The following is a 288358-nucleotide window of genomic DNA, read 5'->3' as shown; positions in this document are numbered from 1 at the left end:
GAGCTTCCTCCTACATGCGGCGGTGACGGCTGCGATCCAGAAGCACTGGAAGGCAGGATTGACGGAGTCGGATACGACCATGGCCTGTCAATATGCAGTAATGGCGGCGGGCACGATTAAGGCGGTTACCTGCCTCCATTCTAGAATGTTACGTGACGGTCTGGAGCCGCTCACGTCTTTGAAAGCCACCTGGGAAGAGAGTATAGGGAAACCTATACCGGATACTGTCTGGGGTCACGTCTTGCAAAGGACATGGAAGGGGTGCAGGAATGCCCGTTTCCAGCAAGTGCATTTCTTTGTGATACATAGGGCCTATCTGACACCAGGGAAAATAAGACGGTATTTCAGGGTGTTAGATGCAGCATGCCCACGGTGCTTGGAGCCCGAGGTGGAACTGGATCATTTGCTGTGGAGCTGCCCGAGGCTCGGGACGTATTGGTTGGAAGTGGGGGAGCTTCTTAATACAGTTACTGACCGACAAGTGGAATATGATATGGCAACTTGTTTGTTGCTTTGGTTCCCTCACACGACCAAGACGAAAATTACGAGCAAATTTATTGACTTAGGGCTTATATTGGCCCAGAGAGAGATCACTTGGCACTGGAAGTCGAAGGAGGGCCCCTCATTCAAGAGATGGAGGAACGCATTGCTGAAATGGGCTAGGTGTGAAGGGGTGGAACGACTGCAGCAGGCTACTCGCACGGCGAATAAAAAGGGCTTAGAAATGGCAAGGGCATGGGAGACAATAGTACAAGCTCTACAGGATTGTCTGACCGCAGAGGAGGATTAGGTGATGACTGGTGAGAGAGGTTCCTAGAGACATGAAGCTCCGTAGGGATAGATCCTTCAGGCAGCACGGATTTCGTACAGTTTACAGGAATGAGGCCCACTTCAGCAGCGGTTAGGGGGGGTGGGATAATAGGGCATTTTTAGGGACCCCGGGACAACAGTACGATAAAGGCGGGTAGTAACATGTTATATGGGTCCTGACATACTTTACCACCTTTCGAACTTTGTATTTGGAGGCTTGTGCTGGGACTGGGGCCAGGGGTTATAAAAAAGCAGTTACTCCAATGTATGGTTAACCGGCTGCCTCTGGGTGGAGTTTTCTTTGTTACATTTAACGGATCAGGCGCGAATGCCGCCCAGCCTCCGGGATGTGGGCTGAATGGCTGTGTATATTTCTTTTCTTGGAAAGTGCCTTATATTGATCAAAGGTTGGAAGGTTGCATTATTTTGATGTCGATTTATGAATCTGCAATAAAAACACATTTAAAAAAAAATGATTTAGAGTCGCTTAATTGTCGAAGACACTCGTCTCTGTAGGTCTCTTTATTCAGAAGTACCACCGCGCCCCCTTTGTCGGCGGGTTTGATTACTATTTCTGGATTGTTTGCCAAGTTTTGTAAGGAGGTCTTCTCCAATCTAGTGAGATTCTGGAACTGGCTAGAGTTGCTAGTAGAAATTCTCTCAAAATCGTGCAGCACTGCTTCCTCAAAGGCTATGATACGTGCTGGAACCAGGTGCGTTGGTGGATTGAAAGTAGATTTGGGACGTAACCCCGTGTTCCGAGTATGTTGTTCTCCCGTGTCTTTATCTTTAAAAAACACATTTAAGCGGATCTTTCTGAAGAAGGCTGCCAATTCTTGGCGTGTTTGGAAAGCATCGCCTTTGTATGTGGGTACATACCCAAGCTCTTTTTCCAGGACCTGGAGCTCCAATTCCGTAGGGGCATAGGAACTAAGATTAACAATCATTTGCTTGTGCCGCTCGTTGTTGCTGTTCTCGGAGTTTGTGTTGTCATTGTCGTTGCCACCGGTGAGTTCCAACTCACCCTTGTTTTTGATGCTCTTCTTCTTCCTCTTTGGTTGGTCGGGCCAAACCCTAAAAAAGGCTGTTGTTGCATCATGTGGTTGTAAGGAGGGTACGGAAAAAATTGTGGCTGTTGTGGGTGTCCAGGTGTGAACCCAAACGGTATAGGTGGCCACCAGGGATTTGATCCTTGTCCATAAGGGTTCCCTCTTCTCGGGCCTCTGCCTCTTCCTCGTCGGTTCATTGGTCTGCCCATTTGGCCTCCAAAATTCTGGTTATCATCACCGCTGGAGTCATCTTCACTCGATTATGTGTAATAGTTGGATCCATATCTGCCACCTTTGCGGTTGACTTGTGGCGGAATATATTCATCGCTTGAGTATGGATATACCTTGTCCATAGCAAACTTTTCCAAGTCTTTTTTGAATTTCGAAATTTTAGTAGCTAAGATTGAATCCTTGAATTCGGTATTATTTTTGTTGGTGTCATCAACTTGTTTTTTAGGTTTAAAGCATTTTATTTGTTTACCACAACACACATGGGAAACATACAAGGGAACGATGCAGCTTATCAAGGCAGACAAGGCCGCGCACGAGCGTGTCGGCAACTGTGTAGAGCGTCCATAGGCCAGTCCGTTGCGGCAATAAATGGCAATCATCATAGCTACATTTCGTAACAGTCCCATTGCAAACTCCCCCCAACACCCCAACAAACCCCCCCTCCAGGACCCCATCCCCCCTCCCCCCTCCCTTTGTCCAGTGCACCAGCCCGCCTCAAAACCTTTCACATAATTCGTTTCTCGCCTGTGGCATATGTCCTAGGCTAGTTGGAGCCAGAGGTCGATGGTGCTGGGCACGTGAGCCGCAGGAGACGAAGGTACTTGGGACATGTGATTTCTCTGAATTCTGTAAGCAACAGGGAATGGAACGGCTGCCAGATGTCAGTAAATTGCTCTATGTCCCCCGCTACTGTGAGCGACAGCTTTTCCATCCTAAGCACGTGCCATAATCTGTGGAGCCAACTTGTGAGTGAGGGTACCGTGGCCGTGCGCCAGTGCATCAGAATAGTCTGAACCGCTGATCCCAGAGCGATGGCTATTTGTCTGCCCCTGCATGACCTGAGAGGGTACATCAGTCTATTCGGTAGCCCTAGCAGGGTGTATGCGGGAAAACGCGGTAATTCTATGCCAAAGTGGGCGTCAATTTCATCTAGTACCTCCTTCCAGAATGGTCCTAACAGTGGGCAGTCCCAGAGAATGTGTGTCAGTGTGCCCTTGTGTCCACACCCCCTCCAACAGGTGTCTTCTTTGCGATGATCCATTTCGTGAACCCTTTCCGGTGTGTAGTACCAGTAGGTAGAAACCTTTGTCAGTGTCTCAGTGAGGCCCATGTGGTATGCGGAGTGCCTTGCCCTGTAGGAGATCTGGTCCCATTCCCTATGGCTCAGTGACCTACCTAGCTCCCGTTCCCAGCGTTCCCTCCCTGGGTTGTAGAAGTGTGAGGAGGGCGACTGTAGCATCTTGTAGAGGTCCGTGATCAGTTTCGAGTCTGACTTCCGGGTCATGAGCCAGTGTTCAAACGGAAGAAACCGTCTATCCGCCGTCTCCCGTACCTGTGGATGAAGCGCCCAATGACGAGCTTGCAGATAGCGATGTCTCTCAGCCTCCGGGAGGGAAAACTCCCGCCGGAATCGCTGGAGGGGGATAATTCCTACTGGACTGTATAAATGACAGAGGGTGCGGCACCACGCTGGTCTCCAATGCGCGAAAGCCCCCCTCCCCATCTCCGGGGTAAAATACGGGTTGTCCACTAATGGCGTGAGCGGAGACGGGAACGAGGTGAGACCATATTTAAGGCAGGTGGCGTCCCAGACCCGCAGAGGCACCCTCGTGACAAAGGACGCATACAGATTCCTGGGTCGGTGGGGTCGTCGTAGGAATGGGATCTCCTGGAGGGGCCGGCCCGCCACCGCCTGGTCCTGGAAGAGCCAGTGCTTATCAGACTCCCATCTGCTCCATTCCACGAAATAGCGTAACTGAGCAGCTTGAAGGTCCGGTATACCCAATCCTCCGGCCTCTGGGGCTAGCATAGAGAGAGCCCTGCGCATTCTGTTTTTTTTGCTGTGCCAGATAAAGCGCGAGAGGTCTGCCTGTAATTGCGGGATCCACCCCACCGGAGGCTGGAGTGGCAAGGCCCGGAACAAGTAAAGCACCTGGGGTAGGACCGTCATCTTGATAGCGGCTATCCTGCCAAGCTGTCATGCCTGCAGTGCGAGTAACACATTGGGTTAAAGTTCGTTCCGCTGTTCAGGCAGTTTATTATTGATTTGCATGGTTGGCAAAACGCAACAGAGACGCATTTGCGCATGCATTAGCACCACGCATGCGCTACTGACTAGTGTTCCAGTGATAAGCCCGCCCCGGACTTCAGGAAGTGCTTCGCGTTCAGCTAGGTAGTGTTATTCCCGTTCCGGGTTCACTTCGGCGTCCGAGGAGCTAGGAGAGTTTGGCGTGCAGGTACTCGAAGGTGCATTTGTTCTTCCTTGAAGCGGCTTGCTTCTGGAAGCGTTCCTTTGTTTTCCTTTTCCCTGTGTGATTTCTGTATACCGCGGTGTGTGGTGAAATTCTAAGTTGGTTCCGGTTTTTTGCCTCGTGGTTTCGGAGGTTTCCCTGTATGTTTTACGTTCGGATTATCTTGTGTTTACACACAACTTATTGGAGATTACACCGGATATCGTTAAGGAGCATCTCTTAGATGCTCAGGATATTTCGTACACAGTCCTTTCCAGCTCCATACAGAGTTCCTGTCATTCCTCTTGTATTCCTTTTGGTTCTTGGTTCATTGTACTTCCCCCAAGGTACATTATAAACTCAGTACATATCATTTAAGGGAAGACACGGGGAGGGGTTTGTTTTCACTATTGTTTCTTATGTATTTCTGCAGTGTCATAGCGGAAGATACCATATTCCCCAGCGTGGAAGAAGACTGTGGAGTGTCTGTCTTTTCCTCCCCCTCCTACCCTTGTTTTGTTCCCCTGTGTTCCCCTTGGTTACGTTTCGGGTGTTAGTGTTCTGTCCTGACGCCCGGGAGGTGACGGGGGGAATCAGGGTGTATAGCATCGTGGATCCAGGGCACTTCCGAGAAATAGCAGGTGCGTGCATGACAGAACGCGAAGCCTTTATGTACAGTGTCTCCTAGGTGTCATGGATCTTACGCTGCAGGACGTAGCGAGCATGGTGGGTAATCTCCAGAGAGAAACCCAAAACATTGCCGACAGGTTGGCGGCCTTGAGTGCACACGACGGGGACAGAGCAGGGACCAGCAACGCAACCCCAGTAGTGCAGGTTGTCACCCCCCATTCTATTCCTTTGGCTCCGCCTGAAAGGTTTTATGGAGAACCCTCTAAATGTGCTGCTTTTCTGACACAGTGTCAGTTACATTTTTTATGCAAAGCCGCCTGTTTTCCTAATGATCAAGCCAAGGTGGCCTTTGTACTGTCATATCTCGGAGGGTCAGCAGCTAATTGGACCATCCCGTTAATAGAAAAGGATGATCCCATGTTATTGGATTATGAAGCGTTCAGAAGAGAACTGCGTAAAATGTTTGACAAACATACCTTTACTCACGCTGCAGATACGGAGCTACTACATCTGAAACAAGGGTCCAAAGATTTAGTCACCTACATTACTACCTTCAACAGATTAGTGGTAGAGGCTGATTGGCCTGCGAATAAGAGAAGTGCTCTTTTCTATAAAGGTTTACGAGACGAGCTCAAAGATGAGTTGGCTCATGTAGTAGACCCTCCAGCAACCTGTCCTGAGTTAATCGACCTAGTGGTTAAATTAGATCACAGATTGGGTGAAAGGAGAAAAGATAGAGGAAGATACGGATACGCTAGATACAGTCATAAAGAAAAGAAAACAGAGGCTGATACCAAGGCAGAAGAACCTGAACCCATGCAGATAGGGAGCATGAAAGGTCCCTTAAGTGAGGCAGAAAAACAAAGACGTAGGGTGAACCGACTGTGTTTATATTGTGGTAAAGCAGGACACTTCCTACGAGAATGTCCTGTCAAACCCAAATCATTCCGCAAATCGGAAAACTAGCAGACCCTAAGGTAACAGAGACCGCACCGCCGGGTCCATTGGTTCAAATGGTCTCCTCATTGGTGAACGATAAAGGACATTTTTTTGTCACGTCCACCCTAGCATGGTGGACACAGTCGGTAACACAGGCAATAATGATAGATTCTGGGGCCTCAGGCAATTTCATGGACTATCGGTGGGCCATTGCCAATAATATTCCTACTGAACCTAAAAAAGTCCCCGAAGAAGTGTATACCATAGATGGGAGTCCTTTAAAATCTGGGCCCATCACACATTCCAGCATCCCCTTGGATATGTGTATTGATTCCACACATAACGAACAGTTAACGTTTGACTTGATTGAATCCCCCCAGTTCCCTGTGGTTTTGGGTCTTCCTTGGTTGCGTCTTCACAACCCTCGCATAAATTGGAAGACCACTAGCATTACGTTCCCGAAACAAGACGAACAACCAACACCTTTTGATAATGTTCCTAATCATATCTCTTCGGGCAACATATTTGCCACTCCCGTACAAAACACTATGCCTGCGGTGTCAGAGTCCCTTATGGCTGCAGCGCAGGGAGAACAACCCGATGTCACACTGCCTCCTGTGTACCAAAGTTATCAAACCGTTTTTGATCAGAAACAAGCTACCTGTTTACCGCCTCACAGTGCATATGATTGCCGAATAGACCTACAACCTGGCGCACGCATACCTACCAGTAGGGTATACTCCCTTACGGAGAAAGAGAATCTGTACTTAAGGGAGTATCTCGACACCATGTTGGAACTAGGGTTTATTAGGCCATCTAGATCCCCTGCCTCTTCGGCTTTGTTTTTTATCCCTAAACGGGAAGGGGGTTTGCGACGTTGTATAGACTATCGCTCATTGAATGACATCACCATAAAAAACAAATATCCCTTGCCGCTCATCTCCTCTCTGCTCGACCAGGTGAAGGATGCTCAATGGTTTACGAAATTAGATCTACGTGGGGCCTATCACCTGGTTCGAGTCAGAGAGGGCGATGAGTGGAAGACAGCCTTCTGTACTAAATACGGGCTGTATGAATATTTAGTGATGCCCTTTGGACTGTGCAATGCTCCTTCGGCATTTCAATACTTCATCAATGAGGTGCTGAAGGAGTATCTTGACAAGCACGTCATAGCATATATTGACGATTTACTGATCTATTCAAAATCTTTGGAGGACCATGTGGGTCATGTGAAGTCGGTTCTCCAGCTATTACAGGAAAACAATCTTTTTTGTAAACTGGACAAGTGTTTCTTTCATCGCCATCAAGTGGCCTTTTTAGGATTCATAGTGTCCTCTACGGGTCTGCGTATGGACCCGAGTAAGGTCAGTGCTGTTCTAGATTGGCCCCCTCCCAAAAACGTGAAGGAAATCCAACAATTCATTGGGTTTGCTAATTTTTATAGACGTTTTATACACCAGTTTTCAGATCTAGTGGCTCCTATCACAAAATTGTTGAGGAAAGGGGTGCCGTTTCAATGGTCAGAGACTGCGGATAAAGCCTTTAACATGCTCAAGACTTCCTTTACACAAGCTCCTGTTCTGAAACACCCCGATCCTTCCAGTCCCTACATAGTAGAGGTTGATGCATCACAAGTAGCTGTGGGAGGGATACTTTCTCAAGCTGACGCTTCCACTGGTGAATTGCATCCTGTGGCCTATTATTCCCACAAATTGACCCCAGCGGAAGTGAACTATGCTGTTGGTGAGAGAGAGCTCTTGGCCATTAAAAAGGTATTGGAAGAATGGAGACAATATCTCCTTGGAACAAACCACACCGTCACTGTCCTAACTGACCATCGTAATCTCCAGTATCTAAAATCCGCCAGGGCTCTGTCCATGCGACAGCTAAGATGGACTCAGTTTTTTAATGAGTATGATTTCAAGATCCATTTCAGAGCGGGGAGACAGAATGGGAAGGCTGATGCCCTGTCTCGTCTGGGGTTCGATCCAGTCCCGTCAGTTGAGACGCCTCCTTGTATTATTGATCCCCACAGATTAATTGGAGTGTTGCACACTGAAGACGAATTCCTCGTTCAGGTGAAACACGCACAGAGCGAATCCACTGCTAGAGCTGTCGCACAGCAACACCAGGCCATCGTCACAGACGACCTTCTGTACATACAGGGAGGATTGTTTATCCCCACAGCACCGCTACAAAAGCAGGTTATGGAATGGTGTCATTCTCATGGGGTGGCGGGACATCCAGGCTATAAAAGAACCTTAGAGCTGATTAGGAGATACTGTTGGTGGTCCCACATGGCTAAAGACGTACAACATTTCGTACAAACCTGTCACGTCTGTGCACAGAGCAAGTCCTCCCATGAAGGGTCGGTGGGTTTGTTATTGCCCCTTCCTACGCCCGCAGCACCCTGGCAGTCAGTCTCTATGGACTTCATCGTGGAATTGCCTAGAACACACAGGGGCAATACTGCGCTGTTAGTAGTAGTGGACATGTTCACCAAGGCGGCTCATTTCATCCCGCTACCAGGTCTACCTACCTCTGCAGGGTTGGCGGGTGTGTTTTTGCAACAAATTGCACGACTCCATGGTCTTCCATCTGTCTTGGTTACTGACAGAGGCTCCCAGTTTATTTCCAAATTCTGGAAACAGCTATGTAAATCATTGCAAATCGAGGTGCGTCTATCGTCTAGTCACCATCCACAGACAGACGGACAAACCGAACGTGTAAATCAAATCTTGAGCAATTTTTGAGGTGTCAACTGTTGCAAGACCAAAAGGAGTGGGATGAACTGATCTGGTTGGCAGAACTGTCATATAATAACAGCCACCACTTTTCCACCTTATATACACCCTTTTATGCTTCATACGGGTTTCATCCTAAGGTACTTCCTTTCCCTCCATTGAGGCCTTGTGCCATTCCGGCTGCTCAAGAGTTAGTAGCACATTTACAGGGTGGTCCATGCTACCATACATACCAACCTTGACAAGGCCAAGACAGAGTATAAGAAGTCTGCTGATGCACATAGACATGCAGGACCCATGTACCATCAAAACGACAAGGTTTGGTTGTCCACCAGACACCTAGCATTGAGGGTCGCATGCAAATTTAAGCCCAAGTTTATTGGCCCCTTTTCTGTACTTAAGATCGTTAACCCTGTGGCCATCAAATTGAGTCTGCCCCCTTCGATGAAAATTCATCCTGTTTTTCACATCTCATTATTGAAACCAGTGTTGCCTGGTACCCGTCTTCCTGTTGCTCCTCTCTCAGTTCCGGTAGATTCCGATGTGGAATATGAAGTGGGTGCTATTTTGGACTCTAGGAGAGTGAGGAGTCGTCTTCAGTATTTGATACACTGGAAAGGGTTCGGTATGGAGGAAAGATCTTGGGAACCCGCCTCTCACGTACATGCGCCCCGCTTGCTGCGAGCCTTTCATAGGCGGTACCCCCACAAGCCCAAACCGGTGGGGGGCGTTGTGGGAGGGGTGTTCTGTCATGCCTGCAGTGCGAGTAACACATTGGGTTAAAGTTCGTTCCGCTGTTCAGGCAGTTTATTATTGATTGGCATGGTTGGCAAAACGCAACAGAGACGCATTTGCGCATGCATTAGCACCACGCATGCGCTACTGACTAGTGTTCGAGTGATAAGCCCGCCCCGGACTTCAGGAAGTGCTTCGCGTTCAGCTAGGTAGTGTTATTCCCGTTCCGGGTTCACTTCGGCGTCCGAGGAGCTAGGAGAGTTTGGCGTGCAGGTACTCGAAGGTGCATTTGTTCTTCCTTGAAGCGGCTTGCTTCTGGATGCGTTCCTTTGTTTTCCTTTTCCCTGTGTGATTTCTGTATACCGCGGTGTGTGGTGAAATTCTAAGTTGGTTCCGGTTTTTTGCCTCGTGGTTTCGGAGGTTTCCCTGTATGTTTTACGTTCGGATTATCTTGTGTTTACACACAACTTATTGGAGATTACACCGGATATCGTTAAGGAGCATCTCTTAGATGCTCAGGATATTTCGTACACAGTCCTTTCCAGCTCCATACAGAGTTCCTGTCATTCCTCTTGTATTCCTTTTGGTTCTTGGTTCATTGTACTTCCACAACAACAACAAGTGAGGAGGGTCTAAGGGCAAATTTATCGACCAACCAGATATACGCCCCTAACACAATCTATCACAACAATTGATATCTGGGGGTCAAGAAGAGAAAGGAAAGTTTTGACAGTAGGATCCACTATATCAGACAGTAACAGTGAGAAATAATAAAAGAGTGGTCGAGTCAAGACTCAAGGGTACCAGGAGGGAAATATTGTTCCCATCAGAAGCCACACTGTACCGCCCTTATTATCATCATATGGGATCTCCTTACCCAGGAGGCAAGACGGCCGGTAAATATTACCGTGACCGAGATGTAATATGAGGTATGAGAGCAGAACAGAGAAGGGTGGTGGTGGCTGCTGAAAAAAGCAGTGTATAGTGATGAAAAAAGTGAAAGGTACTAAAATTAGGTGAATGGGTGGTAAAATTTTTTTAATAATAACCCCCACACCCTAAGGTTAAAAGGCAGGTGTAGGTGCAGGCTTTAAATAATAACCGCACTTAGTGGTCGACATGTTTCAGCATATTGTAAGATGTTCTTAATGCATTCCTCAGGACCTGTATATAATACACTACTGCTTTCAAAAAATAAATAAATTAAAAGTGTCACCTGAAAGTCCAGGCGTGCTCAACCGTAAACTGTCAATGAAATGGTTAGGGATCCAACATGTAAAACAAAACGACAAACAAACAAACAAATAATACAATACACGTTATTATTTGTATTCATAGTGACATTACAATATGTTCAATCATGCCTGATCGTTATTTCAGGTATGCACTCACCCTTATGTGTAGGCTGAGGAGCTTCACCCCACCTGGCTGCAGCGCAGGTAAAAGGAGCACCGCTCTGTGAGAAATCACATAACGTTTAATCGAGCGGTCAGTGATAAAGCACTAACCTATTTGAGTAGCATAATAAACTTTGAGATGGCAGGTTAACTGGGCTGTTTATAACCAGGCTGCGCGTGGGCGCCGTGTACTGTCATGACTCAGGGGCAGTGACCACACGAAGGGGATAGGTAATACGAAAGGGCCGTGCAGCGTCAGTTAGGAGGTACTGACGGAGACCGCTTAATATTAAAGTTGCGGAAAAACATCTAACAGCGTGTCAGTTTCAGAACGCACACAGGGGAAAACCGCCACGCATTGTAAAGCGGCGTTCAGGGTGGAGAGAAACGCTGCATATGCTCGATGTCAGGCTGGCCTCTAACGGCAAACACAAGCCGAGCGAGGCATCAGAAAACTACGCATAACGCGTTGGATCATGCGTTGGCTCACCTGGCCGTCGGCGTCTCCAGGCAGTCTTCAGTACTGCTCGGGGGGGCGCCGACCGCCGAGTGAGCCAGTGTTTTGTTTGATTCACGGAACCAGCGCGTTGACGAGCAGTCACATGATAGTGAGACTGCTGGGAGTTGTAGTTCGCTCTAGGAACCAACTCTATAGGACCAAGTATGCTGGTACTACCAATGTCAAGTGTGGGTCCTAAGTGATGTACTGAAATGCGCGAAAGTATATAAAAGTGATTTTCACGAGTGCATTACAAAAACAAGGCCTTAGCGGCATGACTCTGGGGCAGTGTGTACTGTTGCGCAATGGATAGATGTTAAGTTACAGACGTCTACTAACAATGATGATAATATGAAAGCGTTCTTTAATGGGGTTATTATGCGCTATTGGAGCTGATGCACATATGCGCAGTGGATGTAGAAGATGACCGTTACTGCTGATGTTAATATTAATGCGCTTCAAAGGAATTGTGATGCGCTATTAGTACTCGCATATTTTGAAGGGAGGCAATAGAGACTGATTTCCAATGGGTATTATGTGCAGTGCTAAGGAATCAATGAGGAATATAATGATTACGCCCAATCAGAGGGACATCCAGGGTATGGGTTCATTGAGTCCCTCCTTGTCACTGTTGACGCGGTATACCCATTTCTGTTCTATCTTGAACAAGAACCTGCTTGTATCTGCACATGAGTCTGGAATGTGCGGTTGTTCAAGAACTGTCCAGTAAAAATCTTCTGGACCATGGCCTTTCTCCAGGAAATGTGCGGTAAGTCTGGTTGCTTGTTTGCGGCAACGCACCGTGCTTTTGTGTTCCTGGATGCGTGTGCGTACCTTTCTAGTAGTCATACCGACATACCGTAATCCACAAGGACATTTGATCAAGTATATCAGGTTACTGCTATTACAATTAGTAAACCTGTTCTGTGTCCATGGGCGATTAGTGCCGATGTCAACTTCTGTGGATTTATTAGTCTGAGGGCAGACAGAACAATTACCACATGGATGGTGGCCAACCACAGCTGGTAAATCCCAAAGGGTACCCACTTGTCTCTCTTCTTTACTGCGTGGGCGTGTATGAACCAGTTGGTCCTTCAAGTTGGGTCCTCTTTTATATGCAAACATGGGCTGGGGAATGTTGTCACCTCCCGTTTTTAGGATGGACCAGTGTTTCTTTATGATTTTCTGCAACTGGTTGGATCGGCTGTTGAAGGTATTTACAAAGGCAATCCGGTCTGATTTTTCTTTCGGTGGATTGATTGCAAGAAGGGCATCCCTCTGGTTATTAGAGGCCCTCTTTTTAGATCTCCGAATGATTTTCTTAGGGTATCGTTTCTCCTTAAGTTGTTCCTCCAGGTTTTTGGAGTGCGTTTCAAAAGACTCCTTCTTGGAACAGTTTCTTTGTACCCTCAAGAACTGGCCAAAAGGTAAATTGTCCCTCAGGGCTCTTGGGTGGCAACTGTCATACCGTAACAAAGCATTCCTGGCCATGGGTTTACGATATAACTCGGACTCAATGCCCGCTGGGGTTGCGTGTAGTCTCAGATCAAGGAATGCCAGTGAGGTTCTACTGTGCTCCATGGTGAACTTCAGATATTGGTTTACACTGTTTAACCAATCATGAAATGATAGTAGTTGTTCTTCAGTGCCCCGCCATACTACAAGAATATCATCAATATAGCGTTTCCACACGTGTATTGATGATAGGTATGGGTTGGTGTTAGTAAAGACACTTTGTTGCTCAAAGTGGTGCACATAAAGATTCGCCAGGCTCGGCGCGAAAACACTGCCCATACTGGTCCCGGACGTTTGTAGATATAGCGTGTCTTCGAAACAGAAATAGTTCTCTTTCATCGCCATTTCTGCAAGTTGCATTATAAATGGTATTGGTGTCATCGATTGATGGTTATTCTGCTCCAGAAGTGCTCCCACTACTTCTAGAGTCTCAGTTTGAGGGATCGAGGTATATAGGGATTCGACATCGAACGATACTAAGATGTCAGTCTCCTCATTGTATTGTATCGTCGGAAGAAGTCTTAAGACATCTTTGGTGTCTTGTAGAAAGGTGGGCATAGCTTTGACCATCGGGTTGAGAAAGTGGTCCACAAAAGTAGAAAGGGGTTCCAATACTGACCCAATGCCAGAAATAATGGGCCTCCCAGGTGGTGGCCTCATTGGCTTGTGGACTTTGGGCAAGCAATAAAAGTAAGGAATTGTAGGGTGTTGTGTGACCAAATATTGTCCTTCCTGTGAGGTTATCCATCCCTCACTCGTGGCTTCTTCTACCAAGGCACTTATTCTGTTTTGTAGACCTTCAGTAGGATCCGATCTCAGTGGTAAGTAGGATTTACGATCACTGAGTTGTCGCAGACACTCATTTCTATACACTGTAGTGTCTAAAATTACAGTCGCTCCCCCTTTATCAGCCGGTTTTATGGTGATATTATCGTTGGCGGTAAGTGAGCGCAAAGCTTGCTGCTCATCTCTGGAGAGATTCATAAATGGCTTGACATCCTTTTTATATAGGTCCGTGACATCCTTTTCAACAGCCATTTCGAAGGTAAGGACTTTCGGCGGTAGTGTGGCACTGGGTGGATTAAATGAAGAAGGTCTCTTCAGACCAGTGTTAACGTCCATACAGGTGGTCTCCAAAGTGGTTGTTTTCGCAAAAAAGTAATGCAACCTGATCTTCCTGAAGAGCTTGGAAAGTTCAATTTGAGCCAAAAAGGGATCACCTTTTTGGGTAGCCACGAATCCCAAACCTTTATTCAGGAGAAGTTCCTCATTGGTAGACAGGGTGTGTGAACTCAGGTTTATCACGAGGCCGGCTGGTTGCTTGTTCCCGCAGCGTCTTGGGGGACTTTCTTCCCGCTGCGTAGACCCATTCCCGATTGTTGCGGGATATTCGTGTCCGTGTTCCAATGGACTTGCTGTTGCACTGCCCCTTGTCTCCTCCTTTACTTTTTTGCGAAAACAACCACTTTGGAGACCACCTGTATGGACGTTAACACTGGTCTGAAGAGACCTTCTTCATTTAATCCACCCAGTGCCACACTACCGCCGAAAGTCCTTACCTTCGAAATGGCTGTTGAAAAGGATGTCACGGACCTATATAAAAAGGATGTCAAGCCATTTATGAATCTCTCCAGAGATGAGCAGCAAGCTTTGCGCTCACTTACCGCCAACGATAATATCACCATAAAACCGGCTGATAAAGGGGGAGCGACTGTAATTTTAGACACTACAGTGTATAGAAATGAGTGTCTGCGACAACTCAGTGATCGTAAATCCTACTTACCACTGAGATCGGATCCTACTGAAGGTCTACAAAACAGAATAAGTGCCTTGGTAGAAGAAGCCACGAGTGAGGGATGGATAACCTCACAGGAAGGACAATATTTGGTCACACAACACCCTACAATTCCTTACTTTTATTGCTTGCCCAAAGTCCACAAGCCAATGAGGCCACCACCTGGGAGGCCCATTATTTCTGGCATTGGGTCAGTATTGGAACCCCTTTCTACTTTTGTGGACCACTTTCTCAACCCGATGGTCAAAGCTATGCCCACCTTTCTACAAGACACCAAAGATGTCTTAAGACTTCTTCCGACGATACAATACAATGAGGAGACTGACATCTTAGTATCGTTCGATGTCGAATCCCTATATACCTCGATCCCTCAAACTGAGACTCTAGAAGTAGTGGGAGCACTTCTGGAGCAGAATAACCATCAATCGATGACACCAATACCATTTATAATGCAACTTGCAGAAATGGCGATGAAAGAGAACTATTTCTGTTTCGAAGACACGCTATATCTACAAACGTCCGGGACCAGTATGGGCAGTGTTTTCGCGCCGAGCCTGGCGAATCTTTATGTGCACCACTTTGAGCAACAAAGTGTCTTTACTAACACCAACCCATACCTATCATCAATACACGTGTGGAAACGCTATATTGATGATATTCTTGTAGTATGGCGGGGCACTGAAGAACAACTACTATCATTTCATGATTGGTTAAACAGTGTAAACCAATATCTGAAGTTCACCATGGAGCACAGTAGAACCTCACTGGCATTCCTTGATCTGAGACTACACGCAACCCCAGCGGGCATTGAGTCCGAGTTATATCGTAAACCCATGGCCAGGAATGCTTTGTTACGGTATGACAGTTGCCACCCAAGAGCCCTGAGGGACAATTTACCTTTTGGCCAGTTCTTGAGGGTACAAAGAAACTGTTCCAAGAAGGAGTCTTTTGAAACGCACTCCAAAAACCTGGAGGAACAACTTAAGGAGAAACGATACCCTAAGAAAATCATTCGGAGATCTAAAAAGAGGGCCTCTAATAACCAGAGGGATGCCCTTCTTGCAATCAATCCACCGAAAGAAAAATCAGACCGGATTGCCTTTGTAAATACCTTCAACAGCCGATCCAACCAGTTGCAGAAAATCATAAAGAAACACTGGTCCATCCTAAAAACGGGAGGTGACAACATTCCCCAGCCCATGTTTGCATATAAAAGAGGACCCAACTTGAAGGACCAACTGGTTCATACACGCCCACGCAGTAAAGAAGAGAGACAAGTGGGTACCCTTTGGGATTTACCAGCTGTGGTTGGCCACCATCCATGTGGTAATTGTTCTGTCTGCCCTCAGACTAATAAATCCACAGAAGTTGACATCGGCACTAATCGCCCATGGACACAGAACAGGTTTACTAATTGTAATAGCAGTAACCTGATATACTTGATCAAATGTCCTTGTGGATTACGGTATGTCGGTATGACTACTAGAAAGGTACGCACACGCATCCAGGAACACAAAAGCACGGTGCGTTGCCGCAAACAAGCAACCAGACTTACCGCACATTTCCTGGAGAAAGGCCATGGTCCAGAAGATTTTTACTGGACAGTTCTTGAACAACCGCACATTCCAGACTCATGTGCAGATACAAGCAGGTTCTTGTTCAAGATAGAACAGAAATGGGTATACCGCGTCAACAGTGACAAGGAGGGACTCAATGAACCCATACCCTGGATGTCCCTCTGATTGGGCGTAATCATTATATTCCTCATTGATTCCTTAGCACTGCACATAATACCCATTGGAAATCAGTCTCTATTGCCTCCCTTCAAAATATGCGAGTACTAATAGCGCATCACAATTCCTTTGAAGCGCATTAATATTAACATCAGCAGTAACGGTCATCTTCTACATCCACTGCGCATATGTGCATCAGCTCCAATAGCGCATAATAACCCCATTAAAGAACGCTTTCATATTATCATCATTGTTAGTAGACGTCTGTAACTTAACATCTATCCATTGCGCAACAGTACACACTGCCCCAGAGTCATGCCGCTAAGGCCTTGTTTTTGTAATGCACTCGTGAAAATCACTTTTATATACTTTCGCGCATTTCAGTACATCACTTAGGACCCACACTTGACATTGGTAGTACCAGCATACTTGGTCCTATAGAGTTGGTTCCTAGAGCGAACTACAACTCCCAGCAGTCTCACTATCATGTGACTGCTCGTCAACGCGCTGGTTCCGTGAATCAAACAAAACACTGGCTCACTCGGCGGTCGGCGCCCCCCCGAGCAGTACTGAAGACTGCCTGGAGACGCCGACGGCCAGGTGAGCCAACGCATGATCCAACGCGTTATGCGTAGTTTTCTGATGCCTCGCTCGGCTTGTGTTTGCCGTTAGAGGCCAGCCTGACATCGAGCATATGCAGCGTTTCTCTCCACCCTGAACGCCGCTTTACAATGCGTGGCGGTTTTCCCCTGTGTGCGTTCTGAAACTGACACGCTGTTAGATGTTTTTCCGCAACTTTAATATTAAGCGGTCTCCGTCAGTACCTCCTAACTGACGCTGCACGGCCCTTTCGTATTACCTATCCCCTTCGTGTGGTCACTGCCCCTGAGTCATGACAGTACACGGCGCCCACGCGCAGCCTGGTTATAAACAGCCCAGTTAACCTGCCATCTCAAAGTTTATTATGCTACTCAAATAGGTTAGTGCTTTATCACTGACCGCTCGATTAAACGTTATGTGATTTCTCACAGAGCGGTGCTCCTTTTACCTGCGCTGCAGCCAGGTGGGGTGAAGCTCCTCAGCCTACACATAAGGGTGAGTGCATACCTGAAATAACGATCAGGCATGATTGAACATATTGTAATGTCACTATGAATACAAATAATAACGTGTATTGTATTATTTGTTTGTTTGTTTGTCGTTTTGTTTTACATGTTGGATCCCTAACCATTTCATTGACAGTTTACGGTTGAGCACGCCTGGACTTTCAGGTGACACTTTTAATTTATTTATTTTTTGAAAGCAGTAGTGTATTATATACAGGTCCTGAGGAATGCATTAAGAACATCTTACAATATGCTGAAACATGTCGACCACTAAGTGCGGTTATTATTTAAAGCCTGCACCTACACCTGCCTTTTAACCTTAGGGTGTGGGGGTTATTATTAAATTTTTTTTACCACCCATTCACCTAATTTTAGTACCTTTCACTTTTTTCATCACTATACACTGCTTTTTTCAGCAGCCACCACCACCCTTCTCTGTTCTGCTCTCATACCTCATATTACATCTCGGTCACGGTAATATTTACCGGCCGTCTTGCCTCCTGGGTAAGGAGATCCCATATGATGATAATAAGGGCGGTACAGTGTGGCTTCTGATGGGAACAATATTTCCCTCCTGGTACCCTTGAGTCTTGACTCGACCACTCTTTTATTATTTCTCACTGTTACTGTCTGATATAGTGGATCCTACTGTCAAAACTTTCCTCATTGTACTTCCCCCAAGGTACATTATTAACTCAGTACATATCATTTAAGGGAAGACACGGGGAGGGGTTTGTTTTCACTATTGTTTCTTATGTATTTCTGCAGTGTCATAGCGGAAGATACCATATTCCCCAGCGTGGAAGAAGACTGTGGAGTGTCTGTCTTTTCCTCCCCCTCCTACCCTTGTTTTGTTCCCCTGTGTTCCCCTTGGTTACGTTTCGGGTGTTAGTGTTCTGTCCTGACGCCCGGGAGGTGACGGGGGGAATCAGGGTGTATAGCATCGTGGATCCAGGGCACTTCCGAGACATAGCAGGTGCGTGCATGACACAAGCCAGGATAGAGTGCCGCGATTCCAGCGCCCCAATTCCTCCTTTATCTTGGCGCCGAGCGCCGCATAGTTCGCCGACACCATGGCCGGTATAGTGGGGGCCAGTTGGATTCCTAGGTAGGGGACCGCTTCTGACGACCAAAGCATAGGGAATCGATCCTGCAAGTGAGCTCTAGTGGTCGGCGTCAGAGAGACGTCCAGAGCCACCGATTTCCCCATATTCATTTTGAAACCGGCGACCTCACCAAAGAAAGTCAGCTCCTCAATGCATGCCGGTAAGGCCGTCCGTGGTGCGGCAAGCGACAGTATGACATCTTCCGCGTAGAGACTTATAGTGTGTGTAAACCCTCCATACCACACTCCCGTCACCAGTGGGTTGTCCCGGACCCGTTGAGCAAAGGGTTCCATGTATAGGGCAAAGAGCAGGGGCGATAGAGGGCATCCCTGCCTGGTGCCCCTCTCAATATTGAAGGCCCTGGAGTTATACCCGTTCACGCTGACAACTTGTTTTTTAAAGGTTTCATCAGCTTGTTTTTTATCAGACTGTTTTTTGTAAACCGAACTCACTATTACTGATTTTATACTTGCTTCCAGTGTTTGGATTTCTACTAATAGTAAGTCCGCCGACTTTTTAGCTGTTGTAATTATCAAGATCAGCCAATCTCTGGTGCATTTCCATGCTATAAGAGACCAATCTTGTAAGAACGTCTTGTCATCTAGAAAAAGGCGCGGGCATTCGTTACTATTAGTCCTGATGGAGCACAATTTGCCCTGAAGTATTCGGTCATTACTAACTCATGTACTTGAATTGAATTTGAATTTTGAATTTAAAATTATTTATAAGAGCGCACATACACCAGCGGCTTCTTGGCGCTACCACTAACAGACTACTGAGAACAGAAAGAAACAGGGGGCCGGGAGGGGTTATTCAAAGGATTTCTTAAATAGATGGGCCTTGAGTTGTTTCCGAAAGTGTGAGTAAACAGTGAGGGATCGAACTCCCAAAGGGAGAGAGTTCCACAGGGACGGAGCCAGAGTGGCAAATTTAGAGCCTCCCCACTTCTTCCTCCGGAACCGAGGGACCGTAAGAAGGGCCTGGGAGGACGAGCGGAGCTCTCTACCCGGAACATACTGGGTAATCTCTGAAGAGATAAAGGCTGGAGCTGAGCCCAGACGAGCCAGAAAGGTAATGGAGGCGATCTTAAATTGGACTCGAGCCTGTACAGGCAGCCAATGTAAAGACTTCAGGAGAGGGGTAGAATGATGAAATTTTGGGAGATTAAAGGCCAGGCGGGCCGCCTGGTTCTGGATGAGTTGGAGACGCCGTAAACTATATGCAGGAATACCCGCATACAGGTGTTCTAGAGTGTGACCTCTTAAGTGTTACAAGTTTGGACCAATCATCATTAGTTTTTGTCGTGGTGCTAGCGGAAATATCAAGAATACTAGGGGTACTCAGAATCTCACGTGTCATTTCTTCATCAAAAGTAAGTACCAATCTCTCTGCCATGATTATAGCGAGTGTCTTGATCTCGACGTTGGCCTCAATATCTGAATAACCCCAACGTGCAAGTAGCCCCCCCCCGACAGGTAGCCAAGAAAAAAGGAAAAGATATCTAAGTATAAGGATAACTCAGCTATAGACAGACCCACGACCAAAAGGCCGTTCTAATAACTAATAACACTACCGTAGATTGGGGGTCAGAAGGGAAAAAAGTTTATAGACTAGTGGGTGTGTATTCCCTATTGAACAATCTATATACCAAAAAGACACACCTCTAGTCTCAAAGGGTTTTGATCAACAGGCTGAAACATGTTGACCATTAAGTGACAGTGGTTATACATTCATACCACTGTGCTGTTTCATTTTTAATCCTGTCAGGTAGAACACTATAATAAAGTAGTTGACAGGGAATTCTATCTAGACAGTTTTAACCCACTCTATCTTTTCACACAGCTCTGCCAACCTCACTACACCCATCATTCCACATATGGGATTACTATCCTTTTCCTTACCAAAAAACATCTGAGCTCCTTCCTTAAAACTGAAGTAGTAGCTCCCAGTGCTGACTAGGTTTTCGACACTGGTAAGGAGGACCCATATGATGAAGCATGTCACCTTCGGATGAGTGAGGGTTCTTATCCTTAAGGAATGTCTCCCCCTTGATGTTATACATTATTTAAGTTAGTTTTGAGAGAAGAAGGGCTAAACTGCATAATTTGTTTTGATACACATGAATGAGACTAGAGGTGTGTCTTTTTGGTATATAGATTGTTCAATAGGGAATACACACCCACTAGTCTATAAACTTTTTTTCCCTTCTAACCCCCAATCTACGGTAGTGTTATTAGTTATTAGAACGGCCTTTTGGTCGTGGGTCTGTCTATAGCTGAGTTATCCTTATACTTAGCTATCTTTTCCTTTTTTCTTGGCTACCTGTCGGGGGGGCTACTTGCATGTTGGGGTTATTCAGATATTGAGGCCAATGTTGAGATCAAGACACTCGCTATAATCATGGCAGAGAGATTGGGACTTACTTTTGATGAAGAAATGACACGTGAGATTCTGAGTACCCCTAGTATTCTTGATATTTCCGCTAGCACCACGACAAAACCTAATGATGATTGGTCCAAACTTGTAACACTTAAGAGGTCACACTCTAAAACACAAGTACATGGGTTAGTAATGACCGAATACTTCAGGGCAAATTGTGCTCCATCAGGACTAATAGTAACGAATGCCCGCGCCTTTTTCTAGATGACAAGACGTTCTTACGAGATTGGTCTCTTATAGCATGGAAATGCACCAGAGATTGGCTGATCTTGATAATTACAACAGCTAAAAAGGCGGCGGACTTACTATTAGTAGAAATCCAAACACTGGAAGCAAGTATAAAATCAGTAATAGTGAGTTCGGTTTACAAAAAACAGTCTGATAAAAAACAAGCTGATGAAACCTTTAAAAAACAAGTTGATGACACCAACAAAAATAATACCGAATTCAAGGATTCAATCTTAGCTACTAAAATTTCGAAATTTAAAAAAGACTTGGAAAAGTTCGCTATGGGCAAGGTATATCCATACACAAGCGATGAATATGTTCCGCCACAAGTCAACCGCAAAGGTGGCAGATATGGCTCCAACTATTCCACATCATCGAGTGAAGATGACTCCAGTGGTGATGATAACCAGAATTTGGAGGCCAAATGGGCAGACCAATGAACCGACGAGGAAGAGGCAGAGGCCCGAGAAGAGGGAACCCTTATGGACAAGGATCAAATCCCTGGTGGCCACCTATACCGTTTGGGTTCACACCTGGACACCCACAACAGCCACAATTTTTTCCGTACCCTCCTTACAACCACATGATGCAACAATAGCCTTTTTTAGGGTTTGGCCCGACCAACCAAAGAGGAAGAAGAAGAGCATCAAAAACAAGGGTGGGTTGGAACTCACCGGTGGCAACGACAATGACAACACAAATTCCGGGAACAGCAACAATGAGCGGCACAAGCAAATGATTGTTAATCTTAGTTCCTATGCCCCTACGGAATTGGAGCTCCAGGTCCTGGAAAAAGGGCTTGGGTATGTACCCACATACAAAGGCGATGCTTTCCAAACACGCCTAGAATTGGCAGCCTTCTTCAGAAAGATCCGCTTAAATGCTTTTTTTAAAGATAAAGACACGGGAGAAAAACATACTCGGAACACGGGGTTACGTCCCAAATCTACTTTCAATCCACCAATGCACCTGGTTCCAGCACGTATCATAGCCTTTGAGGAAGCAGTGCTGCACGATTTTGAGAGAATTTCTACTAGCAACTCTAGCCAGTTCCAGAATCTCACTAGATTGGAGAAGACCTCCTTACAAAACTTGGCAAACAATCCAGAAATAGTAATCAAACCCGCCGACAAAGGGGGCGCGGTGGTACTTCTGAATGCAGAAACCTACAGAGATGAGTGTCTTCGACAATTAAGCGACTCTAAATCATATCTTAGGTTACAACTAGATCCATCCACGCGCCTGAAAAATGAGATCTCCAAGAAAGTGGAAGAGGCTAAAGAAATGAAGTGGATTACTGAAAATGAAGCTTTATACTTGGTAGCGGCAACACCAATAACACCCTACTTCTATGTATTACCCAAAATACATAAAGCCACTAGACCGCCACCAGGGAGACCGATCGTTTCAGGAATAGGTTCTCTGCTTGAACCTCTGTCAAGCTTTGTAGATGTTTTCCTGCGCCCTTTGGTATCACAGATGCCGACCTTTATCCAGGACACAAAACATCTACTTACGGATATCCAAGATGTATCTTTTGACACTGAACTGGACTGGTTAGTGTCCTTCGATGTAGAATCTCTCTACACATGCATTCCACAAGAAGAGACATTGACCACAATAAAGGGCATGTTGGAAGCATCGACCTGGGAAAGTATTACACCCATTGAATTTGTTATGTTTTGTGCAAGGAAATTGCTGAAAGAAAACTTCTTCAAATTTGAAGATCAACTGTACCTGCAGATATCAGGAACGTGTATGAGAAGTGTTTGTGCTCCCAGTTTGGCCAATTTATACATCCACAAAGTTGAACAGGAGACGATATTGGCAGTGGGCAACCCTTTCTTGAATCATCTACGTACCTGGAAAAGGTACATAGATGATATTTTCGTCATCTGGAGAGGTGACGAAGAGACTCTGAAAATGTTCCACGAATGGCTAAACAACCAAAATGATTTTCTGAGGTTCACTTTAGAATTCTCAAAAACTAGTCTCCCGTTTCTGGATCTGCTGATAAAACCAAGAAATGGAGGATTGATAACGGAACTTTACAGAAAACCATCGGCTTGCAATTCCCTGTTGTTGTTTCAGAGCTACCATCCACGAGATCTGCGTGAAAACTTACCTTTTGGACAATTTTTACGCATAAGACGTAATTTTACAGAGTTGGAGCAATATGAAGAACATGCGAAAACATTGTCAAGAGACCTAAGGGAGAAGAAATACCCGAGACACGTAATTTGCAACTCTAAAAAAAGAGCGGCAAATAACAATAGAGAAGCGCTACTCGAAAAGACAATAACAAAAGAAGCAAATCCTAGACTAACCTTTGTGAATACCTTCTCTAGTTTTTCTAACTCGGTTATGAAAAGCATCAATAAACATTGGCAGGTTTTGAATTTAGCAGATAATGTAGTCCCACGCCCTCTGTTTGCATACAAACGGAGTACCAATCTAAAGGATAAACTAGTCCATACCCGACCACACATGACAAAAGACGTCAGGGCTCAAACAACACTCTGGAATCTTCCCCCAGTGGTGAGACATTTTCCGTGTGGCACTTGAACGGTTTGCCCACAAACAGAAAAAACTCTGGAGATCAACATAGGGACTTCACGCCCATAGATAATTAACAAACACACCAACTGCAACAGCGAACGATTGATCTATTTAATATGGTGTCCCTGTCAGCTTCGCTATGTGGGAATGACCACTAGAAAGATTAAAATCCGTATTCAAGAACATAAAAGTACGATAAGGTGTGGCAAACGCTCCACGAAGTTGACTAATCATTTTTTGGATAAAGGTCATCTTGATACTGATTTGCAGTGGGTGGTCTTGGAAAAACCCTGGATCCCACCACATTTGACAGATCCATCGAAGTTCTTATTTTGCAAAGAACAAAAGTGGGTCTATAGACTCAAAACAGACACAATAGGACTAAACGACGAAATACCTTGGGTTTCGATTTAAGCCTCTACTCCTTCTGAGTGACTGATTTTACCTAAAAAAAACGCCACCTTTCATGCCCCCTCTGTTTTTTGTATCCGTCTTTTGTATCTGTTGAGGTGAGATAGTATACATACCTTGAAATTTGGGACAATTGTAGATCCTTCAGATTTGGAACGTATGGCATCTGTTAGAAACTAGATACAATCAGATGGGGAAAGTGAGACTAGTATCTCAGCATATGGACTATGGTTTTCTGAGTAAATAATGTGTACAGGTTCAAAAACTCCTATTGCATGTATCTCAGTGATCAAAACACAAACCCTAGAGTCTAACGTGGTTATGAAAAGGTATAAAACACTCTGTCTCCGGACATAACACTCGACAAGTACAGTAAGTTGAGAAGATGACACAGATCTCATGCGCATTCGCGGAGAGTAGTGTCCATCATTACACACAAATTTTCCACCGTGATATATAGTTTCTTCAAGAAAAAAGATAGTTAATACATGAGCGTGAGATCGCCGAAAGGCACAGTGAGAATCCCCCCACTGTTGACGACTTTAAGAAATATCGCCTTATAAGAAAGTGTCAACATATAACACAATCAGGGAGCGCAGGCGCAGTGTATAGCGTCACCAAGTAATACGCATGCGCGAAGGAATATACAGGCAGTGGGGTGGACAACCTTAACGCAAGGACCCCTGGTTGAACACAGCGGCAGGTAATTATGCCGCGTGTGTATAAATGTGCGCTCGCCTTTCCGTCTGGTACCTCCCGGGTTGAGCTCTACTTTGAGCAGAGGTACCGACGGAAAGGTGAGTGTTCTAGCAGAAACCATATAGTTTCTCTGACCTGGAATTCTTTGATTGGCGATTTAGAGTTATGCTTCCTAGTTGAAGTTTAATATGATTTCCTCTTTAGAATCCCAGGCTACTTTTAAAAGAATCTCTTGTCTGTCTATTACAATACAAAGTAATGGGGATGATTTTGACGTGGGGTCACTGAGTCTGTTTCCCCTAGATGTGTTTTTGACCTCCTGACTGCCAAAGAAATGAGTGGAATAAAGTGGAGTGGGTTAAGAAATTTCTGACACCTTCTGCACTTTTCCTTTTATCTCCCGCAGCGCGGGCCCTCCCTCCAGAGCAGCCTGTCAGGTAGAGGTGAGGCAGGGCTATCCTACAGTTGAGGGTAAGTCCCTTTATTTGTGACTAATAAACAGCATAAATAAACCTTGTGACATAGTGACTACGCACAATGCACAATTTGCCATGTGATTTAAAAATATTTGTGTTTTTTTGCCTTTCTCTCGTATCTTTCTTATTCCCTTTTCCTGTATTTCCTTTAGATACCTTGGGAATGACCTGAAAATAGAAAGAATAACAGGAATACCGGTGTTGTTTAAACTTTATTATATATATATTTATATTTTCACATTTGTGCAGCAGCAATTACACGATTATACCTGGTCCTGAAGAAAGCCGCTGATACAAAGGGTTTTGATCAACAGGCTGAAACATGTTGACCATTAAGTGACAGAGGTTATACGTTCATACCACTGTGCTGTTTCATTTTAATCCTGTCAGGTAGAACACTATAATAAAGTAGTTGACAGTGAATTCTATCTAGACAGTTTTAACCCACTCTATATCTTTTCACACAGCGCTGCCAACCTCACTACACCCATCATTCCACATATGGGATTACTATCCTTTTCCTTACCATAAAACATCTCTGAGCTCCTTCCTTAAAACTGAAGTAGTAGCTCCCAGTGCTGACTAGGTTTTCGACACTGGTAAGGAGGACCCATATGATGAAGCATGTCACCTTCGGGTGAGTAAGGTTCTTATCCTTAAGGGATGTCTCCCCCTTGATGTTATACATTATTTAAGTTAGTTTTGAGAGAAGTAGGGCTAAACTGCATAATTTGTTTTGATACACATGAATGAGACTAGAGGTGTGTCTTTTTGGTATATAGATTGTTCAATAGGGAATACACACCCACTAGTCTATAAACTTTTTTTCCCTTCTGACCCCCATTCTACGGTAGTGTTATTAACCCTCATATACCATACAGTTCACTGGGACTCACAGGGTAGATTAGGCTTATACATCTGCCAATCTGCTGTGGGTATACAATCTTACCTTCACCGTGTGAAGGATCCCAGATGATGAAGGGCGTTCTTTAGTGATGGTGATGGCCTGAGGTGTAGAGGAGGGAGTTTCAGGTCTTCAGAGTGAGGTAGGAGAAGGATCTTACTCCGGCGGAGGTCTTGCAGATCCTTTTGCATCGTCTTCGAGGATCCCATCAACGGGTCTTGCAATGTGAAGTCCGGGCATCGATGATGTTGTGCACACATGGCGATGCATAGTTTCTGAGTTGCTGCATTGCAGAAGCCGGAGTCGTTGTTGAGCTGCCCTTGACAAGCGATGCATGGATCTGGGTTGAAGATGCACCATGCTGTTGGTGATGCATGAGTTCTGAAGACTATGAGGGTTATGCAGATCTTCTGTGCTGTGCCCAATCCATGCAGCAGTGGTGATGCATCAGTTCTGATCGAGGATGCACCTTTCCGCTGAGGATATGCTTTGGTTCTGCTCATAAATGGACCACTCAGCAGAGAAGTTGCATCAGTTCTGCAGGTAGGTACCTTAGGCCCGTTTCCAGGGGTCTAGGACTGGGGGTGGCACCACTTGGCAGGGTAGACTCTCAGCTGGCAGAGTCCAGGTGCAGATGCAAGGTTGTTTGAAGCCTGTTCTGTCCATGAGGCTTGAAATAAGGAGGCCAGCTAACTAGCCCTTGGAGTCCCTTTGAGTTCAAGTGACGCAATTCCAGTTATTCTCACCCATACAAGGAGGGCAGCAAGCAGCAGGTCAGCACAGCAGGGCTTAAGTGAAGTGGGGGAGACTTCAAATACACACCTTTGAGGTACACAGATGTCCTCTCTTTCTGCCCTGGCCAAGACTCCCTAAGGGGCGTATGCAGCCCTTTGTGTGTGGACAGGTATTCAAGTGTAAGTGAGGAATTTCACATTTTTGTTTCATTGTAAAGGAAGGAACCCACCACTAAGGAATCTCCTAAGTAGTTGAACAAAAGCAGATAGGTATAGAGAAAGGGAAAAGCTATAAATGACGAGGTAAACTATGTTTTTTTTTTTACAACAATGTTGTTGTCTTGGAGGATAGAAGGATATCTAAATTCTGGAACTGAAATAGACAAGAATAAGTGGGTGACCTGACATTTTAGATGTTAAGGTACTCTTTGTTGACTTACTAGATCCCATGTGATTTTTTCTGTAAATAAACTATGGAAAAGGAGTGTTACAGTGCTTTAGTTTTATTATGAAAGGAAGATATGTGGAAGTGTCAGTAGTTGTTTGTATGGTCTTATCACCAGAATCCAGGACAACTATTAGAACATCTAAAGGCAGATTTCTTAAAATTTTAGGGGCCGATTCCGATCTAGGTCGGAAAGCTCTCCGACCGAGCCTGATCCGGAGTGTATTCTGACCGAGCCGGACTCCTGCAGTCCGACCAAGCGAGTACGATGCGGCTGCATGCTGCCGGACTCGGTTCGGTCGGACTCCCATAGAAGTCAATGGGAGCCGGTCGTACAATGAATACATGGGCTCCCATTGACTGAATGGGTACGTCTCGCACAAGGGCCCCTCCTACAGTGGGTATACGTCGGTGCCATCCACACCATACATGCCTGTTTTGGTCTGTGTCCAAGTCGTACGGCTGTGGGTGATAGGGGGGTCAGATGCGGACCCCCAGAGGCAGCTTCCCGGACGTTTGGCGAGCCGGAAACTTAGGCTCATTCCGGCTGTTCGACACGTGGATCGTACTGGTTCATCAGAATTCACCTCCGACACGGTTTGCTTACAGACGAGGCGTACGGAGCGGTTCAGACCCGGAAATGATTCAGTTGGCAATTTTGTGTTTCTTGCATCGTACTTGCTTGCTCCTGCAGCTGTACGAGTTGGGCGAAGAACACGCTTATGGCTTGTACTTTTTTGCGGCTGGATCGCGTTTCGGGACCTTCCGAGCGAGATCGAAATCGGCCCCTTAGTGTTTGCAGTGATATGCCCATTTCACATTCATGTAACATCCTCCTTTTTGTAATTTGGTACAAAGCAGCACAAAACAACATTTTTGCATATAAAAAGGTACATTTCCAGTGCAAAATGCCTTTATGCTAGAAAGTAAATACCCTTTCAAGACTTTGTGCAATTTACATCACTTTGTGTTTCTTTGCACTAGTGCACAGTCTTAGTAAATCTGCCCCCTACAGAGGAGTCCAATGATGGCAGTTCAACCCCAAGAAAAGTGAAACTGGAGATGAGAGCTGAAGGTCACAGCAATTAAACATTTGAGTTCCTTCAACTAATATCTACGTGTTGGATCAGTTGGCCACTACCATGTATTGATCAATCCTTTGGCTCATTCTTCATTCTTGCTTTCAATTACTCACCAATAAAGAATAACCTACACACCCACACACTCACACACACACCCACACACACATGTATTTGGGAATCTCTGAAGATGCACTTTTAATTATTACCAAGATTTAAACATAAATAACAGGGGGGGATAAGTAAAGGTCAGGCGTAAAGGTCAGGCGTACTACTAATTTTTACAGTTGCAAACAAATTTACACAAGTGTTTGCTACCTTAGAAATTGGTTTCAAAATGTTAAAATACCATTTTATGAGTCTGTAAAGTTTGCAAATGGATACTGTGTTCTAAGCTTCCCTTCCAAACACCAAATCATTGAAAAATTACAGACCCCCAAGTTGAAAAGGTACCATCTTCCTCTTTGTGAATGTTTTAAATAAAAGCATTGGTGGAAAGTGGGGGTGGTTTTATGGACCACAGCCAACCTTTAAACAATTACTTTGACATTCTTTTTTAAACTCAGCCATTGAATTTTTTTAAAAGCGAAAGTTTACTTTTTTGAAAGACAATCACAGACTTGGTGGTCTTCTGACACTCATAGATCACGATCCCTTTGATGGACACCAAACTGAGTGAGGCACAATTTGTAATTGTATGTATGTCGTGAGTAGTACCCCTGCTGAGGCATTGAATGGAATTATGCCAGCAGCACGCTGTTCCGGTACCAAAGGTTAGTCGCTAACCAACTTTTATTGGTTATGGTTGGAGAATTAGGGTCATATGTATCAAAATCCTCTTTTGCGATTCTCAAATAGCGATTTTTTACGAATCGCTATTTGAGAATCGCAAAATGCTATGTATGTAGGATTTGCAATACATTTTGCGAATCCTACATATTCCCTAATTGTGAATCTCAAATTGCGATTCGCAATCAAGGAATACTTCCCCATTCATTCCTATGGGCCTAGAGGCCCATAGGAATGAATGGGAAGACATTCACAATTTGCGATTAGCAATTAGAGAATCGCAAACTGAGAATGCACTTTCAAGGGTGCAAGGGTGTCAAAAAGACACCCTGTTGCACTCCTGAAATAAGCATGGGTGCACATGTGGCGCACATACATGCCCTAAGGGCATGTATGTGCTTCACATTGCAGTTTGAAAAATGCAAAAAAGTAAATTTTTCAAAGAAATTGCAAATTACCACCAACTTGAAGTTGGTGGTAATTTGTGATTTCTTAAGGCCAAATTGCACTTTTTTGGTGCTCCTTACATTGCATTTAAGGAATCGCAACATTTGCGATTCTTAAAATGCAATTGCAAAATAAGGAATTGCAAATTTTGCGATTCCTTATTTTGCACGCAGATTTGCCTTCATACATACTAGTTACCAAAATTGCGAACGCAAACGCCGAAATTCAGCTAATTTCTGCATTTGCGATCGCAATTTTGCTTGATACATATGGCCTTTTGTCTTTTGTGCCCAAGAAAACAATTCCATGCATTCACTCTGGTTTCTTTGTGGTAGATACATGAATTTAATATTTGCCAGTGCCTAATTTGAGACAGTGCTTTCCGTTGCTCAGCACCAGCACCTAATCCTTAGTATTGGCACTTATAGCACCAATTAAGAACACACTCATTTGGAAGGTATGTGATTTTCTACCAGTATAGATGTACTACTACACCTTGTAGACCTCTGTCTTATGTAACATTTCCTATACACTGATTTACACACGCATGATTGTCTCTGTGCCAATGTGTGTGTGATTTAAAGTTCTCTGACACCCTACACTGGTTTGAGTGGATCTATAAAACTAAATCAGTCTACGAGAGAGTGGTTATAGAGACTTGAGGAGCTCTGTTAAATGGTGATAGAGAGGGAATCCGTGGTAGATGTGGTCATTGGGGTGCTCCAACAAACATTGTCGCACAGGGCGCCACCAGTGCTAAAGCCGGCTCTGAAACTGACCTTTTAATACATATTCGGGTTCATTAGATTCAATACTGGTCACAAAACACAATAGTCACAAATTGCAAACAGTATTTAGTACATCTGTCCCTAAAATCTATTTGGAGCACGTGAGCATTAGCACATTACTTGTACACTTCTGTTATATGAGCAAGTCGAATATGGCACTTTTAAAACTAATTGTACGTTGATGCTGTAAATATCGTAGTATTTTTCTCAAGCCATATACGTGGACGATATACAATGTGTTTGTATTGAAATAAACTAATTCTTGTACGCAAGATGCAGCAGATTTGCACACTGCTTGTGTTACATCTGATGCCCAGCCGTAGAACTGACATGCACAGAACCTGAACTCTTCGTATACATCAATCTAAGGGCACTACAATTGTTTCTACGGAAGCCTGGCTGCATTTTGACATTTCCACCCCACTGGATTCCACCTGACTTAATGAGCTTGTCTGCTTTTCTGTTGCTCATCCATTCAGACATGATGTTTGATGTCTGCCCCAGCTTTGTCTGCCAATTCTTTCATCTCCGATGCCAGGAATTTATGTTTATTTCTAGATAGACATCGGGTGCAGCATGAAACAGCACTGTTAGAGTATCCCAGAGCATGCAAGAATTTGTTGACACTAACAGCAAACTGCGGAAACCCATCAAACTTTACATTTAAAAAGAATTCGTGTTCTTTTCTGTCAACACTTCAAAGCTTTATTCGAGGTATGCTAGACATTTGTGCCATGCTATTATATTCTGACCTGGCAGCATTACAATAATATACACTGGTTGCACCTGATTGGGGAATTTTGATTGAACATTCTGAGATGAGCATACATTTTATGATATGCAGCTAAATGTGGATACTGACAATTACCTACAGATTTTGAGATGTACAATTGTAATTCTTATGTGAATATGGCTTTATGATTAGGAATACTCACACTACATTTTACTTTTACAAGGTGCTTCCCAGTGATACGTATGTAAATACACATATTGTATTGTTTTGGTCTGTAAAGAGTCTCTTGTGCTGTCAGTATATGCAGCTGTGCCCTTGCAATCAACAAATGCGTATCGGAAACTAGGTACTGAATCTGCTTTAAGACTCAAGCAGGAACTTACAACGAAATACTATAAGGAATCCCTCTTTAATTTTTTGTTGTCTAGCTACAGGTAGATGCCGCTGGGCTTCTTGTCAGTGATTGCTCATGATTAGATAGCTTTTTTGTTAATCTCCCTTCTCTTAATAGGACAGCATTTCTCCTATTCCTGTATTTGACTCGCTTCCAAATCAAAGTTTGGTTACAGTTCCTTTTGAGTAGATAAGGTGTATCCTTCCAATGGTAATGTCATGGACCACATTTTTTAGTGTCATTGGCCTTGCTGATGGCCTTGATTACTTTCTCCCACCTTATTTTCCTCTTTTACCTGCTCCTATCCTCCATCCTGGTGCTCCTTTCTGACACCAACTGAACGATTCAAATATTCACAGTCACAAAGATATGGGCTTAATCCATCGTTCTTTTGCTCACCACGCCACCCCAGTCTTGGCCCAGCCATATGCAAATCAATCTTTCCTCTGCTCCTTATGGGAACCATGGATTTAACCAAGATCTTTTAAATGGCGGTGAATGTATGATTTATTCAGCATTCCGTCCATCATTTGTTTGCGAAGCACTTTTTGTACTAAGTGGGATGTGCATGTCCAGACGTGGGTCCCTTGCTCACTGTGCCACTGGATTCAAGCTAGCCTGGCTGATAAGGGGGTAATACCCTGAAACCATTCTGAGGATGCTTATTTATGTTCCAGGGAGGACCTGGCTTGGCAGTTTGGGCTGTACCGTTCCCATGAGGAACAGGTTCAAGACTGTTTTGCATATGGCTTGGTCCAAACTGGGGTGGCGTAGTGAGCAAAAGAAGATGGATTTAACCGAGATCTCTTGACTGGGGGCGAATCTATGATTTATTCAGCATTCTGTCCATCATTTGTTTGTGTAGCACTTTTCACCCTAAGTGGGATGAGTATTCCCAGATGTGGGTCCCTTACTCACTGTGCCACTGGATTCAAGTAGCCTGGTTGATGAGAGGTAACACCCCAAAACGGGTCCCAGGATACTAGTTTCTGGTCCAGGGAGGACCTGGCATGGCACTTCGGGCTGGAGACTCTTCCCATGAGGAGCAAGGTCAAGACTGATTTGCATATAGCTGGGTCCAATTTGGGGTACTGTGTGGCCAAAAGAACGATGGATTTAACCCAGATAACTGAACTGGGGGTGAATGTATGATTTATTCAGCATTTGATCCATCATTTGTTTGCGTAGCACCTTTGTGGCATCAGGCACCAGATAGCATCTTTGGTGCTACACTTGATTTCTGTTTGAATTTTCCCTTGTCCCTCTCCATGATGGTAGACGCTATTGGCTTTGCCAGTGCCAGGTGTTTTTAAACTGCGAAGACATAGGCAAAGCGCATTGTAATGGTTGTCTCGGCTTAATGCGTAGCCGCGTGATGCGTCATATGACGCACAGCGTAAGCGCACCCGAAAGCACCCGAGCGCATACGATCGCGCAACGTATGTGCCGCCGGGCACGCACCGGGGTGCGTAGCGTAAGCGAGTCGAGTCATGTGATCTGAAAATAACACTTTTCATTGGTTCAAATCTGTTTTGTTTCCAAATGATGAAAGCCCGGATCATGTGACTTGAAAATAACACTTTTCATTGTTTCAGAACAGTTTTGTTTTCCAAATGATGAAAGCCCCCACCTTTTTTCCTCATTCTCACTTTGTTCTTTGAGTGAGGAAGACCTGCTTTTTGATTACAGATATGGCTACAGTAGTATCAGCAGCTGGAGCATCTGCCCCACCACCACCACCACCACCACCACCACAAGGACCACCAGAAGATCACATTGGTGGTCAAGAAGAAGAGGAGGAGGAGGAGGAAGAGGAGGAAGAGAGAAGGCAGTTCCTGCCTGAAGACAATCCCCCATACAAACCAAAAGAGCACTTCATATGGGAGTTTAACAAAATCCCAAGGGGTTCAAAAAAAGTCAACGCTGCGAAGGTGACTTGTCTCATCTGTGGTGCTGTGCTAACCAGGGGGAACCCTGCAAAAAAATATTTCTTTGGAAATCATACTATGAATATGATTCGGCATATGCAGCGTTTACACCCTAACAACTATTCTGCAGCAGAGGTGAGGGAACTCTGCAGAAACTTACCCCAATCATCATCCAGAACCTCAACATCAAAAGAACCCACTCCATCGGGTCCAGAGGCAAGTGAGGTGATTCCTTTTTTTTTTAAACAGTTCTTTATTGAGATTTTAACATTTTATCCCACCACCGCCCCCCCCACCCCCCCCCACCCTCCACTACAGGCAAATAATTTTATAAATATATACACAGTCCGATATATGCATAGTTTGAACATGTAACATATATATCTATATATATATATTTTTTTCCCCTTTTTTTTTCTTCCCCTTCCCTTCTTAAACTGAACATAGCGAGTAATTATTTGGGGCCAGATATACAAGACAATTAATAATCACAGTAATACATTAGATAAACAACTTAAACCGTCTATCATAGACCATCCATCCAATGAGTTAATGGGTACCAAATTTTTAAACCCCTCTTTTTTTTTTTAAACCTTTCCTGCCATAAATTGCTTTCTCCAGACTATAAGTCGAGAGTAGTCGAGCCCGCCACTGTTGAAAGGATGGTGGGACCTTATCTAACCACCCAGATGCTAGGCAAATTCGAAACACGGCCATAGAAACAAACAAAAAACCCTTTATGTTATCCGGGTGGTTCTCGTTATCTACCCCCAGAATTATTTCTGCAGTTGTAATTTCTATTTTGGTCTCCATTACTTCAGAGAGAAAGATAGATATCTCTCTTCTAATAGCGCATAATGCCCCACAAGTGGCAAACATATGGATTAAGTCTACGTCTGGCATCAAACATCTGGGGCAGAAGGTCCCTTTACCGGTGCTCCATTTAGCTAGTTGATAAGGAGTATGATATAATGAAAAAAAGGTTTTATAAAATTGGGCATATAACTTTGAGGACATTAATAGCGATTGGGACATTTGAAATGAGTTCTGTATAGCTAAACTTGATAGCGCAAGTTTACCCTGCCATTTTAGTATATTTTCATCCATATCATCCGGAACACCAGTCATTAGATTATTATATAGTACCCCAATTTTAACATTACTACATTGTACAACTATTTCTATTAAATCATTTTCAAGCATAGCCATACCTCCTCCCCTCTTTTTCATGATAAAATCCCTCACCTGTAGATATTTTAAAAAATCCCTGTGTTCCAGGCCATATTTATTTTTTAGAGATTCAAATGACATAAAGCCAGCTGGCTCATAAAGACAGCCGACTTGTACTATACCAAGTCTAATCCACCGTGTCATACAGGAATCCGAGAAAATCTCTCGGAGATTTTGATTAGTTATAAAAGTTGTGTAATACGAAAATCGGCCTAGCCCTAAATGTTTACGAATCTGGCTCCAGGCAGCGTAAATTCCCGATAGAGTTTTAAACCACACTTTCTTAAAGTGGCAGTCATACGTCAGCCGCCACAAATGTGCGCCTGCCAAACTGCCCAGAATAAGTTCCTGAGGCGATGGGACTGATCTCTCTGTAGTATCCTCACGGTTAATTTTAAGCAATAAAACACTGTATTTAAGAATTGTTGCCCACCAGTACATTTTTAAGTTGGGGAGTGCCAGGCCACCTCGATCTATCGGTAGGGTAATACATTTGTTAGCTCTACGAGTTTTCCCATAGTTCCAAATGAAGTGGGAGAAAATTCTATCAATTTCCTTAAATAATAATGGTTCAAAATTCAAACAAATAGTGCGGAAAAAATATACAAATTTGGGAAGATATAACATTTTTATTACATTACACCTTCCTATGATTGTTAGATGCAAATTATGTAATTTTTTTAAGCCTTTTTCGGTTTGTTTAATTAGGGGATCCATATTAAGTTTAACCAAGTTATTTAGATTAGCAGTGAGATTGACACCCAAATATATTGCTTTGTCCGTTACTCTATCATCCACAAAATTACATTTATTATTGATTATAATTTGGGTTTTAGATTGGTTTAGTTTATACCCCGAGATTTCCCCAAATTTATTTGCCTCTTTTTCCATTTCCTCCACAGATTTATTCGGATCGGCTGTCATGAGTGAGGTGATTCCTAATATACAAACAAAGTTTGGGGGATAGAAAATTGTTGTATTTATTGTAATAAAACAATTAGTTATGGTCAGCAAAGCATAACACTAATCAATGTTGCTATGGATAACCACAAATGCCCGAGGGCACCATAATTTTTCCTGATTTTTTTTGTGCTCCAGTTGAGCCATTTTCAATTCCCTGTTTTTTGTTTCTCCCCATAAAAAATACAAAAAAAATATAAAACTGTTCAGAAAAGCCAAAAAAAGTAAAAAAATGTTTAAAAAAACAATAGGAAAATATAAAACAACAAAAAGAATAAAAAAACAGTTCTTTTTAGAACTACCTCTAATTTATAAAAAACAAAAACATTTTAAAAAAACTCTGTCATTCTTTTTTCTCCACGGTACGCATAATGGTACGCTCCCCGGTACGCGTACCGGGGAGCGTACCAAAAAAAAAAGAATGAAAGGGTGAGCATGAGGGAAAGGGACAGAGAGAGTGATGTTAAGAGAAAGAGAGCTAGAGGGAGCATTACAAAGGGACTGTGTATTAGATAGTAAAACAGTGAGGGAGGATTAGAAAAGAGCAGTGACTCTAAGTAAAGAGGGGTGAAAGAGGGTGGATAAAAGTGTATAAGGGTAAGACATGGGGAGTGACAGAGAGAAAGGAGAGAGAGAGTAAAGGAAGGAGTGACTGAAAGGGAGTGAGTGAAGCAGCAAACAAAGGTAAGTGAGGGAGTGTGGGTGAGTTGTAGGGAGTGAGCATGACGAAAGAGTATTGACAGAATGAGGGGAGAGAGACAGCGATGATAAGAGCGACAGACTGAGGGAACGGAAGTGAGGAACTGTGAGGACAGACGGACTGAGAGAAGGAGTGACAGGAGTGAAGTAAATGATTAAGGGAAAGGGAATGAGTGAGGGAGCAAAGGAAGGGAACAGAGGGTAAGGGAAGTAAAGCAGGGGGACTGAAAGAAGTTGAATGTGGGAGGGGAGTTAGGGAAAGGGGAGTAAACATGGAGGATAAGAATAAGTGAGGGAAGCAGAGTAAGGAAACAGGAGTGAGGTAGGGTGAGAGAATAATAGTGAGGTTAAAGCAAAGGGTGATGACAAACTACATTTTTTCGTCACACTTACCATATAATTAATGTCACTTTAATTACATTTTTTTACTACACTTTGTATCTGTGAAAGAGAGAAGAAAAAATAAGTTATAATTAGTAAAATATGTATTTTAAAATAAAAGATACAAATGAAGAGGTTAAAAATCATAACAGTGTATTTAGAAATAAAGTAAGAGTGAAGGACACAGAAAGGGAAATAAAGTAATGTAGAAGGACAAAAAGAGGGAAAAAGAAATAGAAGGAGAGCAAATTACTAAGAGTAAGGCATATAGATTCACTGACAGAGAGGAAGAGAAGAAGAGAGAAATGAACTGAAGGTAAGAAAGATACTAAAAGAATGTGAGTTAGCAAAACTAAATCAGGAAACAGGAGTAAGTAAAAAGATAATGACTGAGAGGGAAAGGAGTCTAATTAAGGATGCATTTAGAAGAATGCGGAATGGAAGATAACTGAGAGTAAGTGAAGGAGAGTCATGGAGTGAAGGGATGAAGGAGAGAGGATAATATAGAAGTATTGAGGGAAAAGGAATGAGGAAGTTAGTACACAGAGATACTAAGAGAAGGACTGAGTGAAGTGGAGTACAATGAGTGAGGAAAGGAAAATTAGTAAGGGAGCAAAAAAAGGAAAGAGAGGAGAAGATGACTAAAACAGTGGTACTGAGAGAAAGTGATTCGGTGATGAAAGTAAAGAGAAGAACATTGAAAGATAGGAAATGAGGGGTAGTAATGGAACCGGACTAAAAGAAATGGGGTGAAGAACGATGAGAGAGGAGCAGTGAAGTTGTTGTAAGAGAAATGATAGCAGGTAGATAAACACAAGTGAACATAACACAAGGAGAGTGAGGGACTCAGGACATAGAGGTAGTGAACGGAAAATAGAGAGAAGAGGTAAAAAAAAGGAGCAAACAAAGATAAGCGAGGGAGAGTGGGTGAGTTATAGTGATAAAGTGATAAAGTGCAACAATACTGGTGAGTGAGTAAAGAGGAATTACTAAAAGAGCAAAGGAGGAAAAGACGGAAAAGGGAAGTAAAACAGAGAGACTGAAAACTGAAAAGTGCTGCAAGGGAGAGAGGGGATGCAGACAGTTGAAATGAAAATGAGGGGTTGTGAAAGAAGTGCAGTAAACGAATGGGTGTGAAACAGAGTGAGAGAAAGGCAGTGTGAGTGAGTAAAGAGAGCTGAAAGAGAGAGGAAAAAGGAAAGTGAGTGTGAGACAATGGGAATACAATATAAATTACACAATACAAACTGTAGAATAATTTATACAACATGTTAGATAGTTTATTTTTGCTGTTCTCAGAACATATTGAATTTCACTAAAAACAGTGAGTTCAAACTATTCATCATATGACAGCGGGAAAAAAAACACAATCAAAAAGATTGTGTTTAAAAAAAACATATAAACTTACAAATCACATATGTACACTAATCTTTGATTCACTTACTTTTCCTTTAGGCCAAATAGTACATCATGAAGGTCCTTTACATTGGAAGGTACTCTGCTGTTCTCTAAAAAATCCATTTCATCAACTCTCTAGAAAAAAAAGCTCCAAGAACATCTGAAATATGTTTCAATGTTTTCATATACTCCTTCTGTTCAGTCATGACTCTTTGCTCATTCCTGCACCTTTCCTTAAGGCCAAATAGTGTCAGATGGATCAGTATATTTTCAAATTACTTAAAACAAACTCTAAAATTACCGTTTTCCCGACGTTCTGAAAGAAAGGCTCAAACAACATTTTCACAATATTTAAATATTCATAATTCCATCTCTGGCTCTCTCATGTTGAACATTTCCTATAATACTGATATCACTTACTATGCGATCCACTTACCATACCTTTATGAGAACTATAATTTTTATATTATCTTCATCACTTTTACTCACAATATAATTTTAAACAGCAAACTAACTTTTATTAACTGCTCCCGTCTTCATAGGGCAATTACCTTTACTTAAATTTTGGTTCTAAAAACACTAGGTATGAATTTTTTAAGTCAAAAGGCAAACGTTGTTTGAAAGTCAAATGAGTGTCATTACAGTTAGTCCAACCTTTTCGACATTTTAAATAGCATGTGTAATGCCCTGATGTTGTTGAAGGACCGTCATGATAAATAATAGCTACAGTTGCAAAAGTTCTTCCTGATATTGATAACTGAGAAGTCACGAAATTTTTAATAGAAGCTGACAATTTACTTCCATCAGGTCTACATCGTTGTAACATTAAAATGACATATTTACCATAAGTTTGTAAAAATAATGTGGACAGCATTGCAGACTTACATTGGGTACACACCATATTGTGATCAGCTGGTTTAACTAGATTATTAAAAGACACTGATTTGCAGTCTGGTAAAGTCAAATATATAAATCTTTCAGTGTCTATTCTAGTACTACTTGATAAACTACAGTTGTCGCAGTCATGCTGCCATTGATAAGAAAGGCTAAACAGATTTTTTATATCTACACCTTCATCTTCCAATACATCAAACATATACATTACAAATTCCTGACAATCCTGCTGATTATTCTGTGAAAATTGATTTTGTCCAGAACATATGTCTAGAAGATTTCGAATTTCTGAAACACTTTCTATTTTTGCTCTATCACTGCTACATTTCTCAAACACAGAATTCAATAAACAGCAGAATGTTTGATCCCGATTTTCAACAATCTGTTCTTGTAAATTTTGAAGAAAAAAAACAACATTAAGCACTACATTAGCATAGCAGTTGACACCAGAACTGTTTTCAAATTGAAATCCAACAACATCTTCAACAGAATCCTTTTTCTTTCTGCTTACAATTACAGTTTCATCTACTTTTTGTCTTTTTTCTACTACCTCACTGCAATTATTCTCATTTCTTCTTTTTCGGCCTACCACATGTTTTTCAAACAGAGGATATTGAGGCAAATGTGGAGCATGCTCTCTTCTTAACCTATTGTATTCTTTAACACAATCTAGATCAGCACAAATCTTTGTTTCATCACACTCAATCAAGTACAATCCTGATAAAGTTCTGACTCGTGATAATGCCAAATATGCCATACCCTCTTTAAACACAGAACTTCCAATGTTCACCAAAGCACTATCTACACTTAAACCTTGAGATTTATGAATTGTCACCGCATATGCCAAACAAACAGGAAACTGTTTTCGGCTGAACAACGACAAATTTTATCTATTTCGTCAATGCCATCAAATTTAATTTTTAAAATTTCAATTCAATCTCTATTTTTGTAATTCACAAAATCAACAACATGACCCATTGATCCATTTACCAAACCTCTTTCAACATTTAAATTCCTTCTCCAAATGATACGACAATTTAAACACACATTCAGAGTCTTTTCAAAACCAGCAGTTTTAGATATACTCTTCTCTAATGAATCCAATTTTGATTTCAAATTTTCAGACAAGATAATTGTTGCTCCCCATGCTCTATTTTATCTATAGCTTCCAGTTTCATAATCTCTTCATTTTCTAACTTTAACATTTTGTGGTTGAAGAAGGAACATTCTTGCAGAGTTGGCATCAAACATATCCCAGATTTGTTCTCAGTAATTTTCTTAAAAATATTCTCTGGAAGAATGTTTTCATTTGGATGCAAATTTGAAATTAATCGTGCATGTAATGCTTCTTTCCCATGCTCACTTACTTTTCCGATTATTACATCTTGTAGAATATTTTTATAATCTTCATCCTTTGTCTGTCGCATGTTTTGAAGCAGTTCTGCATATTTGAAATTTAACCAAATATTAACGTTTCCAATGCTTCCTAGGCACTTCCTGGTATCTTCATGCGTGAGCATTTTAAACACTGGTTGTCCTTTCACTGGAGTCAACTGCAGTAGATCTCCAAAAATAATAATGAGTTTTCCTCCGAATAAGACATCATAGTCTGTTCTAAGAATTTCTTGCATTCTCAAATGCACAAAAGCAAGCATTAGATTTGAGACCATGCTTACCTCATCAATGATAAGAAGTTTCATTTTCTTCAGGACTCTGGAAACATCAGAACAAGCATCTCCAGATAGCTTGTGGTATTGTAAATTTTTATCATGCTCAACTGGTAGCATCAGTAAACGATGTAAAGTAATCCCATTAATGTTATGTGCTGCCAGCCCACTTGGAGCGTTAACAACACAAGACAGCGGTGATTCAGTCCTTTTCTGCAGATAAGTTGCAATTGCTTTAATCAGAATACTTTTTCCAGTTCCCCCTTCTCCACTCACATACAGTCGGACAGGCTTAAATGATGTACATGAGCACTCTTTTTTCTCATGACTGAATCCACGTTCAACCTGTTCTGTGACTTCGTCATATATCTGTTTCTGCTGAAGGTTTAGTTGTTTCACCAAATCTTCTAAGTTAACTAGATCATCTTGAGCTTGTTCCATAGCTCTTTCCACCTCATCCATGACAGTGGCAGCTTCATTTTGGATAATTGGTCCTCCTAGTGGATCCTGACTCATTGAAGCAGAACTCTGACTGTCTTGAGAACTGTCTCTAGCAATCTCTGCTGCAATTGTGGCTTCTAGCTCTATTTCTTTGTTCAACATTTGCAGATGATTTGGAAAATCAGAACATTCTATGGTATCCTTGGTTGCATTAAAAGAATCTTCGTAACAGAGAAAATCTCCAAGTAGTTCCTCTTCTGTACGCCATGGCTTAAAGAGTTGCAAAAGAGCTAAATAGTAAAATTCCCTTTTCTCTGGATTTTCGCAACTCAATTTTCGATGATTAATCAAATGGCCTTTTCTCTGCTTCACTAGACATCCTTCACACCCAATGATAGCATATATTCCATTGTTGAAATCTTCTCTGATGGTCCTCTTATAAATATAGTTTTGCAGAACTTCATACAAACAACTGTTCTCAAGATGACTACTTCTATTTGGATAGTATGTATGCAACATGTTTGTCTTCAAAATATCTGTACTGTTTGGTTCTTTCTCCGCCAAATTCTCAATTTCTTGTACAGATTTCAAAACTCGGTTTCGTGTTGCAGCAAGACCTAGACTCACCCAAATAATTGTTCTAGACTTGGCGTAGAGACTTGCTGATGATAACCGATCAGAACATTCATATGCTCCAATTTCTCGATGCGACAACATCTGCAAACTGAAACTGTATAATTTCTTGCTTATACTCTTTTCATGTGATATGTCCTCCCACATTTCCTTCAGTTCTGTCTTTTCTTTTTTTGTGATGTAAGACGTCACATATCGAGCCACAGCAATAGAGTTGTCAGCAACGAATTGAAAATCCATGTTAGCATTCCACATGGACAAAATCACTGGGTTGTAGTCGTTGATGTACTTGGACTCTTCGTTTCTTTTGAAATTGTATGTATTTTTGGGTGATTTTCTCGTCACAGTATGTCGTGGAGAAGACATCAAATTATTTACTCTTCCTTTAGAAATCACTGGTCGTGGAAGCCCAAAACGACATTTTGTGTAGAACTTTTCCTTGTTTCTGAATTTTCAACGACAGTACTTTCCACAACGATGTGATTGAAAGCGTAAAACTTGTTGCCTTAAACTGTTTTCTTCGGTAGTTTTCGGAACAACACATGTTTAATACTCTTCAATGAAACTCATCACTGTTTCATCCGAATCTGTTCCAAATTTGGGTGCATCTTTAATCCATAACAACATATGTATGTGAGGAGCACCTCTAGCTTGATACTCCTTTCTCCAAAAGAAATCCAAAACCTCTCCAAGGGGAGGATTTTTTTTGTTGGTAATGAAAGACATCATAGCTTCAAATCTATGATTGAAATATCTGAATACATTCACTGGATCCAAAGAACACAGTTCTCCAGGTGTTTTGAATTCTATATTTTGAATGTTTGCATTTGCCTCTCGTAGAAATTGAAGTAAGTCGTCCCATGCATACTCGGCACAGCTAAGAGTGAGGAACCATGTAGGAGTTCCTAAGTTTCTTAGCATACATTTCAATTCTCCATGACGACGGTACCAATACTCGTTTGTACCACGCTGACATGCCATGAGATTGATTAGATGAGATTCCAAAATATTGTCTTGCAGATTGACTTTCTCCATAAAGTCCCTCGCCGAAACATTTTGCAGATGTGCTCCACTTTTCAGTATATGGTTTACTGCATAAGAAAGCCCAGACAAGTCACTTTCATACAGTAGATGAAACAAATATGGGATGCATTGACGAAACCTTGGATCTCCAGCATATAATCTTACAGTCCGGAATTCAGGTGCAGGAATTTGAAGTGGTCGATCGTCATATCGTCCACCTCGACCTGTTGGAAATAGCTGTGGAAAACAATGAGCTTCCAAACTTTCTTCCCATACACTAATGGGACTTCCTTTTGCTGATTTCATTTGAAACAAGTCAATTGCATTCCCCATTACTTCTTTGGAATGCAAAGGATGAACAGTATAATGTTCATATATTTCTTCACTTCTAGACACATCAACTTTTTCAATTTGGCCGGCTGAACAATCACTGTCTTCTTCTGCAGCTGTTTCCTCTGCTCCAACACATACATCTTTGTAGTACTCATTGTTTTTGACCAAATACTACGTTGCCTTTTTGACTTTCCTAACATCCACTAAATCTTGCCAGATTTTCTTACTCTTTGTCGGAACCCCATTAACTAGAATAACCAGAGGTTCCTCTTCCACTTTCTCTACACCAATTGTATCAATATCTTTCATTGAAATCTAGAGGCAAATAAACAATTCTTCCTTTTAATCCTCTCTGTAAATCTGAAGGAGGCAATTTCCCTATCTTAGGCTCCATGCGAACAATAGCCTGAAAAGGATGGACACATTGAATCAAAATAGATTCATATGTATTTAAATCCATCAATTCAGGAGGAATGTCTACCAACTCAAGATTATTATGAACAGCTCTAGCAGGCATTCTGTTTTCATTTAATTTATTATAACAATATTTACAAATACGCTGATCAGAAGTCAAATCAAAAGAATTCTCCACCAACAAAAAAGTTGCAAAATTCTTCCATTCACTATTATTTTCCATTTCACTTTCTGCATATAAATCAACTAACCTAGTCTGAATCTTATAATGAGTCTGTCGACAACACACACAAGTAAAATTAGGCCTTTCACTTGATTTCACCTTAAACTTGGTAATTTCCTGGTCAAACTTTTCTGTACTTGAAATCTGTACATTGTCTTCCACATTACCTTCTATTACTGTGTCAATTTCTACACTGCCCTCTTTTTCACCAAAATAACAAATCTCAATTTCTTCACAAATCTTCTTCACATCTAATTCAGTTCCATGCAAAAGAGCACTGTTTAATTGTTTAAACTTAAGTGCTGGACTTTTTGCATAATACAACCTTCTCACTGATTTCCTCATTTTGTTATGATGCACTGCTAACATCCTAAAATGATGAAAAACACTCTGACATACTTTTCTAGAAAGACAAGCCAGTGAATGCCCTTGCAAACCTGTGTTTTCTCTCACTCTGCAAGGATCTAAGTCTTGCAACATCTTCATTTTCTGTTTTAGACTTTTCTTACCATATGTACGTAAGAAATTATGAAGCAAATCGATTGATTCCTGTCGCACACTACAAATACTACTACACTTCCAAGTGTACACTGGACCCTTAGTACGTCTCCCTAAAACTTCATCAGTTAACACCTCTTCTGCATTTCTAGACACAAGTTTCTCTTTTTCAATCGGACAACCGTCTTTCACCTCATATGCTCGACCACTGGTGTCAACTGCATGCACCAAATCATTCTCCTGGAAGTAACTCTCCTCATTAAAAAATGGCTCACAACTTGAACTATGCATCCATTCTCCAGAAAAAACTTTACAAAAATTAGTCCGATTAATTACTCTTTTGCATCTACTCTTTGATTTGAAAACATCAATTGTCTTGTTAAGTGTCCTAATTCTATTGATTACTAAAATAAATAATTTTTTCTTAAGTTCAAAAGCCTGATCAACAATCTTCTCTACACTTTTCTTTTTCTTATAAAAAGCAGCTCTCTGTTTACCTTTTTTAATATTTTTTAACAAATTTAAAACCACCCTTTGCGAAACATTCGTTTACGAATGTCCCTAAATTGGTTTTGCCTTCTATTCCTATACATATTATTCTCTCCTGCTCCAGTAGTAACATTTTTGGGGGGCCTCTCCTTCCTTTTCAAATTTGCTCTCTCCTTCTGTATATTCCCATCATCATCATCATTTTTTTTTATCTACATATGTTCCGAAAGAAAGACTTAGTTGTCTTACCAGGAGCTTTTTTCCTGTTTTTTGAAGTATTTGTTGTAGACGAGTGCTTTAATTCCGTTGCTGTTTTTGATTTTTTCCGCTTGGCATCTTTTCTTGTCCTCTGCCTTGACGGCATATTTCCTTACTATTGAAATCTTGTTTTCAATCTGTGGTAAACAAAAAAAATAAAACACATTATACACCACTATTACCAAACAACAAAGCAATGACAATAAGCAAATGATATAAACACTAGTTTACAACATATCTAAGTTTATACCACAGCAACTATGTAACTAAGAGTAAGACAGAGAAAAAGAGCTAGAGAGAGTAACACAAAGAGACAGAGAGAGTCAGACAAAGAAACAAGTAGAGGAAGTAAAACATAGAGAACGGAGTAAGACAGAGAGAGTGTATAATATGTTGTAAGACAGAGAAAGGATGTAATAGAGAGAGGGAGTAAGTCAAAGAAAGGGAGAAAGGGAGTAAGTCAGAAAAAGGATGTAACAGGGTGGAAGATAGGGAAAGGGTGTAAGAGGATGTAAGACAGAGAGAGGGTATTAGAACGGGAGAAGATGTAAAAGAGACTAAAACACAGAGAGGCTGTAAAAGGGAGAGAGAGATAGTAACTTTGAGAGAGGGTGTAAGAGGAAGTAAATCAGAGAGAGGATGTAACAAGGAGTAAGTCAGACAGAGGGTGTAACACGAAGAGAGGAAGAGAATAAAAAAGTCATAAAGGGTGAGAGAGGGTGTAAAACAGACAAAGGGTGTAATAGGGAGTAAGTCTGGGAGAGAATGTTACAAAGAGAAAGGTTGTAAGACAAAGTAAATCAGGAAGAGGATGTAAGAGAAAGTATGACTTACAAATTGCTGTAAAAAGAGAGAGAGGGAATAAATTAGAGACAGGGTGTAAGAGAAAGTAAGTCAAAGAGAGAGTGTAAGAGAGTGTAACACAGAGTCAGGATGTAAAAAGGAATAAGTCAGAGAGAGGGTGTTAGAAGGGGACAGTTGGAAAAATAGAGTAAGTCAGGAAGAGAATATAATAGAGACTAATACATTGTTGATAATGCTTGGTAAAGAAATGTTGGTGCATAAAGGAATTGTATTTTGTAAATGAGTGAGGTTTCAGTAGTGTAATGAAATGCTTATACATATGACCTGTGCTCTAATTTGTAAATGTTATTTAAAAAAAGATTTCGGGCACATGAATTGGTTTTACATTATTGACCAGGATTAGATAGTATCTGCATGATTAAAAAAATATATTAACACATTTCACAATCATGTCACCTGTGTTTCCTCAGATTAGTAAGCAGATTGTGCAGATGAGGTGAGGCCTGTCCAAGGGTACAGAGGAGATAATTCCTGAAGTACTGTGTCCAACAGTGCTGTGGACAGGACTTACCTCCTCTGCACCCCTGGACAAGCCTCACCTCATCTTCACAATATGCTTACAAATCGAATGCTTGTACATAGGACAAGCGCTCTGTTTCTTGAATGTTATTGGAAAAACGATATTGGGGCAAATGAATAGCTTTTAAATTTTTGAGCAAGAATAAATAGTGTCCGCAAGATTAAATAGATATATTTGAACCTTTCACAATCATGTCACCTGTGTTTTCTCAGATTAGTAAGTACATTGTGCACATGAGGTGAGGCCTGTCCAGGTGTGCAGAGGAGGTAAGGCCTGTGTCGAAGAGTGCATTGGACAGGACTCACCTCCTCTGACCCTTGAACAATCCTCACCTCCTGCGTGCACCCTTGACAGGCCTCAATGTATTGGGTATAATTGACGGTAACAGGATGCAGATAAGGTGAAGCCTAAGCAGGAGTGCAGATGAGGTGAGGCCTGTCCAGGGGAGCAGAGGTGTTGAGGCATGTGTCTAAGAGGGCAGTGGAATGGACTTCATGAAGCCTCTCCTCCACTACACTCTTAGACACAGGCCTCACCTCCTTTGCACCCCTGGACAGGCTTCTCTCCCACTACACTTTTGAACACAGGCCTCACCTCCTCTGCACCCCTGGACAATCCTCACCTCATCTGCAACCCTGAACAAACCTCACCTCATCTACACCCCTAGACAGGCCTCAGCTCATCTACACCCCTGGACATGCCTCACCTCATCTGTTACCATCAATTATACCCAATACATTGAGGCCTGTCCAGGGGGCACAGAGGAGATGAGTCTTGTCCAAGAGTCAGAGGACGTGAGTCCTCTACACTGCACTCATGGACACAGGCCTCATCTCCTTTGCACCCCTGCACATGCCTCACCTCATCTGCACAATCTACTTCCTAATCTGAGAAAAAACAGGTGACATGATTGTGAAAGGTTCAAATATATTTATTTAATCATGCAGACACGATTTATTCCTTCTCAAAAATGTAAAAGCCATTCATTTGCCCCAAAATCGTTTTTTAAATAACATTTAATAAACAATGCGCAGGTCCTATGTACAAGCATTTAATTTCACTACTGAAACCTCACTATTTCACAAAATACAATTTCTCTATCTTGCAAATGTTGATACCAAGCATTATCAAAAAACATGACACAAACCATCAGCAAAGAAGCTCAATGTGCTTCCTAATCTGAGGTAACACAGGTGACATAATTGTGAAAGGTTCAAATATATTTATTTAATCATGCAGACACTAATTATTCCTTCTCAAAAATGTAAAAGTCATTAATTTCCCCCCAAATCGTTTTTTTTAATAAGATTTAAAAAACAGAGCACAGGTCCTATGTACAAGCATTCCAGGTCACTACTGAAACCTCACTATTTCACAAAATACATTTCCTCTCTCTTGCAAACATTCCTACCAAGCATTATCAAAAAACATGACACAAAACAACAGCAAAGAAGCTTAATGTGCTTCCTAATCTGAGGTAACACAGGTGACATGATTGTGAAAGGTTCAAATATATTTATTTAATCACGCAGACACTATTTATTCCTTCTCAAAAATGTGAAAGCCATTCATTTGCCCCAAAATCGATTTTTGAATAACATTTTAGAAAAAGAGCACAGGTCCTATGTACAAGCATTCAATTTCACTACTGAAACCTCACTATTTCACAAAATACAAATCCTCTATCTTGCAAATGTTGATACCAAGCATTATCAAAAAACATGACACAAACCATCAGCAAAGAAGCTCAATGTGCCTCCTAATCTGAGGTACCACAGGTGACATGATTGTGAAAGGTTCAAATATATTTATTTAATCAAGCAGGCACTAATTATTCCTTCTCGTAAATGTAAAAGTCATTCATTTGCCCCAAAATCGTTTTTTTTAATAAGATTTAAAAACAGAGCGCAGTTCCTATGTACAAGCATTCCAGGTGACTACTGAAACCTCACTATTTTACAAAATACATTTCGTCTCTCTTGCAAACATTCCTACCAAGCATTATCAAAAAACATGACACAAAACAACAGCAAAGAATCTCAATGTGCTTCCTAATCTGAGGTAACACAGGCGACATGATTGTGAAAGGTTCAAATATATTTATTTAATCATGCAGACACTATTTATTCCTTCTCAAAAATGTGAAAGCCATTCATTTGCCCCAAAATCGTTTTTTGAATAACATTTTAGAAAAAGAGCGCAGGTCCTATGTACAAGCATTCAATTTCACTACTGAAACCTCACTATTTCACAAAATACATTTCCTCTCTCTTGCAAATGTTGATACCAAGCATTATCAAAAAACATGACACAAACCAACAGCAAAGAAGCTCAATGTGCTACCTAATCTGAGGTAACACAGGTGACATGATTGTGAATGGTTCAAATATATTTATTTAATCATGCAGACACTATTTATTCCTTCTCAAAAATGTAAAAGCCATTCATTTGCTCCAAAATCGTTTTTTAAATAACATTTCAGAAACAACGCTCAGGTCATATGTACAAGCATTCCAGGTCACTACTGAAACTTCACATTTTTACAAAATACAATTCCTCTTTCCAGCAACAACTTTTTATCAAGCATGTTCAAAAAACATTAAGAAAGTCACATTAAAAAACCACATTTTGCTTCCAAATCTTCTCCATAGAGTATACAAGTCTCTATCTATATTAAATGAATCATTACTCACCTTTGCAAATGCTTTGGGAGATTGAGAACAGTGTCAGACACACACACCAATATTTCTTTAGCAGAGCAAAAGGTATGTACTCCAGGCACTGCAACCATGAATGGCACAGAAAACCTCTAATTCTACACACATATTCCTCATGTTAATCAATTAAAACTCTTCCCTCTCTATTTTCAAACCAACACCCTTCCCCCCCTCAGCCCTTTCTACCAGTTACCATAGCAACTCCCTCCTCACTGAACTCTCAGGTTTAAAAGTTTATTCTACAATGTTGCAAATGAACTCAGCAAGGATGTTTGGCCTCTCAACACACCAGCTTATCCGGTGCTATGTTTCTTTAAATGACTTTTTCTTAACCATTCAAATTACTTCTTTCACAGAACAGAAGCATGCACCCTAACTTTCAGTTTTCAACTATCTGAATCCACCAATCATTGCTTGTGATTCAAGAGCACTGAAACTCCACAGTTTTTTTTTTGCAAACTCCTACTGTTCCAACTGTCATTTCATTCCTACACTTCATCTGACTGCACCAGAACCTCCTCTCACCATGTATTCGGTCTGGATTATTGGACATAGCTACATCCACTGGGCTCAAAGGTATGCAACTATCAGAAATTTTCACAACCTTGATTTACCAAATGGACATCAAGTGGATTGGCCAAAGAGGATTGAGATGTCATCAATTGATACCATTGGTGAACACCTTTTACCATCTGCCACACCCTGACCTCATAATTTTGCACTGTGGTGGAAATGACCTAGGCACTTTGACTGGGGTAGGTCTGGAAATGGTTTTAAAGGACACCTTGGGCAATTGCTGTCATCGCACCCCACCTGCGGGACATCGTCAACACCTCCTTCGACACCGCTACCTTCCCGGAGAGCTGGAAGCATGCCGAACTCAGCGCTCTACTTAAGAAACCATCAGCCGACCCCACCGACCTCAAGAACTACCGCCCCATCTCGCTGCTCCCGTTTCCGGCAAAAGTCATCGAGAAGACCGTCAACAAGCAGCTGGCCGCCTTCCTTGAGACGAATGGTTCCCTCGACCTCTCGCAGTCCGGCTTCCGGGCCAACCACAGCACCGAGACCGCCCTGATCGCAGCTACCGATGACATCCGAGCCCTGCTCGACAACGGAGAAACACCGGCCCTCATCCTCCTGGACCTCTCCGTGGCCTTCGACACTGTCTGCCACCGTACCCTAGTACAGCGCCTCAGCAACGTCGGCATCCAGGAGAAGGCACGGGACTGGATCATCTCCTTCCTCGCCGGAAGGACACAGAGAGTCCGCCTTCCCCCGTTCAGATCGGAGGCCACCGAAGTCATCTGCGGCGTTCCCCAAGGCTCCTCGCTCAGCCCAACACTCTTCAACGTCTACATGAGCCCCCTCGCAGCCATCGCACGCCAGCACAACCTCAACATCATCTCCTACGCCGATGACACCCAGCTGATCCTCTCCCTCACCAACGACCCCGCCACCGCCAGAGCCAACCTGCGCGAAGGGATGACAGACGTAGCCAAATGGATGTCGAACAGCCGCCTGAAACTGAACTCGGACAAGACGGAAGTCCTCATCCTGGGATCCTCACCCTCCGCCTGGGACGACTCCTGGTGGCCCCCCGCCCTGGGCAGCGCACCCAAACCAACAGACCACGCACGCAACCTGGGCTTCATCCTGGACTCCTCCCTCTCCATGACCAGACAAGTCAACGCCGTCTCCTCGTCGTGCTTCAACATCCTGCGCATGCTACGTAAGATCTTCCGGTGGATCCCCACCGAGACCAGGAAGACAGTCACCCAGGCCCTCGTCACCAGTCGACTGGACTACGGCAACTCCCTCTACGCCGGAACCACCGCCAAACTCCAGAAGAGACTCCAGCGGATCCAGAACACCTCAGCACGACTCATCCCGGACATCCCCCGCCGCAGCCACATATCCGGACACCTGAGAGATCTGCACTGGCTCCCGGTCAACAAAAGAATCACCTTCCGGCTCCTCACCCACGCACACAAAGCCCTACACAACCAAGGCCCAGGATACCTAAACAGCCGCCTCAACTTCTACGCTCCCAAACGCCAGCTTCGATCGACCAGCCACGCCCTCGCCGCCGTCCCCCGCATCCGAAGAGCCACCACAGGAGGAAGGTCCTTCTACTACCTGGCCGCCAAGACTTGGAATTCCCCCCCGGCCCACCTCCGCCTGACCCAAGACCACCTCGCCTTCAGGAAGCAGCTCAAGACCTGGCTGTTCGAGCGGTAGCGGACCCCCCACCCCCCAGCGCCTTGAGACCCTCCGGGTGAGTAGTGCGCTATATAAATGCTTTGATTGATTGATTGATTGATTGCTCGTAGTTACTTCCTTTCTCCCACTATATTTTCTCCAATGTGTTTTTCACATCTCTTTTTCATCTCCTGCCTCCATTCTCTCACTGTCTGTCTCTAATGCACCATATCACCGCCAATCTTGTGTAGATTCAGAAGAGAGTAAAATGTAATACTTGAAAACATCATAAGGGAGCAGGGTAGACTACCCATGATCCCCTAGGCCTTCTCAGGGAGTCCTTAAAGGATCTGTTTCTGCTTTCCTGACAGACTATGGTATGGATTCCATATACCACAATAACTTCTGTAACAACATGCAAGATATCTACAGAGGAGACGGTGTACATTGAATTTAAGACTCTGCATTGGTAACTACATGTTGGTACTTACATCACCCACACAACACAACAAGTCTATTCAGAGCTACCCTACCTCTAAGCACTTTAAATTATTATTTTACTGTTTCACTTGGTTGTCCCCATGGTATGCTCCCCGATACGCTCCCCGGTGCGCATACTGGGCGCTCCCCCCGCGAAAATCGACATTTTTTTTTTGCCCCGCGGGACCCTTTTATGGCCCCCACATCAAACCTAGGGGGTCAGGGGGGTCTACCCTGCCCCCTTTTGGTCATTTCCCCCTTTGTTTTTGCCACCTCTTCTGTCTCGATCCTACCGAGATACAAGATGGCGGCCGCTCCGGACTGTTTGGAATGTTGACAGACACCCGAGAGCCAATCAGCTTTCCGCTCGCGAACTCGCGTTACGCGCTGGTACGTGCCCCGGTGTGTGTACCGGGGCGCGCTTATAGATATATATATTTTTTTTAACCTAAAATACTCAAAATCCACTGGAGCACATATCTTGAGACATAGCAAAGGCACATCGGGCTACCAGTCCCTACAATTTTGCCAAGTTTGGTGAAAATCCATTCAGCCGTTCGGGCTAAAAGTGAGTCCAACCGCCCTATGGAAATTAACATGGGGAAAACATGTTTTGGGACCCCCCTTTTATCTCGGCCCCCGCTTGACGAATCCCCCCCAACCTTTCAGGGAAGGAGCAGAGCAGAGCGGGCCATCTTCTTTGAGAAATTCGTGAAGATTCGTCCACCGGCGCCAAAGTTATTCCCAATAGAATGTTGCGGATTTCCAATGGAAAACAATCCTAACTATAACTACCTACTGGCGACCGCCAGTAGGTAATATATATATATATATATATATATATATATATATATATATATATATATATATATATATATATATATATATATATATATATATATATATATATATATATATATACATATTACCTACTGGCGGTTGCCAGTAGGTAGTTATAGTTAGGACCTAGTTTCCATAGGAAATCCACAACATTCTATTTGGAATAACTTTGGCGCCAGTGACAAATCTTCGTGAATTTCTCCATGAAAATGGCCTGCTCGGTTCTGCTCTTTCCCTGAACGTTTGGGGGTGATTCATCAAGTGGGGACCGAGAAAAAAGGGGGGTCCCAAAACGTGTTTTCCCCATGCAATTTTCCATAGGGACCTTTAGCCAGGGTTACAGCCCGAACGGCTGAACAGAATTACACCAAATTTGGGAGAGAGGTAGAGTTCGGTTCGCAGATTGTGCTTTTTGTTAAATGGTGTAAATCCGTTCAGTAGTTTCTGAGAAAATTGCAAGTAAAATCATAGCGATATCTAGTGTCGGAGTTCAGTACGCGTAAAAACCTACAATTACGAGCAGAAGCTGCATGCTGATTGGCTGTCAATACTCCAAACCAGGAAGTGTTGGCAGCCATGTTGTTTGTCGGGAGAGCAGAGTCACAAGAAAACAGTAAAACAAAGTTGAGAAATAAGGAAAGGGGGCAGGGTAGAAACATTCTGAGCCTATAGTCTTGGTCAGGGGGTGGTACATGGATCTTTAGGCTCAATTTTTATTTTTTTTTTACATAAAAAATGGCTGGGTACTCGTGCAGTACTTGTACACGGTGGAAAAGGTGAAAAAAAAAGTAGAAGTCCATTTTATTCATTAGGTCCCGGGGGGGCAAATTATGGGGGCAATTTTTCTGCATAATGGGGGCTTGTAAGGTGCTCCGAGCACTGGGGAACAGCACTCCTCTGGTTTTATTTTGAAGTATGCGGGGGTTATGGTCCGACTCCCCGCAGTCTCGGGGAGCGGGACACCTCGGGTCTTTTTAAAAAATATATGTGTTTTGAGCTCCCCCTCCCTCTCTCCCCATACACGTCGTGGGGAACGCCACATTTCTGGGGCAGTAATATGTAAAATGACCTTTCAGCTCCGGGTACCTGCATTGTCTGGAGTTTTTTATTAATGTTGGTGGGTGGGCTTGATAATACGTCCTTGTTAATTCCCATAGAAGCCTATGTTCTGGTGTTAACATGGGCTTCTATGGGAATGAACAAGGGCGTATTATCAATCCCAGACGCAGCCCCTGGAGGGAGTTGCAGCGAGACAGGCGGAGCGGGGGAGGGGCAGGGTGAGGGGAGATATACAACGAATCTGGATGATTATAGGTAAGTAAACAAGGCCGCATTATGAAGCTCATTATCGCCGTTTTATCGGCAATTTCCTGCCAAGAAAATGGCGATAATTTTAACACCGGTCCTTGATAATATGCACCTAAGTTTACTGGTCAAAAAAAGGAACAATGGTCCATATTATCAACAAAAGGCAATACATTATCATCGCTTTTATCAACAGGAAACTGCCGATAAAGTGGCGATAATGGGCTTGATAATATATCCTTGTGAATTGCAATAGAAGCCCAGGTTAACACTAAAACCTGGGCTGCTATGGGAATTTACAAGGGCCAATTATCAAGCCCATTATCGCCGCTTTATCGGCAGTTTCCTGCCTATAAAAGCGGCAATAATGTATCGCCCTTTACTGATAATACTGACGGGCATATTATCAAGGACCGGTGTTAAAATTAGCTACGTTTTATGGGTAGGAAACTGACAATAAAACAGCGAAAATGATCTTGATAATACACCCTTGTTAATTCCCATAGAAGCCCATGTTCTGGTGTTAACATGGGCTTCTATGGGAATTAACAAGGGCGTATTATCAATCCCAGACGTGGCCCCTGGAGGGAGTTGCGGAGAGACAGGCCGAGCAGGGGAGGGGCAGGGTGGGGGGAGATAAACAATGGAATCTGGATGATTGTAGGTAAGTAAACAATTAAATTAATAAAATGAATTTCGGGCCATATTATCAACAACATAAGGCGATACATTATCGCCGCTTTTAATCGGCAAGAAACTGCCGATAAAGTGGCGATAATGGTCTTGATAATATGCCCTTGTGAATTTCCATAGCAGCCCAGGTTAACACCAGAACCTGGGCTGCTATGGGAATTTACAAGGGCCTATTATCAAGCCCATAATTGCCGCTTTATCTGCAGTTTTCTGTCGATAAAAGCGGCGATAATGTATTGCCTTATGTTGTTGATAATATGCTGCTTTGTTCCGTGCCCTGCATGGCATTTTGCGATGCAGGGCACGTTACGAAATTCGGGGCATATTATCAAGGACCGGTGTTAAAATTATCGCCGTTTTATCGTATTCGTAGCGTATGCTGAAAATGATTAGCAGTAGAAACTATGGTGCATTCACTCTCTCACCGTCAAATGAGAGCACAGGGCGAGCTATGAGAATAGTTAGAAGTGGTCACTTATTGGAGATCCTATTCAGCTGTGTGTCTTATTGTGTGATGTTGGGCAATGCTTACATGCTTACGGTAACTGAGCGTGTGGTTTGATTAAAAAAAAGTTGTGTTAACTCCTCTGCATGGGAAGCTGAATGTTTCCATCTGGCTGTCGATTTCGACCTTGAAAGCAGAGTCAACCAAATGAGTCGTATAAGAGCGTTATTGTCTCAAAAAGAGGTCGCTCTTACATCTGCTAGAGAAACATTTGTCCTTCATGTAGCAAACACCCGAACAGAAGTGTATGCTTTGTTAAATACAGACGTGCCATGGAATTTTAGGAATTTTAGGGAGTTAATTTAGACTATCTTTAATGCGTCCTCGAGTAGGGGGTTAGCTTACTTTTTTAAAGTTATAAGAATTGGTCTTGTGACTTCTGTAGAAAGTATATTTGGTGTCTTGTCGGTGTTTTTTCATTGCATTTTTTGCAGCATCTTTGGTGAATTGTGCTTAATGGTCACATTAATTGCCAGTGTGCTTGTATTCATTTGTTTACTTAAAAATGGATGCACATCTTGCAGCAGATGACAATATTTCTCGGTTGTTGCTGGTACCCAACCGAATGCTTAGTTATTATGGTGCGCTGCCTCTTGCAACGTTGAGTGCAGTTTATGGATTATTGTTTCGATTCTCCTTTTTCACATGCGTTCAGCCTGTCTTCCATTGCCTGAGCTGTGATTTCGACTGGGCCCTGGATTTGTGTCTCTGCAGTACAGTGTCCCCCAACGCGGATTACGACCAGTTGATGAGTCCTTTAGTGGTTCATGACGTGCTCTGTTCTGGCGGCGGGATTATGGCCTTAGCAGTGACACATGCAATAATGGGACGTTGGAATGTTTTTGCAGCGGTGCATGAGTTATTGGCACGCAGTTACATTGAAGATGACCCAAGTTTTCCTCTGATGGTGATAGAGCTCCGGTCGTTGAGTAACATGTATGTTCATTCTCACTATTGAATTGGATGGCTGAAATGTTTTCAGATAAGAACAATGACTTCCTGTTGGAGGCTGTTGCTACATACTGTGCTTACACGCTGCTGGATTAAGACTCTTTGATTTTTCTGCATATTCTTTATTTTTTACCTACAGCTTTCTATCAAAGAGTGAATAACTTTTTTTTGGAAATGTGAACTTGACTCTGGTTTTTAGTCTTGGAGTGTGCGTTTCTAAGTGGCCCACGTTTATATCACGTGCTTTGATGAAGAAAGGGTTCCGTGGGTCTGAGGCTTGCACTCACACCCTGTTAAGTTAGCATGGGTTTATTAGAAGCTTACATGCTATTTTTGCTTTCCTGCCTTGCTTTGCACGTGACACATACTTGTGATATTGTTTAGAGAAGGCTGAGTATTTTGTTTTATACGAGAATAATTTAGTGTGCTAGATTTGTAAAGTGCCTCGCTAGTTTTGTGTGTATAGTGAGAGCATGGAACATCAAAGTTATCTTGAATACTGTGTCTGTTATCCAGAATGATCCTTGGAAGTTCAAGCTATAATACATATGCAGTTGTGTCCACCTTTGATACTTGCGCTTTTCATAATGCATTGTGGACGCAAAGTTACACACAGTTTGAGAACATTCATACCTTGACAGTTTGTGGAGCACTGAATGTGATCTATTACTGCTGAGTACCAGAGGTATGGGTCTGACCATGTAAACCTATGAGACTTTCTGTAGTTATAAACTAATCTGCTAGGTAGGGAGGGTGAAATGTTGGTATATTTTAAATTTGTTTACCTTTAGTATTTTAGGATGCTTTTTCTGTTTGTATCTTATAGAATAGTAACAATGCTGACAACCTTGTTTGTGATAATATGTTTGGTTGTATTATCTAAGGTACTGTGCATGAGATTTTGGCGTTAGACATAAACATTTCAAAGTTGCATGTTTCTTTATTTACATCTTGTATTAGACTGGTGTAAGACTATATTGAAAGAGTGCTATTGTTATCCATGTTACTTCATGTAATCTAAGTGGCATGTTCTGGGCTGACTAGTCATTGGTGTTTTTGTTGTAGGTCAGTGGTTCCCAAACCTTTGACTCCTGAGGACCCCCCATAGAATCACCACTGGAAGCTGGGGACCCCCAAGCAATTTGTAGGATTTAAATTTCAAACATTAAAACCGTAATTCGAAAAAAAATAACACATGTGCACACAAAACAAATACTCAAATTACTAATGATTTTAGTGGCATATTTACAAGCCCCTATCACCATGGGAACATCACTTTCTGAGAGTTTTCTGTGGCGATAGGGGATTTGCCTTATTTACAAGGCAACGTTAAGCCACTTAACGTGGCTTAACGGTCCCTTGTAAATAAGAATCCCTTTGACACAATGCTTAGCGTGAAAGCGCTGGGCAGTCCGTGTTGTGGTGGGCGTTTCCTCTGCGACACCCATTGATTTTGACGCTGCCACCTATTTACAAGAGCAGCGTAAATTGGAAGCAGCGCCAAAATTAAGGCCAGGGAAAACCTGGTCTTAACTTTTCGAAACAATGAGAAATGCTTCATTTATCCTCATTTTTGTAAAACGCCTTGGATTGTTTATGTTCAGGAAGGCGACCCTTCCTGCACATAAACAATCTTTAAAAAAAAAAAAGACATTTTGTAACTTCCATGTGTGATGCATTAAGCAGTACACATAGAAGTGCCAAAATGACATTTCAATATTGTTTATGTGCAGGAAGGGGGACCTTCCTGCACATAAACAATCTTCCCCTATTAAATGTAGCGCCAGTGCAGGGGAAACGCAGGGCTGCACCATATTCTTGTAAATATGGTGCAGCCTTGCGTTTCTGAAGTAGTAGAGTGTGTTGTTAAGCCAAGGAGGCTGGGCTGGAGAAGCACAAACTTAAAGAGTGCTGGTCTGGAGAAGCACAAACTCGGGATTCAGAACATAACACAGTGATTAGCATTGACTTTAACAATACAAATGTATTTCCACCCAAAGAAATCTTTTTAGAAGCATCAGGATACTGAAAGACTGAAAAAAGCATGTCACTAACTTGTACCTTGCAGTTTGCAAGCAGTTGTTTGATGACAGTTTTTTGGTCACTGTGCTAGATAACGATTGTCACTTATGAACTGCAATGTAACAAAAGAATCTGTGTGACAAAAGCAGTAACCCACTGACCGATGCATATCAAATACAATTTTTTAAAATGTATGGTACACTTCTTTGCAGCAGGCATATTAACCCTCTGTGTTACATTAGTTCAGTCACAGCTGTCACTGGACAAAACTCTCTTGTCTCTCCAGCAGGGAAATCAATCACTGTTGTTATCTTGACATTTTTATTGTTCTTTGAAAACTGCTAATTAAACAAGATACTTTGCAGTGCTTTTAAAACTGCTGCCTGTGGACCCACTGGGAATGTGTGAGGGACTCATGGGGGTCCCCGGACCACAGTTTGGGAAACACTGCTCTAAGGCGAAGAACCAATGAGTCACTGATTGCTAGTCTGGTAGGTTGTTTGTGAAGTAAGGTGGGTTTTGGAACACCGTAATTCACTGAGGTCCCTAAGACTTTTTGCACAGTTCTATGTATGAGCAGAATTCCTGGAACAGTAGTTACAACAAAAAGGCTCGATAAAGGGCTTGCACTTTGAATATGAATATAAAATAGAAAAATAGTTGATAATCACAGTTAAGGAATGCAGCAACTAGATGTGTGTATGTGTGGATGATGTGTAGATTGAGTGGAAGATGAAAAACTTGAAAAATTAGAGAGGTTGTAGAGATGCAAACTTTCCATTTCTTTGCAAAGGAAGTGGGTATTTAGTTTTCCAGTGCATATATATATTCACTGAAAAAACCGTAGGTTTCAGGCACGTTATAGTTAGGAATTAGCATTTTTAAAACCTTAGAAATTCCCTGAAAAAACCATAGGTTTCACCCATGTTATAGTTAGCTGGACATTTCTCTCATACAAAACCATTGAAATTCCCCCGTTATAGTTAGTTCAGCTAACTATAACTCGCGCATCCGCAATGCACTGCTGATGACATCACATATTACATCACTCATGACATGGTCAGTGACATCACTCATGACATCACTGATGACATGATCCTTGTGAAAGAGTGGCAGACCTCCTCTCACCTAATATTACCTTTGATACACACATTGAAAAATAGGAACTAACATTTTCAAAAAAATTGAGATACCAATACCAGTTAGAACAACTTATTTAGTAATTCCAGCATCTACATAGACATTCACTCATTCAGCAGTAGTTGTATATAGTCACTCATACTTGTACTCACTCATCATATGTACTCATTCACGTTTACATCCTGTTACACACCTACACTTATACATAGAGTTATTCACACACATACTCACACATGGAAATAAACTATCAAACATCCATTTACTTGCATATACAGGTCTACACACACCACTACACTTATTTCTACAGAAACGTACGCATACTTACTCTCTTAAACAATCAGGTATAGAAACACATACTTATTTATACAGGAACTCTTCCAATCTGTCACTGTCATATATAATCACTTATATACATCAATACTGACAGATACTAGATTAAAACATATGTAGTTACTGATAAAGACACTAGTGAGACAGTCATTCACTCACTAACACACCCATACACACACTCATCCACCCATACAGTCCTGCACACATGCGGTCTTCAAAACACATACAAACAGTGAGTCAGTCATTCATGCCTCTATGCGCTAAGTAATATCCCCCACCGAACCATACAGACACTCATACTGATACTCAAAAAACAAACTAATAACCCATATACACACTCATGTAACTACTCACCAACCCATGCAGCCACCTATAGACAAAGTGAGACACTGATACAGATATTTACATATTTAAACATTACTAGCTAATACATGTATTCACTAAGATACACTTAATAAGGGAGTTATGCAATCATTTTTACAAAAGAACATCCATTCAGACACTTATTTACCCATTTATTCTTCAATCGACCTTTAGATATAGATATATAAAACATATTTATTTTTCAGAAAGACATACATTCCCTGGATGATGTCATCAGTGATGTCATGAGTGGTGTCACTGACCATGTCATGAGTGATGTAATATGTGATGTCATCAGCAGTGCATTGCGGGTACGCGAGTTATAAGTTAGCTGAACTAACTATAACGGGGGAATTTCAATGGTATTGTATGAGAGAAATGTCCAGCTAACTATAACATGAGTGAAACCTATGGTTTTTTCAGTGAATATATATATATATATATACATATATGTAGAGATACATATACATATACAGACACACAAAGGATGCCGCACTCCAGAGATTGGTTTCAGAGTTGCTTTATTTTCAGCACCACTGGTGGTAGTGGTGGTGAAAATAAAGCAACACTGAAACCTATCTCTGGAGTGCAGCATCCTTTGTGTTTCTGAATTTAAATATCGGTTAAGGATTCCACCCATTGCTGCCTGCACCAGATATTGAGCGTTTTGACATTGGGAATCAATTGGTTGCAATATATATTCATATATATTTACAGAGAGATTTCTCAGTGCTGAAAATATGAGACTGTGAAAGAACTATTCTGAGTCTCTTTCAAGTTACATGAAATGCAGTAAAGTGTGGTACTGCTGCAGAGTACAACATTATTTTCCTGCTAAATAGAGATATCTGACTTTTGTCTAGTGGCAGTTGTGATACCATAAAGTAATGCAGAGGGCATGATGGAAAAACAGATCTGTATTATGTGGATAGCTAAGTGGATTAGTCAAGCCACACATTAGAAACACTTTGAAACAGATTAATTGTATGTTAGAGAGGGGCTATGGAGAGATGAGGGGCACGTTTGCTGGAAGGTAGTGAAGGAATCAAAGGAGGTCATAGTGTGGAATTATAAAGCACACGTTAACCAGTAGGCATCTTGGTGCTAAATAACAGATATTTATTGAAAGTCATGGGAGGGCGCCGAAATGATTGTCGCGCTGGCTTCCACCAGCGCTAAAGGCTGCGATGATGGGTATGTGGCAAGGCAAACTAATACTGTGTCTTTTTCCTCTCTCTCTTAGTGTTTGTCATTACTGACTGTTAGACACTTCACTCATGTACACACCCACCTGCACTTTGAAACCAACAACCTATCTGCCTTCTACATAGGATCGTGATTTAAAAGGAAAGTTATAGGTACTAGCAGCGATGGCGGATCTTTGGATGAATGCTGCCCATGCCCTAAGTCTGGTTCTGGAGTCCAGCTCTGATGCAGGATCAGAGACGGAGACAGCAGATACTGAGACAGCATTTGAGAGGACAATGGAACAGAATCTGGGAGTGATTTTTCTGTCGGCGCAGTTCCATCTGACGACTCATTTTCCAGCGATTCTGAAGGAGACAATATCAGTCGTGCTAAAATATCAAAAAGGTGGGCTCGCACACCGCTCACTCATCAGCGGGATCGCCCCACAGGATCATGGTAATTGTAGTCACTTTTGTTCAGAACGTCGTATCTTCTTTTAAATTTAAATATCATATTCTTCGCCATCCCTGGACACGTGTTTCATGGTATTTGCCACTCGTCAGCAGGGAGCAGGTCAGCTTCTGGGGTTACCGATGGCTGCCGCATATCACCAGGTATAGTACCAATACAGAGGCGCGCAGGTGCAGAGTTCCCATGCTCGTCAGCCAAGAACCAAAATATCAAAAAGGTGGGCTCGCACACCGCTCACTCATCAGCGGGATCGCCCCACAGGATCATGGTAATTGTAGTCACTTTTGTTCAGAACGTCGTATCTTCTTTTAAATTTAAATATCATATTCTTCGCCATCCCTGGACACGTGTTTAGTGGTATTTGCCACTCGTCAGCAGGGAGCAGGTCAGCTTCTGGGGTTACTGATGGCTGCCGCATATCACCAGGTATAGTACCAATACAGAGGCGCGTAGGTGCAGAGTTCCCATGCTCGTCAGCCAAGAACCAAAATATCAAAAAGGTGGGCTCGCACACCACTCACTCATCAGCGGGATCGCCCCACAGGGTCATGGTAATTGTAGTCACTTTTGTTCAGAACGTCGTATCTTCTTTTAAATTTAAATATCATATTCTTCGCCATCCCTGGACACGTGTTTCGTGGTATTTGCCACTCGTCAGCAGGGAGCAGGTCAGCTTCTGGGGTTACCGATGGCTGCCGCATATCACCAGGTATAGTACCAATACAGAGGCGCGCAGGTGCAGAGTTCCCATGCTCGTCAGCCAAGAACCAAAATATCAAAAAGATGGGCTCGCACACCGCTCACTCATCAGCGGGATCGCCCCACAGGATCATAGTAATTGTAGTCACTTTTGTTCAGAACGTCGTATCTTCTTTTAAATTTAAATATCATATTCTTCGCCATCCCTGGACACGTGTTTCGTGGTATTTGCCACTCGTCAGCAGGGAGCAGGTCAGCTTCTGGGGTTACCGATGGCTGCCGCATATCACCAGGTATAGTACCAATACAAGGCGCGCAGGTGCAGAGTTCCCATGCTCGTCAGCCAAGAACCAAAAAATCAAAAAGGTGGGCTCGCACACCGCTCACTCATCAGCGGGATCGCCCCACAGGATCATGGTAATTGTAGTCACTTTTGTTCAGAACGTCGTAACTTCTTTTAAATTTAAATATCATATTCTTCGCCATCCCTGGACACATGTTTCGTGGTATTTGCCACTCGTCAGCAGGGAGCAGGTCAGCTTCTGGGGTTACCGATGGCTGCCGCATATCACCAGGTATAGTACCAATACAGAGGCGCGCAGGTGCAGAGTTCCCATGCTCGTCAGCCAAGAACCAAAATATCAAAAAGGTGGGCTCGCACACCGCTCACTCATCAGCGGGATCGCCCCACAGGATCATGGTAATTGTAGTCACTTTTGTTCAGAACGTCGTATCTTCTTTTAAATTTAAATATCATATTCTTCTCCATCCCTGGACACGTGTTTCGTGGTATTTGCCACTCGTCAGCAGGGAGCAGGTCAGCTTCTGGGGTTACCGATGGCTGCCGCATATCACCAGGTATAGTACCAATACAGAGGCGCGCAGGTGCAGAGTTCCCATGCTCGTCAACCAAGAACCAAAATATCAAAAAGGTGGGCTCGCACACCGCTCACTCATCAGCGGGATCGCCCCACAGGATCATGGTAATTGTAGTCACTTTTGTTCAGAACGTCGTATCTTCTTTTAAATTTAAATATCATATTCTTCGCCATCCCTGGACACGTGTTTCGTGGTATTTGCCACTCATCAGCAGGGAGCAGGTCAGGTTCTGGGGTTACCGATGGCTGCTGCATATCACCAGGTATAGTACCAATACAGAGGCGCGCAGGTGCAGAGTTCCCATGCTCGTCTGCCAAGAACCAAAATATCAAAAAGGTGGGCTCGCACACCGCTCACTCATCAGCGGGATCGCCCCACAGGATCATGGTAATTGTAGTCACTTTTGTTCAGAACGTCGTATCTTCTTTTAAATTTAAATATCATATTCTTCGCCATCCCTGGACACGTGTTTCGTGGTATTTGCCACTCGTCAGCAGGGAGCAGGTCAGCTTCTGGGGTTACCGATGGCTGCCGCATATCACCAGGTGTAGTACCAATACAGAGGCGCGCAGGTGCAGAGTTCCCATGCTCGTCAGCCAAGAACCAAAATATCAAAAAGGTGGGCTCGCACACCGCTCACTCATCAGCGGGATCGCCCCACAGGATCATGGTAATTGTAGTCACTTTTGTTCAGAACGTCGTATCTTCTTTTAAATGTAAATATCATATTCCTCGCCATCCCTGGACACGTGTTTCGTGGTATTTGCCACTCGTCAGCAGGGAGCAGGTCAGCTTCTGGGGTTACCGATGGCTGCCGCATATCACCAGGTATAGTACCAATACAGAGGCGCGCAGGTGCAGAGTTCCCATGCTCGTCAGCCAAGAACCAAAATATCAAAAAGTTGGGCTCGCACACCGCTCACTCATCAGCGGGATCGCCCCACAGGATCATGGTAATTGTAGTCACTTTTGTTCAGAACGTCGTATCTTCTTTTTAATTTAAATATCATATTCTTTGCCATCCCTGGACACGTGTTTCGTGGTATTTGCCACTCGTCAGCAGGGAGCAAGTCAGCTTCTGGGGTTACCGATGGCTGCCGCATATTACCAGGTATAGTACCAATACAGAGGCGCGCAGGTGCAGAGTTCCCATGCTCGTCAGCCAAGAACCAAAATATCAAAAAGGAGGGCTCGCACACCGCTCACTCATCAGCGTGATCGCCCCACAGGATCATGGTAATTGTAGTCACTTTTGTTCAGAACGTCGTATCTTCTTTTAAATTTAAATATCATATTCTTCGCCATCCCTGGACACGTGTTTCGTGGTATTTGCCACTCGTCAGCAGGGAGCAGGTCAGCTTCTGGGGTTACCGATGGCTGCCGCATATCACCAGGTATAGTACCAATACAGAGGCGCGCAGGTGCAGAGTTCCCATGCTCGTCAGCCAAGAACCAAAATATCAAAAAGGTGGGCTCGCACACTGCTCACTCATCAGCGGGATCGCCCCACAGGATCATGGTAATTGTAGTCACTTTTGTTCAGAACGTCGTATCTTCTTTTAAATTTAAATATCATATTCTTCGCCATCCCTGGACAAGTGTTTCGTGGTATTTGCCACTCGTCAGCAGGGAGCAGGTCAGCTTCTGGGGTTACCGATGGCTGCCGCATATCACCAGGTATAGTACCAATACAGAGGCGCGCAGGTGCAGAGTTCCCATGCTCGTCAGCCAAGAACCAAAATATCAAAAAGGTGGGCTCGCACACCGCTCACTCATCAGCGGGATCGCCCCACAGGATCATGGTAATTGTAGTCACTTTTGTTCAGAACGTCGTATCTTCTTTTAAATTTAAATATCATATTCTTCGCCATCCCTGGACACGTGTTTCGTGGTATTTGCCACTCGTCAGCAGGGATCAGGTCAGCTTCTGGGGTTACCGATGGCTGCCGCATATCACCAGGTATAGTACCAATACAGAGGCGCGCAGGTGCAGAGTTCCCATGCTCGTCAGCCAAGAACCAAAATATCAAAAAGGTGGGCTCGCACACCGCTCACTCATCAGCGGGATCGCCCCACAGGATCATGGTAATTGTAGTCACTTTTGTTCAGAACGTCGTATCTTCTTTTAAATTTAAATATCATATTCTTCGCCATCCCTGGACACGTGTTTCGTGGTATTTGCCACTCGTCAGCAGGGAGCAGGTCAGCTTCTGGGGTTACCGATGGCTGCCGCATATCACCAGGTATAGTACCAATACAGAGGCGCGCAGGTGCAGAGTTCCCATGCTCGTCAGCCAAGAACCAAAATATAAAAAAGGTGGGCTCGCACACCGCTCACTCATCAGCGGGATCGCCCCACAGGATCATGGTAATTGTAGTCACTTTTGTTCAGAACGTCGTATCTTCTTTTAAATTTAAATATCATATTCTTCGCCATCCCTGGACACGTGTTTCGTGGTATTTGCCACTCGTCAGCAGGGAGCAGGTCAGCTTCTGGGGTTACCGATGGCTGCCGCATATCACCAGGTATAGTACCAATACAGAGGCGTGCAGGTGCAGAGTTCCCATGCTCGTCAGCCAAGAACCAAAATATCAAAAAGGTGGGCTCGCACACCGCTCACTCATCAGCGGGATCGCCCCACAGGATCATGGTAATTGTAGTCACTTTTGTTCAAAACGTCGTATCTTCTTTTAAATTTAAATATCATATTCTTCGCCATCCCTTGACACGTGTTTCGTGGTATTTGCCACTCATCAGCAGGGAGCAGGTCAGCTTCTGGGGTTACCGATGGCTGCCGCATATCACCAGGTATAGTACCAATACAGAGGCGCGCAGGTGCAGAGTTCCCATGCTCGTCAGCCAAGAACCAAAATATCAAAAAGGTGGGCTCACACACCGCTCACTCATCAGCGGGATCGCCCCACAGGATCATGGTAATTGTAGTCACTTTTGTTCAGAACGTCGTTCTTCTTTTAAATTTAAATATCATATTCTTCGCCATCCCTGGACACGTGTTTCGTGGTATTTGCCACTCGTCAGCAGGGAGCAGGTCAGCTTCTGGGGTTACCGATGGCTGCCGCATATCACCAGGTATAGTACCAATACAGAGGCGCGCAGGTGCAGAGTTCCCATGCTCGTCAGCCAAGAACCAAAATATCAAAAAGGTGGGCTCGCACAACGCTCACTCATCAGCGGGATCGCCCCACAGGATCATGGTAATTGTAGTCACTTTTGTTCAGAACATCGTATCTTCTTTTAAATTTAAATATCATATTCTTCGCCATCCCTGGACACGTGTTTCGTGGTATTTGCCACTCGTCAGCAGGGAGCAGGTCAGCTTCTGGGGTTACCGATGGCTGCCGCATATCACCAGGTATAGTACCAATACAGAGGCGCGCAGGTGCAGAGTTCCCATGCTCGTCAGCCAAGAACCAAAATATCAAAAAGGTGGGCTCGCACACCGCTCACTCATCAGCGGGATCGCCCCACAGGATCATGGTAATTGTAGTCACTTTTGTTCAGAACGTCGTATCTTCTTTTAAATTTAAATATCATATTCTTCGCCATCCCTGGACACGTGTTTCGTGGTATTTGCCACTCGTCAGCAGGGAGCAGGTCAGCTTGTGGGGTTACCGATGGCTGCCACATATCACCAGGTATAGTACCAATACAGAGGCGTGCAGGTGCAGAGTTCCCATGCTCGTCAGCCAAGAACCAAAATATCAAAAAGGTGGGCTCGCACACCGCTCACTCATCAGCGGGATCGCCGCACAGGATCATGGTAATTGTAGTCACTTTTGTTCAGAACGTCGTATCTTCTTTTGAATTTAAATATCATATTCTTCGCCATCCCTGGACACGTGTTTCGTGGTATTTGCCACTCGTCAGCAGGGAGCAGGTCAGCTTCTGGGGTTACCGATGGCTGCCGCATATCACCAGGTATAGTACCAATACAGAGGCGCGCAGGTGCAGAGTTCCCATGCTCGTCAGCCAAGAACCAAAATATCAAAAAGGTGGGCTCGCACACCGCTCACTCATCAGCGGGATCGCCCCACAGGATCATGGTAATTGTAGTCACTTTTGTTCAGAACATCGTATCTTCTTTTAAATTTAAATATCATATTCTTCGCCATCCCTGGACATGTGTTTTGTGGTATTTGCCACTTGTCAGCAGGGAGCAGGTCAGCTTCTGGGGTTACCGATGGCTGCCGCATATCACCAGGTATAGTACCAATACAAAGGCGCGCAGGTGCAGAGTTCCCATGCTCGTCAGCCAAGAACCAAAATATCAAAAAGGTGGGCTCGCACACCGCTCACTCATCAGCGGGATCGCCCCACAGGATCATGGTAATTGTAGTCACTTTTGTTCAGAACGTCGTATCTTCTTTTAAATTTAAATATCATATTCTTTGCCATCCCTGGACACGTGTTTCGTGGTATTTGCCACTCATCAGCAGGGAGCAGGTCAGCTTCTGGGGTTACCGATGGCTGCCGCATATTACCAGGCATAGTACCAATACAGAGGCGCGCAGGTGCAGAGTTCCCATGCTCGTCAGCCAAGAACCAAAATATCAAAAAGGTGGGCTCGCACACCGCTCACTCATCAGCGGGATCGCCCCACAGGATCATGGTAATTGTAGTCACTTTTGTTCAGAACGTCGTATCTTCTTTTAAATTTAAATATCATATACTTTGCCATCCCTGGACACGTGTTTTGTGGTATTTGCCACTCGTCAGCAGGGAGCAGGTCAGCTTCTGGGGTTACCGATGGCTGCCGCATATCACCAGGTATAGTACCAATACAGAGGCGCGCAGGTGCAGAGTTCCCATGCTCGTCCGCCAAGAACCAAAATATCAAAAAGGTGGGCTCGCACACCGCTCACTCATCAGCGGGATCGCCCCACAGGATCATGGTAATTGTAGTCACTTTTGTTCAGAACGTCGTATCTTCTTTTAAATTTAAATATCATATTCTTCGCCATCCCTGGACACGTGTTTCGTGGTATTTGCCACTCGTCAGCAGGGAGCAGGTCAGCTTCTGGGGTTACCGATGGCTGCCGCATATCACCAGGTATAGTACCAATACAGAGGCGTGCAGGTGCAGAGTTCCCATGCTCGTCAGCCAAGAACCAAAATATCAAAAAGGTGGGCTCGCACACCGCTCACTCATCAGCGGGATCGCCCCACAGGATCATGGTAATTGTAGTCACTTTTGTTCAGAACGTCGTATCTTCTTTTAAATTTAAATATCATATTCTTCGCCATCCCTGGACACGTGTTTCGTGGTATTTGCCACTCGTCAGCAGGGAGCAGGTCAGCTTCTGGGGTTACCGATGGCTGCCGCATATCACCAGGTATAGTACCAATACAGAGGCGCGCAGGTGCAGAGTTCCCATGCTCGTCAGCCAAGAACCAAAATATCAAAAAGGTGGGCTCGCACACCGCTCACTCACCAGCGGGATCGCCCCACAGGATCATGGTAATTGTAGTCACTTTTGTTCAGAACGTCGTATCTTCTTTTAAATTTAAATATCATATTCTTCGCCATCCCTGGACACGTGTTTCGTGGTATTTGCCACTCGTCAGCAGGGAGCAGGTCAGCTTCTGGGGTTACCGATGGCTGCCGCATATCACCAGGTATAGTACCAATACAGAGGCATGCAGGTGCAGAGTTCCCATGCTCGTCAGCCAAGAACCAAAATATCAAAAAGGTGGGCTCGCACACCGCTCACTCATCAGCGGGATCGCCCCACAGGATCATGGTAATTGTAGTCACTTTTGTTCAGAACGTCGTATCTTCTTTTAAATTTAAATATCATATTCTTCGCCATCCCTGGACACGTGTTTCGTGGTATTTGACACTCGTCAGCAGGGAGCAGGTCAGCTTCTGGGGTTACCGATGGCTGCCGCATATCACCAGGTATAGTACCAATACAGAGGCGCGCAGGTGCAGAGTTCCCATGCTCGTCAGCCAAGAACCAAAATATCAAAAAGGTGGGCTCGCACACCGCTCACTCATCAGCGGGATCGCCCCACAGGATCATGGTAATTGTAGTCACTTTTGTTCAGAACGTCGTATCTTCTTTTAAATTTAAATATCATATTCTTCGCCATCCCTGGACACGTGTTTCGTGGTATTTGCCACTCGTCAGCAGGGAGCAGGTCAGCTTCTGGGGTTACCGATGGCTGCCGCATATCACCAGGTATAGTACCAATACAGAGGCGCGCAGGTGCAGAGTTCCCATGCTCGTCAGCCAAGAACCAGAATATCAAAAAGGTGGGCTCGCACACCGCTCACTCATCAGCGGGATCGCCCCACAGGATCATGGTAATTGTAGTCACTTTTGTTCAGAACGTCGTATCTTCTTTTAAATTTAAATATCATATTCTTCGCCATCCCTAGACACGTGTTTCGTGGTATTTGCCACTCGTCAGCAGGGAGCAGGTCAGCTTCTGGGGTTACCGATGGCTGCCGCATATCACCAGGTATAGTACCAATACAGAGGCGCGCAGGTGCAGAGTTCCCATGCTCGTCAGCCAAGAACCAAAATATCAAAAAGGTGGGCTCGCACACCGCTCACTCATCAGCGGGATCGCCCCACAGGATCATGGTAATTGTAGTCACTTTTGTTCAGAACGTCGTATCTTCTTTTAAATTTAAATATCATATTCTTCGCCATCCCTGGACACGTGTTTCGTGGTATTTGCCACTCGTCAGCAGGGAGCAGGTCAGCTTCTGGGGTTACCGATGGCTGCCGCATATCACCAGGTATAGTACCAATACAGAGGCGCGCAGGTGCAGAGTTCCCATGCTCGTCAGCCAAGAACCAAAATATTAAAAAGGTGGGCTCGCACACCGCTCACTCATCAGCGGGATCGCCCCACAGGATCATGGTAATTGTAGTCACTTTTGTTCAGAACGTCGTATCTTCTTTTAAATTTAAATATCATATTCTTCGCCATCCCTGGACACGTGTTTCGTGGTATTTGCCATTCGTCAGCAGGGAGCAGGTCAGCTTGTGGGGTTACCGATGGCTGCCGCATATCACCAGGTATAGTACCAATACAGAGGCGTGCAGGTTACAGAGTTCCCATGCTCGTCAGCCAAGAACCAAAATATCAAAAAGGTGGGCTCGCACACCGCTCACTCATCAGCGGGATCGCCCCACAGGATCATGGTAATTGTAGTCACTTTTGTTCAGAACGTCGTATCTTCTTTTGAATTTAAATATCATATTCTTCGCCATCCCTGGACACGTGTTTCGTGGTATTTGCCACTCGTCAGCAGGGATCAGGTCAGCTTCTGGGGTTACCGATGGCTGCCGCATATCACCAGGTATAGTACCAATACAGAGGCGCGCAGGTGCAGAGTTCCCATGCTCGTCAGCCAAGAACCAAAATATCAAAAAGGTGGGCTCACACACCGCTCACTTATCAGCGGGATCGCCCCACAGGATCATGGTAATTGTAGTCACTTTTGTTCAGAACGTCGTATCTTCTTTTAAATGTAAATATCATATTCTTCGCCATCCCTGGACACGTGTTTCGTGGTATTTGCCACTCGTCAGCAGGGAGCAGGTCAGCTTCTGGGGTTACCGATGGCTGCCGCATATCACCAGGTATAGTACCAATACAGAGGCGCGCAGGTGCAGTGTTCCCATGCTCGTCAGCCAAGAACCAAAATATCAAAAAGGTGGGCTCGCACACCGCTCACTCATCAACGGGATCGCCCCACAGGATCATGGTAATTGTAGTCACTTTTGTTCAGAACATCGTATCTTCTTTTAAATTTAAATATCATATTCTTTGCCATCCCTGGACACGTGTTTCGTGGTATTTGCCACTCGTCAGCAGGGAGCAAGTCAGCTTCTGGGGTTACCGATGGCTGCCGCATATTACCAGGTATAGTACCAATACAGAGGCGTGCAGGTGCAGAGTTCCCATGCTCGTCAGCCAAGAACCAAAATATCAAAAAGGTGGGCTCGCACACCGCTCACTCATCAGCGGGATCGCCCCACAGGATCATGGTAATTGTAGTCACTTTTGTTCAGAACGTCATATCTTCTTTTGAATTTAAATATCATATTCTTCGCCATCCCTGGACACGTGTTTCGTGGTATTTGCCACTCGTCAGCAGGGAGCAGGTCAGCTTCTGGGGTTACCGATGGCTGCCGCATATCACCAGGTATAGTACCAATACAGAGGCGCGCAGGTGCAGAGTTCCCATGCTCGTCAGCCAAGAACCAAAATATCAAAAAGGTGGGCTCGCACACCGCTCACTCATCAGCGGGATCGCCCCACAGGATCATGGTAATTGTAGTCACTTTTGTTCAGAACGTCGTATCTTCTTTTAAATGTAAATATCATATTCCTCGCCATCCCTGGACACGTGTTTCGTGGTATTTGCCACTCGTCAGCAGGGAGCAGGTCAGCTTCTGGGGTTACCGATGGCTGCCGCATATCACCAGGTATAGTACCAATACAGAGGCGCGCAGGTGCAGAGTTCCCATGCTCGTCAGCCAAGAACCAAAATATCAAAAAGGTGGGCTCGCACACCGCTCACTCATCAGCGGGATCGCCCCACAGGATCATGGTAATTGTAGTCACTTTTGTTCAGAACGTCGTATCTTCTTTTAAATTTAAATATCATATTCTTTGCCATCCCTGGACACGTGTTTCGTGGTATTTGCCACTCGTCAGCAGGGAGCAAGTCAGCTTCTGGGGTTACCGATGGCTGCCGCATATTACCAGGTATAGTACCAATACAGAGGCGCGCAGGTGTAGAGTTCCCATGCTCGTCAGCCAAGAACCAAAATATCAAAAAGGTAGGCTCGCACACCGCTCACTCATCAGCGGGATCGCCCCACAGGATCATGGTAATTGTATTCACTTTTGTTCAGAACGTCGTATCTTCTTTTAAATTTAAATATCATATTCTTCGCCATCCCTGGACACGTGTTTCGTGGTATTTGACACTCGTCAGCAGGGAGCAGGTCAGCTTCTGGGGTTACCGATGGCTGCCGCATATCACCAGGTATAGTACCAATACAGAGGCTTGCAGGTGCAGAGTTCCCATGCTCCTCAGCCAAGAACCAAAATATCAAAAAGGTGGGCTCGCACACCGCTCACTCATCAGCGGGATCGCCCCACAGGATCATGGTAATTGTAGTCACTTTTGTTCAGAACGTCGTATCTTCTTTTAAATTTAAATATCATATTCTTCGCCATCCCTGGACACGTGTTTCGTGGTATTTGCCACTCGTCAGCAGGGAGCAGGTCAGCTTCTGGGGTTACCGATGGCTGCCGCATATCACCAGGTATAGTACCAATACAGAGGCGCGCAGGTGCAGAGTTCCCATGCTCGTCAGCCAAGAACCAAAATATCAAAAAGGTGGGCTCGCACACCGCTCACTCATCAGCGGGATCGCCCCACAGGATCATGGTAATTGTAGTCACTTTTGTTCAGAACGTCGTATCTTCTTTTAAATTTAAATATCATATTCTTCGCCATCCCTGGACACGTGTTTCGTGGTATTTGCCACTCGTCAGCAGGGAGCAGGTCAGCTTGTGGGGTTACCGATGGCTGCCGCATATCACCAGGTATAGTACCAATACAGAGGCGTGCAGGTGCAGAGTTCCCATGCTCGTCAGCCAAGAACCAAAATATCAAAAAGGTGGGCTCGCACACAGCTCACTCATCAGCGGGATCGCCGCACAGGATCATGGTAATTGTAGTCACTTTTGTTCAGAACGTCGTATCTTCTTTTGAATTTAAATATCATATTCTTCGCCATCCCTGGACACGTGTTTCGTGGTATTTGCCACTCGTCAGCAGGGAGCAGGTCAGCTTCTGGGGTTACCGATGGCTGCCGCATATCACCAGGTATAGTACCAATACAGAGGCGCGCAGGTGCAGAGTTCCCATGCTCGTCAGCCAAGAACCAAAATATCAAAAAGGTGGGCTCGCACACCGCTCACTCATCAGCGGGATCGCCCCACAGGATCATGATAATTGTAGTCACTTTTGTTCAGAACATCGTATCTTCTTTTAAATTTAAATATCATATTCTTCGCCATCCCTGGACATGTGTTTTGTGGTATTTGCCACTTGTCAGCAGGGAGCAGGTCAGCTTCTGGGGTTACCGATGGCTGCCGCATATCACCAGGTATAGTACCAATACAGAGGCGCGCAGGTGCAGAGTTCCCATGCTCGTCAGCCAAGAACCAAAATATCAAAAAGGTGGGCTCGCACACCGCTCACTCATCAGCGGGATCGCCCCACAGGATCATGGTAATTGTAGTCACTTTTGTTCAGAACGTCGTATCTTCTTTTAAATTTAAATATCATATTCTTTGCCATCCCTGGACACGTGTTTCGTGGTATTTGCCACTCATCAGCAGGGAGCAGGTCAGCTTCTGGGGTTACCGATGGCTGCCGCATATTACCAGGCATAGTACCAATACAGAGGCGCGCAGGTGCAGAGTTCCCATGCTCGTCAGCCAAGAACCAAAATATCAAAAAGGTGGGCTCGCACACCGCTCACTCATCAACGGGATCGCCCCACAGGATCATGGTAATTGTAGTCACTTTTGTTCAGAACGTCGTATCTTCTTTTAAATTTAAATATCATATTCTTTGCCATCCCTGGACACGTGTTTCGTGGTATTTGCCACTCGTCAGCAGGGAGCAAGTCAGCTTCTGGGGTTACCGATGGCTGCCGCATATTACCAGGTATAGTACCAATACAGAGGCGTGCAGGTGCAGAGTTCCCATGCTCGTCAGCCAAGAACCAAAATATCAAAAAGGTGGGCTCGCACACCGCTCACTCATCAGCGGGATCGCCCCACAGGATCATGGTAATTGTAGTCACTTTTGTTCAGAACGTCGTATCTTCTTTTAAATTTAAATATCATATTCTTCGCCATCCCTGGACACGTGTTTCGTGGTATTTGCCACTCGTCAGCAGGGAGCAGGTCAGCTTCTGGGGTTACCGATGGCTGCCGCATATCACCAGGTATAGTACCAATACAGAGGCGCGCAGGTGCAGAGTTCCCATGCTCGTCAGCCAAGAACCAAAATATCAAAAAGGTGGGCTCGCACACCGCTCACTCATCAGCGGGATCGCCCCACAGGATCATGGTAATTGTAGTCACTTTTGTTCAGAACGTCGTATCTTCTTTTAAATTTAAATATCATATTCTTCGCCATCCCTAGACACGTGTTTCGTGGTATTTGCCACTCGTCAGCAGGGAGCAGGTCAGCTTCTGGGGTTACCGATGGCTGCCGCATATCACCAGGTATAGTACCAATACAGAGGCGCGCAGGTGCAGAGTTCCCATGCTCGTCAGCCAAGAACCAAAATATCAAAAAGGTGGGCTCGCACACCGCTCACTCATCAGCGGGATCGCCCCACAGGATCATGGTAATTGTAGTCACTTTTGTTCAGAACGTCGTATCTTCTTTTAAATTTAAATATCATATTCTTCGCCATCCCTGGACACGTGTTTCGTGGTATTTGCCACTCGTCAGCAGGGAGCAGGTCAGCTTCTGGGGTTACCGATGGCTGCCGCATATCACCAGGTATAGTACCAATACAGAGGCGCGCAGGTGCAGAGTTCCCATGCTCCTCAGCCAAGAACCAAAATATTAAAAAGGTGGGCTCGCACACCGCTCACTCATCAGCGGGATCGCCCCACAGGATCATGGTAATTGTAGTCACTTTTGTTCAGAACGTCGTATCTTCTTTTAAATTTAAATATCATATTCTTCGCCATCCCTGGACACGTGTTTCGTGGTATTTGCCATTCGACAGCAGGGAGCAGGTCAGCTTGTGGGGTTACCGATGGCTGCCGCATATCACCAGGTATAGTACCAATACAGAGGCGTGCAGGTGCAGAGTTCCCATGCTCGTCAGCCAAGAACCAAAATATCAAAAAGGTGGGCTCGCACACCGCTCACTCATCAGCGGGATCGCCCCACAGGATCATGGTAATTGTAGTCACTTTTGTTCAGAACGTCGTATCTTCTTTTGAATTTAAATATCATATTCTTCGCCATCCCTGGACACGTGTTTCGTGGTATTTGCCACTCGTCAGCAGGGATCAGGTCAGCTTCTGGGGTTACCGATGGCTGCCGCATATCACCAGGTATAGTACCAATACAGAGGCGCGCAGGTGCAGAGTTCCCATGCTCGTCAGCCAAGAACCAAAATATCAAAAAGGTGGGCTCACACACCGCTCACTTATTAGCGGGATCGCCCCACAGGATCATGGTAATTGTAGTCACTTTTGTTCAGAACGTCGTATCTTCTTTTAAATGTAAATATCATATTCTTCGCCATCCCTGGACACGTGTTTCGTGGTATTTGCCACTCGTCAGCAGGGAGCAGGTCAGCTTCTGGGGTTACCGATGGCTGCCGCATATCACCAGGTATAGTACCAATACAGAGGCGCGCAGGTGCAGTGTTCCCATGCTCGTCAGCCAAGAACCAAAATATCAAAAAGGTGGGCTCGCACACCGCTCACTCATCAACGGGATCGCCCCACAGGATCATGGTAATTGTAGTCACTTTTGTTCAGAACGTCGTATCTTCTTTTAAATTTAAATATCATATTCTTTGCCATCCCTGGACACGTGTTTCGTGGTATTTGCCACTCGTCAGCAGGGAGCAAGTCAGCTTCTGGGGTTACCGATGGCTGCCGCATATTACCAGGTATAGTACCAATACAGAGGCGTGCAGGTGCAGAGTTCCCATGCTCGTCAGCCAAGAACCAAAATATCAAAAAGGTGGGCTCGCACACCGCTCACTCATCAGCGGGATCGCCCCACAGGATCATGGTAATTGTAGTCACTTTTGTTCAGAACGTCGTATCTTCTTTTGAATTTAAATATCATATTCTTCGCCATCCCTGGACACGTGTTTCGTGGTATTTGCCACTCGTCAGCAGGGAGCAGGTCAGCTTCTGGGGTTACCGATGGCTGCCGCATATCACCAGGTATAGTACCAATACAGAGGCGCGCAGGTGCAGAGTTCCCATGCTCGTCAGCCAAGAACCAAAATATCAAAAAGGTGGGCTCGCACACCGCTCACTCATCAGCGGGATCGCCCCACAGGATCATGGTAATTGTAGTCACTTTTGTTCAGAACGTCGTATCTTCTTTTAAATGTAAATATCATATTCCTCGCCATCCCTGGACACGTGTTTCGTGGTATTTGCCACTCGTCAGCAGGGAGCAGGTCAGCTTCTGGGGTTACCGATGGCTGCCGCATATCACCAGGTATAGTACCAATACAGAGGCGCGCAGGTGCAGAGTTCCCATGCTCGTCAGCCAAGAACCAAAATATCAAAAAGGTGGGCTCGCACACCGCTCACTCATCAGCGGGATCGCCCCACAGGATCATGGTAATTGTAGTCACTTTTGTTCAGAACGTCGTATCTTCTTTTAAATTTAAATATCATATTCTTTGCCATCCCTGGACACGTGTTTCGTGGTATTTGCCACTCGTCAGCAGGGAGCAAGTCAGCTTCTGGGGTTACCGATGGCTGCCGCATATTACCAGGTATAGTACCAATACAGAGGCGCGCAGGTGTAGAGTTCCCATGCTCGTCAGCCAAGAACCAAAATATCAAAAAGGTGGGCTCGCACACCGCTCACTCATCAGCGGGATCGCCCCACAGGATCATGGTAATTGTAGTCACTTTTGTTCAGAACGTCGTATCTTCTTTTAAATTTAAATATCATATACTTTGCCATCCCTGGACACGTGTTTTGTGGTATTTGCCACTCGTCAGCAGGAAGCAGGTCAGCTTCTGGGGTTACCGATGGCTGCCGCATATCACCAGGTATAGTACCAATACAGAGGCGCGCAGGTGCAGAGTTCCCATGCTCATCAGCCAAGAACCAAAATATCAAAAAGGTGGGCTCGCACACCGCTCACTCATCAGCGGGATCGCCCCACAGGATCATGGTAATTGTAGTCACTTTTGTTCAGAACGTCGTATCTTCTTTTAAATTTAAATATCATATTCTTCGCCATCCCTGGACACGTGTTTCGTGGTATTTGCCACTCGTCAGCAGGGAGCAGGTCAGCTTCTGGGGTTACAGTGAAGTAGTGTGGCTCACTGGTTAGAGGCGGCAGACCCGAGAGCAGAGGACGGCCCGGGACCAGGGTTCGATTCCCGGCGCGGCAGGTTTCTGGACCAGGGTCAGCGGACTCGATAATTCTCTCGCCTCGGTGCCCACTCTGATCAGCGTTCACACTCGGCAACTCTGGGCATTAGCTTGCCTCATCTTCACTAACGGCCCCACCAGACCGCCGGGGATGCCTGGTCTCACCCTGGAGATACCCATTAAGGGACCATCTCTCAGGGAAGCCAGGAAGGGTTTCGCTGCGGTCGAAGCGCCTTGGGACCCTACGGGTAAGTAGTGCGCTATATAAATGCCTATACATACATACATACATACCAATGGCTGCCGCATATTACCAGGTATAGTGCCAATACAGAGGCGCGCAGGTGCAGAGTTCCCATGCTCGTCAGCCAAGAACCAAAATATCAAAAAGGTGGGCTCGCACACCGCTCACTCATCAGCGGGATCGCCCCACAGGATCATAGTAATTGTAGTCACTTTTGTTCAGAACGTCGTATCTTCTTTTGAATTTAAATATCATATTCTTCGCCATCCCTGGACACGTGTTTCGTGGTATTTGCCACTCGTCAGCAGGGAGCAGGTCAGCTTCTGGGGTTACCGATGGCTGCCGCATATCACCAGGTATAGTACCAATACAGAGGCGCGCAGGTGCAGAGTTCCCATGCTTGTCAGCCAAGAACCAAAATATCAAAAAGGTGGGCTCGCACACCGCTCACTCATCAGCGGGATCGCCCCACAGGATCATGGTAATTGTAGTCACTTTTGTTCAGAACGTCGTATCTTCTTTTAAATGTAAATATCATATTCCTCGCCATCCCTGGACACGTGTTTCGTGGTAGTTGCCACTCGTCAGCAGGGAGCAGGTCAGCTTCTGGGGTTACCGATGGCTGCCGCATATCACCAGGTATAGTACCAATACAGAGGCGCGCAGGTGCAGAGTTCCCATGCTCGTCAGCCAAGAACCAAAATATCAAAAAGGTGGGCTCGCACACCGCTCACTCATCAGCGGGATCGCCCCACAGGATCATGGTAATTGTAGTCACTTTTGTTCAGAACGTCGTATCTTCTTTTAAATTTAAATATCATATTCTTTGCCATCCCTGGACACGTGTTTCGTGGTATTTGCCACTCGTCAGCAGGGAGCAAGTCAGCTTCTGGGGTTACCGATGGCTGCCGCATATTACCAGGTATAGTACCAATACAGAGGCGCGCAGGTGTAGAGTTCCCATGCTCGTCAGCCAAGAACCAAAATATCAAAAAGGTGGGCTCGCACACCGCTCACTCATCAGCGGGATCGCCCCACAGGATCATGGTAATTGTAGTCACTTTTGTTCAGAACGTCGTATCTTCTTTTAAATTTAAATATCATATACTTTGCCATCCCTGGACACGTGTTTTGTGGTATTTGCCACTCGTCAGCAGGAAGCAGGTCAGCTTCTGGGGTTACCGATGGCTGCCGCATATCACCAGGTATAGTACCAATACAGAGGCGCGCAGGTGCAGAGTTCCCATGCTCATCAGCCAAGAACCAAAATATCAAAAAGGTGGGCTCGCACACCGCTCACTCATCAGCGGGATCGCCCCACAGGATCATGGTAATTGTAGTCACTTTTGTTCAGAACGTCGTATCTTCTTTTAAATTTAAATATCATATTCTTCGCCATCCCTGGACACGTGTTTCGTGGTATTTGCCACTCGTCAGCAGGGAGCAGGTCAGCTTCTGGGGTTACAGTGAAGTAGTGTGGCTCACTGGTTAGAGGCGGCAGACCCGAGAGCAGAGGACGGCCCGGGACCAGGGTTCGATTCCCGGCGCGGCAGGTTTCTGGACCAGGGTCAGCGGACTCGATAATTCTCTCGCCTCGGTGCCCACTCTGATCAGCGTTCACACTCGGCAACTCTGGGCATTAGCTTGCCTCATCTTCACTAACGGCCCCACCAGACCGCCGGGGATGCCTGGTCTCACCCTGGAGATACCCATTAAGGGACCATCTCTCAGGGAAGCCAGAAAGGGTTTCGCTGCGGTCGAAGCGCCTTGGGACCCTACGGGTAAGTAGTGCGCTATATAAATGCCTATACATACATACATACATACCGATGGCTGCCGCATATTACCAGGTATAGTACCAATACAGAGGCGCGCAGGTGCAGAGTTCCCATGCTCGTCAGCCAAGAACCAAAATATCAAAAAGGTGGGCTCGCACACCGCTCACTCATCAGCGGGATCGCCCCACAGGATCATGGTAATTGTAGTCACTTTTGTTCAGAACGTCGTATCTTCTTTTAAATTTAAATATCATATTCTTCGCCATCCCTGGACACGTGTTTCGTGGTATTTGCCACTCGTCAGCAGGGAGCAGGTCAGATTCTGGGGTTACCGATGGCTGCCGCATATCACCAGGTATAGTACAAATACAGAGGCGTGCAGGTGCAGAGTTCCCATGCTCGTCAGCCAAGAACCAAAATATCAAAAAGGTGGGCTCGCACACCGCTCACTCATCAGCGGGATCGCCCCACAGGATCATGGTAATTGTAGTCACTTTGGTTCAGAACGTCGTATCTTCTTTTAAATTTAAATATCATATTCTTAGCCATCCCTGGACACGTGTTTCATGGTATTTGCCACTCGTCAGCAGGGAGCAGGTCAGCTTCTGGGGTTACCGATGGCTGCCGCATATCACCAGGTATAGAACCAATACAGAGGCGCGCAGGTGCAGAGTTCCCATGCTCGTCAGCCAAGAACCAAAATATCAAAAAGGTGGGCTCGCACACCGCTCACTCATCAGCGGGATCGCCCCACAGGATCATGGTAATTGTAGTCACTTTTGTTCAGAACGTCGTATCTTCTTTTAAATTTAAATATCATATTCTTCGCCATCCCTGGACACGTGTTTCGTGGTATTTGCCACTCGTCAGCAGGGAGCAGGTCAGCTTCTGGGGTTACCGATGGCTGCCGCATATCACCAGGTATAGTACCAATACAGAGGCGCGCAGGTGCAGAGTTCCCATGCTCGTCAGCCAAGAACCAAAATATCAAAAAGGTGGGCTCGCACACCGCTCACTCATCAGCGGGATCGCCCCACAGGATCATGGTAATTGTAGTCACTTTTGTTCAGAACGTCGTATCTTCTTTTAAATTTAAATATCATATTCTTCGCCATCCCTAGACACGTGTTTTGTGGTACTTGCCACTCGTCAGCAGGGAGCAGGTCAGCTTCTGGGGTTACCGATGGCTGCCGCATATCACCAGGTATAGTACCAATACAGAGGCGCGCAGGTGCAGAGTTCCCATGCTCGTCAGCCAAGAACCAAAATATCAAAAAGGTGGGCTCGCACACCGCTCACTCATCAGCGGGATCGCCCCACAGGATCATGGTAATTGTAGTCACTTTTGTTCAGAACGTCGTATCTTCTTTTAAATTTAAATATCATATTCTTCGCCATCCCTGGACACGTGTTTCGTGGTATTTGCCACTCGTCAGCAGGGAGCAGGTCAGCTTCTGGGGTTACCGATGGCTGCCGCATATCACCAGGTATAGTACCAATACAGAGGCGCGCAGGTGCAGAGTTCCCATGCTCGTCAGCCAAGAACCAAAATATCAAAAAGGTGGGCTCGCACACCGCTCACTCATCAGCGGGATCGCCCCACAGGATCATGGTAATTGTAGTCACTTTTGTTCAGAACGTCGTATCTTCTTTTAAATTTAAATATCATATTCTTCGCCATCCCTGGACACGTGTTTCGTGGTATTTGCCACTCGTCAGCAGGGAGCAGGTCAGCTTGTGGGGTTACCGATGGCTGCCGCATATCACCAGGTATAGTACCAATACAGAGGCGTGCAGGTGCAGAGTTCCCATGCTCGTCAGCCAAGAACCAAAATATCAAAAAGGTGGGCTCGCACACCGCTCACTCATCAGCGGGATCGCCCCACAGGATCATGGTAATTGTAGTCACTTTTGTTCAGAACGTCGTATCTTCTTTTGAATTTAAATATCATATTCTTCGCCATCCCTGGACACGTGTTTCGTGGTATTTGCCACTCGTCAGCAGGGAGCAGGTCAGCTTCTGGGGTTACCGATGGCTGCCGCATATCACCAGGTATAGTACCAATACAGAGGCGCGCAGGTGCAGAGTTCCCATGCTCGTCAGCCAAGAACCAAAATATCAAAAAGGTGGGCTCGCACACCGCTCACTCATCAGCGGGATCGCCCCACAGGATCATGGTAATTGTAGTCACTTTTGTTCAGAACGTCGTATCTTCTTTTAAATTTAAATATCATATTCTTCGCCATCCCTGGACACGTGTTTCGTGGTATTTGCCACTCGTCAGCAGGGAGCAGGTCAGCTTTTGGGGTTACCGATGGCTGCCGCATATCACCAGGTATAGTACCAATACAGAGGCGCGCAGGTGCAGAGTTCCCATGCTCGTCAGCCAAGAACCAAAATATCAAAAAGGTGGGCTCGCACACCGCTCATGCTGAGCTGATGAGTGAGCGGTGCCTCTGTATTGGTACTACACCCGGTGATATGCGGCAGCCATCGGCAACCCCAGAAGCAATGACCTGCTCCCTGCTGACGAGTGGCAAATACCACGAAACACGTGTCCAGGGATGGCGAAAAATATAATATTTAAATTTAAAAGAAGATACGACGCTCTGAAATAACTACAATTACCATGATCCTGTGGGCTGATCCCGCTGATGAGTGAGCGGTGTGCGAGCCCAACTTTTGATATTTTGGTTCTTGGCTGACGAGCATGGGAACTCTGCACCTGCGTGCCTCTGTATTGGTACTACACCCGGTGATATGCGGCAGCCATCCGTAACCCCAGAAGCAATGACCTGCTCCCTGCTGACGAGTGGCAAATACCACGAAACACGTGTCCAGGGATGGCGAAAAATATAATATTTAAATTTAAAAGAAGATACGACGCTCTGAAATAACTACAATTACCATGATCCTGTGGACTGATCCCGCTGATGAGTGAGCGGTGTGCGAGCCCAACTTTTGATATTTTGGTTCTTGGCTGACGAGCATGGGAACTCTGCACCTGCGTGCCTCTGTATTGGTACTACACCCGGTGATATGCGGCAGCCATCGGCAACCCCAGAAGCAATGACCTGCTCCCTGCTGACGAGTGGCAAATACCACAAAACACGTGTCCAGGGATGGCGAAAAATATCATATTTAAATTTAAAAGAAGATACGACGCTCTGAAATAACTACAATTACCATGATCCTGTGGGGTGATCCCGCTGATGAGTGAGCGGTGTGCGAGCCCAACTTTTGATATTTTGGTTCTTGGCTGACGAGCATGGGAACTCTGCACCTGCGTGCCTCTGTATTGGTACTACACCCGGTGATATGCGGCAGTCATCGGCAACCTCAGAAGCAATGACCTGCTCCCTGCTGACGAGTGGCAAATACCACGAAACACGTGTCCAGGGATGGCGAAAAATATAATATTTAAATTTAAAAGAAGATACGACGCTCTGAAATAACTACAATTACCATGATCCTGTGGGCTGATCCCGCTGATGAGTGAGCGGTGTGCGAGCCCAACTTTTGAAATTTTGGTTCTTGGCTGACGAGCATGGGAACTCTGCACCTGCGTGCCTCTGTATTGGTACTACACCCAGTGATAGGCGGCAGCCATCGGCAACCCCAGAAGCAATGACCTGGTCCCTGCTGACGAGTGGCAAATACCACGAAACACGTGTCCAGGGATGGCGAAAAATATAATATTTAAATTTAAAAGAAGATACGACGCTCTGAAATAACTACAATCACCATGATCCTGTGGGGTGATCCCGCTGATGAGTGAGCGGTGTGCGAGCCCAACTTTTGATATTTTGGTTCTTGGCTGACGAGCATGGGAACTCTGCACCTGCGTGCCTCTGTATTGGTACTACACCCGGTGATATGCGGCAGCCATCGGCAACCCCAGAAGCAATGACCTGCTCCCTGCTGACGAGTGGCAAATACCACGAAACACGTGTCCAGGGATGGCGAAAAATATAATATTTAAATTTAAAAGAAGATACGACGCTCTGAAATAACTACAATTACTATGATCCTGTGGGGTGATCCCGCTGATGAGTGAGCGGTGTGCGAGCCCAACTTTTGATATTTTGGTTCTTGGCTGACGAGCATGGGAACTCTGCACCTGCGTGCCTCTGTATTGGTACTACACCCGGTGATATGCGGCAGCCATCGGCAACCCCAGAAGCAATGACCTGCTCCCTGCTGACGAGTGGCAAATACCACGAAACACGTGTCCAGGGATGGCAAAAAATATAATATTTAAATTTAAAAGAAGATACGACGCTCTGAAATAACTACAAATACTATGATCCTGTGGGGTGATCCCGCTGATGAGTGAGCGGTGTGCGAGCCCAACTTTTGATATTTTGGTTCTTGGCTGACGAGCATGGGAACTCTGCACCTGCGTGCCTCTGTATTGGTACTACACCCGGTGATATGCGGCAGCCATCGGCAACCCCAGAAGCAATGACCTGCTCCCTGCTGACGAGTGGCAAATACCACGAAACACGTGTCCAGGGATGGCGTAAAATATAATATTTAAATTTAAAAGAAGATACGACGCTCTGAAATAACTACAATTACCATGATCCTGTGGGGTGATCCCGCTGATGAGTGAGCGGTGTGCAAGCCCAACTTTTGATATTTTGGTTCTTGGCTGACGAGCATGGGAACTCTGCACCTGCGTGCCTCTGTATTGGTACTACACCCGGTGATATGTGGCAGCCATCGGCAACCCCAGAAGCAATGACCTGCTCCCTGCTGACGAGTGGCAAATACCACGAAACACGTGTCCAGGGATGGCGAAAAATATAATATTTAAATTTAAAAGAAGATACGACGCTCTGAAATAACTACAATTATCATGATCCTGTGGGGTGATCCCGCTGATGAGTGAGCGGTGTGCGAGCCCAACTTTTGATATTTTGGTTCTTGGCTGACGAGCATGGGAACTCTGCACCTGCGTGCCTCTGTATTGGTACTACACCCGGTGATATGCGGCAGCCATCGGCAACCCCAGAAGCAATGACCTGCTCCCTGCTGACGAGTGGCAAATACCACGAAACACGTGTCCAGGGATGGCGAAAAAAATAATATTTAAATTTAAAAGAAGATACGACGCTCTGAAATAACTACAATTACCATGATCCTGTGGGGTGATCCCGCTGATGAGTGAGCGGTGTGCGAGCCCAACTTTTGATATTTTGGTTTTTGGCTGACGAGCATGGGAACTCTGCACCTGCGTGCCTCTGTATTGGTACTACACCCGGTGATATGCGGCAGCCATCGGCAACCCCAGAAGCAATGACCTGCTCCCTGCTGACGAGTGGCAAATACCACGAAACACGTGTCCAGGGATGGCGAAAAATATAATATTTAAATTTAAAAGAAGATACGACGCTCTGAAATAACTACAATTACCATGATCCTGTGGGGTGATCCCGCTGATGAGTGAGCGGTGTGCGAGCCCAACTTTTGATATTTTGGTTCTTGGCTGACGAGCATGGGAACTCTGCACCTGCGTGCCTCTGTATTGGTACTACACCCAGTGATAGGCGGCAGCCATCGGCAACCCCAGAAGCAATGACCTGCTCCCTGCTGACGAGTGGCAAATACCACGAAACACGTGTCCAGGGATGGCGAAAAATATAATATTTAAATTTAAAAGAAGATACGACGCTCTGAAATAACTACAATCACCATGATCCTGTGGGGTGATCCCGCTGATGAGTGAGCGGTGTGCGAGCCCAACTTTTGATATTTTGGTTCTTGGCTGACGAGCATGGGAACTCTGCACCTGCGTGCCTCTGTATTGGTACTACACCCGGTGATATGCGGCAGCCATCGGCAACCCCAGAAGCAATGACCTGCTCCCTGCTGACGAGTGGCAAATACCACGAAACACGTGTCCAGGGATGGCGAAAAATATAATATTTAAATTTAAAAGAAGATACGACGCTCTGAAATAACTACAATTACTATGATCCTGTGGGGTGATCCCGCTGATGAGTGAGCGGTGTGCGAGCCCAACTTTTGATATTTTGGTTCTTGGCTGACGAGCATGGGAACTCTGCACCTGCGTGCCTCTGTATTGGTACTACACCCGGTGATATGCGGCAGCCATCGGCAACCCCAGAAGCAATGACCTGCTCCCTGCTGACGAGTGGCAAATACCACGAAACACGTGTCCAGGGATGGCGTAAAATATAATATTTAAATTTAAAAGAAGATACGACGCTCTGAAATAACTACAATTACCATGATCCTGTGGGGTGATCCCGCTGATGAGTGAGCGGTGTGCGAGCCCAACTTTTGATATTTTGGTTCTTGGCTGACGAGCATGGGAACTCTGCACCTGCGTGCCTCTGTATTGGTACTACACCCGGTGATATGCGGCAGCCATCGGCAACCCCAGAAGCAATGACCTGCTCCCTGCTGACGAGTGGCAAATACCACAAAACACGTGTCCAGGGATGGCAAAAAATATAATATTTAAATTTAAAAGAAGATACGACGCTCTGAAATAACTACAATTACCATGATCCTGTGGGGTGATCCCGCTGATGAGTGAGCGGTGTGCGAGCCCAACTTTTGATATTTTGGTTCTTGGCTGACGAGCATGGGAACTCTGCACCTGCGTGCCTCTGTATTGGTACTACACCCGGTGATATGCGGCAGTCATCGGCAACCTCAGAAGCAATGACCTGCTCCCTGCTGACGAGTGGCAAATACCACGAAACACGTGTCCAGGGATGGCGAAAAATATAATATTTAAATTTAAAAGAAGATACGACGCTCTGAAATAACTACAATTACCATGATCCTGTGGGCTGATCCCGCTGATGAGTGAGCGGTGTGCGAGCCCAACTTTTGATATTTTGGTTCTTGGCTGACGAGCATGGGAACTCTGCACCTGCGTGCCTCTGTATTGGTACTACACCCAGTGATAGGCGGCAGCCATCGGCAACCCCAGAAGCAATGACCTGCTCCCTGCTGACGAGTGGCAAATACCACGAAACACGTGTCCAGGGATGGCGAAAAATATAATATTTAAATTTTAAAGAAGATACGACGCTCTGAAATAACTACAATCACCATGATCCTGTGGGGTGATCCCGCTGATGAGTGAGCGGTGTGCGAGCCCAACTTTTGATATTTTGGTTCTTGGCTGACGAGCATGGGAACTCTGCACCTGCGTGCCTCTGTATTGGTACTACACCCGGTGATATGCGGCAGCCATCGGCAACCCCAGAAGCAATGACCTGCTCCCTGCTGACGAGTGGCAAATACCACGAAACACGTGTCCAGGGATGGCGAAAAATATAATATTTAAATTTAAAAGAAGATACGACGCTCTGAAATAACTACAATTACTATGATCCTGTGGGGTGATCCCGCTGATGAGTGAGCGGTGTGCGGGCCCAACTTTTGATATTTTGGTTCTTGGCTGACGAGCATGGGAACTCTGCACCTGCATGCCTCTGTATTGGTACTACACCCGGTGATATGCGGCAGCCATCGGCAACCCCAGAAGCAATGACCTGCTCCCTGCTGACGAGTGGCAAATACCACGAAACACGTGTCCAGGGATGGCGTAAAATATAATATTTAAATTTAAAAGAAGATACGACGCTCTGAAATAACTACAATCACCATGATCCTGTGGGGTGATCCCGCTGATGAGTGAGCGGTGTGCGAGCCCAACTTTTGATATTTTGGTTCTTGGCTGACGAGCATGGGAACTCTGCACCTGCGTGCCTCTGTATTGGTACTACACCCGGTGATATGCGGCAGCCATCGGCAACCCCAGAAGCAATGACCTGCTCCCTGCTGACGAGTGGCAAATACCACGAAACACGTGTCCAGGGATGGCGAAAAATATATTTAAATTTAAAAGAAGATACGACGCTCTGAAATAACTACAATTACTATGATCCTGTGGGGTGATCCCGCTGATGAGTGAGCGGTGTGCGGGCCCAACTTTTGATATTTTGGTTCTTGGCTGACGAGCATGGGAACTCTGCACCTGCATGCCTCTGTATTGGTACTACACCCGATGATATGCGGCAGCCATCGGCAACCCCAGAAGCAATGACCTGCTCCCTGCTGACGAGTGGCAAATACCACGAAACACGTGTCCAGGGATGGCGTAAAATATAATATTTAAATTTAAAAGAAGATACGACGCTCTGAAATAACTACAATCACCATGATCCTGTGGGGTGATCCCGCTGATGAGTGAGCGGTGTGCGAGCCCAACTTTTGATATTTTGGTTCTTGGCTGACGAGCATGGGAACTCTGCACCTGCGTGCCTCTGTATTGGTACTACACCCGGTGATATGTGGCAGCCATCGGCAACCCCAGAAGCAATGACCTGCTCCCTGCTGACGAGTGGCAAATACCACGAAACACGTGTCCAGGGATGGCGAAAAATATAATATTTAAATTTAAAAGAAGATACGACGCTCTGAAATAACTACAATTACCATGATCCTGTGGGGTGATCCCGCTGATGAGTGAGCGGTGTGCGAGCCCAACTTTTGATATTTTGGTTCTTGGCTGACGAGCATGGGAACTCTGCACCTGCGTGCCTCTGTATTGGTACTACACCCGGTGATATGCGGCAGCCATCGGCAACCCCAGAAGCAATGACCTGCTCCCTGCTGGAGAGTGGCAAATACCACGAAACACGTGTCCAGGGATGGCGAAAAATATAATATTTAAATTTAAAAGAAGATACGACGCTCTGAAATAACTCTAATTACCATGATCCTGTGGGGTGATCCCGCTGATGAGTGAGCGGTGTGCGAGCCCAACTTTTGATATTTTGGTTCTTGGCTGACGAGCATGGGAACTCTGCACCTGCGTGCCTCTGTATTGGTACTACACCCGGTGATATGCGGCAGCCATCGGCAACCCCAGAAGCAATGACCTGCTCCCTGCTGACGAGTGGCAAATACCACGAAACACGTGTCCAGGGATGGCGAAAAATATAATATTTAAATTTAAAAGAAGATACGACGCTCTGAAATAACTACAATTACCATGATCCTGTGGGGTGATCCCGCTGATGAGTGAGCGGTGTGCGAGCCCAACTTTTGATATTTTGGTTCTTGGCTGACGAGCATGGGAACTCTGCACCTGCGTGCCTCTGTATTGGTACTACACCCGGTGATATGCGGCAGCCATCGGCAACCCCAGAAGCAATGACCTGCTCCCTGCTGACGAGTGGCAAATACCACGAAACACGTGTCCAGGGATGGCGAAAAATATAATATTTAAATTTAAAAGAAGATACGACGCTCTGAAATAACTACAATTACCATGATCCTGTGGGGTGATCCCGCTGATGAGTGAGCGGTGTGCGAGCCCAACTTTTGATATTTTGGTTCTTGGCTGACGAGCATGGGAACTCTGCACCTGCGTGCCTCTGTATTGGTACTACACCCGGTGATATGCGGCAGCCATCGGCAACCCCAGAAGCAATGACCTGCTCCCTGCTGGCGAGTGGCAAATACCACGAAACACGTGTCCAGGGATGGCGAAAAATATAATATTTAAATTTAAAAGAAGATACGACGCTCTGAAATAACTCTAATTACCATGATCCTGTGGTGTGATCCCGTTGAAGAGTGAACGGTGTGCGAGCCCAACTTTTGATATTTTGGTTCTTGGCTGACGAGCATGGGAACTCTGCACCTGCGTGCCTCTGTATTGGTACTACACCCGGTGATATGCGGCAGCCATCGGCAACCCCAGAAGCAATGACCTGCTCCCTGCTGACTAGTGGCAAATACCACGAAACACGTGTCCAGGGATGGCGAAAAATATAATATGTAAATTTAAAAGAAGATACGATGCTCTGAAATAACTACAATTACCATGATCCTGTGGGGTGATCCCGCTTATGAGTGAGCGGTGTGCGAGCCCAACTTTTGATATTTTGGTTCTTGGCTGACGAGCATGGGAACTCTGCATCTGCGTGCCTCTGTATTGGTACTACACCCGGTGATATGCGGCAGCCATCGGCAACCCCAGAAGCAATGACCTGCTCCCTGCTGACGAGTGGCAAATACCACGAAACACGTGTCCAGGGATGGCGAAAAATATAATATTTAAATTTAAAAGAAGATACGACGCTCTGAAATAACTACAATTACCATGATCCTGTGGGGTGAACCCTGCTGATGAGTGAGCGGTGTGCGAGCCCAACTTTTAATATCAGTCGTGCTGTCCCTTTACCAGCACAGTCTGTGCAGCAGGACACTAGTAGCAGGTTAGTGAAACCCAGAGAGCAGGCACGTGTGGCCGCAAGCACAGACGGAGCTCTGTCTTGGCAGCCTCCCAATTTAGTTCAGCCCCAAAGACCACCTTTCACTGTATGTAAAGTCAATACAGCAAATATTTTTGCCAATTGTCAATGTCCATCTCTTTTTGGATGTTGACTTCCTTGACGAAATTGTACCGCAAACAAATTTGCATGCCAAACAATTTTTGAGGGAGCATGGATGGCACTCGTGGGCCTCATTCTAGGGCACACAAGTGGACTCCCACTTCTTTAGTGGAGCCAAAGATATTTTTGGGCCTCACGCTTAAAATGGGGGTAGTGCATAAACCAACCTTGCTATCATACTGGTCTACTCGCACAGTTTGGTTACCATACATGACCAGAGATTGTTTTTTGCTATTGCAACGCATGCTGCATTTCAAGTACAATTCTGCTGCATTATCACAGGATCATCCAGACATTGACTGTTTGTTCAAAATTCGGCCTGCCATGGAACGTTTGTCTGCTGTATAAAGGGCGGCTGCTGTTTAAGCAGTACATTCTGAGCAAACGCGCACGCTATGGCATCCAGCTGTACATGCTGCGTGAGAGCTCGACTGGCTATGTGTACAGATTGAAAGTGTATACAGGGAAGGACCATTCTTAACCCTATAGCTTACCCTCCCATGTTAGCGGTCACAGGAAAGATCATATGGGAGCTTGTCCAGCCACTTTTTCACAAAGGTTATAACTTTTTTGTGGACAATTTCTATACAGGAGTAGAGCTGTTCCGTGAGCTCTACAAACCAGGCACTGTGGCTTGCGGTACAATTCATTGTCACCGCAAAGGATTCCTACAGGAGCTTGTTTGCAAGAAGCTCCAGAAATTCCAGAGCACTGCATTGCGTTCCAACAAACTGCTTGCAGTCTAGTTCTCAGATAGGCGTGAGGTGTATGTGCTCACTACAATTCATGCTGAGAGCACTTCCCCTGTCACGATTTGGGGTCAGATGGCTGGAGTCCATCCACAAGCCCACCTGTATAATTGATTACAACAAGCACATGGACGGAGTGGACAAGAACGACTAGGTTCTTCAGCCATACAATGCGAGTCTCAAAACTCGCACTTGGTATAAGAAACTGTTTACTCACCTGATCCAGATGGCAACATACAATGCGTATTTTGTTTATCATCAGACCACCACAGGAAGGCTCATGTCTTTCCTTTACTTGCAGTTGTCTGCGATTGAAAGTCTCACTGCTACAGACGCAGCAGTCTCCACTTCAAGTGTTCTGGAGGACGTGGCAAGGCTGCAGGAGTGACGCTTTGCTGATAAAATTCCTGCAACACCCAAAAAGGAGCAAAAATGTCATTGTTGTAAAGTGTGCTCGATGCAGAGAAAGAGGCAAGAGATTCACGTTTCCTGTCCCCAGTGCCCCAATAAGCCTGCAATCTGTTTTTCTACTCTCTTTATGTTGTATCATACTAAAACAAAATACTGGTAAATTGACTGAGGTAGAGCTGCCAATAGGTAAATCTTTCAATTGGTGTGAATGGATACCTACTGTCTGTGGGCCACTTCTTCACTATGCAAGCAGCTTGAGAATACTTGTTCCTCTACTTCAGGAAATCATGGACTTTTCAACACCTTTATCTGCTTTCAGAACGTGATAGTTGTTCGGTTTGCCAATTGACAAGTGCATTATAATCCCCACTCTGCAAATACGGGTGTACAGAACATACACCTATTGTCTCTTGACAATTAGACAGGATTAGTTAGGACTCTGATGACGACAGACACATGAATGGGTTAGAACAGCTAATGGTAGGTGCACTTTCCGAGGAAAATTGCAAAGGTGAAGGCAGATAGTAAAGGTAGTATAGATACACGTCATGACTTCATCTTCACCCATGGATTCAAATCCATTGCTGCCACTCTTGCACTGAATTTACTATAGTACTTATGGGTCAATGCTGGTTGTCATGTTCATCCTTCGTTAGAACTTAGTAGATGGTTAGTTTGCTATATGATAAGTGCATTACAGTCTCTGCATATAACAGTGGATTGGACATATGCTATGTTGTCACAGAATACCTGTGTTTCACATTCAATCATTCTTCATAGTTTATGATTTTATCTTTAGAAAGCTTTTGAAAATTTCTAGCATGTTTGCCTTAGTTTCAAAGGTAGATATGATTGCTCAGCCCAAGGAATGGCTTTGCGGCATACTCGAGCACCCTTCAACTTGCGTCCACAAACTGGAAGGAGTTGGATTTAGCACAGTGAGTGCGCTAAAGGTGCATGAAAGACAAGTCTTCTTGAGCCTCATGTGGCTGTCATGGGAGCCATTAGTCAAGATTCACTCAGCATGCGTTCTGTAACGTTCAGGAAGAAGGAGGGGGAGACTTGACAGTCTTAAAATGTAGTCAAACTTATTCTGTCTTGTGGCATATGAATGTGATGGGCCCTTGCATGGCAGCGGTACGTTTTTGTTAGTGCAAGTGATCTGGTTGATTGGGCCCATGGCTGGCAGTATGGAAGTCTTGTGTGTGGTGCATGAATGGCGTGTGAATGGACCAAAAAGTGGTTGGTACCGCGTAGTGGCTTTATAGCTCAACTTTAGAAGGCTTGGCTTCAATTTTGATAAGTATTTGTGCTTTGAAGCCAGCATTTCTGAAGGTGCTAAAACCAACCAGTGTAAGTGGTGGATTAACTTTATCAAATTAGTGTTAGATTTATATTTGTGGCAGTTTAATGTCCGTTTGTAAGACTTTTTTGTCAATATGGGTAGCAGGGGACTTAGGGCCAGATGTAGGTCGGTCGGTAACGGCCGAAAATCGGTATTTTCGGCCATTACCGACCGGTATTTCAGAAATGGTATGTAGGGCCCTTAATTTTACAGAATCGGTAAATTTACCGATCGGTAAATTTACCGATTCTGTAAAATACCGAATCAGTATTTTTACCGATTCGGTAAATTTGAGATGTAGGTGGGACTCTTCTGAGTCCCACAAGCCTTACCAAATCGGTATTTTACCATCACATCCAATTTGATGGTAAAATACCGATTCCGGTGTGCATGCACATGTGTGCATGCACACCTCTGCCATATGACAGGCAGACCTGCCCTTGGGGCATGTATGCCTGCCACATGGCACCCGAGCCTATTTTTGGGGTGCCAGAGGGTGTCAAAGTGACACCCCCTGCACCCTTGCTAAAATCGGTAATTACCGATTCTGTAATTACAGAATCGGTATTGCCCATTGATTCATCTGGGCTTCATAGCCCATAGGAATCAATAAGAAATACCGATTCGGTATTTCCAGATTCGGTAAATACCGAATCTTAAAGATTCGGTATTACACATCTGGAAATACCTACATCTCCCCCCTTCATATTTACCACTTCTTAAATACCGAATCGGTAAAATTCGGTATTTAAGAAGTGGTAAATAAGAATTACTTACATCGGGCCCCAAGTGCCCTAGCTCAGTCGTCATCTAGGCAAACCTTCACATTTTTGAGTAGTAGACAAGGAGGGAAGATCAGGGGTGAATGACTTGTGTGTCTCTCACTGTTTTTTGTTACCCAACATCCCCTGCAAACCTCAAATTTAGCTAAACAAAACACTTTTTTGTAAAATTTCTGTGTGGTAATGTTTGGGATCACTGGGCTGACACAAATTTCCTACCACCCAGCATTCCCCCAGGTCTCCCAATAAAAATGGTGCCTCAGTCGTGTAGGTGGCCCAAGTACCTGTGACAGGCAAGGGCCCAAAACATATTGAGGAGACGTCAAAATTGCCTATTACAAAATGACCTGGTTTTGCAAGGGGGATCACCTGGGTTTTTGGCCCCGTGCTCGGCAGCCATCTAGAGGAACCTATCAAACCCACACATTTCAGAAAACTAGACACCAAAGGGATTCAAGGGAGGTATGGCTTGCATGGATTCCCCAATGTTTTCTTACCCTGAATCCCCGGCAAACCTCAAATTTACCTGACAAAATCACTTTTTCCACTCATTTTTGTGTGGGAAAGCTGTGGGATCACCGGGTTGACACACATTTCCTACCGCCCAGCGTTCCCCCAGATCTCCCAATAAAAATGGTACTCCACTTGTCTGGGTAGGCAAAGTGGCTGCTCTGGGTTTCTCGGATTCTTGGTGAACCTACAAGTCCTATATATACCCACAACCAGAAGGGTCCAGCGGATGAAACGGTATATTGCTTTCAAACATCTGTCATACGTAGTAGAAGTTACAGGTGAAAACATTGGCACAAATGGCTGTTTTTTGTACTCATTTTCAATTTTTTTCTATTTTCAACTGTTAGTTACTAAAAACCTTGAAGGATCTACACAACTGACCCCTTGCTGAATTCAAAATGTTGTCTACTTTTAAGAAATGTATAGCATTCCAGGGTCCATCATTGCTTTCATAGCCATTTTTACCATTAACTAGAAGGAGGTTGAAAACACAAAAAATAGCAAAACTAGGCTATGACCCAGAAAAATGCCAAAACTGTGTAAAAAAAGTTTGGTTTTCTGACAAAAGTCTGCTTGTCCCTGAAAGCTGGTAAGATGGTCATTTCAGCACCACAACCCCTTTGTTGGTCCCATTTGCAGGGAAATAATCAGAAGGTTTCACCTGAAGCCCTTTTTCCCATTTTTCCAAAACAAAACAAAAGTTAGGTGTATTTTGGCTCGTTTCTGGGTCCCCACCAGAGGAATCAACAAACCTTGGGTACCTTTAAAATCCACATGATGTTGGAAGAAAAGGATGCAAATTTGGCATGGATTCCTTATGTGGTCAAAACGTTACAGGGACCTAAGCGCAATCTACCCTAAATAGCTAAAAGAGGGCGCAGCACTGGGGGGGGGGGGTGGAGGGGGAGGCCCAGCAGTTAAGGGGTTAAGTTGCACTTTGTTATGATTGTGTTGCTATGTTGTGCCCAATTATCTTTTTGTTGTGGTGTTATTTTCCTTTGTGTTATGTCATAGTGGCGTGTTTACTTAATAGAGGTCAACAAATGCTGTTGCATTTCTAGCTGTCTCCCAAATCTACCTATATTTTAGAAGCCATTCATAGGCACATTCACAAAAACAATTCTGCTATATATCACAAGAAGGATGAAAAGTGTATGTCCTAAGATTTTCTTAATCTAATCAACACAGGTGCAACCACGATGGCCAGTGCATGCATAGTCACTGTTTTCCACCTATATCTTATGTTCTTCTTACCTGATTTACGATACCAAGGGCCAAAGACTGTGTTTCAATTTACTCCCACAATCATTACACCAGAGAACAGCTACTGCCATAAAAAGCTGAATCATTCAACACCTCACACACAAACCAGTCAGCTTTTTCCACTTCATCTGAGCTCAACGTCTATCATCACACAACTCTCTTTAAGTCACAAGTCTAGATTTCGAGGCCTGCGCCATCCTTTTACTTACCAAGCTCACCCAGTTCATTCATGTTAGAGAACTACATCAAATCTTCTTTCAAAAATCATGGGGACCTGCTATTTTCTGGGAAGAGATCCTACCTGCTCCTAATATTTTTACATATTTTCAGTAAAGTAACTCTGAAATGGGTTTTACCACCACCTTTCATGGTCCAAACAAGCCAATACTGCAATCAGAAAAGAGCAACTTCAGTAATACCCTTGAATCTGTAAATAGATTCTGCTTCCATTCCAACTGAAGAAACGCATTTCCTTCCTACCTTCTTTACCTCTTTATACACATGATGTAGCTGAGTATTCAAATGCACAAATAACAATTGATTGGTAGAATGTTGAACAATGTCAAGCATTCACCCCAGTACAGAGATCTGGGCCTAAATCCATTGGTTTCTTTTTGCTCCACTTGCCATTATAGTTCAAACCAGCCATATGCAAATCAGTCCCCATAGAAACAGTCCAGCCCGAACTGCCAGGGCAGGTCCTCCCGGTTCCGGGAACAACATCCTGAGTCTGTTTTGGGGTATTACTCCTCTTCAGCCAAGCTAGTTTGACCACAGTGGCATGGAGAGAATGGAACCTACGTCTGGACACGCCCATCCCGCTCAGAATGACCAATGCAAAAAGTACAATTGATGCACAGAATATTGAACACTATCAGACATTTGCCCCAGTGCAAAGTTCTGGGCCTAAATCCATTGTTGTTTGCTCCCCATACCATTGCAGTTTAAACCCAGCCATATGCAAATCAGTCTTGACCCTGCTCCCCATGGGAACAGACTAGCTCGAACTGCCAGGCCAGGTCCTCCCTGGACTGGAAACAGACGGATCCCAGGATGCTTGTTTCAGTTCCAGGAAGGACCTGGTTAGACAGTTCGGGATGGACTCTTCCCATGAGGACCAGGTTCAAGACCGACTTGCATATGGCTGGATTCAATCTGGGGTGGCGTAGTGAGCAAAAGAAGATGTATTTAACCGAGATCTCTTGACTGGAGGTGAATGTTTGATTTGTTCCAGCACTCTGTCCATCATTTGTGTGTGTTCAGCTTCATAGGAGAGGGCTTAGACCAGTGAACTGCCAATTTATATTTGATCATCTGCTTCGCCAAACTCTAAATATCAATTAGAATATCAGTGTATCCCCTCGTAGTAAACAGTGTATTATAAAAACAGAGCCCACGGTTGATTGTGATCCTTCATATTAAAATGAATCTTTAAAAAATGTAAGCAGCGTCAACACAAGCCGGCTAATTAATTTTCAAAGACATATACAAAGTCCAAAATGTGATTAAGCAAAGGAACTACACAGTTCGGCAACAAACCGTGGCATGAGCATAAATGTAATGCACACGATCTCTTCGTCTGTCCCTTTGCCCGTCAGAGGCTGTCTTAAAGTTGTCACAGGGTGAAACACAGCTGCATCTTTTCGTTCTGCCAGCATGGACTGATTGCGCTCAGCCCCTCTGACATCAGAAGCTGCTTGGGTCTGGCCACCTTGAGTGATTGGATAGGAGACCAGCTGTCAGTAAAACGTGTCAATGACATGCAATGGCGTCCCACAGCTTTGGGAGATTGGAGCAGCCAAGGTGTATTACATGCCTATTGTGGTTTAGCGAGAATGTGGTTGATATTAATTGAATTTGATAGGTAAGAAGGGTCAAGTTAGGTGAGCTTTTTGATGGGAAAACATTTGGGAATACGTGGCTTGTTCCTTATTTACTTTCTTTTCATATCAGACTGCAAAGTGCAATAATGTATGAAGGGCAATTGTTGGAGAATTTCTCGTCTTTGGTAAATAGTCTGCCTATTCCGAGCCACTTAATCTCTCAAGGGGGAGAATGATTCAGCCTGTTAGATGGGAAATCAGCTGCATATAGAAAGTGCTTACGTCTTTTCAGTAACTCTTGCAATTACAGACACTGAAACAGGAGTACCGTTTTGTGATAAAGGTTGGTATTGACTGATTCTTTTACTATAGCAGCTTCCTTGCAAAGCAGAGCAAACTCTTTTCATTCGTAATTATTTCGGGCTATAGAGCAGTAAAATTGTTCCAAAGCTGTAGCATTTCCCTACATAAATTGCGACATTTATAGCCGCTGTTTGAAACAACAAAAGTACACAAAAAAAATTATACCTGCTCTCTGGTAATATTTAAAACAAAAGATTATCCGTAAAAATCAGCAGTATATTCTCATGTGGTAATTCCACGTGGTTTATCCCATGCAGTTTACTGCATCATACCATTAGTTGTTTATGACGTAAAAAGTCGATATTTATTTACTCCCATGTCTAGAAAAAGTGTCCAGGGGGACCTTCCTGGTCAGAGGCAAAGAACCAGGTACGATTATGAAATGCATACCTTTACAATACTAACATTAATATGCGCAGTGGAATCACCACCGGCTGCATTCCTCCTTGCTTGGGTGCCCAGGCATCCATCAGATGCTCAGCATTGCCTACTATCCACAGTGGTACTAACATTCTGCCAGTAGACAGTGCAAATTTAAATCTTCTCACCATGAGCTGGCATGCCTAGTAGGACTAGTATAGGTAATAGTGAAGAAGGAGGAAAGATTGCCTGGCCACCTCTTGGAACAAATTGGGGCATATTACCAAGCAATAGCGATAAATATCGCTATTGCTTGGTTAGAGACAAAATTTTACCGCTGAGCTGCGGCGATTTTTATCGCAGATAAACCTTGGTATTACCAAGGTTTATCGCAAATGCGATGAAAAACGGCCGCAATGCATGAATATCGCTGAAAAGTCAGCGATATACATGCATTACCGAGCTAATGCTCTTAGCCATGTTATCCACCTCCCATTGGATAACATGGCTAAGAACTGCTCAGGGCAGGTGTTAGCTTTTGGAGATATTCGCGCTTAGCGCGAATATATCCAAAAGTTGGTAATAGGAGATAGCGATGTTAGCGACTGTTTCCAGTCGCTAACATCTTGACACGCCCACTTTGCATGTCATTAGTGATAAATATCACTGACATGCAAAGTGGGGCCCATGATGGTCGCTATCTCCTACTAGCTGTCGCTAACTGGTGTTAGCGACATCTAGGTAATAGGGAGATAAATTTATCTCCGCTTTCTTGGCTTTTAAAGCCAAAAAAGCGGAGATAAACCCCCTTGATAATATGCCCCAAAAAACTGAAGGTAGGATCCAAAGCATGATTAAGCATTACATACAAGGTCAATGCCATGCCTACCTACCCCCAGGAAATCAAGAAGAGGTGGAACGACTTGATGAGGTATATGTGAAAAATAGACTCATCACAGGGGTAACAGAAAGCTAACAATTGGTAGGTGTCTATTCTACCTGTCCCCTCAACTTTGGGAGTAGAAGTTGATGATAATATATGACCTCTGATGTTTCCTGGCCGTCACAGTATAAAATGACATGATGATACTGGAATCAGTTGCCAGCAGCAGACAGGTTCTTTTTATAAAGACAGCTTGGCCATCATATAGATTTTTAGGAGTTTACCTAGAGGTTGGCAGATGTGGAGGATCTGCAAAAATACAGATGTTTAACCATCCTCTGCATAAAATGCCATTCAACATACTTTAGCAACTTACCCGTTGACCCACACCCATCCATGTGCTGCCTCTACCACAAACCTATACCTCCATTGATTTTTTTAAATATATAAATTGATGGACTGAGCATCAAAAACCATTACAATGTCTGCTCGATTTAGAGCCCATTGCCAAATGGGCAAGGGGAATGGAGCATAAATCTAAGAAGTCCAAGTCTGCACAAAAACAAGGGGCATAAAAGGAAGTTCAGCAAGCAAGTTTGAGTCAAGGAAAGTGAAACGGGGGTCATCTGAGCGTAGGCATAAGCTCTTCTCCTCCTCCTCCTCCTGAACAATGAAGTTTTATAGTGCAAATTTTTCATTATGACATCAATGATCAGTCCACAATGGTCTGATCATCATGTGATCATCCTTCTGGCTATCCAGGTACAATTTGTTACTCCAGCATATTCTCCTATGCACATCATGAGAAACGACTATCCATTCCGTTCTCACAGGTTAGTTGACAAGAACATATTTACTTTGCTGCTTTCTAAGGATATAGTGAAGTGGTCATTTTCCACCATTCACATACAAAGGGGTAACATAAAGATCTCAGTTGTCCAAAGGAGTGTTGCATGAACCAAGAACAAATAGAGCAACATTTGAGAAAACGTATCAAAGTCCATTGCACAAGGTTGTTTAATAATGCAGCCTATTGAGGAAATACATCACAATATGTTTTAAATTCATAATTTCTTATTTAGTAAAATAAACTCCTAATAACTTGGTGGGGGTAAAATGAAGTAAATCACACATATCATATATAAGCATTTTAAAAGGCTGTCAGTAATGATTCCACAGAAAGTTCAACTTCAAGTATGGCCTACAACCACAATTTCAAAAAGTAGCAACATGTAAATTAATAAAAAAGAAATCATGAAAATAAAATCGTTCTTGTACACCAATGTTCTTTATCATGTGAAGCATGTATACTGAAAGTTTCAGACATCTAACATATTTAGTTACAGTTTTAACGGCAGATAGGTTGATTTTTAGGGTTCAGGATTGGGGTTCAGTGTAGTTTATTTAATGGGGACAGGGTTTTAGGCCTCAGGGCAGTAGAAGGAGTAGGGATAGTTTTAAGAACAGTGCAGGGTACGTTTTAGGGCTCAGGGCGGGAGTCTGGGGTCTGGGTCAATGTTGGAAGGGGGCTGGGATTTAGGGCTCAGGGCGGGTGGGAGGGAATGGGGTAGTTTTAAGGGCATTGCTGGTAGTTTTCAGGCCTTAGGGTGGGGGGTAAGGTAGGGGGATAGGAATTTGGGACTTAGGACGTAGAGGGGGGATGAATAGTGGTAATCTTTATCAAGCATATCCCTTTACCAATCATGCCTTTACCATGAAATTGCATGGAAAAGGCATGCATGGCAAAGACATGTGTGGTAAAAGAGGGCATGATGTAGACGCATTTGTGGTTAACATTGCGTTGTAGAGGCAAGCGTGGTTCAGCCATACATGCCTCTGTCATACAACCTCAGTTACTTTATTTATTGTGAGTTGGGACAGGGTATTAACGAGAATTTAACATCATGAAGAGATTCTAATCTCAGATGAATTTGAAACTGGACTGAAGCTAATATTTATGTTGAAGAACTTTCTCTATTCGTTTGTGTCTTCATCTTCTATTTTGTAACTAACCTTCAATGTGCATTCCTATTTTGGATTAATGCATCTATATTGACATATATCAGGGTGTGTTATTTTGAAATGTCATAACATATAAAATGCATGCACGGAAATGTAACCATGATGGCCACACACAATAAACGTCGTTAATAGTAATATGTTTTGGTCTTAAGTGCAACTGTCATATTTTTCAAAAAATGAGATTCACAGCACTGTTATTGAAAGGCTAAGTAAAAATAGATGTTGTCAAATATAATTGCACCATAAAGTATTCTGAACCAAATCCTAGTACTTTATAAAAAAATGTCTATGAACTCCTTCTGAATACCATATTTTTCATGGAGAGCAGGAGTTTACAAACCACATATTACACAGCAACTTAAATCAAACTCCAACTCACTCGGAAAAACTACAGTAGTCATTGATTTTAGGTTGGTGTACAGTACACTATGGCAAAAACATGGTGTATGCTCCATCTACTGTATTGCAAGTCTATTGTAACCTATGTCATTTGTAATATGACAGACGGGATAGTCACTTTGTTTTAGTGGCAAACCAAATCCACCAAATCAAACAAAATTCTTTATGTTATTATGTATAGAACAATCTACACAAAAGTACGATTTGAAATTTTCATGACATCTTTGTTAGGAATTGCTTCAGTTATCCAAAATAGAAGATACCAACTTCATGATACCAGGATGATGAAACCTAATGTTGAATAATTGCCAAAGTAAGTAAAAAGATAGGAATTGTAAGAATCAAAGATTGAAAGAGCAAAAGACAATGAGGGGAGGGAGGAGTAAATCGTTTTCAGTGAATCCAGATTTAAAGAGCAAACAGAAATAGAGGAAATGAAGAACGCTACAAAAGAGGAAAAGGGAAGGAATAAGGAAAAAGGTGAGTAAACAAAAAGGGGGGTGTGACAGTACTAAGGGCACATGCGTTAAAAAAGAAGGGGAGAAGAGCATCAACACAACACATACATTGTGGGGTGAGAGAGGGGGAGAGCTATTTAAAGTAAATTATTGTAAGGAAGGAAGTAAGGGAGAATTTAAGGTAGGCCACTATTGGGGTTGTAAAGTCCTCTGCATGGTTAGAGATCCTTAAACCTGCCCTAAGTGCCCAACTGTACTGTTATCTGGATCTTTAATCTGATTTTTTATTATAGGCAAACACAAATCATGCATGTGCGCTATGACATAGGCCTGTCTCACAGATTGCGGTCTTGTTGGACCAGGAAGAGTGCCCAAATCACTATCCACATAGTGGTGGAAGGGTACTACCTTCACCAGGAGTTAAGCCACTTGAGCGCAGTGATGGCAGCATGCTGTGTAGTGATTAGTAGTAGTCAACAGTCCGTCACTGTGGCCTACATGTTTGCTCACTTTTTAAAAGTAATGCCACTGTTTGCTTAACTCACTCACCTCTTGACCTACATCAGGTAGATGTGGAGTGCAACATAGTGCAGGAGTGGTGGCTGCGTTGGATGTATGTGTGCCTGGGAAGGGTACAGTACAGGTATAGAGCAGTACTGTGCAATGCATGTCTTGTTAGTGCATGTGCTGCGTGTATGTATGCCTTTATGCCAAAGGAATATCCCTTACATGAAAGATGTAGTGCTATGCAGTGCAAGCCCAATGAAAGCATATGGTGGGTGTATGTGTGGTTGTCTGAAGTACAATAAATGAAGGGTGAAGTGTTGTGCAGCGCACATGGTAAGTTTTTGTGCAGGCAAACTGTGTTTTTGTAAATAGCACACCCTGGTTAGATATAGAAAAAGTCCAGTGCTGAACACTGTGTGTGCAGAATGCATGTATACATGTAAGAGTACCATGCATTGAGGTAACGGTATTGCAGAGTAAGTGTGCTTTGAATGTATACTAAATAAGTGTTAAATTTATCAAGAGGGAATGGACACTGGTATCTACTTAACCATCGGTTAAGTATTGACAACCCTCATAGAACACCTGGTCTGGATCGTTGCGGTATATCTTTTTTCCGCCCCGCCAGGGATCTTGGCATAGTCATAGGGTTGTCAAATAACGTGCGGTATGCCTGCCTCACCCGAGGCTACCTCTGGTTCAGGTAGAAGTGTCCAGAAATCATAAGGAAAAGGGGGAGAAATTTTTTTTACACTAAAAACAGTGTGTCACCGGAAGGGTTTTTAATGAAAATGGGTTGACACTGTGTTAAAAGTTAACGATATATAAGGTATAATCGAGTTACTGGATTACCATATATCTATCAATATATGGAGGTGTCGACATGTTTCAGCTCTATTGGCCCAGCCGGGTCTAGAGAGCTTTCGTCAGGACAATAGACAAACAAACAACATATAAAAGGTACTCACACAACTAGTGTTGGGTCCTATTTAGCTTTTTTAAGCTGAATTTTCACCTATAAAGGAGGGACACAAAATACCACATTTGAGAGTATACAGTGTAGGTGGTAAGGCATAATACTTTTAGGTAAAACGCACAAACTAGAATTACTAGTGTCAAAACAATAATAATATGTATCTGGTTCAGAGTACATAAACTTGCGCAGGGTAGGAAGGGAATGGAGAGAGTTTAGGTTTAAGCACGAGGCAATTAGAGTGTCGCATTCAGGTAATGTAGTTGTCAGACACTTGTAAATAAGGCGTTGTCTCATCGCTTATTTTTAATACAGAAGCCAAAAAACTCCAGTGGGTTGCCGGGGCAATTAGGGTGTCACATTCAGGTTATGTAGTTGCTAGCCACTTATAAATAAAGCGTTGTCTCATCACTCTATTTTCAATACATAGAAGCCAAAACACTCCAGCGGGTTGCCGGGCGTGTACGAGGAGCAAATGAAAGGGGGCGCAGGTAGTGTATCAAGACATTCATTTTCAGTGTGTCAGCATTAATGATAAACCCAGTGCATTGATCTTAATGTGCGAGCTGCAACAGATACGCAAAACACACAAGCCAGCAGTTAATCGTGAACAGTACCTTAATCGGTTTGGTTTGTCAGCTTCAACAGGAGTGCAGAGTCGCTGTGCGCGGTCTTTGCTACAAGATATACATAAAGTTATGCAGAGGTCACTCTGACTTCTTACCGGTAAGACGGCTTGTTTCCAATAGCGTTCTTACCCGCGTGGACCCGCTTTCTGTCCTTGTGCTGACTCCGCTCCTGGTTACGGGCGGGGTTCAGTAACCGTGCTTAAGACTACAGACTCAAACACTGAAGAGGGACTAAAAGGTTGACAAAACACATACTGCAAGATGGCTGCCCTCAAATTTTACCGCACAGTTAATTCACAGGTTAGGTCATAGTGTCAGCATGATAATAGGCTGGACAGATGGATAGGAATGTCATGATTCATTATCCCCAAATATAGGTAAAACTCGATTATAGATAACTTTCACTGCTCAACTGATTTTTCAGAGGATGTCTATTGGTTGAACTGGTTCCACGGAATATTGTCATTCATTCCCCGTACATGGGTGCCCAGCCGGTCCACCCACCTTTGCTCCTTTTCAAAAAGAACTTGCTCGGCGTTGTTGTTCTTGTTCTTTAGCATTTCAATTACTGTCCAGCGTAAGTCCTCACACGTATGCCCTGCTTCCACAAAGTGTGTACAAAGTTTGGTGTTATTTTTCTTTGTCCTGACATTACTCCTGTGTTCACCAATTCTCAACCTGATTTTTCTACAGGTCATGCCTATATATTGGCGTTCGCAGGGGCAAGTGACCATGTAAATTACATGTGTTGAGTTGCAATTGGTGTGTTGCCTTTGGGTCCATTTCAAGGTAGATGTCAGTTGTAGAGTTTTTGTTGGTTTTGTGAATTTGCATACTCCACAGGTGCCACATGGGTAGTGTCCTACTACGGGTTCCATTCTCATATCCCTGATCACAGGGACAATCTGTTTTTTCTGTGGTCTTGTGTGGACCAGGACGTCTCTGATGTTTTTTGTTCTTTTATTGGCGAATCTGGGTTTGGGCCAGTTCAGTTGTCCAGATGTTATTATCTGCCAATTTTTTCGGATGAGCTTTTGCACATCGTTAGTCGCCGGACAGTAAGTGGTTACGCAGGTTACAAGGTCTTTTATGGGTTCCTTCTCATTGATTTGCAAGAGGCAATCTCTTGGTTGATTTTTGGCCCTTTTCATACATTTTTTAATCACAGAGGTGGAGTAGTCTCTCTTTTGTAATTTTAGACTCAATTCCTGTGCCTGTTTAGCGTAATCGCTGTTCTTACTACAATTCCTTTTGTGGCGGAGAAATTGACTGAATGGAAGGTTGTCCCGCAAAGGTCGAGGGTGGTAACTGCAATAGGAGAGCAAGCTATTCTTTGCCGTAGGCTTTGTGAAAGTTCTAGTCTCCAGTTTTCCTTTTTCATGGAAAATGGTCAAATCCAGGAAGTCTATACTTTTATTACTGGCAGAAAAGGTGAACTTAAGCCAGCGATCTCTTGTGTTCAGCCATTCCATGAATTCTGGAAGATCCTCTTTTGTGTCCCAAATCAACAGCACATCATCTATATAACGTTTCCAGTATAAAATACTGGAAACGTACGGATTGGTCGTGTGCAGCACAGAATCTTGTTCCAATTGGCTCACATAGAGCCCAGCCACCGATGGAGCACAGGCACTCCCCATGGAGGTTCCATGAGTTTGGAGGAATAGTTGTCCATTGTACTCAAAATAGTTTTCTTTTAACACCAAACGACAACATTCCAAAATGAAGTGGCGGGGAGTTTAATGAAGCCATTCTTGATGAAAGAGTAAATCTTCTAACATTTGCAGAGTATCTTCTTGGGGTAGGCTTGTATACAAGGCTTCAACATCAAGCCCTACCAGCAGCATTGTGTTAGGATTAAATTCAAAATTTGCAATTTGGATCAGGAGGTCTCTGGTGTCTTTTAAGTAAGTTGGAGTTTTCTGTACCAACTTTTTTAGATACTCATCTGTGAATTTAGATAGGGGCTCCAACAGTGACGGCAAAAGACCTTGTAACCTGCGTAACCACTTACTGTCCGGCGACTAACGAGGTGCAAAAGCTCATCCGAAAAAATTGGCAGATAATAACATCTGGACAACTGAACTGGCCCAAACCCAGATTCGCCAATAAAAGAACAAAAAACATCAGAGACGTCCTGGTCCACACAAGACCACAGAAAAAACAGATTGTCCCTGTGATCAGGGATATGAGAATGGAACCCGTAGTAGGACACTACCCATGTGGCACCTGTGGAGTATGCAAATTCACAAAACCAACAAAAACTCTACAACTGACATCTACCTTGAAATGGACCCAAAGGCAACACACCAATTGCAACTCAACACATGTAATTTACATGGTCACTTGCCCCTGCGAACGCCAATATATAGGCGTGACCTGTAGAAAAATCAGGTTGAGAATTGGTGAACACAGGAGTAATGTCAGGACAAAGAAAAATAACACCAAACTTTGTACACACTTTGTGGAAGCAGGGCATACGTGTGAGGACGTACGCTGGACAGTAATTGAAATGCTAAAGAACAAGAACAACAACGCCGAGCAAGTTCTTTTTGAAAAGGAGCAAAGGTGGGTGGACCGGCTGGGCACCCATGTACGGGGAATGAATGACAATATTCCGTGGAACCAGTTCAACCAATAGACATCCTCTGAAAAATCAGTTGAGCAGTGAAAGTTATCTATAATCGAGTTTTACCTATATTTGGGGATAATGAATCATGACATTCCTATCCATCTGTCCAGCCTATTATCATGCTGACACTATGACCTAACCTGTGAATTAACTGTGCGGTAAAATTTGAGGGCAGCCATCTTGCAGTATGTGTTTTGTCAACCTTTTAGTCCCTCTTCAGTGTTTGAGTCTGTAGTCTTAAGCACGGTTACTGAACCCCGCCCGTAACCAGGAGCGGAGTCAGCACAAGGACAGAAAGCGGGTCCACGCGGGTAAGAACGCTATTGGAAACAAGCCGTCTTACCGGTAAGAAGTCAGAGTGACCTCTGCATAACTTTATGTATATCTTGTAGCAAAGACCACGCACAGCGACTCTGCACTCCTGTTGAAGCTGACAAACCAAACCGATTAAGGTACTGTTCACGATTAACTGCTGGCTTGTGTGTTTTGCGTATCTGTTGCAGCGCGCACATTAAGATCAATGCACTGGGTTTATCATTAACGCTGACACACTGAAAATGAATGTCTTGATACACTACCTGCGCCCCCTTTCATTTGCTCCTCGTACACGCCCGGCAACCCGCTGGAGTGTTTTGGCTTCTATGTATTGAAAATAGAGTGATGAGACAACGCTTTATTTATAAGTGGCTAGCAACTACATAACCTGAATGTGACACCCTAATTGCCCCGGCAACCCGCTGGAGTTTTTTGGCTTCTGTATTAAAAATAAGCGATGAGACAACGCCTTATTTACAAGTGTCTAACAACTACATTACCTGAATGCGACACTCTAATTGCCTCGTGCTTAAACCTAAACTCTCTCCATTCCCTTCCTACCCTGCGCAAGTTTATGTACTCTGAACCAGATACATATTATTATTGTTTTGACACTAGTAATTCTAGTTTGTGCGTTTTACCTAAAAGTATTATGCCTTACCACCTACACTGTATACTCTCAAATGTGGTATTTTGTGTCCCTCCTTTATAGGTGAAAATTCAGCTTAAAAAAGCTAAATAGGACCCAACACTAGTTGTGTGAGTACCTTTTATATGTTGTTTGTTTGTCTACTGTCCTGACGAAAGCTCTCTAGACCCGGCTGGGCCAATAGAGCTGAAACATGTCGACACCTCCATATATTGATAGATATATGGTAATCCAGTAACTTGATTATACCTTATATATCGTTAACTTTTAACACAGTGTCAACCCATTTTCATTAAAAACCCTTCCGGTGACACACTGTTTTTAGTGTAAAAAAAAATTCTCCCCCTTTTCCTTATGATTTCTGGACACTTCTACCTGAACCAGAGGTAGCCTCGGGTGAGGCAGGCATACCGCACGTTATTTGACAACCCTATGACTATGCCAAGATCCCTGGCGGGGTGGAAAAAAGATATACCGCAACGATCCAGACCAGGTGTTCTATGAGGGTTGTCAATACTTAACCGATGGTTAAGTAGATACCAGTGTCCATTCCCTCTTGATAAATTTAGGATTGAACCAGGGGAACCGAATGGACCGTGAATCCTCCTCCCTCCTTTCTGATATAAGTACTAAATAAGTGTGCCTGCAATGGTACATTACATGGATGGAGGACCCTGGGCTCCATTTTGGGAAGCACAGGCCCGTCTGGTGAAGACATGAGAAGGAGAGGAATCTCCCCAGACAGATTTGTGTATTGGTGCAATTCTGTGAGCTGGATGGGACACACTCTGGAGGGAAATAGGAAGGGAATCCTTTTACATTTCAAAGGACTGCTCTTTGATTCAGTGGTAGATCACAAGGAAGGGATGAGGACACATTTTAGGAAAGGAGATGGGGCTAACAAGGGAATCATAAAATATAGGGCTGGGGGTCTGGGATTAAACCTTTGATGAACATGTTATGGTGGCTGATATCCAGGTGTGAACTCTGGTCATGTCTATGAATTGTTTGTGGTACTATCAGCTTTGGAGTCTTACCTGCTGTGACAGGCAGCCTCTCATGTGGAAAGAACAAAAAGACAAATGTCCACCTTAAAAGAAGCTGAACCCCAAAATAAAACTTTTAAAACACATACCGTAAATAACATTTTTGGTGTCTGGAAATTGACTTTAAGAAGTGGTGGTTGAAAGCCCAAACTTTGTCATCTGCCAAGCAGCCAGATGAACTGTATGTGAAGGGGGAGCTCTGCAGCACTTAAGCCTGTGACCAGGACTGGGGGAAAGGGTCTGCTGGTCCCCTCTGTTGTTTGAGGGCACATCACCCAGGACACCTACGCCTGTCTGTCTGCCAAGACCAGTGTTTCCTGTGACAAAGAAAGGAGCATTGGAGGGAGGATTCCCTGAGTGAGGTGTGAGGTTGTGCACCAGTTGGGCCATTGCCCATGTGCAGTGCTGTCTTGGCAACTCCTGCATAGCAGGAGCGGGCCGCCAAAGACTGAGGTGTGAGTTAGGCGCTGTGCCGGACTGAACAAACCTGTACTGCCACGCTGCAGTGACCTCATATGCTAAAGGGGGTCAAGAAGTAAAGTTATTACTTCCATAAAAACAGTCGATCACTCATAACTGTCTTAGCATGGGCGTCTGCACCAAGATTGTCTGCACCCATGCTGTCAAGTACTGCAGCAACCCTGTATGTCAGGAGAGCCTACTGGTCCGAACATTGCCAAAGGATTCGGGTAGCTGACTGGAGGAGAGACTGAGGCTTCACTTGGAAGGTTAGTCCCACACTGTGAGGGAACTGCTCTGACTGACAACTGAGGATTGCCAAGGACACCATGGACAACATCACACCCTTATTGGGCTCCAGTTAGGAGCTGAAGGAAGGATCCCCCCGAGTAAACACAATTTACTGTGTGCTCAACAACTGAGAGCTGCTCTGACAACTGAGAAGAACCCTGGCAGCGTTGTTCAGGAGAGAGAGCCTGTGCCACTGGGAGCAGCAACTTGGGCTGCGAGCAGCCTGACTTCTCTAAGCAGATTCAGACTCATGGGTGCTCGGGCTGAGGGCACTTGCTGTACCACTGAATACTTCTGGACTAAGCGAGAGGGTAAGATCTGAACTGGCAAAGTTGGACCCAACCAACTTACAGCTTATGCACAGACACTTTTGACTAAGGCCTGAACAGTCAAAGAGGGACTCTTGAGTATGGCCCAATAGTGAAACTGTCACCAGTAAATAGAAAATAACCCTGAACACGTTACATGAAGGAGGGTGGGGAAAGGATTTGCCTAATAACTACCAAAGACCTCAAGGGGAATTGTTGATTCTGATCTTGCACCCTTTTTCATATGTAGAGTAAGAAATAAAGTGCTTTTTTGGATACAAGCAAGTATTTGACTCAATATTGATCTATTGTTTCTACTGTTTGCACTTTGCGTTCTGAGTCGTGTTCATTGACCTGTATTTACATCTCCCCCAAGGGAGCTTTGACTGCTCAACCACATCTACCACTGAGAGTCGAATGCAGAGGGGTACTTGGCTCAGTTCCTCAGGATCCATTGTAGGTTAGGCCCAGAAGCCCCTGTCTGCCCCAAGGCGGCCTGATGGTTGTTCTGAAAGCCACCCACTAATATTAAAAAACAAGAATAAAAAAGCAAAGCTGGGATAATTTAAAAAAAATGAGGAAGCACAAGGGGGAGCATTCAAATGCAGGGAATGCAGGGGTAAACCCTGCAAAAAGAGGAAGGATAGATTAGAGAGGAAGGCTTTGAAAATGAAAGGGGAAACTGAATTTAAGAATTTCAGTAAGAAGAAAATTCACCAGGGTGTTTTAGTTAACATGAAGAACGCCTTTCATAGTGAAACATTTGTAGGAATCTGTTGGATGAAAATGGTTCATAGTAACCAGTTTCAGACATTTTACCTTTGTTCTTAAACACATGGAAACCTATGTTCTAGATTTGTCACTAAGTACATCACTTTCAGAAGTCGAATGAAAAATAATAACATGGATATTAATTTACACCAAAAGACAAATGCAAGGTACATGTCAAACATCATTTAAAATCAGAACAACCCTGACCTGTCACATATCTTATAATTATTAAGACAAAGAGGTTATTACTATTGGTGTCAATGGGTTAGGCAAAACTAATCCCCCTGGATTTATTTACATTTGACTACCTGGTTTTGGACTTTTACCCTGAGAGAGACTCACTACCTGAGTGTCAATTAACTATAAACGGACTGAGAGTGCTAATCAACAGGATCTGTCTTTTAAGATAATGCCTCCGCAGTGCTGCTAGAGTAAAAGATGCTTGGGTAGTTACACATGAACACATGAGCTCACTCATGGTAGCATGTGTGCAGGTTGCCATGTGTGGCTACTGTCTTGTGCCTGGTATCTGCACATAGGTGGCCTGTCTGAGAAGGGACTCATCAAGTATTGCTACTGACCTGGGGTAGGCCTTATAATGTGAGTTGTCATTCATAGTGTAGGTCTGCCTGTAGATAACAGTTCCAGGCATCATACCTACAATACATAAAGCACTTTAAGAATTGTAATTTTTGTCTTCAATTTGTAATCAGACTCCAGGGCTTTCTCCCCTGTACTGGGCCAAGTAAATTACTCTGCTCTCCAACAAGTGGAACAAAGGACTCCCCGCACAATAGAGTGGCTAATAGTACTTTATGGAGTTCCGGGGAAAAAATAGGGTGGGGAGGAAATCTGCATCTGTTAAGTAGCCGCACCTGGGCTTGAGCAACCGAAGCCCCATTGAAAAAAAGGAGGAGGGCCCAACCTCTGGAACTAACACCAGAGGAGCTCGTCATTAATGTTTTGGTGAAAAGGGATTAGGCAGCTGTGTTAGCTAGGAGAGGAGCTGATGTTATTTTTCCTATAGGTAACCTAATATAGGCCCGGGTAACATCATACCACTTCACCTACATTACCTCCCTTACACTAACCAGTAATGAGCCATTTTAGGATTGAACCTTTTACCTAGTTCTAGTCCTGGGTGCAGAAGGAGGGTTTCTCCTAAACAATAGAGTCCTATAACTCCATCAATAGACTCACACAGTATGAATGAATATTCATAAGAGTTCCTAGAAACCAGGCTGGGGCTACACCACCTTCCTCCCCATATCTACGTACACTGTTCATCCCATACCTCATCCTCAAATCCAACAATGGCTAATTCAAGCAACAAGGGACAAAGGAGCCCTAGATACTTTGTGCATAAATATATCAACTCTTGCTAGTGTTAATCAGAGGGAACCAAGACTTCCAGGCCGACACACTGACCAGAAACGCTGAGGTTCCTGCATACAGATGCTCCAAATGACAGTGGTCTGAACATCCCTTGCGGGGTGTCCAACTCGAGACCAAGAATGGCTCCTACATTCTCACACTTCAGGTAATGGGGTTCGACTAAATCCTAGAGGGATTCTTGGCTTTACACCTACTCACATGCTAGGTACACGTAGGTACATCTAGAAAGGCCTCGTAGGAGTATGCACACTTTTATCATCCATTTTATATTCATGTATTTATTCATGCTTAACGCAAGATGGTAGAACTGTACTATAATTTTATATTCACTGTACTGCTAATCATATATCTCGGCTACTGTCTAATGGTTGTTGCAGCTCATACATTTTAAACGAGAATAACAACTGTTCAATAAACCCTTATTGAAACACCCAAACTGTTTATTCTGTGTATCCCTGAGATAAACCAAAAGAGCACAAGTGACTGAGCGAAAAGTAGTACATTGTTTCCACGATACTGAGGGGTCAAGGTTGTCATGTTCTAAAGGTTGCCAGAAACTATTCTCTCCCCGATAAGAGGAGACACTAGTGGCACTGTGAACTAGCTAAATGCAAATAGGTTAATATTTCTCTCTGGGGTGTATGGAACCAGTCTGCCACCAATCTCACAGTTTATGTTATCCAAACGCGCAGGTCCTGCATGAGTACTATAGGAACTACACAACACTGAGACTCTCCAAGTAGCTTGTTCCACAGACAACTTGAAGTCGCCATGTTGTATTGCCCCAGAATGCTATGAAGAAGAGTTGGGAAGGGGTTGAGTGATGATGTGGCACTTTGGAATTTTCCGGGGGTGCCTGTCTTCTAGTAACTTTCACCCCTACTTACAAACCTGTGTACAAAGGAAAGACAGATGAGAAGACACTGGAGTTGGAAGCGACAATGGTGAAAGACGCCCTGCTGAAAAGAAAAGGCATCTGATGCCCCTGCAAGATGGACTTTGGAACTTTGACTCCAGTTTACCCCAGGACTAGAATTGGCCTCTCCAGGGCAGAGGCTCTTTCCTCCTTATACCCCCTAAGGAACAGTTGAGCCAATGGACCTGATGGGGGACTTTGGATGGTTCCCCTGAGATGTCGGTGGTGTGGCCCCAACTTACCTGCTACAAAGGTTCCCACAAGTTGCCAGGAGACTGTGGGACCTGGGGAGTGCAAAAGAGAGGGTCTTTTGCTTGTTGGCGGTAGAATGGCTGTGCAATATGTCCCAACCAGAAGCCAGGCAGATGACAGGTCTGGTGCATGGAGCACTGAAATCAAACTCCTCACACAAAGCACCCTTTTATAGGGAAGGTGGACTGAAGGAAAGGCTGATAGTTGCTAGGGATGGGCACCAGGAGCGAAACAACATCATGAGATATAGCCTGGTCATCTGGGGGAACTGAGCAGAGAATAAAACATGTGGTTTTTTGTTGACTTTTCCTAAAAGTTGCCAAGGGAAGGTAAAGCCCCTAGAGCTCACCACAACCTTCATATTGTGGTGGCCCTTTCCCCAGACCTCATTCCCATGCTCTCTGAGCATGTATCATTGTTATATAACCCAAGCCCTCGGGGACCAAAGGCAGATGCAGAGAGGCACCTGGGGCAGAAAGGAGCACCAAACATGTGACTGTATCCTTCCCCGCCCTCTGTGCCTATGTCTGGATGAGGGTGGGTGCACTAGTCAACAGTTGGAGTCTACATGGAGCAGAGGCGGGAAATGAAGCATCCTAGCACAGAGTGTATTGGCTGGCAGAGGAACTAGCCAGATGGTGGCAGGGGCTTTAAAACTGAAAGGTGAGCAAAGCCACGGTAAAGAGAAAAACGGAAAACGCCTACTTCCCCACAGCACACGGTCACTCATGTAATATTCAGTGCCTCAGGGCTTTGTAGCACCCATAAGCCCTTAGGAGGGTCCAGACTCCATGGACTGAATCCGTTAAGCTCCATGGACTGAATTCATTTGGGGAAAAACAGCAAATATGCTCAGAATCAGCAACACTGTCAAATGGACTTAGATTCATGCCAAAAATCAAGCCACAATATGCAGCCATAGAACCAACCACAAGAGGTCCATACTCTCTAGCTAAACAACATACAGCTCCAGCTAGGAGGGTTTAACAAAAATATGATAAGCTCTCTCTAGGGGTCATCAATTTAATGACTCAGGAAGCTTACTGTTTTTGTAAACACTGCTGGTAGGCTGCAGCCCTCCCTACAGCCCTCCACAACATAAAAAATCCTTTGTGATTCACCTTTCCTTCTAGGGGCACTACAAGGATCTCAAAAATCATTTTTAAAACAAGCCCTTAATGAGAGGCTCCCCAGCTGGAGCGGTGAATGTGAAATGAGTGGTTACTCCACTCATTTTACACTGACTGTTTTTAAAGGGGGGCATGAGTCCCCCCTTTCCAGGTCAGGCTGGGGTCCTGTGGACCAACAACTCCAGGCTGATACTTTTTGATGGGGCCATTCTTTGGCCTGGGAGATCCCATCCCCAGGGTCTAATGGCAGCAGTTTCCCGGGGACCTCATCTCCTGGGACACTGTAGTCCCCAGCTGACAGAAGCATGGGTAGAGGGAACTTAAACTCTATGTCCAAGCTCTTGCAGGCAGTGAACCAGGTATCCACCGTCCTGTCGGAACCAGAAAAAAACTGATCAAGGGCGTGTGCAACGTGGGGTGGATGCCTGTGAGGGGGCTGGTCACAGGCAGCTATGCACTACTAATTATCCCATATATTACATTACTCATGACATCATCTATGAATTCACTGATAATATCACTGCAACAATTGCAATGAAATTATTGATGAGAAAACTGTGCATGGCGGTGGCGTGAGTTACAGTTACCTTAGGGGATGGTTTTAATTGCTAGAGATAACTATAACTATAACTGGTGAATTTCTTTACTTTTTTGTGTTTAAAACATACATTGTTTTTGAAAGTTTCACCTAACTTTAATGTCACTTTAACCTTTGTTTTTTCAGTTAATTACAAATATGTATTACAGAGCAGCGGTAGCCACTCTATAGTTTTAGTGAGGATTCCCAACAAATAGTAATTCTTTGGATTTTAGCTTGCTAATAACTTTACCAACATTTGATGAATCTCCACGAAAGTTTGCAAACCTATTCTATTTTCTACATTGACAGATGATGCACCGTTTCATGGTGATTAGGAATGCAGAGACTGTCTTGTACACATGTCTTTAAATCTTTTAAAACTTTTTACCATTTACAAAACACCACTTTCACTTTTGTCTCTGACAGAAGTTGGGAAACACAAAATGTGAGTTCTGAAATATAAACTTTAAGGTGGAAAATGTCTCCTTCATTTCAATTTCCATTCTCACTCCAGTTAAGCGACCTACCTCATTGCCACCACAGTGGGTGACCATAAAGTGGGAAAGGTCACATAAAACTAACAGAGTAAAGTAGAGGGAGTATGTGATTCCATCTCAAACCTCTTTCACCAATCCATGTTAATTCTACACACAAAATTTTCTTTATTTGCATGCTCTCTGGCCCAAAAAAAACTGTGCCCAACAAGCTGCACACAAACAATTTTGCACATGTGCTGCAATACTGGAATGAGGAACACACAGTCAGACAAAGAAAAATATACAGAGTTTGATGAATGGCTGAAAGGAAAGTACATTATAATAACAACTTAATTTTGAAAGGCAGACAATGATTGGCTGAAATACAATTTGAACTACTAATGCTGCACAATACTACAAAAAAATAAGTAAGAAGGTAAACTAGCCTTCAGCAATGAAGTTTAGCTACCACTACAAAGGGATTTCAAACACCCATTTCTGGGCACATCAGGATGAAAACCAATAGAAAGATAGATGAGAAAAACACTAAAGAATTAAAACAGTATGTGATTGGCTATTAAGAGAAAGTGGGCTATAACCACAGCCTAATGCTACTAAAGATACATATCCAGTCACGTGATTATGACATTAAATAGAAAAATAGATAACAAAAGCAACGAAAAAGTACAACATTATATAATTTGGCAATAAGACAAAGTGAGCTTCCAACTCAGCCTGATACTACTAAATAACAGCTGTTGGAAAGCAATACAGCTTAGCTTAATTTATTCTACAAAGATAAACAGACATTTTGAAAATTATACATGATCATCTCCATCTATCTATTCCTACATGTAACAGAAATATTGCTTTATAAAATACTTATTAACAAAATTATCAAAATTACATTTACTATCAGGACAATAACTGCAATAATTAATTCTTCGTTATATATTCTTTAAAACATATTTCCCCAAATTAAAAACAATGACTATAAAACAATACATACTTGGAGAAGCAGAAATGTAAAATATACTACAGAGAGTGGAACACTAAATGAATTCTTCAGAACAAAGGCCAACATCTAGAAAAAAATTAAACTGGTAAGACAAATGAAAAGGTTTCTACTGTTATTACATATCCTAATCTAAGTGGTAAAAAGATTAATAGGAAGCAACTGCCAAAAACAGTACAATTAACAGTCTGCCATTCCAACAAACAAAATTTCACATATTGTGCAAAAATATACACTTTGACAAGAAGAGACGAGATTGGGAATATAATTACAAAGCATTATAAAACTTGTCCTCAAAAAACTGCTCCAAACACTTCCTTTCATAAGGAAAAAGATTGAACAAATCACACAGATACAATGTGTTCACCATATTGTTAAAAAAGCATTTCAGGTGAAAAGAAAACTCTTAATTTTCATCATGCTTCGTGTCAAAATCCTAGATCGCTCCATTTCTACCTAAAAATACATAATCTATGGAAGAAACAACTAACATGACAAAATGTCTGCAACATTCTCCAGGGAATGTGGAGATATACGTAAAGTACTGAACCATAATTTCTTCAATTATGTACTTTCAATCACTCATGAAGGTCACTGTTATGAAGTCTTACATGGCAATGTAGGAGGGAAAGAAAAGAAAAATGTATGAAATAAAATGAAATATCTACGGGTGATTTGTAGGAACTATAAAAAACAAAACCTGTACATGAATGGAGTTAGACCTAAATTTGTAATATCAGAGATATATCTATTCAGAAGCTCAGGAGGACATGTTTTATGACATAAAGGATGTTCTCCTACCGACGGATGTATGACATTACAACGCATGCTTTTACATCGCATGCTTTTACAACGCGAGTTTTACAACGCATACCATTACAACGCATAGTGCTTTGGGGCGCTGGATAGTGAATAGTTTAATTTACTATTCCAACTCCAGTCCCCGTGGATAGTAGGGAAGGTGTTGGATAGTAAATTAAATCTATTCCCTATCCTAGAGCGCCCCCCAGCGCAATGCGTTGTAATGGTTTGCGTTGTAAATACCGCGTTGTAAAGGCACTACGTTGTAAAAGTTGTGTTGTAAGTGTTGTTCACCCCTACGGACTCAGCCCCTCCGCCCCATCTATTGCTAGTAGCAGATATAATTAGACCAGTAATTTTGAACACTCTAAATGCCTCCATAATCACAGGAATAGTGCCACTGGCATGGAAATGTGCCCAAGTCAGAGCACTACTAAAAAAAAAAACCTCGACCCTGCAATCATGGCCAATTACCGCCCGATCTCCCTCCTGCCATGGTTGGGCAAGCTGCTAGAGAAGCATATCAATTCTACTCTGGTCAACCATTTGGAGTCTAATAACCTACTCCATGACTCTCAAGCAGGGGGGCGTGGCTTGCACGCTGAGGGTGATGGCGGCGTGAGCCCGGAGCTCCGCGCCTATTCCCCAAACCTATCCTGCCTGCTGCTGCGGAGAGCCCGGCGCTGTGCCTGGAACTCATCGGGCCGAGCGTGGGCGTCACTGGTGCAACAGCGGAGCGCTCGAGGGGCCGCCGCGACGTCCGACCTCCGCCGCACTGCAGAGCCGCCGGGGCCAAGCCGAAAGAACGCCCAAAATGGCGTCCGCAGTAACGGACCCGAGAAGCCCGGCTGCCTAAACTGTGGGCCGACACCTGGGGACACGGCCGGGACCCGCCGAGGACCGAAACCGGGGAGGAGGCGCCCCTTTTCCCCCCCCCGCCCGGGGGCCCTGAGGAGCTCCCTCCTGGGGGAGCCGAGGAGCAGCGGAGCGGCCGCGACCGAGCGGCCCGGGAGGCTGCGGGAAGAGCGCTGCGCGCTGAGGACATCCTGAGGCCTGACGGCCGCGGCGGGGGCCCGGCGCACCGGAGGAAACCTGCATGCTCCCCCCCCCCCCCCTGGACTGTGAGGTGAGCCGCAAATCGGAGCGACACGGAGGGGGGGTTGAGAGAGAGGGAGCCCAAAGTCCAGGGGCGCCCTGTTTGACCGCGAGGGAGGCAAGCACGCCAGGGAGTGCTTAGGACTGCCTGCTGGAGGGCCACGAGAGCTGGTGAACCTTGGGCCCCGAACAGTAGCGGACGACGGCTGGGGGGGGACCTACCCGTGGCGGCGCTGCGCAATTGGAGCCGCACCACTCACGGCCTGGAGCCCCACGCTTGTGCCCCCTGGGGGCTGTCCCCTGCCCGGCGACACTGGCTGCCAACGCTGGAGGCCTAATCAAGGAGGGTGGCCCGGCTTTGTGAGTGCTCGCGCCACGCTAGCGGAGCAGTGAGACGAGTGGGTGCTGCACCGAGCCCCGAGACCACGCGTGGGCCATTATGGGGAAGCCTAGAGGCAAGCAAGAGGAGGCGACGGCTTCGGGAGCGGCGGAAGGAGACGGGGGGGAGCCCACGGACCTGAAGAGGCTGCAGGATCGGATCCTGGAGGCCATCACAGCAACGAGAGAGGCGCTGCATGACGACATTGCGCAGGTGGCGTCGGGGCTCGGCCTGCTCCGAGCCGACCACGACAAATTGAAAGACAGAGTGACGGAGACTGAGGGGGCCCTGAAGATACTAGCACCGGCCCACAAGACACTTGAGGGGAAACTCACGGAGGCTCTGGACCGGATTCAGGTATTAGAGCGTCGTGCAGAGGATGCGGAGAACAGAAGCCGTCGCAGTAACGTGCGAATCGTAGGTGTGCCGGAGAGCGAAGGGGGGACGGACCTACTGGCCTACTGCGACAACTGGCTAAGGACTGTGGTGGCGCCTGAGGGCTTGTCGCCCTTCTTTACCCTGGAAAGGGCTCATCGGGTCCCGTCCGGGCCACCTAAACCAGGCCTCCCACCGAGACCTATCGTGGCTAAACTGCTACACTACAGGGACAGGGACCTGCTGCTACAGAGGGCCCGAGACGATGGCCCGTTCCAAATCGCGAACAGTAGGGTTACGCTGTTCCCTGACTTCACGTTCGAAACGCAGAAGCAGCGGGCCTCCTTCCTGTCGATCAAGAAAGAGCTGCGCACAGAAGGTATCCAATACTCGTTGCTGTTCCCTGCCAGACTCCGAATTGTGGTGGACGACAAAACAATGTTCTTCAACCTGGCCGCAGACGCTTGGGACTGGTGGGAGTCCTACAAAGCGGGTACGGATGGCGCCAAGGTCCGGGAGGAGAAGGTAAAGGAACGGGAAAGAGCACCGGCGGGGCCGCGCCAATCGCAGAGACTGCGCAAGCGACGCCGCGGAGCCGGGAAACCGACCGCTTCACAAACGGAAGCCGAGCGCAAAGCTGCGCTGCAAGCAGTGATTACCATTGGAAATGGGGGTGACTCTCAATCCACACGAGGCACGGACACGGAGACGATCATATCGGCCTCGGGCTCGGAGTCGGACCTGTCGGGGCTCCATGATGCCAAGGATCCGGTGGTGACGCCGCAAACGGCAGAAGAAATCCTGAACATTTGATTTGGACCTGTTGGGTAAGGGGACTGGGCCTTGTGGGAGGTCCGCCTGCTTAGCGGGGGGGTTAGTTCCAGGCGCGGGCGCTGGGTGACCGATTACGCGCTGTTCTCCGTAGTGGGGGGATGGCGGCGGGCCTGGGTCACGCAGCCCCCTCTTGGGCGAGGCCTCGCTCCGCACGCCCTTAAGGCGATTGCAGCTTCGGCTGTGAACTAAATACCTGGGGGTTCTGAGTTCAGGGTGTTTGGATGGGGTCTGGTATCTTGATATTGGGGCCTGTTCTGGGGGGAGGGGGAGCACCACAGTTGGGGTTTGGTGATGGGGGGATTCTGCAGACGCTGATTTTGATTTTCTTGAGGGCTGACCAGTTGGGAGGCTCTGTTTTGGGACGGGGAGGGACCATCATCCGCGGGAGTGTGAACAGGGAGGGGGAGGAGAACCGTGACTCATGGGACAATGGCTAACTCGAATGTTTTGAAATGCATGACCTGGAACGTGAGGGGACTACACACAATGCAGCGCAGGCATACAGTGCACGCCTACCTACAGAGGAGAGGGATACACATAGCGCTCCTACAGGAGACACACATCACGAAGCAGGAAGGGGTGGCACTACAGAGGAGATGGCGAGGGCAGGTTTTCCACACCTCTTACTCGGCCTACGCAAGGGGCGCTCTGATCTGGGTGAGGGCGGGGACGCCTTTTCAAATGACTAGACAGCTGATAGATCCGGAGGGGAGGTTTGTGGTCGTGGAGGGCAAGTTGCGGGGTAAAGCTATAGTCCTATGCAGCGTATATGCCCCGAACATAGACCAATTAGCCTTTTATGCGAGCTTGTCGGGGACACTGGCGCACTTCCTGGTGGGTCCGATACTCATGGGAGGGGACTTTAACTCCGTGGCGGATGTACGACTGGATAGGTCCCACCCTCCCCTGAGAGATTCCCCGGTGTACCGTATAGCTAAGGGTAGGCATGAATGGCAAGAGAGCTGGGGGTTGACCGATGCATGGAGGGCGCAGCACTCAGCAGACCGAGATTACTCGTTTTACTCCGGGGTACACGAACTCCACGTTAGGCTGGATGCGATATTGTGCACACGAGACGTGCTGACGCAGGTTACCTGGTCGGAATACCTGACGAGAACGGTCTCGGACCACAATCCGCTCCTGATCCATTTAGACTGGATGACGGAAAAACCTAGGGTACCAATCTGGAGGCTCCGGCCGGAAACTTTGGAGGACCCGATATTCGGAGCGGCCCTGGAGGAGGGGTTGACACAATACTTCGCCAATAACGAGGGCTCCACGGGCTCTAGAGCAGTGGAATGGGATGCCTTCAAAGTGGTGATGAGAGGGCAGTGCATCACACAGTTCGTAGGCACGAGGCGGGTGCTGCTGACCGACCTAGAGAGGGCAGACGCCAAGCTGAGGGCAGCGGAGAGGGACCGACCAGGCAGGCCGGAGCTGCAGGACACGGTGAGCTCGGCCAGGGAGGCGGTAGCGGCTGAAGTGGAGAGACTACGGGCTTACGATTACCGAGCATACATGCTGAGATCTCATGTAGAAGGCGACCGATCGGGCACTCTGCTGGCATGGCTCTCCAACCCCACGAAACGCTGCTCCCCTATCTTGCAACTTGCCGGGGAGGGGGGTAATATGTCCTACACCCAGTCGGCCATAGTGGACGGCTTTCAGCGATACTATGAGACGCTCTATAGTAGCACCCCGGGCGACCGGGTAATGGAGGCGGAGGCTTTCCTGGATGACCTTACCCTACCGCGCCTGGAAGACGAGCAAGCGACGGACTTGGGAAGGGACATCGAATTAGGGGAAATCCGAACAGCTATTAAGTCCATGGCCCGTAATAAGACGCCGGGTATAGATGGCCTGCCCATCGAGTTTTATGGCAAATATGTTGACGCCTTAGCGCCGCGGCTTCTGGCTGTGTACAAAGAGGCAAGGACCGCGGGTCGCCTCCCCCCATCGATGCGGGAAGCGATAGTCATCCCGCTACTGAAACCTGGCAGGGAAGGTAGTAGTCCGGCCTCCTATAGGCCGCTCTCGATGCTCACGGCCGACTATAAAATCTTGAGCTCTATACTGGCATCGAGACTCCTACCGTACATGACCGCCCTGGTCCACGAGGACCAGAACGGCTTTATCCCTACCCGGAACACGACGCTGAACATTAGACGGCTTATCCGACTCATGGAAGACCTGCGGGAGGGGAATGGAACTCCACTTGCCCTCTCGGTCGATATCGAAAAAGCGTTCGATAGCCTGGAGTGGGATTATCTATATGCAGTTATGGCGCGATTCGGGCTGGGCGCAGGATATATCCGGTGGACGCAAGTGCTTTACACGGCGGCCGTAGCGAGAGTGCGGGTTGGATCCCTGGTGTCCCACCAATACCCAGTGGAGAGGGGCACCCGGCAGGGTTGCTCTCTGTCCCCGTTACTGTTCGCTTTAGCGATCGAACCGCTGGCTATGGAAGCCCGCAGGGGGCGATACTTCGCAGGTGTGCAAACTGATGACGGGCGACAGTTTATCTCGCTGTACGCCGATGATCTCCTGCTGTTCCTGGACAACGACGCGACTGAGCTTGTGGGGGCGGAGGAGCTGCTAGGGCGTTTTGGAGACCTCTCGGGCCTCAGAGTTAACTGGGCGAAGACGAGCCTCTTCCCACTGAGGGAGGACGTGGTCCGCCCAGAACACAGGCCGCTGCTTCGTTGGGAGCCGACTTGTCTCCACTATCTTGGAGTATACGTCTACCACACAGCGACGGCTTTATTCGAGGGCAATGTGGAGAGATGCGTCAGGGGGCTGAAGGGTAGCATGGCGTTCTGGGCCACACTTCCGCTATCCATTGCTGGTAGGATAGCGCTGCTGAAAATGGTGGCCCTCCCGAGGCTGCTATATTTCTTCCGAACGCTTCCGATCTGGATCCCCAGCTCCTTTTTCCGCCGACTTCGCTCCCAGCTCACTTCATTCCTGTGGGGGACGGGCAGATGTAGAGTGGCGCTGGCGACGCTCACCCGCCCGAAAGATGAGGGCGGCTTGGCGCTCCCAGACTATGAGCTCTATTATCTCGCTGCCCAATTGCAGATCTTCACGCAGGAGGTGGCTCGGGTTTACCGAGGCCCGGAGGATACACGACAGCGGGGCACGCCACGACACATACTAGCCTATATTGCGCTAGGACAGAAACTCGCCACCCGGGATCTGTCCCTTGAACAGGATACATTTCGGCGTTGCTGGAACAGGGCGCGGAGGCGGGCAGGGATTCAGCACCCCTATGCCCCGGAGATGCCACTGGGCATGCTGACAGCATTGCCCCATGGAGGCGATTGGTCCCGCCTACAGCAGTGGGAGGAGGTAGGCATACAGGTGATAGGGGACCTCTTCGAAAACGGGGAGCTCCTCCCGTACTCGGCCCTCCAGGAACGCTTTGACCTCCCACGCGGGGGCTATCTCCTTCATGCTGCTGTGACGAGAGCAATGCAGAAGCACTGGGGACTGGGACTGGCGGAGCCGGAGACGGCCATGGCGTGCCAATACACCATGATGGCGGCGGGAACGGTGAAAGCGGTATCTTGCTTATACAACAGAATGCTCCACGAGCGCCTGCCGCCTCTCGATGCACTGAAACTCAAATGGGAAACTGACCTAGGTAAACCCATCCCAGACACGGCGTGGACGCAGCTGGTGCGGAGGGCACGCAATAGCACGAGGAATGCTCGTTTCCAAGTTATCCATTATTACATACTGCACAGGGCGTACATGACCCCTGGGAGAATCCTGAGATACTTTGGTGCGACTGAAGCGAGGTGCCCCCGCTGCGCGGCTGATGGAGCCGAGCTGGTGCATATGCTCTGGTCATGCCCGGCCCTATCGGATTATTGGCGAGCCGTGGGGGAATCCATGAACGAGGTGACGGCCCGGACTGTTGACTTTGATGCAGCGGCGTGCATCCTGCATTGGTTTCCACACACCCCCAAAAACAAGCTCTCGAGCAAGTTCATAGATATGGGTTTGATGGTAGCCAAGCGCGAGATAACCAGACACTGGAAGGCTAGGGCGAGCCCGACGTATAGGAGGTGGTACAATGAATTCCTGAAGTGGGCGGCCTGCGATAGCACGCATAGGTATCAGATGGCGCGCAGAACAGCCAATGAGAGAGCGCTAGAACAAGCAACGGCCTGGGAGGTAATGGTACAAGGCCTCAGGGATAGTGGGATAGAGGATGACGGGGAGGGCCTAGACGCGGCAGGGGTCAGCACAGTACAATAATCTGGTGTTAATAGGACCGATGAAGGGGAAAGCCTGGTACCTGAGATTGGAGTTACGCAACGGGAGGTTCCTGAGCGGATGATGGGGGGGAGGAGGGGAGGGGGGGGGAGGGGTAAGGGGTTTGGGGACTGAGGGGCAAGTTGGGGGGGGAGTTCGGGGTTTCATTAAGGCGAGGACAGAAAAGTAGGCACACACACTAATCCGAGTCCATACTCCTGAGGAAGACCAACCAGGCATGGGGGTGCGAATTTACTGCCGCCGCCCGGCCCCCGGGATGTGGGCCTGCAGGCTGTGTACACGAGAAGTGGATGAACCTGACTATAGCACTGTGAATGATGCTGAATATGTGCGACTATTGGCCTGTGTAAAGTGTGTCTACAATAAAAATTACTTTAAAAAAAAAAATGACTCTCAAGCAGGCTTCCGCCCAAAGCTCGGGATGGAAGTTGCCCTTCTAGCAGTGACAGAATCAGCTCGGAGGTACATGGACCAAGGCGGCACTACAGCAATTATTTTGCTGGATCTTAGTGCCGCCTTCTACACAGTGGATCACAACATCTTGCTGTCACGCATAAGACACCTCGTAGTCACAGGGCTAGCTCTCACCTGGCTGCAATCATTCTTGGAAGACCGGGTGTTCCAGGTTTCGGAGGGTGCCACTCAATCCAAACCATGGCCCCTCAACTGCGGGGTCCCTCAGGGTTCTACCCTAAGTCCCACCCTTTTTAATATTTATATGGAGCCTTTAGCAGAGATAGTGCGCCCTTTCGGCATAGAAATTGTCACCTATGCAGACGACACCCAACTGGTGGTTGCTTTCAACCATCCCAAGGGCTCGTCGAGCACTCTGGGCAGCTGCCTGGAAGCAGTAGCCCATTGGATGGCACTTTCCCATCTAAAATTAAATGGGGACAAGACCGAACTGATGTTCCTGGGTAAGACCCCATCTCCCAGAGCAGCCATTGACTGGCCGACCTGTATGGGCATTTTACCAGAACCCAGAGACTAGATCAAATATCTGGGAGTATGCTTAGACAGCACCTTAGGTTTCAACCACCAAGCCACCAAGCTCTCTGCAACGTGCTTCGGCCTGATGAGGATGCAGAGGAAAATTCTGCCTCTCCTCCCCTTTCATGGTGCAGGCTATTATCCTGTCCCGCCTCGACTACAGGAACGCCCTGTACTTAGGCGCACCGGCGAGCTCCATCAAAAAACTTCAGGTCACTCAGAACTCTGCAGCTCGCCTACTGCTCAGACTGCCGCATAGACATTCAGGGTCAGCTGCCTTGAAGAAACTCCATTGGCTGCCCATACAAGCCAGGATCCAATTCAGGCGATGTGCATAGCCCATAAAGCTATGTGGCACGCTGGCCCTGCACTAATCTGCTCCCTAGTCACCCCCTAGCACCCCCCAGGAATTCTACGCTCCAGTACCACCTTCTTGGCAGCAACTCGGAAAATTAAACGAGCTAGATGGGAGGGGGTCGTTCGTTCTCTTGGAAAGCCGCCTCCTGTTGGAACTCCATGCCTCTTACCCTACGCAGCGAACCAGGTTTACTCAAGTTCCGCAAACGTCTGAAAACCTTTCTCTTCCAGTAACTTGCACAGTCTGCTGGCTTTCTCCACTCATCCGTCCTAAGCGCTACAAGGCCTCAGGGTAGAAGTGCGCTTTATAAAACCCCATTTCATTTCATTTCATCACTACTAAAGTCATACTACTACAAAACTACAAAACTCAGACTTCTGCCCATTTCTGACCATTACTAATCTCCAAGGACACTACATAGGTTGCCTCAGAAATCACATGTGACACCACATTCCATCTTATCAAAATGCTCTCCACACATTATTCAATGCTAAGGAAACTTGTGTGGACATTATAGTTTGTGAAAACCCCATTGTTGTAAGTGGAACAACAAAATTATGTTGAACTTCACTACAGTTCACTACAGTTTAGTACAAACCAACAATATTATGGAGTATATCTAATGTAAATAGTTTGATCCACTCTCTGAGAACAATAATTGCCCAAAGGCTGTGTTCACTCAGAATGAATGAGAAAATCCTTTAAGGGACTTGAGCAATTACAAAATCGATCTTCTTCAATTTCTAGAAACAATTCCTAAACTACCTAATAAGGTTTTCATTTGATGCTGAAGAACACATTATAAGAAGCAAGTTACAATTATCGAACTCCTCGAAAAACTGAAAATGAAGATAAGATGGCATGGAGATATCTTACTCACTTTCCATTATGAAAGATACAATGTTTGCAAATATCATGTAATCTGCAATTATTGCCTTGGAAAACTAGACTATAACTTCACGGGTTCACATGAAATGCAATTTAGAAATGTATACATTACCATCAGAGCTAAAACAACTACAATTATATGAAGACAATTGAATCCAAACATTGCATCCTTTTCAAACCATTTTTAGAATGCAACTGCAATCTACACGATATGTTATGTTAAGGGGTTTTATGAAGAGCTTGATTGCCCAACAGACGTTTTGGCGCTGGCTGAAAGGACCACAATGAGAGATGACCCTTAATTAGCAGCGCCTGAAAAGCAAGGTTTTTAATGCTTTCCTGAAAGCAAACAGATTTGGCACTGATTAAATAGAAAGAGGGAGTTTGTTTCACGCTTTGGAGGTGTTCACAAGAAAGCCTGTTCCACCCCGGGAGGCTCACCTGTATCTGGGAATGGAAACCAGCTTTGCCGAGGCGGATTTTAAAGATCTGAAAGGTAAGTACCATCTGAAGCTGTTTTTTATGAATTCAGGACCTTGATTGCACAATCACTTTCTGCCACACTGGAAGCCGATGTAGCTTCTTGACGGAATCTGCTACAGAATGAAATCTTGAATTTTCAATAGAGTCCGAGCCACCACATTCTGTAGTGTCTGCAATTTATTAACACCTGCTGGTGTTCGTTTAGGTACAAGACATTCAAAAAGTAAATTCTAGACATAACCAAAGAATTGACCACTGTTTTCTGTGGATGAATGGGTATAAAAAGAAGGATCTTTTTAATTAATCTCAAAGTGTCAAGGGAGGCTGACGTGACTGATTTGGCCTGATCTAAGTCGGAAAGAGAATCGTTAATGATTACTCCCAAATGTGTGGTTTTTTTAACCAGCAGAGGGAGAGGGCCTAACTCTACTGGCCACCCTTCCGGACTCCTGAAGGATGGCGAAGGACCGAAGATGAGCACCTTTGCTCTTCCGGGGTTTTGTATCAGACAATTCTTGACCATCCACAAATGCACGGCTTGCATACAACTATGAAATCTTGAGCCATCTACTATAGCTCCACTATCTAATAAGTCGACAATCTGAGTGTCGTCAGCAAAGGAGATAAGGGTGAAACCGTAAGATCTGATGAGGTCTGCTAAAGGGGTGACATAGATGTTAAAAAGTGTGGGGCTAATTGCCAATCCCTGGGGTACACCACAGGGCAGAGAGAATTCCTTAGACCAGTGTTTCCCAAACTGTGGTCCGCGGGCCCCGGACCCATTTGGGGGTCCACAGGCAGCAGTTTTAAAAGCACTGCAAAGTATCTTATTTAATTAGCAGTTTTCAAAGAACAATAAAAGTGTCAAGATAACACCAGTGATTAATATCCCTGCTGGAGAGACATGAGAGTTTTGTTCAGTGACAGCTTTGACTTATCTAATGTAGCACATAGGGTTAATATGCCTACTGCAAAGAACTATGTAAGATGCATTTTATAAAACAGTATTTTATATGCATAGGTCAGTGGGTTACTGCTTTTGTCAAAGAGATTCTTGTGTTACAGTGCAGTTCATAAGTGACAATCGTAATCTAGCACAGTGACCTATAAACTGTCATCAAACAGCTGCTTGCAAACTACAAGGTACAAGTTGGTGACTTATGTTTTTCCTAGTCTTTCATTATCCTGATGCTGCTAAAAAGGTGTATTTGGGTGGAAATACATTGGTATTATTAAAGTCAATGCTAACCACTGTGTAATGTTCTGTATCCCGAGTTTGTGCTTCTCCAGACCAAGCACTGTTTAAAAATACCTACCAGTATGAATGACATGTGAATGCTACACCTTATAGTCCCCTTTGCCTTATGTAACATTTTCTATACACTGATTCACTGTCTCTATATGTGTGTGATGTAAAATGCTCTGACATCCTACAATGGTATGAGAGATGCTATAAAAAATGAAATACACGTGACAGAGGGGCTATGGAGAGATGAGAAACACTGTTGGAGGGTGATAGTGGGGGAATCATTGAAGAAACCCCAGAAAGATTGTCATATTCTTGTGCATAGTTAGGTATTCATTTATTATTCTTTAAAAGCTAATACAATTCAAGATATAATGATACATGTGTTGTAGACTGCACCATTGTTTCTTAATTTTCTTGGGGGGGGAGAGCCTCCCAAGCCTCCTTTGTAGTGGTCAGGCTCACTCACTGCACATGGTGTGCACCGTATGGGGACTGGTCTGAAATCATTAGCCAGGGCTGCTTTGGGTTTCCAGTCTGGCCCTGGCAGGAGCAGGAGCCTCGTACTGCGAAATAAAACCAACCATTGAAAAGTTAGTCACGGGGATGCAGCACCAACCATTCCATCAACTTTCTTGCAAATTGTTTCAATATAAAATACAACAGAAGTGGCGGAGAGTGTTTTTAGCCTCTTTGGCTTAACAACACACTCTGCCACTTCAGAAATGCAGGGCTGCACCATATTTACAAGAATATGGTGCAGCCCTGTGTTTCCCATGCGCTGGCGCCACACTTAACAGGGGAAGATTGTTTATGTACAGGAAGGTCCCCTTTCCTGCACATAAACAATCTTGAAATTTAGTTTTGTCACTATGTGTGCTGCTTAATGCAGCACAGATGGAAGTTACAAAATGTCATTTTTGTTTTAAGATTGTTGATGAACAATCTAAGGCGTTTTGCAAAAACGAGGAGAAATGAAGCATTTCTCCTTGTTTCGCCAAGTTAAGACCAGGTTTTCCCTGGTCTTAATTTTGGCGCTGCCTCCCATTTATGCTGCCCTTGTAAATAGGGGGCAGCGTCAAAATCAATGGGTGTTGCAGGAGAAACGCCCACCGCAACACCCACTGCCCACCCCTTTCATGCTAAGCATTGGGTGAAAGGGGGTCTTATTTACAAGGCACCGTTAAGTGGCTTAATGTTGCTTGTAAATATGCTCCTAAAATCTTTAGTAATTTGAGTATTTATTTTGTGTGCACACGTGTGCTAATTTATTCCGAATTACTGTTTTAATGTTTGAAATTTAAATCCTACAAATTAATTGGGAGTCTTCCGCTTCCAGCGGTGACTCAATGGGGGTCCTCAGGAGTCAAAAGTTTGGGAACCACTGCCTTAGACAAAAAGTCACCCAGACGAACTGACTAAACGCGTCCATTAAGGAAGGAGTCAAACAGCTTTCATGCTCCCTTTGTCACCCCTATCCTGCTAACCTCTCCAACATCAGCCCATGATTTACCATATCAAAGGCTCCTGTTAGGTCAAGCAGGATCAGAGCAGCTCTGCCCCCGTTATCAAGTGAACTTCTGATTGCCTCCGTAGCTTTTAAGTGGGCTGATTCTGTGCTGTGCCCAGCCCTGAAACTGAATTTGGTTGAGTCCAGTAAGTTGTTATCATGGATTTAGCTAATCAATTGCTCATTAATGATCCTTTCGAACAGCTTGGCAGGAAGTGGTAGGCAGGAAGTTGGGCAATAGTTGTTCGGATCAGAAGGATCTAGAGAGGGTTTTTGATAAGCGACAAAACAAGTGCCTTTTTCCATTGTGATGGAAATTGGCTCCAGCAACACATGCAATGGAAAATCACGGAGAGCTTGGGCACTATGGTAACAGCCACTAAGGCTGCAATTTTATGTAGAAAAGGGTCACAGGGAGACCCAGATTTAGCTGTCCTGAGCATATCAGCCACTCTCTCAGTAGAGGGCGAAACTAATAGACTACAGGTATTGTTCACCTGAGAGCTAGGAAGAGCCTAATGAGTTAGTATGCCCACTGAAAGGAAAAGTTGTGTTCTTACTACCAGATTTCACCAAAAACATTGGGACGAGAGAAAAGGCAGGTTTTAAATGGAGAAATACTATATAAAGGCTCCCTCCACCAATGACCACAGTCTTAAAAGTCAGGAGAAAAAAGCGGAACACCTGATCAATGGTGCGCGTTTTCAGTCTAAAACCAGCTTGGAATGGGATCAAAATGTTATGTACGCTAGTCCAGTCCTGTATCTTTAGAAGGAGTGCACAAGCAAACACCTTTTGCACACAGTCAATAAGACTGATAGGTCTGTAATTGGAAGGAGAAGATCTATTGCCTTTCTTGTACACAGAGATCACCTCTGCTCCCTTCCAGGAACAGGGTATTTGAGCCCCCGCTGTAATCCCATTTGCTAGGGCCAAAATGTAGCTTGTCCAGTTCTCACTGGGGTGACCTAACCCGGTATGCCGTCAGATCAGATGTTATCCACATTCACTCTCCTCTGGAAAAGGTGGGCATTATGATTAAGGCTTCTGGTTTTCCATTGTTATGGATTTTTACAGATAAATACAGACAGAAAACAGTGTATTTTCTGTCTGCATTTATTTTTAAAGGTGGATAAATACAGAAAATTGGACTTCTTTTAAGTCAGTTTGTGCTGCCTTTCATGAACTATATGCCAACAGATGAGCAGATGGACAGCACGGGAAATTTAAAAAAAGATGCAATTTCATTAAATAATGCCATGTGTCAACATACATTTGTGGTATAATGCTATAATTTACCAGTGGATGTTTTGTTATATAATATGCGGCAGCTGAAATAGCTAAAACAGACAGATGTCAAAGTATGTGTGCGCATCTATCAGTTAAATAAATAGAGAAATGTACAATTTTACCACTTAATTTATCCACAAAACACAAAATAAATATGGATAAATACAGATAAAGTGGGCAAAAAATAAATATGGATAAATACAGACGGAAATGCTAAAAAAATAAATACCATAAAACCGGGAGCGCTGATTATGATCCAGTTCACATTTCTGCATCTGAGTACCGAGCTACAAGATTATATTCAGAGGATCCATGCTTTCGACAAGATAGTCCATCAGTCACTTTTTATGTTGTTGTAGATGTTAGTCAAACCAAAACTGGCTTTAGTAATATAACAGCAGAGGAGTTTCTTTAAAAGGTGCACAAAAAAGATGAAATCTAGAATATAACTTAATCAACATTTGGCAAGTCAATGTGGGACAAATTAATATTGGTTTGAATACACAGAAAGTGAAATGTATGCTCAGAAATTTAGGACCAACAACTTTATTATTAATTTATGCTGTCCTGAGTACAGATGGGCCGCTTTGTATCAATTTCTTCTTGAAACAAATGCTAAAAAAGGCAGACATTAACTTCAAAACACCAGCTGAAATATGTTCTTTAGATCCTGCCTATGTTTCAACCAAAAAATTCAAACTATGCTTCACTACTTAACCAAAAAAAAAAACATTGGAGAAGTACTTGATTGCTTTGGCGAAAAGAGTATTTATGTGTCTCATGAATCAGTTCTTCATTTTATTGAGCATTTTCTTACCTGTGACACCTACAAAAAAAGCAGAAGAAGAAACTTTGTAAACAACTGTTACACTTTCAATCATAAAAGTGTGGTAAATACTGTTTATGGAAATATTTGAACAAATCTAAATATTGCTCAAAATATCACTTTGGATTTCCAAGACTAATTCTACGGAAAGGAAGAGTCAACAATTTAGTGTCATCTGTAAGACATGCGGTTACTGGCAAATCACCTGAACACCAACAATCTTAGAAGAACACAAGTTACGCAACAGATCAATGACTGCAACCCGTTAAATCTACATATGACGGAAACTAACATAGACATAGAATTTGCTGCAGATAACTCTACAGCAGATGCGCATTATGTTATTTTCTACATTACAAAGGCACGCAAACCAGATATGAAGGAGGTGTGGGAAGAAATATCTGCTGACCAATACTTAAGTAAAATATTCTACAATTTAACCACCAAGCGCTATCGCACAGTGAGGTCAGTAGCTATGAAGTGTAGCAGGGATTCCGTTCTCCTACAGAACTGTGCATAGAGATTTGGAACCTCAGTGAATTAGGGTGGCCCAAAACTCACCTCAGTACCCAAAATCCCCATACCGAGCTAGCTACAGTGTCTCATTGGTCATACCAAACTCCCAATGTTTAGACAAACCAGACCATGAACTTAGAATACCTCAGGTCACGTGGCACACATGAGCACTCTTTCGTTATACAATCATTTCAAACCAGAACGTGGAGTCAAAGAGGACTCTTAAACATTTGAAATATTTATTTACTAATGCAGTGTTCTCAAATGCAGTATCTTAGATAATACAAGCAAACATATTATAAGAAGCAAAGTTATCAGCATAGTTACTAGTCCAAAAAAGGCAAAAGGTGACAACATGCTAAAATGTTGAAATGAATAAGGGTTAACAACACCTAATTCTCACCCTCCCTAACTAGCATATCATATTATTATCTAAGAAGGTCTCTTTGGGTTTTAGCAGGGCGGCCCCATACCTCAAGATCACAGTGTCAGAGGATCACATCATCTTCCACCAGCTCTCTGCATGCGAACCGCATCAAGTGTGTATCGTGTGCTCTAAGCAAAGCAATACAAAACGCGCCTAAAGCCAGATTTTGGCAGCAGCTGCATTTATGTTATGTCTAGGAAGGTGCGAAGATCAGACCTCACAACAATACTGTGTCGAGTTATCCTTGAGGCTTCAGCACTCACTGTACAGACATAGTTTACCAAGCAAAGCTGATATCAGAGCAATAACATATTATTCTCATGTAAATCACAACGCTCTTCTAGGCTGAAAGCTAAAACAACAATTATGTGTCGTGTGCAGAAGCAGCAAAAGGCAAAATGGTGTTTCAACATTTAATAAGCTCATGCTAACTTAACACGGTATATAGGTAAGCAGTAACTATATGACAGAAGCATGTGACCACTAGGATCACTCAAACTTGCATGGTAAATCACGGGCAATCATGTGAATAGTTTAGACTTGTCATTGTCATGACAGAGAGTTCTGAAAAGCTGAACTCAAACTAAATGCCTTACACATTTTGATCCCACCCACCAATACATTTATTTTGAAAACAAATAAGTTGGACACACATTACCCAAAGAGAAGTCCATTGTTATAAAAACTATCATGTTATGAAGTTACTCAGTACTACACATATAGGAATAATAATTGTAGAAATTACCAATGCTGGAAAGGTTTGAGTTGAAGATGCCAATATTTGTTTAATACATCATTCTAAACCTACTCTTTCTTATTTTTGGAAACTGAGTTGTGACACATGGGAAAAGAAAGAATTCTACTATTTAGCACTTCTTCAACTACTTGAACCTTGGCATAAAGAAGAAGAAATTAAGGTCCCTTTTAATCCTATGAGGAGGCATTTAATGTTTATAAAAATGACATTGCATTGACTGAATTTCAGACATTCTAAAAAATGTTGGAACAACAAATATGGGAAGAGAATAATACTAATGCAGATATTAAACACAATACTGCATCAATTAATGATTTAAGGACTGGTAACACACTTGGATAACCAGTTATTGATATTGAAACTGTTGCTATTGACAAGTTTCAACATACAATGGATGATGTGAAAAAGGACATAGATAATTTGGATTACTCAGGGGCCGATTAGGATGTGGGTGGACTTTACTTCGCCTGCCACCCTAGCGGTGCTGGGACCGGCCGCCAGTGGTGCGGCGGTCCTGCACCTGCAATTAGGATGCCACCACCACTGTGGCGATGGCATCCTCTATTCCCAGTATTGTGGTAGGCAGTGCTGTGCTGGGAATGCACTGTGTGCATTGTCATGCACAAGGTGACATGTGCACCCCTCAATACCCTGGGGGCCCGCAACGGGCCCCCGAAAGCAGACTCTGCATGGCTTTCCATGGCAGGGTCTCCGCCATGGAAAGCCATGCTCCGCTGCCCATGCTAATATGGATGACGGTGTCTAGCACACATCACCACCATAAATAGCCCCTTTTCCGCCCGGTCAGTCGACCGGTGGAAAAATGGCAGACAGTCTTTCCACCCACCGGGGTCCCCCCACCATACTAATTTACCGGGGGAAATGGGGGGCGAGCGGGGATGGATGTAGGGCAGATCGCCACCACCATGCGGGTGGTGGCGATCCACCCTACATCCTAATCAACCCCTTAGTATCTCAATTAGATAATGAACAACTACAAAAATACCAAGACATAACAGTCTGTAGATCATGGAATTCGACATGAAAATATGTATTATGAATGTAGTGCTTATGAACCTATATAACAATATGTAAGCGGACTAGTAAGAACTGAAAAAAGTTTTCGTATTAAAGTAATTACTGCTTATGTGCATAAAGGTACTACCTCAGATTTTTCTTGTGTAGTTACTGCTACTACTGGCTTAGCAGCACATAACATCAAGGGAATTATCTTACATTGTCTACTTTTATTACTTTAGAACTTGATACTGAATAGGAATGCTGAAAACTTAATACGTATATATGGCAAGAACTTGGGAGAGCTCTGTAAAAAGATATATTTTCTTCAACGATGAAGTGAGTATGGTTTCAAACTTGATGTTCACATTTTTTCATTTACTTATGCAAGAGGTACTCTGTGAAGGAAGACATGCCATTGTTTTTAATACTTATTACAACTAACACCTGTAAAAGGTGAACCAATTTTTAACAAACCTTGGCAGGAAAATACTTGGAATTGTTGGGAAAGTATAAGCAATGTCAACATTTGGTTGCATTTTACATACAGAGAATGAACACAGAATATGAGGCAAGCTAGGGGTGAAGAACAAACCCAGATATTGAAAGAAATTCACCTTGGCATTGTGACAAATAAAGCAAAGATTATACTAAAGGAATGAAATACAAATAAATTATTTCAGAACCTTCATTCTCCTTCTGAAATTATTCATTATCTTCTTTCACAATCACAAACTGTGGTTTGTTTAAGGCCATCTGTTGAAAAAGTTGCTCAATTTAATTATAAAATGCAACATCTGAAAAAGGAAGACATTGTGCATCTTCCTTGTAAAGATAAAGTAGAGAATCACAGACTAAACATACCTATAAGCAAAATGTTAGCTAGAAAATTACAAAAGATGGAAAGATCTACTTCACGTATGGTGGGATTAGAGACAGATATACAACTAGGTAAAAATTGTCACGTAATTTTATGTGGAAATAGACAGGGCCTTGGCTAGAAGAAGGACTAGTAAATTGAGCCAAGGGATTTGTATTAGACCATGTGACAACTGTAAGGAATGAAGAGATTGAATTTATTGTGGTCAAATTTAACCAAATTGAATAGTAAAAACAGATCACTTGGTAGCAGGATTCTAATTTTTGAAATATTTCTATATTTGTAGAGAACAGTTTCCACTCTATTTGGCGTAAGCTGTAGCAATAGACAAATCACAAGGACTGAGATTAGATTATGCACTAATTAGCATTGGTCTACAGCATTCAAAGATTGAATGATATACATTGTCCTGTTTCCTGTTAATAAATTAACAGAACGGATTAGTACCGATTTTGATGAGGCAAGAATTAATCCAGACAGTGACTCTGTCAGCTAATACAGTTGTTGGAAAAAAACAGAAGTTCCTCATCCTGCTCAATATCCCATTTTGATAAAAACTAAAATGTCTTTGAAAAGAAAAATACATTCAAACTACAATTACAAAAAAGACTTATAGTCAAAAGAAAAAGCAGAAAACGAAACACGCAGAAATTACAGGACAACAGTTTCAAAATCAGAATGGCATTAATTGCTATAGCAATGTCATTGCTAATCTTCTTTTCTACCTACTGCCTGTGAAAGAAATAAGAAACCAGCATCAAGATCACCATTTCTGCAACTTATTGATAAATCTTCATCAATAGATTTCGTCAGAGAACCACATATGTGACTACAAGTGGCATAAAAGATATGGTAGATATGTGTAGAGGTGCTAGTCAGGTTCCTATTAATGATCACGCTCCATGCCTCCTAGCACTTGAGATCCCTGGGGCCCCTACAAGAGCTTTCACCTGGCGACTTCCGCCGCAGGCGCTACAAGATGCAGCCTTCACTGAAGAGATAAGACAAGCCATAAAAGATTACTTTGTTAACAATGAGGGCTCCGTCACCTCAGAAGCTACTCTGTGGGATGCCTTTAAAGTGGTCATAAGGGGTCAATGCATAGCGCGTAGAGCGGGGGTCCTGAAGGCCATCAGAAGCACCATAGCTAGATTGGAGGGCGAGCTAAAGGCTCTGGAGCAATCTTTCTGCACCGACCCAACACCGGACACGGCCGCACAAATCAAAGCCACATTATTAGACTTCACTGAGGAGGCTCAATGTGAACTGAAATTCTTAAGCAAGCAAGCTGAGGCGCGCAGATATGGCGAGGGTGATAGACCCAGTCGAACCCTAGCTAGAATGATCCACTGCTCTGCGCCACCCACACACGTGCACACCATATTTGACACTGATGAGGTCTTAATAACGTGACAGAGTGAGATACTACAGGCATTCACCACATACTATTCCAACTTGTATAGGTCCACTCACACTGCGCCAAATGACACCCTCGCGTCCTACCTCGAGTCCATAGCGCTAGTGTGGTTCAACAATGCGCACAGGCAGTATATGGACCTCCCTGTGATGGTCCAAGACATTGCCAAAACCATAAAAGCCCTCCCGCTAAACAAGGCTCCAGGGTCGGATGGCCTAACGGCAGCCTTCAACAAAACATATGTTGATGAGCTTGCCCCGAGGTTACATGAGGTGTTTGCTGAGGCGCTAGAGATAGGGACGCTGCCTGAATCTATGAGAGAATCTCTAGTCATAACATTGTTAAAACCGGACAAGGATGACAAATGCCTTGATTCATATAAACCCTTGTCGCTGATCAACGTGGACGTAAAAATGTATGCGAAAATAAAAGCAGACCGTCTTCAGCCTTTGCTCCCGATGGTGGCCCTCCCAGACCAATCAGGTTTTATACCTGGACGTGCTACTACACACAACCTGAGAACTGTGTTCTCGATACTACACTATTTGCATCCAGATGTACAAGCGGCAGCGATATTTTTAGATGCGACAAAGGCGTTCGACTCCCTCTAATGGCTATATCTATTAACCATTCTGGAGCGCATGGGATTCAGCCCGTTGTTTATAAACCAGATTCGGTTACTCTACATTGCTCCCAGAGCAAGGGTGAGAGTAAATGGCATGATATCAGATCCGTTTATGATTTCTAGGGGAACGAGACAGGGATGCCCCCTATCCCCTTTGCTCTTTGCCATCGCCATGGAGCCATTGGCGGCCAGAATTAGACAACACCATACAGCTAGAGGTATAGGACTTAGCTCCAGGAGCTTGCTGATCTCACTCTACGCTGACGATGTTACTCTATATGTGAATAATCCAGCCGTAAATCTAAATCCACTCTTGAGGGAATTTGTTAAATTCGGAGGACTCTCAGGTGTCAATATAAACTGGTCCAAGTCGGTAATGTTTCCATTAACTGATAATACCTCTGAAATACACTCCGACTATCCTTTACGATGGGAGTCAGATGAAGTTAAATATCTAGGCATCTGGATTAGCCGTAACCTCCAAGACCTCTGGACCCTAAATTTTGGTAAGGCGGTGTCCTGGCTGGAAAGTAAGGTGGCAATATGGTTGAAACTCCCTTTGTCTCTGGCTGGCAGGGTAGCGCTTGCGAAAATGGTTATACTGCCCAAGTTCCTTTACCTCTTCGCAAACATCCCTATCCCGCTGACACAATGGTTCTTCACCTGCTTACGGTCTCACCTGCTATCCTTGGTGTGGGCTGGGAGCCAAGCTAGACTCTCGTGGGCTTTATAGACGCTGCTGCTGCGACAAGGGGGTTTGGGTGCTCCAGACATGCAACTACACGTGTTATGCGCACAGGCCCAATACTTGCATTTTTGGGCGTTTCCCACGCCATACCAACCACATGTGGCGGTTGAGCTGGATGCGGTGGCTCCACTGCCATTGAGCGTTCCCCTATACCACAAAACTCCTAGACCTGCAAGGGACATTGACTCAGTCAATATGCTTCGCTGGGCGTGGCGCGAGCTGCAAAGGCGCGCGACCCTACCCTTGTTATACGCGCCTGCGATCCCCCTCAAACAGAATCCCATGCTTCCCTGCCTTGAGGTGAGCGGGGGTGATGTCTCCATCGCTGGAACTAAGATGTACACATTTGCAGATCTATACCCTGAGGGTGTGTTTTTGGACCTCCCGGTCGGAGAGGAGGGCCAACCCTTGTCCTTTGGGGAAGCGTTCACATATCATAAACTCAAATCTGCATGCAAGGCGATGTGGGACCATTTCATGGAGGAACCGCCACACCTTAACGCACTTCAAAACATATTAGCGAGGGCGTCCAGAAAGAAACTGGTATCACGTTTATACTACTCCATGCAGGAGCAGTCCCCCGTTGTGGTGCCTAAATCTTTACAATTGTGGAATGAAGATCTTGAGTCGCCCTTAACTGACGACCAGTGGTCCTTTTGCTGTAAACAACTGTTGGAATTGTCCCCAAATTACAAACTTCGATTAATTCACTTTAAGTTCTTACACAGGTTCTATCGTACACCACTAGCACTGCACCGTATGTGTATTAGAGGAGACAATAAATGTTGGAGATGTGGGGCAGACGGTGCTACCTTTCTACACGTAGCTTGGAACTGTTCAGCTCTATCTGGGTATTGGTCAGAGGTTTTTGTAGCCATAAATCAGATATTACATAGAACTGATTGTCCTTCCCCACTTCTTGGTATCCTGGGATGGGTGGCGAATAAGGAACCCAAGAATAGGAAATTACACGCTTTGCTGTTACTATACGCTAAACGTCAGGTGGCTGTAAAATGGGGACGCAGAATGCAACCTAAATTTGCGGACTGGCTGTCGGATGTGACATATGGCCACACGCAGCTGGGTGTGTATTGGGACCTGATGCCGACGGCCTCTCGGCCGCGGGACATCTGGGAACCATTGCTGCAATGGTCACAAAACAGAACGGAAACCCCTCTAACTGAGACTGTTAACCTGGTGGCGTAGTCATGAGGTAAATAATCAGGCTTATCCTGTATACTTGTTAGCGCCACTGCACCACCGATAAATGGTAGGCCCTGTTTCGGCCCAATTTGGGCAGTATTTGGGCTAAACACTTGCCTATGACTATATATGTAGGTATATGATTTGTCCTCTACTCCATGTATTGACTCTATACGGAATGTACATTTGATATGCCATTTCTCGCTCTGTCCGCAATGATGCGATTGAAACACTTACTTGATCTATGTACTGACAATAGCCTGTTTACTGGTTTGTTCTGATAAAAAGAAAAAGTTCTCATCCGTCTTTAAGGTACAACAGCAAAGTTCGATCTGCTTGTATTATTTGTATCCACAAATGCTGATGTAACATGTACCTGCTGTGATTCACTGTGTAATCTTCAATAAATACATTTTAAAAAAAAGTTCAGACCTTTTTGGTCAACGCTACTCTTGGGAATATGACAGATTCCTTTGCCTACATTCAGGTTCCACTGGTATACAATTTGAAAGATTTTTATATCTACCAATAACTGATTGCAAAACAATTCCATTTCTAAAAATAATATGTTAAGCTGTGAAAAACAGCTTATGTCTAAACTGTAAATCAGAACTTGCCTTACACTACACCATCTATGTAATGAACAACACAGGTTGGATAGAATGTGATAATAATACTCTTACTTTTAAGCATGGACTGCCCCAAAAATTAGAAGACAGTTATCTCTTTATTTTACATCAAACATTCTAAGTTACTATGTTGCCACTGTAATGAAGCTACAAAGGTACCGCTGAGTTGTGCTCACATAATTCAGTAGAAATCTCATTTTGTGACATTTTCTGAAATGTACTGTAAGTATTGGTGTTTTCTTTGGTTTTGCATAGATCGCCTTACTTTGATATATTTCTCAACAGTGAGACATCCACAGAATCTATGGCTTTGTTTCATAATCTAATTGATTTGGTATTCTTCAGTATTTCATGATGACTGCTGCCAAATGATCATCATCAACTGTTAACATTCTATAGCAGGGTTCTCCAAAGTCAGTCCTGGAGGGACAGATCCATGGCGGATGTTTAGGGTAACTACATTTATCTAAATGGGTATATGCAAGAAATCTGGAATGGATCCATCCCTCCAGGACCAACTTTGGAGAACCCTGTTCTAAATGATGAAGAGAAATGTTAGTTAAGTCAGAGAAACATTTAAAAAGAAAAAAATAATGGATTGACTTGAAGTTATGTTTATTACCTACACTCAGACATCACTCTGGTAGTGTAGTTTAAATTTGAAAGCTTTACCTATTGCAGGTGTGGCATCGTTGTAAAGTGGCTTCCGAAAATAAAAAGAAATTTACTTTTCAAATTCCCCTTTCTTATACTTGGAAAATTACATAGTTTCATTGCATGTGAAAAAGGAATATACATTTCTAGTTTCGTACAATTGGAAGAGTTGTAAAGTAATGAAATTTTGTTTTACAGAGCCACAAGTACAATAAACTTCTGTTTTGCAAAGGTAGATATGCCCGAATTCCTCTTTGTGAGACCATAGTATACGCCAATCCACTCCACTGTATGACACAACACTCAACGGTATGACATGTCACTCCACTCTACCACATGCCACTGTACTGTACAACATTCCACTCTACTCAATGGCACTTTACTCCAAGCCTGTTAGTCCTGTCAACCTTAGGCTGGTCTTTCCCCAACTTTTTGCCCCTACCCTCCATTTTTTGCTGAAATTCGTTTTTGTTTGCTTTAGGACTTTGTGAACTTTACCACTGCTAACCAGAGTTAAAGTGCTCTCTCACTTAAACATGATCAAATTGGCAAACACCTGCTTTGTATATTTGATTTACTATAAGTCTTTTGCAGTGTGTTATAACATATACTCTGAGCCTGCAAATTAAATGGTAATAGTGGGCCTGCAGCACTTATTGTGCCATCCCTTAGGTAGCCCCTTAAAACATGGCCTAGGTTTCCCACTGCAGCCTGACTGTAGTTTTAAATTGCCAATTCACATTGGTAATAAAACCCCCTTGCCTAGCCTTAAACTACCCTTTCATTGCATATAATTCCCTTTAAGGTAGGCTCAAGGTAGCCTAGAGGGCAGGGCGAATTGTACTTAGAACGCTGGACATGTAGTTTTACATTTTACAAGTCCTGGTAGTGAAAAACTCTTAACATCGTTTTCCCTACTGTGAAGCCTACCTCTCCCTTTGGTTAGCATTGGTTTTCCTTATTTGATTTAACAAGTGCTACGTTTTGATTGGGAACAGAGGAGCATTTTGAGTTTAGTGTCTAAGACACTTTAATTAAAAACCCTCTTTAATAGTAAAGCCCAATTTAATGTTACAATTTTGAAAATGTCAATTTTAGAAAGTTTTGTACAAACAGTGTTCCCTCACTAAGAAGATTGGAGGACAAGATGAATATAGAAATACAATGAGATCTATATTAGTTTTTCCATCCTGACAAGAATGTTTTAATATATTTATGCTTAAGAAAAGCAAAAAACAATCAAGTGGAACCCAAACACTGTGCGAGTTATAAGGGAAAGATAGACTCAGGCATTCTTAGACACTTGGGGAAGAGTAAATAGATTGCCAAGCAAATATACAAACACGATAGCCCAATTAATTAGATAATTCATATGCCAGTGTCAAGTTGTGTACAGTTGATGACATTTCGATCCCTTAGAAACAGAGTACCGGGATCATCATCAGGACATAGGTATGTATGCCTGAGACTAATGCCTGTTGATCGTTCACAGCAGTGAACAAAATCTCGCAAGGGACTCAGAGGAACTGAAGAAGCAAGCACAGCAGCATGTGCCAAATAGAGATCCACTTTGGCTGTCCGGTGACTTATGGCTGAATGAGGTGCGGGTGGTATAACCCCAGGGGAAAGCAAAAAAAGATGTGCAAAGATTGGCGATCCGATCCGCGTTGGGGGTCCAATTCCTAGTGATGAGGGAAGTGAGAGCCGGACCTATGTTAGCCATTTTTCTTGCCGGTGTTTTGCTTTTCTTAAACATAAATATATTAAAAAATGATTGTCCGGACAGACAAACTAATATAGATCTCATTGCATTTCTATATTCATCCTTTCCTCCAATCTTCTTTGTGAGGGACCACTGTTTGTATAAAATATAGGTACCCAAGGTCCCTGACTAATCTAAAATTGGGTTCCCTTGTCTACATATAACACACACTTTTAGAAAGTTGCCATTTTCCTGCCCTAACTATTTAGAGCCTGCTGCCAAGACTGGGTGTAGTTGGAAGTAGTACTTTGTGTACTCCTCCAGACAGCCATAAAATAGAGGGATTAGTTGTGCCTGGTTGGTCTACCAACTGGCAGGATGACGGGAGGAGCTGGGCCCAGCCCCCCTTTCAACTGAGTAGGCTGTCCTCTGCTTGCACACAAAGGACTTCTCACCCGCATTGTATATCCAGTCAGCTTGGAGCCAGGTCAGGGGAGGCAAGAAACCTCAAGCGCTTCTAAGGGAATTCACTATGGACATCTCCTACTTCTAAGAAGGCAACAGGTATAAAAATAAGACCCTCTGACCCACTCTTCAGTTCACTTTCTGGCCCTGAGGAAGAACTCTCTGAGGATTGCCTACTGTTGTGACCAGGTGTGTACTCCACAATACTGATTTGCTGTACCTAGAAGGCCTGCTTTGCTGCCGGGATCCTGCCTTCAACCCTCAGATGCCTGTCTTGCTGCTTGAGCCCTGCTTTATCACTTGAACACAGGACTACCAGAGTGACTCCAAGGGCTAGTTGGCTGATCCAAGCGTCAGGGATAGAAAATACTCCAATCATCTTGAACCCGCACCTGGACCGAGCCTGGGTCCTAACCCCCTAAGTGGTACTACTCCAGGTCAGGACCCTTAGTGGTGGTGCTAAAGGAGCCCAGATAGCCATAATCCAAAACTTGGGACTAAAAACAGTTTTGGCTGAAAACTGCTCATAGAATGGAGAAAAGACCAAGACCAACCTGCTTGTCTTTTCACCCAAGTTGCATCGCGGTTTGGCCAGACTTCGCTGCAGCTCTTACTATATTCTTCTCTGCAGCAGCGAATCCTGTTCATTGGTCCTTCACCTAAAGGGACATCCAGCCTTGTGGACCTATCCTTCCCTATAGCCTCCATGCTCATCCCTCTGGATATTTTTGACTTCCAAAAAAGAGAATGAGTCCAAATGTGTAAATCTTAACTCAGATTTCATCCAGCAGCTCACCAGCGATGATTCTCTCTCACCTGGCACTGTCTGCAGCCTTGCTCCACTGAACTGTACCTTGTCAGAACACTTTTCTTTGAACTTTTGAGTTCAAAGGTAAGAGGAAAGTGGACCAAATCACCTTTCTGTATCCGACTCAATATCCATCGTGGTGGGCCATATTTCTTTACTTTGACCCAGTCTTGCCCGACTAGATGCCCCCAGGTACATCTTAGATTTTTTAGGGACTATTTTTTACCTTTAAATAACATTCCTAACTACGGTTCTATCGATTGGAGTTTTGTCATTTTGTTCCAATAATTTATTAATAATATACTCTAATTTTTAAATTGGTGTGGGATTTTTCTTATGTAATGTTTCACTTCATTGCGGTTTGTGTGCTGCATAAATACTTTGCACACTGCCTCTAAGTTAAGCTTGACTGTTTTTGTGGCAAGCTACCAGAGGGTTACGCACAGGTTAATATATTGACTTTTGTGGTTCACTCTGGCAGGGATTGTGGCTGTTTCTTGTTGATTGAGCATTGTTACCAACCCACTCAACCAATATCTCAATATCTCACAACACCTCTCCACTGCAACACACTGTGCTACACCCCACTCTCTGATGACATGCCACTTCACTGTACTCCTTTCCACTCTCTAACACTGTACTCACTGTATTACACTTAATAATGTTGTACTCAAACTCACGCCACTCAATGACACTTTAGTCAATGACACATGACTGGTTGAGACTCCAATCAACTATACAACACTCCACTGTAGTGTATGTTCCACCACTTAACTCAACCCTACTCCTATAAGGAGCCAATTTCTACCCGCTAAAACACCTTGTTTAATGTACAAACCCAACTCGCAAAAAAGGGTTTGTGAATCGGTATTAAGAAGCGGCATGCCAACGGTGTCCATTCTTAATAGAAAGTCCCAAGGGCATGTACAATTGTTTTGTGACCAGAATGCGGTTGGAAAACAATTGCAATTTACCCGTTACTTTAAATAGGTGATAAGCCAGTCGCAAACAGGAAGGGTCCCCTGGGGACCCCCTCTCCTTTGTGACTGGCAGCGAAAACATGTTTTAGGAGCATGAATTTGTCCCAGAGACCACTGCCTACTCTTCAAAGATGAAACCGAAACATTTTGTTTTTCTTTTCGAAATGCACACAGTTTTCCTTTAAGGAAAATGGGCTGCCTTTAAAAATATTTCTTTATTAAAAAGCAAATGCTGACATGGTGGTTTGCTGTCCCAAGCAGGCCACCATCCCCGTGTTATTGCCTCTTACAAATGGGTCGCAAATTGCAACCTACCTCATGAAAATTGATGCAGAAGGTCTATTGCACCACGATTGTGAATTGGTAAAGTGTCAGAGACACATTAGCACATTTCATTTTGCAAATCTCATATTGGGAGTTTCTAAAAATCGCAGTTTGCGAGTCACAAAATGAAATAGTCATACATTTGCCCCTAAGAGACTTTACAAGACTACACTCCACCCTAGCCCACTGCACAACACTGTAGTCCACTCTATTGCACTGTTAAACACTCTACTACATTGTACGTCACTCTATAATACTCAACTCCACTCTCCAACAATCTGTGCTCATTCATTTTACAACAATGTACTCCACTACAAGCAATGTACACTATTGTACTAGACTACAGGTCCTCATGCCAGATCCCCCTGCGACAGTTCTCCTGCCCAATTTGCCCGTAGTCTGCTACAGTGTGCTTCCTGTATACCTCTGTGATTCCTTTGCTCGTTTCTTGCTCTGTTTTGCCTTTTCTGCTCGTTTTTCTGCCCTCTGTTTTGCCTTTTTCTACTCATTATTCTGCCCTCCATTTAGCATTTTCTACTCATTTTTCTGCCTTCTGTTTTGCCATCTCCTGCTCTGTTTTGACGTGTCTGCTTGTTTTCTATTTTCCCTTTTCCGCTAATTTTTCTGCCCTCTGTTTTGCCCTCTTCTGATTTTGTTTCTCCCTTCTTCTTTAGTTTCCTCAGCATCCCTGAACCCAGATACTCCCATGGGCGACTGTGCTCTACTTAACACCCTTTACCCCCATAAACACCAAAACACACACCTAAAATTAACTACACAAATACCATAATTAATTACCAATACATGTTTTAAAATTGATTAGCAACCAATTAATAATTCATCAATTAAATTAAATTACTTCCCACCCTTTACACCCATAAACACCACAACACACACCTAAAATTAACTACACAAATACCATAATTAATTACCAATACATTTTTTAAAATTGATTAGCAACCAATTAAAAATTCATCAATTAAAATAAATTACTTCCCACCCTTTACACCCATGAACACCACAACACACACCTAAAATTAATTACACAATTACCATAATGAATTACCAATTCATTCATTGAAATTAATGAACTACCAATTATTTATTATTTAATAATAAATTACTTTACACATTTAAAACCATAAAATCTTGAATAAACAAATATTAATCAATAAAAAACAATCAATTAATGTAATATAATGAAATGACTCCCTACCCTATTCCCCTATAAACCCACAACCCGCAGAGGAACTAAAAAAACAAAATTCAAATAAAAAAATGAATAACTACTAAACATTTACCACATATATTAAAAATACAAAAAAACATACACCCCATACATATAAAATATATACTAAAATGCATAACATTACTAAAAAACTATATTTTGAACAACTATATTTTTGAAAACGATATTGAGCACTTTGATACTTTTAAAATTGTTATTACTTATCTTAATTCGATATTCTTGACCACGATATTCTTGTTGTCAATATTTCTGAGTCATGATATTTGTTACTCAATATTTGTGTAACTCGACATTTTTTACTCGATATTCTGTCTGCACACCGTCATAAAGCTCTTTTGAAATGAGTCAAGACACAGGATGGTGGAAAATGAATATGGGGTGGGTGGACAAATATTACTGGCCTGGACACAAGGAGACACTTGAAAACAACAATGAAGCAAGGTCAGAAAGTGGACATATGAATGACAGTCTTGTTTTACTAAAGGGGGAAAACACAGCGGTTTGAGTCAGATCAAGTAGAGAGGTGACTCGCCCCCTAGTTTCTTAGAAGAATACTTAGTCAAGCAATACAGTGACACTTATTACATTGTTAACTTCCCCTTATCTTTGGAAGTGTAATGTGGTTCTCATATCTAATTTTAACCCTGTGAAGCCATTAATAAAAATCCTTTCTTAAATTATTTTTATATTTTGCTATTTTTTTTTTAAATACTTTATTCACTTTTATGTGTTTGAATGATTTCTGGGATTGGAATCTGAGGAAAATATCTTTTGGGAAAAAAGGGAGATGTGTATCTGTCCATCAACCATTGTAGAATAGACTAGAACACTGGAAACTTGCAATCACAAACTTTTAGAATGTAGAGTCAGGAGCCTGTGCTCCCCGTAATTGGCAGCTGGAATGGTGTGGCTGAAGTGTATGGAATAAACTTGATGCTTCTCTTCAGTCTCTGGTCTTCTTCTTGAGTAACCCTCGTATCTTGCATTGGAAATGATTATATACTTTGTAGCTACAATAATCAGTATAATAATTTCACAGTTATTTTTCTGTTACCGTACAAAATATGGTTAATATTAACACAAACCCTTTACTATAGGAAATATTTGGGAATTTCTTACAATAACTTTCTTTCTTTTATTTCTTTTACTTTTCATGATGTTTTGAGCTTTTTCCTACTGGTCAACGTGACCAACAAATAAAAACAAGATGATAAGGATGGAGAAGGATAAGAAAGGGGGATAAAAAATAGTGAGGCTGGGAAGCAAACTGGTGAGTGGTCACAAGCTCCTGGTGAATATTCTGGTATACTTGTCCACAAAATGCCCATCCTGCCTCAAGAAGTGAACTGGACTGGTGGTGCCAGGAGCAGGTACTGATGCGACAACAGATGAAGTAGGTTCAGTGGACACTGCAGAAGTGGAAGAAGTTGCAGTGTCGGGACCTGTGACCACTATGGATATTGCTGGGGCACCCTCTTCCATTCTTCCTCCCACCTCCTTTCCGCCCGCGCCAAACTTGTAGAGTGAATGGTCAACCTTCAGGCAGAGGTTGCATGTCAGCAGCTTCACGCTGACTTTCTTCCCTCCAGGTGTCAGGGAAAAAAATTGCCACTCAACAGACTCCTTCATATTCTTTTGCCACTCCACCTCTTGTTCCTCATCCCCATCAACTGCTCCTCCTGGTCTTCCTCTTCCTCCTGATGCAGGGCAGGATCTTGATGCCCAGCTATTGTGCACAGGGAACAGGTTTCGAATGTGGCTTCAATGAAAAAAAAATCCAAAAGGAAAAACAGCACCACCTTACCCTTACAGGCTCACATTGTAATTTAATGAAAAAGGCTGTCAACTTCCTATTTCTTGTAATTTACACTGTTTTAAGCCAATCAAAAGATGTTGTACAATCGAGTAGCACCGCAGTACTATCACAATAGTATCTAGGCAGTACTGTGATACCTACAAACTACAAACATAATTACTGCCGCTCACAACATTTACATACTCATAATATAGGCATTCTTTTACAACAGCCTCTGTGTTTTTTTCAAACTATATGTATTATACAACTCCCAAAAAAAGTAAACCATTAATTCATATGGGCTATAAACATAGCCAATAATAATAAAAGGCAGCCAAAATCCATAGAGACTATGGTTAATGTTAAATCATAACTACAAATGGGTAATAAACACAGCCCCAAACATAATATAGAAATAACAATTTATACCACATCAAATACTTGTATATATGCTCATACATAAAACTGTTGAATTCCTTTATGTATCTGTATGACTCAGCAAATGCGACTTTAATTTTTGCTCTGTAAAAATGAACACATTATTAAAAAATTAAAATACAAAATCAGTGAAAAAATAAAGGTTAAAGCTTAGTTATACTCAGGAAAATATTGTTTATTGTTGTAATAGAAAACCAACTTCAACTATACAAACATTTGAAGATTCGAAGTTATAGTTCTAACTTAGACGTGTCTAATGAGATAATTTATGAGAAAACTGTGCATGTACAGTGCCAAGTCATGGTTAAAAATGTTTGGCTATTGATTTCACAACACTGTGTCCAGTGGTGTGTATCTTATAGTAGTTTTGGGAAGGGACAACAAGTAATCCCTTTCCTAACCCACCCAGGTGAAATCTTCCTTATGCATCCATAATCCTGAAGAATTTTGGCTTTTTGTGTTATGGATGTGACACAGTACACCCAAAATGATGCTATCATGCTGCATTAAATAAACAAGATTTTGTTCACGTAACAATCCTATGGCAAATGCACGGAAACAATGTAAACAAACCAAAACGAGATGCTGTTAGTTTTATGCTGGGTACTGATTAATCAACTCATGTAATTTGAGTTGAACGTTTACACAAAAAAAATCATTCAGGTAAATTTTTTTGGGGTGAAATTCATTTATATGTATTACTTTTATTTTTATAGAGGAAGTGCCATAGAGTGTGAGGCCACTGTACATACAGTATCAATATTTTCTTTCTGTCCTGAAGACTCTCCCCTGTTCTTTGTTCAAGTTTTGGTCATTTTGGATGTAGACTCCAGAGAGAGAGCATCACACATCCTTTGTAATCTCTTATGCATCATCCATCCCTGGAAGTGTTGCAGTTATTTTGGATGATGGAGGCCTTAAGTTATATTTTTCCTCCTTTTCCTTGTATTTCCATCCATGTTTTTGAATATACTGTTGTGTTTTACTGAGTGGGGCCGAGTCTGCTACCTGCCTATGATGGTTTTTTTAACACATTTTCGCAATCTCACTGCTGCTATGCTAGAATATTTTAGGGACTTGTAGATGGCCTTGAGTACATTCCAAATTAAGGCTGTTTTTGCCTGCCTGTGCAAGTTATTGGCCCGGCTGTGTTGACAGAATTACTGGCCCATATAGCCAGAGATTCTCCTTTGTTCTCAGTCACCTTCTTTACCATGAGCTTGACCACCAGGGTGCCTGTGTGGTAGTGTCTGTGTGTTTGTGTATGGACAATTATGCCAGTGTGTGTAAGTGATGTGTTTTTTTTGTATCAGGCCACCATGTCATATTGAGGTTGGCAGGGCCGGACTGGGAACTGAAAGCAGCCCTGGCAAATTTTTCCAGACCAGCCCCTGTCCGGCCCGTAGCGAGCGAGTGCAGCGTGCAAGTCCGACCGCTACTAGCGGGGTTTGGGGGGGTTCTCCCCCCCAAGAAAATTTGGGAAAAACACAGACCAAAATGGTGAATTTAACAGCACATTTCTCATTACATATTCAATTGTATCAACTTTCAAAGCACAGTAAATAGTAGATGATGACCTTAAAGAGCACCAGGTTACCCACCAAGTCATATGTACCCATAGATTTTCTTTCAGAGAGCACCAAAAATAGACACAGGTATTGAATCAGAGAGAACAAAGTAAAAGTGAGACCAGCCCCCCCCCCCCATGGTGTGTAGCGAGCAAGCACAGTGAGCAACCACTACTAGGGCGAGTTTAGGGGGTTCTGCCATAAGGGTGCACTCACTGAATAGTTCTTGAAAAGGTAAGTGTCTGAATTTCTCAGTTCATTGTGGAAAAAAGGTCCATAATAATAATAATTTTTAAAATAGTAACAGAAGACCCGTTAGGTTTCCCCTGAGTGAGGCAATGTACGTTTTGCCAAATAGTTTTGCTATGTATGTATTCTCTAATGAGTTTTGGAAAAGACCCGAGTGATGCTTTAGCCGAAATATAGCGAAGGCTCTCTGCCTCCCCCTGCCCCCTACTCACCACATGCCCTCGAGGTCCTCCTGGATTCCAGGTTTATGCATGTAGCATGTTTCGACCTCTGAGGGGTGGTGATGGCTCATGGCTGGCTAAGTTACATGGAGGATCGGGGTCCGGGATAGCCGCTCCCGAGTCATCAATCTGAGCCTTCCTGGCCTAGAGCGTGAGGCCTGCCACCACCTCGCTCTGCCCCTGCTCACAAAAAAAACACTACGCTGCGGAACCGGGCCTGGGCCTAGCCCTGCTGCCCCTTGCTCCTTTAGGACCCTTTTGCTTTTAATTCATTTCTCTGGCCCGGTCGCAACTTCCCCATACAGTGCCGCCCAGCACCCACCACCCAGTGGTCAAAGTGGGGGAAAAAAGTAGGGGAGCTGTGGACGGACAATCAGAGGGCGGGAATAACCCGTGGATTGGGTCAGTGGGCGGAGTCAGAGGTGTGGCAGAAAGAGAAAAATATCCCAATATTTAGTATTTGTTTCCCATTTCCCTAACCGCTTACAGCTTATTACGTTTTTAATTTAACCAATGGATACACATGATTATTTAAGGTTTAATATTAGTTATTGACATTAAAATACATTCACAAAGTGTGATACGTTTCCAATCATAGAATGTCCCAAATATCCTTAAAAGTGGAATTGCAAGCCTTTTGTCTCCCAGCCATGGAGTTTCTGTCATCAGAACTTCTCCTTTTTTTTCCACAAGAGCGGTTCAAACATGAATGGCAAAATATCCTAGTTTGCAAATGTTTTCCACATAATTATGGCTCTGTCATATTTGCCACATAATACATCATCAGCTGCATAATCAGACGGTTTTAACTAATAAATTGTTTATACCTCAAACGTATCAAAAGTTACTAAGAAATGTGACTTGCGCTGCTGTGAAGTGGAGGGCCCCATGAAAAGATTAACTGGTCACCTTTCTCACTGCTGCAGTTGTATGTTCCATTGGTACTAATAAGTAAAAATCTTTGCAGAGGCTGTTAGCATGTGTAAAAATGTCAAACTAATAAAGTATCAGAATATTTACAGCACCACTTATACCCATGTAGGGTGTCAGAGCGCTTTACATCACACATATTGCACAGAGACAATCAATCATACGTGCATAAATCACTGTATAGGAAATGTTACATAAGAAAAAGGACTACAAGGTGTAGGAGTCACATGACAACCATACTTGTAAACAGCATAGCTTGATAGTGATTGGTCTGGAGAAACGCAAACTCAGAATTTAAAACGTAATACCATGGTTGGAGGTTCTCCTGAATAATCAGAATTGATTTCTACCCAAATTAACCTTTTTTTGTAACATTAGTATAATCAAAGACTGGGGAAAACAACATAATCTAATTTATACCTTGCAGTTTGCATGCAGCTCTTACATGACAGTTAATAGCTTGCTGTTCTATGTTAGGATTTTAACTTATTAACTGCAAGTAACAATAGGGCCTCTCTGGCAAAAGAGGGAGCCCACTGACCCATTTACATTATGAAAAAACAACAATTGATGAACAGAATGCAGAACAATGTCATGCATTCACCCCTGTACAGAGATCTGGGCCTAAATCCATTTTTTTTGCTCACAATGCCATTCCAGTTTGAACCCAACCATATGCAAATCAGTCTTGACCCTGTGCCCTGTGTCCAGCCCGAACTGCCAGGCCAGGTCCTCCCTGAACTGGAAACAAGCATCCTAGGACCAGTTTCATTTGTTGCAGTTACACTATTTACATTATGTGCACTTTGTGATCTGTATGGTACATGTTCTTAGCAGCAGGCACATTAACCCTCTTTCCATGAGTCAAAACATCCACTAGACTAAACACCTTCTGTCTCCACTAAGAACATGAATCACTGGAGTTATCATGACATTTTTATTGTTGCCGAAAATTGTTGGAGGCCAGGAAGGAGGCAGCAAGTGCTTTTAAAACCATGTTATACTTGCAAACACAACGCCCCACTTGAAGTCAGTGCCAGCCGCGGTCCGTGCATGTAAGAGCAGTGGGTGGTGGGGCCGGGTAAAGAGGGATTTTGAGGGACAATGCAGAGGGAAAATTAATTATTTATTTCATTTTCCCTCTGCATCATCCCTCGAAATCCCCCCTTACTTGGCCCCTCTGCCCCACTGCTGTTACCTGCACTGACCGCGGCTGGTCAGCGCCTGGTGCGGCCGCACTGCCCTAGAGCCACCCTGCTCAAGGGTCCTGTGACTTCAGTGACAAAGTCACTTTCACTCTATGGTGTGCTGCTTCATAGGCCTGCCTGCAAGACTGAAGGTGAACTTCAGAATGAAGTGTGGCGGACAGGCCTTCTAGGTTAACCCACGCTTGCCACTGCTAGGGTGCTAAGGCACCAGGGCTTCTAAGTTCTTGTGCAGCCTTCTAAGGTCTAGCATGGGAATGTGCTCTCTCAGGAGAGTGGTCTGGTGGACTGGTCATGAAGGCTGAACCTGGTTCTCCAGTTCCAAATTCAGCAGCTCTGACCGTAGTGCCCCCTCCTCTCCCCCACTGAATACCATACTGCCCCACTGAGAGAAACTTGCACTGCACTGACCCGCTATAGACACCTGGATGTGACTCAATTCAAATCACGCACTAGACAAGAGCAATATTCTGCACATTCTAGAAAAAGCAAACACTCATAGGGAATAAAAGATTAAGTAAAGCATGTGAAATGTAAGCAGGAAACAACATGGTTACCTTTTTCTTTTTACAATCATTATTCAGAAAATAGTGAGTGCTTTTGCCCGAAAAGTTAAGGCCCTGACTACAGGGCATAGAAGGGACCCATTTCAATGCCCATTGCTTATATCCTACAAAACATAAGATGTATGGTTTAAAAAGACCACGTTTGTGAACACAAAGCCGCTGTACATATTTTGATTTCCAATTCACCCATCAAGCAGGTATTTTAGTACCTCCAGGAATAGTGCACTTTCTCACTCAGGGTAAGCAATGGCGAGAGATAAGACAACAAAGTAGCCTGAGTGTTGCAGTGTCCCTGAAATCACATCCTGCTAATAAATGAGCTGGCCTTGTATACAGCAATAGCAGTGAAACTGTAAAGACATTTAACGAGACGATGGGATACAGACGATCCCGACTCACCTGTCTGGAGATAGACCACCTCCAGAAGTCTTCAGGAGCATCAGCAACTTTAAGATGCGAACCCTCCTCAAAATGGCCTCTTCCAGTCTAGGAGCAGTAGCAGCAATCTGGGGCTTTGAAGAGTGGTATGCTTTCTGCTAATCTCAACGAAGTTGATTGCTGTTACTATTATTAACCTGTTTATTTTATATAATGCAAAGCAGTAGGCAGTGTGCCTGTCTTTAAAATGTTGCCAGGATTCTGCTAATTTTACCATCTGCATTACTGGCCCTAAAGTTATGTTTGTGCCCTGCTGCCCGTCTGGCTATGTTTGTTGTGTGTAGATGCCTTTGAACGTGCAAGTAATCCAAACTGAGGTCATAAAACAGCAAGAAATCTTACTGCACTGATGCAACAAACATTCACTACTAAAAGATCCCATAAGACTGAACAGCATTCATAAACCCTTCGGAGTCCAGTTGTGCTGCTTAGCTGGCTGTCACTGTGCTCATAACTGCACTACTGAAAAACGTATGCCACCCGCTGCAGTCTACCTGAATACATTGAACAGAACACGTGCTTAATAATAGCCCTTACCACTGTGCAACAACAAGCACAAATGTCCAGCAAAAGACATTAAACAAAACATCGTGCATAAAATTCACATAGCAAAAATATGCCAAGTAGTAGGCTACCACTGTGCTCGTAACAACACTTCCCACCATGATATAACTTATGCAAATGCGCAACAGTCACGCTTGTAAAGGCCCAGATAAGCAATGAGACCCACTGTAAACGTTACTAATGAATGCCACACAGAAAGCAAGAATGCACAGATCTGTCAACGCAGAAGATGCATATGCAATTGGTGAAGCACTTCAGCCTTAAACATACACCAACAGCGTAATACATACCCACCTAACCAACAGAAGGGCCTGGACACGGTACCCTAACACACAATCACACCCCGGTCCAGCCCATGGCCTAGGACCAACCCTGTGGGAAGGCGTCCGGATGCCAAAAGCTCTAAGACGCACAACCATGCTAGAATGTGCCCTATACAAAAATCACTTTCACAACATGACATTTGCACAAGATAGCGGCCCGCGTGGCACAGTGTACTGCCACTGGGCGGCTTGGCGCCAACGGCATCGGCACTTATGCACTCCTGCAGGGGTTTGAAGTCCCACCGGCGGTTCTAACTCCAGCCAACCTCCTCTAGGCGCTTTGCTTTCTCTTCGCTCTACTCCCCACACTACTATTTGCAAGGATTTTAGGGCACGCTGGAACACATGCACTGAATCGTCTGGTTGAGATTCTGGCACAAAGGTTGGTGATGAAACACAGCGTGCATAAGCCCTGTTGTGGAGTACGTTCTTATCTGTGCAAATGACTAGTATTCATTCACTATCAAGATCAAACCCCCTTTAGAAATGTATTTCAGCTTCAACCTACTGTTGCTTTTGGAAAAACATGCTTTAAAGGGCCACATTTGCTAATATTTTCCACAATGGGTTTGGCTGAAACAATCACAGCAATACAACAGAATGCAACTGCACTTTGTGTCCTTTAAAACGTCCTTAAAATTCCATAGGAAAGTATCACTGTTAATCCTCAACCTCACTCCCCACCAGTTGTAAAATCCTATCCAGTTCTGGTCAAAGTTACATACAGTGCGGTTTCATTTGGATAATTTGTCTCAAAGTACCCCTGTTATGTGATCCCCATTGTGTCTTAAATAGTTGTGAATTTCGATGCACGAATATGCAGCACTGTGATCTGTTTTTGTCCCAGTCCAAGCCTGGTTGTTGAAATTTACAATTAACTAGTAACATGTTTAAAGATAAGCCCAAAACGTTTGCCTCTTTCAAAAGCTATGGGAAACGTTTTACTGATCAGGCCTAAAAGTGCAATTTAATAAAAATGAATTGTGTTCGATTTGAATAACGGATGCTGGGTAAACGCAACTTTGAGATTACAAATAATGAATCTAAATCATCAGGCTGCCATATTTCCTGATTTTAAATTGACATCTTTCTTCTTTTTAATTGTGCAGGAACTTTGCTTATTCGTGGGCTACACTTCCTCCGTATATTTCTCAGCATCAGTACTAAGTGTGTCAGCCATTGCACTAGATAGCTACTGGACTATAGTGGGGTGCTTTCAATATGGGACTCCTCAAAGCAGGACGTTGGCTGTTATCATCTGGATTTGGCTTCAATCACTGCTCAGGATGGGGGCATGTAACAGACTGGAGCCGCAGCACTAGCTATGCAGTGCTCTTAGCTGGCTTCTCGGTTTTACTGCCAATGTGTATAATGCTTTTTGCTATTTTAAAAGTCGTCAGTATTGCCACTGAGCATGTTAAAAAGATTCATGAGTTGGAGAATCAGCTACGTAGAAATTCTCTTACACCAAATAATGCTGAGATGGCGAAACCAACATGTTCTAAACTAATTTATTTCATGAATTGCAAACTTCTAGCAGAAGCAAACTAGTGCGACACACAGTATCTCTAGTTACTCTGGGGGTATGCAAACCCAAGCCAAGACCTTTCGGTAAACGATTGTAACGGGCGGGATAATCATGGACGGATGTTTCTTCTGCTTATTGTAGTTGTGTTCTCCTGTTCCTGGGTGCCTTATGTGATCGTCAGTCTTTTTCAGGCCATAGAACATGCATATCCTAAGACGTCCAGTAGCGGAAGTGTGGTTAGATGAGGGCCTAGGGCTCCTGCGTGTAGAAGGATGAAGGGGGTCGTGGGTGTCACACAAGTGGCTAAGGAAGCGGGGCCTCCAGTAGGCGCTATTAAGAAAATGTAAACTTTGAAGAAAACTGATACCTCACTGAGGCGCAACTTACTTTTGAGTCGACTCACAAATTATGTGGCTCGAAGCAGCTGCACAGGAGGGGCTGGTGTGCTTCTAAGGCTGCTGAAGAGCAACTCCAGGGGCCGCCGCTGGTCAGGACCCTCAAGTGTTTGACGGAGATAATAAAATACCCACGGCACAAAACTCACTTGGTACACCGGCCCCATGATTAATCATGCTGGTTGCACGTCGGGGTAAATCTGTTACAGCACCTTGGCTGTGTTGGGGACTGGGAGCTCAGAAAGACATGCGCGAATGGTTTAATTGTTGCAACTTGGAAGTGAGCATGCGTGGTGCAATACGCATAAGCCCGATGCGTGATACTTGGCAGTACTGTGTTTTTCTTTTTTGGATCCATTTCACAGAGAACCAAAAACTTCGAAAGGAGGAAAGAGAAGGTAATGCCTGACTGTTTGTAATAACTGTCTCTCTCTGAGTCACGCAGGGGTCGGTTCCAAACGGCCAAATCGGCCCCAGCAATAGAACCGGCCCCCTGTCACAAAACCGGCCCCCACCCCCTCCAGCCGACCGGGGGATTGCCCGGTGCCCGGACTTACCAGTCCGGGCCTGGAGGTTGGCAACATTTTAGTTTACTTATTCAGCGCACTCTTCTTCTGGTCAGTGTCAGCCATAGTCTGTTTAATGGTGTGCTGACAAAATATCGAGTTGGAAATTTAAAACTACAGGAATATCGAGTCCTAAATATCGTCAGTGAGAAATATCGACAGCAAGAATATTGTTTATTTTATTTATTAAATGTGTTAAATTTTTAGAAGTTATCAGTTTTAATGTTTAATTACATTTTGCATTTTTTAGTTCCGTGGCAGGCTTTGGGTTGTATATGGGTAATGGTTGGGAAGTAATTTAATTATAATAAATTAATGATATATTTTTATTTATTAATATTTAGGGGCCGATTCCGGTTGGAAATCTTACCGACCGACATGAACCGGGAATGGAGTTCGACTGACACGTACAGGCATCGTACGACCCGTGCAGTACGATGCAACACCGGTGACCAACAACCGACCCGTACGGAATACAAGTTGTACGACCGAGCCATACAGAAATCAGTAATTCGGCCGGAAACGTGACACGAGTCGCAGGGACTGACACGAACCAGGAATAAACTCGACCGACACGTACTCGTGACGTCCGACACGCACAGTAGGATGTAATTCATGTGAGACCACACCGACTCGCACGGAGACCAAGCCGCATGACCAACACGCACAAAAATCAGGTACCTGAAGCGAGAGAGACCTCCGCGACCGACTCGTATGCAACACAGAAGAAAGTCAGCGTGAAAGACTTAGAAAAGCCCTCACGAGCCAACATGAGCATCCAACTCGGTCAGAAGAATGTCTCCAACATGCCCACAAAACACAAAGGAAAAAACACAAAAAAGGACCAAACAAGCAATGGCAAAGTCAATAAATACCCCCCAAAAAATTGTAACAAACACACACCCACAACTCCACCTATATAAAGGCCAAATATCACTACCATGATTGCAAATACAACAGACCAGCCAGCATAGAACAGATTCAGACAGCAACCACAGACAAACTCACAACTCACCCATCACACAACCTTCATACCATACGCACCTCTCCAAAAGCACTCCCACATACACCTAGCAAAACGGACACCCACCCACCCTCACTTGCACCCACACACACACATCACTCCCCACCACCACCCATCACCATGCCCCCTAAGAAGAATCCAAAGTTCACAGATAGTGAGTTAGAAGTATTGGTAGATGAAATCCTCAGAGTGGAGCCACATTTGTTTGGTACATTGGCACAAAGGACCCCCATGTCACAGAAAACAAAGATGTGGGCGAGGATTATGGACAAGGTGAACGCACAAGCACCAATGTTGTGCACAAAGGACCACATCCAGAACAGGTGGTATGATGTGCGCAGGAGGGTCAAGAAGCTCCTAGAGAAGGAACACGCCTTGAGTCAGTGGACTGGCGGTGGCCCTCCTGCCAAACCAGTATACTTCAGGTCCTGGGAGGAGAAGGTGCGGGACTTCCTACCATCAGAGAGCGACCATGGCCTAGCAGACATACCAGAGCCTGGTGAGTATACAACCAATATACTCAATATTGTGTGGCAATACACACACATCACCATCAAGGGGACAGTGAAACCATGCACCGATAGCAAAGGCACAGTAAACAAAAGCTAATTAGCCCAAGAAGTGTATGCTAGTCAGCCAAACACAATAACTGCCATCTCATAGTGATTTGTAACTGTGTCATGACATGTACAAACCTGTTGTAAATTATTTTGTCCACCCTAAGCGTGGAAGGGTATACTCAGATGTGAGTCCCTTGCTCATTGCACCATCAGGATTCAAGCAAGCCGGGCCGAAGACGCCTGAAATGGCAGAAACCGGTCCCCGGAAGCTTGTTTCCTTCCCAGTGTAAGAATTGGCTTTTGTAGTCTGGTCTGCCCTGTTCCCATGATGCACTGGGCCAGGGACAGACTAATTTGCATACAGCCAAGTTCTGAAACTGGGATGGTGCAAGGAGCTAAAAAATGGTGTTGGATCTAGCCCTGATCTCTTGACTGGGTGAGAGTACTCTGCTTAATTCAGAGACTCTGTCCATCACCACCCCTTGTTGTAAATTATTTTGTCCACCCTAAGCGTGGAAGGGTATACTCAGATGTGAGTCCCTTGCTCATTGCACCATCAGGATTCAAGCAAGCCGGGCCGAAGACGCCTGAAATGGCAGAAACCGGTCCCCGGAAGCTTGTTTCCTTCCCAGTGTAAGAATTGGCTTTTGTAGTCTGGTCTGCCCTGTTCCCATGATGCACTGGGCCAGGGACAGACTCATTTGCATACAGCCAGGTTCTGAAACTGGGATGGTGCAATGAGCTAAAAAATGGTGTTGGATCTAGCCCTGATCTCTTGACTGGGTGAGAGTACTCTGCTTAATTCAGAGACTCTGTCCATCACCACCCCTTGTTGTAAATTATTTTGTCCACCCTAAGCGTGGAAGGGTATACTCAGATGTGAGTCCCTTGCTCATTGCACCATCAGGATTCAAGCAAGCCGGGCCGAAGACGCCTGAAATGGCAGAAACCGGTCCCCTGAAGCTTGTTTCCTTCCCAGTGTAAGAATTGGCTTTTGTAGTCTGGTCTGCCCTGTTCCCATGATGCACTGGGCCAGGGACAGACTAATTTGCATACAGCCAGGTTCTGAAACTGGGATGGTGCAATGAGCTAAAAAATGGTGTTGGATCTAGCCCTGATCTCTTGACTGGGTGAGAGTACTCTGCTTAATTCAGAGACTCTGTCCATCACCACCCCTTGTTGTAAATTATTTTGTCCACCCTAAGCGTGGAAGGGTATACTCAGATGTTAGTCCCTTGCTCATTGCACCATCAGGATTCAAGTAAGCCGGGCCGAAGACGCCTGAAATGGCAGAAACCGGTCCCCGGAAGCTTGTTTCCTTCCCAGTGTAAGAATTGGCTTTTGTAGTCTGGTCTGCCCTGTTCCCATGATGCACTGGGCCAGGGACAGACTAATTTGCATACAGCCAGGTTCTGAAACTGGGATGGTGCAATGAGCTAAAAAATGGTGTTGGATCTAGCCCTGATCTCTTGACTGGGTGAGAGTACTCTGCTTAATTCAGAGACTCTGTCCATCACCACCCCTTGTTGTAAATTATTTTGTCCACCCTAAGCGTGGAAGGGTATACTCAGATGTGAGTTCCTTGCTCATTGCACCATCAGGATTCAAGCAAGCCGGGCCGAAGACGCCTGAAATGGCAGAAACCGGTCCCCGGAAGCTTGTTTCCTTCCAAGTGTAAGAATTGGCTTTTGTAGTCTGGTCTGCCCTGTTCCCATGATGCACTGGGCCAGGGACAGACTAATTTGCATACAACCAGGTTCTGAAACTGGGATGGTGCAATGAGCTAAAAAATGGTGTTGGATCTAGCCCTGATCTCTTGACTGGGTGAGAGTACTCTGCTTAATTCAGAGACTCTGTCCATCACCACCCCTTGTTGTAAATTATTTTGTCCACCCTAAGCGTGGAAGGGTATACTCAGATGTGAGTCCCTTGCTCATTGCACCATCAGGATTCAAGCAAGCCGGGCCGAAGACGCCTGAAATGGCAGAAACCGGTCCCCGGAAGCTTGTTTCCTTCCCAGTGTAAGAATTGGCTTTTGTAGTCTGGTCTGCCCTGTTCCCATGATGCACTGGGCCAGGGACAGACTAATTTGCATACAGCCAGGTTCTGAAACTGGGATGGTGCAATGAGCTAAAAAATGGTGTTGTATCTAGCCCTGATCTCTTGACTGGGTGAGAGTACTCTGCTTAATTCAGAGACTCTGTCCATCACCACCCCTTGTTGCAAATTAACAAATAGAGCAAGGCAGTGGCACTAATCTAAATAAACACTATCAGACATTTTTGCCACCTCAAACACTACCTCACAGTGAAGCTGACTGACAGGAAGGAATAGTGGGTATGCTGGTGAAGTGAGTGTATACAAAAGAATGATGGGGTTGTTGTCCCAGATAATGCTCCCCCTCCCAATAGGACTATCAAGACCTCTCTGAACCATGCTCACCTCACAGGGAGTGGAAATGGACTGACAAGATCTTTGTGAATGGGCTCTGTTGTGGGGAGGACAGGGCCCTGCTGGGGACTAGGCACCAACAACCAACAGGACTGCACTGTCAGCCATCTTGTCAGCACAGGCACACCCCCTAATAGGGAAGCAGAGTCAAAAGGAGGACAGTGAGGGCATGCTGGGAAGGGGTTGTAGCCAAGAACATGGTGGGAGTTGCAGTCACTGACAATCTGTACCCACCTACATGGCCCAGCAAGCTCACACTGAACCATGCTCACCTCACAGGGAGTTGAAATGGACTGACAAGTTCTCTGATACTGGGCTCTGTTGTAGGGAGCACAAGGCCCTGCTGGGAACTGGGTACCAACAAACAACAGGACTGCACTGTCTGCCATCTCCTCAGCACAAGCACACCCCCTCACAGGGAAGCAGAGTCAAATGTGAACAGGGATGACACTTCTGTGTCAGCCACGTAATGGCCATTGAGTACCAATGGCCATGTACAGTGAAATCCATACATGAGCTGGTCATGCACACACTTCACCATGCACATTGAAAGGCTTCATGTTGGCTGGACAATGTGCAACAACAATATCAAACTCTGTCTGTGACGACTTGAGACAATACAGTGTACAGGCATGCATCCTAATGTACCATTGCAAATGTCATGTATATGAACCATTGATACAAAAATCAAGGAGGGGGAATGGCTCACTTGTCCTGTGCAACCATGGTCTTTATGTATTGTGTTGCCTTCATTGAAAAACTTATATACGTACACATGCATGGGGCGGTATATTTTGGTTCTCCGCATCAGTGTACTGTAGCAGCATTATCATTGGGTCTTCATTGTTATAAATATCCTGTGCCTCCACCTGGAGGTAGACCCGCTGGTCACCCACAAACATGTACACTATCTCCACACATGTATGTAAATAAACTCACTATTACACTATACTTGCCTATGTTGTGATTCAAACTTGGTATGTGTCATGGAGATGATGATCTGCTCAAGAACACAGTGCATGCTAACTACTACAGCAATGTGAATACCGTTATGTGACTCATGTTGATGTGACACGTATGAGGGAGACACACCACTAGGGCACCGTAACACATACCATGGCCATGTGACATATTACCTACAAAATGTTGCCCAGAAATACAGTGGAATGCACAGACACTACACCTATCCACAGTCAGTGGTAACAAGCCCACAGGTGGGGTCAGCAAATGTCAGTCAGATGTGTGAAGATAGACAACACACTTAACTAAGTGAAGCACGTGTTCATTACACATCAGCAACATGTTTATTGCAAGGTAATTCCATGTGACAGTCGGCACACGATCACCAAGTGTCGGAGAATTGAGGTTCAGGGGTGTGTGGTACATCACTTGATGGGATCCAACAAATTCCACCCTGGGATTAGATTCCGGGTGTTGGGTGTCTGAGTTGACCAAGCAACAGGGAAAGTACCCTTAGAAGGACAGACATAAGGCACAGTCAGAAGCACACCAGAATAGGATAGAAATGCAATACACATGCATAAAACATGTCACAAGAAACCTACACAGAAACAAGTTAGCATGTTGGCACTATTGTGGACTACAGACCATCTGACAGGACACATCACTGCTCACTCCAGTCAAGTAGCACACCGACAAACTCAAACAGCAGCTGAGCAGCACCAACACATCTCAGGCTAACTCAATACATTGACATAACAACCCTGTAAACTCACATTCAGCTGAAGAAGTTGTTGATGAGCTATGTGCAGACGACACCCTCATCATCATCATCACTGACATCAGGCCAGGATCCTCCACAGGTGGCAGATTTAGGTCATCGTCATCCTGTATGAGAGGCCGCTTCATCCGCACTGCCATGTTGTGTAGCATGCAGCATACTATGATAATCTTATACACCTTTGCAGGCTCATATGGGAGGGACCCTCCGGTCTTGTCCAGGCAGAGGAAGTGAAGAAAATAGAAACCTTCTCAGGGGTCTCACTGATACTTGGTCCTTTTAAACAAATAAGAAATTGCCACAGAAGCTGTAATATAAAAGTAACATCCTTAATGATCTCAAATGAGGGAGACTTTAGACTCCATTCTAAACATTTCATTAAGCGGGTATATATGAGGTATAGTAGTACAAAAACAGTATGCAGTTCCTTACAGAGGATGCAGGATTTAGGAGTGTCAGGTGCGGACGCTCAAGGAGATCCGCGAGTTACAAGATGGGATGGAGAGGGCACCTCTCCTTTGGAAAAAGACCCTCACACACCCAGCCAGCTAGGTGTCCTGCTTCATCATCGGGTCTGCTCCTTATTGGGTCGGCGGTGCAATACCCGATCAGGCACCCGTGATGGGGCCTACTTGGCAGAGATCTTTTTTCCTTTATGCCGGTGGGTGAGGTACGTGTGAGGGCCCTAGGAGAGTGTAGGTGTGGGTGAAGTGTAAATAGGGTGTGGTAAAATAGGGCAGGAGGTCCACTCAGAACAATTTTAATGACTGTGGCCCCTGTCCTAGTTAAAAAAAGACAGACAAGACGCGTATCTTCACTCTAAGGATGTGGAGTATACGTGCTTGTGAAATAAGGTCAACATGTTCCTCGCCACACAACCTATTAAATGGCGATTCGTCAGGACCAGAAGGATCTACCTACACTTTCTGGTAAACGTCACAAGGGAGAAATTACAGTGACTAAGTGACCACCAATACAGCACCCTACAAAATTGGTACCTAGTAGATGAAATGAACACAACCCAATTGGGGTCAAAACAATGCTTTAGCAGTACCGGCTTGTGTAGACACTCAATAGTAGTGTCGTGCTCAGTGCAAACCAGGGCGAGGATCCTACCCCCACACAGCCGGTCCGGGTAGGTATATGAGGTATAAGCAGGAATACAAAGGGAACGGAGCATTGGGTCATCATTAACATACAGATTGCAGAAGAGAGTAATGACCACTATCACAAACAGAATTATCATTTTTCCTAGTCCTAAGCAAATCCTAAAACCGTCTAGTAAAAACATTGTCAGGGCTACTATGTATTTCAGTGACCATCCATATTAATTTCAGAATTGCCAACAGCACATATCTAATAAAACATTTTTAAAAAACGTTTCCATTGTTCCCTTTATGAAGGCTAGAACATCAATTATATTTGGGACCAGGAGGACCACACAGGGCCATAAGAATTAGAACGAAGAGCTGCAAAAGACTGCTCCTCCTCAAAAACGGGACATCCAAAGCAGCACATTATTGACAAAAAGAAGAAGTCCTTGGGGACATTGAAGCCACTGTACAACCAACCAGAGGGGAGTCTTCTCCTTGTGTCGATTTGAGGCTCACAGGCAGGCTCTTGTTGTTTCTACGGTGGAGCTGCACAACTCGCAACTCAAGAATCACAGCCCAGTTTCAAGGAAAAATTCTCTTCTTTCAGGATAGGGCAGTCACCCACCAGGGTAAATGCTCTCAACGATCCTGTCTAGTGTCTCAGGCAGTGCCCCAGTTTTTTTCACTTCAATATAACAGGCACCAGAGACACAGCACCTGTACCCTAAACTCAAGTCCTTCCCTAACTCCTATATTGCTCTGCTGGCGCACTGCTGATTCGTTTGGGCCACACATTGCATCTAGTGTGCTCAGGTGCTTTTTGACCAGCAAACAAAGGAGCAAACTTGCATTCACTTTGGGACCAGGATTCAGAGGTCTGATGCTAGGATCTCTGAAGCAACCCTTGTTTCTAAAGGGGTCACCTCAAGCAAAGCTTCCTCACCATTCTGGTTGGTCTGTGACTCTCAGCTGGGCATCAAAAACTTGATCCACGATTCTCCTTTCTTATTTGTGACCCCATCTTTCGCCCAAGACAGTGGCAGGGGTACACACTACATCACAGGGCTTCCGCCTTTACTGAGGTCCTAGTTGCCAGCACTGCCTGTGCTGGTTACCTTCACCTTGGCTTCAAGCTGGACTGGTGCTGACGCTGACTCCCCAGGCTGAATCTGATGTCCGGGCCCCTCTGGTAATGGTTGTAAGGCAGCAAATATCTATTGGTGGACAGAACAAAAGGTCTTTAGACAAGGCACAGAAACAGTCTATCTACAGAGGGGATAGTCTCAGAATACTTCCTAGTCTTGGGATGCCTCATATATTAGCAAGGCACCCAAGAACCACTTCCATCTAGCTATGTGAGAGTAAAAAAAAACAACAGCCTGCACCTTTTGGCAAGTATAAAAGGAACTCTTTGGTGAACTGAAAAGAGTAATACATCACCCAATCCCAAGCAGCCTAGGAAGTCTGTATTCATTTACTAAACTCAGAGGAAAAGAGAAAAATAACACAGACATACCCTAAATCCTTACATTGGTGTATTCCTGTGTACTAATCTGTAAACCCTCAAGATAAAAAGGAAATATTCTACACTTTTACTTATAGATGTTAAACTACTTGTACAGGACTGCAGACACTTCTAAAATGATTCTTCTTAATAAAAGCACCTACATTGTATGCTTAGGACCATGCTCTCATGTTATAGGAGCAGCAAAAAAAATCTAAAACTGCTAATTTAACAGGAGTTCTTACCTATAAAACAATATTTCCTTAAAAAATGTCTGCTAAAGATCACATGGGCATCTTCCCTGCATTCTACTTTTCATGATCCAAACTATGCAACATCAGCTCTAATAAGGACTGTCAGTTTATTTACAAGGACTAGCTAATAAAACACTAGTAATGCCCTTGCAAAACTATGTAGCATGAGAATAACATACAATAATGGTGTTATCACCTAAGACTTTTAGAACAAAAACTACCCACATCTAATTCCCCTTAAAGATCAAAATAAGGGAACAGCAATCTAGACTACTCATCCTGTCATAATTTCATCAAACAGGATGGGCAGTAACATAACATATACATTTATTAATTTTACTAATGCGAACAATTTTTAAAACAGTATTACTGAACAGCCAGTTAAATGTCTCATTGCTATTTCACAGACAGCTTAGAAAGGCAAAAGCAAATTGAGAAAAAGAGAGAGCAACATACATTTAACCTAGCCTTAATTTGTAGAGGAGACAGCCTCCTTCCCCCATTTTGACAGTAGGAAACCTGAAACAGGTTTCACTTCTGTCAACACTATCAACCCCTATTTGTATCAACTGGGCATAAACAAAGTTATAGGAGGTACATAGCACTTTTGAGAGAACTAAAAAAAATGAATACCCAAACCCCAATACTTTTAGCAAATGTACAAGTGTAACATGAGGGCACATGAAGTCAAACAAAATTTCATTGCCTCAGCTTTTGTACAGTAATCCACAGACTAAAATCATTAGTGTTGTATAAAAATGGCAAACACTTTCTGTTAATCAACGTGCACATATACCATTGTATTGCCGTTTTATTCATATAAGTGCAACCTTGTCCTTTTTCAAAAAGTTTCAGAGGTCAAAATGGCAACACAAACCGTGCTCTGGGAGCCCTGCCAGGCTTCTAAATATAGAACTGACTTTTAACTCTTCCCAGCTGTCCTATTCTGTATGCAAGGGGTTCCATGCGGCTGTCCCAATTCAAAGTCATCCTATATACAGAAAGCTGGAAAGCACTTATCCCCCTGTTTGTCAGTTTAGAGTTAAGAGAATAACTTCTGCTGGTTTTTTATATTTATTTTCAATTATAAGCAGTGTGCAGTATACTTTTCTAACAATATAGAAGTCGGCTGTTTGTACTATACCTAAATGTATGCATTTACTGAAGCACAAGGCAGTTTAAAAGCTGCTCAGAATGGCAGAATTTGCTTTTAAATTAGTGAATTTTATCCAATTTCGACTTTGATATTTGGGGCACTTAAAAATGAATATCCTATAATTGTTTTGCAAAATAGAAATCCCCAGAGTGTTCTCTAGATAGCCCAGGGGTGAGAAATTAGAAATATATCATATATACCCTTACAAAAATGAGTTTTTACGCCTGCGCAGAGTGATATTTCACATGCAAATTTCCTCATTAAGCGGTACAACACAACTTAAATTTAATTTTAATGCTAGGAGGTCACAGTATGAGTATTAAGCTTTATAAATATTAAAAAACGAATTTAGAAGCACTTATTTTTTAATATTTTTTTTCAGTAATAATAATTTTTCTTTTTAAATAAAACCAATCATTTTGATAATGCAACATAGGAAAAAGTAAGCTTAATTCCTTTCCTATCATATTTAGACGCATTCATTCATAAGCCTAAACACAGAAGAATAACTTGAAACATCAAATATTTTGCGCCACTTTTTAAAAGAACAATCATTATTGAACATCAGAACCAAGAATGTGCTTATGTAAAAAGGCATTAAGAAAGGAAATCCCTACTTTAAATGTTTTCCTGTTATCCAAAATAATAAACCTGATTTTTGTAACTTTTTAAAACAGCAGTCTGAAATGCAGGGTCTTACACCATGTTTGCACTGAAAATATCCTAGTTGAGTCAACATCCCTGTCTCTCCGTGGCCTACAATCAAAACGACAGCTGCTGCACGGCGGCAGTAAAAACACAGCTGTTGGAAAGCCTTTTTTAGTGTTGAAATGTAAGCACGGTGACAGTCTATTTAAAACTGAGGCATTTCAATGCATGTTCTATAATATGTGTTTAGTTCAGCAACCTCCACACACAACACACAATTTAGTTTTTTTAGACCTATTTTATTCCTATTCAATGTGAATTCTAATTTTATCTTTTAAGCATTAGCAGTTTGTACATGTGCATAGTTGCTTACTCTTATCAATTTAATAGTAACATGTAGTTATTTAGCATATCATATGGTTCATTTCTGGATTTTTATTATTTTTATTTATTATTAATTAAATGACATTTTGCATAACAGACTGATGACAGCAAGAAAACACAAACAAGAACACATAATACTGCGCGCTTAAGGCTAGCCAATATTTCACAAAGAGCGCAATCACTATTTACTCACAGAAGTACCACTAATGTGAAACCACAAATCACATAGACATTTTAACACACATTTAACCCACAGATCAACACTTAAGACAGAAACAAAGGACAGCCCACATACTGTACTTAAACCAAACCATTTGTAAATACTAGTTGTAAGTCATATTTACAAGAAGAGCTTCTCATTAGTATCCCAAAAGACTGCAAAACACAGCCCAACAGACTGTTTTATTTCCAAGAAACCAAAATACACTCAATTCACTAAATTTGGCTGGCTGAACACCAAAAAATCGCTCTGCATATCTCCATTTATAAAAGTGCACAGAAAAGGATCCTTGTTTGTATTATTGTCATATTTTAATTCCATTGGGGTACAGAGTCACAAGGAAGAAATATGTTTTTTATACCTAAACCTATTTAGGTATTCCCTCAGGGGAGCTGGCTAATTTATTTCACTTCTCACTATGGTACCTCCAAAAAGCAACACATTCTTCGATGTGTGCTTGAAACAGGCATGCCAAGAATAGTGCAGAATATGCAGTATTATAACCAAAGTAGCACTTAAGGTACTCTTGTACTGTGTGCCATTCAAATCAATTCAAAACAGAGAAAAGTCTCCTCATTACCTGCCTACATAAATTGCAATTTATATATTACAAATTCCAAATATAAATATTGACCAATCATACAAATCCAAAGCCACAGTAAGCGTTACTAAACTACCTTACCAATCCCAGGCATCAAAACCAACAGCAAGCGTTGCATCAAAACAACCCTTAACAATCACTTGGTGTCCAAATTTTAACTGCCAAGTTCTGAATTATCTAACGGTCGTTTTTAGAATACTCACGCTAAAAAGGTTCTCAGTCAGGAGTGGTAAACATGTGGAGGATCAAAATCAGGAAGATCAGAAATATACTGGGCTGCAGAGACAGAGAAACCCCAGAATCTCCTTGCACAGAGTACCTCCTTAGTAGAATCCTGTCCTGTCCTCCTTAGTATATTTCTGTCTCCTGACAAGATCACTCCCTTAGATAGCCACTTCTTTGATGAGGTCCACGTTGGAGCGCCATTTGAAGAAAATAGAAACCTTCTCAGGGGTCTCACTGATACTTGGTCCTTTTAAACCAACAAAGTAGAAATTGGCACAGAAGCTGTAATATAAAAGTAGCATCTTTAATAACCTCAAATAAGGGAGACTACGTCACACAGAAGCCTTAGCAAATTATTTATTTATTTATTTATTTATTTATTTTGCATCTTGTATCGCGCAAACTAAAACCCGAAGGTGTCAAGGCGCCTAACAAAAAAGATCAAAAAGCTAGCACTCATGCGCTTAAATCATACGCTTGGACAAAGAGGCTGGTTTTAAGAGCAGCTCTAAAGGTTTGCAGAGAGGGGAGGGACCTAAGCTCTAATGGGAGGTCGTTCCACCATTTAGGAGCCAAGATGGAAAAAGCCCTACCACCCCATCTGGCTTTCCGAGTGCGAGGGACATGAAGAAGAAAATTGTTGGAGGAGCGAAGGTTTCTGCCAGGATTATAATAGGTCAAGATAGATCTAATGCCTGTTGGGCTACTTTTTGCCAAGGCCTTATAGACCATACACATGGACTTAAAGACAATGCGCTCCTTTATCAGTAGCCAATGGAGCTGCTTTCTAGCCAACGTTGCCGAAGAACGTCGGGGAAGGTCAAGAACAAACCTGGCTGCCGCATTCTGGACTACCTGAAAGCGCTGCAGCTGACTCTTATTCAGTCCAGCATACAGCGCATTGCAGTAGTCCAGACAGGACCCCAAAAGGGCGACAGCCAGTTGCCTTCTTGCCTGCAGGGAGAGATAGTTCCTGATTTTCCTAAGAACATGGATTATACCCCAACAGGTAGATACCGTCCTGCTGACCTGTTGGTGCATATCAAGCATAGGGTCAATCATCACCCCGAATGAATGAGGCAGTCTAAGGAGTACAGAAAACAGGGGACTTATATATGCTTAGGGTTACATAGTCAGCATAAGACCAAGGGGAGGTCCTGGCACATGTAAGCATGCAAAATGCCTACTATGGGCATTCAAGATCTGCTTGCTCATCAAAGTGGGAGGAGACTGAGTTAGTTTTCCATAGAGCAGCAAAAATAGCCTGACAGTTCTATAAGAGGAGCATGTGCATTCTACTAGCTAGGCCCTTCTGAGCATGTGCAAGGCTCTGAAGAGGAAAACAGCACATGGTGAGTACATGGCTACCTAAAATGGCTGCCAAAATACAAAATGGCTTTCAGCACATGCTAACAAATCCCTGCAATCTTTAACAGAAGTGCCTTTTCAGGAGCCCAAAGGTCCGCTCAATCACTGTCCTGGTTCGACCATGTGCCTCATTGTAACACATCTCGGCTGCTGTCACAAGGTCCTGAGGGGTGTCAGCAACCACGGCATGCTGGGGTATCCAGAGTCACATACATACAAAGAATTGCACAATAGATGACTTTTGTAAGAGGGTGGGATACAACATTGCCAAACACACAATGGTAAACAGTATACACCAACAATCCAGGCACGCTGGTTTGGCATCTGTGACATCTTCGCCGCAATGCGACTACTCCTCATGATGTAGGCATCGTGCACAGAACTGGGAAACATACATACACGTTTGATACACATGTCTGCTAAACCTACCACCAGAGCATTGATGGAGTGGAAATGTTTCCTGTTCCGGTATGTCTGCTCATGTACCTGTGGTGGTACCAGGGCCACATGTGCACCATCAATTGATCCAATGACGTTCGGCATCCTCCTCAAAGTATAAAAAGCATTTATGTCAGTGAGTTGACCAAGGCTAGGAAACCTGATGTACAAGTCAAGGAATGGCAACATCCCCTCCAAGACATCGCAAAGCACACGGCTGAACATAGTTTGTAACCTCCCACCAGTAGTAGCCACAGTGGGGTCAGTGCTGTAGGGTATGTCTGGCAAAGTAGCAGATGTGTGCCAACTGCTCCGCCAACTCCTCAATCAGTGGCCTGGTGAAGCGGTACCATCAGATTAAGTCGCGTTCGACCATACTCTCAGGGTCTGGGAATGGTCTGTGGAGAGCTGGTGCCCTGCAGTACAGAGATGGGCAAAGTAAGATTTTACATTCCTCCACCCATGTGGCAATGACCTTGCAAAATATCACATGATACATCATGGCAATACACAATGAACTGAGGTGTGTGCCGTTGGGTATGGGCACATATGTCACCTTCATGCCCATCATCTCACATATCAAGGGAACATGTGTACATAAGTTCCATGGAGTGCAATGAGAAATCCTTTGGCTGTGTCACAGTACCTATGTACCGCTGTCATGTACAAAAGACACACCACAGTGACAAGTGAGGACTGATATTTCACAGGCATTACATCTCCATGACAGGTAGATAGCCATGGTCCCTGTATTGCCACATGGACACTGGCATGACATGGCATCTCATGTACACCCCACAAAAAACCATAAGTCCCACAGGTAGTGGCCCCTGTGGCCTCTGCAGGCCATACATGGACGTCTCTGAGACTCACACACACCATTAATGTTGATGCACAAAGCACATGGATGTGGAGACTGACTCCCATTGGGCACATGGAATCAGAGCCATCTGAGACACAACATACACACAGACTGTTGGTGTACATCAGAATTGTGGCTATGGGTCTCGCTGTGACGTAAATACCATCCCACTCTGGGCTCAAGGTGTATGTGACAGGTCATACACATATCCCACCTGCAACTGTGTCCATGACTCATGCCCATAACTGAACAGTTGCACATATCATTTGTGAGGTGCACAACCCACAAAGGGTTCTGTCCCCATGAACCCGTGCCCAGCCTGGGAGGGGCTACACCAAAGTGCCACACAAGAAACCAAATGTTGCCCGCCCATACACACACAGGTAATGAAGCCTTACATAGCATGGGATGAAGTGTGGCACATGCTGTAGTGTTGTAGGTGTGCACCTGAGTCCCTGGCAAGTAATTGTGTGTGGAATCCATCAGCAGGTCACACCAATGTGAACCGACGCGGGTGACTTCTACAGAGACGCGTCGTGCAGTTCTGGACCAAGCCGTGCACACGGCTTGGTCATTGACTGCACTGTGAACCGATGCGGGTGACTCAAATGCATACACATCGTACAGGCATGGACCGAGCCGTGCGCACACCTTGGCCATTGACTGCAAGACGCATATGCATTGAGGTCACCCACGTTGGTTCACATTGCAGTCAATGGTCAAGGCATGCGCACGTCTCAGTCCATGTCTGTACGACGCGTATGCATTTGAGTCACCCGCGTCGGTTTACATTATTATTATTATTATTTTAAACATTTATAAAGCGCGGCTGACACCTTGCAGGTTTCCTGGCGCTGGTGAATACTCTTAACTCAGGGGAACAGATAGCGAGGAGCAGGGAAGAGGGGATGTTCTAAGGGAATAACCACGTCTTAATGCGTTTCCTGAAAGGGAGGAGCTGTGAGATTTGACGGATATCAGGAGGCAGACTGTTCCACAGTTTAGCCGCTGCGACTCTGAAAGATCTGCCCCCCGTCCTGACTTTGTTATATTTAGGAACAATCACCAGACGGGCTGAGGCTGAGCGTAAAGCTCTGGAAGGGGTATACCATGTGAACATGGCCTGCAGAGGTTTAGGTCCAGCTCCGTGGAGCGCTTTAAAAACAAGGCAGAGGGACTTGAAGGCCACACGTTGTTTAAGCGGGAGCCAGTGTAGTTCAGCTAGGGCCGCTGAGGCTGAAGATCTCCTTGTCCAGCCTAGAACTAATTTGGCTGCGGCCGACTGAACTCTTTGAAGTCGGTCGAGCAGGGCAACTGGGGACTCAAGTAACAGCGCGTTGCAGTAGTCCAGGCGACTAAGGATGGTGCACCTGACTATCTGCTCCCGAGCTTGTGCGGGTAGCAATGGCATAATTTTGCGCAGTGAGCGCAGGAGAGCTGTGCACGTTCCCACCGTTTTAGCAACTTGGGTTTCAGTGTTCATTTTATCATTCAGTGTGGCCCCAAGATTGCGAACCGATGTAACTGGCCGAGGTTTATCTGCTGTTTCCGGGGGCCAAAAGTCGCAGGGGAATTGCCGAGGAATGCGACTTCCTGCACAATACAGAACCTCCGTTTTGGAAGAATTAAATTGCAGTGAGTTATTGTGTAGCCACCCAGCCGTCTCCCTTAAGCAGTCGTGAAAGGCTGAAAGGGGGGTAGAGTCTTCTCCCTCCCAAGAGAGGATGAGTTGGGTGTCGTCCGCATAGTTGATAGTTTTTAACCCGTGTGCCTTTATCAACGTGACCAGAGGTCTACGGTACACGTTAAAAAGGATGGGGCTGATGGAGGAGCCCTGGGGCACCCCGTGGGGGACAGGAGAGAAGGTAGATTGATACGGGGGGAGAGACACCACCTGTCTCCTGTTCCGTAGGAAGGAGTGGAACCAAAGTAAGGCAGTGCCGTCTACCCCAGCCGCCCGGAGTCGCTCCAACAGGACCCCATGGTTGACCGTATCGAAAGCGGCAGACAGGTCCAACAGGATCAAGGCTACTGCCTGGCCCCTGTCTGCCCGCATACGAAGGTCCTCCAGCGCTGTCAGGACAGCTGTTTCAGTCCCGTGGGCAGGACGAAAGCCAAACTGAAAATCGTCCAGGATCTGATTTTTCTCCAGATGAATGGAGAGACAGGTGCTTACCCAGCGCTCTGCAATTTTTGCTGGGAAAGGCAGGAGGGATATAGGCCGGTAATTGGACAAACAGTCAGGGTTCAAGGAAGGTTTTTTTAACAGTGGGATGATAAGGGCCTCCTTCCAGGAGGATGGCACAAGCCCACAGTGTAAGGATTGATTGCAGATCCTGCAGAGGGTGACAAAGAGGTCAGTGCCAAAATTCTTCCAGACTTTTGGAGGCACCGGGTCAAGAGGGGATCCGGAGGTGATTCCAAGTGCCAGCCTTTCAAATTCCGGTTCTGGAATGGGGGGGAACTCCCGCAGCTTTTCCATGAGAGGAGAATCTGAGTGCACCGAAGCGGGATCACTAGTACAGGCTCTAGGTGTAATGAGACCACCTAGGGGAGGGGAGGAGTTCAGATTAAGAATAATGGTGTCGATTTTGTTTTTGAACAATAGCGCAAGGTTATCGCAGAGGGCTTGTGTGGGAGGGGTAGATGTTATGGCACAGTCAGGTTGGGTAAGGTGTTTGAGAATCTGAAAAAGGCTTTTAGAGCTGTTGGGGGCATTGCTGATCGTAGTGCAAAAATAGATGGCTTTGCTCTGATTAATGGCAGTTTTATATGCTTGGAGATGGTTTTTCCAGATTACTTTATTCGAATCGGAGTAGCCTTGTCTCCATTTCCTCTCTGATTGTCTGCAGGCTAGTTTAAGGGATTTCAGAGAGTCGTTAAACCAGGGGGCAGGAGCTCTGCTTTTTGCTTTACCTTTCTTCTGGGGGGCAAGAGAGTCTACGGTGGAGGTGATCGCTAGACTGAAGGCTTTGAAGTTGTTCTCAACCGAGTTAGTGGAGGAAAAACTGTTTTCAACATTGAATACAGTGCCCGCCGCTCTTAGTTTGTCAAGGGCTTTCCAATCTCTATACAGAAAATCTGAAGTAGTGCTACGTGGGGGCCTTTTAGCTTTATCACATAAGATGTGAAATTTAATGAGTGCGTGGTCGGTCCAACACATGGGCAGGATGTCACCCAGGTGTACCAACTGGGGAGAGGCAAAAATTAAATCCAGTTGGTGCCCGGCAGTGTGGGTGGGTTTGTTAACCACTTGTGAGAGGCCGACTCCATCGCAGGAAAGCACTAAGTTGTGCAGTTGCAGTCAATGGCCAGGCCATGCGCACGGCTCGGTCCAGAACTGCACGGCGCGTATGCAATGTGAACCGATGCGGGTGACTTCTACAGAGACGCGTCGTGCAGTTCTGGACCGAGCCATGTGCGCGGCTTGTACATTGATTGCAATGTGAACCGACTCGCGTGACTCAAATGCATACGCGTCATACAGGCATGGACCGAGACGTGCGCACACATAGTCCATTGAATCGTATGGAGATGGATGCGTGTGGATTTTCAAAATACGCGTCATACAGTCAGTTGACTGAGCCGTGCGCACTCCATTGGCTATGGACTGTCATGGAGAAGGACGCAAATTCAAAACTTGTACGAGTCGTACGCTGGAAATTCAGTTGGATGACTACAATAATGTTGCATTCCTAGGGTGTCATGAAGGTGAAAATTTGAACGATGCAAAAGATGTGTACGAGTCTTACAATTCCATGGATTGGACAGATTCATAGAATGCAACCATGTTGGACCTATCACTAAGGAGACATGGCACAGATTCTGACTCCGCAGAACTGATATAAGGCTGGCCCCCAGAGAGCTCACTTGCCTGCACTACATGCTACAGGACCAAATCTCTGCTACCACTGCTGCTGTCTCTGCATCCTCTGGCTACTGCAATGGCACATACTCTGGAGAGGGCCCCAGCCTTCACAGAGGAGGAGAACCAGGCTCTGCTGGACGGGATCCTTCCACAGTACTGCAAGCTGTATGGGAAACCAGGGGAGCAGGTGAATGTGCAGTCTACTGCCTACCTAATTGTGCAAGTAGTCTGACTTGCAGTAATAGAAGTGTGCACAGCAGTGGGAGGCATATGCACAGAGTACTTTCCGCACCCAAAGTGTATAGGTACATGTGATGAACAGGTGTCCTGCTGCAAAAGTGCATTAATGTTAGCTTTTACTTCCCAGGTAATGTTACCATGTCAGACCTGCAGGACAATTGTTCATTTCCATGGGTGCACTACCTGTGTACCTCTTTTAGCTTTGTGGTGACTACATGTATTTTTAAATGTGTGCAGCACAAATATGTGGCATGTGTGGTGATGTCCTTTTGACTCACAGGTTGATGCCCACCAGAAGCAGGAGATCTGGCTGACCATCACCCGGGCAGTAGCATCAGTGGGTGTCTACAAGCGCCCGATCCGCAACTGCCAGAAGAGGTGGCAGGACCTTCGGGCTGGACCCGGATGATCGCATGGGTCCAGCTGAAGCTGTCGACTCCTCGCCGGAGTGGCGGACACCGGACCCTGACCCCCGACATGCTCCGGATTCTGGCAGTGGTCTTCCGAGACTTGGATGGGCAATTAAAGGCCAGACAGCAGCAAGGAGGGGGGTAAGTCCCAGCCCAATCTGTGAACCATGTCTGACATGCTATTTGCAGTATTTTGGCCTGGTCATACTTCCACATTACGATGGTCTTGTAGTCCTGGACTCATGTCCCTCATTGTGTAATGGACACTCCTCATCTGATCCACAGGTGTTGCCCCTACAGTATGTGACTTTTTTCACTTGGGCACTGTGTCCCTGCAGTCATCTATGCTTAAGGTTCCGGACAGCATATGTTACTGGGACTCTGATGTGTGCTTCATGGGTGGGCCCATTGTTTGCACAATGCCTGATCTCTGACATGTGATCTGTGTGTGCCTTTGAAATGTGTTCCAATTGCTGGTCTGACTCGCCAAATGTGTAGGGTACTAAAAACACACCCATGCAGCAGGTGAGTCCATTTAGTGGCCTCAGGAGTATGTATATCAAGTGTGTCACACTTGCCCAGACACCTGCCTACTATTTCAGGTTGACCTGGGCAGTCATGCACACTCCAGGGCATTGGGAGACTCTGTACTCACACTCCCGTGTATCGACCTACTGATTGTGCTTAGTGAAATGTGCCATTAGGTGTCTAACTCTATGTCATTGTGGTGTGGCTTCCTTTTTGGGACAACTGGTGTGTCCATAAGTTTTAGGGTCAGCAGGACATCTGAGATATGACTATAGGAGACGATACCTGTGCGACATATAGGGGTGTGATCACTTGACTGTGCACAATGCTGTATGCAACAGTGATTTTCAGGCAGCTGTGTTTCATTAACAGCAGACTGTGAGGTGCTCATGTTCAGGGAGTTGTGTTTACAGTCAGTCATAAGTCAGATGTTTGTGATGTGGGGTCATCAAAGTCCAGAATATGTTTTTGGTAGGGGACGGACAAGTGCACTTGTCAGCTGCAGAGTGTGCTTTGGCCATGACCTATGATTGTGACTCAGTGCAGACTGTTGTTGTCCGGATGCCCTTCCCCTTTGACATGGGGCAGTGATGACTGACTTACCATGCATGCCTGTGCCAGGGCATTGAACTAGCTAAGAGGGATCATGTATTGGAGTCAAAGGTGCTACATGCACCCCATTGTGGCATTGACCATTAGGACGTCAGGGCATCATTGCGTGTAGTGCTGCTAGGCATCACAAGCATGTGAACTGAGACTCTGGCCATCCATTCATCCTGACACCTGTACTGAGTGAGTGGCAGGAGATGTGATATGTGTGTATGGTAACACACTACTACATGTTCACGTGCATGTCCAACAACTGTGTAGGTGGTGCATATGTGCACATTGGGGTATTAGCAGCCAACATGCAACAGACATATGGGTGCAAGTCCAGGAGGGATATGGGCACCATGTTTGATGGTCAGAATGGCAATTGCCTTATGAAAACCAGTGTGGGCAGGTTGAAAAATGCTCAGCTGACAATGCCAGGGCTTGCTCTGTGATGTGCTGTAATCACTGAGTGGTGTGCAGTCAGTGCATGCAACTAATGTGGGTCTTGTTTTCCTAATTCTATCCAGATACATCCACGGGCTCAGGAGGGGACAGCGCCACGGAACAGGATGAGCTGCAGAGCCAGACTGGGACAGCAACCGAGGAGTTGGAGGGACCCAGTGGCACGGAGGGCAAGGGGAGCCACACAGAGGAGTCCCCAGCACCATCCACCTCAGCTGAAGGCCACAGCAGCTCAGAGGATGACTCTCTTGTGGGGGCGGGTGTCAGCAGCCAGCAAACCCCAGCTAGTGAGGCTGTTCCCGCCACCACCAACACCACCATCGGCTCCCATCCCAGAGGTCTGTGGCAGCTCCCTTGTTCGGGAGCATGTCTCCTTCATGCCAGGCACCGCACTCCCTGCCCCTGTGTCCCCTGCTGCCCTGAGTGTGGAGTCTGTGGACTTGCTTAAACAGATCCATATAGGGCAGACATCAATGCTGAGTGTCCTCCAAGCACACACCAGTCTGTTGACACAAATGGTGTCGTTCATGGAGGGCATCTCATCGGGCATGTCTGCCCTACAGAGGACCAATCAGTCCAACGCCTACTCCCTGATGGCAGCAGTTTCCTTCCTCTAACAGTCCCTCACCCCTCCTGCCTCTGCCCCATCCACAATTTCTAGCACCCTACATGTCCCAAGCAAACACACACCAGCACAGTCACCCAAACACACAGACATGAGCAGCGCACAAAAACCCAAATCTAAGTCCAAACGTGCCCGCAAGCAAAGTCAGGGGACCGACACCACACTCACAGGGGATGGTTTTCAAAGACACACACAGGCATCCACAACCACTCCGCAGTCCTCCAACCCCTCTCCCTCCAAGAGCCCTTCCCTTGCCTTACATGGAACCTCATCTCGCACGAAGCTCTTCCTGTGTGACCTTGGCCTCTTCCCTACCAATCCAGCAGATCCACTACTATACTACACTACTACAGGGGAAGAGGAAGTCCCCAAACACGGAGGGGAGTGCCCCTCACACCTGGACACCCTCCCCCAGGTTCAGGCAGACTGAGGCCCCGATCCGCAAGTCAACCCGTACCTGGAAGAGCAAGGCCCCACCCCACCCGCAGCTCCACTGCACAGTCTCCTTCCTCCATCCCCCAGGTCAGCACTCCACAGGTTCCCCCGCCACAACCTGGCCCAGGTTCCCCCACCCACAGATACATCATCCCCAAAATGCTCAGGCCCTCCCCCTACCACTTGCTCTTCCACCACCACCACCACCCCCGGCTAGCCTGTTTGTGCAACTGGTGTGGGGACCGTGGCCCCCCCCTCTGTCCTGCAAACCTCACCTGAACCCCATTCCGCTCCCATGGAGTTAGGCACTGCAGTGGAGTCCACGTCCGCCCAGTCTGACTTGGGCACTGCAGTGGGGACCCTGTTCTCTACATCTGACCTGCCCACTGCAGTTGTTCCGGCATCCACCCAATCAGACTTGTGCCCCACAGTTGTGACAGCACACACCATGACAGACACCTCCACTACAGTTGCCAGTGACTCTCCTGCACCCACCACCCCTTCACTGCCACCTTCTGCTAGCCCTGATCCTGTCCCTGCGGTGCCTGGCATGCCCCCATGTATGCCCCTCAGAGTGGATGTCCCCTGTCGTTCGCAGTGCAGGCAAGCAACGGGTGACAGGTGTCACTCACACCCAATTTGAACTTTGTATATGGACTGGACATTGGCCTTTGTTTCATTATGGACTTTCAGTTTGAGTTTTCAATTTGCTAAATAAAATCTTTTTTGTTATCCTTGTGAATTTGATTTTGCTGTACGTTATGTTGATGATGTTTGCCTTGACCTTGCTGTTATGATGCTGGATTTTCAATGTTTAATACTGACATGTTGATGTGATGTACTCCATGAGATATGTATCCTGTTCTGTTTTGTATTCATGTCATCCTTTGCGGCTAACTGGGTGTGTCATGATTAAGTAACTTTGCACTGTGATGTTAGCATTTCATTTGCATGGTCACATCTGTGGCTTGCAACCATGCACATATGATGTGCTTTACATTGTCTAATTTGTATATTTCCCTGACTGTGGGCCCATCTCCACTGGACATGCAGGTGTGGACATCATTGCTGTAGGAGTCAACTGTGTCCTCTGTACAACTAGCTAGACATATGTATGGAGTATGTGCAGATGACTTAAGGAACACTACCCTACCCAGGCTGATGTGACTAGTGCCTACATTGGGTGGTATATGATGGTTGCCTGAATAAGTGTTGTGCTGACATGACTGTGACCTGCTGGAACTGTGTTTTGCACAGCTGTGCTTCCACAGAAGTTGAATCCCCTCAAGTTAGTGTGTTTTTCCGTGACATTGCCTGGGCCCATGGTGTGTGTTGTGTGGGCATGACTGTGTGTGTTCCCATCCCCCTTGATATGTTTGTGTTGGTGATGCTTGCTGAGTTGTCCTGTGTTCATCACATATCTTTGCCCCGGGCTTCCAGATATGTGGGTGCATGACACACTACTGTTCATGTGTGTGTCATCAATATGATTTGTCATTTATGAGTGGTGATGATGTGATCAGACGCACATGGTACACAGTCATGGCTAACCAGGGCATTTGTTTGTTCCAAATATTATGTATTTGTCCATAGGTGGTACTTTTCAGTGATTGGGAAATGTGTATGTGTGTGTGACTGCTCCCAATCGTCAGGTTCAGGGTGCTATATTGGCAGGTTTCAGCATGTATGCCTTGTGCTTCTCCTTGCCTTCTGCATTGTCCTGGGACTAAGGCAGGGATTCCAAAGGTTACTTGAGATTTGACGTCATGGCCATGTACCGCATACTGTGCAGTATGTCTGTCATTCATCGTGGTTGTACACTGTCCTTGTGTGATGAGTATGTGCACCTTAGATCCTCCCAACATCACTGTGTTCATCATGGGTGCCAGTGCAATGTTACCAGGCCATGTGTGCTTCACTGATGCACATTGGTGAACTGCAGGGTGTGTGGTGTTGAGGGTGGACAGATGTGAATGTTTGCATGGCTGGGCACCTACCTCCCTTTTGTACCTGGTTGATGAGTCATGCTGAGTGATTTGTGTTTGTGTAGGTGTGATGTACGTTTTGAGGCACAGGACACATGTCTGAGTTTCCCGGTTTGAACGACATCTACCTTTGGCATCACAGTGGACATTTCAGGCAGGCTTGTGTCACCCCGATTTATGGTCCCTGGGGGTAGTGATGTTGTGGGCCTGTCTCTCTGTTTTAGTTGCTGTTCATTTCAGCTTGTATCACATGTGTCAGCTGGGATCCCTCTCATCTTACAATGCCTGATTGCCCACTAAGGGGTGCCCAAATGATGGCTTCCTTTTGTATGGCACTGCGTCCACATCTGTGTCATTGTGGTTCATCCACCCTCATGTGTTGTGCAGTTGCCTGGGGATACTGAGACACACACATATACATGTTGTGTGAGGTGTACAGTGTGAGGTTGCTTGTTTGTGCATCTGCACCTGTGCATTTGTATTGCTGTTGTGGGCAATTGTCTGGAAGTTGTTTGGGTGATTTTTCCTGCTGTCCCTGTGAGTCATATCTCATCATACTGCATATTGCTCCTGGTTGTTATGTCCCATTGCTGCCATGGAGTTGGATTTTGTGACATGATACCTACAGTCTACACAGGATGTATTGCTTTGTGTGTCTATTTTCGAGATGTGTGTATGCATCATGATGATCGCTTCTGCATTTTTGTAATTGTACACTGTATTCAATGTCAGCCCCCATGGGTGGTGCTTGTCTGCACATGGCAGAGAGTATATTTCATTGTCACAGCACTGTTTGCCTTACCACATCTCTGTCGGTATGTGACACAACCACTACTTTGCCACAAACGTGTTTCATGTGTTGAGAGCAGGAATCATACATGCTTTTTGTCATTTGCTGCTTTTACCATGTTGACACTTACCTTTTGGTCACTGTGATGATGGGGGTTTAGCCCCATCAGCACAATGCTCAACGTTTGATGCCATTTGGAACAACACAATTGACATTGGCTCTACACAGTAAGGGGGGATTGGAGCACATTGACACAGTGATATTGTGATGCTTGATTTGTGTAGTCCACATTCAGTTTTTGGTCACACATGTGATGGTAGTTACATTGTATGTTCTAACTCATATTCACTGTTGGAGATATTTTTCAAATACTGCACACTGTTGTCATGATGTTATGGTGGCTGTATTTTGATGACATACCTAATGTTGATGTGCAATGGATGTGTGGCCTATCACCCATTCTATGTGTGGGAGTGTTGATATTGATAGTCACACAGCCCACTATGAGTGGGGGTGGCAGTAGTGATGGGCAACATGTCCCTATGAGTGGGGGTGGCAGTAGTGATAGGCAACATGACACATATGGGTGGCGGTGGTAGTAGTGATGAGTAACATAACACATATGGGTGGGGGTGGCAGTAGTGATGGGCAACATAACACATGTGGGTTGGGGTGGCAGTAGTGATGGGCAACATGCCCCTATGAGTGGGGGTGGCAGTAGTGATAGGCAACCTGTCCCTATGAGTGGGGGTGGCAGTTTATATTGTATGTAATATATTATTTGTAGGTATTCGTGACATGTATTTAACCTTATAATATGTTTTTATTTTTTAATTCATTATATTAAATATTACTAAACTTCTTTTGTTTTTCAAATATTTTTTGTTGTTGATATTTTATTTGATTATAATTTTGAATTGACTGCAGTGGGAATAGTAATTTTTACTCCTCCCCAATCCAACATTTTCCCTACTGTTACACTCACTGGAGTGGGAATGGAAATGTATATCCCTCCGCTCCCTCCACTATCCAACACTTTCCCTACTGTTGCACTCATTGGAATGGGTAACGTAATTTTTACCGCTCCGCTATCCAACACTTTCCCTATTGTTACACTCATGGAGTGGGAATAGTAATTGTTAGCTATCCGCCATCCAACACTTTCCATACTGGTGCAATGACTGGAGTGGGAATAGTAATTTTGCCCCTCCGATATCCAACACTTTCCCTACTACTGCACTGACTGGAGTGGGAATAGTCAATTTTCTCCCTCTGCTATCCAACACTTTCCCTACTGTTACACTCACTGGAGTGGGAATAGTCATTTTTACCCCTTCACTATCCAACACATTGCCTTGTGTTGCATTGACTGGAGAGGGCATTAATAACAGAATGTTTTTTTAACATAAATGTAATGTTATTGGTATATGTATATATATTTATTGGTTATATTTTTATTTATTTTAAAATTATAACATACATTTACATTAATAGTTTATTAATTGTGTTACAGTAAATATATATAATAATTATTATATATATGTGTGTTTAACTTTTTTAGGTTAAGTTCATTTGTTATTTTTGTTAAAATGTATATTAAATCTCTTTTTTTAAATTACGTTTATTATTTACTTTATATATATATATTTATATTAATTAAAGCTCCAAAGTCACCCACTGACGAAGGCGCACACTGGTAGCAGCAAATCCCCCCCAGACTCTGCCAGACATGGGATGCAGCCTGACGCGTTTAGAAAATTATCTTAATCATAGGCTTGGTTCCATGTGAAGCAAAGCGTTTAACACCACACCTTTTATTTATAACTGCCACCTCCTGATAGGCTATTTACAACAGTCCCCCACCTGATAGTGGGAATCGTAGTGTGGCAAATTTTCAACCCAATGGGTGCTGTGCAGCAAAGGTCCCCAATTTAAAACCCCTACATGGGCCCCGTGAAAGGCACAGTCTTCAATCACGGCGCTGCTGTCCTCGTTAAGAAGCAAACAAAATTTCCAGTTCTCCACCCGCTTCCAATCCTCGCGGTGGTGCGTCTTCTGCGGCAGGGCCTGCCGCATGTAAATGAAAGCTCCGAAGTCACCCACTGACGAAGGCACATACTGGCAGCAGCAAATCCCCAACAGACTCTGCCAGTCATGGGAGGCAGCCTGACGCGTTTCGAAAATTATCTTAATCATAGGCTTGGTTCCATGTGATGCAAAGAGTTTAACACCACACCTTTTATTTAAAACTGCCGCCTCCTGATAGGCTATTTACAACAGTCCCTCACAGGATTGTGGGTGTCATAGTGCGGCAAATTTTCACCCCAATGGGTGCTGTGCAGCAAAGGTCCTGAATTTAAAACCAGCTTTAATATATACATATATATAAACAATATTTTTTACATCTATAGTTATGTCATCAATATTTATTTTTTTGATATTCTTGTACTTACCTTTATAAATATAGGATGTCTATATTTTTTACAACTATATTAATGACTCGATATTGTGGTATGGGGATATTTTGGGTGTCGATGTTTTGTCAGTGAACCCTGTTTGATAGATGCTGTGAGCATGTCTGCACATTTATGAAAATTCGTGGCATGAGGTGAGTGACGTGGTGCTTGAATATATTTTCTGTGGTGGATTTTATGGTGTTGTGGTTGTGTAATAATCTCTGAGACTGTGCATAAAACACCAGAGATTATGTTCATAGTTTGCATGTCCTTTGTTAAAAATGTGTTCTTTTAAAAGTGAAAAATATATAATATTTTTACAACCTGTTGTATGTGAAGGAATGTATTAAAAGCACCAATCTGAAATACAGTTGAATTATTTTCCTTTTCCATGCAAACAAACTGAGGCAGAGGAAACAACAACATGGAGACTTGCCACTGCACCAGACTATTAGAGTCTCTGTTAATCAGAACGAATAAACATGAGAACATCAATGGGTCATTCATCCCATCAGCCTGTCCTTGGCAGAGTCAAAAAAATTGCTATGCATAGTTCACAGCTTTCTCTCTCTTGGATTCGGAACCGCTCAGGGATTTCCTATTAGAGCTGGAGCCAATTGTTCTATTCTTATCTCATCAAAACGTTTTCATATCTTTACTGACATTAGTTACAATGAATCAGCAGCCTTCTTTAGAATTCAATAGGGTTATATTTTGCCTTCTGTCAATCATAGTTAGCATGAGGTGACCATACATGCCGTCCTTCTACAGTGGGGTAGCAGTGGCGCATCGGCCAGAATGCGGGAAAGGAAACTAAGACCTTTCAGGTTTTTGGTTGGTAGAAAAAGACAGTCATCGATTGGTGTCCCTTCCTCTCCTGGGCACTGATGCCCCTGCACCTGTTGTACAAAGATTAGCTACGTCTCTGTCCATCAATACCTATTTGCCTCTTTCAACTTGCGGCCTAAAACATGTAACACCGAAAGAGAGGGTAGCTACTTCTAGAAATGCTGAACCAGGCCTTCTCTTGTCTCTTCCACAGATGGCACATTCACTTCTTGGAACACATTTAACACGGCAAGGCCTTCTCTTTCCTAGCCTCCAAATGATATAATCACTTCCGGATCACCTTCAATCTACTATCATTAATAAAAAAGACTTGCAGTACAGTGGACTGTAATCGTTCTTATTATCAACTCTTTTACAAAGCTCATCTATAATCTATCTTTTTTTTAGAATTGTCTGTTTTATTGCACCGTCTGTTATATTTGTCTATGACTGTAGCTTCTGTTATAATTACTTGTAAAGGACACCGCAGCCCATATGGATAGTTCTAGGCTGTAGAAACACCATAAATGAATGTATCATAAAATATTCTTTATTTTCCAGACCTCTTCTATGTGCATGTTGCAAATATGCTGCTTTAATTTATTAAAGTCATACTATCTGGTCTGCATCCACCTCCACAGCCAATTAGGGATAGCTATTAGTTTTAATAGCTCCTCGTGAGTGTCCTCTGAGGGCAAGAGATGCACCAAATTACAAATTCCCATTTTTAATCCTTGCAACCTATCTAGCTGTTTACTTCGTGCTCGGAAAGATGTCCCTTTTCTTAGTATTTGTCATGCAGTTGAATGCCATATTTTTTGATTTTCCATTCGGATAGCATCAAATCGCTGGCAAAAAGGAGAATTCACACAGGAGGCCTGTTTTCTATTCAATATTGTTAGAAATCACTGCAATTCTGAATAGTAGATATGTGCATGCAAAGGATAAGATGCTATTGATCCAGCAATCAGGGATCAATAATTCTTACACAAACAAAGGCCCATTTACTTTACCCAAGTAATCCCTTCAGTGTGATGCAAGTTTATACCCAACTTTACCAAATACACAATTGAATCTACATTCCTCCTTATTAAATGTATATGTTTGTGACAACGGACCTTTGGGAGTTTACTAGTTGATAGCAATAATGTGCGCTCATCAATACTACTATATAATAACAGGCTCAGTGTGTAATTTATAATGTTTATCGAAGAATAATGTGAAATAAATGCTCATCAAGCACCATCATACAATGCAAATCATAGATTATCATGGAAAAAAAGTATTAGCAATGTACAGAATCAAACTCATGTCAAATAAACAGTGCATTGAAGGAGTGGATAGGCGAAGAGAGAAAAGTTTCAAAGACGAAATATATTTGCAAATGATTATGCAAATTCATATTATCTATACTAACCCAAGTAAGAATCAGGTAAATCTTCCCTCTGGCCAAAGGACAGTAAGGCCACTCAAGAAGCGTTGAGTGACAAAGATTAAGTCAGGAAACAGGTAGGCCTCTATCTGGAAACAGCAAACCGATGACAGCGACGATCTCCTGCTACCTCTAAGTGACAACTTTCCAACTTTCCAACCCCACCCACAGGGCACCTCAGTTATACCCTAAAACCCAAATGTCCAACCCACATTTGTTTCAATATGAGAATAATTTCGGCTCTCATTGGCTAAGGATGGGGGTTTACTGTCACACCACTCTCAGCAGGACCATCTTATTCAATGTTCTTTTGTCTTACGTTTTCAGCATTATGTCAGATTCTTCCCAGGAAATACATTGAAATCACAATCATAGTGCATATTACCTCAAGCACATTTCATGTTGCACGTCTCTACACTTCCACTGTTTGCCTCTGCCTTCTTGAGCAGGTAGTTGCTCGCTTCCACTGATTATCTCATCTTTCCCCGTAGCTTGGCAGTCACACAATTATTATGAAGGACACACAGCCTTAGCGTTCTCTCTTCTCTCTCAAAACCCTCTTTTAGTCATTTTATTTTTCCACCAATTATTAACCCCAGACTGACATGCCGAAGAGTAGGCCCATGCTTGCTTTTCTACAGAAAACAAACACAAATGTTATTATTTTCATGAAATTTAATTTCATTGCACTCCATCCCAGCCTTGCACTAACCCAAGCACAACCCATATTTGTATTTCCTAGCAAACGTTATCAACGTGGACAAAAACAGAATTTGTCTTTTATTTTTCTTAAAGGCAAGAGCATTTGCGGCCTAGTTCCATGCTTTAGTACATGCATGTGCGAAAGCATTTCTCCTTATTTTAGTTTTCTTTTAAGAAAATTTTCACAGTACCCTGGTAATGAATGCTTCTGAGGGTTTAATTTTTTCGCAAAACCCTGCTCCATCATTATTCTCTTCACACTTGGTGGCCTCCTTCAATTTAGGCAAATGTATATGTGCAAATAGTATCTTTGGATATTATTTGGTAAAAATAGTAAAGATTGTGCATAATATTGATATTAGTAGGCTCAGAGGTATAAGTGCCTGTAGTATTCTGTATTGTGCCTCCCCAGCACTTGTAGGTAGAACACTGTGTTATGGACATTCTGAGGTTTGTACCGGCAAAACACATATGAGCACTTAGGGAGTGGAGTGGACTAGCACTCCTCCTCCCCCTCCTATGCCTCGGCCCCCCACCCCCCACACCGCCGGCTAAGAGCCAGCAAATATAAAATAAAACGATGCAAGGACATCGTTTTATTTTACATTTACTGGCACTGAGCCAGGCAGTGGGGCGATGTGCCTCTGCCATTGCAGAGGAACTGTCACTGCTGTATAGATAGGGTACACATACATATATGTCAATTTGTTCTTTTTTCTTGCATTCATAGATAGCAGGCATCCAGTGATAGGAATTCTTCTTATCATGACAATCTGTGGTCCATTTCCTGTTAATTCATTATGAACAGGGCCTTGTGGAGCGCTGCGCCTGGTTGCTAGCCATCTTCACAGGTGCAAAGAGGCGTGCTTGGCTATTTTGCCTTCTAACATTTTGTTAGTCATAAACCTTAATCCATGTAGAACCAATGTTATACTGTTGTAGATTAGCAACACTGCCTGTTTATTGTTTTTTTGTGACAATGCCTCTAAGTGCATGCATCGAGACATGCAGCTGTAAACTTTAGTTCATGCTATACTTCTTCTTACACTAAAAAACAAACCGTAAAATTCAGTACATGATGTACTGATACTCACATCCAAACCTATAATGATCACTAAGATAGATTTGTGGGATAACAATACACACCTGAAAAAATCTGTCTTGTTATGACAGGAATGCATGGAGATGTGTACTAAGAAGGAAGGTATTGATTAATGCTGGTTCGGTTGTGGACAAGACGTTATGACTTTTATTTGGTCAAGGTACTACCCTTACAGGGAAATGTTCTTCTCCTTCTTAGGACCACAGCCTATGAATTAACCTCTTCTGCAGCCTGCGTTTTGATCTATGTCATAGACATCACATTTATTAAAAGCTCAAAAATCCCCACATCCCAAGGTGATAGATTGTGCATGCATTCGAGGATGATGTCGTCTCCCATGGTCTGAATGGCATAGCACCATATTTCCATGCTGCCTAATCAGTTAGGATTGTTGCTTTTTCTCAAAGACAGTGGCACAAGTTTTGTCGTGTTAGTGTTTTGAAATGTTTAGTTATCTTTTTTCTCTCATGCCTTTATTGCCCGTTTCATTAATTGTCTGTTTTCGTGTGTGTGCTCATACTGACGTGTCTGCCTCAACCATTGTTCGTTTATTCCGTTAAGCTATCTGGTAAAGGTAAAATTGCTTTATACTGCGATTTAATCCATGCTTTTATTAACCTGAATTTTAGCATTTTGTAAGCATTTGGGGTTGTAAGATAAGATCTAAGCTAAAGGCAGCTAACTTGCAGTCATGGCTGCAAATGGTATCTCAATGCAATTTACTTCAACACCTCATCAGGGGTAGTAAGCACAAGATGCAATATATGCTAGTATGCTTTGGACAGGACCAGGTGATTCCAATACAACACTAAGATCACTTATCAAAAACCACATTTCATCAATTGCAACACCAAGTTTGTAATATACTGTACAGTTTGCAAATGTCAATATATGTGGGGAGTACCATAAAACTGTTGAAGGAACGCATACAAGAACATATCAGGGCAATCAGGAACAATAACTGCAACTATCCATTGGCAACACATTACAAAACTGCACATGCAGGTTTGGAACTGATTTACATAAAATGTCATGGTCTAGCACACATTGCTGACAACCCAAGGGAGGCAATAGAACACTAACCCTTGGAAAGGAGGAAACTAAATGGATTACAAAATTAAGGGTACTGTAATTGGGGCTCAATGTGGACAGGGAGCCTCATGTGTTCCTGAGAGACTAGTGTTGTTAGGACTGGAATTGTTTTCCTATTGAAATAGGATCTGATGATGTTCCCTAGGCAATACATATCTCTTGTATATATGTAATATACATATGTAACACCAACTATATTCGGGATTCTATGTTCATGTAATATATAGATCATAACATGTGGTTAACATATCCCTGAAATGACTTGTGAATATGAGTCCTGATTTATGTTACATGGTATGAAATGGTATATTGGAGAACTAAACAAACAGCTCATTGATATTGTTTGTGCTGGAATAAGTTGGCTATGTCCTAGACTCATGAATTTGTATGCTAGGCTTCTAATCATCACTCTTTCAAATCATAATGGCATCCTTTACCGTTAACCCTCACAACACACCAATCTTTATCCTGCCCCTTTTCCCCTACCGACCAAATTTTCTCCATCCTCATTCTTTTTTTTTTTCTCCATCCTCATTCTACCTGAGCAATGTTTCACATTGAGAATGTAGGATATCCAACATATGGTGGGCACTGAATACCAAGATCGAAATTTCCTTATATGCATCTTTTTCATGGGGGGATTTTCACCACTATTGACATATACAACTATTGCTTGTCCAGAATATATGGATGTTTTTGTGTTACTTCAGAACCACACTAGATAATCCGTAGACTTAGTTTACTTTAGGTTTGCCCTAATTGAATGCGGTAGACTATTCTATGAAAATGTTTTTAAGCATTTCTCATTCTGTACATACTTAGACATAGAATAGTATACATAGCAAATATGGCGGCTGCTATTGACCACTACCTTCGTACTACCTACAGTCCTCTCTCGATATATATGAGTAGCGGTGTACATCATCTAGTGGGGACCTATTTACCGGTGAGTACACTTCACTTCTGGATGCTTCAGATTGTTAGCAGAGACGTGACAACACTCACGGGTAAGATATTTAACAATTTGTATTAGACTAATTTTTAAGTTGGAAACGGATGTACCCTGACGGCTTCATCTTCAGTTGTTTTAACTGAGATTTTCAGATTTAATGCGAAAGCTATTGAATTTTTCAAAAACACCACAAGTTCAGCACAATAAACATAACATATATAGAGGTTTTGGGACTATATCTTCATTTATTACATACGACTTTGCACGATAGTCAGATGAAACACATATATGCACAAGGGGCCTCTGAATTCTCCGTCATAATCAGAATGAGGGGTGGCTTTAAAATATTCCTTTGTTAAATACCAAGTTGGTCTTACGGCTGCAACGGATATACCCTGAAGGCTTGATCTGCGGCTCTTTCAACTGAAATTCCCAGTTTTAATGATGAGACCATTGAACTTTTTAACAACAGCACTGGTTTAGTGCCATAAATGTAGCATATATAGATGCTTTGATTCTAAATCTTTTTCACAAACTACTTTACATGATAGTCGAATGAAACACAAATAAGCACAAGGGGCATTTTACTCTTCCGTCACAATCAGAATAAGGGGTGACTTTAAAATATTCCTTTGTGAAATATCTAGCTGTTTTTAGAAGAAACCCAGGCCAACAATATAGTAAGGTTCCTGTAGGCTATATACACATGGAAAGGAAAACATTGAGGATACATGTTAGCTCTTTGACGATTTTTTGGGGTTAGTCTTATTTTGATTATTATGTGGTTAATATATCACTAGTAACCCAAGACTCCATGTTCACATACAGGGGGCTTATCATGGCTCATCTGTAATCTCACTCTGTTTGAGAAGACGAGTAACAGTAGGTCGTTATTGGCGTCATGGCTCGTTTCTCATCTCACTGGTTTTGAAGAGCCATCCCCCACCTACAGGATGAGTTTCTACTTCGTTATCTGGCTCTCGTCTAGGAGTCAATAAACAATGTGACTTCAGGATATCTAATAATACCATGAGTTTTCTTTAGGACTATTCGTGTAACATACACAACACCACGCTTCAAAGCCGCTTCCACATACTCAGAATATTATTCCAGAAGGACGGATACATTACACATTTATTGCAAAGGTCTCTTTGGAATTCTTGATCTTATGTAAGTTCTTATACTTGAAAACACGTACAGTATTCCTCTTGGGCTCTCATAGAACATACTTAATCTTTTGTATATTTTTCTTGATCCTTCTACTTGATCGCTGTACAGGACCAGCAGCACTGTACCACTGCTTTCAGGTCAGTCTTTTAACTTTCAATTCCTGGTCATTTATCATTGTACACCACCTTATTCACAGAACTGCATGATACTTGTCCTTGGGATTGATTAGTGTTTCACAAATTGACATTCACAGGGTTAATGGTACTTTTCTTTTTTCTATATTATCATTCTCTCTTACAAATATTGGTTGGATCTATGACATGCATGCAATTAAGAGATTGTTTGGGACTAATTTTTCAATCTTTCCCACCACTTTTGCATGATGTTCACAATAGTGAACAGGAAATATCAAACCTGGCATGCGGGCAGAGGCTCTACTCTCTTTCCTTCCTAGCTTCAGTCTACAGTATACGGATGTTATTAACAACACACATTTGTTAAGAAACGTCTTGAATAACATGTTCTTACGATGTGTACATCGATTGATATGTCTATTTGTATATCATTAGAGCCTTGAAAAAGTCACTGGTGTGAGGAATCACGTGCTGGCTGTTTATTCCTTACTGACTGACTGTTTTCCCTGATTGAGAATACAAGCTTCGATGAGAAACAACACTTGGCTCTGGTTTTTGAATTATTGAATTTACTGATTACTAAGAAAAGTGGGGGACCTTCATGTTGATTGTTGTAATGAGTGCTATGGTACCCACCTTTCATGTTTACATAGAGGCCCTTGGCTACAGTGTGTTATGCATTCTGGGTAGTATGATGCATTTATACCATACAGCACCGTATTGAAAGAAAATGTTGTTGTACAGTTTGCATTACGGACACATCTGCACATTACAAGAAAGGTGCCATCTAATGTTCATCACTACCCTTTCCAATTGGTTGAAATTTATAAAGCAAGGGGCTTAACAATTACTATCTTCGGGGAGGCCTGTTGGCTTACACACAGACCCAACCCCTGCAGACGGAAGTGTCCCGCTTTCTCTAACGCCTGTTATGCACATCTAGAACAGCTTCATCTTTATTTTACACAAGGAGGCTGGGTTATACTTCCTAGTGTATATATTAGCCTTAAAACCCCTTTTGCTTTGGCAGTCTATTTGGGGAAAGAAGAAAAAAATGTCACCAATTCTATTATACCTGACTGCCTAGCTCTTGACCATGCCATGAAAATACTCGGATTGTCTGTTATCAATGGGCATTTTAAATTATTATTTGACCTATCAATCTGGACTAACCCCATTGGCTGCTCCTCCTTAGTGAAAAGTGCAATGAAAACTACCTGTCTCCATCACAGAAATTAGCTTAGAATACTTGAAGAATTCAAGAAGCATATTGTGGTTACCTACATATGGTGTGTCTGAGGGATGTCAACACTATCTGACTTGGGTATGTAATATTCAGCATCGTTATGTGTTAACTAGACTAAGACAGTGCATAGTTCACCAACTTGTTGCATTCCTAAAATAAAAAAGCACCCACCTGCCATAACGCCCTGTCCTAGTGATGGGGCGTCAGGCCAGAGCACACAGCACTTCAATTTATTTTGTGTTTTTTATTAGGGCTTAAGGAGATATTGTTTAAATTTAGGGCAATATTAGGGATCATACAGATGCTTTAAGGCTTATATCTGCAGTCTTTTTTGCATTAGGACCTCACATTCCATATGGGGCGCTATACATTCAAGAAGAAGTATTGTGCTGTAATGAATTTTATGCGGGGGGAGCTAAGAAGGTTTTATTTACATTTTAACAACTGTTGTGTATATATTGATGTTTTCTGATGATGTATGCATGCTACATACGTGATGTTCTCCCATTCCAGGAGAGAAATTGTATTGTAATGCATTCAACATCAGGTCAGTTTTTAAGGTTTTACTACCGTTTTATTATTGCTAATGTATTGATGATGTTAGTACTTTTATGGCCTGTTGTTTCCAAGCCAAATAAAGAGTTAGCTGGCTGTCTCTGGTATTACAGTAGTAGTAAATGCAACAATTTACCCAATATTTTACAAGATAATGTTTTAAGGAAATACTTTTATTAGCAAATTATTATCTATGAAAAAGATTAAAAGAGATTTTTTTTAAGATTAAATAACCCTAAAGCATACTGTAACAGATTTGGGACATTTTGTGCAGTTTTCCACACTTAAAGAATGACACATTCTTGATTATAAAGATCAAAGGTCAAAAGTGCACCTGAATGTGGTAAGACTGTGAAAATGTTTGCAAATACTCACAAAGATGTGCCGGTATTTACCATTTTTGCAAGGACCATTTCCATGACAGTTTCCTGATCACACGTTTTAGGTATCGCCCATGACTGTTACATTTCTACACACCTGGTGGAAATCCCATAGAAGTTACTGGCATCACTGGCTCAAAAATGTAGCACATTCTGATTTCTGGAATCAGGAAACTGCACCTGCAAATTACACTTTATGCAAGGGTATGCAGACAAAATATCGAACTTTTAATATCGACATACACTAATATCGAACTTTTAATATCGAAGGGACTAAATATAGAAGGTAAGTAATATCGATATATTTAATATCGATATTAGTAATATCGAAGTTTAAAATATCGATGTAAGTAATATCGATGTTAATAATTTCGATGTTACTAATATCGATTTTTTAAATATTTTTGTGTATATTATTATGTATTTATTATGTTTTTAATTTAATTTTATGTAATTTAATAAAATTTTGTATTTTAGTACTGTGGCGGGTTGTGGGTTTATTGGGGAATAGGGTGGGAAGTAATTTAAATATGTTAAATTAATTATTAATTAGTAGGAATTATATAATTAATATTTATTAATTGGTAAATATTTTTAATTAATTGTTAATTCATTTTAAATAATTGATTAATTGATAATTATGTTCTGTAGCGGTTGTGGGTTTATAGGGGAATAGGGTGGGAAGTAATTAAATTAGGTTAAATTAATTAATAATTAGTAGGAATAAAAAATTAATAATTATTAATTGGTAATTATTTTTAATTAATTGGTAATTAATTTTAATTAATTGATTAATTGATAATTATGTTCTGTAGCGGGTTGTGGGTTTATAGGGGAATAGGGTGGAAAGTAATTTAATTATGTTAAATTAATTAGGAGATAGTAGGAATTATAAATTAATTTTTAATTATTGGTAATTAATTTTAATTAATTGGTCATTCATTTTAATTAATTGATTAATTGATAATTATGTTCTGTAGTGGGTTGTGGGTTTATAGGGGAATAGGGTGGGAAGTAATTTAAATGTAATTAAGTAATGTTCTTTAATTAATTGTTTTGTTAATTATCTAATTGTTAATTAATTATTAATTGTTAATTAAATATTATTAAATGGTATTTTTTATAAAATCTTTAAATTACATATATTTTGCTCATCATGTTTTTAATAATTATGTATTGGTATTTGTAAATGGTTTATATCTATTTAATAGTTAATATTTTATTATTAAAAATAAAACATTTATTTATAAGTATGTTATTTTTACTCCTACGCTATCCAACATTTTCCCTACTGTTGCACTCTCTGGAGTGGGAATAGTAATTATTACCCCTACGCTATCCAACACTTTCCCTACTGTTACACTCTCTGGAGTGGGAATAGTATTTTTTACCCCTACGCTATCCAACACTTTCCCTACTGTTGCGCTCTTTGGAGTTGGAATAGTAATTATTACCCCTACGCTATCCAGCATTTTCCCTAATGTTGCACTCTCTAGAGTGGGAATAGTAATTGTTACCCCTACGCTATCCAACACTTTCCCTACTGTTGCATTCTCTGGAGTGGGAATAGTCCTTTTTACCCGTATGCTATCCAAAATGCAATTCATTTTTTTATTAGTTTTACATTGTTATTAATTGTCATTTATATTATTATTTTATGTATATAAATGTATTTGTAATTTATTATATTTTCATTTATTTATAATTTAATAAAATAATTATTTTACAGTTAATATTAATTAAGTATATACTATGTATTATATTTTTATTGTTATTATTTTTTATTACATCATTTATTACTTTTTAAACATTATAATATATTTTTAACTATGTTTATTATATTTATAAGTATTATTTTGTTAATATTACATTTTTTTTAATAAAAAAAACGATATTTTCTAAAAAACTATATTTTTAACATCGATATATTTTTTCCGATATTTTTGTACTTACCTTGTTAGAGATAGGAACCCGATATTATTGTCCTCGATATTTTTGTTGCGATATTTTGGTACCTCGATATTTTTGTAGTCGATATTTTGTCATAGATTCTTATGCAAGTGTTAGTTTGACATATGGCCATGCATTATTTTTATGATTCCTAGACATACATTATTAATATTACTGATACATATCTCACACTTAATTGCAGATTTCTCCTATACAAATGTATATAGTTCATTTGGGAACATCAAGGGCAGACTTGTAAGGCAAGTGAAAAATGACTGAATGGTTGTTTAAGGGGTTTATGTGCCTTCTGTGCACACCCGAAAATCCCTCTAACAGAGTAATAGTTCATCTCCCATCCCACTCCAGCTAAAAGTATCAATATGTGTACGTCCACGGTTAAGCTATTTTTTGAATAATTTAGAAACTTTAGAAAGAGTGCTAACAAATGTTTTCTTATATCACTTTAGAAAAACATCATATGATTTCTTATTTCACCTACTCGTGGATTTCATCAAGTATCACTAAAGTTCAAGTTACACAATTCATTAACTACAGTTATACATACAGTTAGACACACAGAAAAGAAGCTAATAATCTGTAGTAAAATCAGTGCCTACCTTTATTATTGGCAGTATTTGATCACACCAACTGTTGGAAGTTAAAGAAACATATAGCCTCATTATTATGCATTATTCTGCAGAAATCTCTCCAGGACTTGTTACACCCTTTGATTAGAGCAAATCTACATGGACTGTTGTGGTATATGTTTTACGTCTTATGTGATGAACAGGCTACAGGGTACATTTATGTGTACTTACAAGTGACAATATTTTTAAATAAATGATACATTTTTTGAAGTTACAATTTTTGTCCAAAATATTTCTGATAGCTACACACTCAAAGGTTAAGCAAAATTAGCATGAAGGTTGTGGGGTCAGCACCTTACAGGGGCAGTAGGTAGACATATATCACATGGTAACATAGACACATGTTTGAAATTTGCAACAAATATTTATTGGTTTTTATGTTTTCTACAACAAATCTGAGAATCAAATATGGTATGTTGTGTGGGCACTCACCGTTGGCTTTTGTGAGCAGTTGCCCTTGGAGTCACAACTAGTTGAAATTGCATTACTAGGGTTTTTAGAAGCAGGGACAGCTAGCTTCTGTTGATCGTTGTGTGGTTGAGGGGTGGGCTTGCCTATTTATTGTTTTTTCCTCCTCTGAAGATGTGAAAGATTGCCTCAACAGAACAATATTCAGATGATGTACTTTAAATAGAGTAGATGAAGTAGAGGTATTTTTCTTTTTCACCCTCCAGTTGTCTACCAGACAAGTGTTGATGAACAAGTAACAGTGTGGTGCAGATGGCAGACATGAGTGTTGAAATGTGTCAATAGTCCACAACTATTGAAGGTCTTCAAGGGTTATTTATTCACGCTCATAGGGAGTGAAGTTGTGCCTCCAACAACCTTCACCTTCATTTGCTAAGAGCCCAATAGAGAACCCTGAGACACCAAAGCTCAACCCTTACATTCTATTGTGGCACATGCCAAAATAAGGTAGATTTTTCACCATCAATGCCCCAGTCTCTCTTTATGTCAAATGGCAATTTATGTTGGAGCAGTGAACATTTGCTGCTTTCTGACTCATCAGTACACATTTCCAAACTCTAAATTTTACCCTTAAAGTATTAACATAATGCATGCTGGCTAGTTTGAGTAGTTCACCTTTTATTTAGCATTGTACTACTTTGTCCATACATAATTTTGTTGACCTACATTAATGGCTTCAATAGAAACATCAGATTGGACGATAATCTTCTTCCAGTGTCCTGCACACTAGTCTAATTTGAATATCAACAATTATTTGTGGTTGAAAATAGGTCTGCTATGTGCAATGGCATCAGCTCCAGCACCCGTAGTGGCTGTATCAAGAATCCAATCAAGAATGTTTTTGGTTTAGTGACCAAGTAAATGATCTAAGTATTCCCCCAGTCTTGTGTGATGCCTGTACTTGTAACGTTTCTTAGTCCGGCTTTTGAACATGATTGTCAATCAAAACCTACATTCTGACCATCACCCCATATTCTTATGTTTCAATTGAATATCTCTGAAAAAGTAATCCATCCTACCTTGATCGATGAGTATGATGGGATATCAGAGAGGCATGCTGCTGTGTACATAGAAACACTGGTTTAATACAACTGCATTCAGAACATTTTTATGTACATTTAGATGAAACACCCACTAAGCAGACGGATGCCCTTAAAATGGATGTCACTCTTCCTTCAAGTGCCAAGTTCGGTCATTGTGTGTGGCCCAAGAAGTACTTGTGACATTCAGTTGGTAGTGTACATATGTCTGATAACCTCTGATGTAGGGATACGTGTATTTTAAGTATCATTTGGTTGTGGTGAAAACACAAACCAATATGTAATGATAGATCTAATTGATGCAACAATCATAAAATAGATGGTCGAAATCTTTCTTTTACAACATCTTTTAATAATGATGTTCACAGCACAATGAGGGATTACTTGGCTCAGCCTGAGGTGAATGTGCTTTCCATTATAACTTAGCCTGCTTACGTAGTGCCTGCTGGTATATTAGGCCTGGACCACCAAGAAAAAAAACACAAAAATCCATATCCCAAGTGATATGGCTATTGTTTTCTTTGGGGTCAGAATGTTTGCTGACATCAAGGGTATCAATTGTGCATGTCGCTATCTTATGGCTTCTTAGTCTATGCCATGGGGACTAGATTGCAACATTTTTCCACTGTTAACAGAATAGTGTCTAGTCTTAGTCCTGATTGAGTGATAAAATGATTGTTTAATTTGTAAGACTTATGAATTTTCACTATAAACCCCTTCAACTCTATTCAGCACACATTGCTACCGTAAGCCAATAAGGAAACAGCTTTCCCTCATATATTTTAACTGGGGGCTGAATATAATGAACCTAAAAGTCAAAATAAACTTTTGTAAATCCTAGATACACTATGTAACTATAACATTGAATCTCCTATTATTGTGAACCCAGTACACTCAGACAAAAATAGCAGACTAACTGGCATTATTTAATCATGATAATGTGGTGATTTACAGAACGAACAAAAGTTTTACAGAAACAAACTCTTACCTTGGGGATTTGTTTCAGTAAAATAAACAAACATTTGCAAAAGGTTGATGTGACATGGTGGCCCTTCTGGCGTTAACTCCCACACAACCTGCCCCTTCTATTAAAGCACTTTCAGCACAGGTCCTTGCTGATAGGCTAGGGAGCTCCAAATATGGTGGGCTGGCCTTCCTATATGACAGGCCTTAAATGAAATGCTAAATCCCACTAGAATTATGTGGTTGGGAAGGACCAAATTATACAGCGTGTTCACTAAATTATGTGGCAAGAAAAGGAAAATGATGTGCCGTAATGTGGCACATTGTGTGATGCTATTACTTAATTATTTTTTTATTTTTGCAATGTTACAAATGTCTGGGAAAATATTTTACCTTATGAGTAGCAGCTTAAACCCAAATAGAGCACTAAGGAACTGCAAAAAAACAAGTCAGCCTTTGAGAAGGTTCTACTGCTATGCAGGAACAATTGACTCCATGTTTTTACTAACTTTTGATCTGCTTGATGTCGAAACAATTATTTGTTAAAATCTGCAGATTATGCATCAGAAGATGGATTATTTGGCAAACGTCGCAAATTTATACTTAAGCGGACAATGCCGTGGCCACAGAACCGCATAAAATCTAAAGCTATTTGGGCATTATCCCTTTTCAGTCTACATATTAACTTCTTTAACCAATTACCAAAAAGCTATAATCACAAAGTATTTATCATGAAAACCATATTTGTTCTTTCGGGTAGCTGGAGGGTGGGTGTCCCAGACATGAGTTATGAAGCTATATGGAGCAATAGGGATTCGGTGGAAACCCCCATTATATCAAAGGAGTAATCAATAACAACAGAATACAACATATGTGTTGCTTGCCACCGACAGTGTGGATAAGTGGTTTACTCTCCGACAGTATTTTCCTCCTCTGTTCTGATTATGTCCCATTAATTTGCAGCCATATTATCATTTGTGTTAATAATATTACTTGAAAAACTATCTAGGCCCTAATGGTTAAAAAAAATAAAAATGAATTAATTAACACCATAGAAAACTGTCTCTTAGCTTATAGGAATGTTTACTATACACGTTTAAGACGTTTTGAAAACTTACTTTGGCAGACACTTCTCCTAATAAGATATCCAAGCGATGTACCTGACAGGCAGAGACAGCTGAAATAAATCAAAATCAGAATGAACATATATTTTGATAAGTCAGAGTGATTAATGGTCAGATGTGTGAATGCGAACTGCCCTTTTATAGAAAGCGGGAAGGTCAAGATTTTAGAATATTCACTTAGAAGAAATAATCAATGCTGCTTCAGAAGCAACCTCTAAGGAAAATCAGACTGCAAAGAAAAAAGCAATACACGAGGGGTGGAGATAGGAGCTGTGATCTAAAATGTATGATTAAAAGGGCAAATTATTCTGTCGGTATGTTTAGCACAATAAGTAAATTCTTGATTTCGGCCTTCGTCCTAAAGTTTCTGTGGGAGCTGGAAGCAATGATGTAGGAGGCCAGGTACAAATAAACAGGTGATACATATGTTGCATGTAGATGATTGTGTGTTACTATCGAATGCACATATGTGAAGCCTACACCACTCAGACTGGATTCTCCTGAAGAAGCAGCAATTCATTTTGTTTTTTTCCATTATGTTATGCATAATTGTATTTGCTCATTCACTATTCAGGAGTTGGGGCACTTTGGCAAAATACCAATGTTCAAAAGTAAAGAATATGAGGGCTTTACAAATTAGGAGCTATGGCCCACCTGAGGGCTTTAGTTGGGATGAAAGTGGTTGTGGTCTCTGAAATAAAGAAACCTGGCCTATACATTGTAATCTCCTGTTCGGATTAATTTCCGACTGACTCCATCAAACAGGACTTCCAAATTGCTTATGACGGGCTCGGACAGCCCATTTGCCATCGGAAAGGGGCCTATAATCCCAAGGGCGGTCTTTCCACCTGAGGGAATAGGATAGCAGATTCTCACAGCCTTTCTGTGCCGGCCTTTCCAACACAGAAAGGCTGCGGGAATCCGAATTTGGGGGCTCCCAGCAGGACCACCATGGGTGCAAGGCCTCCGGATGGCAGCCTTGATCCCTGCACCCGTTGGGTGCCTGCCACAGGGTGTAGGGATGAACTGCACCTCAGCTCTTTTCAATGAGAGCATGCATTCCAGTTGTAAAGAATAGGATTCAGTCAGTCAGTCCCAGTTCCCAAACAATGTCAGATGGACTGAGGACCGTCTGACATCGTAATCATGCCCTTAGTCTTGACTTTCGGGTTTGTTACACAGTGTTTGCAATGAGTTCCCGATGTGAGACTATTAGTCAACCCTTGTATCTCCTGTTTTTTGGGCCTGAGACTTGGCTTGCATTACTGATAAAGGATTGTTGAAAGGCCAAAGGCTCTAATTTAATGATGTCTGCTAGTCTCTTGGTTGTCCTTGATGCAGATTCGGATCTGCTGTGACTCTGCCTGATCGCAGTCATAGTATGATGTGTGGAAGTTGATCAATTTGATTTCAATGATGGGGATCAAGGCATGTAGCTCCCCTACCACATTTGTGCTAGAAAATGTTTGGACTATTATCAATACCTTTCTGAAATAGAACGTTAGAGGCATGGCATCACCAGCAGGACCAAACTGGCTGTACCAGGCCTTTCCTGGGAGGCTGGGAGGGTGGGGTCTGGTTTTGTAGTAGTGCTGTAATATTGGCCACCAGTAGCAACAGCTGCAAGCAAGCATTTCCAGCCTTTTGGGGCCAGGCAGTGCTTCACTAGGGGCTGGTCAGAAAAAATTGCCAGGGCTGCTTTGCATTCCCAGTCCGGCTCTGATCACCGGTAAACAGCCATCGGACCTTTTTATATGCGAATGCACTTTTCAAGAGTATAGAAAGCTAAGCTCATGTGGTGCTTCTCTAACTTACCACTGTCTCTGCATACGCCCGGTGTTGGACTTGGCCCTTTTTGCAGGGTCATCCCTAAACTTTTTGCCTTTCTCCTAGTCTTTTTTCTGACATGGTGTTGGTGGTTTTAGGCCTCTGGGCACTTTAGCACTGCTGTCCAGTGTAAAGTGCGTATGCTCTCTGTGATAAATGTGGTAAGATTGGTCTACACCTGTTTGGCCTATTTCATTTACCTGTCAGTCCGTTGTAAAGTGGTATCCCATATACCCAGGGGTGGTAAATTAAATGCTACGGGTGGGCTTGCAGCGCTGATTGCGCCACCCACCAAAGTAGCCTTTCAAACCTATCTCAGGCCTCTGCCATTGCAGGGCCTGTGCGCGCAGTGTTACTGCCGCCGTGATGGGGCACCTAAAGTGTGTGCAATCTCTGTGACCCCCCCTTTTACTGCATGTCAGTCAACCCTGGAGTAGACCCTAGCTAGCCCTATGGGCAGTGTACATTGTAGGTAAAAGATAGGACAAGTACCTTACGTGTGTGACATGTCCTGGTAGTGACAAACAGCCATTTTGGTTTCTCACTACTGTGGGGCTGCCCTCCCTTAGGAATGCATTGGGGATTCCCTGATAAGTGTTTCAGTAGTAATCCCTGATATGAGAGGTGCAGCTTGATCAAGTTTGGTATGTTTGAAATAGTGATAACAAATGCTATGCAATGGTGGGCGCAGATTTATTATAACTATTTTAGAAATGCCACTTTTAGAAGTTTGCATTTCTGTGAAGTTGGCATTTCTGTGCGCTATATGTCTGCCTGCCTGATGTGAATTTCAAGTCTGGCTTTTGAGTGACAGGGGCTGGGAGGTGTGTGTAGCTCCAGGAGGAGCAGGGTGAGTCAGCGCTAGTGTGAATGGGACATCTACATTTGGAGTAGGTGGGAGGAGAAGTCCCTGGTCCCAGGATAGGATGGTGCCTGCCCTAGTGAATGCTGGCTCTGCCCCCCTGTGGTGTGTCTAATGACAAGCCCCCACCTAACAATGGGGAAGAGGAGCCCTGTCAACAGAAGTGCTCCAAATTCCCCCTGAACCAGTTGCATCTGGTTCCCCCAAAGCCCTGTGCTGGTTCAGATAAAGAGAAATGATGTATACGTACTGGGGCTGTGACCCCATGAAGGGGTGCTGTTCCTGTACTTGCTGGGATTTTGCTGCTGCTGGGGCCCAGAAGGAACCGCCATGAGGGCTTGCCTCCCTGCTGGAGGGCCCTGTGTGCTGGCCTCCCTGGGCCCAGCTGTGCCCCCTGATCTTTAAGGACTCACAGCACCTCGTGAGTGTTGCATCTTTATTTTCCTTACAGGAGGGGAGCGTTGTGAACTTTAACCTGCAGGGGCAGGCTGCGAGCATACCTCGGGGGAAAACCAGCATGGGGATTACCCCCCACTGCACCAGAGCTAAGCGGGAGCCTACCCCGCATTTGCACAATTTCGGGGGCGCATCCGGTGCTCCTCTGAGCGGTAGCCAACCCCGCATTTATGTGCCGTGGAGGGGTGCCCACCCCGCTCTAATGCGACTATACCGTGGAAGCCCACCCCACCTCTGTGTGCTCTTTTGCAGTGGGAGCCCACCCGCTGTAATGCGACAATACCGCAAGAGCCCACCCCGCATTGCCGAAGCATGATGGTGTGCATGAGAAGAGCAGGAGCCAAACCCCGCTGTCCTGCCAGTGAATTAAGCAAGAGCCTACCCCGCATGGATGCTTCATTGTGGCGGGAGCCCACCCCATACTTTCAAATCTAAGCAAAGAAGCGGTCCGCCGCCGAGATGAGCAGCGGCCCGGAAGCCAGGCAAGAGCCGTCTGACAGGAGGCGGGGCCTGCTGCGTGTGGCTGGAAGTCTTTCCAGGGCTCCCGTGAATGTGGAGAGCCCCGCAGACACCGGCGAGAAACCTGGAGTAGTCCCAGCGCAGGGGGACCCAACGAGGCACGTTACCAGTGCTTTTCCCCCTGCCGGTTGCATAAGAGAGCCATGCAGGCTCTATGGCCAAGTCCCGGTCCCAGGAAAGGAGACCGGGCGAAGGGTGCTGTCCGCAGATGCCCAGAATCAGCACCAGGAGAGAGGCGAGCCTCCCCAGAGTCGGGTGAGTGGGGCTTCTCTTTTTAATGCTTGTGTGCATTCCGAGGCACATTGTCGCTACGTGGGTGGTCCCACAGGGTAGCGGGTCGCTCCAATGGGGACCACAGGGCCCAGAGGGCACAGGGAGTGCTGGGGCCACAGTTATCTTCACAGCTGTACCGCAATTAGCGGGCAGCTGCTACGTTTAGGCCAAGTGCATTGCGCACTTACCATAACTGCTGCATTGGCATCTGGGCCCTGACTTTGCTGGACGTTGGGCATTTGAGCCCTCTGAGAAGGTCAGTTGGCCTGGGGGGTCCGTTTCTAAAGGTAATGCCAAATGCAAATGTCATGCTGTGATGTTTAGGCCTAAGGAGATGGTATAATGCGTTTATGCTTATGATGATTTATGCTTAATGTGATTTCTGCCCCATGATTAGTGCCTAATATAGTTGGGCTGCTGATGTCCTAGTGCGTAAGGGGTTTATGCTTAGGAGCGTATCTTAGGGTTATGAGGCCTATTGCGTAATGTGTTTATGAGTAGGAGGTTTGGGCCTAATGTGTCTCATGCCTAATGTAATAATGCTGAGGTCATTATTGTACCAATAGTTACTGGTTGTGGTTTATACTTACTTACCTGTTCTGATGGTTCTGACCATGGCGCGATTGGTCTGGCCCTGTATATAATTCCCCTGTGAATATTGCCTAGTGCCAGTTGGCACAGTGTAAATGTGTGATTAGGTTTCTAATATGTTTATGATAATACAAAGGCTATTTTTGATATAACCTTGTGTGGAGTTTCTTTTGTAGTGTGCCCAGTGTGTTGCTGCTGTGTGTGTGTGTTGCGCAAATCCTCTACACATTGCCTCTGAGATAAGCCTGACTGCTCGTGCCAAGCTACCAAGGGGGTGAGCAGGGGTTATCCTCAGTGTGTAACTCCTTTGCCCTGACTAGAGTGGTGGTTCCTGCCTGGCTTAGGCGCAAGCCCTCTCCAACCAGAAATCCCATTTCTAACATCTGGGTGTCGTTGAAAATGGTCCAGTCTATGGTCATTTTTCAGAGTCATTCCATTTCCGTAAACTAAGGGGGCAGATGCATCATGGTATAGGGGTGATTGAATGATACCCCATTTCACTGTTCTGTCTTTGCTCTAAATGTAGACCATGTAAACTATTTATAGGATGCTACCAGATGCATGGGGCTATTTGTGCTCAGTCATGATGTGGGGAGGAATCTTTAGCTGCAATAAGGACCCTGATCTTGATATATCATGCTCACCTTTGAACTGGCTACTAGTAGTAAAACAGCTGCAGAACTCAGGGATTGATTTGGGCACTTCAGTACATGTGACATGAGCTCATTTACTGTGGATCCTCGTTGTAACCCTCTGTTCACAAGCAGCACTCAGGCCTGGACAATTTCCTAGTGAACATGTTCTGTGTCCACTTTAGTGAGAACACAGAATATCCACGTAAAATTGTTTCTAAACATAGCCTATTTTTTGTTGCATTGCACTGAGGTATTAACGTACCTGCATCACATTGTGATGTCTACAGGTGACTGTGTTAGAAGATGTAGTCTTCAGGGTAGCACAGCTTCATGGAGGAGAGGCATTTAAAGTTGTGGTACACGGGAAGTGCATTACACAAACACTCTTTTGAGCAAGAGGCAATACAGAGCATCTTAACTTAGCTGAGGGCAACCTATAAAACCTTGAAACTAAGCATATCACAGACTTAGAATACGTAATCATAAGTATGTGCGTAAAAGAAAACAAATTAGAATCTGAGTTCCCTCTTGCCATGCAGAAGGCATTTGGAACAACGATCCAATGATACAAAGAGACACTTTCTTAATTCCTATTGGCTTCCTCCCACCTCAAACTCCCCTGTACTCACATCAGTATCTCAAATCATTTCAAAATATTTTTGTATAGCCTTCTGAACCCTCTATATCTTATGCCCTGCAAGAAATTGTTACCAAAATTCAAATCTACCACAATGTAACCAATTTTTATGATAAATATCATAAAACTGCTGAAATAAATAATCAATATAATACCCCTTTTTGACAAAAAAAATGTCGCTGAATGACGAAACCTTCACAGACTGGAATGAGATTGAAAAGCAAAGAAATCCTCGAGATCCCTTATGTCTCGAAGGTAAGTGAAGAACATTTCTCAAAGCAGAAGCCAATTGTTTCTAAAGATTCAAATCTCACTTGATAGACACGAAAAGCTTTTTTCAAATTGTGAAACTAAACTTCAAACCCAAAGGGGACCGTCAACAAAAGAATCACCTTCCGCCTCCTCACCCACGCACACAAAGCCCTACACGACCAAGGCCCAAGCTACCTCAACAGCCGAGTCAACTTCTACGCTCCGAAACGCCACCTCCGATCAGCCAACCACGCCCTCGCCGCCGTCCCCCGCATCCGAAGAGCGACAACAGGAGGAAGGTCCTTCTCCTACCTGGCCGCCAAGACCTGGAACTCCCTCCCGACCGACCTGCGCCTGACCCAAGACCACCTCTCCTTCAGGAAGAAGCTGAAGACCTGGCTGTTCGAGCAGTAGCGGCACCCCCCCCCCCCCAGCGCCTTGAGACCCTACGGGTATGTAGCGCGCTATATAAATGCCACTGATTGATTGATTGATTGATTGACTCACCAGCCACATGTTCAAATGTACACTCTACAGAATCCCACGACTTCTTTCTGAATAAATTTGCACGACTTAGAGGGGCACATTATCAAGGACGGGTGATACATTATCGCCGCTTTTATCGGCAGGAAACTGCCGATAAAACGGCAATAATGTGCTTGATAATATGCTCTATAGAATTCCTATCGAAGCCCATGTTAGATGTGAAGAAATCTAACATGGGCTTCGATAGGAATTCTATAGAGCATATTATCAAGCCCATTATCGCCGTTTTATCGGCAGTTTCCTGACGATAAAAGCGGCGATAATGTATCGCCCATCCTTGATAAAATGCCCCAGTGTTTCCATAATCAAGTCGATAGTCCTTCTCCAAAAGTATGCTCCACTCCTTGCACTCTTGTGCTCTGGGACAACTTTTCATTAATATCTGAAGACCAATGATGCAAAACTATCAAACATCACATGGTTTAAGCTCACCACCTAGGCAGTCTCTAGTGTATATCAATGAATTCATCTCTACAGAAAAGCTTCTTTTGTAACATGCTAGAAACTGTCATAACCTCGCCCCTCTTAAAAATAATGAATGCATATCCTATTCTCTCCATCTGCAGACCTGTAAACAAACTTCCAGGGCTTGGCAAGGTGGTGGAGAAGTGTTTTTAAGATCAAGTGGCAGTTGTTATAGACCCTAAAATGTACTAATCTTTTATCATTTGAGCTATTGCAAAGGCAGGTGAGTGGTCTGATGGAAAAATGTGTCCCAAGAAATACTCTCTCCTTGAACCACTTTCCTACTAGCAAGGATTATGTGAGGTTTTTCTCCAGTGAACTCCCAAAACCTATCGTGATTTGTTTGTAATGCAAAAGTCATGAAAGTTGTGAGATTGTGGCAGTGTAAAACAAATCTCATCCCCAAGCGTGACACAAGAATGGAGGTTTGCTGAACTGGTGACCCTTTTTTCAAAGTGCAGCACGGCCAACTAATGGAAATCAATGTCAGGCAAAGGTTTACTGCCTTGGAGAATGATGTATGCACATTGGACATGCTTGAATGCATTGCCTTGAAAGGGACAGGCAGCTTGACATAGCATGCAGACCTAGTAGTGACTTGGAGGTAAATTCTCATGGACCTCACTGTGCGCATTGCTAACCCCCTAAGTGAAGGAGTTGGCTAACCAACAAGGAGTGCATGGAGAATAGCTGTCTCTTTTGAAACATGATATACGTGGCAAGTATTGGTCACAGGAAAAAGGTTGTTGGACTTCATTGATCCACATGAGTGGGTAAAAGGGACCCTTCTTCATCATTTCACGCTCACACTGCCAGGTAATGATTATGAATAGATTTTTCATAGATGAACTATAGCAGTACGAAAAAGGGTCACCTACCCTAATTCTTATCTTAGTTTTGTTATAGCTTGTATCATAATATTCTTTCTGACTGTTTCTCGGGTTTGCTAAATGGAACCTATTTTCACGTTCTACTTGTTTTCTTTCTATTGAAAAACAAAATAAAATGCGTTAAAAAATCACAACCTTTTCATTGTGTGTGCACAGTGTGTCGAAGCTTGCCCTTCAAAGAAAACCACCTGTGCCCTTTTTGTTAGAGAGTGACGTTTAAAATGACTCATGAGAAACAGCATTATTTCAGTTATGAGGATTAGCAACAAGTAACCAAGTAAGTAACCAAGTAGAGTAATGCCAACATTATACAGCAGGAATGTTTTAACAAGATAATGAAGACATAGGCGAATCGGTATGCATAAAGGGAGCTGGAAACAAGCTAGTAAAATCCTGATAAACATATATTATTATAATTATTTATTATTAAGGGTTGTGTAAAGCACATCAGCTACTCAGTTAGTGTTCCGGCGCTTACCAGTAAAATCCTGATTTCAAACTCACAGAGGTGCTAGAAAGCAGACCCGAAGAGCCAGGTGTGAAGGAGTCGCTTAAAGATCTGGATGTCCACAGTGACGTTGAGCTCTTGTGGGAGAGCATTCCACTCCCTGGCGGCCAGATAGGAGTAAGAGCTGCCGCCCCACTTTTTTTCTTCTGAATTGAGGAATTACCACCAGCAAGGTGTTGGAGGACTAGAGTGACCTGGCTGGTTGGTATGGGGTGACTCTGTTGGACAAGTACTGAGGGCCTTTGTGATAAAAAAGCCCTGGTTGTGAAGGGCCAGAGCTTTGAACCTCACAGACTCTTAGAAGGGCAACCTGTGCAGTTCTTTTAAGACAGGCTGGACATGAGCTGTCCTGGGTGTCACAGCTGAAGCCTGACGGCCACATTCTGCACCTACTGTAGTCTCCTCAGTAGGGAGGGAGGTGGACCCCACTACAGTGAGTTGGCATAGTCCAACCTAGAGGTGATCAGGGCCTGGATTACTGTTTTTTCGCGACCTAAATTTACAATCTCTCACAGAGTGAGCAGACTCCTCTAGCAAGATAGGGTCAAATTCTTGCCGCAATTGACCACAAGGAGACACTGTAACATCCTCCAGAGCCATGTGGTCACTAATACTCATGGAGATGCCATTCATTGGATGTAGGGAATCCACAATAGTTTTGGTTTTGGCATTGAAGAAATGAGTACATTGGGTGCAGAGTTTGAGAGAGAGGGTGATAAAGGCTGAAGCAGGGTGTCCAGGTGAGCAAACTTTTTAACAATTTTGAAGACCTCACCAGGTTTGTTATGAGGTTTCCTGTTTGATGCCATAAAGTGCCCCACCTCCACCTTTCAAAACTTCACTTCAGCCCTATCCTGAACAAAAGAAAAAAGTATGTATGGCCCTTAGAGGATTGGCAGTACACATGTTGAAACACTGCATGACAGATTCTAAGGAAAACTATTGCTGGAAGCTTCATGCCCCCATGTGCGTTAAAGCTTTGGCTGCATCTATGACACTTTAGCTGTGAAACACAGATCAAGAGATTATATGGATCAATTGTGACATAAACCCCAGTTCAGGATTTGCTTCAATCTAATGGAATATGACAGGAATCATATGTATTTTAGAGAAAAATAAAATTAGAACTTTTCCACAAATACATGATATATGTGCATACATGAGTTAAACGAATGACAATCTGGTGATAAAGGGCTAATATTCATTGGCAACACCAGCAAAAAGAAGCAAAGAAAGAGGCAAAACTTTAGGGTCTCTTATGGCATTCTTTTCAATGAGATTAGTTATTAAAGTCACTTCATTTCAAACACAATGTGACGAGATTCACGCCCTGTAGCTTGAGGTTAAGCGGATCTATACTAGTAATACATATGACAACATTCTATTGAACATATGTGCCACCAGAGGTAATTAAGAAACAGACAGCACAGACTACTCTTTAGAAAATTATTCAACAGATTTATAGAAAAGCTACATATACTAAGTCATAACAGGTAACTACAACAAAGTTTTTGATTCATCAATCTTTATAGATGAAATGTTCGATGAAGTGGATGCACATTGGTACATCCCTGAGATAAAGTCACAGTTTAAAAAAGAAAATGAGAATGAGGAACATTTGGGTGGAAAGTTGCCAGCAAGCTCTTTGTGTTGTATAAATGAAAGAAACGGCCTGACGTTCCAGCTCGCTCCTCTATTATTTTCACATAAGTGGGTATTTGCTAGCTTATATGTGTGTTTTAGCTTCTGCATTATCTCATTTAGACTTGTTGAAATAGTAAAATGAAAGGAAACTAAACGTTGTTCCCAATCTGTATACATGCATTAATATTTCACTTAAAGAAAGTATTTGTGCAACACTTCAAACAGCAATAAAGTGAAAAACACCACACATAAAAGAGCTCATACCAAGTTAGAAAAGTAGAATGATTTTTTATAAATAAGACAAGACCAAAATGACCAAATGACCAAAATCCAATCTGTAGTACCCGAGATATGTGATTTTAAAGTTTCCGGGGAAAAATTGCACCAAAAGGTACAAAGTGCCAACTGTGAATATCTGGCCACATTGAACCGGGACAAAGTCCCAAGTTTAGGTGGACCGCGGACGAGTGCATGACAGCTACAGGGACCCAGTTAGGCCCATTAGACAAAGTACCGTAAACCCTGGTTTGTGGAGTGTTGCGAGGATCTGCGTCAAAAATTCATTGTGCAACCAAAGTAATGCATCATTCCGAGATGCGGCAAAGCTGTGGTATGAGATCCTGCATTTTTGTCGAGCATCTCATCAACGAGGGCTTGCGATGCAAAGTCTGGCATCGAGGATGTGTTGCCCATTTGAGGTGTTTAATGCCTCGTCAGGAGTAATAAGCACCATATAAAGTTCAATGTCAATTCAATCAGAGTCAAGCTGACCTATAGGGCAACCTGGTAGTGCCGGAAGGGCTGGTCTTACAGGTCAGCGTGTGCGTGCTGGTTTTTTGGCTGTTTGTGGGCCTGTTTTATGGCCTGGTGGGTTGGATTTTACTTCTAATGTTCCTGATATTACCTCATAAATTGTTTGCTCCAAGCGTAAATGCACGCAGGTCTCCATACATTGCAAAACAAATATGTTGGGTGTCTATACAACTTCAAAACTGCCCCTGTTTACATATGTGGGCTACTTCTTTAGCCATCTGATTTGCTAATGAGACCACTTTTAGTTTGGTGCCTCGATCAGCCTCATTTTCGGTCATACTCCGACTCTGGACACACTTTTTGCTTCCATGCTGGCTGCTGTTCTGACCATTTAACTCTTCTCCAGTCCTTCTGGGTTTGTGCCACTTGTCCTCTAAAACTACTACTTGTGCGAAGCCACTGCTTCTGACTTCTACAAATATGTACCCACTACGTCCAGCCTTAGGGGTGTGCACCAATACCCCTTCCTTGAAAATGCCTTTCAGGGGCCGTATTATGGACAGTGACTAGGGGCGCAACGGGCATGTGCACCCGCTGTGTGTGCCATGGAGCACTTTGGTGTTACAGGTTGGGCTGTAGGTGCTTGGGCGGCCCCTTCTGTAGTACATATAGCGCTGGTGCACAAATAGAGCATCGCCATCACCAGATTGTGTTCCCTCATTTGCATGGGGGCATGGGCCCATGCAAATGAGGGAACCCCTTTGCCTCAGCACCCATGCGTATTATACACGCGGGCGCAGAGGCAAAGAAGCTGTCTGGAGGTGCACTGTGAGTGCGCCACCTAAAAGGACATCCCCTTGCAGGTGGGTGCAGTCACTCACTGCACCTTCCTGTAAGGGGATCTCTCACCCCCCTCATAAAAGAGCAGGCAGATTTCAGTCTGCACAGTGAAACACAGAGCGGCTGCTTCGAAGCCGCTCCGTACTTTGCTTGAATGCGTTGACCACAGGGCAGCTTGACTTTGCGGCTACCCTGGGGGCAGCGCATTCAATATAATATGGTGCACTCTCCTTGTTGGTGCAGGGCACACCTTTGGAAGGGTGCACTTGGCTAAAGACAGCGCACCGTATTCTGTAATATTGTCCATGGAGTGTTCATTACTTCTCTGCTTTGCTCTGTAATGCATGACATAAACTTATACATTTAGGGCAGGACATCATGATATCACTCAGCCTCTCACTCACTGTAAACAGATTATTATTGCATAAGGGGTAAAAAAGGTGATTGGGCAAAGCTGCATGGGTAGTCATGTCAAGTTAGTACATATAGAAAACTAGCCCAGCCATTTTTCACAAACACAGGTCAAATGTGGGCAGGTATGCACCGCGTTATTTTTCAGACTACCTTATCCATGCTTCTCTATATTGTACATCCACCATATCAGCCACAATGCTGGTAACATGTTGTAAAAGCTACTTCCTCTGCCTAATCCGCCCCCAGAGAAAGGGGGAAGCACTCAGGACCTCTTCCACGAAATCCATTATTTGAACTTATAAATAAAAAATGATGACATAATTGCGAAGGCTTTTCTAAATGTAGCAGGATTATCTGAGCAATTGCGCCAGTTACCACTTCCTTGCTCATTATGTGCTTTGTTTGCAACAAAGTTCACAGAAAATTGAGAAACAGAAAAGTTATTTACCCTGGGGGTTATTAAGGGCCATTACAAAGCAATGCTCTTTTAACAGATAAAAGGCTAGAAGCGAGCAATTCGTATTAAGATAAATCCTTTTAGATGTTTATGGTTTACATGTAATGGGGGCTAATCCACACAAGCATTTGTGAGTGTCCGAAAGTGGTACCACAGGAGTACTCTGTTGCATACTTTCACATGCCTTTTTTAATCAACTCTGAAACATCTAGTTGCCAATTAGTGAAAGTGCAAAGGAGCGGAGCGGAACTGGACCCAAACCTCAAACAAAGTAGACGGAGCCAAATTCGAAGTTCCACTTAAAATTACTTGTGAGGGATCTCTTCTCAGTTAGTCATTTTTCCGGACAATATGGGGCGAATAGAGCATTTTAAATCACACTGGCCTAGAACACTGATCTCAACCTAACAATCCTTAACAACCCTTTCAGGAACGTTTGCGTTTATTGCTCAATGAATTTTAACAGAATGAATGGTGAATGTATTTTAATACACTCTGGAACAGTACATCTTGCAGGACGTGGTGTGCAGTGTTCTAGCTTCTATGTCAGTTAGAGACAAATGACGTACTGTTAAATGCATTGGTGCAGGTACATGCATTTGCCTCAACCTAATAGGCCTTCAAAATACCCTTAAAAGACATTTCGAAATATTGCACCAATAAGTGTTATTTAAGCACCACATCTGTTTAGTTATTGTTCCTTTGAATGAGATGAATGAAAATAATAGGCTAACTGGGCTTCTTGATACTAAGAGATAAAAAAAGGAAAGGTGCAGCCTGTAATTATCTAGGAGAAGATAATTTTAAGGTTTTATTTCCAGAAGATTGGAGTTCCAGCTCACCTGGAAGAAAGTTCCAGACCTCACTGACTTCAATACATGCATTTGTTTAATCAAAAAGAGGGAGGGAGAAGCATAGATTAATTTGGCTTCCATTAGGTAATATCAAAATCAGAGGAGAATGAATCACATGTCCTGTTTTCTGCCAGGGTCTTCTAATCTTATGTTATGGAGACCCTCATTCACATTTAGCATACGGCGAGGTATATGTTGATTCTCCATTCTGTTGGATAAGTGAATAGCATCATCATTGTGTTTTTTATCACTTAAGTGCTCAGTTCTCCAAGTGGTTACATTCCTCCACCGGAAGGGAGAACGTTTGTTTTTTTGACAGTTGTCATTAGAGAAAGAAGTATCTAAAATACGTGAATGAAATAAAAATTGCCTCCTTTCCTTAGTAGGGTCTTTTATTCACTAAGGAGGAAACAAGATTAAAAGGGGGTGGGTGGTGCTTTTATGGAAGATGTTCCACTGCACCTGGTGTTAGGCCATGGTAGGTTGACATGTTTCGACCCTTGGTTGTCCTTGAGGGTCTGTGGGCCTTCTTCAGGGCCAAAAAAACATTGGCTATCAATTAGGTAACTTGTAGGGAGTAAGTGAGTCAGTTACCCTTCTTCAACAGTAAACCAAATCGCTTAGCTTCTTGTGTGAGTAATAGGAACACCTTTAGTCTATAACTTTTGAGGAGTTGGATGTTGCTCCTTCTGGGAGACGAGAGGAGGAGTGTCTTGCTCTTTGCAGCGTCCTTTCCGCACTTGTGCTGACTCTGTCCTGCGTGCCCAGGCAATACATGCACTCTTAATTTAGGGATGCCCCAAGAGCTTGGATGTCAGGGTGTAGTTTTCCGGAATGAATGTAAGGTGTACTACAGTGCTGAGGAAAGAGAAGATTTATTCTGCAGTGCACAAAGACAAATGGACAGCGCTTTGCAGGTTGCTTAGCAATAGGAAACCAACAGACATCAAAAAGGTGAGAGGAAATGGCACTGCCAATGGACAGATTCCAATTAGGGGTCTGTTCTGAATCATTTGAAGGGTACCAAAGGCAAAAGGAAGTGTTCTAAAGTTAGAGAAAAATAACACTGTTTAGTTGTGAGAAGATAATTAATAGTACAAAAGTCTTACAACAGGGAAAGTTGAGAAAAGGGTGATTTTGTGTTACATATGTAATAATCAATCAATCAATCAGGATTTGTAGAGAGCTGCTGCTTTAACCATGAGGGTCACGAGGCACTATCGGATGATGATGCTCGTTCACCGATATGTATGTAGTAAAATCAAGTGGAAGAAACACAGTTAATCAAACAAGGACAGAAATGCTGAAAAATTGATCCAAATATTTTTTCTGACTCCTCCATGGGCAGGTTGGCCAAGTTCCACAGGCCACCAAAGAGAACATCATGTGGTAGGAGGTTCTCCAGTCTTACATTCACCTCTTGTCTGCTTGTGGTACTCCTCGCCTCTTATCTCTCCCCATCATCTAACATTATGTTGCTGGTTCTACATGTCTGACATCTATCTCTCCTCAGCCTCTATTTCCCAGGCTCTTACCCGCTCGGGGTTGTCCTGCCCTCTTACATTCACTTCTCACCATTCCCTTTCCCTGCCGCATATGTTCTCCTGACGGTTTTGCCTCTTTTATATCTACCTCTCCCATTCATCTACTACCTTTATTCTTTCACTCAGGCATCTTTTGTTCCTCTGGTTCTCTCTCCTTTACATCAACCTCTCCCCTCCATTCACTACTCTTCATGTTTCATTTCTCAACATTTCTAAACTTCTTTCTCTGGTTCAACCCATCTAACATTCACCTCTTGCCTCCATGTGCTGTTCTTCACCACTACTCTTCCATTGTTTTGTTTCCTCTCCCCCATTACATCCACTTCTTCCCTTCCCTCCTCCCACTCTCCCCAAACCTGTTACCTTTTGCTGCTGATTCTTCCCCTCTGACAACCCACTCTTTTTTATGCTGTATGTTTTACCTCATTTCTCTCCCAGACTTCTTCCATCTCTCACTTATTCTACTTGTTACATCCACCTCTACCCTTTCCCCATCTACCTTCTCTCCAACTTCCTACTCTCTCTTGCTATTTCAGCCCCTCTAACACTTTCATATCCCTGCTGTATTCTTCGTATATATCATCTTTCCTGCTCCTCACAATTTCTTTCGCTTGTTCTTCCTTGCCTTTATATTCCCTCCTCCCCTCCATTCTCTGCTCTTTTTAATTTCATCTTTATTTCGACATAAGAAGTGTCATAAAAGAATGCACAAAAAAATACATCATATATCATTACAATTGTTAAAAGGAAGACAAGTTCCAGTAATGTTAAAATTATTCTAGATAAAAACATTATCAAACAACAGATCATAGGGCAATCCCCCGAAAGAAGCCTCAGGTCATCACAGACCCCAGAACACCTAGGCAAATTACATAACTGTATTGCATCTCATTTTTCCAAATATTTTCTTCTGATATTCCATATGGCAGTGAGGAATTTTGTGACCGCAAAAACAATTATTGGCGACATATCAGTTTTTAATATTCGATTGGAGTGAAAACACTGCCTAATGCCCAGGTTTTTGCAGGTGGGGATAATCCACTTCTTCCTGGAAATCTTATACGAAGGGCAAAAGAAAACCATGTGTAATTCAGACTCTACTTCAGCGCTACACGCAGGACAATTTCTGGGGGCATTAGGATGCCAGCGTGAGGTCAAGGCTCTTATCAGTAGGGAGTCATATCTCCAATGGAAATACAGCTTCCTATGACCATTAGGGCTGATAATATCGAAAGCAGGCTCCAGTTTGTAATAATCTTTTTGATCCAGGAATGATCTCGTCAATGTCCCAGTTTGGGCATTCGTTAGACAGGCAAACATATTTTTATCATGATACAGGCTAACCAATTCCCGTCGGGATAAACCTCTACAAGCTTCTTCAGGGTTAGTCCATAATGAAGAGCATCCTAGTCTATCGAATTCTTGCCTAATGTATTTCAGCCAGGGAAAGTTCCAAACATTTGGTGCTTTTAAGAGTTCTGCAAGCTCACGCCTGTAGCTGGCAAGTTCAGGTGTTACCCAGAGACGTCTCCAGAAAGTAAGAGGTTTAAGTCACAATTCTTTCTTGAGTGGTCTAAGTCCCAAGTCCATCCTAAGGGGAAGTAGGGGCGTGCTAGCTGGCAGGGATACCAGCTGCCTAAGAAACCTGTTTTCTATAGTGGTGATTTCAGGGTGGCAACTGTAGCCCCATAACTCACCACCATAGGTCACCGCTCCCCGTGCCTGCATCTTGTAGATTTCAAGGGGGGAGGAGATAGGTTTAGAGACAGTTTGCTTCAGAAGTTTAAGAATCCCTCCTGCTTTTTGGCCGAGTTTTAATTGGGTTTTGATCTGATGTTGTACCCAAGTCATATCCTCATTTAGAGTTAGTCCCAGATATTCGAATGTTTGGACTCTCTCTAAACGAACACCTCCTATAGCAGGATTAGGGCGCGATGTTTTCGGTGGGTTAAAAATCATGAATTTCGTTTTGGATGTATTTATTTCTAAACCCCGATCATGACAAAATGAGACAAAAGCATCCAAGACCCGCTGTATGCCCATTGGTGTCTTTGCCAGCAACAGGGTATCATCTGCGAACATAATCGCAGAGATCCCTTCACCAGCGAGCCTTGGGGCGTCTCTGTTGGGGTCCATGTTCAGGTGGGTGATTACTACGTTGACAAAGAGGCAAAACAGGGTTGGTGCCAAAACACAACCCTGCCTTACCCCCCTGCCAAGGGAGAAGCTAGATGACAAATTGCCATGTCTCCCACACCTTACCCTCGCGAAATTCCGTGAATGGAGGCAAATTAAAATATTTAAGAGGGGGGTTGGAATACCTAAATCCCTCAATACACTCCAGAGTTTCCCCCGTGGGACCAGATCGAAGGCAGCACGGAGGTCATCGAAAACAGTGTAAAGCGAACCGCCCTGGACTTTGACCGTTTTCCAGAAGAGCAAGTTTAATCTAAAAATCTGGTCAGTGGTGGATACATTCCTTCTGAAGCCTGCTTGATAATTACTCAGAATTTCTGAGTCCTCAACCCAATCTAAAAGGCGGTCCAAAATCAGCCTTGAAAAAAGTTTCTGGGATACATCTATTAGGCTGATTGGCCTATAGTTGGCTGGGAGGAGAGGTGATCCCTTCTTGAAGATTGGGACCAGTTCGGCTCCCAGCCAAGTATTTGGGGGTGCCATTCCCCCGAGAACTGCATTAAAAAAAATTTGAAGATAGGGGGCCCATATCTCGGGTTCCTGTTTATAAAGGTCCCCCGGGACCTTATCCAACCTTGGGGCTTTTCCCGCAGGGAGCTTAGCTATGGCCGCACGGACCTCAGCTAGGGAGAACCTGAGGTCCAGCGGGACAGAGGCTAGAGTGCTTGCTATATCAGGCATGTGGGCATTTGTGCCATGAGTATCTTCCTTGTAGAGGTCGGCAAAATGTTGTTCCCATACCTCAGCCGCCATATTAGGTGTTACTGCCTGATCTGGCTCGAGAGAGCCAGTGCTCACAATTAACCAGAACTTACGTGCATCTTTGACCGCAAGTGCTGAAGTTAAATTTACCCATTTCTCGTTCTCCCATTCGTCCTTGGCATGGCGTATAAGGTTCCTGTATGCTAGTCTCCTGGCTTTTATGAGGTCCCTATTGTTGTTCTGCTTTAAAGCCTCTAGGAGGTCACCTTTCGCCTGCCTACATGCCTTATTGTACCAGGATGGATTCCTAAGAAGCCCACCATTACTTGGTCATATGGGATTTAGAAATTCTTTGATGGTGCTTATTAATACAGTATGTAATTTTCCCAGTTTTTCATAGAAGGAATTCACAGGATGCTCTTCTATGAGTACAGCAACATCCTCCAGTACTGGAATTATCTGGGTATACAGTTTGGCTAGCCCGTTGGGATTTTAAGCCAACTTATCCCATCTTACCCTACGTCTATTACTTAATAGGGTGGACATGTTAGGAATATCAGGTTGGGGCGGTAGAATGCCCCTATCAGGACCCGGAACTTTGAGATCTAGGATTAGTGGGTTATGGTCACTTTCGCCCCCCTGTGTGACCCTAAAGTCTAGAATTCTTTTCCAAGCCCTGCACTCCACAAAAATATAGTCAAGGCGTGCACTCCTCCCTGACTGGTGGAAAGTAAAAGCAGGTGGATTATCAGACTTTATGCGCCCGTTACACGCCCTTATCGAATGGGTCAACGTCAGTGAGGTGATTTGTAGAGCTAGAGGAGTCCATGCTCTTACCGGAGGACCTGGTACTTGAGGAATTTCCCAAGCATCATCCTCCTCCTGATTTATGGAATCTAACAGACCGTCAAGTGGTTCGAACTGGGGGTTAAAATCACCTCCCACCACAAACATAACACTCTCAGGAATGTTAGTTAGAAAAGAGGATAGTTCCTCAATGGTTCCAGACATAGATGAGGCACTCACAGGTCTTGAGTAGATATTAACCACTGCCAATCTGAATCCATTCGACCACTCTAAAATTACACACTGGACATCATCTGTGGCTGTGTCCATAGTTATAACACTGCAGCCCAGATGGGTTGCCACCCAAATTGTTAGCCCCCCAGACGGGCGACCTTTTCCCGCCCATTTAGCGGCAACTGAAAATGAGGCGAATCCTAAACGATGTTGTTCCTCCCGTGCCCATGTTTCTTGAAACAAGAAGATGTCATTCAAGTCAATGTATGACCCCCAGTCAGGGCTGGCCAATTTTTTACATAGACCCGCTATATTCCAGGAAAGGATTTTTAATGCATGGGAGTCAGGAGCAGTTTTAGGAGAATGTGTGGGGGATTCTAAAATAGTAGTAATCGGCTGACCATTAGACAAAAGGACTACGGGAGAGCTTTCAGTATCAGTGATGTCCGGGGCTGTCACTAGTACAGCTGCAGAAAGCACCGCCCAATCGCTTCCTCTCTTGCATACATCTCGATGCAGTCAATCCACCTCTTCGAGACAACTATACCTATTGGGATGCAAATAATTACTCTGCATTGGCGTGTCCTGCCGTATGGGCCTATACCTAGTACCATCAATGGCAAATCCCACCCTTGTCCAGCCATCATTCACCCTAGGATGCAAATTATGGTTTCTAGGCGGATAAAAAAAGGACAATGGTAGCAGTTGAATAGTGGTATTTCCCAAACTGCCCAGCCAGTTGCTGATGTGAGGAGCAATCTGAGAATCCCTAAAATTTACCAGAATACAATCTCCCTTAATTTCCTTTCTTGTATGTCCCACCCAAGGAACCCGCCTGACCCTTAGTATTTCCCCTCTCAAGTTTGGCGGCAAAGGCCTATGGATATTTAACCAGCTAATCACCTTGTTTCTTAATGAATCAAAGGGTTCTGGTACAGAGCTAGAAAGTTCCGGTACTCTGGCCAAGATTACAGTATAGTCTTCCGCCTCTGGAGGAAGGTTAACTATATGTGACCGATTTAGGGTGGGGACGTTCTGGGCGGGGCGGTTACCGATCTTGGTTAGCATTTTTTCTTGCCTCGGTGGGATTGTTGTCACAGGTAACTTTGATTTCCGCACTAAGGGCACTGGCGGAACTTGCCTTGGGAGGGGTAGGGGGCAGGGATAGGTGGACTAACTATAGGTACAGTTATTGTCGTAGGTGATGTAGGTGATGTAGTAAGTCCTATGGCTGGGGTGGTAGCTAGATTAGAGTGAGAAGAACTCCCCACATTCGTTATTGTTGCACCAAGGCTACTACCCAAAGATCAATCAAGAATCAAGTCGCACAAAAATGGGTTCTAGAAGCTTCTGCAAAACATTAGCAATAAGTGATATAGACTGATCCCCCCACCACAGGACCCCTCACCAAAAATGAATGGACCAGCCTCCCCTATCACCGGCAATTGGAAAGGCTGTGTTGAAGTCACAGTTTCGTTAACAGTCGTGAGAGAAGAGGGTTCCATTATATCAGGGATGTTAACAGCAGTGCTAGAGACATGATCCAATTTCGCCCTTTTTACCGCCTTGGATTGTCTAGTTCTTTTCCTTTTAGGAATAGCACCTTCTAGAAGACCCCGTACATGAGATAAGTTTAATTCGCTTCCCTCACTCTGAATCAGGACTGGATCAGATGTTGAGGGTGGAGTGACTTCAAGTGCAGACTGGTGAGAGTCACGCTGGGAAATTGAGGAAGACCTTAGCTGTTGTAGAACAGACTCAATTGTTTGATCAATACTATACTAAAGTGATAAATGAGAAACATCCAGTCTCTCCGGGGGTGTGGTATTTAAAATTAATCCTGTAGGGTGGCTAGTGCTTTCAATACCATCTGCTAACTGTCTTTCTAAGGCCGACAGTTCATTATTTACTACAGTGTTAGCTCTGATAAGAAAGCTATCCAAAGTAACTGTAGCCATGATGGACGAAGCCGTAGCTTTACTCCTTGTCTCCCTTGATGACATGATACGTTAATCCTGGCGTGTCTGGGTCTCCGGCGAGATGGAGCACTCGGATACTAAGTGTGCTCTTCCAACAATGGCGGGCCCAGAGGGGTGGCCCGGTCCGGTCTCTCCCGGGCTCAAACGGGCTACAACGGGCCCGGGCTACGCCCGGCGCCGTCCCGCGTACGTTCCGCGATGCGCCTCAGGGGGCGTGGTCTTATAGCCAATGAGGGGGCGGATGGGGGAGCGGGAAGAGCTCACAGGTGCGGCTGGTATCGGGCCGCAGAGGATCTTGGACCTCGCTGTTCCGCCGTCAGCACACCACAGGGATCCCGCTTCAGGTCCAGCAGGTCTCGGGAGCAGTTTCTAAGCAAGGAGAAGTCCGCACATGCACAGCGACTTCCAGAGGCACCCATGGAGCGGGAGGCTCGAGTCGCTTATCAGCCCAGCCCTCAGTGCAGGCAGAGGGGGGGCGGGAAGAGCTCACAGGTGTGGCTGGTATCGGGCCGCAGAGGATCCTGGAGCTCGCAGTCCCGCCGTCAGCACACCACAGGGATCCCGCGTCAGGTCCAGCCAGGTCTCGGAGCAGTTTCTAAGCAAGGAGAAGTCCGCACACGCACAGCGACTTCCAGAGGCACCCGTGGAGCGGGAGCCTTGAGTCGCTTATCAGCCCAGCCTTCAGTGTGGGCGGAGGGGGGGGCGGGAAGAGCTCACAGGTGCGGCTGGTATCGGGCCGCAGAAGATCCCCGAGCTCGCAGTCCCGCCGTCAGCACACCACAGGGATCCCGCTTCAGGTCCAGCCAGGTCTCGGGAGCAGTTTCTAAGCAAGGAGAATTCCGCACATGCACAGCAACTTCCAGAGGCACTTGTGGAGCGGGAGGCTCGAGTCGCTTATCAGCCCAGCCCTCAGTGCGGGCGGAGGGGGGCGGGAAGAGCTCACAGGTGCGGCTGGTATCGGGCCGCAGAGGATCCTGGAGCTCGTGGTCCAGCCGTCAGCACACCACAGGGATCCCGCTTCAAGTCCAGCCAGGTCTCGGGAGCAGTTTCTAAGCAAGGAGAAGTCGGCACACGCACAGCGACTTCCAGAGGCACCCGTGGAGCGGGAGGCTTGAGTCGCTTATCAGCCCAGCCCTCAGTGCGGGCAGAGGGGGGGGCGGGAAGAGCTCACAGGTGCGGCTGGTATCGGGCCGCAGAGGATCCTGGAGCTCGCAGTCCCGCCGTCAGCACACCACAGGGATCCCGCTTCAGGTCCAGCCAGGTCTCGGGAGCAATTTCTAAGCAAGGAGAAGTCCGCACACGCACAGCGACTTCCAGAGGCACCTTTTCTATTCATCCGAGGTGAGCAGTGCCCTTTGTGATGCAAGTGCAAAAAGAACTGATGATGGACGGAATGCTGAACAAATCAAACATTCACCCCCAGTCCCAGATCTGGGTTAAATCCATCGTTTGTTTGCACGCCATACCATTCTAGTTTATACCAAGCCTTATGCAAAGCAGTCTTAACCCTGCTCCCCCGAACTGCCAGCCCATGTCATCCCTGTACCACTTTACCACTGGATTCAAGCTGGCCTGGCTGATAAGGGATGATACCCTGAAACCGGTGCCAGGTTTCTTGTTCCTGGTCCAGGGAGGACCTGGATTGGAAATTCAGGCTGGACTGTTCACATGAGGAGCAGGGTCAAGACTGATTTGCATATGGCTGGTTCGAAACTGGGGTGGCATGGTGAGCAAAAGAATGATAGTTTTAACCCAGAGGGTTGAATGTTTAATTTGTCCCGCACTCCGTCCATTATTTGTGTGTCTTTTGCTTTGTGATGCAAGGTCATTCTTTCATTTCTTGTGAGCCTTGCAGGGTACTCTACTTTTCATTCCTGCACAGGCAAGGCTAACTTCACAACTAAGGGTACTAACCCATCGAATTGCTGTTATCCTACAAATGGAGCAATGGGGTCGAGGGGACAGGAGCCAGGAGGTGACGTGGGTAAAAAATAAAATGGCGTTAATACGACAATTGAAATTCTATCAGCTGAACTAGACTACCTAACAGCAGCCCAGCCAAGTCCATGTCACCTAACAGGATGGGTTGCTGGGGGGGGGGGGTGAATATCTTAAAGTCAATAGGCGTTGCACACCTGATATTAACATTCCCTGGATATTATTATTTAAAGTGTTTTTGGACCAAGCAATAACGGCATGTAAGAGATGTAAAAGAATACTCCCTGAGAACTGCTTTATATACTCCAAGGTGCTTTTCTGAATGGACCCCATAGACATATTTCGGGGGAGGGGGGACTGAGAACTTGCTTTAGTGTTTGTAAAGCCTATGCATTGAGAAACTAGACCATCAGTTTTAACAGTCACCTTGTAAATGTAACTGGAATTGATTACCAACTAGAGATTCCTTTTGCAGGCATGAAAAACTCGACATTCAGCACTATAACTATTAGGTACAACGTCGACAGGGAAATTGCTACTTATACTTGTGCAAACTCTAAATTCGCCTGTGTGGCAGTGTTGTAAATCACACAATCATGCCTCATTTTACAAAGTACACAGGGCTGCAAGATTAGAATACCAACGATTGCATGGTGAGATTTAGTTGCTCTTGATTTAATTGGAACATCAATATCAATGTCACCTGCAAATAAAGAAGGCATACATTACTGTCTGAAAACATATTTGGCACTTTTTAATATAGAACACCCAGCCAAGAATTACTTGGAAATGGTTAATGTTTTGCGGCCTTTCCCTAAAGAACACGGCCATGTTTACTCCTGTTGTAATGTGAATCAAATTTAGATGAATATTGGAATGTATATTATTATATTTCTTTAAAAAAAACGTTTCAGAAACCACTACAAGTATGCAAAGTACTAGAAGCCTGAATCGACCATACCATACACCCGTGTTCTCCGTTGAGTGCATTTTCTAGGGATAAAGTAGCTAGCATGCTTCAAAATGTCAGCACCCACCGGAATTCAAACCCTAATCTTTATATGAAAAATGCAGAAAGGATTCTATTCTGCAATAGTAGTAGCTCCCTATTCTTATAGTGCAACCGGGCACACGTCCCCCCTAATGCCATATGTCATGCCACCTTGAGGAACAAGCTTCTCTTGTGCTTCCTGCAAGCAATTAAAACATATTTACATGATAATGGGGGCTGGATGGGATTTCAGCTGATATATTCCTCCAGCGGTCTTCAGTCACAGTCATGGGCCATCTTGACAAAGTGCAACTCCTCTGGCCCATGCACATATGCATCGTGGATTCAATGATCTTTGAAGTAAAATTGGGTTTTTCCCCTTCATACATGTGTACTGGCTACGAAGATAGAAACCAGTGTGGCTATATTAGAACACTGAACTACAAGTCCCAAAAATAATTTTCTGGCTGCTTTGCCTTCAGGTGGCATCTTGGAAATTGCCGGTTTAGGCTGCTTCAACTGAAGAATCAGCACCCCACGAAAAACATTTTTTTACGATAGCTGCAAAATGGTTAGTAGCATCACTCCTCCGCTATATACGCAGCTGCTGGATACCTAGTAGAAATTAGTTATAATTTGTTGGACCTGGCCCTTTTGCAGGGTTATCCCCAAACGTTTTGCTTCTTCCTCCTATTTATTTCTGACTTGTTTTTGTTGGCTCTAGGACACTGGGCACTTTACCATTGCTAATCAGTGCTAAAGTGCATATGCACTTGGTCTAAGTTGAATGGGTAATTGGTTATCCATGATAGCTACATTTTATTTACTGGAAGGTCCCTAGTAAAGTGAACTGTGTGTGCCCAGGGCCTGTAAATCAAATGCTACTAGTGGGCCTGTATCACCGATTGTTGCACCAACAGGAGTGGCCCTGCAAACGTATAAGGCCTACCACAGCAGTCTCTGCAAGTGCATTTTTAAACTGCCATGTCGACCTGGCAAGTGCACCCACTTGCCATGCCCAAATCTTCCCTTTTACAAACTGTAAGGCACCCCTAATGTAGGAGACAAAAAGGAGCTTTGAGGGAAAAATCGGTCATTGGTCACCCTCCACTCAGTTATATAGTTCCAAAACAAGACCTAGACCGACCCGGCATAAACAATTTAATATATTCGTGGTGAACCATCAACTGCAAACCTTTTTGCACAATACTCCTCACTTTTGATTATTGAGGTAGGAGGTATCACCAAACTATGCCTTCAAGTAAAATACTTGCCCAGACCCTTGAGAAAACAATCAACAGTTGTGAGACAACAATTTACACACACTTATGTGCCCAAATTGGAGAAATAAAGAGGTTAGAAAAAAAGTTAGAAAAAAAGTGTGTGTGAGCGAGATGGCACCTCACGGGCGAACCACCAACGGGAACCTGGCAGGTACTCACCAGGATTGCCCTGATCTCATCATTGGCGCCATCAAGCTCTAAAGAAAAGTAAGTGTCCACATAACAAACAAAACAGTGTTTGTGAGGGAATGCAGTGCATGGGACAAAACAAACTACCACAATACGTGAGAACAAACAAATACGTAAAAAGCCACAAGCAACACGGGACTTATCTTTATTCTGTTTCTTTTTTGTTAGTCATGGAATGTAAAAAGGTGGAGAAGGCTAATCCCTATCTAGCCATACTCCACTTGCCGACATGTTTCATTGCCCCTTCCATTTCGGGCAATTTCTTCAGGGCGTCACAAGTTTTTGAGCCACTGCATAAGGACACACATTGTATTCACAACCTCAAGCGACCACCTGGGCTCATACCAGTCACGAGGTCCAAACCAAAATTGGTTTTAAAATGACTTCAGCTGTAAGTCACTCTTCTTTCCACAATTTTGCGGTGATACGCGGGGGAGCAGCGTTCTCTCAGCACTCGCCAACCAGCACTGAGAGAACGCTGCTCCCCCGCGTATCACCGCAAAATTGTGGAAAGAAGAGTGACTTACAGCTGAAGTAATTTTGAAACCAATTTTGGTTTGGACCTCGCGACTGGTATGATCCCAGGTGGTCGCTTGAGGTTGTGAATACAACGTGTGTCCTTATGCAGTGGCTCAAAAACTTGTGACACCCTGAAGAAATTGCCCGAAATGGAAGGGGCAATGAAACATGTCGGCAAGTGGAGTATGGCTAGATAGGGATTAGCCTTCTCCACCTTTTTACATTCCATGACTAACAAAAAAGAAACAGAATAAAGATAAGTCCCGTGTTGCTTGTGGCTTTTTACGTATTTGTTTGTTCTCACGTATTGTGGTAGTTTGTTTTGTCCCATGCACTGCATTCCCTCACAAACACTGTTTTGTTTGTTATGTGGACACTTACTTTTCTTTAGAGCTTGATGGCGCCAATGATGAGATCAGGGCAATCCTGGTGAGTACCTGGCAGGTTCCCGTTGGTGGTTCGCCCGTGAGGTGCCATCTCGCTCACACACACTTTTTTTCTAACCTCTTTATTTCTCCAATTTGGGCACATAAGTGTGTGTTAATTGTTGTCTCACAACTGTTGATTGTTTTCTCAAGGGTCTGAGCAAGTATTTTACTTGAAGGCATAGTTTGGTGATACCTCCTACCTCAATAATCAAAAGTGAGGAGTATTGTGCAAAAAGGTTTGCAGTTGATGGTTCACCACGAATATATTAAATTGTTTATGCCTGGTCGGTCTAGGTCTTGTTTTGGAACTACCCCTAATGTAGGCCCAAGGTAGCCCTATGGGCAGGGTGCAGAGTATGTGAAAGGTAGTACATGTATTGGTGTATTTTACATGTCCTGATAGTGAAATACTGCTAATGTTGTTTTTCACTATTGCAAGGACTATATCTCCCATAGGTTATCATTGGAGCTGCATTGTAACATCTTGCAAGTGTAACTTTCAATTAGGAAGGGATAGCGATTTGGAGTTTGAGTCCCCTGAACTCAGGATTTAAAAACACATCTTTCTGGGAAGGTGTTTTTTAAATTATGTGGTTGAAAATGCCACTTATAGAAGGAGGACATGTTCTTGTTTTACCATCCTGTGCCTCTGCCTGCCTGTGGAATCCATGTCTGGTTTAGACTGACATTTGGACAGTTTGCGTATTCACTCGAGACATTCACACAAGGGCAGCTGAGGTATGCCCTGCATCCCTGCACATCCTGATTGCCCATCACCAGGCTAATGGGAATTTCTGAGCTAATGTGGTGGGAGGAGTTGTCACCAGCACCTGAATAGAGCTGTGCCTGTCCTCTCTCAATGCTGCCCCCCCCCAGTGAGTCTTAGAGTCATATCTGGGCAAGGTAGGATCTGCGCACTACAAAGACTATGCTTTAAAGTGTGCCTACTTCAAAGGCGAAATGGGCTATAAGTTTCGGACCTGTAACCCAACACTTCTGGATCAAGAGGAGACTCTGCCATGAGGCAAAAAGAGCCAGAGAGCTGTCATGGGGTGCACTTCCTCCTTCGCTGTGTTGCTTTGCTTGGTTGGCCTGAGGTTGCTGCTTCTGTCTTGGAGAAAAAAAGAGGACTAGACTTTGCTTTGTATCCTGCTACAGAAGATTCTCCAAGGGCTTGTGTGTGCTTGACTCCTGTTAAGAAGTCTAATGGTACCATCAAAAACTTCACCTGCAGCCCCTGGACTCCTCTGCTGGGAGTTCTGACCTGACAAGTGGTGCCAATTCCAGTTCTTGGCTCTTGGAGGTGGCTTTGGTGTAGAAAGAAGAAGACGAAAGTCCATGCTGTGATCCTCAGTGCCGGTTTTTCCTGGCGCAAGTTTGCCATGCAGTTGCAAAACCAACAAATCGGCACTCTGTGGCTGAAAGATCGATGCAGCAGCTGTTCATGGCAAGTTCGCTGCTGCCCGAGTCCCAGACACCGCGTCCCCGATGAACAAGACACCTGCTCCGACTTCGACCCAGGTGGCTGTGCGGGCGAAAAACTGTTACCGCGATGCGGCTAAAGGATCGATGGAGTGCCTGTTCACGGCTGGGAGCATCAACCCCAGTGCATCTGTATTTCCATGTGCACTACGTTTCCGGCACATCGCCCCACAAAAAGTACCCGCTTTTGGATTTCGATGCATTACTTCTCCTTACAGTAAGGAATCAACACAACACTTTTCCTGTGTGCAGCAAAACTGACATGTTCATTCCCCTGTGGCTTAAGAATTGATGCATCACTATGTTTTATGATGCTTGTCTCCTGTGCAGCTCTTTTTTGTCTTGGATTTTGATGCATCAAAGGTACTTTGTGCTAAAATCACATCATCCGTAGAGTTCTAGGGACTGAATTGCTTAAACCTTTAAATAGTGATATCTTGAGTTCTGTGTGTTGGATTTTTATATTTTCGGTCTTGTTTGGTTTAAATAAAGATTGTCTATGGTTCTAAACTGGTGTGGTGCCCATTTGTTGTGTTTTTATTGTATTACTGTATGTGCTTTGTACAAATGCTTTAAAAATTGCCTTTGAGATAAGCATGACTGCATGTGCCAAGCTACCAAAGGGGTGAGCAGGGGTTAACTTGGGTATGTAACTCCCTTATCCTGATTGGAAGGAAGGGTCCCTACTTGGACAGGGTACATACCACTGCCAACAAGAGACCCCGGATTCTAACACTATTTGACCTTGCAAATAGAAGATACATGTCACTGTTTACCTGATCACTGGCTAAGTAGTAGACATTCTGCACTATTTTTCCAGTGGCCGTGCACATAGTTGAGAATGTTCACTATGTATCTGGCCACTGGCTTAATAGTAGAGATTCTGCATTGTTTGGCCAGTAGTGGTGCAAATAGCAAAGACTTGCTATGATTAATCTGTGTAAGGATTCACAAGCTGTTTCTGCAGGATTGCCAGGAACTGATGAAAGGCCCAAACCCCTCCATCTCAACTCCAACGCGCCTATCAGACCATAGCACGCGAAGGAGAAAAAGAGGGAAAGGAGGGAACAAAACAAGGGAAGGAGGGGAGCAGACACCTCGGACAAGAAGCTTCAGCAAGTCGGACACGGGCACTGCAAATAAAGAGGACAATGTGCAATTTAAGAAGAACCCCACCGGTCTCGGTTTTCCCTGTTCTTCACTTCTTCTGTCTGAGTTACCTATAGATAATCGGAAACACTCCTCTCTTGAACGCAATATGTTTCTTTATCCACTACCCCAACTAACCTCACATCACTAGTTGCTATGGGTAACCTAAAAAGGAAAAAGACACAAGAATGAAACATAGAGGTATGTTCCTACTCTGAGAGAAACAGATACACTAACTTGGGACTTACCCTAGTGTGAGGTGTAATGGCAAAGAAGTGATGTTGTTGTATAAGGTGTTGGTCTGGTGATGAGATCTATGCCACAAAGAAATCCCCTATTAACAAATGCAGGCAGTAACACTATATAAAATAACATATAAATAGCTCCAGGCGCCTGTACCAGATCTTCCGGGCATCCACAGCTGCAACCCCTGCCAAGTCTGATACACCAAAAGATTGGTCTGACGATGCCGCAAAAATTATAATGATAAATGGCATAGGGGAATAAACAATAAGTAAAACTCAAGCGGACTACATTACCCACAATGCCACCAGAAGATCTCCTTGCCCGTCCTACCCAAGTCCGGACGGTCAACGGGAAGCCAAGTTCAGCTGACGGGTGGAACCGGGAGTAACAAAACAGGAGTCTCCTCAAGGTAGCAATGGAGACATCTGTAGACGGCTCAGAGGAACTGACAGAGACGCTAAGCCCACTTCACCAGGGTTTAGAGCGGGAGCGTCTTACTGCGTTAGTAGATTGTCGCCTATAGCGAACAGAAAACTCCTCGATAATGGGGGGGGAACAACAAGGGGCTCCAATTACCGGAGGGACCAGAGGTCGGCTGGAAGACGGAAGCACCAGCACGAAACACGCACAATCAGGAACAGAATCAGAAAGGGCTTAAGCGGAAGTGACTCGACGCATAGGGTGCACGAACACTAGAGCGCGAAGCGCCGCTGTTTAGGGAAGTCAGGCTTTCGACATCTGCCTGACTCCCTCGCTCATGCGCAAAACGGCGCTGCCATCTTTGTGGAGGTCAGTATATCGGCAGGCGTGACAATCTGGTTGCCGCCTAAATATCCGACAATATGTAGTGTGTGTCCAGTAGCAATGTAAATAGCAAAGAAACATTATTAGTTGCCAGTCTTCTGCTAAATAGCAAGCATTGCGTACTGTTTATTAACAGTCAAGGAAATAGCAAAAACATTTCACTTTTCACCTGTCCAATAGCTAATTAACAAACATTATGCACTATCTGTCTTGCGACCATGTGAATTGCCAAGGAACTTCACTCTTTTTCCAGCTGCTGCAAAATAGCACACATTATGTACCATGTGCCCAGTGGATTTGCAAATAGCAAATACATTTCATAATCTATCTGACCACCTGCTAAATACCACATATTATGCACTATTTGTCAGGTGGTCTGGTAAACATCATAACAATGTCAATATGTATTTGGCTGCTTTCTAAACAGTTGAAATTATGTACTAGTATGCTTTGTGCAAAATTAAAAAGGCGCTTACCACCAGAGAGCAATGAAAACACAATTGATACTCATCTATTTGCATTTAGTGTGAAAACTGGCCTAAATGCGATTTACACTCAAACAGCACTAACTCAGCAGTTTGAAAGTCACAATAGCAATTAATAATTGCCTATTTACAAATGAACTTAAAAGACATGCCATGGAATGTTACTCCATCAAACCAGCAACTTGGGAAGCCCATTTTGTAGGTGTCATATACTTGACAAATGCTCGGCTCTGTTTACCTGAAGAAGTGGCTCCTGAAAAAGATGATTAGATCCTTCATGAGACTAAGTGAAGCTTGTTACTTCCCTACAGCTATGTACTAGCACTAACTCACAAAGTCATGGGAAAGTACTAGAGCCAGATATAGCATTGCCTAAACTCTCAGTGCTATCAGAACACCTCTTTTTCTGCCCAGGGTTTGCAAGCAACAAATTAGTGCATCCAGGAACTAGTATTTCTGGTTCAGTACAACTAAAAAATCAGAGTAAAACACTTGACAACAATGATTTTTAAAAACAATGGCAATAAATGGAAAAGTTGTATCTCAGTGACACAGTGCCATCCAAAATGCAGGGTGATCATTTCAAAATAGAAACAAATGTCTAAGGCCCATTATGCAAGTCATCAACACAGTATAATTGAAATCTCATGGAAGAAAGAAGAAAAACTACATCTTTAAAAAATAGAATCTTAGAATCTCTGTACCTAGCCAAATATCAGTCAATGTTTTTGTCAGACGCCTATATAGCTATGTTTGGAAAGTATATATTAAATATGGCAAAATTACTGTGTCATTGGTAAGGGCCTGACTATGATCTTGGGGAATGGGATATTCCACCACAAGCATGAATGTCTGCCAAATTACAAGTTCCATGGGATATAATGGAATTGTATATTGGCGTTTGTGATTGAGTAACCCTGTCCACCATGATCGTAATCAGGCCCTAAGTCCTCAAAAAGAAGTATCAGGGACACTGCATCAAGGATATATTCTGCATAATCTGAAATCCAAATATGTACCTCCTTTATGCATTACATTTATAGACCTGTTGATGCAGCTTATGTTTCAAACCTGTGGGTATTAATTATCCTTTCAACAAATAATTTGTAATTTTTTAGCAAGGAATTTAGCCTTGATTTCATCCAGGCAGTACTCCGACTACAGAGTGAACAAGTGTAGCCATGGAGGCGCACTGTGGTTAAGTCTCAGCACCTCCTTTATTTTCTGCTTGTTAATGAGATGCATGTGGTCTTTTAAAAGGTTCCTTTCTATGTCCCATAGGCAAACAATGAAATTATTCTTCCATCACTACGCCAGTGTTCTGGTGCTTATGGTATTAAAAAAATACATTGGGGAAACCTACAGAATCATTTGAATTTTTTTCATAACAATCATCATAAGAGATTGGGGTTGAAGGTGTAAAGATATGTCATTATTTCAGTGAGTATTTCCTTGCACTCCCAAGATCAAGAACAAAAATAATGGGAGGAAAGTCTTCTGCTTGTCTTGGAAATTCTACCCTGTTACTTATTTTTGCTAGCCCTGTGTTCCTCTCTGGTGAACTGAGCAATCATGCATGTCATCTGTAAGTGCTTCATCCTTTTGCTTTTCTGTTTGTGGGCCTCTAATGACTAAGTGACAACCATATTATCCGTATTCTGGGAGAGATTGGCTATTGGCCTCTAAACAATTTGAGTATTAGTTGTAGGGGGTAACTACCCGCCTCAAGTAATATTCACAATCCTTGTGAGGATGAACCAGTAAAGTCACTAAATAAGCACAGGCTCAACTCCCTAGTGCTATGGTAAAGAGTAGACTGGCTTAACTTAGAGGCAATGTGTAAATCATTTATTTAGTACTAAAACAATATTAAAGTCGAAAACCAACACAAGAAATATCCCAAATCAATTCAGAACATTGTGTACATTTTAATAATTAAATAGACATCAAAATGACACAAATCCAAAAAGGGTAACTGTGATGTTCGTTTTTAAAGTTTTAACTAAAAATGTATGTTAAGCACCAACTGCAGTCAACTGGTCGTAGCAAACTGGGACCTAGGTTCTATTTGAAGCTGATTGTGATGGAGCACGGATCGGTTACAGAAATCAGGTTCGTAATGGTTGGAAGTTTTACCTTCGGAATTGTTCTTTAAAATGTAAGTCCAAAATCTTCAGAGCAGCAAGGTAGCAAGCTATGGCCAAGAAGGGCTTGATGAGGTCGGATAACCAGTGGACGAAGCCCCTGTGAAACTACTGAATTCTAGTAGAAAAGCTTCAAGTGTCAGAAATTCTACTGCTAATTCCTTGTTCAAGAAAGCTCTCTTGCCAGCCGGATACATTTTGGGCCTTTGCTCGGTGAAGATTGTCTATGTTCTTACTAGGCAAGGCTACAGCCTGCAGCTGAAGGGGGCTCCACGAGGACCGATACCTTCTCCGCGAAGTCCCTCTGAATCAGATTTGCTGGTGTGGAAAAGTTTAGAACGGGAGAGACGCAAATCTTCAACCCAGCAGCAATACACCTTCATTTGCAGGTTTTTCCCAATACTCCACAGATTTTCAGAGCCAAAAAGTCCAGGTTTCTCATTATGTTAGTAGGAGTACAATTTGACAATGCACAGGGTTCAAGGACCTCAACAGCAGTACTTGGGGTTCAAGACTCACTCCAGCCGAAGTCAGAAACAGGCTCCAGAGCAAGTGTAGTTGCAACTACATCAGCCCAGTCCTTTCATGTAACCTACTGTCTGAGACCTGAGAAGAGTTCAGAAGGACTGAAACTGCTTTCCCTCTTGTACCCAGGACAAGGCATTTGACTCCATTGGTCATAAGGCTGACAAAGGCCTCTTGTGACTTGTTGTGTTCCTGTAGTTTGAACAGGAGGTCAGCCTTATGACCAATGGAGTCAAATGCTTTGTCCTGGGTACAAGAGGGAGAGCAGGTTCAGTCCTTCTGGACTCTTCTCAGGTCTCAGACAGTAGGTTACATTTTCTTCTGATCATTCACAGGTCCAAAGGTGCCTAGAGTTGCCACATTTATCAAACATGCAAAAGGTACTAGAGATGAGAAGCAAGATCACCAGGGCACAATGCAATGGAGTCCTTTTGACAAGTTGTGAGGAAGATCCCATATTGCAGTTATCTTCCATTGGATGATATGCAAGGTGAGAGGGTAACCCTGCAGTGGGTGAATAATCACATACATTCAACCTGGGTCGACTGGTCAATTACATCCTCAGTTTACTTTCTACAGCTCACATCCTTGTATTGCTTGCTATCTCAATGTTCCCAAAATCTGCATGAAAAAATAGAACTTGACTTAATTCCTATTGATTCCTTTAGACTTGAATCCTCTCCTTTCATTCTTTAGAGTGATTCTCTTCTTAGCTTCCATCCTCCATATGCTTTCGATTTATGAGTATAGCCTTCCCGCTGTCTTATGCCTGTCTGCCTTATTCTCTCATTGTTATTCTGCAAAAGGCTGACACCTCATTTCATAGATCACAACTTCCCCTCTATTGAAAACCTATCCCTGCAACCATACCCTACCTTATCTCCTGCAGCTTAGTCTTGCTCTGCCAACACCGCCCAGGCTAGTGAATGGTTAGTGAGATAAATAAGCTGGAGGAGATAAGGTATAGTAAGGTGAAGGGATAGGATTTCTATACAGGAGAGGCCGTGAGCTATGAAATGAGGTGTCAGCCTTTTGCAGAATTACAATTAGAGAATAACCAACCAACACCCAGTTATGTGTGAATAAGGTAAAGCAATTTGTCAAATAAAGTTTTATTTGTCCAAATCCAATCCCTAAAGAGCCCTGTTAAAAAAGGAGGCCAATTGTGCTACTCACACAAGGTTAAAATTGAGTTACGGAAACACAAAACAACAGTCTTTCATTTATGTACTCCTTTAAAACAAGTGTCATGCTTAGACCATTTTAACCTGAGCAGCCAACATGTCTATCCCAAAGTAACTGAAGTAAATGCATGCAATGTTTTTTCCTGAGAGCACTTGAGTAATCACAATAACTAACATTTCAACCACTGGATTAACCATTACCTTGGGTTCAGGAGTAGTGTGCTGCTCACCCTTAATCCCTTCAATGCCTCCCAAGCGGTAGTAAGCACTATATAAATGCAATTACAAATGGAGGAATGCAAGCAATACGTCTAACCACTGACAATAGCTTGGGGTAGTCTTCAATTCCACCAATCTTTTACCTGCCATGCCACTTCAGTTTGACCCTACTCCAATAGGAATGGCTCAGCCCAAACTGTTATACAAGGTCCTCCCTGAACTGGAACACAAGCATCCCAAGACCGATTTCACCCAAATTGGGGCTCATTAGTTGAGTGTATCTTGGTAAAATTGGCACTGTGAGCAAGGGACCTACGCCTGGGCTCACCATTGCCACTTAAGGCAGTACATCAAACACACAAGAGATGATGGGAATGGAGGCAGGGACTTCTACAAAACTGTAAGTTATTAAAAAAGAATAAGTTCCAATAATAGAGCAGTTTGTGAATTCAGAAAATAGTAAACTTACTCACAAGTGTAACTTACTACAAAAATTCAGTTTGTGAAGAACACTTTGTAGTAATATGGCAGTATTACTGTAAAATTCCTATAAAGTGCAGTTTATGAATCAGATCCAACAAGTTCACATAGGTAAGGTCTATGGGGATTAACTCCAGATTTGTCTCTGGAGTTAATCAGTGTTTGTTTTTTCACACCTGGGACCCATTTTACCAACTCAGTAACTATGTGGCTCTTGTGGCATTGTTGGGTCATTCTGTAAACATGCTCCTGCCCCAGTGACTTCAATGATGAGGGACCACAGAGGCAGCTGCATTGAACCCACAGGCTGCTGGGAAGGGACTACAGTGGCAGGAGCTTGCTTCAGCAGATGCGGTCTTTTAGAATAAATACAGAAAGGTGCTTGGTCTCCGCATTTGCAAGCCCACAAGCCCAATTCCCAGTAGATGTTGGTCTTCAGCCATTGCAGCTTACCAGAAAGGATTTGGGCTTCCAGATTGTTAGTGAAAACGTCTCCTCTTGTGTGACAGCCCCAATATCAGGCAGCAGTGTACCAGTCTCTCAGCATGAGGCATTGATGCCAGACAAAAATGTTGTTCCTTTACCTGAATGTCTTGGACAGTTCACTATAGGAACCATTCAGTGATACCAGTTAACCCCTAATGAAATAGATGAACTCCTTTTACTCCCTCTGGCAGTTAGCATCTTCTATATGATTCTTAAACTGGGAACATGATGGACTTCTCCTCTTAGGCAATAACTCCTTTAGGATCAGGCACTCTTTTTCCATCTCTGAGAAGGCAGGCGGGCTTCTATATACCAGGTATACTGTCAGCTCCTCCAGCAAGAAATGCAGACTTTAAGTGATCTCCTCTAACCACTGGGTGATTGTCTGTCATGCGGACTAACACCAACCCTGGTCACAAAACAGCTCTTCAGGTACTCTGCAGAGCACTCCCTTCCTAGGTTATGAAGAACGTGAAGTACTACATGTACATCCAATCCTTGGCCTCCCTGCAGAGCACAATGAGTGATAATCACAGGTGTGAGATATATAGATACAGGATTTCAGAAAGATGTAAGGAGAAAAAGAGCATATCTATCTAACAGAGAGAGGGACTGCAAGATAAACATTTTACATTTTAATTACTTACAACCAAATCATTGTTACTCATTTATTTGATAAAGGCATTGGTAAAACCATTAGGGGTGTCTACTTTAAGTGTATGTCCGTTGTTTAATTTGTGTGACATAAAATCATAAAACTCACTGACAGAAACCCAAATAATTTTCAGGTGGCACACTGTGTGAAAGACTCAATTTTAATTTACTTGTTTGAAGACACACAGTTAATTACATAGGCAATAGGTCCTAGGAAGGATTCATACTTAGTCATATTTGGCCAGACCCCAACCCAACCCTGTTAATTCCAAATATCCCCATAATGCACTGGTCAGAACTACCTGCAAGTTCTCAGTTCAGTTGATTCAGCCTTTCCCATAAGAAGCCATATGCTACTGTTTGTGAATGTTGATTAAACATCTACTGATATTAGAACTCAGCCAGTCCTACAACCTTTCACCTGTCCCTCGGACCTTCAAGCATTTTTTTTTGTCATCGCTAAGAGTTTCTATACACGTGTGTAGACACCCTCTCCCATTGTTGTATTCGGTGCCGCCTCTTCAGGTCCTCTGAATCCCTCTGTTGAATCTCTGAAACTATCATTTTGAACCATCCTTTGCTGGCCCTCACCATCACTTGGCTAGCCTGTGATCCCCACTCCTGATCTTAGCATTCAGAGCATTCTTCAGCACCCTGTCAGCCATCATGTTGCCCTGTCGGCCATAGAGTTCTCAGTTTTCCAGCTATCTCATTCCACCGTCTCCCATTAACTGAGCCTTGCAGTCCCTGAAGAGTCTGTTCACCCTGTCATCAGTCCCCATAGACTACTGAATCCCTCTATTTCCCATTGATGATAATAGGACCCCTATTATGGCTTTCACAACCTCACCATTATCTTCAGAATATCTTGTTGAGCTTTCATAATTTTCTATTGGCCCTCAGAACTCATCTGTTAGTCCTTCTGCATGACCTCCTCTGGACTCCCAACTCTTCCAATCCTCCTTTGAGTTTTAAACCCCACAATCCATCTCCAAATACCTCCTCCAGTCAATAATCTATCAGTCTGCTCTACCAATCCTTAGCTGACCTACCAAACACCTCTGCTACATAAATACCTCCACCACCCTTCAACTTGCCCTCAGAGTTTTGTGGGCCACTCATCGGGTGCTGAAGCTCCATCTGCTGGCATTGGTTCTCTAACCAGCTGTCAATCAGATCCCTTTGTTACTCAAAGTCCTTTTGAGGGGCCATCTACGATCATCTCTCTGCAGCCTCCCGAACACCCTCGTCTGCTCGTCAGAGCCTTCTTATGATCATGAGTTCTCCTTTGCTGATTGCCATTGTGCTTTGACCTCCTCTGTTAATTCCCTAACCATTTTTGCTGACTTCAGTTCCCTAAGGTTTTAAAATACTTTATGACATCCTTCACATACACAATACATTTCCACTCATTCACCTTTGGACCCCTTTGCCAAGTTCCTCTAACCTTCTTTCTGCCCTCAGACATCTGAGCCAAAATTAGACAGCTTCTGGATTCACTTCGAACTCAGGGTAAGAAAAATGAAAAAATAAATACACTTGAAAACACACATTGATTTATTAACATTGAAGCTTAATATAAAAAACTGACTAAAACATGAAGTAAAAATAATATTATAGAAACTTTTAATAATTAGGTTTGTCATTATGGTAAAAAAAAACTAAAAATACACTAAAAAGAGTTTAAAATGATGTTATGGTTATATATAGAAAAAAGTATAACATACATTAAAAAATAGAAATGTATTTTTAAAACAGCCACGAATAAATTAATGTTATGATACTAATGCAAAACGAATTTTAGCTTAATTTAAAAGAAAATAAACATAGAAATTCCCAGAAAAAAATAAAGGTGAAAAAGGGTTCATTGTTAGGTGAAATTGTTGTTGAGTTTTGAATTGAAACGCCAGACAAGTTGAAATCCCTCTTTGAACTTTTATTTGACTGCCAACAAGTGCAGGCTAGGCAACACAATACAGACACAATACTACCTCGCTTCAACTTACACTCCCTGCTTCCACTGTCACCAAGGACACCTAATACTTCTTCATGCAACTCTATAGTGACATAGACTAGTTCTATGAACGCAAAGAAAGACAACAGGGATCAACATATCTCCCTCTTCAACAATACATGCCTGGATTTACAGCAAATATCAGTAACTTCAAAGGAAACAATTAACATTAAAACAAGAGTAAACACATGAATAGGAGGAAATGGGTAAGAGAAAAACACAAGCAAAATCTACAATATCATGCATAAAAATGTACATGTGCAAAATCTAATGTGGATGAATCATTCAGCTATTAGAATAAAACAAATGTCAAGTGCAACAGAAATTAATACCATGGCAGATTTGATAACTAATCAAGTACATAATCCTTGAAATGGAGGTGATTTCCTTTGGACCCATACATCACGCTAACTCTGGCTACATGCAGGAAGATTGTTTTTCCCTTCAGACCTCTTTTCAGAATTCTGGAAACTATCCTTGCCCGTACCTTCTCGTAGTGTACACTTAGCCTGACGTGACATACTCCAAACCTCACAACCATCCAAGACAACTACATTTTCTGACTTTGGCATTTCTGAATGGTCCCACAAAGCTCCACCTCCTTTTGGGCACACATCCAGGCTTCTTCACATATATCATCTCACCCACACTTCAACCTCACCGTTGTAAGCTATGCTTAGCATCATAATGTCCTTTATATTTTCTTCAGTATTCATTAAACTGACTAAAAACATGAAGTAAAAATAATATTATAGAATCTTTTAATAATTTGATTTGTCATTATGGTAAAAAAACTAGAAATTCACTAAGAAGAGTTTAAAGTGATGTTATGGTTATATATAGAAAAAAATATAACATACAATAAAAAATAGAAATTCATTGAAAAAAGGCAAGAATAAAGTAATGTTTTGATACTAATGCAAAAAGTATTTTAACTTGATTTAAAAGAGAAAAAACATAGAAATTACCAGGAAAAAATAAAGGTGAAAAAGGCTTAATAGTTAGGTGAAATTGTTGTTAAGTTTTGAATTGAAACGCCAGGCAAATTGAAATCCGGTTTTGAAGTTTTATTTGACCGCGAACAAGTGCAGGCTAGGCAACACAATATAGACACAATACTAGCTCGCTTCAACTTACACTCCCTGCTTCCACTGTCACCAAGGACGCCTAATATTTCTTCATGCAACTCTATGGTGACATAGGCTAGTTCTATGAACGCAAAGAAAGACAACAGGATACAACACATCTCCCTCTTCAACAATACATAAGTGGATTTACAGCAAAAATCAGTAACTACAAAGGAAAATATACACATTAAAAACTAGAGTAAACACATGAATAGCAGGGTATGAGTGAGAGAAAAACACAAGCAAACTCTACAATATCATGCATAAAAGTGTACATGTGCAAAATCTAATGTGGATGAATCATTCAGCTATTAGAAAAAAACAAATGTCTATTGCAACAGAAATTAATACCATGGCAGATTTGATCAACTAATTAACTAATCAAGTACATAATTCTTGAAATGAAGGTGAACTCTTTTACACCCATACATCACGCTAACTCTGGCTACATGCAAGAAGATTGGTTTCCCCTTCAGACCTCTTTTCAGAATTCTGGAAACTATCCTTGCCCTCACCTTTTCGTAGTGTACAATTAGCCTGACATGACATACTCCAAACCTCACAACCATCCAAGACAACTACATTTTTTGACTTTGGCATTTCTGAATGGTCCCACATAGCTCTGCCTCATTTTGGGAACACATCCAGGCTTCTTCACAAATACCATCTCACCCACACTCCAACCTCCCCGTTGTAAGCTAGGCTTAGCATCATAACGTTCTTTATATTTTCCTCAGTAATCATTACACTTTTTTGGATATCTCACTATTATCTTTTTATTGCATTCTAGCCATAAGGGATTGAACTTAGTTCCATCAACTCTTTCCTTCAAACAATGAAAAGGGGAAACATTAGTAATATGGCTAGGCGATGTACGATGGCCAGATAGATACTCACACAAAACTTCCATAAGAGGGATCCTACTCTTAACAGCCAATTGCACTCATGCCTTCACAAACCTATTCCCTCTTTCTGTAAACAAAGAGGGTCCATCCATCTTTTGAAACTTCTTTTCCACTTCAGGTGTTCTTTGGAAAAAAGAAAGTTTTCTTTAGATAACCCTCACCCTCCAGGGTTTCCCCTTCGTGGCATGCTTCATTATTGTGTTCTTTCCGTTCCGTTTCAGAATGAGGCATGCTGCGACCTACGAGTTACATGGGAGCACTTTCCTGATGTTGTCTATAATAGATGAAGAGACAAATAGGAGTGGTTTTTTTTTGTGGAAGATTAAAAATACCAGGCTAGTAGGAAAAATATTGTATTCGTACCTCTATCCGGTATGGTTAAAAAATTGGGAACGTTGAAACTCATGGACTTATGTTCCTGAGTTATCTAAGGTCTACATATTTCAAACCCTACCCTAAAGCTATTCGTCAAAGCCAAGGATTGCTACTCCCTGATACTACTCCTGTCAACACTTAGGGGCCGATTACGATCTAGTCCGGAAAGCATACTGACCGATTCGGTTCTGGAATGCTTTCTGACCGACTCGGCTCGGGGGAGTCCGATCAAGCGATTTTGATGTATCTGGATGCTTCCAGATACAATTCGGTGGGACGCCCATTGACTTCAAAGGGAGCCCGTGTCCTGAATGAGAACACAGGCTCCCATTGACAAAAGGGGTGGTTGGGGAAAACCTTGCACCCTCTGGCGGGCACCCCATGGAGCCTGCCACACTGAGCATGCATGGGTAAAGGGGTCCGATGGGTACCCCATGGGCCCGATTTGGAAGGCCCCGGGTGAAGGAGAATCTGCTACGGACCCCCAAGGTTAGATTCCAACACCCGATTTGTTTAGGACAACCGTTTCGGCTCCAAATGACTTGGTTACTCCCAATGCCTTTCGGAACCGAGTCGGACAGTTCGAACGCTATCCAGCTATCGTACTCCTTGCCTCTTGGCAGGTGAAAACTTTGCCCCTCCAATCACTATCACATGAGAGTCAAACAATCTTTTTAATTTTTTCCATGGTAAAAGAGGATCTCTAAAGTCTGAGAATTGTTGCTGCCTGTATGTGAGAATTCTCTTTTGAAATAACTAACACAACTAACTGAAATAGTAAGCTAATGCATAAAAGTAAAATAATACATCAAAGTCATAAGCTAACAAAATAAATATGGAAAACTGGTTGTAGGAAGTTAGGGAGTAATTTTGATGGCGGAAGGGCCACCACTGTCGGGCTGACGGTGGCGGTCCTTCCACCATCACCAAACCTATTACCCACCGCCAAATTAGGATGGCGGTGGGTACTGGGGCAGACGCGAAGTCTGTCCGCCGCTTCACCACCGCAGGCAATCGCACCGATTGCCTGGCAGATAGTTCAGGGCCCCTGAAATGGTGGCGGTGCCTAGCAGGCACCATCCGCCAAATCAGGATGTGGGTTTCAGAAAGGCCTTTCCATGGCGGCAATGCCGCCATAGAAAGGCTGGCAAGGATTGGGTTTGGGGGCCAGTTGCGGGCTCCCCTTGTTTGGAGGGATGTTGCTGCACTGGTGGTTACCCATGGTACCCCCCTGCATTTCCATGCCACCTGGTACAGGGAAATGCAGTGCATGCTCTTTTACCATTACATTCAGTGCTGCAGCCAGCAGCACCGTCCGCAATGTTAAAAGCCGAGTATGCGCCCGACAGTATGGCGGGCGCATCCTAATATGTGTAGTGGGACCGCCGCTTGTCTGGCGGGCGGTCCCAGCACTGCAACGATGGCGGGCAGACTGATGTCCGCCGCCATCGTAATGAGCCCCATAGATAGCAGAGTGAGGTTTCTGATCTTCTATCCTGCATTCAAAAGCACTCATGTAATGTTCCAAGATTTAAATTTGATCATCTTCTTTTAAATGTATTACAGAACTGCTTACAATTTTCACTGTAGTAATCCAATGTAAAATCCTGTAATGATCCAAAGTTTTAATATATTTGACCATGTGCTGATGCCTCTTAAATGCTGTTTGTTTTTCTTAAGACTTCATATAAACAAAATAATTGTAGCTAGCTTTACTCAGTGCTTACGACTGCATTATTAATTGAGTAGCATACCCAACACGTTAACTTACATTTCTTACTACACATACTGCCTCATTACGATGAGACCCAGAAAGCCTCCAAACACAGGTCGGAAGCTTTACGGGCCTAATTGTGGGTTTCACTTTCTACGGTCGCATTATAATGCAGGCAGTCGAAACTGAAACCGGCCAGTCATTCTGGCTGGATTCAAATGGGCTCAAGGAGCCCGTCAGCAAGTCGGAGATTGGCATGTTATCCCAATGGACGGTGATTTTGCTGTTGGGATTATGATGCTTGGTTTCCAACAGGATTTCCATGCCGGGTTTTCTGACATGGAAAGCCTGTTGAAAAGCGAGTTAGGGGGGCCCTAGAAGGCCCTCCTTCTCCCTGAGGCCTCTGGTTGGGTGCCCAGGGGGCACCTATAGCACACCCCTGTTAATCCCTGCACTGTATGGCAGACATCTTGAGGTGCCCATCATGTGTTGCAGAGTTTAACAGAATCTCCCATTTCTCTATGGGAGCTTGTTCTACGCTAGTTTACAGCTGCAGCACAGGCTCCCATAGAGAAATGGGAGTATGCACCATATGCGGTCGCACTGTGTTTGCCATGTCGGGACCGGAGACCGGAGGTCGGTTGGCCCCGAATCACACTGATGCCTAAAATCATAAATTCGTGATGCGTCTGCACGTGAACCTGGCGTGAAGCTGCATGTCATGATATTACTCCTCAGCAAATGCTGTGTACTACATGTTGATTAAGAAAGAACACTCACACACAGCATATATATATATATATATATATAGATATATATATATATATATATATATATATATATATCGTGAAACAAATGCCCTTGAGCTCACAGAGGGCACACTACGCTGTCCTCACCATCCGGTTTCTGCGCCTCGCAGCTGCTTGCTTTCCATGTCTCCCTTCATTACTGCCATGCCCGACGCGTTTCGAGGCCAACTACGCCTCTTAATCATGGGCTGTTGCATTCAATCAGAGAAGGCTCACCGTTTCAATTTCCAATACTTTCATTTATTGAAAAACCGCCCCTAGTGGGCGTGGCGCACAGGTGATGCTCAAAGCATGATGGTATCTGTGGTCCTAGGAACGGTGAGAATCTAAAACACCTTGGTAGGTTCAGAGTTTGAATGTCCAATTAACACAGTTATTTCCTTGAGTAGGATCGGGTTTTTGGAAAGCGGGCAGAGTTTAATTGCAGAACAGCATTCTTCACAGAAGGAAATAGTTTCTTTCCGAAGCCTTCCCGTTGTCAGCTCGCGCAGCCTTCAGGAAGTGGTGCCCCTCTGCCACGGCCAGGACTGCCGTTTGTAAATACCGTGAAACAAATGCCCTTGAGCTCACAGAGGGCACACTACGCTGTCCTCACCATCCGGTTTCTGCGCCTCGCAGCTGCTTGCTTTCCATGTCTCCCTTCATTACTGCCATGCCCGACGCGTTTCGAGGCCAACTACGCCTCTTAATCATGGGCTGTTGCATTCAATCAGAGAAGGCTCACCGTTTCAATTTCCAATACTTTCATTTATTGAAAAACCGCCCCCAGTGGGCGTGGCGCACAGGTGATGCTCAAAGCATGATGGTATCTGTGGTCCTAGGAACGGTGAGAATCTAAAACACCTTGGTAGGTTCAGAGTTTGAATGTCCAATTAACACAGTTATTTCCTTGAGTAGGATCGGGTTTTTGGAAAGCGGGCAGAGTTTAATTGCAGAACAGCATTCTTCACAGAAGGAAATAGTTTCTTTCCGAAGCCTTCCCGTTGTCAGCTCGCGCAGCCTTCAGGAAGTGGTGCCCCTCTGCCACGGCCAGGACTGCCGTGTGTAAATACCGTGAAACAAATGCCCTTGAGCTCACAGAGGGCACACTACGCTGTCCTCACCATCCGGTTTCTGCGCCTCGCAGCTGCTTGCTTTCCATGTCTCCCTTCATTACTGCCATGCCCGACGCGTTTCAAGGCCAACTACGCCTCTTAATCATGGGCTGTTGCATTCAATCAGAGAAGGCTCACCGTTTCAATTTCCAATACTTTCATTTATTGAAAAACCGCCCCCAGTGGGCGTGGCGCACAGGTGATGCTCAAAGCATGATGGTATCTGTGGTCCTAGGAACGGTGAGGATCTAAAACACCTTGGTAGGTTCAGAGTTTGAATGTCCAATTAACACAGTTATTTCCTTGAGTAGGATAGGGTTTTTGGAAAGCGGGCAGAGTTTAATTGCAGAACAGCATTCTTCACAGAAGGAAATAGTTTCTTTCCGAAGCCTTCCCGTTGTCAGCTCGCGCAGCCTTCAGGAAGTGGTGCCCCTCTGCCACGGCCAGGACTGCCGTGTGTAAATACCGTGAAACAAATGCCCTTGAGCTCACAGAGGGCACACTACGCTGTCCTCACCATCCGGTTTCTGCGCCTCGCAGCTGCTTGCTTTCCATGTCTCCCTTCATCACTGCCATGCCTGACGCGTTTCGAGGCCAACTACGCCTCTTAATCATGGGCTGTTGCATTCAATCAGAGAAGGCTCACCGTTTCAATTTCCAATACTTTCATTTATTGAAAAACCGCCCCCAGTGGGCGTGGCGCACAGGTGATGCTCAAAGCATGATGGTATCTGTGGTCCTAGGAACGGTGAGAATCTAAAACACCTTGGTAGGTTCAGAGTTTGAATGTCCAATTAACACAGTTATTTCCTTGAGTAGGATCGGGTTTTTGGAAAGCGGGCAGAGTTTAATTGCAGAACAGCATTCTTCACAGAAGGAAATAGTTTCTTTCCGAAGCCTTCCCGTTGTCAGCTCGCGCAGCCTTCAGGAAGTGGTGCCCCTCTGCCACGGCCAGGACTGCCGTGTGTAAATACCGTGAAACAAATGCCCTTGAGCTCACAGAGGGCACACTACGCTGTCCTCACCATCCGGTTTCTGCGCCTCGCAGCTGCTTGCTTTCCATGTCTCCCTTCATTACTGCCATGCCCGACGTGTTTCGAGGCCAACTACGCCTCTTAATCATGGGCTGTTGCATTCAATCAGAGAAGGCTCACCGTTTCAATTTCCAATACTTTCATTTATTGAAAAACCGCCCCCAGTGGGCGTGGCGCACAGGTGATGCTCAAAGCATGATGGTATCTGTGGTCCTAGGAACGGTGAGGATCTAAAACACCTTGGTAGGTTCAGAGTTTGAATGTCCAATTAACACAGTTATTTCCTTGAGTAGGATAGGGTTTTTGGAAAGCGGGCAGAGTTTAATTGCAGAACAGCATTCTTCACAGAAGGAAATAGTTTCTTTCCGAAGCCTTCCCGTTGTCAGCTCGCGCAGCCTTCAGGAAGTGGTGCCCCTCTGCCACGGCCAGGACTGCCGTGTGTAAATACCGTGAAACAAATGCCCTTGAGCTCACAGAGGGCACACTACGCTGTCCTCACCATCCGGTTTCTGCGCCTCGCAGCTGCTTGCTTTCCATGTCTCCCTTCATCACTGCCATGCCTGACGCGTTTCGAGGCCAACTACGCCTCTTAATCATGGGCTGTTGCATTCAATCAGAGAAGGCTCACCGTTTCAATTTCCAATACTTTCATTTATTGAAAAACCGCCCCCAGTGGGCGTGGCGCACAGGTGATGCTCAAAGCATGATGGTATCTGTGGTCCTAGGAACGGTGAGAATCTAAAACACCTTGGTAGGTTCAGAGTTTGAATGTCCAATTAACACAGTTATTTCCTTGAGTAGGATCGGGTTTTTGGAAAGCGGGCAGAGTTTAATTGCAGAACAGCATTCTTCACAGAAGGAAATAGTTTCTTTCCGAAGCCTTCCCGTTGTCAGCTCGCGCAGCCTTCAGGAAGTGGTGCCCCTCTGCCACGGCCAGGACTGCCGTGTGTAAATACCGTGAAACAAATGCCCTTGAGCTCACAGAGGGCACACTACGCTGTCCTCACCATCCGGTTTCTGCGCCTCGCAGCTGCTTGCTTTCCATGTCTCCCTTCATTACTGCCATGCCCGACGTGTTTCGAGGCCAACTACGCCTCTTAATCATGGGCTGTTGCATTCAATCAGAGAAGGCTCACCGTTTCAATTTCCAATACTTTCATTTATTGAAAAACCGCCCCCAGTGGGCGTGGCGCACAGGTGATGCTCAAAGCATGATGGTATCTGTGGTCCTAGGAACGGTGAGAATCTAAAACACCTTGGTAGGTTCAGAGTTTGAATGTCCAATTAACACAGTTATTTCCTTGAGTAGGATCGGGTTTTTGGAAAGCGGGCAGAGTTTAAATGCAGAACTGCATTCTTCACAGAAGGAAATAGTTAATTGGACATTCAAACTCTGAACCTACAAGGTGTTTTAGATTCTCACCGTTCCTAGGACCACAGATACCATCATGCTTTGAGCATCACCTGTGCGCCACGCCCACTGGGGGCGGTTTTTCAATAAATGAAAGTATTGGAAATTGAAACGGTGAGCCTTCTCTGATTGAATGCAACAGCCCATGATTAAGAGGCGTAGTTGGCCTCGAAACGCGTCGGACATGGCAGTAATGAAGGGAGACATGGAAAGCAAGCAGCTGCGAGGCGCAGAAACCGGATGGTGAGGACAGCGTAGTGTGCCCTCTGTGAGCTCAAGGGCATTTGTTTCACGGTATTTACACACGGCAGTCCTGGCCGTGGCAGAGGGGCACCACTTCCTGAAGGCTGCGCGAGCTGACAACGGGAAGGCTTCGGAAAGAAACTATTTCCTTCTGTGAAGAATGCTGTTCTGCAATTAAACTCTGCCCGCTTTCCAAAAACCCGATCCTACTCAAGGAAATAACTGTGTTAATTGGACATTCAAACTCTGAACCTACCAAGGTGTTTTAGATTCTCACCGTTCCTAGGACCACAGATACCATCATGCTTTGAGCATCACCTGTGCGCCACGCCCACTGGGGGCGGTTTTTCAATAAATGAAAGTATTGGAAATTGAAACGGTGAGCCTTCTCTGATTGAATGCAACAGCCCATGATTAAGAGGCGTAGTTGGCCTCGAAACGCGTCGGGCATGGCAGTAATGAAGGGAGACATGGAAAGCAAGCAGCTGCGAGGCGCAGACACCGGATGGTGAGGACAGCGTAGTGTGCCCTCTGTGAGCTCAAGGGCATTTGTTTCACGATATATATATATATATATATATATATATATATATATATATATATATATACACACATATACACATACACGGGCATCTGTATCCAATCCTTCCAACTTGATGGTATCTGATATATCTACTCTCAGAACACTTAGACCCCATTATGGCGGGCGGATCGCCCCAGTCGGGCCGGCAGTAGCCACCGCTGGCCACGGAAAGACATACGGAGTCTGCCTGCGGGGGCCCATTGCGGGCCCCCAGGGACTCCGGGGGGTGGAGGGGGTGCACATGGGGGGTACCTATGGTAGCCCCTGCAGTTCCATGCACAACATGCCTTCCTGGCATTGTGGCAGGTGGTGCTGAGTGCACCGCCCACCACAATGTCAGGAATGCAGGATGCGCCCGCCACTGTGGCGTGCACATCCTAATGGCCACCACGGGACCCTCATCCTTATAGCGGGTGGTCCCATTTCACGATAGGATGGCGGGCGGACTTTCGGGCGGCCAAAGTCCGCCCGCCATCCTAATGGGGCCCTAAATGCCTTGGCACAAGAGAACACAGAAGAGGACACGATACCCTGAACATCATGTAAGGTAAAATCTACTATTCCCACTTCACTCTCTGCAACAGTAGAGAAAGTGTTGAATAGCAGAGGGGTAAAATTTACTATTCCCACTCCAGTCTGTGAACAGTAGAGAGAGAGTAATTCACTTCAAACAAATACAATATTTTGACAACTACATTAAATGACAACAAATATAAATATTTAAATCTAAAATATATATATATATATTTAAATGAAAAACCTTGCATATGTATTTCAATGTGTCCTAAACAATTTAAATTAAAACAAATGATAATAATACAATTGAAATGCCACACTATATTTTCACAATTAAAACAACCCAAAAATATAATGTTATTTACAAATAAAAAGCATAACTCAATTAACACATAGCATAATAAATAACACATCATTTAAACAAAAAATACCTATTTTTTTATGTTTAATATACATCCTCATGAATAACTTTATTGCGGATATTACAGCCATAAAATCACATTTGAATTTACAACACAGTAAAACGTAGTCCAAAACAATATACAAGAATGGAATATCATAAAAACACTGGTATATACATCTGTAGGGATACATAGGCCTAATTAATTATGACAAGCAAGGGCTTCATCATTGATAATAAAATTATACAAATAAAAATTTAATTTAAAACTATAATTTAAAATAAAAACTTTAAGAACATTGTTAAATGCATCCTATAACTCTTAAAGCATCCATTGTCAGCGAACCAAATAACAAAGAGGTGGTATAACTCCCACACATAGCTAATTCCCAATATCTTGGTGCAAGAATAATTATAACAATTTGAACAGTCACAATTAGCTAAGTGTCAGTCTTCAACAAATGCCTTCATTTAAACCACATAGCAAGGAGAAATTTTGAAATTACAACAACATAGACTGGATCAGTATCGGATTTTAGCATCCTAAAAAATACGCAGTAATTCCTAATACCCAGATTTCTGCGCAATTGTATAACCCATTTAAACCTAGCCTGTTTGTATGCCGGGCAGAAGAGCAGTACATGGATTTCTGTTTCCTCCTCCACTAAGCATCCAGGGCAAAGGCAGTGGGTTCCACCCGACCACTTATTAGGTATTGCAAAGAGCGGAAGAGTCCCATATCTAAATTGGAGATCCAGCTTCCTTGCTAATGCGGGCTGCATTGAATCTAGCACCTGCTCAAATTGGTAATGTGACTTAAAATCCAAGAATCCATATGTTAAACTCGTAGCTCTGGTTGCCTGAATTAGGCTACTCAATTTAAAATCTTTCACTGCTTTAGTTAGAATTTTTTGGGGGATAGCTACACAAGACTCTTCTGGAGTAACCCATAGGTCTTCCCTACCCATTACATGAAATGAATCCCTCACAAAGGACAACCAAGGTATGCTACTCACAGCCCCCAGTGATGACATTACTACTTTTAATTCCTCCCAACTCAGGTGTACTCCATAACCGTCACCAATCAAGCAATGGTCGGATCGAGATCAAGTCCACCACTGGGAGGATGCCCAAATCCATCCTAAGAGGTACTAGGAGTGTGTTTGTTGGCAGAGCCAAAATTTGTCTCATGAACTTATTTTCAGTGAGGGTCAGTACATTTGTTGGGCTATGCCCCCAAAGTTCATCCCCATATAGAGAGGCCGACCGCGCTTGTACTCTATATATTTCTAACTGTGGGCTTATAACCTTTGAAACATAGCTCTTCTTGACTCTCAATATTCCCGCTATTGCCTGAATTAACTTCAGGTTAGCCTTATTAATTTGAGGGCTTCATCACATCTTGTCATTTAGGGATAGGCCCAAATAATCCAAAATATGGACACGCTCAAACGGCATACCGTCCATCATTGGGTGTGGGCAGTTAAACGTTTAATATTATTTAAATAACTTTCCTACCTTAAACCTCTACAAAGTAAACAACACACACCTAAAAGATATCTTAAAATTATAATAATTACGAATTTTACATAATGAATTATCAAAAAATATTAATAGTAATTAACTAATAATTAATAAACTTCCCACTCTTTATCTATTTACCCCACCAATGCGTACCTAAAATATATTAAAATAAATCCTAATTCCATAACTTACATAATTAATTATCAAGTAAACAATTAATAACACACCATTAATTATATTAACTTAAAACATTTCGTAATTACACAATTCACATAATTCATTATCAATTAAATAATAATTATAATTAACAGTAATTAACATTACTTATTAGTTGTAAAAATGTATTAACCTTCACAGCCTTTACCCATACTAAAACCAACATATACAACCCTCAACATACACCAAATATTAATACCAATTTTAATTAATCATCCAATTTACATAATTCATTATCATTTAAATAATTAATAATGATTGAAAACAAGGTATTAGATAATTGTAATTAAATTACGCCCCACCCTATACCCCTACAGAGCCCACAACCCACACCTAAAACTTTATATTATTAAAAAGTATTAATTACACAATTAACACAATTAATTATCAGTTACATATTTAATAATATTCAATAACTGATCATTGATTTTAATGAATTTACTTCCCACCCTGTACCCATATAAACCCCACAACCTGCAATGGTACTAAAAATACAAATAAACTAATATGTTTACTTTAAAAATAACAATAAATACTAAAATACATAAAAATAATGAAAAAACATTGATATTAACAACATAGATGTTTTTAACATTGATAATACTTACCTTAAAATCAATATTCTTGACAACGATAGTTTTGCACACAATATTTCGGCATCATTACATTTAAAACGCGATATTTCTGCTCCTCAACATATATTTTTCGATATTTGGTTTGAATACCACTTTTGATCCACAGTGATCGTGTGCTGCACATGACAGTGCGTTGTCAGATGAAGACCACCAGTATCAGCGTTTGTGTGGGTGCCTGTGCACTCGCCACGTCTCTGTACCTATGGGTGTGGTTGCCCAGGAGCGTAATATACTTGAAAGCTGGGGCCTGTTTGAGGGGAGGAGAGTGTTAGCTTGCCACAGTTCCTGCAAGATAGATCAGCCATGGGTGCAGAAATACAGTGCAGCAATCTAGGAGAGAGGGCTCATTCTATCCCCAACACATGGGTAGCACGTGTAATGAGTAACCCTGGGCGTAGTTAGCGAAGTAACACTATGCGTAGCTACACGAAGTGCACTATGCGAGCTACGAGTAGCACTACGTGAACTGTGTAGTACCCTGTTCGCGATGATTGCACAGTGCGGGATGCTTGTCCGCTCTGTGCAATCATTGAAAACTGCATCTTGCACAGTGAGAGCTGTCTTTTACTGCCGCTCGGGTAGATTTTTACTCGACGCGGACTGGTAGTTTCTCATCGCGAGCGGTCGCAAGCATACGCAACCACTCGCAATGAGAAATCAGACCTCCCCGCGCTGAAAATCTCGCCGGGAGGTTTATTTTCCATGCTCACGATCAGCAACTTGATGTTGATGATCACTAACGAGAAAAAAGTCTCACCGGGATGTCATTTTGCTTGCTCGCGCTCGCCAACTTGAGGTTGAGGACCGCGAGCAAGCAAAAAATGACTGCTGCACTACACTACACTGCGCGTGTTTCAACTGTGCTATGTGCAGTTCGCGTAGTGCGAAGCAGCGCAAACTTCACAAACTAAGCGAGCGTAGCCTAGTGCTTTGTCCAGGGTTAGTAATGTGTTCACTCACTGAGCGGTGCGGTGAGCCAGTATAATGGACTGCTGTCAGAAGTGCACCCACGAGAGAATCATCGTGTGGTTCACCTCACTCTCAGATAGTGATGCTCACCCTTAATAAGATACAAGTAGAGGTGAGTCAGACTGGATTTTGCCTCGCGGGGAGCGGGGAGTGCTGGGCCTAGAGAAGCAACGTCCAATAAAGGGTCTCTGGCTCTGTCACACAGCACAGCTGCACTGATAGGTCTTGCCCCGCGGAATAAGACTAGGCTGAAAGACACCGTGCAGGCTGGTGGCTGGTCCGTATCAGAGTGCCGACTCATCATCACTGTAGTGTCGACCTATGGCAGGGTGCGGAGCGCCACAGTGGCCATTCTTGGCACACACTTCTCATGTTCTCTGCCTGCTGTTCTGTGGCCTCCAGGAAAGTTGAGTGGAATGATAGTGTATGTTATTTATAATGTTTTTGAATAAGAGGAATAGTGTCAAAGAAACCCAGTGATGTGACCCGTATGCCCTTTACTTTAGTCAAGATTCTCACTGAAGTGTGTTTCATCAGTATGTCGTCCTTTTACATTTTGACTATTACATTCAATAATCCAGCCAATAAATTGATTGATCAATAAATGTATTGTCAGGAAAGAAAAAGAATAGTCAGCATCTCGATAAGAGAAGCCTACCTAATTCTGGTTTAACACAAACACTTACTAATGCCCTGCATCCAGACCACCCATGGTGTGGTTATGTATCAAACCAAAAACACGTCAGCTATTTTCTTTTCCTGGGAATTGTGGTGAAATAAAATGAAAATGGTCCAAGTTGAAGGGAAAAAGGTTAAAGTAATCGTTTTGTTTTAATGAATCCAATGATGCTGAGCAAGAGTTCTATTAGTGTGCCTACGCATGCACACCACAGTCAGAAAATGATAATGTATGAGTCACCGACGTCGCAGGCAACCCTGAGAGCTCTTATTTACAGACATGGATGCCCTACTGACTTTCCAGAGATCAGAAGATGCAAAAACACTTTCAAATAAATCAGCTCATGACTGAATTCCACCTAAATTGGTCTGCGGTTACTCTGATACTGAAAGTTAATTTCAGGATTTGTCCACCACCAAACAATGTCTCTTCAAATACATTATATTTCTACAGATTTAAAAATGTGTGTTTTCCCAGTCAGTTCGGCTTTATTTGAGACTACAGACGCTCTGATGCTTGATGTCTCAGGTGAGTCGGCGCAAGATTAAAAACACTGACTGTCCTGAAGGGTAAAGCAGAAGAATATTGCTTTTTATACCTACCTTTTAGTCTGAGAATCATCTTTTTTATACTTTGGACTTTCTTTACACATGACAAGTAAATAAGCATTCATTGTGCCACTCAGTATCTTTTTCAAAATCTAAAGGGAATGAAGTGCAGGAAATGAGGCAATTGTAGAATTAAGGAAAATACTTAGCGATAGATGTTCTCTGAGACGCAAACTCCGATGGGGAATGAGACAACCCTCAATCACCAATGGACGGCAGAAAGAGACTCCTTGCACAGGCAATAAAGTGAAAGGAAGTTAAATAAAAGCATATGACATGGGAAGAATGGATAACCATGGAGTGTGGTTGATGAATGGTTTCTTTTAAAGTTCTCTTGAAGCGAAAGCACTTGACTATCTTGGGTTACCATACAAACCATTCCAAAGACCACCAAACAGCATTTAATTGATTGGAATACTCAAATCTTAAGGTTTGGTATTTCCACTTCCTGTTTTGAGTGTATTTCAGCCGGTTAGTGGATCCCTGGGTTGTGCAATAGAGTTTCCAATGCTCGCCAGTGGGATGTTTTGCCCCAACACCCCATCAATTCATATTGACAGTTTTGGATCACTAGGTTAATTTTCCTTTAGTCGTCATGTCTCTTTTCTCTATCATCAGTAATGTCACTGACCATGTCATGAGTGATGTAATATGTGAAGTCATAAGCAGAATATTAATGGGGAGTAATTTACAGTTGAATCAGGGAACTATAACTGCTGAACTTCTATGGTTTTGTATGAGTGAAATCTGAGTCTAACTATAACGTTCCTTTAACTTTTGTTTTTTTCAGTGAATTTCATTTTTATTTTTCAATTCTATTTCCTAACTTTAATGACCATGTAACCTTTGTTTTTGCTCAGTGAATTTATATGGATTTTTAATTTCTATTTCCTAACTGTAACTCAGTGTAAACTTTTGTTTTTGTAAGTGAATTTCTGATGTATTTTAATTTAATTTCCTAAATGTAACCTGTCCCCTTTGGGAGCGAGTGTGTGAGAGAGTGCATGAGTGTCTCAGTGGATGTGTGAGTGACTGTTCCCCCTTGGCTGCTGAGGGCCCTTGGGGGGCAAGAATCCCTATTGTTGCCACCAGTAAGTCCTGCACAGTGGTATTCCTGAGACCTGACTGGAGGCTGCCCTTACTTTCCCAAACACTCTTCAAATGCACCTCCTGGTGCACTTCTGGGATGAAGTCCCCTTTGCTGCTGAGGGTCCTTGGGGCTACAAACCCCCATAGTTACCACCAGCGCTGGGATGCCCAAGGGTAACTATGCGCTCTACAAATCCCTATCCAAATCCAAATCCAAATCCAAACCAGTTAGTACCCCACAGCAAGATTGCTGAGACCTTGTCAGAGGCCCCTCCCCCTTTTTCAACCACTCTGCAAACATGCCCCCTGGCGCACTAAGGTTAGAGGATGAAGTCCCCTTGGCTGCTGAGGGTCATTGGGGGCCAAGAATCCCCATAGTTGCCACAAGTAAGTCCCCCACAGTGGGCTTGCTGAGACCTCATCGTAGGCCCTGCACCCTTTCTCAACTACTCTACAAACGTGGCTCTTTCTGCTCATTTCTCACCATTATTTTGCCCTTTTCTGCTTGTTTCTGACCTTTATTTTGCCTCTTTTTGCTCATTTCAGTTCTCTATTTTGCCTCTTTCTGCTCATTGCCGACCTTTATTTTCCCTCTTTCTGCTCATTTCTGAACTCTATTTTGCCTCTTTCTGGTCGTTTCGCACCTTTATTGTGCCTCATCTGCTCATTTCTGATCTCTATTTTGCCTCTTTCTGCTCCATACTTACCTTTACTTTGCCTCTTTCTGGTCGTTTCTGACCTTTATTTTGCCTCTTTCCGCTCATTTCTCACCTTTATCCTGCCTCATTCTGCTCATTGCTGACCTTTTACTCTGTCTCTTTCTGCTTGTTTCTGTGATTTGTTCTGGCTCTTTCTGACCTTTATTCTGCCTCCTTCTGCTCATTTCTCATGTTCATCATGCCTCTCTTGCTCGCTTCTCACCTTTATCTTGCCAATTTTCACTGGTTTCTTACCTTTATTCTGCCTCTTTCTTCCGCATGATGAGCTTCAAGGCCATAGCGGTCCCAGCTGGCTCACCGCCTTCTGCGGCAGCCGGCATTTTTGATGCATGGAAGTAGTTGCTGTGCAGAAGCAATCTATCTCATCTCTTTCCCAGCCCGCAGAAAGAGATGAAACCTCTACTTCCAGTGGGCAGGAGCACTTTCACGGGCTTACGCCTGCTGGAACCGGAGTGTTTGCTTTATCTTGCTGGGGGTTGTCGAAGCTCATGCCAAGCAAAAGCAAACAACTATGTCCCGGGTGTGGGAAGCCCAGGACATAGCAGGAGCCGGCCCTGGGGGTGGTGGTCTCCAGGGACATATATGGTTCCAGGCGGGGGGCCATGTGGCTCACCTCCTTTTTTATTCATGGGCTGCACCAGGAGGTGGTGGTCCCCAGGGCCCTGGGGGGGGGTCCAAAAGGCCCCTCATTGCGATCAATTTAATCCCAGGTGATACAGGCCCCAGGGCATGAGGGTTCACAAGGCCACCCACATTTCTTGGTAGTTAGCCTCTGGGAGGTGGTGGTCCCTGGGGCCAGGGGGTCCACAAGGCCCTCCAATACAAATATAAGCCCCAGGGAAGTGGTGATCCCTGGGGCATAAAAATGATGACAAAGGAGTGGGCCCTGTGCACCCCTATCCTTGAATGTTTGTATATCTACGCACATGCACCTGGGACCTAGCCCACCTGGAGACTATTTCCAAAATAAGCATGGAGCCCTTGCTTGGTTTTTTTTTTAATGTTGCTGAAATTCACGAATTTCAAGAATTCACAGCAAATATTTTTTAAAAAAATGCATTTAGGCCTTTGTAGGGTCCTAGGGGGACCCCAAGACCACGGCTTGGGGCCCGGGTATTCCTACCCTGACCCTTTTTTCATGTTTGTTTTGGGGACTCAGCTGAAGCACTTCCTGGTTGAAATGTTGGCAGCCAATCAGAGCTCTGCATTTTCCTGCATGAGCTCATCATTTTTCAAAATTATTCATGCCACAGATATACAAATTTGGGTTTCCATTAATTTCTCAAAAACTACTAAACAGATTTACACTGAACAGCAAAAGGTGTGATTTGTGTAACCAAATCTACCTTTTTGCCAAATTTGGTGTAATTCTGTCCAGCGGTACGGGCTGTAGGCATGTTCAAAGGTCCTACATGGGAAAATGCACTTTTTTTGCTCCTATTTTTCTCGCTTCCCGCCTCACAGATTTTCCCAAAACGTTCCATGCACAACAAGACTCACTGTGTCACTTTTTTGGAAAACGTTTTTGAAGATTAGTCAAACAGTGCTAAAGATATAAGCAAGCCAAAAAACTATTTTTCAATGCAAACATGGTCCTAACTATAACTAACTACCGGTGACCACCAGTAGGTAGTGAATAACCCATAGGATGTTTGCCTCAGGGAAATTGCTGGTCAGTGGTGGGGGCAAAATTACTCTTCTAACTCTGCACAGTGCTTGCCTTAGGGAAGGGTTGGTCAGTGGTGGGGGACAAAATTACTATTCTAACTCCATAGGGTGCTTGCTTCAAGGAAGGTGCTGTTCAGGGGTAAGAGGCAAAATGACTATTCTAACTCTGCAGGGTGATTGGCCCAAGGAAGGTGCTGGTCAGTGAAGGGGGGGGTAAAATTACTTTTCTAACTCCGCAGGGTGCATGATTCAGGTAAGGTGCTGGTCAGTGGTGGGGCTTAAAATTACTAGTCTAACTCCACCGGGTGCTTGATGCAGTGTAGTTGCTGGGCAGAGGTGGGGGAAAACTTACTATACTAACTCCGCAGGGTGCATGGTTCAGGGAAGGTGCTGGTTAATGGTGGGGTACAAAATTACTATTCCATCTCCATAGGGGGCTTTACTAAGAGAAGATACTGGTTAGTTGCCCTACAAAATGTTAGCATTTAAGAAAAACACATAAAATCCTTATACTTTTTTTCACAGGTTAATTAAAATATCAGAGAAATACATTGAGTTCAAAACCATCCACTGGACCATCATACAAACCGAGATTAAACAAACATAAGGCCTATCACAGGTATGATAGTTCCAAAACCTTATGTTGTAACCAAAACTAATCACAAGATTTATTCTAACCACGCAGGAAGCCAAATAACCAACAATCTACTATTGAAATCTCAATAAAATTTGTCAAACTGAAGCAAAAATGAGAATGATTTTGTAAACGTCTGTGTAAAAGTCCACTTTACATTTTAAACCTACCCAACCTCACATAGAAGAGAAAGAAGTAAAACAGCTGAATCTTGTGACGAAAAAATCAAAACCAGCAAAAGAACAAACCAGCAAATCAAGCAAGTTTACTAGGGTGAAGCAAACTACATTTACAATTAAAAATGTCTATTTCTCTTTTCAAAGGAACCAACTACAAACCATATTAGACAATTAAACCTGGAAATCTCAAATGCAAGCCCAAAAATAATCAGCATGTTCTTAGTGCATTCAATAGGCAACCTAAAAAATATTAACCAGTTTTTTACAGGTTGTAATCTATAAACAATGCCAAACTTGATAAGCACATAACAACATCAATGGAATTTAAAACATGATTTCAGAAATGTCAACAAACAAACATGTAAAAATAACAACATTTTCTTTGCAGGTCATTTATTTAAAAAGCAATAACACAGAAACTCTTTTTCAATCTTCTTTTTCAAAAAATAACATAATGGCATCAAGAAGAAATATCCAGCTATCTTATGTCCCAATGAGAAAATCATCTCCTAAAGTATGGTGGCTATTTTTATTGTAAGGAGAGACTAACTGAGCCCAGGAGTCATAGGAGGTATGTGCAATATTACTCATCCTATTGCAGGCAGAGCGGTTACTCTTGGAGATACTGTTGAATGGACCACCGAGCATAACCACTCTGCCTCGGAGTGGTTATGCAATGGAGATAGAGGTTAGAGAAAACATCAATCAAATGAAAGACCTTATATGCACCTCCAAAGAACCATGTGGCTCAGTTTTGAGGGAGGTATCACAATACATTCCTAAGCATTTAGTGAGTTCTATAGCCACAATCCCTAATTTAAGAAGAATTATTCAAAGTAAAAAATATACCAGTAACCCCAATGTGTAACCCCCAAACATACTCCGATATTAACATACCTCCTGAACTAACTGTCACTGTTACTAATGAAAAATAATCTTTAGCTCACACCATAACCTTCTAAAATTGGAGAGTAGTGATATTTGGCTGATGGATGGGATGCATAAATCCACACCCCATCCAGTTTGCCAAATATACACTATTCATGACTACATTAATAACGCTGTAGTTCCATTAGTGTACAGATTACTCAATGATAAGAAAACCTCAACATACACAAACTTTTAACAGTGCTAAATTCTAACACACAGAACAAAAGTCCTTAAAAAGTAAGAATTGATTTTGAATTATCAATGATTAACACCATTACAAAAATGTATCCAGAAACCCAAATTCAAGTTTTTTTTTTCACTTTTCACAGGCATATTGGCAAAAAATTAAAAAAATCCTTAGTTGAGGATTACATATCAGACAGTAAACAACAATTTGAATAAAAAACCTAACAGCATTGTGCTTTGTTCCACCTGACTGTGTGGATGAATACTACAGATCAATTACTAAATCAGACTATTTTACTACAAATGAAGACAAATTGGGTACCCTACTTAATTACTTTGAAGACACTTGGGGGGTCATTAGGAACCCACCATCCTCCCGTGGAATGGGACCGCCCACCATCGGTGCGGGGGTCCTGTTGCATACATTAGGATGCGCCTGCCACACAGGTGGGCGCATCCTGCATTGCTGACATTGCAGCGGGCGGTGCACTCAGCACCGCCCGCCACAATGCCAGGAAGCCATGTTGTGCACATGTAAGGCACCGCGCGGTGCTTACCAGGTTGTGCATGGAACTGCAAGGGTGTATCATAGGTACCCCCCATGTGTACCCCCCACACCCCCGGAGTCCCTGGGGGCCCGCAACAGGCCCCTGCAAGCAGACTCTGCATGACTTTCCGTGGCGGCATTACCGCCACGGAAAAACATGTCCCAGCCCACATCCAAATGTGGCTAGCGGTGTCTGACACCACCACTATATTGAACCCCTTTCGGCAGACGGTCTTTCCGTCTGCCGCGGACCCCCCAGCCATAGTAATATGGCGGGGTCTTTGCTGGAAGGATGGCGGGAGGATCGTCCCAGCCTGTACAGCAGTGGCTGCCGCCGGCCCGGCGGGGCGATCTGCCCTCCATCCTAATGGGGCCTTGGATTGGCCATCTAAGCAGGTCGGTTGCAGAAGGAATTTGAGCTTTCCTCCCAAGTGATGAAACTGTTACATAACCTGCTTAGAGGGTGGAGCAAAGACCAATAATGCCATTGAGGATGGCACAACTCCTTCACCCTTATAATTTTTGGGAAATTTTGAAGAAGGAGCAAAGTTACCAAAAAATAAGAACAGCGCAATCATTGACCGGTAGTCTGAACCAATGAATTTTAAAAAGAACAAAAGAAATGCCCGAGAGACTATTGGGTCAAATCCAACGGATTTTGTTGATGGTGGCTTCATACTACCTAGACAATATTGCACACATATTACATTTCTAACTATCACTAACACTTATTCTATCTTACTTGCCTGCCTTGTGGTTTTTTAAATCAAATAAAATTGGATTTTTTTCAGAAACAACTTTTTATAAACATTAGAAAAAACGGATTCTACCCTTAGTTGTCTTCCTTCTTTGACTCTTGTTCCTCTATACAAATCTAAATTCCAGCAAGAGACTGCAGTGCCCCAGATATCTAAACTGTGTAACCATAATCCACAATCTGATTAAAGCACGTGCATAACTATCAAACAAGTCATATATTGGCATAGAAATTTTTATTTGCAAAGAAAATGTTGCAAATAAATCTGCATCCTCAAAAAAAACTCCCAAAAAAGAAAAAATGATTGACAAAAACTATGACAACAAATCCAGGGTTGCAATCCTCTTTCTATCAATTTTCTTTCCAAGGTGTGTTAGAACCCAAATGTTTAACTGCTTCAAAAATAGTCACATAGCAAAAAAGAATTAACAAAAGTACTCCAAAATGACCATAGGTTTCGTCCTGGTCAACCACCCCTCCTGCGTGGTCCAAAATTCCACGAGGTTGAATATCCATGAATGTGCTTGTCTCTTAAAAAAGTATGCAACACACCAAAAACAAGTAAAAAAAATATTGCTTCTTTTACACTTTGGTTTAAAAGAAATTGAAATACATCTGTCCACGAAGTTCCCTTTTTTCTTTTAAACCAACAGTGTAAAAAAAATATTCACTCTTAGGTGACCATACAACTGCTACCTGCATAGGAAAAAAATTGTTAAACACACTCCTAAATACTTACATCCTACTAACTACATCCCTCCTCTCTCCTTACAATAAAGTATGTCTTGCAAATGTCTATTAAATAAATAAAGTTTCTTTTATCGGACTGCAGCTCTTTCTTGCTTCCGATCTTTACCGTGATGCTCCATCAACTGTAAAAACAAACTCTCAACCACGTACATCATCTGTGTAAGAAAAAATGGAAAAAGACAATTTCACCCATTGAATACAATTGGAAACTGTGGGAAAACGTAAAAAAATAGTTTTGAAAATGTAAATGTACTTCTTTGTAATATATTTTTGTATAAATTAATATTGAACTATACATTTGTGCATGTTTATTTAAAAATATTCTGAGTCTGAACTTTATAGTTTTTAATAAAAGATTAATATAAACATTTATTTTAAGTGACCTATTTTTTTCTTTAAATACAAAATTTTGTAAAAATTAATTTTAGTTGTTGTATGTCAAATAACTTTATTTTAAAATATGTGTGTGTACATACAACCTGTTTTAGCTATTTATTTTCAGGGATGTGTGATTTTTAAAATATTTTATATTATATAATATTTTTAAAATACTACTGTCTCTTTTTAAAAAAATCTTTTTCTATATTATAAAAAATGCTTCTAAAAAATTATTTTTTAAAACAATGTAACCTTTTAGTTTTTAATTGCTTTACTTTTTTATATCACTTTAACATTAGAATCAATTGTTAGAAAATGTATAGCTGGGCATTAAAATTAATACCCAAGTGTTATTAAACTTCCCTGCCTGAAACCCCTATTTCCCTGGCATTCAATGCCAGGGAAAAGGTGTCAAATCCTTTTATTAATTTGTATATATTTGTATTTAAACAAGCTTAAAAAAATAATACTCTTCTCTTAATCCTCGAATATTAATATACTTCCCCACCCAAAACTTCTATTTCCCTGACATTAAAAGCCTGAAAAAAGGTGTCAAACCTCTTAATATTTATTTATTGATTTTAGAATTAGTTTAAAATTAGTAGCAATGCTTCAAAAAGTAATACCTGTGTATTAAAATTAATACCCACATATTAATACACTTCTCCACCCAAACCCACGATTTCCCTGGCATCCCATGCCAGACAAATGGCATCAACCCCATTAAAATAGATTTTAGATATATTTAGCAATTTGTTTAAAATTAATATTTTGAAATTAGACAATTAAACATGACTGTAAAAAAAAGAATACTTGGGTTTTAAATTAATACCCAAGTATTAATACACTACCCACCCAACACCCCTCTTTACCTGGCATACCATGCCAGAAAAAAGTGCCATAAGCTATCATAATTTAAAAAATAAGAAAAAAAGAAAAGTAAACATAAAAATGTAAGTACTTACCAAAACACTTACCTAAATTTGTTGTAATGTTTATTTGTGATGGCATGCGTTGTAAATATAATTTCATTGTAATGGCCTGTGTTGTAAAGGTAGTTTCATTCTAATAGTCTTGCTGTAAATGCATTACGTTTTAATGCATGCCTTGTAATTATTGTTTCCAGTAGGTAATATATACAGCAGTTGACAGTAGGTAGTTATAGCTAGGAATATGTTTTCGTAGGAAAAGCTTTTTTGACTTGCCTATCTCTTTTGGCACCACTTGACAAATCTTGACGAAATCTTTCTAAAAAAGCGCACCTGTGATTCTTGTTGCACATGGAAAGTTTCGAGGTGACCCATCAAGCAGGTGCAGAAAAAAGGGGGATCAAAAAAGTGTTTTTCTAATGTTAATTTCCATAAAGATTTTTAGAAACGACTACAGCCGAACCGCTGGACGGAATATCACCAAATTTGGCAGAAAGGTAGCTCTTTGTCCAGAAAGAGTCCTCTTTGTTATTTGGTTAAAGGCCATTCAGTAGTTTTTGAGAAATAAAACAAAATTATGTATATGGAGCTACGGATCCTATGAGGGTCCGACACTTCCTGTGCTAAAATGTGATTGGCTGCTAACACTTCAATGAGGAAGTGTTCGCAACCATCTTCGGATTCGCCTTCAGCCAAGTCACACAAAAAAGTTACAAAAAGAGAAGGGGGCTGGGTAGGAATACCCTGACCCCTTAGGCCTCTTGAGGGGTCCCTCAGGGATCCCGCCTGGGACAAGAAAGCATTTTGTCCCAGTAATGCTGGATCCACGGATCCAAACAATTTTTTTTTTTAAAGAAGTACAGTCTCCCTTGCTTCTCTACTGTTTAGCCCCTGAGTGGGCCAAGTCCCGGGGTATGGTGGATAAAAAGAAGGAGTGGGGTACACAGCCTGCCTCCAAAGGCTAGTTTAAACAATTGGGACCACCACCTCCCCAGGACTTTTATGACATAATGGAGGAGGACCGTGTGGACCCCTCCCACAATGGACTCTTCTGTGCCCCAGGGTCCATCACATCCCTGGGCCTCTAAATTTGGAGGGAGCCTGGAGTGGGTTTAAGCACTGGGGAACACCACCTCCCACGGGCAAAATTAAAAGCAAATGGGGGCGCACAGACCCCATTAGGCCCTGGGGACCACTACTTCCCTTGGACCTATAATGCAATTGAAACAGGTGACCTCCCATCCCGGGCCATATACAGGCCAGGGGACCACCACCTCCTTTGGATGGCCCATGCACATCAAAGAAGGTGGGCCACAAACCCCCCCTCCTGGAGCCAACGATGTCCCTGGGGACTGACACCCTCCAGGACCAGTTCCTGCTATATCCTGCCAAGTCAGAGCAAACACTCACCTTACAGCAAGCAAGAGCTGACAAAATGCTCTAGCTTGTTGGAAGCTGAGGTTTCATCTGTTTCCCTGTCCGCTGTCAAATGGCAGGGAAACAAATGAAAGTATTGCTACTGCACGGAGGAAGCTGCCTTTCAGCCGCTTGCTCCGTGCAGCAGCAATGCCGGTTCCACAGGAAGCGGGGAGCGGCAGGAACCGCAGGGCCCTTGAGGCTCCCACCGAAATGCCGGGATTAAAGAGTAACAAGAGGCAAAATATAGGTGAGAAACAAGCAGAAAGAGGCAAAATGAATATCAGCAATGAGCAGAAAGAGGTAAAATAAAGGTGAGAAAGGAGCAAAAGGGGGCAAAATAAAGGTCGGAAACTAGCAGAAAGAGGCAAAATAGAGATCAGAAAAGAGCAAGAAGAGGCAAAGTAAAGGTCAGAAATGAGCAGAAAGAGGCAAACTAAAGGTCTGCAACCAGCAGAAAGAGGCAAAATAGAGATTAGAAATGAGCAGAAAGAGGAAAAATAAAGCTCAGAATCTAATAGAAAGGCAAAATAGAGATCAGCAACGAGCAGCAAAGGCAAAATGGAGATCAGAAACAAGCAGAAAGCGGTAAAATAAAGGTCAGAAACTAGTTGAAAGAGGAACAATAAAGGTCAGCAAAGAGCAGAAAGAGGCAGAATAAAAAACAGGAATGAGCACAAAGAGGCTAAATAGAGGTCTGAAAGAAGAAGAAAGATCCAAAATAAAGGTCAGAAATGAGTAGAAAAAAAGCAAAATAGAGATCTGAAACAAGCAGAAAGAGGCAAAGTAGAGATCAGAAACGTGCAGAAAGAGGCAAAATAGAGATCAGATGCTAGCAGAAAGAAGCAAAATAAAGGTCAGAAATGTGGAGAAAGAGGCAAAATAGAGATCAGAAACAAGCAGAAAAGGCAAAATAAAGGTCATAAACGAGCAGAAAGAGGCAAAGTACAGGTCAGAGACAAGCAGAAAGCGGCAAACTAAAGGTTAGCAACCAGCGGAGAGACAACATAGAGATTAGAAATGAGCAGAAAGAGGATATATAAAGCTCATAAACTAACATAACGGCAAAATAGAGCTCAGAAAGGGGCAAAATAAAGGTGAACAATTAGCAGAAAGGCAAAATAAAGGTCAGCAATGAGCAGAAAAGGCAAAATTGAGATCAGAAACAAGCAGAAAGGGGTAGAATAAAGGTCAGAAACTAGTTAAAAGAGGAAGAATAAAGGTCAGCAATTAGCAGAAAGAGGCAAACTAAAGTTCAGCAATGAGCAGAATCAGGCAAAACAGAGATCTGACACAAGAAGAAAGATGCAAAATAAAGGTCAGAATTAAGCAGAAAGAAGCAAAATAGAGATCTGAAACAAGCAAAAAGAGGCAAAATAAAGGTCAGAAACTAGGAAAACAAGGAAAAGTAGAGAGGAGAAACGTGCAGAAATATGCATAATAACGGTAAAAAACTAGCAGAAATAGGCAAAACAGAGATCAGATGCTAGCAGAAAGAAGCAAAAGAAAGGTCAGAACTGTGGCAAAAGATGAAAAATAGAGATTAGAAACAAGCAGAAAAAGGCAAAATAAAGGTCATAAACGAGCAGAAAGATGCAAACCAAATGCCAGCACCATGCATAAAGAGGCAAAATAGAGATGATAAACTAGCAGCAAGAGGCACAATAAAGATCATAAACAAGCAGAAAGAGGCAAAATAGAGGTCAGAAATAAGCAGAAAAGAGCTAAATAGAGGCCAGAAATGAGTAGAAAGAGGAAAAATAAAGGTCAGCACTGAGCAGAAAGAGGCAAATTAAAGGTCATGTGAGCAGAAAAAGGCAGAAAATAAGCAGAGCCAATTTAGGCACTCATATACCCACTCACAGAACAACTCAAACACTTACACAGCCACTCAGCCACAGATAATCAGACAACCACACAGACCCACTCAGACACGCACAATCACACTCACTGAGACACTAATGCACTTACACACTCACTCTCAAAGGTTACAGGTTATTCAGGAAATAGCATTAAAAAAAACGGAGAAATTTGCTGAAAAAACCTAAGGTTACAGGGACATCATAGTTAGAAAATAGAAATAAAAAATCCTTAGAAATTCACTGTAAAAACAAAGGTTACAGTGACATTATAGTTAGGAAGTAGTATTTAAAAACATTAGAAATTCACTGAAAAAATAAAGGTTACAGGGATGTTATAGTGTGGCTCAGATTGTACTTGTACAAAACCATTGAAATTGAGCAGTTATAGTTACCTGAGCTAACTATAACTTTTGCCCCTGCAATGCATTCCTTATGACCTCACATATTACATGACTATTGACATGGTCAATGAGATTACTGATGACATCTCAAATTACATCACTGATGGCATCATCTACCTAACCACTCACCCACCCACTCACACCCTCATGCAACATCTCATATACCTGCTCACACACCCACAAAACCATTCACATACTCATTCACAAACCCATGCAAATACTTATGCACCTACTCACTCTTGCGTAGTGCCACTCACACACCCACTGACTCACTCGTACAGGCACTCACACAACCAGTCACTCACCCATACAGATACTCTCACATTAACTCACTTACTCATACAGCCACTCAGGTACCCTCATACTCACCCATACAGACACTCATACACTTGCTCACTCACCCATTCAGCCTGAGTGCAGATAAAAACATCAAAAAAATACAAGAGAGCAGGGTAGGAAAACCCTGACCCCCAAGACCTGCTGGTGGAGTCCCACAGGGGCTAATTTCAGCCCCAGGGACCCCATCACTTGGACCTGACAAAAGTAAAAAAAGGGGAAAGGGGACCTGAAAAGTAAGGGGGAGGGAGGCCGTGGGGCACTCCTCCCTGGGCCAGTTTTAACCCCAGGGACCCCATCACCTGAGGCCCGGCAATAAAAGCAAAAGGGAGGGAGCCATGTGGTCCCTCTCCCGGGGCCATTAATGGACCCGGGGACCCTTTTCCCCAGGACTTGCTCCTGCCATGTCCCTGGGTGCCATCCTCAGGACTTTGCGGCTTTCCTGCCCACACTGGCGCTGGCAGGGAAGCCTGTGTTTGCTCTCGTTTGGCGGGAGCAATTACAAAGCTCCTGCCAGGCAAAAGAGCAAACACAAAATCTGCTCCCACCAGCTGGGTGCGGACTTCAGATCTGTTTCCTTGCTTGTAGTAATATGGGAGGGTTGGCCTAGTGGGTGTGGTCGCAGGCCTTCAAAATGCAATGCTTATTACTCCACATATGGTACAAAAGGGGGTGATAATGGACGGAGCATCTGAACCAATCAAACACTCACACCCAGTCAAAAGATCTGGGTTTAATCCATCACCGTTCTTTAGCCCACTCTGCCACCCCAGTTCACACATGGCTATATGCAAATCAGTCTGACCCTGTGCCTCATGGGAACAGTCCAGCCCGAACTGCCAAGCCATGCCTTCCCTGGACCGGAAACAAGCTTCCGAGGACCGGTTTCTGGCATTACAGCCGTCTTCAGCCCGGCTTGCTTGAATCCAGTGGCAAAGTGAGCAAGGGACTCACGTCTGAGCATACCCTGCCACACTTGTGGCGGCCAAAAGCGGTACAAAAGGGGGTGGTAATGGACGGAGCATCTGAACCAATCAAACACTCACACCCAGTCAAAAGATCTGGGTTTGATCCATCACCGTTCTTTAGCCCACTCTGCCACCCCAGTTCAGACATGGCTATATGCAAATCAGTCTGACCCTGTGCCTCATGGGAACAGTCCAGCCCGAACTGCCAAGCCATGCCTTCCCTGGACCGGAAACAAGCTTCCAAGGACCGGTTTCTGGCATTACAGCCGTCTTCAGCCCGGCTTGCTTGAATCCAGTGGCAAAGTGAGCAAGGGACTCACGTCTGATACAAAATACAAAAATATATTTGGGTGGGTTGCATGGTCTTGCCCATTTTGGGCAGCCCCACCTATCTTTTATTAAAGAAAATAAACAGATCCCTGGTTTGTAGTCGGCTTTCTGCCCCGGGGGGCCGATCAGGGGTAATAATCAGAAAGTGCAGAAAGACTGTGGAAGTTGTTTAGGAGGGTGGGGGCATTGGCATGCCTATGTTGGACAGCCCCCACCCCTGTATACAGACACAAAATAAATCCCAGATACCTAGTGTGCTCTCTGCTCCCTGGGAGGCAGATTGGAGGCTATTGCACCATTTCCACCCCAAGGGGACAGAAAGACTGTGGAGGTTGTTTGAGAGGGTGAAGGCATTGCCATGACCATTTTGGGCAGCTCCCACCGCTATATACATATATAAAATACATCTCAGATGCATAGTGTGCTTTCTGGGCCCTGGGGGGCAGATTGGATGGTATTGCCCCATTTCCGCCCCAGGGTGGCAGAAAGACTGACTGTATACAAAAACATTTGGGGGGAGCAAAAGCCCTTGCCCAATGAGCCTCTTTCCCCTCCATGGTGCCTAGAGGGTGGGTCCCTGCTTGGGGATACCCAAGCAGGGACCCATTATGAAGGGGTACCATTGGAAAAGGGAGATTCTTCCCTTCAGGATGATACCTCTCCGATGTGTTTTGGTGCTCGTAAGGCTGACATAGCACCACGAGCACCGAAACAGTGAAAGTGAAACGAGCCGAGGGATTCATTGCTCGTATGCACATGACGGAATGGCTCCGTCATGCGCCACAGTGCTCGTGTGCGCATTACGGAACCATTCCATCATGCGCAAAAGAAAGGGTTAAAATACATTTCTAAACTTCAGATAATTAGCAAACAATAATATTTTCAACACTTAGGCGCCGATTCCGATGTCGGACGGACCTGAGTCCGTCTGACATTGGCCAGGAGCTGTAACCGACAGACCTGCTGTCATCGGTTACAGCCTTGCTAGTATGATGCGACCGAACCCTCGTATACTTTGCAATACAAGCATGCATTCCGTGCAGAATGCATGCCTGCATTGCTGAAAGCAGGGGTGCAGTTCATCCCTTCACCCTGTGGCCGGCACCCCAAGGTACCTGCCACTGGGTGCAGGGATCAACGGAGAGGCACCATAGGTGCCCCCAGGCCGCCATCCGGCAGCCTCACACCCATGGGGTCCTGCTGGGGGCCCACCAGAGACAGCTTCCAACTGCCTTTTCATGCCGGACACACCGGCACGAAAAGGCAGTGAAAAGCTGCCATCGTACTCCCTCGGTCGTAAAGAGGCGACAGGGGGAGTACTGAGGGATTCCCAGACTGCGAACAGGCTCTCTGAGCCTGTCGTCCGCAATCCGGAAATCCGAGTCGGATTCCTTTCCGACCGTGCCCATCGGAATGGCTCGGTTGGAAACTAATCCGGCCGGCACTGACCAATTTAGTCAGAACGGCTCCAAACATGGTTCAGAGCCATTCCGGCCGAAATCGGAATCGTCCCCTTAATGTATTATAAGAAATAAACATTTAGAAATATTCTTAAACATGAAAAATACATCCAAAATACCACAAAAACACAGACTTTCTTAATTTCCGCAAGAACCTAAGTTCTTGATTGTCTGTACCCTTCTGTTCAATCACTCGATTTTTTTCAGGGTCCTCAATAAAATCAATAAATCCAACTTTTTCGGATTTCTGGCTCCTGCTCCTCAATTACGTCTATATTTAAAGTATGATAACCTAAATTGTGTTCTATCTGTTAATAGGCCTGTAATTATTTCTCCTGTCTCTCCTATCTCTTCATGAACAATACCATAGTTGGTCATTTCATCAGCCGTATAATTTCCCACGTTTTCCTCACTTGTTATCTTGGTGTGACCTTTTTGCATCTTCAGGGAGATAGCATTGCCATTATTGGCAACCAAATCATCAATAAGGCAAATAAGTTGCCTAATTTTAACTGCTTTTATTACTTGTCTTCATATTATTTTCTTTTCAGTTTGATACATAATCCACAAAATTAAATTTGTCAAACTGTGAATCAGTAATGATGATAAATTGTTTTGCATCATGTTTTATTGCAGCAATTATTGAACATAGACTACCATGAATTCTGTTACTTGGCTAGTTAGGGGCCACAAATTGTAACCCAATGAGTGAATCAAAATATCTTGCCCTAGAACAGCAAGGAGCACCAGTCACAATACAGTGCAGACACCCTTAACAAATTTCATTACCATACACCTTTGTTACATCAGTGATAACACCTTTGTCGAGAGCAGTAGCAGATACTTCACATTTTCAAGGAGAAAGGAGCACTCTATGTACTGTCCAACAGCAGGCTGTTGGATGCTGTGCTCACTGCATGGTATTGGATGAGCCACTGTAGCACCTGGCAAAGTGGCAGTGGTGGGACAGCAGACTTTAGCACAAAGAATGTCAAACATGTTTCTCCTCGGTTGCCCAATGAATACTTTGGATTCTAGGAAATGACAGGGACAAACATCCCTTTCTAAGAACATGCTCTTCACACAGGATTCTGGAAGAGGTTCCAAATCGAAGATGAAGTGGGGTCTTTTCCTGTGTTGTTAGTTCCTGTTTGAATCTTATGTAAATAAGGCAATCATAAAAGGAAGAAACAGGATAATGAATTTGCTCCCTAATTTTTCATCACATTCTTCACACTTTTGCTAATATTTTAGTCCCTGAATTTTGGCTCTAGCAGCAGGAAGTTCATTTCTGATCAAGACCTGCAAAGTTACCCAGAAGTCTTTTCCCTTTGTGGAGCTTACCTATTAATAGGGTCCAATTTAAGAAGAAACTTGATACCATGTATACTATTCTGTGAAGTATAGCACTGAGACTACTGGGTACAGTTGACCTTTCATCAGGCAAACAAGAAGGGAACTCAGATCTTTAAACATCCAGTCCTTGGCTGCCTTGTGGGTGGAGACGTTCCAGTGCTATTACCAGTGTTGCCTGAGGCTTCAAGGAAATGTTCACTTATAAAGTCATGGAAGTGAGGCCTACCTTGAGCTCACACATTATTTTTATTTTGGCCTTAGTAAACCTCATTTGGATACCCTTTTATCAGCATTTAGCAAAATTTAAATTGGGTATTAGACAAATTACCTGATTTAATCTGGGCACTTTGTAAACATTGCAAGGGATGATGGTGCTTCTTCGGGATGATCTTTTCACCCCGAAAATATCTTTGAAACTGTTGCAAAACACAGATAGTAGCCAGCAAGTAAACCTCACAAGTATGTAACTTATTCTCCTCTGAAGACAATGCTTTACTTCCAAATGAAATATTTTTGCTTTTCTAATCATATTACTGATACAATATGGTAGTCAAACATTTTCTGAAATCATTCCTCTTGATAAAAAAATATTCTCTTTCCTTAACTGAATCAGCTATTCTACTTGATCATGCTCTGTTTTGTTCTTTCTCCCATTTAACTGTCTGATATTTCCTCAGTAACTTTTTCAATTGGAATGTGATCTTACTCCAACTTTCAGGCTAAGATTTGCTACTTCACAGAGTGGGAATGTATTTAACAATGGCAGTGTCAATGAACTCCTTAATATTTTGACAGCTGTATTAATCTCTGCAAACGTGCATCTAAGAAATTCTACACCCATCTTCATCCTGTCAGGAATAAGCAGGGTTTGCAGAGATGAAGATGGAGACTTGCTGTAGGAAGAAGACTCACAAGAATCTACACTAGTATGCCAGGTCATGAGTGGTAGTTCTATTTTAAAACAGTTCACTTCCCTTGGTAAGGTGCCAGGAAATATCTTGCATTGTATTGACTCCTGAGTTGTCACTTAAGCTAATTTACCATATTACCTGTCTTCCACATTTCTTATTTTGCTCCTTATTTTGTACCTTTGGTATCCTGAATTTTTGCCTGCTTGTATATTATGATTTGGCTTGGTTAGTTATGTTCATATATTAATGTTATGTGCTATTATTGTTTGTATAATTGTTACTAGTATTTTTAAATATAGTTTGTAATTTTAAGTGCTCTATAAGTTTTTTATTTAATTGCTAATAGTAATTTATATTGTCGTAGTGGGTTTTTAGGTTTGGAGGAGTGTAGGGTGGGAAGTTAATTCACTATAATTAATTAATAATTAATTATTATTGGAATAATAATTATTTAATTGACTTCCAATTGTGTGAATTGTGAAATGATTGTAGTTTTGTAATTTAAATGTTAGGTGCTGGCTGCTGGGTTTGTCGTAGAAAGTTAATTAATTAACAAATCGATTAATACTGTATTATTTATAAAAACATTGATTATTGATTATTTACATTGTGTAATAATTGTATTTTTTAAGTTGTATATTAGGTGTGGGCTGCTGGGTTTGTAGGGATAAAGGATGGGAAGTTTATTAAGTATTAATTGTACTTGTAAGTTATATAATAGGTGTGGGCTGCTGAGTTTGAAGGGGTGATAGGGTGAGAAGTTAAATATTAATTATTTAATTAATTAATATTTAAATATTAAACTATGATTTAATATTTAATTGATTGTTAATTGTGTTATTTAATTATTTTAGTCATATTTTATGAGTGGGCTGGTAGGTTTGTGGGGATATAGTGTGGTAATTTAAGTAATAAATATATGATTTTATTTTTAAATTGATAATTAATAATTAATGTATTAACTAATCACGTCAATTGTGGATTTGTTTTTAATTTTATATTCAAATATTTTGGGGGGTTTATTAATAGATTTCATGTTAAGAGTTTTAGATGTGTTTCAAAATAATAGGGTTATGTTATGTGGTTGAAGCACAGTACTTTATCTAGTGTTGCGCAGACTGAAGTGGAAATAGTAAATTCTACCATTCTGGAGTCCAACACTTTCCTTATTGTTGGAAAGACTGGAGTGTGCATAATAAATGTTAACCCTCCAAAGTCAAGTGCTTTCTCTACTGTTGCATAGACTGAAGTGAGAATCATACATTTTACCCTGAGTACAACGATTTCCCTACAACGAATAGTAAATTTAACCAATCCAAAGTCCAGCACTTTCCCTACTCTTGCATAGACAAGAGTGGAAATAGTACATTTTACCCCTCATGAGTCCAACGCTTTCCTTACTGTTGTACAGACTGGAGTGAAAATAGTACATGTACCCCTCTGAAGTCAAACACTTACTCTACTGTTGCAAAAACAGCAGTGGGAATAGTACATTTTATCCCTCCGGAGTACGACGATTTCCCTACTATTGCAGAGACTCTAGTGAGAATAGCAAATGTTACCCCTCCGAAGTCCCACACTTTTTCTACTGTTGCCCAGACTGAAGAGGGAATAGTCAGTTTTACCTATCCAGAGCCCAACGCTTTCCCTGCTGTTGCATATAATGGAGTGAAAATAGTACATTTTACCCCCCTGGAGTACAATGATTCCCTACTGTTGTTCAGTAAATGTATTTTTCATTTTCATTTAATTTTGTAATTTATTTATTATTTTGCATTTTAATTGTTCATTTTAAATGTTCCATGAATATATATATATATTTATATATATATATATAAAAATAAATATATATATATATATATATATCCATAGCAGAGCAAGTGCTCTCCTTGACGCGTTTCGCTCCGCAGGTGGAGCTTGATCACATGACGCGTCAGTAGTAGGCAGAGCAATATGTAATGATTAAATGCCCAAGCGCCTAAAGAAACAGGACGCATGGGTGAAAACAATATAATCAAGCATAAAGATAACTGTTTACATAATTTGTTGGCAAACGAGGCAAAAGGAAGAATTATAGCATAGTGCTTTAAAATTCATTTAAACTCATTATTGTGTGGTGCTAGATGGTTTCCAAAATTGAATATAAAAGGCCTAGAAGTAATGGTTAAAATATCCAATAATTCATGTCAAATAGATGTTGCTACCTATTTTTCAATAAATGAAGTCAATTTCGAATGCAAAAGTGCTAATGCATAAATGTGTACATTGCTACAAATAGGTAAAGATCCAATGGAATCAAATGCTAGTGCATAGAGGTAGCTGTCATATTGCCCAAATCATATTCTATATAACACGGATGTATGACGTTACAACGCATACTTTTACCACGCCTACCATTACCACGCATTTTTTACAACGCAGGATCCATTACAACGCATACCATTACAACGCATGTATTTACAACGCAGGTACCTTTACAACGCATACCATTACAACGTAAGTATTGGTAAGTATATAATATTTTTTTTAATGTAATTTAATTAAAATTAATATAATGTAATTTAATTTAATTAATTTAATTTAATTTAATTAATGTAATTTAATTTAATCAATTTAATTTAATGTAATTTAAATTTAATTATATTTACTTTTTACCCTGTACCCCTTTACCCAAAAACCCAAAACTGACCCTGAACCCTAAAAATACCCCTTTACCCAAAAACCCAAAACTGACCCTAAACCCTAAAAATACCCCTTTACCCAAAAACCCAAAACTGACCCTGAACCCTAAAAATACCCCTTTACCCAAAAACCCCAAACTGACCTTAAACCCTAAAAATACCCCTTTACCCAAAAACCCCAAACTGACCCTGAACCCTAAAAATACCCCTGTACCCCAAAAACCCAAAACTAACCCTGAACCCTAAAAATACCCCTTTACCCAAAAACTGAAAACTGACCCTGAACCCTAAAAATACCCCTTTACCCAAAAACTGAAAACTGACCCTGAACCCTAAAAATACCCCTTTACCCAAAAACTGAAAACTGACCCTGAACCCTAAAAATACCCCTTTACCTGAAAACTGACCCTGAACCCTAAAAATACCCCTTTACCCAAAAACTGAAAACTGACCCTGAACCCTAAAAATACCCTTTTACCCAAAAACTGAAAACTGACCCTGAACCCTAAAAATACCCCTTTACCCAAAAACTGAAAACTGACCCTGACCCCTAAAAATACCCTTTTACCCAAAAACTGAAAACTGACCTGAACCCTAAAAATACCCCTTTACCCAAAAACTGAAAACTGACCCTGAACCCTAAAAATACCCCTTTACCCAAAAACTGAAAACTGACCCTGAACCCTAAAAATACCCCTTTACCCAAAAACTGAAAACTGACCCTGAACCCTAAAAATACCCCTTTACCCAAAAACTGAAAACTGACCCTAAACCCTAAAAATACCCCTTTACCCAAAAACTGAAAACTGACCCTGAACCCTAAAAATACCCCTTTACCCAAAAACCCAAACTTATAATATTTCTAATAAAATGATATACTTACCAATACTTACGTTGTAATGGTATGCGTTGTAAAGGTACCTGCGTTGTAAATACATGCGTTGTAATGGTATGCGTTGTAATGGATCCTGCGTTGTAAAAAATGCGTGGTAATGGTAGGTCGTTGTAAAAGTTGCGTTGTAAAGGTTGTATACCATATAACACATATTTGTTCATATGCCTCATGTCATCTACATAATGCTTGATTTAATAAAGTGCAAGTGCTTAAAATGTGAAACAAAATTCATAATGAAACTAAGTTGTTAAAAACAAATGCGGCTGGTAGCCCTACTTTGAACTTAAATTCTGTCATTTACTATATTCCTCAAGAACACATCCTACTTGTGAATACAAATGTATCAGTAAATTTTAGTTTTCAGCAACGAGTAAATTAGACAATGTCCACCACAAGGAAAATAAAGAAAAAAAAAGCAAGGGTTAAAATAGCATCAACATTACAAATAATGATGTAGCTCATCAATAACATTTAAACCGTTAGGGGATCTCGAATCTAGCAGCAAAATAAAATATGCTTCCTTCTGCCTAAGCAATCTTTCACGGTCACCACCTCGTCTGGGATTAGGGACTGAGCACAATAGAGAATATTTTAAATCCTTAAGTTTATTGTCATGTACTGCCTTGAAATGGCGAGCCACCGGATAGTTTGTATCTGAATTCACTATTGCGCGTATATGTTGTAAAATGCGCTGGTTGGCTGGCAACTTGGTGCTCCCAATGTATGATAGAGCACATGTGCATGTTAGTTGGTAAATAACAAATTCACTGCGACAGGTTAAGTGTTCATTTATTTTTATAGGTCTATCGCTGAACGCTGATGTATAGTGCGTGCCATTGACCGCAAATGTGCAAGCCCGGCAGGACGTGCATCTAAAAAAACCTGTTTTAGCTAACCAAGGATTTTTAACAGTAAGCTCGGGCTGGGTTTTGTCCAATGCATCTTTCATGGACGGTGCCCTCCTAAATGTGATTGCCGGTGACTTGGGTAAGATTGGGCCTAGAATTACATCAGTTAGAACAATTGGCCACTCTGCATTGATGATTTGTCTTAATTTACGCTCCTGAGAGCAGTAAGTGGTAATCAGGCGGACAGACCCCCTAGAAGCTGATTCAGAGGTTTCAATAATTTTAGGAGTCAAAAGTTCGTCTCTCGTATGCCTAGATGCCTTTAGAAGTGCGCGATCTAAAAGATCTTTTTTATAGCCGCGATGCAAAAACCTTTGCATGGAATCAGCCAAGCATTGGTTGGTTGTTTTTGAGTCACTGCAAATTCTTTTAATGCGAATGAATTCGCCAAACGGAATGCTATTGATGGTGTGTGGAGGGTGAGCACTGCGGGCATGAAGAATGGAATTACCCGCAGTGCTTTTCCTGTGTAGTTTGGTGTGAATCTGACCCTGACCAATGTAGACATGTACGTCTAGAAACTCAGCTGAGTTTGATGTTATGGTGGCAGTGAATCTCAAATTTCGGTTGTTGTTGTTGATATCATTGACAAAGAGTGCTGCCTGTTCCTGTGTACCCTTCCATATAATGCAAATATCATCTATAAATCGCCAATAGTAGGTTAGATGTTGAAGCCAGTGGCGATGGGCCCCATGGAGAACGTGCTCCTCCCACCAGCCAACATGTAAACATGAGTAACTGGGGGAGAAGCACGAGCCCATAGCAACCGCACGCTCTTGATGAAAAATGTCCTTGCCAAACTGGAAATGATTGTTAGTTAAACAAATACGTATCATCTCCAGTAACATGGAATTGTGGTCTCTAAGTGCTGCATCTCTCATATCAAGGTAAAATTGGATTGCTTCCAAACCGTGCAGATGATGAATGCTAGTGTAAAGGGATTCAATGTCCATAACCAGGAAACAAAAATCAGAACACCAAGTGACTTGCTTAATTTTAACTAAAAAATCTGTGGTGTCTTTGAGGTAAGAGGGAAGTGGGGTCATATGGGGTTGAAGAAAAAAGTCAACGTATTTAGAAAGATTTTCATTAATGCTGCTTTGTGCTGAAATGATAGGAAGTCCGGGAACTGGGGTGGTGCATTTGTGAATCTTGGGTAGAAGGTAAAAGAAAGGGGTGATTGGGTGTGTTATGCTAAGAAATTTAGCCTCTTCTTTTGTGAGAAGCCCTTGTCTTTGCCATTGACTGATGCTTTTTCTGGTGGTTTCATGTGTTTTTAACATGGCAAATTTAGTGGTCTTAGTATAACATAGGGGATCTTCTAACTGACGAGCTGCTTCCTGAAGGTAATCAGATTTCGCCTATAAAACAGTATTCCCTCCCTTATCCGCATTCTTCACTATCACATTTGGATTGCCCTGTATCTTTTTAATGAGCATTAAATATTGTTGATTGTTATAGTCATTTTGTTTCTTACTACCCAACACAGTTCTGTTCAAAGTTTTTAGTTCAGTGATGACTCTGTCACTGAACACATCCAGTGCGTCCTTCGGCATCAAAGGTAAAAACGTAGACTTTCCTCGAAAAGGACTTGGTGATGTTTTGTTAACTACAATTGCTTGACTGACTGTGGGAGCTTGTTGAGAACTGTCCTCATATGCCAATGAAATTAGAGCTTGAAGACCCCCTAGATTTTTAACTTGTAGTGGTTGTTCTTCAGATATTTCAACCGGCCTTTCAGTATCTTTATTAGCTAATTACGGATGGATTTGAAAATATTTCATTAGCTTGAATTTTCTAATAAATTTAAAGACATCGATTCGTGCCTGGGTGTATGAAAAGTAATTGGGAGGACAGTATGTAAGATCCAAAGATAAAAGTTGTTCTTCTGCCTTTGAGAGTCAGTCAAATTAATTACAGTATTTGCTTGTGTTGATGTTATTTCTTCCAATTCCTGCGCAAGTTGCCCCTTGCTGCGCCGCGCTTTGGCCTTACGTCTCCTGATGCTTCGCTTTTGGCTGCCACTGAGCCTGCTGCTTGAGGAGGGTTCCGGGAGCGCAGAGAATACCTCCGGTCCTCCGGTCCTCGCTGACAAAATTCAGCTCATCGACTAGTGTAAAGTTGGTTAAGTCAATTGGAACCGGAGTAGTAGTTGTTAAACTTTCATCAGACCCTCTGTAGGAAGCTACTGATATATATATAGGATGTATGACGTTACAACGCATACTTTTACCACGCCTACCATTACCACGCATTTTTTACAACGCAGGATCCATTACAACGCATACCATTACAACGCATGTATTTACAACGCAGGTACCTTTACAACGCATACCATTACAACGTAAGTATTGGTAAGTATATAATATTTTTTAAAATGTAATTTAATTAAAATTAATATAATGTAATTTAATTTAATTAATTTAATTTAATTTAATTAATGTAATTTAATTTAATCAATTTAATTTAATGTAATTTAAATATAATTATATTTACTTTTTACCCTGTACCCCTTTACCCAAAAACCCAAAACTGACCCTGAACCCTAAAAATACCCCTTTACCCAAAAACCCCAAACTGACCCTAAACCCTAAAAATACCCCTTTACCCAAAAACCCAAAACTGACCCTGAACCCTAAAAATACCCCTTTACCCAAAAACCCCAAACTGACCCTAAACCCTAAAAAAAAACCTTTACCCAAAAACCCAAAACTGACCCTGAACCCTAAAAATACCCCTGTACCCCAAAAACCCAAAACTAACCCTGAACCCTAAAAATACCCCTTTACCCAAAAACTGAAAACTGACCCTGAACCCTAAAAATACCCCTTTACCCAAAAACTGAAAACTGACCCTGAACCCTAAAAATACCCCTTTACCTGAAAACTGACCCTGAACCCTAAAAATACCCCTTTACCCAAAAACTGAAAACTGACCCTGAACCCTAAAAATACCCTTTTACCCAAAAACTGAAAACTGACCCTGAACCCTAAAAATACCCCTTTACCCAAAAACTGAAAACTGACCCTGAACCCTAAAAATACCCTTTTACCCAAAAACTGAAAACTGACCTGAACCCTAAAAATACCCCTTTACCCAAAAACTGAAAACTGACCCTGAACCCTAAAAATACCCCTTTACCCAAAAACTGAAAACTGACCCTGAACCCTAAAAATACCCCTTTACCCAAAAACTGAAAACTGACCCTGAACCCTAAAAATACCCCTTTACCCAAAAACTGAAAACTGACCCTGAACCCTAAAAATACCCCTTTACCCAAAAACTGAAAACTGACCCTAAACCCTAAAAATACCCCTTTACCCAAAAACTGAAAACTGACCCTGAACCCTAAAAATACCCCTTTACCCAAAAACCCAAACTTATAATATTTCTAATAAAATGATATACTTACCAATACTTACGTTGTAATGGTATGCGTTGTAAAGGTACCTGCGTTGTAAATACATGCGTTGTAATGGTATGCGTTGTAATGGATCCTGCGTTGTAAAAAATGCGTGGTAATGGTAGGTCGTTGTAAAAGTTGCGTTGTAAAGGTTGTATACCATATATATATATATTCATTACTGTATGCCTTGCATAGAAGACGCCACCACGAGAGAGTTTGCATCACCTTCATTTATTGGGGATGACAGGGCTTCGCAATATCCATCTTTTTCTCCTGGGCTGCCAAACGCGTTTCAAACTACTTCAGTTCTTGTTCACTGGCTGCAAGCTGAGAAACAGCAGCTGAGTGGAACACCTTGAATTTATTATAACAAGTCCCGCCCCAGTGGGCGTGTACCAGACTGCCTTCTGGTGTTGGTAGTTCCTTATTATATATAGGACAGAGAGGCCGATCAAGGTGTCAATGGTGATCAATGGTGATCAATGGTTTCATGAAGCCCCGCCTTGTCCCCTTGTCTACTTCTAAAGGAGGAGGTGGTGTTTTTTGATGTATATAATATGTATATATATATGTGTGTGTGTGTGTGTGTGTGTGTGCGGGTGTGTGTGTGTATGTATGTGTGTATATATATATATATATTATTCCACAAATTGTCCTGTTGCAGAAGGAGCGCTGTTCAGTTGGTGCCGTCACCGGGATCAGGGCAGTATCCCGTTTAATTTTTTCCACAAATAAAACAGTGAAGGCACTCCATTCGGTAGTTTTTCAGAGTTCTTTATTCAAAACTGTGTTCGCCTACGCGTTTCGAACCAAAGTTCTTGATCACGGCAGTTTCTTACAGTTTGTCCCTCATCTCTTTCTTTATTTATACTATTGACCCTTGTGGTGTGTAGTGGGATATGTGGTTTTCTGTGGATTTCGTTTGTTTTGCAACTTTATGTGTACCCGATTTGTTGACAATTATACATATCAGGAGGCCCGGGTGTATGTATGTAGGACTATCATTTTGTACGTCCCATTATTATAGTATTGTATTCATTTTGTATGTGTGCTGTCTTACCATTTAGTTTTGGCAGATGCGTTTGCGTCATAATTATGTTTCTCACTATAAAAGAATGCGCTTAATGGGCTGAGTCCCCCAATCACCACTTATCCACAATTTATGTTTGGTGATGTTATGGGTCTGGTTATTATATGATTGTGTGTGTGCGACTTGTTTTGTTCTGATTTTGTGTATGTGTACCTTTTGAGAAACCTTTATTGTTTGACTCTCCTCATGTGTTTGGTATCTATCTGGTCATGCGGTGTTAAACCCCCACTATTATTTCCATCAGATATTATATCTGGATATTGGAATATGTAACTATCATCAATTTGTCCTTTCTATGTGTGCATATATTCGTGTGAAGGGTAATACATTACTAGGGCTGAGTGCCCTCTACACCGCTATATGGCCTTACGATATTCATGAGGATGTGTACAAGTGCATTAAGGTCCATTGGCAGTTAGTCAGCCCACAACGATATACATATCAATTTCACATTTTAGTTCAATAGTTCATGGAATCATATATTGTAAAAGTTGCATGGAAATTGTTTGTCCTTATAAATGGACATACAGTTCTTCGTCCCCGTTTAAACCCAGAGATTGTTTGGTTTTAAATTTCATGATTAGTTTGGACTCCAGCTTTATCAGCTTCAATTTTCTATCTCCCCCTCGTTCGTGTTGGGGAATAGTTGCCAGTCCAGAGTATGTTACATCTAACTATGTTTTTCCCACATGACTTGTTATATGTTTAGCCATAGCGAATGTGTGGTCTGTATTCTTTATAGCGCGAATATGCTCCAAGATTTGCTTCTTCAAGGGACAGGTGGTGCTCCCAATGTACTGTTTACCACATTTACACTCGAGCAGATATACCACGAATGGTATATATATATCTATCCGTTTCGTAGGCTCCTTCCGAGGTACTGGGACCCATGAAGGTTGGCGCATACTCCGGCGGAGCAAGCCGGTAAATTTCCAACATCCAAAGAAGTTCAACACTGTTCATGCGCTCTCAGGAAGAATAGGCAAAGACTATTCTTCCTGAGAGCGCATGAACAACAGTGTTGAACTTCTTTGGATATATATAACCGAGGGATCATAGCTGGGAGTATAGCGACATTAACCATCGGAGGAACTTTCCCTGTCTGCTTTCTATAACAACGACTCCCAGCCAATGAGGTCACTCGTGTGTTATTTAAACATCAGCCCCGCGAAGGAAGCAGCTTGACACTTTCAGCAAGGAACTGGCACTGATGAGGCACACGCCGAAACGCGTCTGCCAGACGCTGTAATTGTGGACATCGTGGTAATTGGCAAATGTGCACTGGAGGTATTAAATTTCTATTTGGCAAACCGAGCATGTGTCAGACCTGTTTATATGGAAACAGGATTGGTAGCAGTATGTGGAAGCGGAGGTCGGCTCCGCTGATACTGACACGCCCCTCGTTCAGGAGCACTGCAAAAATGAACCGACGAACTTTGGTATGAAGTGCTTGGAAGGCACATTGCGGCGCCCCCCCCAGCCTGGAGTGTCTTGAAGGTACTGGGGAGAGGGAGCAGGCAATTTGTCTGCTTAAGGAATGCCCAGCTGAGAAGTAATTTACCTTTGTGTTTCCCGCAATTTAAAAGGAGCCCACAAAGTAACAGAAGCATTACCTTATGTGAAGATGGGTCACTGTACCTACATCGGACTGTTCTGTTTTGTGTGTTGGTTTCTGAGTGCGGGACACAGTGCGCAGTAACCGAGGGCTCATAGCTGGGAGTATAGCGACATTAACCATCGGAGGAACTTTCCCTGTCTGCTTTCTATAACAATGACTCCCAGCCAATGAGGTCACTCGTGTGTTATTTAAACATCAGCCCCGCGAAGGAAGCAGCTTGACACTTTCAGCAAGGAACTGGCACTGATGAGGCACACGCCGAAACGCGTCTGCCAGACGCTGTAATTGTGGACATCGTGGTAATTGGCAAATTTGCACTGGAGGTATTAAATTCCTATTTGGCAAACCGAGCATGTGTCAGACCTGTTTATATGGAAACAGGATTGGTAGCAGTATGTGGAAGCGGAGCTCGGCTCCGCTGATACTGACACGCCCCTCGTTCCGGAGCACCACAAAAATGAACCGACGAACTTTGGTATGAAGTGCTTGGAAGGCACATTGCGGCGCCCCCCCAGCCTGGAGTGTCTTGAAGGTACTGGGGAGAGGGAGCAGGCAATTTGTCTGCGTAAGGAATGCCCAGCAGAGAAGTAATTTACCTTCGTGTTTCCCGCAATTTAAAAGGAGCCCACAAAGTAACAGAAGCATTACTTTATGCGAAGATGGGTCACTGTACCTACATCGGACTGTTCTGTTTTGTGTGTTGGTTTCTGAGTACAGGACACAGTGCGCAGTAACCGAGGGCTCATAGCTGGGAGTATAGCGACATTAACCATCGGAGGAACTTTCCCTGTCTGCTTTCTATAACAACGACTCCCAGCCAATGAGGTCACTCGTGTGTTATTTAAACATCAGCCCCGCGAAGGAAGCAGCTTGACACGTTCAGCAAAGAACTGGCACTGATGAGGCACACGCCGAAACGCGTCTGCCAGACGCTGTAATTGTGGACATCGTGGTAATTGGCAAATGTGCACTGGAGGTATTAAATTTCTATTTGGCAAACCGAGCATGTGTCAGACCTGTTTATATGGAAACAGGATTGGTAGCAGTATGTGGAAGCGGAGGTCGGCTCCGCTGATACTGACTCGCCCCTCGTTCAGGAGCACCGCAAAAATGAACCGACGAACTTTGGTATGAAGTGCTTGGAAGGCACATTGCGGCGCCCCCCCAGCCTGGAGTGTCTTGAAGGTACTGGGGAGAGGGAGCAGGCAATTTGTCTGCTTAAGGAATGCCCAGCAGAGAAGTAATTTACCTTCGTGTTTCCCGCAATTTAAAAGGAGCCCACAAAGTAACAGAAGCATTACCTTATGCGAAGATGGGTCACTGTACCTACATCGGACTGTTCTGTTTTGTGTGTTGGTTTCTGAGTACGGGACACAGTGCTCAGTAACCGACGGCTCATAGCTGGGAGTATAGCGACATTAACCATCGGAGGAACTTTCCCTGTCTGCTTTCTATAACAACGACTCCCAGCCAATGAGGTCACTCGTGTGTTATTTAAACATCAGCCCCGCGAAGGAAGCAGCTTGACACTTTCAGCAAGGAACTGGCACTGATGAGGCACACGCCGAAACGCGTCTGCCAGACGCTGTAATTGTGGACATCGTGGTAATTGGCAAATGTGCACTGGAGGTATTAAATTTCTATTTGGCAAACCGAGCATGTGTCAGACCTGTTTATATGGAAACAGGATTGGTAGCAGTATGTGGAAGCGGAGGTCGGCTCCGCTGATACTGACACGCCCCTCATTCAGGAGCACCGCAAAAATGAACCGACGAACTTTGGTATGAAGTGCTTGGAAGGCACATTGCGGCGCCCACCCAGCCTGGAGTGTCTTGAAGGTACTGGGGAGAGGGAGCAGGCAATTTGTCTGCTTAAGGAATGCCCAGCAGAGAAGTAATTTACCTTCGTGTTTCCCGCAATTTAAAAGGAGCCCACAAACTAACAGAAGCAATACCTTATGCGAAGATGGGTCACTGTACCTACATCGGACTGTTCTGTTTTGTGTGTTGGTTTCTGAGTGCGGGACACAGTGCGCAGTAACCGAGGGCTCATAGCTGGGAGTATAGCGACATTAACCATCGGAGGAACTTTCCCTGTCTACTTTCTATAACAATGACTCCCAGCCAATGAGGTCACTCATGTGTTATTTAAACATCAGCCCCGCGAAGGAAGCAGCTTGACACTTTCAGCAAGGAACTGGCACTGATGAGGCACACGCCGAAACGCGTCTGCCAGACGCTGTAATTGTGGACATCGTGGTAATTGGCAAATGTGCACTGGAGGTATTACATTTCTATTTGGCAAACCGAGCATGTGTCAGACCTGTTTATATGGAAACAGGATTGGTAGCAGTATGTGGAAGCGGAGGTCGGCTCCGCTGATACTGACTCGCCCCTCGTTCAGGAGCACCGCAAAAATGAACCGACGAACTTTGGTTTGAAGTGCTTTGAAGGCACATTGCGGCGCCCCCCAGCCTTGAGTGTCTTGAAGGTACTGGGGAGAGGAGCAGGCAATTTGTCTGCTTAAGGAATGCCCAGCAGAGAAGTAATTTACCTTCGTGTTTCCCGCAATTTAAATGGAGCCCACAAAGTAACAGAAGCATTACCTTATGCGAAGATGGGTCACTGTACCTACATCGGACTGTTCTGTTTTGTGTGTTGGTTTCTGAGTGCGGGACACAGTGCACAGTAACCGAGGGCTCATAGCTGGGAGTATAGCGACAATAACCATCGGAGGAACTTTCCCTGTCTGCTTTCTATAACAACGACTCCCAGCCAATGAGGTCACTCGTGTGTTATTTAAACATCAGCCCTGCGAAGGAAGCAGCTTGACACTTTCAGCAAGGAACTGGCACTGATGAGGCACACGCCGAAACGCGTCTGCCAGACGCTGTAATTGTGGACATCGTGGTAATTGGCAAATGTGCACTGGAGGTATTAAATTTCAATTTGGCAAACCGAGCATGTGGCAGACCAGTTTATATGGAAACAGGATTGGTAGCAATACATATATATATATATATATATATATATATATATATATATATATATATATATATATACGTATATATATATATATACGTATATGTATATATATATATATATATATATATATATATATATATATATATATATATATATATTCACTGAAAAAAACATAGGTTTCAGGTCATATATAGTTAGGTATTAGCATTTAAAAAACCTTGGAAATTCACTGAAAAAACCATAGGTTTCAGGTCATATATAGTTAGGTATTAGCATTTAAAAAACCATTGAAATTCACTCAAAAAACTATAAGTTTTAGTGGTGTTATAGTGAGCTGGACATTTTACTCATACAAAACCATTGAAATTGCTCCTATATAGTTAGTTGGACTAACTATATTTCACGCACCCGCAATCCACTGCTGATGATGTCACATATTACATCATTCATGACATGGTCAGTGACATCACTGATGACATCACTGATGACATCTCAAATGACATCACTGATGACATCACTGATGACATCATCCAGTGACTGTGTGTTTCTGTAAATTTTAAATATGTTTTACATATTGAAGAATGAGTAGATGTATAAGTGTCTGGATGAAGGATTTAGTAGGTGCGTGACTGACTGTATGAGTGAGTGAGTGATTAAATGTGTCTTACTGAATGCATGGGTTAGTGACTAAACTGTCTGAATGTGTGCACCAGTATGTCTGCTGTTGTGTAAGATGCTGTATGTGTTGATCAGTAGCTATATGAGTGGCTATTGGGTCATTGTTTGGGTGCCCAAGTATTTGTATATGAGACTGTGTCTGTGTATGGGTGACTGGGAGGTGTGGAAACAGCTGTATGGGCGGTTTACTGTGTGCATTGGTGTGTTGGTGACTGAATGTATATCTCAGTGCTACATGTCCAAGTAAGTACATATGTAAAACACAGTGCATGTGAGAGTTGGTATATATAAATGCCTATACATGAGAGCCAGTGATTATGCAAGTGGCTGTATGGATCAATGTGTACTTGTATCAGTGATTGTTTAAGAGAGTACGTATGTGTTAGTATATGTTTGAATAAGTAAGGTGTTGTGTGTATAACTGTATAGATGAGGAAATGGGAGTGTGATTGATTCTTTGCATGACTGACTAGGTGTGTGAGAAACTCCATGGATGAGTGAAAGTGTGAGAGTGTCTCTATAGGTGTATAAGTGCAAATGATAGTATTGTATTGATGAGTGACTGTATGTATGAGTGATTGTATGGGTGAATGAGTGGATTTGTGTGTAGACCTAGGCTATATTAAGGTTATATTAGAGTGTGAGGAGGTGCATCGTATTATCACATGAATGATATCATCAGTGATATGATCAGTGATGTCAAATGAGATGTCATCAGTGATGTCATTTGAGATGTCATCAGTGATGTCATCAGTGATGTCACTGACCATGTCATGAATGATGTAATATGTGACATCATCAGCAGTGGATTGCGGGTGTGCGAAATATAGTTAGTCCAACTAACTATATAGGAGCAATGTCAATGGTTTTGTATGAGTAAAATGTCCAGCTAACTATAACACCACTAAAACTTATAGTTTTATGAGTGAATTTCAATGGTTTTTTAAATGCTAATACCTAACTATATATGACCTGAAACCTATGGTTTTTTCAGTGAATTTCCAAGGTTTTTTAAATGCTAATACCTAACTATATATGACCTGAAACCGATGGTTTTTTCAGTGAATTTGCAAGGTTTTTTAAATGCTAATTCCTAACTATATATGGCCTGAAACCTATGTTTTTTTCAGTGAATTTGCAAGGTTTTTTAAATGCTAATTCTATTAGCGGATAACGTTTTTATATATTCAGACTTTTTTTAATGCTAATTCCTAACTATATAAGGTCTGAAACCTATGGTTTTTTCAGTGAATTTCAAAGGTTTTTTAAATGCTAATTCCTAACTATATAAGGCCTGAAACCTATGGTTTTTTCAGTGAATTTGCAAGGTTTATTTTAAATGCTAATTCCTAACTATATAAGGCCTGAAACCTATGGTTTTTTCAGTGAATTTCAAAGGTTTTTTAAATGCTAATTCCTAACTATATATGGCCTGAAACCTATGGTTTTTTCAGTGAATTTCAAAGGTTTTTTAAATGCTAATTCTATTAGCGGATAACGTTTAAATATATTAATATCCTAGTGGGACCACCTGAGCACCCTAAGGGGTCAGGGTGTTTCTACCCTGCCCCCTTTTTGGGTTCTACACGTTTGTTTTTCTGCTTTTTTGTGCCTCAGTCTATTAAGACCCAAGATGGATGCCAACACTTCCTGGTTAGAAGTGTTGACAGCCAATGAGCATGCAGCTTTCTCGGGAAGGCATGCTGATTGGCTGTCACTGTCTGTCAACACTAGCACAAGATAGATGCCAACACCTCCTGGTTAGAAGTGTTGACAGCCAATGACCATGCAGCTTTCTCGGGAAGGCATGCTGATTGGCTGCCACTGTCTGTCAACACTCAAAACCAGGAAGTGTTGGCAGCTATCTTGTGCCTTGTTAGAACCAAGGCACAAGAAAGCAGTGAAACAAAGATGTGAAACTCGCAAAGGGGCCAGAGTAGAATCACCCCGACCCCCTAGGCCTGCTCAGGGGGTCCCACAAAGACCCCAAAGGCAAAAAAAAATATATATACATCTTTTTTTTTGTAAATGTCGGGGTACGCGTACCGTGCGCGTACCCCGCGATTTTTAAATTTTTTTTTTTTTTTTTTTTTTGCCTTGGGGGTCCTTGTGGGACCCCCTGAGCAGGTCTAGGGGGTCGGGGTGCTTCTACCCTGCCCCTTTTTTTAGTTCTACACGTTTGTTTTTCTGCTTTCCTGTGCCTCAGTCTACCGAGGCACAAGATGGCTGCCAACAGTTTCTGTTTTGGAGTGTTGACAGACATTGGCAGCCAATCAGAATGCATCTCGAGCTCAAAATGTAAGCTTACAGTAAGCTTACAGTAAGCTTACACGTAAGCTGCTATAGATATATACATTTTTTTTCACCTAAATTACTCAAAATCCACTGGAGCACATATCTTGAGACATAGCAAAGGCACATCGGGCTACCAGTCCCTACAATTTTGCCAAGTTTGGTGAAAATCCATTCAGCCGTTCGAGCTAAAAGTGCGACAGACCGCCCTATGGAAATTAACATGGGGAAAACACGTTTTGGGACCCCCCTTTTATCTCGGCCCGCGCTTGATGGATCCCCCCCAAACTTTAAGGGAAGGACCGGAGCGCCGCGAGGCAAAGTTGCTGAAAAATTCCTCAACCGGCGCCAAAGTTATTCCCAATAGAATGTTGCAATTTCCCTATGGAAATCAATCCTAACTATATATCCCTACTGGCTATCGCCAGTAGGTAATATATATAGTTATATATATATATATATATATATATATTACTTACTGGCGATAGCCAGTAGGTATATATAGTTAGGATTGGGCTACATCTGGCTGATATTTGGGCTACATTTGTTTTTTTTTGTCTCTGGTGGCCATCTTTGGGCTACATTGGGCTACATTGGGCTACATTGGGCTACATTTGGGCTCTAACATATATATAGCCCAATGTAGCCCAATATATATTTTTTCAAAGTTAATTTTCGTAAAAACCACTGGAGCATATATCTTGAGACATAGCAAAGGCACATCGGGGTACGAGTCCCTACAATTTTGCCAAGTTTGGTGAAAATCCATTCAGCCGTTCGAGCTAAAAGTGCGACAGACCGCCCTATGGAAATTAACATGGGGAAAACACGTTTTGGGACCCCCTTTTATCTCGGCCCCCGCTTGACGAATCCCCCCCAAACTTTCAGGGAAGGACCGGAGCGCCGCGAGGCAAAGTTGCTAAAAAAATCAGGCAGATTCCCCAACCGGCGCCAAAGTTATTCCCAATAGAATGTTGCGATTTCCCTATGGAAATCAATCCTAACTATATATACCTACTGGCGACCGCCAGTAGGTAATATATATATATATAAAACTTCTATGGCAAAATGAAACCCCTCATTTTGTTCCTTTTCAAATTAAATGTATTAAGTGTTACCACTTTATTCCAATCAAGATGACTTCAGGTGTGCCATACTTTTGTCATAAGTAAGACTGTTAGCGTTCTAGTTGTTCTTTAGAACACTCTGGGACATTCTGTCATTGGGCTATAGTTGGGCTACATCTGGCTGATATTTGGGCTACATTTGGGCTCTTTTGTCTCTGGTGGCCATCTTGGGAGACTGCATATCAGAATTTTTTTAATGAAATATAAGAGGATTTGAGAAGTCACTCAAAATGTGCCCTAATTTTTCTTTCTTCAGCACTAATCATAATTTCTATGGCAAAATGAACCCCCTCATTTTGTTCCTTTGCAAATTAAATGTTTTAAGTGTTAACACTTTATTCCAATCAAGATGACTTCAGGTGTGCCATACTTTTGTCATAAGTAAGACTGTTAGCGCTCTAGTTGTTCTTTAGAACACTCTGGGACATTCTGTCATTGGGCTATAGTCGGGTTACATCTGGCTGATATTTGGGCTACATTTGGTTTTTTTTGTCTTCGGTGGCCATCTTTGGGCTACATTGGGCTACATTGGGCTACATTTGGGCTCTAACATATATATAGCCCAATGTAGCCCAATATATATTTTTTCAAAGTTAATTTTCGTAAAAACCACTGGAGCATATATCTTGAGACACAGCAAAGGCACATCGGGGTACCAGTCCCTACAATTTTGCCAAGTTTGGTGAAAATCCATTCAGCCGTTCGAGCTAAAAGTGCGACAGACCGCCCTATGGAAATTAACATGGGGAAAACACATTTTGGGACCCCCCTTTTATCTCGGCCCCTGCTTGACGAATCCCCCCCAAACTTTCAGGGAAGGACCGGAGCGCCGCGAGGCAAAGTTGCTAAACAATTCAGGCAGATTACTCAACCGGCGCCAAAGTTATTCCCAATAGAATGTTGCGATTTCCCTATGGAAATCAATCCTAACTATATATACCTACTGGCGACCGCCAGTAGGTAATATATATATATATTCACAGAAAAAACCATAGGTTATAGACCATATATAGTTAGGAATTAGCATTTACAAAACCTTGAAAATTCACT

The sequence above is a fragment of the Lissotriton helveticus genome, chromosome 9 (genome assembly GCF_964261635.1).
Source record: "Lissotriton helveticus chromosome 9, aLisHel1.1, whole genome shotgun sequence".
NCBI classification, from domain to species: Eukaryota; Metazoa; Chordata; class Amphibia; order Caudata; family Salamandridae; genus Lissotriton; species Lissotriton helveticus.
This window is presented reverse-complemented; position numbering follows the sequence as displayed.